The sequence below is a fragment of the Periplaneta americana genome, chromosome 7, assembly GCF_040183065.1.
Source record: "Periplaneta americana isolate PAMFEO1 chromosome 7, P.americana_PAMFEO1_priV1, whole genome shotgun sequence".
NCBI lineage: Eukaryota > Metazoa > Arthropoda > Insecta > Blattodea > Blattidae > Periplaneta > Periplaneta americana.
The window spans coordinates 106,351,864-106,609,820 of record NC_091123.1 but is presented as its reverse complement, the minus strand read 5'-3'; the positions used below and the strand labels follow the sequence as shown (position 1 = coordinate 106,609,820).

Sequence of the window (257,957 nt, the reverse complement as noted above, 5' to 3'; positions counted from 1 at the left end):
GCAGGTAGGTGCTGAAAAACCTGACACCCGAACACAAAATGCAACGTTTAGGAGCAGCACTGACATTTCTGCAACGGTATCACGATGACGGAGACGAGTTCCTCGACAGGATCGTCACGGGTGATGAGACTTGAATTTCGCACTTCACTAAGCAGCAGTCAATGCATTGGCGGCATAGTGGATCTCCGGTCAGGATGAAATTCAAACAGATGCTGTCGGTACGGAAAGTGATGTGCACGGTGTACTGGGACAGGAAGGGCATTCTGCTCATTGACTTCCTTCCAAGAGGTGAAACAGTGAACGCTAACCGTTACTGTGAAACACTGCGAAAATTGCGACGTGCCATTCAAAACAAGAGGCGTGGAATGCTTACTGCAGGTGTTGTGCTCCTCCATGACAATGCTCGTCCACATATGGCTCGGCGCACAGCAGCTGTTTTGAGGGAATTTGGCTGGGAGTTGTTTGATCATCCACCCTACAGTCCTGATCTTGCTCCCAGCGATTTTCAAGTTTTCTTGCACCTCAAGAAATTCCTGTCCTCCGGTGAGCGTTTTGGCAATGACGAAGAGCTGAAGACGTCTGTCACACGCTGGTTCCATTCATAGGCGGCAGAGTTCTACGACAGAGGGATACAAAAGTTGATTCCACGATATGACAAGTGTCTCAATTCTGATGGTGGCTATGTTGAAAAATAGCTGAAACATTGCTGTACCTGTTGCCAATAAATGTTTTCCTGAAAGTGTTTTTTTTAATAGGGAAACTTACTTTCTGGATGCGCCTCGTAGAATGGACTCACACACAGTGCAGTTTACACTTTAGTGCACATTCTGGATGGACTCACACTCACTTTGAGAGCCATCTTCATTGATGTTTTCTCTCAATCCAACTTTGCTCTCTTCAATGATGTTGTCAAGCCAACTGTTTGAAATATTTGATATATGTTTTGTACTTCACATTCAGTTTTTCACCAGTCTTTTCTTTGTAATAATCACAGAATAACCCAAAGAGAATCTTGATATTTAGGTTTGGGTTATTGGACAATAGTAGATCTTGCTATGTGGAATCGATTGTAGATGGACTGCAGTAAATCCCATTATATTGTTGTTCATTTTATATGGTCCATTTTCATGAGAACCCCTTTTTTTCCCCTCAAAATTTTCACCTTTTAGTATTTTCCCTTGTATTACTCTGTCTTTTGGCAGAAATTTTGAAGAGTCCCAAAATCATTTGACGATACACCTCTTGCTGAACACCACTTCGACGCAGAGGATATGTCCATGTATTTTCATGACTTACTTTTGGATTTTAAGTTACATTTACGACTAGGAGATTTTTTTGATAACAAGCCTGCCACTGCAGCATCCTGCAATAACTTTGTTTGACCACTGTAAAATATTTCGAAGAGATCTTCCCATTCATCAGCAGTGAATTTGGAGAAACATTCCTTCTTTCAGCAGAGATAACTGGTGCAAAAACGTACCTTCAACAATAGCACATACGTAATATCATGTTGTTTATTCATTTTTCTGTCTTATCCTTTTAAGTTCATTTTCATGTCCTCTCTCCTCTTTTTTCGTTTATGTTCATTTCTTTCCATTTTGAAACAATTCAGATCGCACACAGATCACAACTGCTACACACAACAAAATTATACTAGCCTACTTGCAGTGCCTGTCTAAAGCTGTGTTGATGTTTGCTGCGTTCCATGTAGGAGTGCATGGGTTCATTAAATTAGCTACCCTGCCCTCAGTTTACAAGATATTGAAACGAAACTAAGTAAGCAAGAAGATTTTAACACTGAGAATCGAATTAAACATTCTCCCGAAAAAGGGCCTATAGACCCATGGGCCCCTTTTCTGGCTACCACCTCAATTGTTATTACATTACAAATAAAAATAAAATACGTAGCTTTTTTTTTAGAAGAATTCGACATGAAATGATAAATCATCTTCACATTTGTCTGGCATAGTTTGTAGGTACATGGAAAACAAACACTCGCTGTTGTACAGTAAACCAAAAAAAAAAATCTATTCCCTGTTTCTGTTTCTAAGGGATATAACTTAGACTCCATTGTTCCTCTGTGCATCCTCAACTCGCACATTTCCAGTTGCAAGTAGGCTGTCCCACTTGTGTCTTGACCAAACCCTCTGCATTAAATAACTACGAAAATAGTCAAAACATGCTTGATTGAAAAGGAAACTGTTAATGAGCTCATGTTAAGACATTCTCTCAAACTGTGTTCATTGTTAAAAAAAAAATAGTTTTCCATATTAACTGTAAAGTTGCGAAATTGCAGTTTGAATAAAATAATTATCGAAAAACTTAATAACTTAAGAGGTGACAGACAGACAGACAGACAGACAGACAGACAGACAGACAGACAGACAGACAGACAGACAAACAAATAAATAAATAAATAAATAAATAAATAAATAAATAAATAAAATTAACTCAAAACTGTTGAAATGCATAACAGAACAACTGAAAAATGGATTCTATACAGAGTGATACAGTAACTATGTTACAAACTTACAATTATGAACAACTTTCTTACAGGAACCTATGTCTGGAAACGTTCTGTTTGGTAGTTACAAGCCTAGATATGTTAGTGTAACCACCTAGAATCGAACTCAACGCCATATTTTTTAAGTTTGCACATTGGTGAGTTATCATAAATATAGTATAAGCCAATTGGCATCATAAATTATATTTTGACTGTTTAAACCTTGCACCTTCCCTTGTAACTTGCTGACATACATGTCATTTATGGAAGAACAAAAGGAAATGGGAGGAAAGTTGCAAGGTTTAATCAGTAGCAGCTCGTGGCTTTTTGTTTTGGGTGTGCAGTTGTAATTTTTATAAAAATTACTAAATATTTAAATAAGCATACCTGAAAATTACTATAATAATGGCTATCAAATATTCCACAAAGCAAAAAATTGATAGTGTAGATGTCTGTACGAAAATTTAATCGTTTCTTCCTTCTTTTCGGCCTTTGTTTAAGTTTAGGTGTCACTCAGGAGCTTCTTTTCAATATACATGGCCAGCACACTAAGTCTAACCTTAAATTTCATACAAAATAATCTATCTGTATTTCATTTGCACAAATTCAAGAGTTTTTCCAATAAACATTCATATTAAATTTTCGATTCACCTCCTTCCCTTTCAAATTACTGTACTACTTTGTACCTACTACATTATTTTGAATAATCAGCTATTTTTCTATAGTTAACCTAGAGAAGTTTGTATTTTTCAGTTTCACAACAGTATTCACTTTAGAAACATAAAACACTTTACCACTATCACACAATAAAATTATTCCTCACTCTTCTGCAGAAAAAAAAGAAGAAAAAAAACTAATTCACACTTTATCTGCACATTTCAGCATGGTGCGAGAATAATAAAATTGGCACCCTTCTCAAGACAGCCAACAAGATTTAGAACATTCATTTTATTTTAAAAATAACATGCAAAGGTTTCATAAATAAAATCACACAATATACTGTATAATATCTCAAATTTAAAATAAATAAATGAACATAATTTGTACAAATGTTTCTGGATTGTGTTCTTACGCGATGGCATGAGTTTTGTTCTGAATTGTTCCTTAGTCAATAGATGGAAGCATCCTGTGTATGTGAGAGTATTGATTAGTGAGCTCGCTGTTTTGACTGCATGTTGACAAGTAATGATGTGTGCATGCAGTACCAGCTTGGAGATGATGCTCCTGGAAGATCATATTTTGTGTACACCCTCCCTTCACACAACCAAATCTTCACTCGCCTACACACATGCAGATGCTCACCATGCAAAGGTGTATAATAGGAATAGAAACGATAAATTAAGCAAAAAGAAACAAAACGAAACGATGATGATAATGATGATAATAATAATAATAATAATAATAATAATAATAATAATAACAATAATAATAATGTGAAGTACTGTTATTGAAACTTATCTAAGTTACCAGTTAATCTGAATACATTGGAAATGTAAAGATAATTGCTTAGTACTATCATTTATGAAGTAAAAATACAATTACTTAGATATTTAAATACGAGTATAATTACTGTTCAACATATGAAAAGGCAATCAATTCATTAAACTAGTCTGAAAAAAACTCAAATTATTTATTATTCCTTACGAGTATTACATTTAAGAGTGAATGTAATTTATTATACCAACTACTTAGTACAGTATGTGTACATGTGCCAGTGCGTATATACAGCCGCCACTAGGTTTAATCAGTCACAATATAATTTATAGTACCGTCTAATTTCCGGCAGCCAATCGCGTTGCAGGTCGGCTATATTTAAACGTGTGCGTCTTGTGAATCGCTTATGAAGATGTTATTCATTTCTTAAGGCTCGATAAATACTTAATATAATCACCCGCCATTTTGGCTCTTTCGTTGGCATTCACAGAAAGTACACGAAGACGTTATTTGCCACTCAATTATTTGCTGAATTACAGTGCATTTGATTTATTATCATAGGAGCTATGACATGATAATGTTTAACGGTGTGGCAAATAGATTCCTCATCTGGCAGCTCGGCAACGAAAGAACAAAAATGGCGAACGATACTACCTACCTAGACTTTATAGAGTCTTCACTTTCTAAGACGCAAGCAAAAAGGAGGAGTCACGCATGGAATAACACTGTCGCGACTATTCAATGCCAACTAGCTTATACCATGTTTATGAGAAATCACCAACGTTTGAAGGAACAGGTTCAAACTTCAAAAGGATGGCTTTGAGTTCGATTCTAGCTGGTTGCACTGATTAATATATCTAGGCTTATATCTAACAAACGAAACGTTTCTGGACATGGGTTCCTATAATATAAAAGTTGTTCATAATTGTCTCCTGTATCATCCCTAAAAGTTTAAAACAAAGTCGTTGAATCACCCTGTATAGGAATTCGTAGTTATAGTCTATTGTCTCAATGAATATCACACATCACATAATAACTTTACTGTTATTAGATTAAAAAAGTATCTAATGTATAAAATAAATTACAATTACTGATATGTTAGTTTTAACATAACTGACATTTACCTTCAAGAGTTTCAACTCAGATTTGTGGTCCATCTTCTCGATTAGGCGTTTCCTTAGAATTCCCCAATGCTGGCATGTATCCAAAATATCCAAATATTTAGGAAGAAATTGTTTACTCAATTCTCGTCCATATGGGAAACAGCTGAGTGTTCGACTACATAGTCCTTCATACTGGAGCACTCCTTTGGTCAATAATTCATATACACCTGTATATGGTGTGAAGTTCATGTCTCCTGTGATTATAACTGGCCAGTATGAAGGTTCACCATGCCTGCACAACATTCAATATGGTTTAGTAATTGTCCTACTTTTATGTGGTCACACACATGGTTATGATTGAATCAAAATTCTATCTGGAAATACTGAATAAAAACAGAACAAACCTAGAAGCAGGTAAGATTAGTGCTGAACACTTTACAAGGTACCCATTATGCCTATCTGTTTATCTGTTAACTAAATTTTGTTCATGTTACTATAACCTTACAGAAGTCTTCTAAACCTTCACAAGATTGCAAAGAACCAATTTTTATAATTTCTTGATTCGAACATGACAGCCCACTGCAAATCTCACAGAACTTGCAAAGACATCTGCCCACAAAGCATGCAACTTGGGAAAGAAAATGGCTTTAATATTGCTTGGGGCCCAGTGCCAGGCCTAGGCAGGCAATTTCTGGGGGGGGGGGGGGGGGGTTTTCTCCCTCTCTTCCTTTTTTTTTTTTTTTTTTTTTAAAGTGAAATTTGTTTTTAAAACACTTGTTGGTAAATCTTTACTGAAGTTTGTTCTTCTTGAACATCTTGTGGAAGTTGGATATTGTTTCATTATCACATTGTCGCAGCGAGAGTAAAAGGAAAGTGTGCAGCTGCATAATTATATTGTAAAACCGGTAAAAGGTAAAGGTATCCCCGTAACATGCCATGAAGGCACTTGGGGGGCATGGAGGTAGAGCCCCATGCTTTCCATGACCTTGGCACTAGAATGAGTTGGTGTGGTCGGCACCACGCTCTGACCGCCTTTTACCCCCGGGAAAGACCCGGTACTCAATTTTATAGGAGGCTGAGTGAACCTCGGGGCCGTTCTGAGAGTTTGGCAACGAGAAAAAATCCTGTCACCACCTGGGATGGAACCCCGGACCTTTCAGTCCGTAGCCAGCTGCTCTACCAACAGAGCTACCCGGCCGCTATCACATTATTATACTACGACATTACTTAAATTTAACTGCTTGTATAAACAAGAATGCATTGTTGAAAATCAAATTGGATGTGTGTTTATTATTTATCGCTATGAATAGTAACCACAGCTCTCAGTTACATTTCCAATACATTATATCGTCAACAATATTATTTAATCACTTTCCAACATGTGCACTATAAAATTGGATATTAAAGGTTTATTCCGCAAAGAGTTAGGGTTTATTTTTCACTTTATTTTATACTTCCTATCGAAGTAAGAAATACTCGTAATAACAAAATTATACCACCAACAAAACCAATGCTTAAAAATAAAACCACAGCCTGCCTTTCACAAATCAATTTTGTTCCAACAATGAATAAGTTTGAATTTATGTTTCTTTGCATCGAGTCTGATGTGCTTCGTCAGATCGACTGAATGCTTTCTCTGTGAAGAAAGTACGAAGAAAATCTTTATAATTCACAAGTAAGAAGAAGATATTTTGATTCCAGTAATTTATTGTTTTCTGAATTCTAACATTTCATTTAAAACTAATTTAAATTAAACATGACCTGTATAATAGATGCTCATAAACTCATAGGCGGAGAGAGAACCGTTTCTTTGGGGGGGGGGGGGACAAAGCAAAACCATGGAATCCCCATATAATGGGGTTATGGGGAACATCAGTTACCTCCTCCCCCCATTATAGCTTGACTGTGGTACAGTACAGTACTTATAACGGAATATGATCATTTAATAAAGGTATTTTGGGGAGGCATGTTTCTTAGTGTTACATCCATATCTGCGATGTTTCAGACCGAATTGTACAGGGCTTGAACTGTAAGTCTACTACAAATTATAATAGGCCATAACTTAAAACAATCTTCCTCTTTTTCTCTCTCGTACATATACATCAATAAAACTACGTAACAGTGCTAACAGAAACTTCTTTTTATATAAAGTTTACCTTCCTGAAGATATTATATGAAATGTAAACTCTATTTTATTTAATCTCGTCTGTAAGTTTATATATTATATCGAGATCACTTTTCTTTTTTCTGCATAGTTGTGCAGTATGTTATTCATATTTCTCCAAGTAGCGTCCTGAACACCTTCAGATTTCTAGCACATGAGTACAGGCTGTTGCAAAAGAAATATTACATTGCTTCGATTCCTCAAATGAGGTACAGAAATTCTTATACATTCAGAAATTTAAAATAAATATTATAATCCAGATACATGATCTGAAGACATTAATTCGTCAATTTAAGCACAGAAACTTAATAATAAACAATAGCAAAAAAAGTTCTTATGAATTCAGTATTTTCTAACGTTAACAAAAAAAAAAATTCTGACAAGTTTGGGGGGAGCAGTGCTCCCCTATGTCCCCCCATAATTCCGCCTATGCATAAACTGTTTGTGGTAGTTGGGGGGGGGGGGCGGCACCATACCTAAATCCGACCCTGTTAACAATGTATTATGCAATTTCAAAGAGATGAGAAATGAAGCTACAGTCTTTCACTGTTAAATGACAGCATTGAGTATAAAACAGAAGATGTCACCAAACTGTGTATTCTCACATATTAAATTTTAGATTCACTGATTGTTTAAATGAAAAATAGATTTGAATATTTTGAAGAAACAAGTTTTGTGGGACTGTTGAATGAAAAAAAAAGTTCAGTGACTATATATTCAGTTTTTCTCGCAGTAAAGTTACAAAATTATTGCCAGTAGCCTATCCATTTTTCGAAGACAAGCAACTGAAAAATTAAATAAGTATTATCTATGTCATGATCATCATCTACATCAAGATAGGCCAAGTTGATCTATTTCGTCTCAGAAGTCACCCTCCCATCATCAGCGGGGTCTTCCTATGTCTCTTGATCCTATGGGTTTATATCGCATTGCCTGTTTTGGCAGTCTATTATTCATCATTCTGAGTATATGGTCATGCCAATTTTGTTTATTATTCATGATTTTGTCGTTTAAATTATATATATTCAGCTGATCTCGTATTTCTTCACTTCTCATATGGTCTGTGAGAGAGTATCCAGCCACATATCTTAGAACCTTCATTTCTGCTGTTTCTGTAATTCTTCTGTCCTTTCTATTCATTGCCCAGTTCTCCGAGCCATAAGTCAAAATTGGTACTGCCATAGTTTTGTAGAATTTTAGTATTGTTTCTTTCTGAGTTTTATTTTTTAAGGTTCTCTTGATAGTTCCACATATATTTTGGAATTTATGAACTTTGTTTTTCAGGTCTTCTTCATAACTGAATGTAACTTCGCAGCCTAAATAATTAAAATGTTGTACCTGTTCTACAATTTTATCATCAATCAATATTTTAGACCTTCTCGGGTATTTTCCCTGTGATGCCAAGATTGTTAGATTATATGTTTTCATTGTTTTTTCCAGCTGAAATGTGGCTAGCTGCAATAACAACCTGATCGTCGGCGAACAGTATTGTATTTAACGTTGTTGCATTGATTTTAAAATTATATCTTAGCTGATTTTGACATTCATCAATCATTGCGTCCATATAGATATTAAGTTATTCAATTCTGGAACTTCGAAGCCTTCGTCATTGAGCTACTTCACTACAATGTGGAGTATAAAACATGATAAAATGATGAACAATATTTTCTAGTGGCAATTCGTATCTTGCTCTGAAGAATGGGAAAGTGCTAATTTAACTGCCCAAAAAGTCTTTCAATTATGACATGCTCTCTGGTTATATTAAATGTGTTATAGAATCTTTGTACTAGAGTTCTTAGATTTCTGTACAATGTCACCAGCAAGGTTGAGATTCCATAGCCTGCATCACCGAGCAGCAATGCATTAGGATGGTATCTTAACATAATTATATAAATGTCTGAATTTCTCCAAATTCAAGAATCATGTAGCTTCAGAGGCTTTTCCCTGTGCACGTTTATGCTAGGGACTCATTTTCTGTAGATACATGGATCATATGTGGATACTAAGAGGAAGGCAGAAAATAGAACTGGAGAATGTTGGGTTTGCAGTGAAAGACCTGTCCTTGGACAGAACACAATGAATGAATGAATGAAGTTGTGATTTTTTTTATTTTCACGTGAGTGCAGTTCACTACTCCTATAGGGTGAGAGAAAGTTTACACAAAGCAAGGTAAGCAAGAAACTGGATCTACTGGTCCTTTCTAATTATATTTTTGTTAGAGCACGTGATAATGTTTTGATATAGTACTGCAATGAACACCGATGTCTTCACCTACTACACACTGAAAATCTGAGTCACCAACATTGTGTAGAAAGATGCTCTTTTATATATATATATATATATATATATATATATATATATATATATATATATATATATATATATATATATATATATAAGAGCACCACCACTTTCTTCTTCTACATGACCAAAAAAATGCTCGGCCAACCACTGCACAGTTTCTTTCGAAAATCGATATAAAGTTTCGTACAGTTCTTTTATTTTATCTCTGCCGATGAGTGACTGGTAATTTCAAATGATTTATCTTACTCGTGGGCGTCAGAGCATTGTGAACTCATCTCTTTCTCTCTTTCTCCCTTCCGCAAACGTGATGTTGCACTGAGGCAGAGAGATAATACAAGATCTGTAGTCTACAGTTGAGTCTCTACGCTCTTTCTGTTCTCTTCTTGGACGAACTATCATCATGTACTGTGCCATTTCACTTTCAAAAGCAAACAGAGTCACCCATAGAGCTAACTCAGGAAAAGATGAGATATCTCTGAGAGAAAAGTGACTGCTTATATTTTACCACATCAAATTACAGCGGGTAAGCATTCTCTCACCAATACTCAAGGGGCAGAGGTCAACCCAGAGTAGACTCTCTACCCAGGAATGTTTTTCTAGAAGGCTTATATTTTATCACACCAAATTACAGTGGATAAGCATTCTCTCACCAGTACTCAAGGGGCAAAGGTCAACCTGGAGTAGACTCTCTTCCCAGGACTGTTTATCTCTAGAAGGCTTATATTTTATCATACCAAATTACAGCGGATAAGCATTCTCTTGCCAGCATTGAAGGAGCAGAGGTCAACCCAGAGTAGACTCTCTCTCCAGGAATTTTTATCACTCGAAGGCAAGAGATCTCTCGCAATTCGCGAGTGAAGAGAGGATGCTCAACTTTTATCACATCACCCAATGTATCCTATGTTTCCTCTATTAATCGGGTCCATACAGTCAGCACACTCAGGAGTGTGGCCCAGTCTACTGGCCACATGGGAGCTGCTAACTATGGGACATGAAGGAAATAATCTAGTATATTAAGCATAACAAAATCTGACCGAAGTAGGGGCTGTTTAATAATATAAAGAAAGAAAATGAAGTAAGAGACAGATTAAATATTCATGGATTACTACATTAAATAAAGACATTTTTGTTAGTTATCAGAGTCTTTTGAAAGAGAATGTGAAGTGCTTAATGTCAGGAAGTACTTTTCAATATCTGTCATAGTTTCAGTATTATAATGAAATACAACTATCCTACTCTGCCCAAATATCATACTAGCTCTAATTAAGAATGTATAAAATGGTATTAATGGTTTAAATTTTGCATAATATAATAAGGTAGCATTTTAAAAGTCTTACATCCATTACACTCGTTAGAAATTTAATATGAAAGCCTGCAGAGTGTTACTGAAGTATATATGAAACACTGAAGTTTTTATGTGAATCAGTTGGGATCACATCACAATATGTTTGCTAGAATATAAGGAACAGCCAGTAACACAAGAATATTTGGTGTACATTTAAGATGTTGGCTTGGCTTACAGAGACTGACAACTTTCTGTAAGGAACTTTGGGACAAGAAACAGCTATTTAGTCATTTTATATTGGTTAGGGTTCTTTCATTTGTTGTAAATTTCTAGCAATAGATCTTCAGTTTTGTTTTATGATAGGCTTATAATTTTTACCCCTTTAAACTCCATCAACGTCAGCTCAAACTTTGAATCAAATGACAAGCATAGTAACTACCATAGTAACAACTTCAATGGACTACTTTATATATAGTGCTCGAATATCTATGTTAGGTAAGACACATTCTGAGACAATAATAATAAGAATCTGGAGGACAATGTGGGAAGATATGAAGTGAACTGGCATGATTATGCGTTAGGAAAGTTTTATGAATGAAGAAAGATGGCCAGAAGGCATACATGAACAGAAGACAGCAAAATGTTGTAAGAAAGGTACACCACAGAAATTACGGTATCAGGGTACAATCAAAGTGATGCAGAACGCACAACTCAACTTGGAAGATGCTCAAAATGGCTAATCAGAAGATTATGAGCAATGAAATGATGATCAGCTATATAAAATCAATATGGCTGGTTGATTTGTTTTCAATGCTGATCAGTTAACAAATAAGACATCAGCTCTTTTCAACTGATTTTGATTTATTTTATACTCGTTTTAAAGTTTTATACAAATACTACTAGTATATAAGTGGATATCATTATACATAGAAGGCTATAGTTATTGCAATTTTGGTTCAATATGTTCCTACTCTTTTCTCAACATGCCTCAACTTATCATTTCGATCAGAGTTCTTCACAATAATGTCCATGACTAGGATCTATGGCCCTAATGGCTGGAAAAAGTTTGGGGTGGAAACAACTTGTACTTGAAGTGTGATATTTCAGGGTCAAAGTCAGTAGCTCAGTAAATCTTCATTAATTTATATTTAGTAGTATCACTGGCTAATGGAAAGTTTTCATTACTAGTAGTAGAGTAACAGAAACTTGCTTTTATTCATAACAGTGGAGTGGGAGAGAACAACAGTGCCACTAATTTAAGCTCTTTTCAGAGCGTCAAACAGTGGCGACATCTGTTACCAGAAAATGAAAACAGAATAACAGCAAGCCTGGACATAGAATTTAGCCTCTAACCACAAGCCCATCCAATGGAAAACGAACTTAAGACTTGAATAATATCGAGGGAAAAATTGTTCCAAGGCTGGGTATCGAAGCCAGGACCTTTGGTTAAATGTACCAACGCTCTACCAACTAAGCTAACCGGGACCTTTGGTCAAACGTACCAACACTCTACCAACTGATCTACTCGGGAACTCTACCAGACACTGATCCAATTTTTCCCTCTATATCCACAGACCTGAAAGTGGAATGACAACCGTCAAGCAACCAACATTGAGTGAACTTAAGACTTTCTTCCCTACAAGTCCATCATCTTCAGCTGGGATTGAACTTGCCTACTTCAGATCTAGGGAAAAATATGGTAATAACTAGACCACTAAATCTGATGAATACAACGAAAATAGAGATAAATATAGTAATGACTATAGAAAAAAAAATATATATATATAAAGTGATTCTGTGACCTTGTTTCAGACTTTTAGGGATAATAGAGGAGATCATTATGCACAACTTTCTTATAGAAACATTTGTTTGGGAATGTTTCGTTTGGTAATTATAAATGTGACATGTGTGCTAACCAGTTTAAATACCAGTATTCATTACTGAAATTGTTCAAGCTGTCTTCCACCAGCCTCAATATAGAAGCATTACATCATGCCATCAACTGTCAAAACCGTTAAAAAAATTCCTGGTATGTTCCTGATGGTGACACAAGACAATTATGATCCTTGCTACTAGGTTCTCTTCTGATTTGATCGATGTGTCATAAAAAAAGGACTTTGAATAACTGAATTTAAGTCAGTTGAACAGGCATGCCAATTAAGTGTACCTCTTCTTCCAATCACCTCACTGGGAAAGAATATTATTAAGGAGATCTTGGGAGAACTGTCATGTTGTCACCACATGCGCTGCCAAACATCATATATAATAGAATGTCAAGTAGCTCACGAATCACACTTAGACCAACAAAATTGTAATAAATAAACGATTTGACAGTAGATATGGCCCTATTAATTGACCATGCACTGCACCACTACACACATTCACTAGAAATCACTGTTAATGGTTACTAATTATATGAAAATATGGATTTACATCAGATATTACTATTTCTGCTGTTAAATACTCTGTACTTCAAAATGGGGCTCCTGAATACACTTCTGCAAAAACCACATACAGAAGTCCAATCTTCTTCTTCTCTTCTTTCACTACCTCCTTATTGCTGCCTAAGCAGCGTGGAGGGGTTGCCTCTGATCCATTTCTTATATTGTTCCCGGTCAGCTGCAAGAAGTTTTATTTGTGCAATCGACTTTCCCCTTATTTCGACTATCTCCTTGATAACTTCTTCCCACATTAATCTTGGCCTCCCTTTCAAGCTACTTCCCTGCGGTTTAGCTTCTGCAAACTGCCTTGTCTTTCTTCCTCCTTCCATTCTTTGGATGTGTCCATACCACCTCAACTGTTATTGTTCTATTCTTGTTGCAATTCCTCTTTAATGCGTTCATTTCATATCCGGTCTCTGCTAGTTTTACCTGCTATTCTCCTTAGTACCTTCATCTGTACAGCATTCACCCTACCTAAGTCATTTTTTGTTAGACCCAGCTCTCGCATCCATATATTAGTATTGGTTCTATAATTGCTTTCTGAATCCTAGTCTTTGTATTCTTTTCCAACTCTAACTTTCCAAATATAATGTTATTAATTGCGAAGTATGCCAAGGTTGCCTTTTGGACCCTGTTATGGACCTCTACTTAGAGTTTTCCTGTTCGGTATATTCGGGTTCTAAGGTAGTTGCAGGACTCAACTTGTTCTAATTTTTGTCCTGAGCACATGATCTCTATATGTTCCACCTGTTCCTCCGTCCTTGTAACCATCATAACTTGACTTTTCTTCATATTAACTCTCATACCCCTTTCTGGCAATGTTTCCGTCCATTCTGCCACTGCCTTTTGTAGTTTGCTCTCTGTATCTGTTATGAGCACTAAAGCCTGTACATATACTGGTCTCATTTTCCACATCCCAACTACAGATTTATCTGTTTTGGCTTTACATGTCTTCATTATTTCATCCATAAAGATGATAAATAGCAGTGGGCTTAAACTGTCCCCTTACTTAATACCTCTCTTCATATCAAATGTACCTGACATTTTCCCATCCAAATGTACTACTCCTTCTACCTTTTGAAATACCGACTGTATAGCTCTCATCAGCTTCTTAGGGATTTCTTTCTTCCTCAAAGCTTTCCACGTCTCTTCTCTAGGAGCTTCATCAAAAGCTGAATGTAAATCCGGGAATCCTAGATATGCTGCTTTTCCTCTGTTTAACCATTTATCTATTATAGTTCTAACGGAGTGGATGTGGTCTTGTGTTTGTCTTTCTTGTCTAAAACCTGTTTGTTCTTCTTCCATGTCTGGTTCGACATGCACTCTTAATCTTCTTTCTAACACTCTAGGGTATAGTTTCGCAATCACATTGATTAAGCATATTGCTCTATAATTTTCACACTTTGATGAATCACCTTTTTTGTAGAGTGGAATGATGATATTTCTCTGCCAATCCTCAGGAATCCTTCCTTCGTGCCACACAGCCTGGAAGAGCTCAGTAATCTTCTGCCACCAGCCTTAATCATCTCTGGAGTCACCATGTCCTCCCCAGCTGCCTTCTCGATTTTCATCCTATCTATGGTTTCCTCTACTTCCCATTCATCTGTTTCTTCTTCTTCCTCTTCTTGTTCACTCAATTCATTCCTATTTATTTCCTTATTTTCTTCTGCATGTGGTTGTTGTATATCATTAAACTTTTCTTTGAAGTACTTTCTCCAAACTTTTAGTATCTCTTCTGTCTCTACTTTCTAATTATTTTCCTTATCTTTAATACTTCTTACCCTTCTTCCAAATTTTCCTCTAGTGTGTCTCAGTATTTTCCAGAAATCCTTATTATCCTTATTGTATTTTTCTTCCAGACTTTCTCCAAACTCTCATCATGATTTCTTTTTTGCCTCTTTCACCATATTTTTACAGCTATTTCTCTTCTTTATATAATCTTCCTGGTCATTTAAATGTTTAGTACTTTTATACTTTATCCAGGCTTTTTTCGTCTCCTTTATTGCATTTCCCCGCAGACTTCTTTGCATGCCTGAAGAATGGATCTTTTCATAATTTGCCATTTTTCTTCTACTGCGTCCTGCACTACTCTTGTTGTTATCTCTCTAAGCTTCTCTTCTAGCTTTCCTTTATATTCCTCCTCCTTCTGCTCATTCTTAAATTCTTCCCATTTGATCTTCTTGTAACCTCTCCTCTTCTTGCACCTGCCATGCACAAAAAGGGTATCGGCTACTAGTAAGTAGTGATCTGTCGACAGTTCAGCTCCTCTCACGACCTTCACATCTCGACAGAATCTTCTAAGTTGTTTTTGCAGTAAGAAGTAGTGTATGATGCTCTGTTGTTGTTGTTGTTGTTGTTGTGATGATGATGATTCGAAAGTAATTTGATTTATTCTTTTGTGCTTAAATATCGAATTAGCAATCCGTAGTTCATTCTCAATGCAGAAATCTATAGTTCTCTGGCCATTTCCATTCAAGGTTGCTTCACCTGCGAATCTCCCCATAGTGCTCATGGCCGCTTGATAATTATTTCCCACTCTTCCATTAAGATCTCCCACTATAACTTTTCTCCTTCTATCCTCTGCACTATCCATTTGTTTCTGCAATTCCTCATAAAAATAATCTTTTTCTGCGGCTCCCGAGTCTTCCATTGGTGCAGATACCTGTATCAGAGTAATCAGTATTTCCACTTCTAAATCCAGGTACATTATTCTTGAATTAATAGCTTCCCATGAAGTAACTTTCCTATCCATTTCCTTCATTACAATAATTCCTACTCCTTCATTTGCTCTAGAATTCCATGATACTCCTGAGTATCTCAAAACATGTCCTTTGTCCAAGGTCTTTACCCCATTTCCTTTCTTTCTTACTTCGCTAATACCCAGCAGATCAATCTTATATATCTCCATTTCTTGAATTACCTCTACTTCTTTTCCATTTAACATTTTAATATTCCACGTTCCAAATCTCAGTCCATGTTCCTGCCTTAGTCTTCTTCTGTTTTTCCGATCTGTTCTGAGGCTTCCAGTATTTCTATGAATCATTAAATCTACCTTGTGCAAGTGACTAGCCTAGCGACAAGGTGGCGATCGGTGACTTCTTTACAGTGTTAGTTCCCGCACTGGAGCACTTCTGTCGGGGGCTCTCCCCTAGCCTTTGGGTCAATATCCTTACCGCAAGGCAGCAGTGACTCCGATCTTCCACCTTCTTTGACACTGGACTTCCTATCTCTTCTGCCGTTGTCCTCGTCTTGAGAAGTCCAATCAAGAACCATAATAATCTGCTCTCAGTGCATGCACCCTTTAGCCATGAAATGATGTTTGCTTAAAACGCTCAGAACTGCAGATTGCGAAGAACCCATCCTGTATACAATACTTCGTGTACTCACATGCATGCTTGCTTACACAAACCACCACTTCTTTCTTCAAGGTCAGGAGTTCTACAAGTTCTTGCACTATTTTCATTGAAGTTTACTTGCAGACGTTGGTAAAGTCTAATAAACATGGTATGAACTGGTTAATGTCTTAAAGGAAATTCTAAATGATAAAGCCTTAGAGCTTGTCTTCCACTTTCATTTGCTTTTCCATATATAAAATGCATATAAGCAAGTTATCTCAATGTAAAACTTTCAATGATAAACTAGAAACAGTAGTAATTAATGAGCTTCTACTGTAAACCTAATGTCATTCACCAAAGGAAGATGCGTTCAAGCTGAGATTGCAGTGACAATGGCCCTGAGTTCGTCTGCTGCCTATCATAATGTGCATTGTAAAACACAGTTCTGTATTCAAATAAGCTTTGCACTGTTTACAAACATCAGCATGGCAATATCAAGCCTACATTAAAGCCTAAACAATGATTTACCATGACTCCTTACACTACAAAATTGTGGTTAAAGTGAGTATTCTGAGAACAAACATCACATTACCAAACAAAATGTTTCCGAGCATGGGTTCCTATATGGAAGTTCTTCACAATGATCTCCTCTGTCATTCCTATAAGTCTGCAACAAAGTTACAGAATTACCAGGTATGTTTTCCAACCTTTTACCCAATGCAGGTCTGTGTAATTTTAACCTCCTGATATAGGAACAAGACAAACTGAAGATCAACTTATTTCTTAAACCTTAATTTTGTACGTACATACCTGAAACTTTCAAAGGCAAACCTTTCCACCTCAGCAAGAAGAATTTGCATCTGAGCCAGTTTGACATCGTGACGTTTTTGGTTAAACAACAAATGCGTTGTTGCTACTACCAAGTGCTTATTAGGCTTTCTTTTAGGAGATAACTTAACTATCAAACCAACATTGTGACGGTTGAGAACATCAATGCCAGGTTGATAGTATTCAACAGATGTGTGATCTACCTGTTGAAACACGTCTGTCTTGTAGTAGATAGCAACACCATCTACATTGCCTCCAGTTCGTTGTTTATAAACGCCTTCATAACCTGCAAATAAAAGATCTCTAGTTTGAATATGTATGCAACTTCACTGAATATTTATTTTGATGTACCGAAGTACATGTGATATTTCCATGCAGATATTCTGCTTTCTCAGATGATGAGAGAGAGATGGAACGGAGAAAAATTCTCTCCGGCGCCGGGATTTGAACCCGGGTTTTCAGCTCTCCGTGCTGATGCTTTAACCACTAAGCCACGCCGGATACAATCCCGACACCGTTGAGAATCGTCTCAGATTAAGCTCCATCTCTTGGGTTCCCTCTAGTGGCCGCCCTCTGCACTACGTCATAGATGTCTATGCACGCAGGACCGAAGTCCATACATGTGTAGAGGTGCACTCAGATGAGTGACTGGTTGGCCGGGGTCCGACGGTATGGGCGCCGTCTTTAAATCACCAAGTGATTTATTACGCATATCATATTTATTTTGATGTACCGAAGTACATGTGATATTTCCATGCAGATATTCTGCTTTCTCAGATGATGAGAGAGAGATGGAACGGAGAAAAATTCTCTCCGGCGCCGGGATTTGAACCCGGGTTTTCAGCTCTCCGTGCTGATGCTTTAACCACTAAGCCACGCCTCTCATCATCTGAGAAAGCAGAATATCTGCATGGAAATATCACATGTACTTCGGTACATCAAAATAAATATGATATGCGTAATAAATCACTTGGTGATTTAAAGACGGCGCCCATACCGTCGGACCCCGGCCAACCAGTCACTCATCTGAGTGCACCTCTACACATGTATGGACTTCGGTCCTGCGTGCATAGACATCTATGACGTAGTGCAGAGGGCGGCCACTAGAGGGAACCCAAGAGATGGAGCTTAATCTGAGACGATTCTCAACGGTGTCGGGATTGTATCCGGCGTGGCTTAGTGGTTAAAGCATCAGCACGGAGAGCTGAAAACCCGGGTTCAAATCCCGGCGCCGGAGAGAATTTTTCTCCGTTCCATCTCTCTCTCATCATCTGAGAAAGCAGAATATCTGCATGGAAATATCACATGTACTTCGGTACATCAAAATAAATATGATATGCGTAATAAATCACTTGGTGATTTAAAGACGGCGCCCATACCGTCGGACCCCGGCCAACCAGTCACTCATCTGAGTGCACCTCTACACATGTATGGACTTCGGTCCTGCGTGCATAGACATCTATGACGTAGTGCAGAGGGCGGCCACTAGAGGGAACCCAAGAGATGGAGCTTAATCTGAGACGATTCTCAACGGTGTCGGGATTGTATCCGGCGTGGCTTAGTGGTTAAAGCATCAGCACGGAGAGCTGAAAACCCGGGTTCAAATCCCGGCGCCGGAGAGAATTTTTCTCCGTTCCATCTCTCTCTCATCAACTTCACTGAAGTTTTTGAAATAAAATAACGCATTTTAAAGCCTGATAGAACTGATATTTAAACCTTGCAGTGAATTTTGGTGAAGTCCGGAGGGCCTAATTAGTCAAATACACTCTCCTCACCTCCATGCTGGCCACCCCCCCCCCCCCCCCGGAATCTTTTAAGATGCAAAAGAGAGACTGATGTGCAGAAACCAACAGAAGCTACCACATTTATCTTTCCCAAGAAAAACAGCAACTATGGAAGAGACTAGTGAAGTGCTTAATGTGGAATCTGGAATTGAATGGGGCAGAAACATGGACATTACGACGAAGTGAAAAAAAGCGAACAGAAGCATTTGAAATGTGGATATGCAGAAGAGTGGAAAGTATGAAATGGATAGACAGAATAAAAAATGAAGCTATGTTGGAAAGAGTGGGTGAAGAAAGAATTATGCTCAAACTGATTAGGAAGAGAAAAAGGAATTAGTTGAGACACTGGCTGAGAAGAAACTGTCTACTGAAGAATGCATTGGAAGGAATGGTGAACAGGAGAAGAGTCCGAGGCAGAAGAAGATATCAGATGATAGACGACATTAAGATACATGGATCATATGCAGAGACTATGAAGGCAGAAAATATGAAAGATTGGAGAATGCTGAGTTTGCAGTGAAAGAGCTGCCCCTGGGCAGAAAACTATGAATGAATGAATGAATGCAGTATTAATAAATTGCAATGATTTTGTTTGCATCTGCATATCCATTTATGCTTAATTCCATGTAATTAATGGCAGGAAATAAAAAAAATTATTTTTTTTTTTTACAAATGAAAATACAGACACTTTAGTGTCAATGGAATTGGTGATAACGAGATGATGAGGCCGAGGATCTGCCATGTGGTTACCTGACATTCACCTTACAGTTGGGGAAGATCTCAGGGTGGGGAAGGGGGCCCAACAAGATAATCAGTTCAAGTAGGAATCGAACCCTTGTCCAGCAAACTCCAGATTAACAGCAAAAACGCTATACTGGTGGTCCAATATCCCAATATCACTGTAACATATATCTGAATTCCCTTCCAAATCGACAAGAATAATTGTGTATTAAATATCCTTTACAAAGAAATTTTTTTTCTCCAATGCCACCAGGTTGTCATTTTTGACATTTCTGGTCTCTCCTGGCAATGGCTTATTTGTAGCCCACTTCTGAGGTTGGGGCGTCTGGAAGGCAGCGTTATGTTACCCCGAAAATATTATGACAGAATTTATTTTATTTTATTGGGTTATTTTATGATGCTGTATCAACATCTCAGGTTATTTAGCGTCTGAATGAAATGAAGGTGATAATGCCGGTGAAATGAGTCCGGGGTCCAGCACCAAAAGTTACCCAGCATTTGCTCGTATTGGGTTGAGGGAAAACCCCGGAAGAAACCTCAACCTGGTAACTTGTCCCCACCGGGATTCGAACCCAGGCCACCTGGTTTCGCGGCCAGACGCGCTGACCGTTACTCCACAGGTGTGGACATTTTGATAGAATGATTATGAAATGCCAGAAGAGGTCTTAAACCTAAGCCTAACCTAATTTCCAGACCACAGACGAACACAGGAACATTCAAGGAAAAATAACCGTGTTGTAACCAGAAATCGAACCTGGGACCTCATGAACTGTAGTTATAAGTTCTGACCACTAGCCCATGAGGCTGGTCTACAAAGAAAAATTCAATGTTCTTAAGTCATCTGCTTATGGTTTTCGAAAGCAAACCAATGTTAACTGTAAGGGCTCATTCACAATGAAAATGTTAACATTAATGCGAGGAATAAACATATGACATGAACGTAAGATTTGCCTTACTATTCACAGTGCCAACAGAAAGCTAATGTTAAAACAAATGAGTGTGCTTCGATAATGAATGATGATGTTGCAGTATAATTTATGTTAATACAAGCTGTTAGCTTCTGTACGTGGTGATATTAATTAAAATAAAAATTTATTTACTATAGTAAGTGTGAACCCACACTTTTTTATAAATTGTGATAGAAAATCTGAAAAAGTACAAGTTTCCAGGTATCGATCAAATTCCAGCAGAATTAATACAAGAGCATGGAAGTGCATTATCTAGTGAAATTTATAAGCTTGTACTTGCTACTTGGGAAAAGGAAATTGTACCTGAATAATGGAAGGAGTCCATAATCGTACCTATCATTAAGAAGGGGGGAAAAGACTAACTGTAATAACTTTCTAGAAATATCACTTTTATTGATGTCATAAAAAATGTTGTCCATTATTTTTTTGAGAAGATTATCCCTGTCTTTGCAAAAATGTGAAAGATCAATATTTTTTTAATTAAGGTCAGATCTGAGAAATACACTCACGCCTCCATCCTCAAGAGTTTGTCTGCCGTAACTGACACATAATGTAGATCCTTCCAGTTAAGAGAGACAATATTTCCTGTTGTTTCATATGGTGTTCAGTAATACATAGCACATTCGGATTTAAATGTTCAGAATCTAAGGATGCAAGGAGTTCATCAGTCTTGTTTCTCATACTTCTTATATTCTGATGGAATACACTGAATGTTGTTTGTGTTACAATTTGTTGATTCTGTTTATTGCTATTATTGTTGTCATTACTGTTATTATTTTGACTTTTTTATTTACCCAAAAAAGGACACGTCCTATGACGGATTACAACTGGAATTTTATTGTCATGCTTGCCATGGTCACACTGAAGAATGTCAGCAATGAGATGCGTTAGCAAGTCCTTGCCTCGAGAATCCAAATGCAGTCCATGATTAGTGTATTCCTCTCTGTGTCTATAATATTAATGTGGGCCATGTCCCTCCCCAACTGAGCCAAGTCAATCCGCAAATTTACACTCTTAGCCCTCCTAATCATCCACAGCTTGTGATGCTTCTGGAAAAGCTTCACAAAACCCACATTGGTATGGCCAATCCTCTGTGCAATGTTGTGTATATTTCCATCAATTGAATAATTGAGGTTCCTGTCTAGACTGTTTCCTACACCCCCCCCACTATAATTACATTATGTTCTTTCTCAAGATCTTTAGCAAGTACAGATAGATAGCCTACGACAATGAACAAAGAAGCGTTGGGTTTGAAAAAGCTGGTAACAGGATATTTCTCACCCAATGAAGCCTGAAGCCATTGACTTATTCCTCTGCCATGGTTGCTACCTATCAAAAGTATCTTCCTCCTATGCTTGGGCTCTGATATTTGATATTGAGTTGGAAGGAGCATCAGATTCAGGTTCTAGAGAATCCAGAACAGAGAATCTGTTGCTCAGTTCCACTTCGGTATTAGAAGTAGCAGAGGCAGTACTAGGGACACTGGAACTCTTCCCTTTATGCTTCAGATTAGAGACCACCTTAAACTCTGGTGATTTACTTCTAACTTTAGGATCGTAGATTTCAAGGCGGCAATTTCCTCATTAGAAATAAGTAAATCAGACACACCAAAAGAAATACAAAAACTTCTAGCACTGGAAACGATCAATACTAGATACCCTACAGAAGAATGGCTACACATATATACTGATGGATCAACCACAGAAAACCTTACTGGAGCTGGAGTTACATGTACACATTTTTCCTTTTATCATTCTGTTGGCAGAGGCACAACAAATTATGATGGTGAAACAGAGGCTATACACATTGCTCTCTGACAATTATTAAATCTTCCCTTAAATAAATATAACAAGACAGTAATTCTTTCAGATTCTAAAGCTGCAATTCAGGGAATATGTTCAAATGCTACAAAGAAGTCAACAAAAATAAGAGAATGCTACAAAATGTTAACACAACTCCAAAAAGTTAATAAGATTGTCCATCTCCAATGGATTCCAGCACACTGCGGAGTCATGGGGAATGAAACCGCAGACACACTTGCCAAGAAAGGCACAACAATAAAACAAAAGTCTAAATTTAATTTCTCATATTCCTCAATAAAACGCTTGATCACTACAAAATTTTCTCATTCATACCTACAAGAAATAGAATCAAATGCTAAAGACAAAAAATGGATTACACTACTTTCCAACCCAGATATATTATTATTGTATCTCCAATGGGGGGTAGCCCTATTTTACATATGTATGCTAGGGCTATAGTTTTACACAAAAAATAGGCCTAAGCAAAAAACAAATTGAAAAGAAAAATAAATTAGCTTACACAATGGAAATAAAACCTAAACAATCCGTAATTTAAACATTGCGATTGCAAATCAAACATCAGTCATCAATTGAGACATACAGAAAACAGTTACAACACATAAACAAAACATTTCTTATAGCGGTACTCTATAACACAATTAAGCAACTTTCCCTAACATACATCATAAAATACACAATAGTTACACAAACACAATCAAGCATCCCATAACTATGACTCACATACACAACAAATCAAGCATCCTCTACAACACATACACTTCAACATAATAACCATACTTTTAAAAGTTACAAATTTGGCTGCAAAATAATAAATAGGACACTGTTACTAAATACTGTTATTTCTACAAGGTCTTAAATACACCTGTAACAAATATGTGAAATTCCTTTATGCAACATTGCTTCAGAAGAACTTTTGTAATTGGTGGTGAGAAAGTTGTATCGCACATGCTAAGGTGGGTTTCTAGCTGGTATCTCTTGCGTTCTTGTAGTGGGCACTGAAATAACAGGTGGTCGACTGTTTGTGTGGGGTGTTCACAGGGACATGAAGAGCCATTTGGGTTGTCAATTTTGAAACGTTCAAAATATGAATTAAATTTTCCGTGTCCAGTCATAAATTGCGTGGATATGTAAGATGGTTCATAATTCTTTACGGTTAGTCTATCTTTAACTGTGGGAAAATATAGTGATTTTGTGATTTGACCATTTGTACTATTTAACCACATTGCATTCCAGTCATTTAAGATGTCCACCTTCATTTGCATTTTTACATAAGAGAGGGGTTGTTTAGAGTATGTGTTTTCTGTTTCCGAAATTGTGGCCATCTTGGCTAGATGATCTGCTCTTTCGTTTCCTGTGTTCCCTACATGACCACGTACCCAATCGAAACATACATGTTGCTTACATAGTAACAAAGTTTCCCTAATACCAACCGCAATTGGATTGAGGTTATATTTATTGTCAATTGCTGCGAGTGCTGCTTGAGAATCACATAAAATTCGTACATTACACGGTCTATTTACACTCCATTCTGTTGCTTTCTACAGTGCTAGGAGTTCCGCCTGGAATATTGTGCACGCTGGTGAGAGACCATACTGTTTGTAGGATATTTCAGAGTCTCTATCGTAAACAACGAAAGCGCAACCAACAAGTGTACATTACTCTTCATTTCTGACGAAAAGTGATCCATCGGTATAAATGTGGAGGTCGTGTTGACGTGGGCAGTCAGGTTGAACCGAGCGGGCGTATAGTGCAGGGTGTCCACAAGCCAGGAAATGAGCTGGGAGTTCAACTTCTTCTGTGGTGTCGGAATTGAAGTGTAAACGTCCTTTTTTGATGTTAGTTAATTTTCCTCGAAATATTCCTATCAAATGTAGGGGTTCTATGCCAGCCAGAATTAACGCAGCGTCCGTGGAAACGGTGCGGTATGCTCTTGAGATTTTTAATGCAAATCCACGTTGAATTTGTGCAAATTTCTTCTGAGCCCATTTCTTGGTAAGTACATCGTGAAAAGTAGAAGCACAATATAAAATCATTGGTTCAGCTGCACTCCGATATATAGTTTTAAGAATTGCTGAGTTGAGACCCCAGGAGGGTCTTGCTGCAATAGAAAGCCCTGTAAGTAGCTTGTTGGCTTTGATTAGAAGGGAGTCAAAATGCACTCGAAACATAATTTTTTTGTCTAAGACAATGCCAAGATAAGGTAACTTATCGGTCATTTGAATCTGTTCCCCATTCATTCACACAATCGGTTCCTCGACATTACATTTTCTAGAGACCAGCAATGCCACCGTTTTTGAGGGGTTAAAACTGAGCTTGTTCTCACAGCCCCAGTTATAGAGTAAGTTCAGAGCTGATTCTGCATTACGGGCTACATTAAGCGAAGTTTTTCCCCTTACCAGCAGCATAACATCATCTGCGTATGCAACAAGGGTACAACTGTCTGGTAGACGTTGTCTCAGAATGTCGTCATACAAAATTACCCAGAACCCAGGGCTACAGCACGATCCTTGTGGGCAACCTCGTGTAACATCTCGAGTTGTTTTGGAACCGCATAATGTAAGCTGCGCTTGTCTGTTGGTGAAATAGCTTTTGATTACTTTGAAGATATTTCTGTGACAATTCATGGACTGCAACTGTACCAGAATTTTGGGCCACCACGCATTGTTGAACGCTCCAGATATGTCAAGAGAGATTAGTAAGCCTGTCGATCTCTGGCTGAATGTTTCTTTTATCCAGCTGACAACTGTAAATATAGCATCTTCTGTCGACCGCCTTGGTGTGAAACCAAACTGATTATCATGTAGAAGATTGTTACTGTACAACTGAAACATAACTCTATCTATTATTAGCTTCTCTAAAATCTTTCCCATTACTGGTATCAGACTTATAGGTCGCAATGTACTTGCTGTGTGTTTGCTCTTCGATATATTGGGTTTTGGTATTACAGAGACCAAGGAAAACAGCAGTTGCAGCCTTCAGACTATTGACAAATCATGACTGTCTAGCAAGTCATCTCTACAGAATAGGTATCTCAGCTTCATCCATATGTGTCCTGTGTAACGATCCAGCAGAAATGAATGAAGACCACTTGAAGACCTGTGAAGCATTAAGATCAGAAGAAACTACAGTTCAAAAGTATTGGAAAGCACGACTGCTAATGGCTTCAATGCCAAATGCAAGGCACTAGACAACAACAACAACAATTTCCTCATTAGCAAGTTCTAATTGTCTGCGTAAATAGGTGATGGTTTCCGCTTGTTCCTTTACAATATCTAATTGTTTACAATATTACCAGTTCTACTGACTATTTACATTTTCAGCATTTGTATTTGCACAGTTCCAACGAAACATATTTTACACTGCTTATAATTACCATCTTGACACACTTTTCTTCGACATGCACCACACTTATCTGACAAAATGCACATTTTCACTTCACTTCACTTCACTTATCTTCTATTATTCACACGTCACTAGTACATACACTTCTAGACTTTACTATATTAAACTAAATTAGGCGTAAACTATAACAAGACACGAAATTGTATTATTCTTATATTTAACTTCACCTCTTAATATATCACTTCACTTCACTTCACTTCACTTCACTTCACTTCTATTATACACATGTCACTAGTACATACACTTCTAGGTTTTACTATACTAAACTAAATTAGGCCTAAACTATAACAAGACACGAAATTGTATTATCCTTATATTTAACCTCACCTCTTACTTAATATATTTAGCTCTTTACAAGTAGTTACACAACAGTTCAAGATTATAAAATATAAATATGTAAATATGCAAAAATCACTACAATACAATTTATTAATTAATATTGTGACAATGTGTCGGAGTGGATTTTGCACTGATCATGTACTCAATATGGTGGCCGGATCAGCTGACTGAGAGCGTAGAAACTAATATTCAATTTTAACCAGTTTTGGGGTATTTATAAAATTTATATATGTAACCGTAGGAAAAAATTAAATATTTAACTTATCTAACAATACAATAACGTCAGACTGAAACGTCCATAGTCCCTTGAAGAGTGTATTAACGGTGTACCGGTAATATTGTAAATATATATTTGAACCAAATTTGAATACCCCCTGGAATAAAAGTATACATGAATAGGGAAACAATGTAATTTATACCCTTATTATGGGGAGGGGGGGCTATTAATTTGTTTTGTATTATTAATCTTTCATCAAATTACTATTTAACACCTTAACATTTTTTAGCACTCTAAAACATTCACACAGGACTGTACTTTTTCAATTGTAATGTTATTAATACTATATTCATTTATTGCACACATGAAAGAAAAAAAAAATATTGTATACAAATAATATATAATCTATAAAGTTAACATTTCTCATAACATGGAAAGATACTATATTAATAACATTATAAATTAAAACCTACTTTCAAATTTCATTTTGTTGTTGTTTTCTAATGCCAGGCATTTGACAATAAAGTCATTTGACCTCTTGCACTCCAATATTTTTCAAAGATATTATCATGACTAGCCACTGAAGCACAGATTTTGAGGTGTTCCGAATCCATTTCTTGGTTTGAGTTGCACAATGGGCAGTTAGGGGACTGATATATTCCAATTCTATGCAGGTGTTTGGCCAAACAATCATGGCCTGTTGCCAATCTAAATGCAGCTACAGACGATTTTCGTTAAATGGCAAGTTGTAGCCGATTTAAGTGAACACCATATTTTAACGTTTTGGTGGCTACTTCATTCACACACAACCCCCAGAATGTCTGGAGGACCACACCTGCTGTTGGTCGATGGGTCCATTGGACTTAGCTGGGAGATCTTGTTGATCACCAGCTTTCCCTCCTTAAGCCACTGGAGGAAGATTTTAGTGCCATAGCAGGTCAGCACTAGGAACAGAAAAGTAGAAAGGGGAGGAAGGAAAGGGAAATGAACCCCTAGGCCTTGAATGCTCTAATGCCGTTGGGGTCGAAGAAAGTAAGAGTTCAGTCAGAGGACTGGATAGGAAAGGGTAAAGAGGGAATTAGGTATTGGATAGAGGAAAATTATACCAAATTCAGTCATTAACTCATCAAGCTGACCAGTGCTAATGGATGAGTAGCCCCACCCTTTAGTTCAGCTCGTAAAATTATGCTTACTAACAGCTGCACCACGGGAAGGTAGGGATGGGACACTGGGTATTTGTCCAGGTTGGTTCCTTAAAGCCTTCAATGGGAAGGATTAATGGCTCTCCCCCCTGTATCCGACAAATTTTATCATTTTGTAAATTATTTCTTTCTATATATTTTCTTTTAACAAATTACCTTTATATGATTTCTGTTTTTATTATAAAGACAATGATGACTTTGAAACAAAATGATCAATTCCTCATCAAATGAATCCATTTAGCACATCTTCTTTTGTTCCTGTGCAGTACAACACTGTTTTTTCCTTGAACATTAAAGTTTGGAGTTAGCAAACTTGCGCGCTAGCATCTACTATTACTGTTAATGCCTATGTAAATCAATGTGAATGGATTCAGTAAATAACCAGATCACAAGCTTATATATTCATTGTGAACGGGCCTTGAGATACATAGCCACATCTGTGGCTCAAGCGCTAGCGTGCTGGTATTTCATTCAGGCAGCTCAGGTTCGATCTCCAGCCAGATCATGATGCAATTTGTGACATCTGGACAAAGCAGACATTACAGAGGATTTTTCATTCATTGTCAGATGACGATAACGGGAAGGGCTTGGAGATCCGAACCCCTACAGCTTATCTGCTTACTTGTCCGTGAAGCAGGACTTGTTTCTATCAGGAGCTGAGTCAGGATTGCCCATCTGTCAGCATCGCATTCACGAATGCCACCCAGACCAGCTGTTGGACTTGGACATTCATTGCATATATAATGCACAAAATGGGCCAAAGCATGCCTAAGTGTACGGACCAAGGCTTCAGCCCTTGTAAAGCCTAAGATATAGAACAGAATGCAGATAAACATATCCAACACAGAGCAGAATGCAGATAAAGGCAGATGTAAACAGGCAAACACAAATATGATAACTTTCTTTTGCAAGAATACCACCTTTTCTCGTAATAAGTGCCCATGCAGCTGTCATGTGCCAAATGAATACATCATGACCAATAAATTAAACAAAACATGCGAACGATTAAAATGAAGCTCTATACAAATTTTACTATGTATTTGATAAAAAGTATATTTGTAAAATTGTTAGTTCAATGGCTGAGATTAGCTTGTCACGAAAGTCTAAGTGGTATTTGTGGTTGACAAATAAAGGTTCATAACATGTATTAAGTCCTTTGATATACGAGTGCATTTTTTTAACGAAGGTGCCACAGTGTTTTTCTATGGCAACCAATTGTCATCATGCAGAGCAGTGCGTTAGTTCCAAAAATGTCCATCAGCACAGCTGTATCAAATGAGTATCTCGTTTTCCACTGTCATCTTTTCACAGCTTCCCCAATAACTATGTCATCATTGTCATTCTTGTCATCATCTTTGTTTTCATCATCATCATCATCATCATCATAATAATAATAATCACATTTTCAACATTAATCCTGCTGCTACTGCCACCACTATTGCGAGGGTTATTCCAAAAGAAATCCACAATTTTTTTAATTCAATTTTTATTTTACACCTTTGTAATTTACGGAATTCATAAAAGCATCTTTCCCGCTTGTATTCAAATTTAATTTAATCTGTTCCCATGAGTGGCGCCATCATACCTTTCCTTCAAGCTGGCTGCTTGCTGCACTTGACGTTTGTCAAAAGCAACGTGTTGTTATAAAGTTCCTATGTTATGAGAATGACAGTGGGGAAACATTCACATGAGACTGAAAAAGGTGTATAGATGCCACAGTCCATCACAGTACAGTTATTGTACGGGCAAGAGGATTATCTATCAGACTGAACAATGAACAAATTCCTGACAATGTGCAGCATGTTAACAGCATGGTTTTGGCTAACAAGTGAAAGTGCTAACAGTGAAAGAATTGTCACTCCAAGTTGGAATAGGAGAAGTATATGCAGAATATTGCAATAGTTAAGGTTGAATAACCATGTATTGTGGGTCCCTATCACCACGGCATGGTGTGTCCTCAGGTTGCGGATAGAGGAGACGGCCTCCAGATATGGAGGGTAGCTGCTAATATATTGAATAAGCAGTTGTTGACAGCCGACAGGGGTGGTCTTCCAGCTTAGGCGAAGGGCTAACAACCCAACACCGTAAAAAACAGCTTGTTACGAATAAAAAAAAAAAAAAGAAAAAAAAAGTTTGATGAAGATTGTTACATGGTAGTAGAAAGAAGGAAACAGGCAAAACTGAAATTCTTACAGGATCCAGTTGAGGAGAATAGAGATAATTATTTCAATGAAAGACGAGAAGCAAGTCGTACTCTTAGGAATAAAAAGAGAAGTTACTTGACGGTAAAACTGAATGAGGTAGAAACAAATAGTAAGAATAAAAACATTCGAGATTTATATTAGGAAAGGAATTTAAGAATGGATATAGGCAAGGATGAGAATGGTGACTTGCAGACTCTCATTCAATCCTGAACAGATGGAAAAACTATTTTGGGCAACTATTAAATGTATGTAGGCCAAACAGAAATGGTTGGGACGAATTTGAAATACAAACTGCTGAGCCATTTATACCTGAATCCACACTTTCTGAAGTCGAAATTGCGATAGAAAATCTGAAAAAGTACAAGTCTCCAGGTATCGATCAAATTCCAGCAGAATTAATACAAGAGGGTGGAAGAGCATTATCTACCGAAATTTATAAACTTGTACTTGCTATTTGGGAAAAGCAAATTGTACCAGAACAATGGAAGGAGTCCATAATTGTACCTATTTTTAAGAAGGTCTTAAGACTAACTGTGGTAACTTTCGAGGAATATCACTTTTGTTAACATCATACAAAATGTTGTCCAATATTCTTTTGAGAAGATTAAATCCGTACATAGATGAAATTATTGGGGATCACAAGTGCGGTTTTAGGCGTAATAGATCGACCATTGATCAGATTTTTTGTATTCGACAGATACTGGAGAAAAAATGGGAGTATAAGGGTACAGTACATCAGTTATTCATAGATTTCAAAAAGACATATGACTTGGTTGAGAGAGAAGTTTTATATAATATTCTTATTGAATTTGGTATTCCCAAGAAACTAGTTCGATTAAATAAAGTGTGTCTCAGTGAAACTTACAGCAGAGTCCGTATAGGTCAGTTTCTATCTGATGCTTTTCCAATTCACTGTGGGCTAAAGCAAGGAGATGGATTATCACCTTTACTTTTTAACTTCGCTCTAGAATATGCCATTAGGAAAGTTCAGGATAACAGACAGGGTTTGGAATTGAACAGGTTACATCAGCTTCTTGTCTAAGCTGATGACGTGAATATGTTAGAAGAAAATCCACAAGTGATTAGGGAAAACACGGAAATTTTACTTGAAGCAAGTAAAGTGATAGGTTTGGAAGTAAATCCTGAAAAGACAAAGTATATGATTATGTTCGTGATCAGAATATTGTATGAAATGGAAACATAAAAATTGGAGATTTATCTTTTGAAGAAGTAGAAAAATTAAAATATCTTCCAGCAACAATAACAAATATAAATGACACTCGGGAACAAAATTAAATGCAGAATAAATATGGGAAATGACTGTTATTCGGTTGAGAAACTTTTGTCATCTAGTCTGCTGTCAAAAAATCTGAAAGTTAGAATTTATAAAACAGTTATATTACTGGTTGTTCTGTATGGTTGTGAAACTTGGACTCTCACTTTGAAAAAGGAACAGAGATTAAGGGTGTTTGAGCATAAGGTAATTAGGAAAATATTTGGGGCTAAGAGGGATGAAGTTACAGAAGAACGGAGAAAGTTACACAACACAGAACTGAATGCATTATATTCTTCACCTGACATAATTAGGAACATTAAATCCAGACGTTTGAGATGGGCAGGGCATGTAGCACATATGGGCAAACCCAGAAATTCATATAGAGTGTTAGGTGGGAGACCGGATGGAAAAAAGACATTTGCGAAGGCTGAGACATAAATGGGAGAATGATATTAAAATGGATTTGAGGGAGGTGGGATACAATGATAGAGACTAGATTAATCTTGCACAGAATAGGGACCGATGACAGGCTTGTGTGAGGACGGCAATGAACCTGCGGATTCCTTAAAAGCCATTTGTAAGTGTTATAAGGTTGAATAAGGTTTTTGTTAGGTAGGTTCCGAGAATGTTCACTAAGCCCACAAAAGAAAAAAAAAACCTGAAAAACAGTTTGCAGTGAACTTTTAGAACAGTATGAGAATGGTGGAGGTGACTTTCTTGCAAGAATTGTGACAGGAGATGAAACATGGCTGGACCATTGTGAACCAGTGACGAAGAGGCAAACAATGGAGTGGCATCATGCGAATTCACCCAAGAAGAAGAAATTCAAAAGTGTATCTTCAACAGGAAAAGTTATGGCTACTGTGTTTTTCTATTCAGGACTCTTGCTTGTGAACATCATGATACACGGAACCACTATGAATTCTTATGAGTGTGAGACACAACTCTGAAGAAACTTCAAGCTTGACTGTATTGTGTTCGATCACATTGCCAGAAGCAGGATGTTTTGTTGTTACACAACAATGCCTAGCTACATGTCAGTCACAAAACCATGGACGAGATTAGAAAACTTGGATGGACAACATTGAAACATCCACCTTACAGCCCTGATCTGGAACTGTGCAATTACCCTCTCTTTGGTAAACTGAAGGAATCGCTTCATGGAACGAGATTTGAAGATGACTTCCTCGTGAATGCTGCTAAACAATGGCTCAAAAGTGCTGGTTCAGATTTTTACCATGCAGACATACAGACCCTAGTTCCAAGGCAACGTAAGACAATAGAAAGGGACAGAGATTATGTGGAAAAGAAGCATTTTGTTTCTAAAGGATGTGTCTACTGTCTGTAAAATTGCAGAGCTGTAGGATAAAAATTGAATTTAAAAAAATGTTGTGGATTTCTTTTGGAGTGACTCTCTTACCACTGCAATCATTGCAATAATAATGATAGTAACAATCACCACTACTATCATCATCAACTAGCTATACAAAAAAATAAATGCATAAAATCATACTGGCATTTTGGTATGTTCACAGACTGATCAAGTCAATGGATGACGCAAAGGAGGAAAACAAAACTGACAATTCAAATTCAAGAGGTCATAACGTATAATACAAACTATTAATTGTAAAAATTACCAATAACATTGGCAGACCACAAGGATCCTGAATTCTAGAAAACATAAATTTCTGAATGTTTGAAAAACAGTAAGTGGTATATAAATTTTGGAAAAAAGTGATAAACTTTTAATTAAAACTGAACATTTTGAATCATGCCCATAAAACAAATTAATCAGATATACTACATATTATTATAACAATGAGACAAATATAAATAACAATTAAAATGTCTATCAAATTAAAGTATTAGGATATAAAATAAAGGTGAGGAAGAAGAGGACTTCATTTGATGTGTCACTATTGCTTCACTTTATTTCCTTTCTGAAGATATGCTAAGGATTTTTATTTTTCAGTGGCCTTTGACAGGACGAAAATGTGAACCTTTGATCTAATACTACACATAAAAAAGAGTTATAAAGAATAACGTCCACTGTTAACTGACAGTATCATTGCTATCATTTATTTTATAAGTTGAATCGTCATATTCAAACAGACTCTTACCTAAATCACGAAGCTGACTGTAAAACGTATTTAAATGGCTTGCTTGTACTTCTTGGAGGCACAGTATCTGTAACAAGTATGTTGAACGAAAATATTATAAAAATGTATCAGAACAGATATTCTTCATTCTATGATACTTAATAAAACCTTCACTTATATAGGGTGCGGCAGTGAGATATGACGGTTTTTATAGCCCAGTTTTGTGAACACTCATGGCAAATTAAAAGAAAACACATATACTGGAAATAATCTAGTACAATGCAATTTATTAATGTCTGATTATTTTTTAAAAACTACATTTCGTAAGTAGTCTCCATGGCAACGAATACATTCCTGCAATCTGCTATGAAAGTTCTGCATAACTTGCCCCAACAAAACAGGTTTGATGGCACTAATTTCGTTCCTTATGTTTTGTTTCAGTTGGATGATGGTGCGAGGCATGTTGCGATACACCCTACTTTTGAGATAACCCCATAGGAAGTAATCAGCTCACACTGCTCATGGTTCAATGAACTGTCTGCAAAACATGTTTCCAGGACGAATAATTTCACGATTTGGAGACATGCCTGGCTGCCAGGATCTCCTGACCTGACTGCAGTGACTAAGTGGCCGGGATCTGACAGAATGAATGCTGCCTTGAATCACTAAGTGATTACTTACATGTATCATATTACTATGATGTACCGAAGTATATATCGTCACCTGAATACAAGACCTAGGTAACTTGATTTTTCCTATTTTGAGATATTGCCTATTTACTTATTATTACACTAAGGAATATGTCTCATTTTCTTTTACCTATTTGTTACATTGGAAAATAGATGTCACTGATATCGTTCGATCAGATACCAAGTTCTTGGATTACATTCTGTGCGATTTTTGCTATGCTGTAACAGAGATAGCTAAAAAACGCAAATTTTGAGTTACCTACTTCTTGCATTCAGGTGACGATATGATATTTCTGTGCAGGAATTCTGCGTTACCATATGATGAAGGATGGGTAGAAAAGAGAAAAATTCTCTCCAGTACCAGGACCCGAACCCCGGTTTTCAGCTCTATGTGAAGATGCTTTATCCACTAAGTCAAACCAGCACGTAGAGCTGAAAACTCGGGTTCCAGTACCAGAGAGAATTTTTCTCTGTTCTACCTATCCTTCATCATACAGTTCCATAGAATTTCTGCACAGAAATATATGTATTTCGGTACATCATAGTAATATTAAATAAAGTGAATATAAATGACAAGAACATAATAAAGGCCGATCTGCATAGAACATTCCTGAAGGGACACTCAACTGTGCAAAACATAATACAAAATCTTACTATCGGCTTGCAATCAAGAAAGATATAATCCTGTACAATATTACAATAATCTTGATGTTGGATTGGTAAACGAGAGGAGGAGTCTTTCTACTAAGTTATAGTACTATAATCTATACATTGCCACTGGACGAATCCCAAGCTAAAATACCCCATACTTATGTTCCAACTCCGAAACACTCAAACTGACCAGCTCCCTTCAGATTACTACCTCCCTTCCAAGTGACTGTCTCTCTTGTTGTCCCCCTTCCGAGTTACTGTGGCTTAGAATTTAGCTATCCAAGAAGACTAGGTTTTTCCTTCTTCTCGCTTACCTATGTACTCGTGCTGCTGTGACATAACAGATATGAAAGGAAATGCCCGTAAATATGCTGATTAAAAAGGTGGTATTGATGGATATGAGCCAACCTCGCTGACTGAGCCAGCATACATAGGTCAAAATAGTGAAAGAACACCTTAAAACATTGAACAGGTACGAAATATTATGCAGTGAAGCCCAAGGCATTCAGCAGTGCACCATTTCCATACACTGCAAATCTCATGAAGAAGCCTGGTTAAACTCTAGCACACAGATCTACACTATCATTTTTATAAGATTTAATTTGTTCAAACAGTTGAACCAGAGTGACAAGTATGTTTACAGCATTGCCAAATTCTACTGTATAAGACAGAGGAAAATCCCAATTTCATCACACACTTTTGCTAACAGATGAGGCATCTTTCATTGTGGACATTTTTGTGCGTAAGCAAAATTTTAGGTGTTGATGAGACATTTTGCGAGTAACATATAAAAGATCCTGTCCAGTCAAAAGTTGTGGTGTGGGAGGAAGGGGAATTATCAGACTATGCAGACCAGAGTGCTGCATTGGAGTTAAATCGCTCGCTTGAACTCGGTCGAATGTCATACCCTCGAGTGAGATAAGATCGGTCGTGATATACTTGTAATAAATAGAAGCACAGTACAAGGTTATCTCATCGACATGTCTTATCTTGTATGGAAGGTGACAGATAAGATACACATACGTTTTGCTCACACGGTAAAAATAAGACTTTATTTTCAGAGTTTATGACAAACGTTTAGTGGAACAGTCTAATGGAACGTATCAAAACAGAAGCATGAAGTTATAAATAAAATAGTATCAAAAACTTCGATAAACAGTTATTATTGCTAATTAAAAATTATTCAGTATTTGATTTACCACATATATAATATGATAGGTCCATACATAGTGTTCCGCCTATATACTGCGACAATGTAGAAACGCTTTACAAAATATTATTGATATAGCAGTAGATTAATAACAATATTAGTACAGAGATAACGTCACAGAAAATATAATAAAATGAATAACCATGCTGCACAACTGTTACAAACGCAAAGATTGGTACACTAATTATTAGAGATTATTATTATTACTAGAAAACTTGATACGGTTTTTGCATTATCGTGATTGTGTTCTCCGTTTCTAATAATTACATTTACATCCAATAACGTCTATCAGATGTGGCAAAAACAAAATCACTCCTGTGTGGAAAAAAAAAAAAAAATTACCTACAACAATTATATTACATTTTAAAGCAAGTTTTGTAGTTGTACTATGGAGAGGTTAGTTAAACACTGCGAAGTTTTGCAATGATAAACATCTATGATGTTACTTCACTGTAACAAGAACGAATGTCTAACGCTCGGCTTATACCGTTCGAGGATTTATCGCTCCCGACAATTTTACCCATCATGCATGTGCGCTACCTATCGGATTATGCTATGAACTACTTTGTGCTCGAGCGAAAACGTCCGATGCAGACACAGAAACAAAATTTGGGCCACCAAGCACTGAGCATGTGCAGTATGTTTTAACTGGAACTTGGAAAATTCAGGTGGCCCAAATTTTGTTTCTGGGCCTATACTTTTATGAAACCAATGATGGCCAACAACTACCATGACTGAAGAACATTACATAGGCTAGGTCAAAATGAAACTGAGGGACCAAGTTCGAATTGGGTATTTCCATGATCGCTCGGGACAGCTACGTTTTTTTCAAAAGATTGCGTACATTCTTGTAATAGTTATAATGGGGAACAAACTATAATCACTGAAATCTTCCGAGAAAATAATTCATGTAAGAGATTTAAAACAGCCAGATCGTTCAATGTGTTTAAACAGTGAATACTGTAACACAAACACTATATATAACAGGTGCTCAAGTGGAGTATGACTATTGGTCGTTACAATGCCGTTCTTACTGCAGTAGTACTCTTAATGTAGTGGTAGAGCATTCTAAATGTTTGTGAGCTACTTAACTTCTTTTTGTCTTTTAAATGCATCAGTGAAAATATAATATTTTTTATCCTTAGAATACTTTTTGCTTTATTATTTTGGCTTCCATCTTTGGCCAACAGGAAACTTGAAAGAGTACACATAATTTGTTACAAATATATAGGATATCTGTGGCAAAAAATAAAAGACTGAACTTCTTAAATAGAAAATGAAATCGCGAATTCTAGTACCTATAACAAAAGAAGAAATACAAAATAAAAGGAAACAAAAACGCCACATTCTCAATATCCACTCCAGTAGCCTTCTGCATTTATAATCTTCCTGAGTCTGTTTCCCATAGAATTCACTATTCGTGGGAAATAGTTTCTTTTTCTAGTTACTGCTCCCACGAAGTCTGGACAAGGTCCCACAAATCATCTTCATTCCTCGGAGGTGGGTTGGGAAAGTTCTTTCGTTAATGAGTTTTTATTCTAGATCAAACTTTTCTATGGGATTCAGGTCTGGCAATTTCAGAGGCCAACATATCGCATCGATATCTTGTCTCTCTGAAAACCACTCCTGAATCGTTCACACCTGTGGAGTAATGGTTAGTGCATCTGGCCGTGAAACCAGGTGGCCTGGCTTCGAATCCCAATCAGGACAAGTTATCTGGTTGAGGTTTTTTCCGAGGTTTTCCCTCAACCCAATACAAGCAAATGCTGGGTAACTTTCGGTGCTGGACTCTGGACTCATTTCACCGGCATTATCATCTTCATTTCATTCACACGCTAAATAACCTAAGATGTTGATACAGCATTGTAAAATAACCTACTAAAAAAAACTCCTGAATCACACCTTAAACATATGGGCTGGGTGGTTGTCAAGAATTCCATCAGGAAAATGTTCCCTGGCATAAAAAAAGCATTTCACGTTTGTTTGTATTTAGGCCTGTTTAATTTTTCTTCGATACGGTGAATTGTTCCAGCTCCCTCTTGAGAAATCCATCCCCAACACAAGACATCTATCCTGCCACTTCTGGCATTGGAAGCATTGTATTTTTCCTCGTGTCGGGTACCAGATGAATGATAAACAAGAACAGGGCCATCATTAGCAGTGGAAAATCGAACCTCGTCTGAAAGATAACTCTACTCCAGTTGCGGTCAAGATTTTCCTCTGCAAATGCCAGTTGATCTATCTTATATCCATCTATAAGGATATCTTTACAAGCAGCCCTTCGCAATCTTATTCCAGCATTCTTTAAATGGTTTCTAACCTTCTGGATGTGGCCAAGAAAATTAACATCAGTTCTCAAGGTTGTGGCAGAATGAAAGGGGTTCTTTTCAACCTCCTCGACCAACCTAGCATCTTGCTGTGGCGTGGAAATACGTCTTTTACCACTACCAGGTTTGCGGTGGAAAGTACCAGATGCCAAATAATTTGTAACCCACCTCCGAGCAGTCCAATCTGGGACATTAAGCTGTTGTCCAGCTTGAGCAGCTGAAAATCCACACTCAGTAACTAGGTGGACTAATGCTTCCCTCGTTATTTCACTTCTGTGTACCATGGTGGGTGGTAGTCAAATGAACTTGCGTCTAGTCCTGACTGATCAAAGGCTTCCACTTGAGTAAATAGTGAAAATTTTGCTTTCCAAGTGGCAGTGGTATTACAGTATTTCGTGTTAATAGAAACTTTTGACGCTAGATGGAAGTAACACTAAAGATGACAACTAGAGGCTTTCATATTAAAATGGTGTGTTAATTATTTTATTAATCCCTGCTGCTTTACATTCTATTGCCTAAGGAACATTCAGTAAATATGCTGACAGTTAAATAATTGGCAATAATTAATTTGCAAGTTGTGCTACAGGAAATATGATATTATACTAACTTAAATCCGTGATCATGGGCCTAAATGTAATAATTGTAAACAAGAAAAAAAAAAAACAATTCTGATGACAAAATATATCCTTATTTCCTGGAATTATTACCACACATTTTCACAGATTTTGTAATTATCTGTGAGTAACACAAAGTAACATAAGCAAAATTATTTGACTATATTACACTAAAACAAGTTGTAACAAATAAAAGGACAAAACAAAAAATTCACTACGGAGATTCGAACTCGAGCTGCCTGCATAGAAGTTAAGTAGCTTAACCAATGCTCCAGGCCAAGCATGCTGTGGAAGAATTTAAATCATGGTTTACTTAACAACGCTCGCAACTGCAGAGGTTATATCAGTGTTGCTGGCGTGCCGGAATTTTGTCCTGCATCAGTTCTTTTACATGCCAGTAAATTTACTGGCATGAGTCTGTCGCATTTAAGCACACTTAAATGCCATCGAACCCGCAACCTTGAGCACAGAAGGCCAGTGCTATACTGACTATGCTACTGAGGCTGACATGCTGTGGAGGTAGCCCAAATCAGCGCCTTGTATTATGGAGTTACGAAAGCGGCACACCAAGGTTTACGGTTGTGAACTGCACGCTCACCCAAAGGAACTTCGAAAATTTGAATTGGTCAAGAGGCCGGCCAGTTTCATTTTGACTAAGTGTACAATTGGGTTCAAAAAGAACGGGGCGACACTTGAGTAGTTTAAATGTAAAGTTTTTAAGTCAGGTTCACATGAGTAAACTCATTGCGTTCAAAGGCAGTGCTGTAATGTTTGTTCTGGTTGATTCTATGACAGTGATCCGTCTACAATGCAGTAAATGCTACGAGGTGTTGTAGTGTAGACGTAAGGTTTCTAATTTCGAAACCAGAGGTTGTAAGTTTGCTTCCTGGCATGGCTGATTTTTTAATTGTATTATTTTATATTTTTAATGACAAGTGTTAGTAGAATTTGTTAATAAACTTGGTTATGCAAGTCTTGCAAACATATTATAGTCCATCATTCGTGGGCTATTATTAGGCACAACCTGGCTTGTATACAAAATTAATAGTTTGCTTCTTAAAAAATCAGAAGCACATCAAATATAAATAAACAAAAATTATGCAAAAATATATATAAACAAAAAAAAAAAAAAAAAAAGGCCTGTGGTAGGGAAAAGTATTTCGTCCACAACCACCTGGTCGGCCGAACATCTCTACAAGGGAAGAGGACTCCTTCTTAATTAGAGAAACTGAAAACCACCCTTTTCGAAGTGCCTCTGAGAAGACATTTTAGACAACGTAGCATAACATCTCGTCAAACTGTGACAAAAGAACATTTGAAAATGGATCATGTCGTGGACAGTCTAGCTTATGCTACTTTCTGGCAGGGCTTTGGCTGGAGAAATGTTAATTGCTACCTGTGAAGAATATAGGTAAACAAAAAATACAGAAAGCTAAACTCCAATATGAACTGAAGAATGGTAAACAGTATCACTTCAGTATTGCTATTATTAAAACAAATAGAACTAAATTCTATATTTACAATGGTAACATATTTTAACGTTGTAGTTAAACATATTTTTAAAAGCTATAAATCACTTATAAATGCAGACAGTTTTATTAACAGACAGAAGTGTTGTCCGGGAAGGGACTGTGTTATTAGCTAAACATTCAATCGACTTCCAGGCGATGTCACCACTTGGTACTTGTGTAAATGGTATTTATAAAAACTCATTAGGGTAAATTTGTAGTGTAAAAAATTAAAACTAACGGAGATTCGAACCTACAACAACCAATGCTATCTGGTTCAGACCCATGTTTAAGCCACCTACACTACAAAGGCTCATACTTTAATCCAGCGTATTATGTAGCTTGCTCGTTCATCTTTGTTTCAATAAATTTTGTACCTATTTCGATAGATTTAGTATTTATCAATTTTATTGCTATTTCACTCTTCAGAGACCCTAATGCAGCTAAAGTCTATCTCGGGTAACTTGACAGCGAAACAAAACAACTTCCACCCCCTCCTTGTAGCCTCTTCATGTCTCCAGCATGAGCATTGCTGTTCCCCTTCCCGCATTCTACTCCCTTGCTTTGCCATAATTCACTTACTTTTAAAAAGTACAGATTTTAAACTGCAATCATCATAATATGAATACAGATAATATAGACAAAAGTGTTTAAATGTCCTTTTCCCAATCACATATGTGAAATAAATACATAATAGTCTTAATTTTAATTAACGACGTTTTATTTAAACTTTGGGGGGTTGTGAGAAAACTTAGAAATGCGGTAGCTCCCCTAGAGTTGTGGTAACTATCCTTGAAGAAAACATTGTTTCTGCAATTGAACGTGTTCGCAAAGTAATTTTTCTGAACTGTTTGCGTAAGATATATAATAATAAATTGAGGAGTCTAGTGAGAGAGGAAGCTATGCCACAAACCATGAAAAATTGAGTTTTGGCCACTTCCAGTATTCTCTTGCCATCTTGCATCTATCATATGAACTAGAACCACGTGACACAGCTCCCGTTCTTTCTGCAGCAGTTGTTCTAAGTTCTTGAATGCATCCTCATCAGCATTTTGAGTGAGAGAAGGAGCAATGCCACTTACTGATGTTGTCTGCTATGTGAGTTACAGACGTACCAACATAGAAATGTTACAGAATGAATTATCAATTATAAAAGAACATATTGTTCCAAAATATAACTGTTGCTCTTATATCTCTCTTCTTTTATGTGTATTAAATCTAAATTTGCATTTTGTCCCCACATTGTAATAAACATGTTGTGTTCATTATGAGAGAGTTGATTTTTTTTCTCAGACTCTTGCACTGGACAAAACAAAAACAATACAGTGTTTAATGGTTTAATGTGTATTATTCCCTCATTGTCAAAGGACTCTATGACTCCATTTAATATTATTTTCTTGTTCCTGGACATATCTATCTACCCAGTGACCGAGATTTTGGCACAACAGAAAAGAAAATCCGAAAAACAGATCATATTTACACACTTGACCAGCAGTGGTATGAAGTAGTGAAAAATGCCAGAGTCAAAACCCCGTTTAAAGTCATTTCAATGACGACAGAAGATTTCAGGAATTTTCAGTAGCTGAACAGTAAAATAGTAAAAAGTGGTGTTGCAATAACTAGTGTTAGCTTTAATATTAGGAAAATAAATGCTGTGCAATTTGATAAATAACCAGACATACTCTTCTTCAAACACATCTATTTTCACATGGAAGAATGGCACGGATTGGAACTCTTCAAGAAGAGGCCAGATCGTCACTCCAAAACCAGGAGAGACCCTGTGGCTGATCATAAAGCCCGGATTTCTAAGCAAAATGCATACTTTTAAAGGTAAGCAGAAAGGTTATACTTCGTAAGACACACGTAGATAAGCAGTTTTAACTAGGTTTGTTAATGCTTATAAAGCTTATTTCGCAGAAAAACTTTTTTGCTTACTTATTTTACGATTTTTAATTGAAACAGCATATTTTATCAAAAAGTGCATATTTCACTCCTAGTCGCCATTTATCACTAATTCCCTTTTTTTTTTTTAATTGACTAATAAAAAATTAACTTCAGCCCAATGCATAAGAAAGCAATGCTAGAGTATGACCCAGGACGTTGCGTAGTTCTAATTAGGAGAGAACCTTGGGATTCTCTGCCAAGCTTCTGCGACTAGGAGGTCAATCGGTTATAGCACTTATCGCATTATTGGAATAATGTCATGTGCATGGATGGTGAATCCCTGAGTTCCAAGCTGCCATGTGCAAGTTGTGCAATACACGTTGGTTCAATAATGTGTGTGTGATTGCTTGCTGTTGTAGTTAAGGAATGTCACCCACAAAAACTTCTCAATCAGCATTCTTACACAAATGTGTAAATGGGTTTGGAAGTAATATTTTCAGTGTCTTATATTGTTTGGTGTGTGAGAAGAGTGTTTCTGCGAAGAAAAAATATGACATTGTGCAGCATATTAATACAACATGGCATAAGGAGAGGTTTAAAAATAAATCTAAGTTAAACCAGGAACTGATTAAAATCAATGTGGGTGAACGATCGAGTTCTAGTGATACATTTTCAAAGGCTTGTGTTTAGCATTAGTGGGTTCCGACATTCTGTTATGGAAATTTAATAAGGTGCAGCTTCGGGTATTTTTAGAAAAAATACACAAACAAAAGGGTGCTGAACGAATCTACATTGCGCACAGCATTTTCAAGGAGTAATTTGTAATATTAGGGATAAACTGAAGCACAAAAACATGGATTTCTATTGGTGAAACCACAGATGCATCAGGACAGTGCGTATGTAGTGCTGTTGTTGGTGCTATGAAAGCAGGCAGCAGATCATTTCTTCTTAATATACAAATACTTGACCAAGTAAACCATTCCACTGTTGCAAAATTTTTCAATGACTCATTATTTTTCTCGTGACCAGAAGCGGTTCGGTATGAAAATGTATTGTTATTACTCAGTAATGCTGCTCCATATAGTGTTAAAGCTGAAGCTGAATTAAAAGATCTTTGCCCTAAATTAGTTCACTTGACGTGTCTTGCTCATGGTTTACATTGGGTCACTGAAATTGTTGGAAGCTAGTATAAAGACGTGGATCTTCTTGTTTCAAGCATGAAGAAAGTGTTTATAAAGTCACCAACTGGAATTTAAAAATTTCGTGAACTCCTTCCAAATTTGTCTGTCATACTACACAGAACATTTCAGTGAAGTGAAAAATGTTTTAGATTTCCTAAATGCAGAAGATGTAGTCAGCATTGCCACAGCCCACAAATGTTTTGCTAAAAACGGCATGGAAGAAAAGATACAGTACATCCATAACCGTTTCTCCAAAATACCCGAAATTTTAAAGCAGTTGGAAGCTCGAAATAATTCCTTGAAACATTCACTTTCTCTGATAGACGAAATTTCGGTAACATTGCCTTCAGAAACATGGGTTTGCAAAAATTGCGTTCGACAAACTCAGTCAGGTATTACAGAAAAATTCCGGTTACAAAACATTGTGTCAAATTTCTAAAAAACTTCTGGTGAAGAAACAGATATTGAAGAGGAATTCAATGAAGAAAAACTATGGTGCTTTTCACATGCACCTGTGATGTCATCATACAGTATTTCAGAGTATTCGTTTTTGTTTATTTTCACCATTATTCGTGCTTATTTTACAGTTTTCATGTATTCGTTTTTGTTTATTTTGGTGCTTATTTTCACCATTTTTCGTGCTTATTTGCTTGCTTATTTTACTCATTGATTTTTCTTAGAAATTCGAGCTTTACGATCATCCTTACATGACTAAACTTCTTGAAGAAATACCATTACTCTATCCACACAGAAGACCCACATTAGCCCTGAAGTTAAAAGATCTCATGGCAAAAATGCCATATATTCCTCCAATTTTTCATAGTGTTTACCAAAAACTAGAATACACAGAAATATTGGACAGTGAAGATACTCCAAAGAGATATGAAGTTGTTTGTCTGTAGTGGATATGTAAGCCTGTTAGCATGATTTACACTAAGGCAACAGTATTTAAACCAGGGTGAAACTATTTGATGTGTGAGTATAAAATTTGTGTTTTCCTTAATTTTTGTATTAATTATACCTACAAGGTCATAATCGATGTTATTCACATTGATATTTTTACTTTTGCATAATTTACCTAACAATAAGTTAAGAAGAAAAAAAAAAGTTACCCCTATATTATACAAATAATGACTCAATACAATGCTCTAGAACAGTGTTTCCCCTAGTAGTTGATACAGCGTCGTTAAATAACCAACTAAAAAAAATAAAAAAAGAACAGTGTTTCACAACCAGTGTGCCAATTCTTAGGTCCACGTGTGCTGCGAAATAATATGAAACTTAAAAAATATATATTAAAATATTTTTCGAAATCATGAGCGTTGCACATTTCGTCCCCATATTTCATTTTGGTGGAATGTTAAGAGTTAAGTTACTACAGTTCAGGACAAAAGTAACGTTCTTAGTTTCAGGAAGTAACAGAGGCACTCACCCCATACCGCCCACTGTAAATATGAGTGAACAAAAGGCAACCCTTCTCATACAAAGAAAGTTGAGTTGTCTTCATGCGGTGGTGTAGTACAAGCTACAATAGTCGCTATTTATTGCGGCAATAAATGGTAATGGTACTGTGAAATTCAGCTTTAGGAAAACCAGAGAACAAATACGTTTTTCAGTCCTTTCTCTTGCTTCTTGCAAGTGTGTTGTGCAGAGTTTGAAGTGAATCAGTATAATACAACAAAGCGACCCAAAGAACATGAAAGTGAAGGAAATGTTAGTGAAATTACGAAAAAATTTAAAATAGTATGCAATTGCGTTACAGATACATACATTCGGGAAAATAATTTAATGTGGGAAGATTATGTTAGTATCTGCACGGATGGAGCTGAGGCGATGACCGGAAAAGTGAAAGGTTTCAAAGCTAAAGTCCGCGAGATTAATCTTAAAATAAGATTCGATCATTGTTTTCTACATCGAGAATCGATTGTTGCTAAAACATTGTCGGTTCCTCTTAAGACAATCCTAGAAGATGTTATCAAAATTGTTAATTTTGTAAAGTCATGTCCCCTGAATTCGCGCCTGTTTTCAGCCCTTTGTCAAGAAATGGGTTCTGGTCACATGTCTCTTCTGTTTCACACTGAAGTTAAATGGTAATCACGTGGCAAAGTACTCTCGAGAGTTTTTGAATTTCATGAAGAGCTGAAAACATTTTTAATCTCGCATAATCATAAATTTGCTGCATTATTTTCTAATGAAAACTGGGTATCTAAATTAGCCTACTTGTCAGATATCTTCTCTCAGTTAAATGAACTGAACAGAAAAATGCAAGGTAAAGAGGAGAATATCTTTAGCACTACAGATAAAATTGAAGGTTTCAGAGGAAAATTAAAGCTGTGGTTGGAATATCTTTAAAGTGGTTCATGTGAAATGTTTGAAAATTTGTTATCTTTAGAAGTTGATGTCACGATCATTCCGTTAATTGTAGAGCACATAAAAGTTCTTCACGACAAGTTCGGAGAATATTTTCCTACTTATGGTCATGAATGGGACTGGATTTGCGATTCCTTCAATACAAGTGTCACTGAAATGTCTCTATCTTTACATGCCCAGAAAGAGTTTATTGCCTTGAGAGCAGACAAAACCCTTAAAATTAAATTCTCTGTGGTTCCGCTGGATACTTTCTGGCTCTCGTTAAAGACTAAATATCCTGTACTATCAGCTATGTCCATGAAAATGCTTCTGCCATTTTCAACCACACGAACTTGGTTTCTCAGCATTAAATGATATCAAAACTGAAAAACGCGAGAGACTGCGGCAGTAGATGAAGAAATGAAAGTTGCCTTGTCATCAGTTGCTCCAAAGATTGGTTTGATATGTGCAACCAAACAGGCTCAATTATCTCACTAACAGGTATGCATTTTAATTTTTTTTTATTTTAATAATGTTTTGAGTTCTTTGACTGAAGCTTACATCCGTTAATTGAATGCAACCACATTTGGAGTTAAAATAAATGAGAATGTTATTGGATTTATTTATATAATTGTGTATGATAAGAATATATAGTAGCAAAGTAATGTACGCATTTTTTTTTTTTTTCGTTGTTGGTAACTCTATAGCATCTACTAGATGCTTTATGGTTGTGCTAACAGATGGAGTTACTTGTCAACAATGTGACGCTGAAACGTGTGTTCAGGTTACTGCCCAGCGACAGTCCTGATGTATTTTTTTTATATTTGTGATGATTGGTTAATTAATATTAACCCGGCAAACTCACAATCACATTCACATTCATACAAATTTCCAGACTCTAGACACCCAGGGAATTCTTCTTCTTCAAGAAAAATTCACCGAGCGCCGAGCCTGGGAATCGAACCCGGGACCTCCTGATCTGGAAGCCAGCATGCTGACCAACAGACCACGGAGGCAGTCGCGCATATTTAAAGGTTATATTTGTGTCCTGTTTAAAAGCAAGATTTATAGTTACGCCAAATATTACTAATTTCCCTGTTTCTGTACAAATTCTATGTTTGAAAATGTAGGTGTGCCAGTATGAATTAGGACTTAACTTCGGTGTGCCGAAGATTAAAAAAGATTGCGGAACACTGCTCTAGAAAACCCAATTTATTTCCATTTCTTGTCAAAGTGGCATAGCTCCCTCTCTCACTAGACCCCTCAATTTGTGTGTGTGTGTGTGTGTGTGTGTGTGCGTGCGTGCAGGGTGCGAATTAAAGGGGGGAATGGGGAAATTTCCCTCCTGTTGGAAAGTTATCCTCCTCTCATAAATTCATATTAACATCCCTGCCAGGAATAACTTCTATCCCATCCCCTCACAAAATCTAATTGTTTTAATACGAGTATACTTCATAATATTTATGTATTATCACCAGCAAGCTGACAACAATCAGTAACTTAGGAATTACACATCTCATCTTAAACATGCTTATGGATATTATTATTATTATTATTATTATTATTATTATTATTATTATTATCATCATCAAGATGCAAGACAAGAAATTCTGTGCAACCAAGTGTTGAGCCGTAACAAATGAGGATAATAATTTTATGTGTGATATTTTCTATCTAGGATTCTATCCCCACCTCATCAGAAATCTTAATTCGCATCCTGTGTGTGTGTGTGTGTGTGTGTGTGTGTGTGTGTGTGTGTGTACCGTATACAGTGTATATAGATCTACGAGTAATATAAATATATTATCGAATTGTAGTGTTAACAGTGCAGTTTAAACAGTACAGTAGGCTTATATAGGCCTAGTGAGTGAGATTTGTAATGGCAGAAAACTCGATCGTAAAACATAAGCCCGGTACAGCATTAAGAAGTGGGGACAAGAGATGCATTTTTAATGTGTTTAATTCATTGAAGGAACAATATCCTACCATGACTCTTGAAGAACTGACTGAAATGACGGGAAAACAGACTCTATTGATATTAGTGACTGAAAAGATATGTAGGCCTAGTTATTAAATATAAATATCCCTTGTGTATTATTTTCTGACGTAATTTTTTTAAATGCTGACTTTTCATCTGTAGGCTATATTTTTATTTTTGGTTAGATTAATTCAACTTTCGTACATGGAACATATGACGTACTTCTCACAGCCTTATTTTTATATTTTAGTAAGATTGTTATTATAGTATAAGATACACACTACAGAGTAATGAATTCATATGGGCAATGTTTTTGAAATAGACCGTAGTGTTCTCCCCTCTGCCAGTAGCAAAGGGGATGAGTCCCTATCAGGTTATCTTGGATAGACTTTAGAATTAACCCTTCGTTTTATTTTATAACATGTTTTACAATAAAATACAGCACATTTACAGGGTTTAATTGTGTCATCTTGTGAACTGGAGCTTCAAGGAGACGGCATGAGCGCTGTTCTGTTTCTGGGAACTTACACATTTGTCGCCGGCCCATTCTTTTTGAACTTTAATGTACATATGGTAATAATTAACTGTCTCATTTCTGAACTACAGTAACATCAGTATCAGCTGGAGAACCAGTGCACAGTGGGCCAGACTGAGTAAAAAATGGGACAAAATTGAAAAAATGAACTTTTTTTACAATACTTTTGACAGTGTATACTCATAGTAGAGGTCCTGGAGAGTAGTAAACTCATGATGCATCATCGATAACATGTTTTAACAACTGTGGCTACAGCCTTGAAAGAGAGCTATTGTAACCAGGCGATAGTGCACCAGTAAGTCCTAGGCCGTGCGCTTGAGACAGTGGTGTGTGTTACGTGGTCACATTTGTGAATAAAGAAATAACAATGGCTAAGAATGTTAGAACAAAGAGTAGGTTTTATTAGGAATACACGTAATTTTGAATTGGTTTATATAGAGTGTAAATATTTGTGATAACTTGGAGGAATGCAATTTAAGCTAATATATTTTAGTTTTCAATATTTAAAGAGGGTTATAAAGTGAGTGTCACTCGATGTTACGAAAACTTTTGTGTTGATGGTTTAAACAGACCCTATAGATTGCAGAAAAGTCGTATTCAGCTGCAGCTACTTGCACTTTTCTGATTAATGTGCGAAAATTCAGATACCTACGTACAGTATTATTCATTACTAGACTTCGTTGAATTGCCACACGCAGCATGCAATCAGGTTGCCGATGTACGGTAGTATAGAGGAGGTAAGCGACCTCCCGGTCTCATAGTATAAGCAGTTCATGTTAAGAGATGTGACCGGTCCAAATAGATAAAGCACCTACAGTTAATGCATATCTATATAAGCACTTGTTTTTGCATTACTGTGGTTGGAATAGTCAAAGCTTAACATTTGTTCAGTGCAGACAAGAATTCAATCAAACATACTACAATGAGAGTGTTGCTGTTCCAAACAATTGCCCCTGGAATACCCTTACCCCCGCAGCCAGTCTTGACCCGTTGGAAAACGTGGTTGGATGCTGTTAATTATTATGCAGAATATTATGGCAAAATAATGGTAACTGATGCATTGGATAGCACAGGCAGTTCCGCTGTTGCAGCTGTAAAATCACTGCCTTCTGAACAGCTATTGGAAGATATTCTGTTCATTGATTCTAATTTTAAAATCGTGTCCAAAAGCATCACCCTGTTAGAATCGTCTAAACTAAAACTCTCAGACGTCCTTAATATAGTGGATAAAGTATCACAAACCGTTATCCAAAATAACAATTCACTAATTTCAGAAAAAGTGAAATGTAAGTTGAGAAATATTATTGCTAAAAATCCTGCCTATTCACAGCTTCGTATTATAAATGATGTACTATCAGATCAAGACAAGATGTCTAAAGTTGATGTACTAAAAAGTAGTGACTTCCCGTTCTTCAAATATGCACCTATTACACTTTACCAATATAAAAACTGTTTGAGTGACCATCGGAGGAGGTTCATTTTGCAGTCGCTCAAAATGTACGTAACTCTTCACTGCAATGCATATATTCAAGGATGATGTATCTTACATTAAATTTTAAGAATATATATATATATATATATATATATATATATATATATATATATATATATATATATATATATATCTCACTACAAAATAATTGCGTATTTACATGTTTAGACATTTGCTACTTCAATGATCATTCATTATATTTCTTGAATGCAGGATACAGGTTGTATTGTAACCGCAGTATACTGCTCATTGTTTACATTAGAGGTATACTCCATGCGTTGCACGCCCCCTTCTCATACAGTCTATACCGCGTGCGTAGTAAACCTTACGATTCTCGTGGTAATTCCACGAAGTCTATTCATTACTATTCCAGATGACCGCTGTTTTTTACACTGTGAAATCATGGAAGCCTTGCTACAAAATAATAATGATAAGACAGCTGTTCATGAGTTTGTTATTTCATAATTAGGATTACGTGAAAATTGTCAACAAGATTTTCTTCAGAATTAAAGAACAAAAAATAGTTCATTCTGCAGTAATTTGAATAAAAGATAGCAGAATTGCTACAGAATGAAAAATAAATAGGAAGAAAAATATGGCAGTTCACTGGATCAAGAATTTAAACTGCCCCATGTAATAAATTTCATGTTCAACATGTGGCTGGATGTTCATAGTCGTATAGTCATTCTGGTCATCCAAGAAAAATGTTCTCTGAATCATCTAAGAAGACCAAGAGGAGAAAAACTGAACATCTCAGAGAAGCTGCTGATCCTGTTGCGCTTGTTCTTGCTACTCGGATAAGTATGAAGGCTTCTGGTAAAGAGAAGCAGCTAAACTAATGGAAAATGCTGCAAGAACACCAACCCATGCGGCAAAAATTCCAACTGCATATAACGAGCATAGTGGTTCCTGCAAAAAATGTTGCAAAATATAATGGTGATGACGTTTTAGCCCTGATAATGGATACGAAATTATCTAAGTACCAGTACACTTTATTGAGACTACAAGAAAAATGTAGAAATGTAGATTTATATCCAGCGTACAATGAAGTTCGAGAAGCAAAGCTGCATTGCTATCTATGTGATATTACTCTGACAGAAATAAGTGCAGAAGTGAAGTTACAGAGTCTGTTAGATCATACAGCCAGACGAATTTATGAAAAGGAGAAAGGAAGAAATTCATAGTTGGTTTCCAAATGAGATGGGACTTCTTGTGGACAAACCTAAACCAGGAGAGAGTGGAACCTCAAGCAACGGGAATACTCCTAGAAGATTCTTCTCAAATCCTGAATTAACATATCCATCACCGGGATAGATAAAGACTTAATTATACGTTTTGCAGTTGTTCTTCGAGTAATTTCTAACGGAAGAGACATTAAAATTGATTCTTTGTATCAATATACGCTAGAAAATCCAAAATTGTTCGTTCAGAAGTATCCCTAGTTTAACTTCCCAGCTAGCGTACACAAAATTCTCATCCATGGGTCCCAGATTATTAACTCAGCTCTGCTTCCAATTGCAGTTATCTGAGGAGGTTCAGGAGGCTCATAATAAAGATATTAAAATAATATATCGAGAGCCCCACACAAGGAATAGTTCTCGTAAAAATACAATGACAGATTTAGTCAACAACCTTCTCATATCTTCGGATCCTTTCATTTCAAATATCAAGAAAGTCACATGAAAACACAAAACTCCCTTGTGGAAGGAAGGATTACAGCTATTGAAAGACTCTAGTGAGGAAGAAGAAGAAAGTGCCATTCATGAAGAAAATGTCAGTAATGAAAATGTAATGATGAGGAATCAGATATTGAATAAAAAACTATTATGTTGTGAAAGTGCTTTTAACTTAAAGAAAAAGTGAAAACTATTGAATAACTATTGATTTTATGCATCCAAGGAAACAATAGAAACATAAAATAATTTTGTCCCATTTTGAGTCGATTCTGGCCCACTGTGCAGTGGTTTGAACAGGATGGGGTCATGGTCCATACATGTCTTCTCACAACACCGACAGGAAAAATGTTTTACATTTGGAGACACTGCATGACCTCCTACAATACTGAATACAATAGCCTCTGATCTTTCTGTGCGCTGTTTGTAACATGAGCGAGCTTTGGCAAATATTGGTCAAAGTATGTAGATTTGTATAGAGAACATTCATACCCACATTCACTTTTATATATTAGATATTGGATTAATATGCACTGAGTGTACTATGTTAGATTCCATGTTTAAAGCAACGAAACAGGAAGTAATTCTGTAGGCGAGGAGTGATTGTGGGCTAGGGAGGTAGCTTGTACAGCACTGACTCATTCACTGAGAACATAAATTTTCAATAGAATTTATAATGCGAAAATTCATCTGCTAGAAACAAACTGGAAATACAATCAGTGTATTCCAAATCTCACTGGCCCTATGGACATCAATGACGTCACACTGCAGTGAAATAGGAACAAAACTGCTGGAGGGTTCAATGGCTATCATGGTGGCTGTGCAAGTTGTTGTATGTGCTATGCTAGCAAGATTTTGCGAAATTTTCATACTGTCATCTCACTCAAAGAAAAGAGAGCAAAAACAATTTATTTCTTGAACCAGTAGTAATAACTGATCCATTGACATATTCGTTCATTAGCCATTAACATATTTTTTTACATTGTGTTCATTACAAACAACACAGGAGAACATACCACCATGACACAACATGTCATTCGTCTGTTAATTCCCACCCCATACAAGAACCAATCAGATACACTGATGGTGGCTGATGGATACTGCCACCACCTCTGCCAGCAGATGGAACTGGTATGACAGCACTAGAGCATCAGTAACGTCTTCGCTGAAATTCGGAACACCATGATGCCATCAAATTGCTCAGTGCTGAGATTTGAAACACGCTCAAAACCAACCAAACGCAGTGCAATGTTGTCTTGTTCGGGAGGACAATGTTGCCAAACTTACAATGCCAGACCACATGCATTGTATGTACTGGTACCTAGTTGCTTTTGTGTCCTGTGTTATTGTCGCTATTATTGCCAGTGTAAGAGCATTTCAAATACTCCATCATACACGTATTATAAATATTCTGGTGAAAACTGCAAAGTGTTTGACTTAATCTGAACTCGCTCCACAACTATGTGGCAACTGAGGTTGTACTGACAGTAACAGGATGTCACTTCCACTTCATAAAGTGGAAACTGATATGGAGCAGTTGTGGTGTCCAGTCGGAGAGCTTTAGGCTAGTTTTACAAGACTTTGAAATGCAACAATAGAGAACTGGTTCACATACACTGGAGAAAGTAAACCACGCAGGGATGTGAAAGTTGTTGTTAAGATGATTCCTAACAGTATCAAAACAATATGACAATATACTGTTAATGACCACCACTTAGATGTCAGCATGTGTTTACTCAATGCATTCTCCAGTCCATGTGACTCAGCTTCCTATTCCTAGATTTTGGAGTTTTGTTCAGGCCTAAAACTTCCCAAAAGACATCACATCCACACTAGTGCATAGGGTACCATTATTAACTTTTAGTGCATATAAATCCGGTATGTAATTATAATAATGCTAAAAGGATGTATGTTCATGTCTGTGAATTGTGCCAGCTGAACAACACATTAGCTCAACACGAAGCAGTTCAAGAAGCTGTTAAGAATGTCTTGTTTCATGTTGATTTCATCAATAAAACTGCTCTCATAACACAGGGACTAACAAAATAATTATAACAATAAAATTGTTACCATAATAACCATAACCATAGTGCTTCTGTACAAAACATGTGAAATATTACATAAAAAGCATGCTCTTTCAGATGATATTAAAAAAAAAAAAGGTGTCATTTAAAAGTGTTCTCTATGACGTCATAATTCGCGTAACAATAGTGTCACAAATATTATGTTTGCATAAAAATATTCCTTTCTAAATATAAGACTTGATGTGTCTGAGCTTTATGTCCAAAATCTTCTTATTCAATTTTAATTATTGCAATAATGCAATACTTTTGAAAAACCCTCCAACCCCACATGCTCTTATTTTTACTGCTATCTCATTTAAAGCTTCTAATTCACTTTTTTGATCTCCCAAGTCATGATGCATTGTTTTCTTTCAGAACTTCTTTAAAATATATTTCCCATTTGTCAATAAGTATGGAATTTAACTATTATCTTCTTTTATAACTTTTTCTTAGATTATTTAACATTGTGGTACCTGTCTGGAGCGTTTTGGTCGTGTCTGGTTGCCTTGGGTGTGTGAGTGCGCATCCAGCAGAAAGGAAGGCGCAGGGAAACAAAACTCGAGCTTCGGTAGGCGCTGAAGCGCGGTATGGAGTGAGGGGAAGGAAAACTACGAGACGACGAGGAGCGGAGAGAGCAGGGGAAAACATCTGGAAGCAGTTCTCTCCCGAAGATTCTGTAAGCCACGCGGATAGAAGTTTCGAGATGTTATGATTTAATAATAAAAGCGCGAGCAGTCTTCAGAGGAGTTAGTTAGTCTTCAGTCAGCCTTCAAGTCTTGTCTTGGACAAGGGAGACGTATCCAGAGGATCTGAGTTCAAGGTGCACTGAACTTGAGTAGGTCCATAACTGTGGCAGCGTCCAGGCAAGTGCGGCATATCCGGAAGTCTTGGGTTCGCAGTGCAGTGAACTGTATCTGGAAGGCTTGGATTCGACGTACAGTGAACTTGAGTGAGTGAGCTAGAAGAACTAGCCAGAGCGAACGAACTGTGAACTGAGAAATGACAGTTTTGTTCTGCACATAGTGCTTGTGAACATTAGTCGAAATTAGGAGTGCACTGTTCTTCTTCTCAATAATACCCATGTATTGTCATTGTCGTTCTGTGGAGTGCAATAACGACTACTGTGTTGCTGTGTTGAGTGGAATACACATTGTTGACAGGTGTGTGGTTAAAGGTAGAAATAAAAGTCACATTGTTTTATAAAAGTTACAATATCTTACATGCTTCTGTGGTTTGTTTATCACCCAAGTAGCTTTTCACAGTGGAACACGTCTTTTCCAAACTTTAGATTTTTCTCTTCTGTTATCATTTTCCTAATTTTCCCTTTTATTCTTTTAAAATCTTGAAAGCATACTTAAATCCACTGTCAGCTTCCTGGACCTGTCACAGCTTCACTGGAGCCCCTTTCCCTTTACCTATTCTTTCAGGATTCTTATTAGACCTTAACCACTACTTTGGAGGTACCAGAGACTAAGTCCCCGAAGTACATCACCCTGACAAGCAATCCCCTAATTCAGCATTGCCCACCTCTAGATTAGAAGGGATAGAATTAGTAATAGAGAGATTAGAGATCAAGTTGGTATTAAACCATTGCAAGAGTACATTGAGGAAAAGAGTTTACAATCGTTTGAACATGTAAAAAGGATGGTACCGGAGAGGTTACCAAGAGGAACGAACATTGGAGATGACAATAGAGAATAAGAAGCGCACAATGGGAAGATTAAGAATGATATATAGTAGTTGGACTACATAAGAGAGAACTTAAATCCAAGAGGAATGGAATGGACTATAGTGATGAATGAAAAATCTTGGGAAAACAGAGATTCTGGAGGAGGCTAAGTCTGATGACCCGTATAAATATTGTGACAGCCGGGAGTCTATCATGCAGGGCAGGGCGCGCGAGAGGACAGGCGGCGCGGCGAAAGGGTAAGGAAGCTGCAGCCGCGCAGGTCTGGAGGGGACAGATGTAAGGGGAACGTCTGCATGCCGAGAGGGGAAGAAAAACTGACTGCGATGGATGTAAAGGAAGACTGGCCGGCGCGAAGCAAGAGGGGGAAGCTGGAAGTTTCGAAAAGTTACGCGAGCCGTTGTTGTAACAAAACGTCTAGAAATCGAAAAGACGAGCACGTGTAATTTAGTAATAAATACAGGACGCGAAGAGAAGCCAGTTCAGTTTAGAACAGCGAGTCAGTCTTGTCAAGCAGCAGTGGACGAGCTAGGAAGCCAGCCTTCGAGACCTGGGTTCGACTTGAGGAGGACTGCGAGTGCGGCGTATCCGGAAGTCTTGAGTTCGAGTGCAGTGGACTGTCTCTGGAAGTCTTGGGTTCGAATACTGTGAACTTGAGTGAATGAGCTAGAAGAACTAGCCAAGGCAACGAACTGTGGACTGAGAACTGACAATTTTGTTTCGTAAATAGTGCTCTGTGAACATTAGTTGAGATTAGCAGCACATTGTTGTTCTCAATAATTCAAGTGAATTGTCATCGTCGTCTGTGGAGTGCAATAACGACTACTGTGTTGCTGTGTGGAGTGAAATACCCATTGTTGACGGGAGTATTTAAATTCAGTTATAGAAAGTCATTATTGTTGTGAATAAAAGCAACATTGTTGTGTGAAATAAAAGTCACAATATAAAGAAATGTCCAATAGAGGAAGGAGATTCTTTTGAATTCTGTCCTATCTTGTGGAACTTTTTTATTAATCCATTCAAATACAATATACCTACAACACGATTATTCCCAAACTACTACGAAAAACAAAGATTATATTTAAACATTTCATATGCCAGACTTATTCCAGTATAATTTCAGAAAATATTTTTCTAATGTTTCATAATTTTAAATTTTTTAATAAAATTTCTTAATTACGAATACATACAATTATGTAGAAGTAAATAGAACACACATGTACATACCTCAGCATTTGCTTCTTTAATCTCAGTAAGCAAAAGCTTGCTGCGATGTTCCCATGTGAGGGCTTCAGACTTATGCTCATGATAAAGGTAGGTATGACCCCGCAACAAATCTTGGGCCAGTACATTATACGACATGATTGTGAAAATTAGATGGTAAGTCGTTTCCTTTGGTTTACCTAAAATAAGAACAGCTCTAATAATACAAACACATTTTCTGACATGCAACTCAACTGATACAAAGACGATGAACACTTAAATGCAATAAGCATGGTCGTCAAATAGATCTTACATTTTTAACCTCCTTTCTCTTAAACATCTTTCAGATTAAGTAGAGAAAGATATCACATTTCAGATTTTCGTGCAAGTAGTACTGGGACTAAGTTTTATTAAAATAAAATACATTTTATTACACAATTATTTATTGTGAAATAGGGTAAGAGTGACTTAAAATGTTCCTAATTCACTTTTCAGAGAAAATATTCATGACATCTCACTGCTATTTTGACAGAAGTTTTCATGCAGTTTCTAAGTAAATTGTAACAAAGGATATTAGTATCTCTATTTAAAATTACGCTATAATATCACTACTTTAATATTACAACTATACTATATTTGGCGAGTTTATGGACTCTGCTCACCAAACATCTGAAGGTTTCTTTTGCGAGGGAGAGGGTGGGCAGTGGTTGGTTGCTACCCTTCTATAGGAAAGTCAAAAACCTTTAATTCTTTTAAGTTGCTGTAGTTGGTCAGTGACTTTGCAAGCTCGTATTCTCTCTCATTTGTTACAGTTCTGTGTTCGTGTGCCGAAGTGTGAAGTGTTTAGTTAAGTCGATTTAATATAGTGATTTATTAGCTACAATACCAGTATTTAAAGTGAGGCAGAATGGACCTGCTAATCTAAGTGTTGTTTTTATTTTGTTTAATTTTTATTATATGTTTATTTGGACCAAGGGGTAAGCCATTACATTCGGATATAAAAGAACTCGTGTGCCGTATCCATGCGTATTTCGAGAGTGAATATGAGAACGCTAAATGTGGCAGGTCTTTAATATCCGTTACCAATGTATGGGAAAGAACAACAAAAGCTACTGGATTGTCTAGAAGTGAAATCGGAAAAATTTTAAGTGAGAAACAAACAGGCGGATCCTTGAAAAGTTCTGCTAAGAAGAGATCCCGTGAAAGCAAAAAAACAAATATTAGTAATTTTGATAGTGAAGCATTGTAATGGCTAGTATTAAGTTTGTACAAGGAAGAGTTTATTCCCAGTTTAAATGACATTTTTTCTGCTTATAAGGAGAAGCTTGTTCACCTAAAACTTAGTCGATGGTCTCTTTGGAAAATCATGCATGAAATAGGGTTTCATTACAAAACAAACAATAACAGGAAATTTCACCGACATCATAGCAAAGAGAAATTAATTTTTATATACAAGTAAGATTAAAGATCTGCGGGAAACGGGAAGACCTATAATATTTCTAGATGAAACTTGGGTGAACGTTAATCTTACATGAGATAAAATGTGGGTTACTGAAGATGATAAAGAAGGGTTACAAACACCAATTGGAAAGGAGTCTCGAATTATTGCAGTTCATGCCAATAACGAAGAAGGTTGAAATGAAATCATAAAGTTGTACAAGCAGGGATTCAAAACATGTGAAATAGATAAAATTGCAGAAGAATTTGGACATAGTGTGATTCGTTTACCTCCTTGCCACTGTGAGTTTAGTCCCATCGAACTTATTTGGGCACAGGTAAAGGATTTTGTACGAAAAAGGAACACAAAATTTACAACAGGACATTTGTTAGAAATATTTCAGGACAGTATAGCTACATTCAATTACGACAGAAAGATGGAGAATTTCTACTGAGAATGAGATCAATTAACAGATTGAATCATAGATCAGTTCATCATAAACTTAGGAGCTGATTATGATGAGGACGATTCAGGGGAGGAAGAAGAAGATACAGATGAAGATGAATGTGGAACTCCATTCTTGGACTGCGAATAAGGTAGTGTAGCTATTATATATTATTTAGCTTATTACACATGAAATTATAAATGGATAATGTTTAATTTTAATCTTTCGTAGTTAACCGAGCAAGAATCACAAAATTAGAATTTACAACTTGTAAGTAAGCAGTTAATAGGAAAGTTACAGATTGTTAAAATAACAAACATATATTTCTAGTAACATCATCACTATATACCCCTTTGCAATGATTTCTAATTTGTGTAAAAGAAATCTTATAGCCTAATTCGTATGCAAAGTTCTTTTGGTTGTCATAGTTTTGAAGCATCATGTGGCTCTTCTCCCACCATTAACGAGTCATGTGACTACAGTTTAAAATTTGACGTGGGCAGAATCTATCAATGGCCAAATGGACTATATGTAACTGCAAATTTCATCATTTTACAGGAAACTGATTTTAATGTTTATTTTGAAATTAGAAGTATTTATATAGAATAATAAAATCGATGACTGATTGTTTAGATACCTTTGGGACTTCTTTTTGGAGTGTATATTGTAAAACTGAAGTTTTCAAAAATATAGTCAAAATTAGGACCTAAGTAAGATACCTACTTCTAGCACTGTTATATTTATATAATCTAGTAGATAACTGTAAACATATTAAGGAATTTAAGGGTAGAATGTATGATGGTATTGTGTTACAGTCATAAATAAATCTTTGTTTCTCCTTTAATGAAAGTGTTATGTATCAAATTTTATTGTGAAATGGATTCCATAGATGTCTATCCATTAACAGCAGTTATACTCTGTAGATGATAGTTATGTTACACTGCTCTATTGTTTAATGTAAAGCTAACAGTTTTATCCTTCAGTTACTCAAAACTTACTTTTTGTAGCACGACACCTTTATTCATTCAACCCTTCAATTAATTATGAATTTAAAAACTGAAAATAACAACTGAATGTTATAAGTAACTTTATTAATGAATTTTGCAAACTATGCATATTAACACAAACATCAAAATTTCCGACATAAAAATTTCACTTTACTTCTTAGGCATCCAATTTCTCTTCATGATTAATTAATTATGGTTTACTTAACAATGCTCGCAACTGCCAAGGTTATACCAGCGTCACCGGAATTTTGTCCCGCAGGAGTTCTTTTACATGCCAGTACATATACTGACATGAGCCTGTCGCATTTAAGTACACTTACTTAAATGTCATTGACTTGGGTTGAGATCGAACCCGCAACCTCGAGCATAGAAGGCCAGTGCTATACCAACTAAGCTACCTAGGCTGACTCTCTTCATAATCATCAATCATCATAATCTTCTACTTATTTCGCTTTTCATTATTCTTCTTCAGACAGACAGTCCTATGCCTTACCAATATAACTTTTTTCCAAGAGCAGGAGGATCCATTTTAAAAAGAGATAGCAAGTCGTCGCTTATTTCTTCCGAAGTGTATGGACCGAAATCCTTTATCATAGTTTCCTTGAATCTCAGGTGTGTGGTACTGCTGTATATGTGTGTTTTGCACTATTATAAGTTCTTTAAGCAGAGAGTTTTTGGCACTGTTGATTGAAAAATGTAATGATACACTGATGTCATTGAATTATGTATAATTTACCTCCTATGGTATTGATATCTTGTTACTTTCTCTCTATTAAAATGTCACTTGAGGTAGAATGCAACATTTTGCATGGAAATGACACACACCACTGTTTTGTTTATGATCAAGTGTTATTTTAAGCAGGTTTTCGTGCAGTTTCGATCATTCGAGGTCAAAGGTGTCCCTTGTGAGAAGTATCAAAGTCTGTGTAAAAGGGATAAATTCACGGCTCAAATGAGTCCTAACACAGTGAGTAAAGGAATTTTTTTTTTTTTTTTTTTACTAAAACTAAAGACATCAAAAACTTTGGTCCAACATGGGAAGATCTTCAATCACTGCAGTTTTACAAGGCCATAATCTTATCTAGTGTAAGATCTTCCACTGGTCATGAGAGTTCCAGTACAGTCTCTGATGTTCCTGACGTCTATGTCAGTGGTTCATGTAAATGTCAAATATTGTAATGTAAGTGAGGGCAAGTTAAAAACTTGAAAAAAAAAAATACATTATTTAGTATGCGTAAACAGTGGCTATCATAATACTGCTACTATAACAGACTATAGCCACTAGTGTAGCTCAGTCAGTTAAAGTGCTTGCCTGCCAACCTGGAGTTGCACTTGGGCACAGGTTCTATTTCAACTTGGGCTAATTACTTGATTTTTTCCGAGGTTTTCCCCAACCGTAAGATAAATGTCAGATAATCTATGGCGAATTTTCGGCCTCGTCTCGCTATAACCAATCCCATCACTAAATAACCGTGTAGTAATTTGATCGAAATGTATCTGATGAGATATTTTTCTTTACATTCTCCTTTCGCAAGTCTTGTGGAGTGAAGTTACACTCACCCCCACTAAAGCATTGACCTCTAAGAGCACTGCTATTCTTTGCAAAGTTGCAATGTGTTACATTTCGTGTTCTCAAAACTATTAGACATACCAAAAAATTTGTTCGTATTGAATTGACCTATTACCCCTGTCAATTAATGTAATAGGTTCCCTTCCACCTTGTATATTAGATTAAATAGAGAAGCACTAATTTGAAAACCAGAAGAGAGATAGACCACAACCCATATGGGCAGAGGAAATAAAGAAGATTATGCAGAAAAGAAACCTGAGAGATGAAGACTGGCTAGATCGAGAGAACTGGAGAAAGAAGATATCTTTTGGTTAAGGAAACCTGTGTTATCACATATTACAGAAAATTTTTTTTATAAAAGAATGCAATTGTACAGATCCATTAATGTACATTTGTACCGACTATATTTCTTTTAAGGAAAATTATTTTGGAATGTTTTCTTGGCAATTAATTCCATAAAACTAATTCATCTGTTTGAATTCTTAATATTTGTTGCAATTTAGAGGAAAAGTCTTTAATTATACTACCAAATAGTATTACACTTAATAGTGAACCTTGAAGGGCTCCTGTTTTGGTAATTTATATTTTGAAAAACTAAAGAAAAGGTGATTGGAGGGAAAAAGACCTTTGGGAAGGCCGAGACGTAGATGGGAAGATAATATCAACATGGATTTGAGGGAGATGGGATATGATGGTAGAGATTGGATTAATCTTGCACAGGATAGGAACCGATGGCAGGCTTATGTTAGAACCTGCAGGTTCCTTAAAAGTCATTTGTAAGTAAGTAAAGAAAAGGTGATTACTCTTACTGTCAAATAGTATTGTACTTATTATTGAACCTTGAAGGACTCCTATTTTGATAATTTATATTTTGAAAAACTAGATATGATTTACACATAATATCAAATAGTAATGTACTTAATACTGAATTTCGAAGTACTTCTTTTTTTATAACTTATATTTTGAAAAACTATTCGTAAATTTGGTGGTATAAAATGTTGTTGTTGTTTCAGTGTCTTGCATCTAGCAATGAAGCCATTAGCATTCATGCTCTCCAATAATTCTGGGCTACAGTGTCTTCTGCAGATAGTGCATTGCAAGTCTTCAAGTGGCTCTCAAATGTTTGATTTATAATGTAGTATACCCACTTGAGTATTCTTCCTTTAATGTCTAGATGTGACAATTTTTTAAATACTCGTAGGTTCAATAATATTCTGTGGTGCTACAGCCCGTGAAGGGCCTAGACTGACCAGCTGGCTGCTGGCCTCACACCCACATGCCGAAGCAGAGGACGATCATCCAACCAGAATGGAGGTATCATGTGGTTAGTACGATGATCCTCACAGCTGTTATACCTGGCTTTCGCAACCGGACTTTGCTACCTACCGTAGCTCCCCAAGTGCATCACGATGCTGGGTGGGCACCGGTTCCATACACTTACCGAAATCTAATGAGAAAATTTCTTGCCCCATGAGAGCTAGAAACAGCGTGCATTCCATAACACGAATCCCAGGCAGGATGTCTCAGACCACGACACCACAGCGCGGGACACTCGTAGGTTTAGTCTCCATATTAAATCATAGGAGGTATTTTTTAAATCTACATGCACTGGGTACATGTACGACATGCTTTGGTGGCATCGTTAAAAACTTTAAATTGGGAGATTCATGAGGAAGTACAGTGTGTATCATCAGATGGGTCTTTCAGACGGGCAGACATTATTGTTATTAACGGATGCTTAAAACGGGCTCTTGTTATTGACCCACCATCCGTTTCAAAAGGAACCTAAATCAGGCCACCGAAGTTGATATTGAGAAGAAGTTTATATATGAACCTTGTTTGCCGTATCTTTCTCAAAAGTACAACATCCCTCTTAAACAATGGTCTGTCATTGGTTTGCTGTTTGGCAGTAGAGGTTCTATTACAAAATTTACATGGAATTATCTTCAGGAACTTCACATTCCTTTTGATTATGTAATGTCTCTTCATATAAATATTATCAAGGATTCTCTTCAAATATCACATCATCATCTCTATTTCAATTAATTCACTTATATATTTGGCTTCAACAATTAGCTTTCTTTTTTCTTTAATGTTTCAAATCACATGTTGTACATGTTTATTGTATTCAGGACCTTTGTGGTCATTCAAATTCTTTGAGCGGATGTCTTTAATGCATAAATAAAAAAAAAAAAACAATCCAACAAAAATTTCATTCCGACTATTCTGAGATTTCATATTATTTAGCAAAGTTATTGATAAAGAAAAATTAAAAACGGACAATATTAAATAATAAAAATAATAGAAGTTAGTGGAAATAAATATTGTCCCTAAATTTGAAATAATAAATATTTTATTTTAATTCCCCAAGAACAGCAGCAGTTATCTTCAGATTAGTAACTGGACTTGACTATTGGCAGCGCATCTCTTTAGAATTGGAATTTATACTCTATCATCAAAATGTGTTCTCTGCAGAGAAGATTCAACTATGAATTTACACCACATACTAAACTGCAAATCTAATATTTCACATAAAAATGTTAATAACATCACAGACGTTTACCAGCATATTAGAAAACAAATGAAGAAAACAGGGCTACAAAGTTAAAATGCTGAAATAAGCTGAAAAACTGACAAAAAAAAGCTGACACCACTAATTATTGCTTTCATAAGAACAATTATAAGTAAATACATTACCTTACATACAATAACAAATTATTCAGCTTTGAAAATGTGAAACACACAACATATACAGCCAAATTACTATGAATTACTTTTATTATACTCTTTAGTGACATATCTGATTTCTTCATAGCACTTTCCCTCATAGTTTAATTTGCAACGTACAGTGAAAGAGATGTCCTCTGATTGAGGTTCTGGCTGATATGAACATCTACATCTATTATCAGGCAGTACATCTCACTTCACTATATGTGTTAGAGGAAGAACAACTGTCTGTATGCATTTGAAGTCTGACTAGTGTAATATGTAGCTAGTCAGCAATATAAGCAATGCAGGGGGAAAGGAACTGGTCACCATACCCATTATCTCCTGATCTAGTTGCCTCACAAGTAGTGCCTTCTTGGTATCACTTGTGAGGTTCAGACTTGTTTTCGGACAGTTGACTAAACAAACAAACAATGAAAGAGAGGGTCAGTCTATCTTCATTGAGGAACGAAATTGAGATTTATTTTGTGTACACAAAAAAACTCTATTCTGTTGCATTACTGTGGGGTAATGTCATAACAAATTGTACAACTTTGCATAACTTCTCATACTTTGGACTGCCAGTACATTTCAATTCTTTGCATAGACTGTTCCACATTTCTCAGAATCGGAACATTGGGAATTATTTGTTAGATCCTTCTGTTTACATTTGTAAAGCATAAACTTATCATACAAACAATTCATATCATCTGAGAAGTGACGAGCGCTTTTATATCTATTGCAAAAATAATGAATTTGGTCCAAGTTTTTTAGTGAGTTATTTTACAACCCTGTATCAACATCTCAGGTTATTTAGCATCTGAATGAAATGAAGGGGATAATGCCGGTTAAATGAGTCTGGGGTACAGCACCAATAGTTACCCAGTATTTGCTCATATTGAGTTAAGGAAAATCCCGGAAAAAAACCTCAACCAGGCAACTTGCCCCAACCGGGATTCGAACCCACGCTAACTGTTAATCCACAGATGTGGACTTGGTCAAAGTTACTTCCCACGTTATTTACATTGGCAAATGTGCTATTACAAACATTATCATTGAATGGTAAATTCACTTGAAAATACTTGTTGGAAGTAGAAAAGAAAGACCTCACCCCCTCAAAAAAAGTATTGGCCTGACTTTCTCTAATACTTCCATTATCTATTAGCTTTGTGAGAAGCTGTCTAACCAATAAACAATTATGAATTTTCTAGTTGATTAGCTCTATGCATATAAACAGTTGTAAGATTAGGACCAGACAATACATCCGTTTTTACCAACTGACAGAGTAATTTATGCAGCATCTCAGACATCAAATCTTTCAAAAATTGTATCCATGGTGACTCTTTCTGCAGAGTCAAATTGAAAGAATTAAACATAGGCAATACATCCTGGAAGAAGAGTAAATAAACTTCTATTATGGGGTCATTAAACGAGTTTGGAAGTCTCTATCAAAGTTTTAATAGCATGTGATTAATTAATCCATCTATATGTGAGTAATGTCAAGCTAGTATTAACTTTCCATAGTTATGCATGTATAGTGCACGCAATTGTCATGTCAAAGCACAACTGAATAACATTATTTATGAAAATATATTGCAACCCCATCATGGATTATAATTAACTCTTCCAAGTTGTTATTTAGTCAATTGTCCAAAGACAGGTCTGAACCTCACAAGTGATACCAACAAAGCACGCACCGCTTATAAGGCAACTAGGCCAGGAGATTATGGGCTAGGTTGGCCAGTTCCTTTCTCCCTCCATTGCATACCACGCTGATCAGCTACATGTTACAATAATCAGACTTCAGATGCATACAAACAATATTGTTATTCCTCTGACATATCAAGTGAGATGTACTGCCTGATAATAAATGTGCATACTCGTATTAGCCAGAACCTCGATCAGAGGCACCTCTTCCGATCGGAAGATCGGAAATGATCGGACTCTCCTTGGGTATATGAATGGACTTGTACCCATTGCCATTGTATCAGATATGATGAGCCAAGCACTTCTATGGCAATTGAAGTCGAATTTCAGTTCCACCTTTCATTTTTTTCTATTAGTGTAGGTAGAATACAGATGTTGCCCTTTCATTTTTTCTATTATACAGATAGAATATAGATGTTACATATCAAAACGAAAACTATTTGTTCCAATGTAAAAAAAAAAAAAAAAAAAGAGTTAATAAAGTCTGTGAATTGCCAAAACTACTAAAGTAAATAAAAAATATAAAAAAATTGAAAACAATTAGCCAAAGCAAAATATATCTCCTTTACGTTTAAAACAAAGACTATTTCTAAATTTTATAATGTTTCCTTTTTCATTCATTAATAAATTAAATAATGTCAAATTATTTCTATTTGTATTTAATTTATATACATTTACCTGACACAGTTGATCCAAAACTTGTGAACTGCCACTGCCTCATCATTTTTAACCTCGCTCTCTCAGGATTATCTGACAGGAGGAATACATTTACTTTAGAACATGACAAAATTAAATTAATATCAATTAATTAAATCATACAGAAGAAGAGCGGAGATAAATGTGATGAAAAAGGTATATATATCTTCATTCCAACTCTCAAGGTCATCTGTAGTGGCCCAAGTATCACACTGTCTGTGCCTATTGTACAGAGCATCCCCTTCGGCTCCCAGCAGAGATTGCAACCTAGTTACACCATTATCAATCCATAGCCTCCTGTGTATTTCGGGTCATATAATTTGCATTGCTGGTAATAATAGAACCCACACAATAATTATTTTTAATTTATAATGAGTAGGAACCCATTATAGGGGCAGTTCGAAGAGGTGTCCATCTGCATTCACATATTTTCGACATCTTTTGATAAAATCCTTATTCACATAAATGTACTATGAAAGTTCTCTTTCAGTAGGCTAATTCTTCTAATTTCTGTTCTTACATTGTCTTTAAGTTTGTCTGTATAGGGTGCGAGTTATTCCTGTAGACTGTATATTTTAGAGTTCCCAACAAACATTAAGTCACACATAGTAAGATCTGGGAAATGTGAAGGTCATAAGAATTCCGGGTGTATGTGCTGTGGTACATTATTGTTGAAAACATGCTTTTTGTCTCTCTTATATGACAATAGAAAAACTGGTGCAAGTAATTGTGTGTGGTAACTCTTTGAATTTACTATATCTTAAAAAAATATGGACCCTATTATTCTGCTTGCAGTTATAGCACACCATACACAAATTATTTCATCATGCAATAGAACTTCGTCTAATACATCATACACCAATTTTTTCATCACACAATACAAGTTCGTCTCTTAATCGGGGAATATCTGTACTCCAGTATATATTGTTCTGTGAATTTACATGACAATGTAAATAAAACCCTGCCTCATGAATGTGGATCAACAATATCATTAGCAAGGTCCTGTAAAATCCAGATGATAGTGAATTTTTCATGTGAAGAAAAATGTTATCAAGAATGCACGAATGCAAATGAACACCACTTTGAACAACTCCTGTACCACAGGTGATAGTAGCCTACTTGTGAAATAAAATTACAATCGTGTGGAACTCATTTAAAACTGGTTAGTAGGCCTACTGGTATCATTATGAAATGAAAACATAATTCCATGCATGTTATTAATTAAAGTTATATGACAAGAAATATGCAAGAAGCTACAGATCAATAATGGCACAACCTTGGCCAGCCACACGTGCATGGCCAGGAGCCTAATGGGACACTTGTACATAAGTAGTTTGTCTCGAAATAATTATCCATAAATAGTAAATTAAGTTAAAAATTCAATTGAATCACCCGGTTTGAAAACCGCGTAAGTCCACCAAAAACGAAAAAGCAGTTTTACGCGGCAGAATGTTCTTCTTGGTGATGCACATCGTCATGGGAATGGAAACGTAGTTAGTCCATCTCCAACCCATGTTTGTAAGCAATGACAATGTGATCCCAGGAATGAAAAGCATGGTTGTCCTGGACTTACTGGATTTTCAAACCTGGTTTTAATCAGGAATGAAAAGCGTTTTTGTCCTGGTCGTGCTGGATGTTCAAACCTCGTATTTAATATGAAGAATACTTTAATAAAATTTATAATAATAGTAGGATAGCGCACACTTTAATTTATGAAACAGTGCTGCCACCTACCCATAGCTTGCGGCCTGTGACAGTCAGTTTTTGCATCACAGCTGATTATTTAAAATGGCTGAATCAAGTGATACAAGTAGCAGTGAACAGTGTCTAAAACGACGAAAACTTCGCCCTGAGACATGGAAGAGCGTCGTGAACAAGAAAGCACGAGTGGCAGGAAAAGAATATGAAGACTACAAAGGCCATAAGCATCCGGCCAGATCTACAGGATCGGATTGCAGGTGTGTAACATAGCTACTACATTGTGCAGTGTAGGTTATAGGCTATCGGCAATAAAATAGCACGTACATGCCATGGCGATCATACAATAATACTTATCTATTCTTGTTGTTTATACTAGATGTAAGAGGTCGCGCACTACAAAATTTTCCAATGGTGCGAAGAAACAGATCCTGAAAGAGTTTTACAACATAGGAAGTAAAGATGGTCAGGATGCGTTTCTTGCGGCTTTGATATCCCCAAAGAATGTTCAACGTCGGACACCACGATCAGACGATCCGCGATTCATACGCACTCATAGCTTTACATACAAGGTTAGTCACCACTGCTTATTTTATAATAAGGTTTCCAACTTGAATCTGGAGCCTCAGCCGGACATGATGAACGTTCGCAGATTATTTTTTCATGGGAGAGAGTTTATATTACAATGGCGATGGTGCCTATGCCTGTTGTTGTTATTATTATTATTATTATTATCATCATTATTATTATTATTGTTACATTTATTATAAACTTACATTTCCCTTGAAATTTCTCCTCTTATGTTTATTACATTTTCTTTGTAGATTCAGATTGGAGTCGAATCGCATGTTGTTTGCGCAAAAGCGTTTCGCAGTCTCTTCGGTATTTCAGAGACCAGAGTGCGCCGCATAGCCAACTATGCTGCTCTTGGAAAATCACCGCGAGATCAGCGTGGGAGAAATCCTGCAAGCTCGAGGGCGCTCAAGAACACCCTAGTTGAAACAATAGACGAGCACATTCGCTTGTTCCCCTATAGAACATCGCAATACGGAGCGTCTGGGAAGAAGAAGCGGTATCTGGAAACAGGTTTGAGTGTAATGAAAATGTATGAACTTTTTCTGGAAAAATATTATCCTGAATGTTACTTGAAAGTTAAAGCGGGAGCTGACATCGAGAGAGTAAAGTGCCCAATAAAGTATGATTACTACCGAAAGTATTTTAATGAGAATTTTGGTTACTCTTTTGGACGCCCTAAAGTTGATGCATGTAACACCTGTGAAAAGCTGCAAATGGAAATATCACAAGAAAAAAATGAAATCGTGAAAGTCAATTTGGAGACTGAGTTAACACTTCATAAAAGGAAGGCCAAAAAGTTTTACACCAATTTACGAGCATGCCAGGAAAGGGCACAGGAAGATGACACTGTTGAATGTTTAATTTTCGATTTTCAGCAGAACATGCCAGTGACTCATCTCCCTGTTAATGAGATATTCTATCTCCGACAGATTTGGGTTTATAATTTGTGCATTTTCAGTGGGAAGAATCAAAAAGGGAAAATGTATATGTGGGCCGAATATGACGCTAAACGAGGTGTCAACGAAGTGGTGTCATGCTTGCGGAACTACATAGAGAACTATGTACCTGATACAGTCAAAACTTTGTACTTGTTTAGTGACGCCTGTCCAGGACAAAATTTAAACAATACAATGGTGCAGTTTTGCTACACTTTAATACAGTCTGACAGGTTCAATGATGTACAACATTATTTACCAATACGAGGCCACAGTTACCTTCCATGTGACCGTTGTTTCTCGGTCATTGAAAGAATGAAGAAAAAGGTTGAGAGAATAGAGATGCCACAAGGATGGTATGACATGGTCAGTCGAAAATATGATGTTGTGGTCATGAAGGGAGAAGATTTTAGAGAACATAAAGAGTTCCTAAAGGGTTATTTCAAAAAAAGTGTAACCAAGAGTGGCAGAAAGTTCACGGTATCCAAGTATAAGGTACTGACGTACAGTAGTGCGCACAAGTTTCAGGTCAAAACATCAGAGAACATGAGTGGTGAGCTGTGTGAGTACTTCCGAATTTGTAAACCTAGAACAGGTGTGATCTCGCTACCAAACACTCCATTGTACACAAACAGGCAGCGTGTCAAGTCTTGCAAACTGGATGATATAAAGAAGTTGTGTAAATATTTAAGCAAGGATGCACAGAACTTGTACAACTCTTTACCATCCCAGGAAGATGAGGATGACTACAGCGATGGCAGTAATGCCTAATTTACTGATGTAATGAGCTAATCCGTATTCAATAATTCATTTTGTAACAATAAAATACTTCTTTAGACATCAGGTGTACACATAAACTACCCATGACATCCACACTTCCTGCTAATCATGTCCAAGAATCGAAAGATGCAAGTCCAGGTCATTTAAACCCGCATAAATACATCCTGATTGCACATATATGCAATAATGTTTATGATATATGTGTAGGTATGAAAACTCTATAAAATGAATCCACAGTCATTACTTTTTCACAGAAAGTAATGCAGTTACAACGTTTTTTGTCTCTCCTGTAAAATTTGCTTCTTTGGACTTAATGCATTTCCATTCCTGGTCATTCAATTACAACACTACTAAAAATGCAGACCTTATCTATTTTTAAAAGATAGTATAGACACAGATGATGAAGCTGGTTTGTATTTGCAACTCAGTTTGAACTTCTGGTTTTTCGTTTAATTTTAGGCTACATGTTAAATAATTTTAAAAAGGGAAGGAGGGTGCTGGTGGTGGTGATGGTGGCGGCTGGAATTTTTAGTTTAAATCTAGTGGACAAAAATGGAATTTGGGGCAGCTTATTGCAAGTCTTCTCCAATGTTTCTGCCATTATTCCCCCATATTCCCATCCATCATCATCCTGACCTTGTTCCAATAAACATCTATCTTCACACTGCGCACTGTAGCCAATAAGATGGCAAAGTGAGTAAAAGAATCTACTACTTCAGCATATTGTTTCTAAAGTAGTATATTTGACACACGCACGCACACACACATCGTTAAAAACTTTAAATTAGGAGATTCATGAGGAAGTACATTGTGTATCATCAGATGTTTCTTTTATACGGGCAGACATTATTGTTATTAACGGACACTTAAAACAGGCTCTTGTTCTTGATCTTACTATCTGTTTCGAAAGGAACCTAAATCAGGCCACCGAAGTTGGTATTGAAAAGAAGTCTACATATGAATCTTGTCTGCCTTATCTTTCTCAAAAGTACAACATCCCTCTTAAACAATGGTCTGTAATTGGTTTGCTGTTTGGCAGTAGAGGTTCTATTACAAAATTCACATGGAATTATCTTAAGGAACTTCACATCCCTTTTAATTATGTAATGTCTCTTCTTATAAATATTATCAAGCATTCTCTTCAAATATTACATCATCATCTCTATTTCAATTAATTCACTTATATTTGCCTTCAACAATTAACTTTCTTTTTTCTTTAATTTTTCAAATATCACATTATATTGTACACGTTTATTGTATTCAGGACCCTTGTGGTCACTCAAATTCTTTGAGCTGATGTCTTTAATGAACAAATAAATTATATATATATATATATATATATATATATATATATATATATATGATAATTTACCAGAAAGCATCTCTGATGACACCACCTGCTCAATGTATGAGTAACGTCACACATATGGTTGCTTTGAGATATCGGTGATAGCCTATACAGGGTGTTTCAAAAATATGGGGCATAATTTCAGGTATGTATTTCCCACATGTAGACAATCAAAATAGTTCATTACAACATGTGTCCGGAAATGCTTCATTTCCGAGTTATGGCCTTCACAACATTGAAATTCACCGGAACGTTTTTCTTTCCGCAGGTTGTTGTCACTACAGAAGATGTTCAAAATGTCCACCTCCTGCTTCAATACAGACCTCACATCGATGTCTCATTGACCTGCGAACACGATCCCAAACTCCAGGAGTATTGCGTATGTCCTCAGAACATGCCACAATTCGATTCCGAAGGGATTCCAAATCAGGCACCGGAGATGAATAAACCAATGATTTTAAATGACCCCACAAGTAGAAATCGAGAGGGTTCAGATCAGGTGAGCATGGAGGCCAAGCAATTGGGCCACCTCTACCTATCCATCGATCAGGAAACCTTCGATCCAAGTACCGGCGAGCCATACGACTGAAGTGTGCAGGAGCGCCATCATGCAAGAAGTGAATGTGTTGACGATTGATCAGTGGAGTGTCTTCTAATACACGAGGTATGGTGTTTTCCAGGAAGTTTGTGTACGCCTGCCCCGTAAGTCTGTTTACAAGTACATGGGGTCCAACTAATAGATCACCAATGATACCGGCCCACATGTTGAGGGAGAACCGCACCTGGTGATGAGATGGAACAGTTGCACGTGGGTTTTCATACGCCCATACATGCTGATTGTGGAAATATGTTATGCCATCTCGTGTGAACTGTGCTTCATCTGTAAATAATACTAAGGCAGGAAAGTTCGGATTTACACCACACTGCTGCAAGAACCACTGACAGAACCTAACTCGTGCAGGGTAATCTGCTAGTGACAGGGCCTGTACACGTTGCAAATGATAAGGATACAGTTGATACTCTTTCAACAGTCTCCAGGCAGTCGTATGAGGAACATTGACTTGCAACGCTACCCTTCGTGTGCTGATAGAAGGAGTCATGTTCACAGCCTCCAGAATCTCCTCCTGTACTTCTGAAGTTGTAGATCTTGGTCGTCCCCTTCCCAAACCAGGAGAGTTAAATTTTCCATACTCGCACAGACGGTAATGGAGACGTACAAATGTCTTCAGATCTGGACATTGTCGCTGTGGGTACCTCTCCTGGTACAAACGACGAGCCAGCGCAGCAATGCCGTCCGCCTTACCATACATGAAGTCTATCTCTGCCAGCTCTTGATTTGAATACATGTCGCACAGTCTAACGTCTACACAACACTGAATGTAACCTTCGCCTCGGAATGAACTGTCAGAGTGCCCTCTTAATGTCTCCTTTGACGGCAACAACTTGCGGAAAAGAAAAACGTTCCGGTGAATTTCAATGTTGTGAAGGCCATAACTCGGAAATAAAGCATTTCCGGACACATGTTGTAATGAACTATTTTGATTGTCTATATGTGGGAAATACATACCTGAAATTATGTCCCGTATTTTTTAAACACCCTGTATAGCAGTTATTTACATTATGATGTGAATAGTAAGCATGGTTAATAATTTATCTTATTTCATCATTCATTAGAGTCTACTTTACATCGTCCATGACATAAGAATCTTCCCACCTAAAAATGACGTCACAGACACATTCTACTATATACATACACACATACAGACAATGCTGGGTGCTTTAGATGCTATATATACAGCACCCAGCATTGCCTGGATTTTGCTTCGAATTTTTAAATTAAACTGACTGTTAGACTGAGCAGTACTTTCCACACAGTTTTCTGCAGTGTTCACTATGCAGTTGCAGTTTTGGTCAAAATTGTAGTAATTAGTTCGTGAACATACCTTATACCGAAATCCATAGACTACTAGCCACGGTCGTGATATGTCTGATCTCCAAGTTTACTCCCAACCATTCTCGACTCAGAATGGTGTCTGTTGCAGTGCAGAACGAGTAGTATGTGCGGTATTTTTTAATATACTTTCAATGTCTATGTAATTAAATTATTATTTTTACTGGAACTGTGGAACCCAAATATTATTTACACTGGAACTACTGTGTTCCAGGCCAACTACAGCACATATATGTATATATAATTTAATTTACCTAGAAGGATTTTTCACCCCTTGACCACTATACGCCCGCTTATATCATATCCGGTTTTTTAAATATGATTTGAAAAATGACATCTCACAAATTCAAAATACAATAATAAGCCCTATAATACTTATTTTATGTACAGAATACAGGTACAATATAATCTCGCAAAAAGTCTTTTTTGACCTACAGAATAATATTTTGAGATACATGTATAATGGTGTCACCAGCATCTGATTATTGAGGGGGACATTCATGTTTCTTCCAAACGTTATCTGAAAGACCATACTGTCATCCTCATCAGATCTGCGTTCTTTTTGCTTCTGCTTTACACCTAATTGAAATCGTAAGTATTTTTCGACCCTGACTTATTTTTATTTTGTCACCATTGCAGTATCTCCTTTGGTTCACCTAAACTAGGATTCGGATTTCGAATTAAAATTAAAATTATTCAAAATTACTATTTACTATTTTAATAAATACTATTTAATTGCAATGACTAATACAATAGTAACATTGACCTGTGTAATGGTAAAAGGAAAACACAGTTTTTAGTCTCAAACATTTCCAAAAACATACATTCTTGCATCATTCATGGAAGCAAAAATGTTTGAAACCTTCGTGTTGTCAATCCATGCTTATTGTGGGTGTGACATGCTGCTACATGGTTGAGAATTTTTTGGGTCATAGCTGACCGCAGGTAAGTCTTGAGTCAGTGTAGTGCACTGAAACTTCTTTCTGCCTCACAACTGGATGATGAGCATATCAGTAAAAGCCGGACAAGATTTTTCACATTTCTGAATAGCCACTGACCTCTTTCATTATTGACTTCAAAGTTTCTCTAGAATTATTTAAGCAAGAAATCTTGTTCTTCGGTGTGTTTATTTCAGGATAAGGTACTAACACATTTTCTCTTTTTATCAAGACATTTTCTGGAGAAATCGATTTTGAAGTCCTATCACAGCTGTGTCTATCACTTCAAAGTATTGTTGTTGATAGTATTCTTCATATGATTGATATGCATGTGAGTCAGGCTGATCCATCAAAAATATGTTTGTCGCTTCTTATTCCTTGGAAGTGTTAATGGTTTCAAACCAAGATCCTTAATCTTCTCATTGCAATTTAAAAAAAAAAAAAACAGACAAACTCTACATTGGACCTAAGACTGTTTAAATCATCAACAATGGTTTCAATAGATGCAGTAAGACCTATCACAGTATTTTCTTCCCCTAGAATGACTTGTTGAAGAGTTCAAGAATATCAATTACCTATTTCCCTATTAACAAACCAAGACCACACCATTTTAAAACACAGTGACTAGATCAATGGCTCCTTCATAACCTTCTTTTGACAGTTTGCTCAATGTTTCAAAGACCAAATCATATCATAGAATGTCCTCTAAGTGACATTCCGTAGATACTGGTATATCTTGTGGAACAGAGTGATTTGATCCTGGCAGTATCGTCAACTGGTTCCTGGACTACTTCCTCATGGATGATCGATCGTCTCAATGTATCCAGCTGTTTGCTGACAACATAAAGTCCACTATCATCTACTGTAGACTATTCAGTTGTTGTTTTTCACGAGAAATGAGGGGTATTTTGATCGGTGTTCATTATAGATGCCTGTTGCTAGTAGCCAGAGTTGGAGTGTAGTCAATATATACTGCAGGGCTGTGTCTTCTGCAACCGGTACTGATGATTTTAATTACTTCTTTTGTGGTTTATGGATGGACAGTATAGAAGAATGTGTTCCAGATCTTCATCATGATTATTACACCACAGACAAGTAGGATTATCAGAAATGTGAAATCAGTGTAGGTACAATTGTGTGACAATGTGACCTGTTCTGGCTCTTGTTAAAAATGTATGAACATGTCTGGGCAAGTTTTTGTACATTTCCAGGTCATTTGGTTTCTTTTGTACAGATTGTAAAATTTTTCCTTTGTCAGAAGAGAGCCAATTGTTGATCCATAGGTTTATAAAATGAGACTTTACTGAAACAAAGGCACTGGATAGAGATATCACTTGAAGAGGTCTTGGTGGCAAATACAATATGTTGCTTATTTTGCAATATTATCGACTTTCTCGTTTCCAGGTATACCACAATGACTAGGTATCCATTGAAATGTTATTTCCTTATGGAGTTCTTTTAGTTTACTTAGTTGTTTCTGAATTGGAATAATTCTATGTGCATATAGGTTTGGTACATATTTAATTATATTAAATATAGCCCCTTGGAGTCGATAAGTATGCAAATAGATTTTTCAGAAATTTGAGCAACACACTGAAGAGCAGCATCAATAGCTAGCAATTCAGTGTCAAGACTGGAGGAGGATGAACATGGTATGAAATAACTTTCTTGATATTTTGGAATATAATACCCTGCTCCTGATGTCTCATTATTAGGGTTTAGAGATTCATCTGTATAAATTTTTAGGTGGTCCTTATACATACTGCAGAGTAGTTCCATGGCATCTAACTTAAGAATGTATGGAGGATCATTTTTGGAATGATTTCCTGGAATTTGTGTGCTATGTTCTGGAATCACCCATTTCCATGGAGGAATTTCGTTCATAACTGGAGTTTTAGCAATGAGTGTGTCTGTGATATAGACTGGTATTTCTTCTTATTTTATTTTGTAGAAATTACACAGGATATCATCTGACAGTTTGAAGAACATCTGAGATCTGGATAAGGCTTGCAATTTTAAATGTATTTATGCTCGACCATGCCGGTAGCAGTCCTTTAATGCATGTCATTAAAGTACACCTACTCATTAAAGTACAGGTATTCAGCCAATGACAACTCAGCTTACAGGTGTTCAGCCAATGACAAGTCAGCTTTGCACCGTTATAAAACCGCAAGTATCGATTATTCTCGGATATGCAATCGAAAGAGACTTAGCGAAAAGTCACGGAGGCTGGAAATCCAATACTGTCGCAGAAGGTTATGTTCTGTTACTATAATAATTAGCGTTAATTGTAAATAATATTCAAATAAATTCAATTTGTCATCTCGTTTTTCAATGTCGAATTCAATAATCAAGGTTATATCAAGTTTAACGGGATTACATCAAGGTCAATGACATTATTGTTCCTCGGAAAAAATCAATACTTTCACGTCTGCGCACTTCTCACAATTCACAACCTAGAACAAGGTCACTTCCGATCTTGTCAGATACAAATAAAATGTATACATCTGAATAATTTCAAGTTACAAATATGGTCGAGCATAAAAAGTCGTATGAAACTTGCCTATAATGGTAATTAAGACGCTCATATGAATATTATGAAACTTGCTTGTGCTCGTTTCATAAACATCAATACTTGCGTCTTAATTACTATCATTATAGGCTCGTTGCATAATGTACTATTTTAGATCCTTCTGTAATATATAGTGTCTGATTGGTTATATTACATTCAATTTCTAGGGCAACAGTTGATGTGGTTTTTGGTACTCCTAGACATAATCTTAAGGCTGAGTTTTGAAGAATAGAAATTTTTTGTAGATGAGATGCTGATGCTCCTCCCCATATTTCACATCCATAGGTCAATTTTAATTGTATATAAGATTATAAAACAGAAGCATTGTCGTGATATCTGATCCCCATTTCTTATTAGCTATGATCTTCAAGAGATTTAATTGTGGTAGACACTGCGAAGCAACATTGGTAAAATGTGTTTTCCATAAAAGTTTTTCATCAAAAATTAGGATCTTAGGAGTTGTCCTCATGGATGATGGTGAACATACATTTAACTTTTGTCTTGGAAAATAGGATTCTCAACTGACTGACCCACTGTTCTAGATGAATTACAGCTCTTCATGACGAAGTTACAGCAATGAGCACCACAATGCATGTAACTAACCAAAGGCTATTTGTCAATATTATTATGATAGACTATACACCTTTAATGACCCCACTCATGTTTCCAACTCCATCATAAGCCTGTCCTCCAAGATTTATCAATGGTAGTTGTAGTCTAATAACAGCACCACAAATGAGTGATCCCATGGTTTCATCAGTGGTTAAAGCACATTGGTAAAAAAATTCCACAAAACAAAGTTGGGATGCATTACCCTATTCAAATTACAGTGTCTCCAATTCAAAACGTATTCTTTCATATCTTTACTGAATAAATTAGTTCCCTCAGAACTATTTTTCGGAAAATTATGGGGGGGGGGGGTCCCTTTGATCCTTATGCATGTATTTTATGAATTAAGAGATTGTTCTTTCCAGTAGGCTCAACATACTACATTGGCAACATAATTATACGGATATAATTTCGTAATAACATATTTTCGGACATGAACAACAATATTTTGAGAGACAACACATACTTTAGAATTAACACATTGTTATTTTAAGTGGGCTTACATTCACATATTACATTAGCAACATTGCAAAAGTAGCTTTGAATTGCTTTTTGATATGCGTACAATTCTTTGTTTTCTCCTCTACTGCATAAATATTTATAAATGTTTAGGTGTGTTCACTCAAGAGCAAGCTATATAGTAGACAATGTGAAAAACACAGAGTTTCTAAGTTCATGTGTGCAACTTTGAAAAACTGTCCTTGAGCTTCATTTTAATATGGCCATTACAAATGCCATAGTCACGTCGCTGTTATTTCCAGCATGACTCCTCCTCTTTGCTTACGCCTTAAGAAGTGAAGGCTCTATAAAGTCTAAGTAGATAGTATCGTTCGCCATTTTTGTTCTTTCATTGCTGAGCTACCAGACGAATCTATTTGCCGCACTGTTAAACCTTATCATGTCGTAGCTCCTATGATAATAAATCAAACGCATTGTAATTGAGCAAATAATTGAGCGCCAAATAACGTCCTAGTGTGCTTTCTGCGAACACCAACGAAAGAGAAAAAATGGCGGGCGGATATATTAAATATTTATCGAGCCTTAGGAAGTGAATTACGTGATCAGCAGTGAATCACAAGACGCACACGTTTAAATGTAGCCGACCTACAACGTGATTGACTGCCGGAAATAAGAGTGACGGGACTATAGTTGCATTGAAAATTGCAGTTGCTTAAAATTGAAAGGCACGTTAATGGGAATCATAGAAATACGTGGGATGAAAACATCTTCTTCTTTGATTTTGCCAGTTAATATTGTCGCTTCTATTACATTTCGCATATGCTTTTCCACACCAACTCTTGTTGCATGGTATAATTTTGGTGGATCAATATTTCAAAATAGTATTATCGGTAATTCAATATTAAGGCTGTGTCTCAAAGCTCAAGTCCATACTACACACTACTGACTAGCAACTAGGTGACTTGTAAACTACACACTAGAGAGCTCTGGAAATGTATGCTTGAAACATGATCTCCTTCATAGACTATTTTTATAAAAACCATGACATCACGGTACAGCACTGAATTAAGAAGGCAGTGTCCTAATGCTGTTTCATTGCGAGTTATTTGGAAAAGATAAGGGCTTAATACATTACAATAATGTTTAAACATTGTAAAGAAGGTACTAATAATGTCAATGTTCAAAATTAACCGGTACATCATTTCACTTAAAAAGCATCTTCAGATTTCATAACCTCAATTGCTGATGAGGTATCTATGTTTGTTTAGTGAACAAGTCATCAATCAAGCAAACATTTTCGTTTACTAGCTATATACTACAGATTTGATTGCTATGCACTATGTAGCTTTGGATCATGACTTCTGATGTCACATCTGGATTTTTAGACAACTATCTATTTCACTTGAGCTGAAAATGTAGCTTTGAGACATGGCCTAAGTATCAAATTATGTGGTGGCATTTCTTGTAGTTTCAAAGAATTCAATAATACAGTTAGATAAAACACAGCCTGATCACTATCTACAACGGTATCGAATCAATTCTGAACTGCCTGCTGATGTGCAGTAACTCAATGTGCGTCCCAACAAGACTTGAAATGATTCAGAACCGAATCTGAACTCCCAGTTTCCAGTTCCAACATGCTTTGAAACTCGTTCGGAACAAGTGAAATTGGTTCTCAATTAAGAGCAGGAACTGGGAATTCTATACTGCTCATGTATGTGCAGATGATAATCTCTGGTTAAGGTTAAAACTGCTGTTGAAACACTTCAAAACTGGAGAGGTTAAAATAATAAAAAAATATAGTCAAATAATTCAGTCAATAGTCAAACAATTCAGTATTGAAAAATAATCCAGACCTAAGCAATTTACACATTCTTAAGTTTAAAAATAAAGTGAAAATGTTTGTATGATATTTGATAAATTTTGTTATAATTTTTTCAAGTGTTACTAGCATTATATGGTACTAATTTTTATTGTATTTATCTGATGCATGTACCCTATAAGATAAAACATTGTAATAAATATAAATAGATCATTTTATTAATTAATAACAGTGTATATCTCCAATAAATGATTCCTTAGCATCGCCACAGATACATTTGATTGTACTTGTCACTGTATCTTGTCACTAGAAAGTTATTGAAATTTATATTTTCCCCACCATTCATAAAATATTTTGATATGATACCTCTTGCACAAAAGGAGAGATCTATAACTGAAACTCGATTAATATATTTCAGTATTATTTGTATTTATCCTGGTAATAATGAACAGTTTGACTTGTAGACATTTTGTTTTTTCAGCATTAACTTCCCATGATTTTACGAGAAGATTCGAAGAGAATGGCAGTTACAGAGACTTTCAGCTCCCCACTACTGCCATTAATGCACAACACAATGTCAATAAGGAGGTTGCTGTCGTCTGCGATACATCGAACTTTTCTGTTCATTTTCGAGTTTGGCATTTTTTCCGGTTATTATATGCTTATTTAAGTTGTGTTAACTCTCGCTAGTGGTTCTATTTATTTTATTATTGTAAATATTTTTGTTTTATCACTATTATTATTATTATTATTATTATTATTATTATTGTTGTTGTTGTTATTATTATTAATGAATTATTTTGTATTACAATCTTTGTATCATTTCTGTCAGGATTATTCTATTATTATTATTATTATTATTATTATTATTATTATTATTATTATTTATATCATCAGCATTATTATTTGAACCCTGTAAAATTTATGTAGACTACTGGACTGTACCCGAGCACGAGCATTATGCTCATTTCGGGTATCTATTCACATGTATTCAATTCAAATGTAAATTGTAAATAAATTTGAATTTGAATTTGAAAAACATGAGTGATTTGGAAGTTGATATTGATATTATGACAAATTAAGCTCGGAAGAATATAATTTTAATATAAGAAGTTCAGGTCATGAAAAAATAGTTCAAGAAACATTCCAAGAATCCATGTTGAATCTTTCGTACACTACTTTTAACACTTGAATATAAATAATTGATTAAATGGCGATCTTACTCGTGTTAACTATGTAAGCATGTGTGGCTTACATAATAAACACGAGTAAGATCGCCATTTAATCAATTATTCCAACAATGTAAAATCCTGAATAGTTCTTGAAAACGTACTCAACTGGTGCATATGTCGAAAGATGTTCGGTATTAGTTCATAACACATCCTGAATTGCTTGTTAGAACAAACCTACTGTATCAAGTGTTGTTGTAATTATGCATTATTTTTTTTCCATGCCCCCATGAAAGTGGAGGTTGAATATAACAGAAATAAACAATAATTGACTGTAGAAGAAGCTATTTTATTATACATGGATATTTGATCGCATTTATTTTAATTTTGATATACACTGTGTCCCACTTAGAGGGATCGAGAAATATGTGATAATTTCAAGTGTAAATAATGGTTTTGCAACATAACTTTTTACATAACTTGATGTAAAAACTCTCCGAGTTTCGAGGAATGGTCAATACAACTCTATGTATGCGACTAGAGTTACCCTGCAGACATCTAAATTGTACTCAACCTCCTGGCAAGTATTCTGTAGCATTTGTGGAGTGACTAGCGCAGCTGCATTTGTAATTGCATTGCCTTAATTCTTCCAAGGGTCACATCTATCACGTTGGTTCACAACACCCCTCACAAAGCCCCAGAAAAAAGTCAAAGGGGGGGGGGGGGTCAGGTTGGGTGACCTAAATAGCCACTTAGCCAGGCAAGGGGAACTCATTTTCTAATCACCCTATCGGGAAAGTTTGCATCCAAGAAGTCATGCATTGCTTCAGAGCAATGGGTGGAGCCCCATATTGCTGAAAAACCGATCCTGGGGGAGGTCGGGGAGGGGGAGTTGGTCAACAACAGAAGTTCTGCAACATGTCCAGATACACAGTCCCTGTGACTGTCAGTCACCTTGATGAAGAAGAATGGTCCAGTGACGAAATGGTCTACCTGTCTACTGAATGGTGTCAGGCTTGTTTCCGCATTAAACATTGGTGCACGCGCATGAACGTGTAGCTGTTTTTAAACCATTGTTACATAAACTTGGACAGTTTCTGCATTTTCTCAGATGTAAAGCACAGCAATATCTTTATCTGATTTTAAATGGTGAACATTTATTTCTCGATCCCTCTAAGCGGGACACGGTGTATAATTTAACATCCATTTGTCCAATTTTAATGTAGTCTATGTTTTTCTCCTGGTTGTGAAGGATTAATATGCAAACTTCGTTAATATCAATCAAAGCATATACATTTGTATAGAGAACGAACATACATACATACATACCCACATCCACTTTTATATATTAGATTTATACAAGGCAATACATATATATATATATATATATATATATATATATATAATACTATATATATATATATATGTATAATAAAATATAATGATTCATCATACCTTCATCTTTCGTGAAATCACTTGTTTCTTCTGGTGAACTTCTACCTGATCCGCATTTTGGCAAATGTTTTGACAATTCAGGACACACACCTTGAGCACCTACATGATATTCTTGTGCCCAGTTGCTAGCACTGCAATACCATGCATTTCCAGACCCTACATTACTTCTCCATACATCATCAGATGTCCACACATTCATGCCCTGTGTCTCACTATTGATGTTACCCATTTCGTTCACTTGTAACTTTTCAGACGTTTGACTTTCATCACTGTCAATAGTAATTACTTCAATCTCTTCTGATTTTTCTTTCTTTGTACTTGAATCATAAACAATGGAAATGTCTGAAGCTTTATGTGAAGATGACCCAACTGGTTCTGGAACAGAATCAGCTGCTGAAGATTGAGAGGCCTCATCTTCTACACTTACTACATTGCTTCTTTTCCTGTTGCTTTTCGGACTGCTCTTAAAAATGGAATGTTTGCTATTAACACTCAACTTCTTAGATACTTTCAACCAAGTCAACTTCACTTTTTTTTCTTTTGGCATTGTCGTATCATTTTCAGTATGTCCATTTTTATTAGAAAAATATCTTATGATATAAAGTTTCACTTGTAACTTATTTAATAAACTAATGTTTATTGCAGGTATGATCACTTTTTTCAATTCTGAAACGTTATGAATTGTATATTTCCTTTGATCCAACGTATCAAAAATGCATTTTATAGTTCTATGCAGCCTGAACATACCCCAAATTATGCACTAGAAACATTTAAACACTGTTCCAAAAAGTTTGAAGTAGATTAAATGTAGTACTCTCCTCAGCAACAAAGTTCATCTGAAAGAAAAATACAAATGATTAAGTCACATCATAAATTAAAACTTTATAAGTAATTTTAGCTTATAACTAAAGACTATTTTTTTAGTCCCACAATATTGGAATGAGTATAAGTGTTCATGGAATATATCGTTGGTGTACGTGCAAAACATCATATTTTCTCTAGACATGCATTATTTTGGTGCTCACATGTAATTGCAAAATATCACTAGTTTCTGACCAATAGGAGCCGAGTAATTCAACATTTACAAAATGTCTGTTCAGTAGTTCCTGCAAATTTTCTCATGTTAAACTCATCTCATCATGTGCTAGCAACGATTTCTCGGACATTTTGACGAGTAGAATATATTTTAATTATAACTGACTGGTAATAAATGGTTATGTGTTATTATTATTTTACAATAGGTTGGGTTCATACATATAACTTAGTGTATTCTTTAATTGGGAATGAATTTTTTCCTTAAGTTACGTGCATCTTGCCATTATTTCGTTATCTATTGCAACCATATGTTAAAAAACTGATGATAGTGATGAGCTCTTGTTGGAGGCTGAGGCAGAGGTTAAAAAATCTGGTATAGAAGAAACTCAGTTACAAACAATATCAGGAAAAAATAATCTAAGGGCTTAGTCCCAAAATATATTTTAAGTGATGAAGAGAGGCCAATAATCAAATATTTAGAATCAGTTAATTATGAAATAGAAAACTAACCGCAAAGAATAAAAAACAGAACTGACAAAAAATATCAATATCACGAATGTCTAAGTGATGAGGAGAAAAGTACAGAATTCCAACACTTACTAGAATCTTCAGAAGATTATGAACTGCAAAATGCTCCAGGCGATTCTTCAAGCGATGAATCAATGAATAAAAAACATGGAAAAAACAAGAAGAAAAGAAAACCTAATTGAAGAAAGGAACTGCAAACAGAAGTGCAGGCATCTGAAGTACAAGGAACCATTGGAACTGATACAGAAAAGAACCAACCTGTAGGAATACTGGAAGAAACAGACTAAGAGGAAGAGGAACAGGAAAGAGTTGTCAAATCCAGAGAGCTGAGAAATAAATGTAAACAAAATGAAAAGAACGAGAGGGGGGAAAATACTAAGGTTTAAAGATATATATGGCAAATATACTGTAGATTAGTTGAAGAAATCTACTAACGCCACGTTATTCATGTAAATGGACTGCAGTGCGAACTAATTCATTAGCATGTTCAACAATTACTGAAACAGATCGAACAGCAGCATTTCAAAATTTTTGGATGACTGATGTGCAAGAAAAGCTTACGTCACTACTCTTGTAGACATCAAAGAGAGAGAACATACTTGTACTAAAACACATTCCGGTCTTTAACACTTTGAGGCTGGAAGAACGAAGTGTTAGATTGTGGATGGACAACATATTAGCAGCTTCTAGACTGCTTTCTGGTTCAGATCAACAAACTGATGAGGCTGATGACACCATGAATGATTCTTCAGCATGTTTCACTAGAAAAAGTAGAAAAATGAAAACTTCAGTCGATCCAAAATCAATGTCTGTGAAGGAATTTTTTTTCAGTATTTGCCTACGATGAAATCACATTATTTTAGATCGATATCTTCTAAGCTTCATCTTGAACCTATGTGGGGAAAATAAGGCAAAACTTTTCAATGAATTTCAAAATTTCTGCAATAAGAACAAGTCAGTCAGTGTTTTGTAGATTGATGTACAAGTTGAACATGGTATTTATCAACCTGAAAAGATCAGTGGTCAATTACGCATAAAATACAATCTAGGTACTGTTTCATCTGAGGAGTACTAGCTCACCAGAAGAAAAGGAATCTTCACGGCCTCAGAAACATTTGGAAAAAGAAAAACCTGTGAATAATGACTCATTTTTCCCCTCCTTTTAATCATATTTACCTAATAATTTCATTTTATCATTGATAATAGTTATTATTTCATTTTAGAGATAGGCAGAATGTTCAATACAATAATTTATTACCAACCATTTTCGTTTGCAAAATGCCATAAATGAAAATCAGTGGATAAATGAAACGGAAATTGTCATAAGTTCACAAAAATAGTAATATGAGGCAGTTACCAGTTACAAAATGATAACACCTTTTAAAAGATGTTTTTATGATATATTTTAAGTTTCAAAATAATTTATCTGAAATCAACAAAAATATTCAATTTTTTCCCTTTCCTGAAAAGGTGGTGATTTTGACATAAGACATTTTGCACGAACACCAACAATATACAATATGGCATGTACCGTTCAGTACAGACTCTGCTCACAATCACAACAAGTAATGCTCACTACAGGGTCACTCTATAACAGGTGCCTTACTCCTAAACAAGTACAGTATACTTAAGTGTAGCAATGTTTATGATATTGTGAACTACTAGTTGAAATAAAGGTGTCTAAAACAAGTACGAAAATACAGAAGTGGGTAGAGAAATTCGGAAGGCAGTATTTGTCTAAGTGACGACATAATTAATTGTATGTAATTTATGTGAAACTGACAAACTATTCTAAAAGATGATATTTAACGCAACACTATAATAAAAGAAACATAAAAATCTTTGAAATTGATAGAAAGAAGTCTAACGATCTACCTTCAACTAGTAATTCAGTGCCAGTGGACGAATTCAGCATATACCTGTGTGAAATGATGGTGCATGCCAACATTCCTCTCAACATAGTTGAGGATAAGAACTTCAAAAATTTTGTTGGAAAGTGCACTTGTAAACAAAGGCAGTATCTGTGTTACAGTACTATGAGTATTTTAAGTTAAATTTTACAGCAAAGATTATTGTAACATGGACTCAAACATTTCATTAAGAGTACTTGCCTGTGAAAAAGTAACATTTTAATTTAAAAAGTTCACAGCAAAAACTATGTATATTCTTTTGTAATACACAACACAGCCCTACTCTTGAAATCATTCTTTTATGTGTGTTTTTATTGTCCTTGATGCAGGAATTATCTGTTTTTATCGTACAACACCATGAGCCACTACTACTCTTTGTCAAGTCATTTGGAGTCCATATCTGTGGAGTAATGGTTAGCGTGTCTGGTCGTGAAACCTGGTGGCCCAGGTTCGATTCCCGATCAGGGAAAGTTACCTGGTTGAGATTTTTACCAGGGTTTTTTCTCAACCCAATATGAGCAAATGTTGGGTAACTATTGGTGCTGGACTCCGGACTTATTTCACGGGCATTATCACCTTCATCTCATTCAGATGCTAAATAACCTAAGACGTTGATAAAGCATCGTAAAATAACCTACTAAAAAAAGTTATTTGGCTCACTACACAACCTCCGTACTTGCTTAACTTCAAAGAGTAGGAACTAAGATTCCGGTTTCTACTTATAACAAATAAAAATCTTTATATCGAAATGCAATAGATACCAAATTAATGTAATAAATCTGACAATGAAATTGCACATAGCTACAATAGCCAAAAAAGCTTCAAAATTATGTGCTTGACAGAAATAATATGAAACACTTAGTTCCATCATCAACAAAATAAATCATAAAGTTCTCTAGATGGGAAGACAAATACGAAAAATTCAGCTTTCGAAATAACATTACATAACACCTATAACTAAAGAAGTCAAGAACATAAATTAGAATTTGGAGGAAGACAGGCTACTCTCAAACATGTGCTATTAAAATACTAATATAAATTTCACTCAGAAACAAACTAAATAAATGGATTAACTTCACTGAAAAAAAAATCGGATTCAATCGAATCTGAACAAGAACATCAGAAATATTTATGGACATCATGAAATTGTTTTCATACCTGAAAATGAAAATACATAACAACATAACAAGAAGCTAGTATCTGTAACTCCCACTCAAACTTTTTAGTTTCACTCATCAAAATACACTTTCGTTAGCTAGGCCTAATTCATCCTGCCACAAGAATTATTATGTAGGAGTAACAATTTCTTCTTTTCTTGTCTAGGTGCATAGTAAATTAGGTCTATGTATGAATTTTTTTAATAGCATGCAGTTCAAGAAGTAAACAATAAATAGTAGGTGATGATAGATACCATTCATAACATGGTACAAGAACTGAAGTAGCTAGGCCTACTATGAAATATGTAAAAAAAAAGTAGGAACCAGTGTAGGGCTGGGCAAAATACGGACATCCAAGTATTTCAAATACAAATATAAAATACTTCAAAGAATAGTATTTGAATTATAAATACAAAATACTTTTAAAAATTTAACCAAAATACATTTGTATTTCAAATACTCGATATAATATATAAAGAAGTAAGAATATTACTGAAAATCTAAAATATCATATTAACATTAAAAGTATTTTTATCTCGAAGTTTTATATAAACACTGTAATTGAACATTCTTCCTTTTCCCAGTCAGCAATGAAATTATGTTACATCTGAATAATTATTGTTACCTTTCAGAAAAACAGTTTCTCAAAAAGTTCATCAGATAAGAATCTCCTTGCTGATGAATGAATAAATCCTGCAAAATTGAACAGTCTTTCTACAGGCGCAGAGGAACACAAACTTGTATTATATTTATAATAATAATAGTTTGGGATTGTGCACATTGTGCATAGATTGTATTATATTTATAAAAGCTTGTTTCACTGTTGGGTAATTCTCTAGAGTGCACAGGGTTGTCCCTTTGTCATTGAAGAATTGTATGAGCTCATACTCCACAGTAGACAAGCTCTTTTCTTTTTGCTTTTCAAAGTCTGTTGTACTTGAATTGAAAACATAAAAATTGTTTTCATTGTCTTCATCGTCTGAACTGACCAAAGGTGTAACAGAGAACTGCTCAGCTGATTTCACACACATATTCTGTGTCCTCGTCTTATGATTTAGTGAGTCAGTGTCAGGTAGCCATCTCATCTTAAATGACGGATGGAAGCAAGCTGCCAAAATAGCTCAATTTCTGGGATCAGATCAAACATCGCTTTAAATCTTGAACTTATTAGGACTGGAGTTACTTGGAATAAATTGCGTAGATTACTAGATAACAGAATTTTATGTAATCTGTTTTTGAGGGAAATTAATGTGGACAAAAGTTGGCCGTAATAGCACATCTTCTCATTTTGCATTAAATCAAGGGCTACGGCAATGGGTTTCAGAACTGCACAATATTCTTCAAGGTACTAAAACTCAACATCTTTGAAGGTTGACAATCCCAGTTTTTCACATATACTGTTTATATCATGTTTGAATTGCAGTATTTGAGAGATTGAGTCATAAAGAGAATTCCACCGAGTTGGACAAGGAAACTTTAATGAATATTTCAAGATGTCTGATATAATTTCTGAGGATTTGAGTCTCTTAGACCCAGTCCATAATGCTGAACATTTACCAAGTGTTGAGTAATGGATCCTTGATGCTATTGGAGACTTCTTTATGGCATTAAGGAAATCAGTTGTGGCAAGAAAACTAAGAGTATGGATAGCACATCTGAAATGTGTAGGCAAATAAGACAAAAGTTCATTCTTCAAATACAAAACTTGAAGGGCAAGAAGAAAAAGAAGAAGTATTTCGAGTATTTGAAATACAAAATACATCAATTTTATGTATTTAAATACAAAATACTTTCGAAAATCCTTACAAATTACAAAATACAAATGTATTTCAAATACATGTATTTCAAATACTGCCCAGCCCTCCGGTATGTCATTTTCGTTATAATTGGTAGCCAGTGGCATAGCTCTGGCAGTAGTACATCTACCTGCTGATCTGGACTTGTGCTCGGGCATGGGTTCGATTTCCGCTTGGGCTGATTACATGGTTGGGTTTTTCCGAGGTTTTCCACAAATGTAATGCAAATATCAGGTAAACTATAACAAATCCTTGCCTCATCTCGCCAAATACCATCTTGCTATCACCAATTCCATCGATGCTAACTCAGTAGTTAATACAGTATCGTTAAATAACCAAGTAAAAAAGAAAGTTATAACTGGTATAAGAGACTAAGTAACTAAAGCATTTACTGTCTTCACCTAAGTTTTGAGTTCAAAATTCAAGTCAAATTTCTCACAGATAATGCGTTGGAAAAGGCTTTTACAAAGCTCTAATAACCTATTTCATTACTTTATGTACTTTATGCCCTTATATTATTCAGTGATTATTGTTATTTATTATGGTTATTCTCCAAATTAACTATACCACTGCTGCAAGAGGTCCAGGAGGAATTACTACAGGACAACAGACCATTTACTTAATTGTTATTGTACATAAGATAATAATGAGAACATAATACTAGAAATTCGTCCTGGATCTCTTGACAAAGTGGAAGCCCATGAAAGAGAAGCAAAAAAAAAAAAAAACAAAAAAAAAAAAATTTAAATTAAAGTTGTGTCCCCTGTGGTACAGTTAAGTTAATCTGAAAAATTAGGTACCTATCAAAGATTGTTGTTAGACTTACCCTACATGTATTATCACACAATGCTGAAAAATAAATGCCAAGATTGATTGTGTGCTCATTTTTTAATTCTGTCTTCAAATGGTAGAAACTGTCTGGTTCAACAGATTTACCAATCAATGACCTTCAATAACATACTTTTAGCAGAAATGGAACAAATTTTATACTGTAATCACAAGTACAAAACTAATTAAGGTAGGTTATTACATAATTCTGCTAAGTATAGCCTACATAATATATTAACTCTGTCACTTCATTGATTGTTTAAAGGAATAAACCAACGAGAATTTTGTGGTAACCAGTATTGGGTGTTCTAACGGTTGACTTCCCCGGAAACATAAAAGTTTGCTTCATCAGAGAACAGAATGTGTGATGGAAACACCTGATTATTTTTGCACTGTCCTGCGAATCTATGAAGTACCGGTGATATCATTAATACAGAAATGCTAAAAATATTATTAGGCTAAATCACATGTACAGTCACTCCAAAAAAGATTAAGTACATAATATTTTCAAAGTATCTCTTGGTCACATCCGTGCATGCGGTATATCATCTTGATCAGTTCACACCATACAGAAAGTAATGTGTTATTTAAAGCCTTTTCCTTGATCCATAACTTTATTACATTATTCTGGAGAACGAAATGGTTGAATTTAATTGATTGACCTTTAAATTAGCTCATTTTAATTATTTATATTAAGAAATACACATTGCTTTTAATTGAGTATATCCATCAACGTTTAGTGGTAATGAAACACAGCAGCTCTGCTCTTACATGTGAAAGTTTAGCATAGATGATTAAGGCATAGAGAAACAAATCTGAAGATTGCGAGTTCGATTTCAGGCTATTACTTTTTTTTCCTATGTTCAAGATAAATTTTCCACTTCATCTCATAGATGATGTTTTTGGTTAATGTGTTGAATAATAAGATTTTGTGAAAAGTTAATTAATTTTAACGTTTAATTCTTTAGTGTTTATTATGAAAAATGAGCAATTTCTTTTGTGTGTTCTAATTGAATATTTGAGTAACATTTAATAACAGTGAACCTATAATCTTATGTTGTTATATTTCTCACTAGATGGCAGCAGAACTTTGTGATCATTCATGAAATGGCAGAACTCAGAGAAAGGTCAGCAGTTTTAGCTCTTGAGGGCAGGGTTTTCAGCAACTGAGGCTGGTCGGTGACATGGCGTTCCTGCTTCTACAGCTAGGTGGTGGCCAAGCTTTATTGGGATAGTGCTCAGATAGCAAAGTGGCATTCTAGAGGCCGCCCACGCATCTCTAATACGTAGCAAGATGAGGTCCTCTTGGCAGCAGTTGAGGTGAATCCCTTCAATGTGCTGTCAGACTGAGAACTTAGTCTTCATTCCTGGTTTGGTGCAGACTGTTCACAACCGACTTAGGGATCCGGGACTTAAAAACCATGTTTCCACTAAAAAGTTTTATTTGACAGATGCTAAAATATTTGATCTCCTCGCATATGCCACGGAAATGAACTTCGCGTGGGAGGATGTAGTCTTCTCCGATGAGATCACATTTTCGGATTGAGATGTGGGGCAGCTCCGTGTACACCGTGAATCCAACACCAGGGATCATCCTAAATATGTTGCCACTACTCACAGAAGTAACCGCTTTAGTATTATATTCATTGCTGAGGTTGAATGACATCTCATGGTGCCGGGATGCTACTGAGACTTCCAGGAACTCTCAATGCCACAATATATCAAGACCTTCTGAGTCTTTGGTTGATTCCAGCTCTTGACCTAAATTATTCCAAAGGAAAGTTAATTCACTTCCAGCAGGATAATCATCCAGTTCATACATCAATGATGGTTCAACAGTGATTTGATCAGCAGCAAAGGATCAAAGCAATACCTTGGTCTCCGAATTCTCCTGACCTGAATGCCACTAAGAATGTCTGGGTCTAATGAAGAAGACTCTTCGAAAACACTGTTGCTGAATGAGCTCTGGTCGATGGTACTAAAGTTTTGGAAAATACTCCCTCTCTAAGAGAATTGTCTCGAAGACTTCGCTGTTTCTATGCCCAATCGAATTTGAGACGTCATACAGTAGCAAGGTCGACAGAAATCTTATTAATTTTTGTTTGTTTCGGGTAGAGACGGAAATCACGTCTTAGGGCTGGCATTTATTTTTTCCCCATGTTTTCTTTCTTTCCGTTTCTTTCTTGTATAGTTCTAGATTTATTTTATTTTTCATTTTATTGGGTTATTTTACGACGCTGTATCAACATCTAGGTTATTTAGCGTCTGAATGAAATGGTGATAATGCCTGTGAAATGAGTCCAGGGTCCAGCACCGAAAGTTATTGCTCGTATTGGGTTGAGGAAAAACCCCGGAAAAAACCTCAACCAGGTAACTTGCCCCGACCGGGATTCGAACCCGGGCCACCTGGTTTCGCAGCCAGACGCGCTGACCGTTACTCCACATGTGTGGACTATATAGTTCTAGAATCCACAACAAAAAATTAAACTTTAACCTATTTATTATACTTTCTTTGTATGATATCGTCCACATCTCTCGTAACAAAGTAGATGTTCAATTAAAAAAAAAAGGTTATTAGGAGAATTTGAACCTACACCAGTCTCCAAATGTCACCGGTCGATTCCAACCAGTACTGTATGACCACATAGCTATCACGCAGCTCTCCGATTTGTTCTTTTTCTCTCCATATTCGCATTAGGATCCGGTTAACATGTAAACTTACCTGAAATGGAGAAAACGTGCTCGTATGAACGCAGCGTCGGGACTGCGTCATATAGGTACGCTATCAAGAGTGCGCTCAATCTTTTTTGGAGCGATTGTACATTGAAGTAGTTACAAAAGAACTGTTCCACTATAAATGACAGAAATTCTGCAAACACACTAAACTCGTTCATGGGTTCGGGATGGAGATGAAATAATGCAAGATGGAACATCATCATCGAAGAGATTGAGGTTAGGGACCATGATAAGTATCAAACCAACACGTATTTTCATGGCAAGATTCTAAAATAGGAGTTTGTTGATTTCGTACTCGGGCACAAACATAGTTCTTAAAACAGTTATAGGTGCGGAGGCAAGACCTGGCACGTGTAGGGAATGTATCTTTCGACTATCATGTGGATCTGGAAGTCCGAAAAATACATTCACACTACATACGCTTTACATTAACGCATACTGCAACAAAAGATACGAATTAAATAAATCCCAAAATTAAATAGCAACATAAATATTCAACACTACTAAGTACAATGCGATAGCAACAGCTTACAAACTATAAAGTCACCTTTCAGCCCATCAAAGTTCTACACCACTTGTCCACACATTGTTTTGGTAGCAATGTTGCCAACTCTGTCATGCTAAAAGTATCTAAATGCTACGCAGAAAGTCTCTATTTTCAAGTAAAGTACCCCAAAATAAAAAAAAAATAAGAAGTAATTATCAAAGACGTTATAATAGTATACTAGACTCACACAGAGCGCTGGTGTGCTGTCCAAAATTGAAACCAGTCTGCGCATGTTTACGCCGCCATGCTGCTGGTAGAAATAGAGCGGTAAACACGATTGTCATACTTGTCCTTTGTTTTGTCTCGGGTGTTTTTAGTGAATAGTGTGAAAGTAATGGCAATATAATTTTGAAAGATGATATATTATCGCCGCGGACACATGCTTAACATGTCGGCATCATACAATAACGTGCGGTGTGGTTTAAAAAAATAATTTTGCCGACCGATTGTTGCTCTGTAGGTTTCACCCTAAGCGTCACGTTGTCACGTCTACTTTCTCGATAGTTTGTTATATTGTTAAATGGCTATTATTATTATTATTATTATTATTATTATTATTATTATTATTATTATTATTTCATATACGAGTACGTTGGCTTTCTTAACTCTTAATAATAACTCTTTAATAATAATTTTTAATCACATACCTTAATGTTCGTCCTCAGCACAAGACATTGCAACCTCGGGTTAAGTCTACGTGGATTAGACAAGTAAGTGTCATTTAATAATAATTAAAGCAGCTTATTGGTTGCATTATTGAAATTGAGGGGAGTGATTGGAGCGGCGACACAAGAAATTGAAAACAATAATACAATTAAATTTCAAAGACCTGCCGAACGCATGAGGCCGCTCAAAGACCTGCCGAATGTTAACCATGAGAGCGCGGCGATAATACCATCCCTGTTTAATTTTCCAAGCTATTTGCAAAAGGTGCGATATAATATTATCTCTGTTGTTACAATATCAATATCATTAAAAATCAATCAGTAGTTTACGACAATAAAGAATACTTAATTGTTAGTACAGGTATATCAGATTGTAGAGAAATCCCACTGAGTGAATTATTTAGACTTACACATCAGATGTTAAAACATTAGTGGAACGATAACTTTTTGTTTTTATTATGTAAATGAATTTATCTGCAAGATGATAAACTTTCATTCAAGATCCATATATGGATAAATAAATATACAGATAATAAATAAATAAATAGCTATAATAGTTAAGCCTCCTTTGTGAATTTATGATTCAGAGTTCACCTATAAATAACTCTTTTACATTTTGCCGGATATATTTTATTAACAAAAGCAAGGAATGACATCTTATTGATATTGTATATGTGCATAAAAATTATGTACCATCACTCCACAAGCAATGATATTATATCTATTTTATTTATTTAAAATAAAAATACAATATGTAAAAAATCCACACATAAAAAGTATGTGGTTTTTTTATCTTGCATAAAGTGATTGTTTAGTTTTTAGGTCTTCACGTTACCTATTGTTTGCAATGTATTAGGTACCGATACTTTTTATAATTGATAGCATTCCCTTTATTAATTGAAGAATGAATTCAATGTAATTTGGCTACCTTCGCACATTATATTTTGCGTGGTTACTTACGTCCTGTGGTCTAAAAGTACCGGCAATATAATTTATTTTTGATTCTCTAAAACTTAACAACAAGTCTATACTGATTATCGCATATTTATTTCACTTAGGAATTTGATTATAACAAGAACTTGTGTAATCAAGGTGCATATATTTATGTCTTGTGATCTAAGAGTTAATATGTTAATATAATTTTAGATTCTCTGAAACCTAACAATTTGCTTATTATCGTAAAATTATACAATCTATAATGTGTATTGTGTAGGCCTATTTATGGATGTATCAGTATGTTTTCTATAAATTGCTGCATAGGTATTTTCTTTTCTTTAATGTTCTAACACATATCAATGAAACTTTGAATATGTTTATTTCGTCCTAATTTTACGTTAAACGTCGAAAATGGCCATAATATGTCAATTTTAGATCATCACAGCGTTAAATTGCGTGACTTACGCACTGCTATTATTTGCCTGCTCTCCAACAATATGGCGGCAAGCGCAGCGTTCAATTTGCCCCGGTTTCCTCGTTTCGCGCAGCCGAGACTGTAGGGGCTTGGTAATTATATATTTTGTGTAAAATATCCTATTACAATCAGTTAGGGGGCAGAGGCATACTCAAGGAGGGAGGAGGTTACCGGGTTTGAACATCCCCTTGGACTTAAAAAAAGACATAGGCATATGTTTAGATTTGAGTATTATTTTTTATCCATAATCGTTTTCCCTTCTCTATTTTTTCACTCTCAGAGTAATAAAACATACATCGGTAATTTCCTAGTACCCGGTACTCGTTACATAGGCCAGTTTTACACTAATCCTAAACATATTTAGTATAAATTGTTGCTTGTGGGCCATTCCAAACCCCGACCTCCACCCCTCGAAAAATCGAAAGAGAATTGGGAGGACAAATTTAAAAGGTACGCAAAACGCGTCCTTGCAAGGGGTTGGGGGCTGTACAAAACTAAGTATGTGAGCTCCAAGCCTGTTGGCCACTAGTCTCACTCCGGGTTACGCTGCTCCACTGAAGCAGCTCTAGAAAATTTTGAAGGGGATGCCGAAATTGGACGTAACCTCTTAGTTACCACATACGCGAGGGGGACTGAGATTTGATCAAGTGATCACGGGACGGGGCGAGGAGGAGTTGGCTGTTGTTTGCCATTAGGATGGCAAGACGCTGTCATCTGTTGTTCGATGACAAGGCATGTGAAGGCCGTTGGAAGAGGCGCCGTGAATTCTAAATCTGCAATTTGAGAGGTCCCTGTCCTTTCAAATTGCGACTAATTGAGTGACCTCGTACATTTCATAGACAATTTAGAGGTTCTGAACTAGGCCATACGTCGTTTACAAGAAAAGTGGAATATATATGGGGAAGGGCATATAGGTCCGTGGCCCATTTCTTATAGGGCTCATCCCGACATTTGTCTTACGCCTTAGGAAAACCACGGAATACCTTAGGCAGGATGAGTTGTCTCATATAAGAGACTAGCCAATTTGGCTATTATGTAGGAGGTGATTGTTGTCATGAGCCTTGTTGAATCGTCTCAATTTAGAGACCAGCCATTTGGCTTTATGGTGACTTAATTACGAAGAGAGGGGAGAGATGTAATTATTAATTAATTTAGAGTAATTAGGGAGATTCATGGGGAGATGAGTGCAGGTCCGTGGCCCATTTCTTTTAGGGCTCATCCCGAAATTTGTCTTAGTGCCTTAGGAAAACCACGGAAAAACCTTAAGCAGGATGAGTTGTCTCAATTTCAGAGACTAGCCAGTTGGCTCTTAGGTAGGATGACTCTATGAATCGATGGATATATACTAGCCCATTGGCTCTATGATAGTTCCATCGATCAACAAATGTAGATATTGTTAGGGAGGGAATTTGCTTAGCCCAGTTAAGACAAGGTCATTTTAAAGCGGTTGCACTATCCAAGGAGTCTCATGGAGTTGAGTCGTGGCTACCAAAACCTGGGAGTAACGCCAGCCTCCCTGTCCTCCTGTCACAATAGTATAGCTAATGGACCTGTCTGGTGTCTATGCCGTAACCTAGGATCATACTGGCCGAGGCCAGATATGAGCGGGTTGGGGTTAGCCAGAGCCTTCTTTAGTTACAAGCCGGGGCATGGTTAGGTTTGGCAACGCAGAGTGGAGGCGGGAGATTTTAGAGTGATCTTGTGTTTGCTCATTGCTTTCGTTATACGTAACGCGTATTTTTTCAATATTACTTCATGCACAAAGGTAAGATCAAGATTCAGAGTAGTGATGTAAATTATTACGGGTTCGAAAATAGTGTTTTATTGCAATCAATTAGCTATACTTCAGAATACGGCGTAAGTAGGCTACTTACATACAAAGGCTACCACTTAAAATAATTACAAAAAAAAAAAATGTTTTTATTGACAGTACGAAGGTAAATAAATAAATAAAAAAGATATTCCTTGCACCGAAAATAATAAAATCAATAATGCAATAAAGACGTAAGCTCCTACGCAGTATTCTTAAGTTCCACTCAGTTAACAAATTTGCGGCTAGCAAATTGACAATGTTTTGCGACTTAATGGTGTTTCATCTGTGAAAGGTTTAGGATATATTTTAATATTATCTTATGCGATTATCTATCGTGTTTTTCTAGAAATATTTCAGATGCCTAGAAAGTGCTGTGTGCCTATGTGTCGTAGCAACTACAATACCAAAACAGATGGTTATGTCACTACATTTAGATTTCCTGTTGATCCTGAACAAAGGCAGAAGTGTGTGAGAAATATAAAAAGAGGCAATTGGGAACCCCAGAAAGATTCTGTAGTATGCATAAAACATTTTTCAAATGACAGTTTTTCTAAAGGTGATAGATACATTGTGTGATTCCAAAGGAAATGTTCTTTTTGTACCTCCTAAGCTCAGTGAGCTTCTTTCGGATAAATAAAATAATGACGTACTTTCGCAATACCCTATTCCAATCAATTAACCATTATGTGGCTAGTAAATTGACAATGTTTTGCCGCTTAATGTTGTTTCACCTCTGACATGAAAGGTGTAGGATATCGTATGCATTTTAATTTCACGTGATTATGTCGTGCTTTTCTAAAATAAATTTCTAAATTATAGACATCAGCTCAAAGAATTTTGAGTGACCACAAGGGTCCTGAATACAATAAACATGTATAAGAATGTGATGTGATACATTAAAGAAAAAAGAAAGTTAATTGTTGAAGGCAAATATAAGTTGATTAATTGAAATAGAGATGATGATGTAATATTTGAAGAGAATCCTTGATAATATTTATAAGAATAGACATTACAGAATCAAAAGGAATGTGAAGTTCCTTAAGATAATTCCACGTGAATTTTGTGATTGAACCTCTACTGCCAAACAGCAAACCAATGACGGACCATTGTTTAAGAGGGACGTTGTACTTTTGAGAAAGATACGGCAGACAAGGTTCATATATGGACTTCTTCTCAATATCAACCTCGGTGGCCTGATTTAGGTTTCTTTCGAAACGGATAGTAGGGTCAAGAACAAGAGCCCGTTTTAAGCGTCCGTTGATAGCAATAATGTCTGCCAGTCTAAAAGAACCATCTGATGATACAAAATGTACTTCCTCATGAATTTCCCAATTTAAAGTTTTTAACGATATCGCCAAAGCATGTCGTACACGATGATGTCTAGCATTGATCAGCAGCTCGCCTTTGGGGCATTGTCCAAGCACGTGTCCAAGTGTTTCAAGCTCGCTACAGTCTGGATGACGGCAGCGGGTTGTGCTTAGAGTTCTGCCCGGTATTGCGCGAACTGCCAAAATATTGCTTGACATTTTTAAAGCATTGGTCCATTCTGAGGAAGATAGGCAGATATTTCAGATGTCCAGGAAGCCAGTTTTAGTTTGAACCTGGCCAGTCACCATAACAATACTGTTATCCTAAATTATTTGTTATAAACTTTTTAAAATATAATTTTAAATAAATATAACTACAGAAAACAAGCTAAGAATGTGAATTATGCATATAGGCCTAAATAAAATGTAAACAGAAGAAACTATTGACATTCCTATTATAATAAAAGTATGAGGATGTAAATACAGTTAAGCCAAGTAAAACAATCTATGAAAAAATGAAAACACATCCCTTCAACATAATACGTAACAAAACGCAACGTTATCTATTAAGTACATGTATGTATCAATTAGCGTAAACTCAGTGGACTTTAAATCCTGTAAATACGAAACCAACAATGATTATATGCATCTACAAATTATAGATAGTTCTGACGTATAGCAGGCATTCCGAATCTACAACAAAACTGCAACATTTATGGGATCACAAAACAGCTGTTTACAATGACTTTGAAAACGAACGGCGTAACTTTATTGATATAGCAGGTGAGACCCAACAATTTGACTAGAATTCTGATACACACAAACCACAAATAAGAATATAAAAATGTGGTTATACAATATTTAATATTTAATAGAATAGTCAATTACTTTGTCATCCATAACCGTAAAAGTTCCCAAAGACTGCAACCATTTTATTTTCATTTATTGTCTTGTTTTTTTTTTATCCCCAACACGCATTTAGTTTATAATACATCAACAATTAACGTTTGGTACGACAGTAAACATAATTCCATCGACACACACTTATATTGTAACATTAATTTACATTGAAAATCGGCACTTGCACAAACACGTGTACTGTACGGTGACAGTTAATTACAGTGTTGCCGACGTATGGCCCCGGCTTGTACTAACTAAAGAAGGCTCTGGATTAGCACGAGCTTCCGCATACAGGTTCCTAGCCAGTCGAGCAATGAACTAGTCTATGGTTGGCAACTCTAGTTCATCATGGAACTTTCTTCTCGAGGCGACTCGGGGGAGATGGGTAATGAGTCGAATCACCTGGTTTTGGATAACTTGGAGTTTACGGAGATGGGACACTGCCGCAAACCCCCATGGGGGTGCGGCATAGGTAATGACAGAGCGAATGAGGGCCTTATACATGGTTAAGTCTTACCCTCAGGTTGTCAGGAGTTAAGGCCGCCAGAATGGGATAGTGTCTATCAGCCTGTTGGCCTTACGAAGAAGGGATTGGATGTGATCTCGGAAGGTGAGATGAGAGTCCATAATGATCCCTAAATATTTAATTTGGTTCATCCACGGCATTTCTCGTCCGAAAAGTGTGGGTGGTGGTGGTGGTATGTCTTCGAGCCTCGCTCTTAGTAAAAAGAGTATGGCCTGACATTTCTCTACATTGACCTTGATTCTCCAGTCGTGGAACCACGACTGGAGGTGATCTAAGATCGACTGCAAGCTACGGGACGCTAATCTATAGGTTTTGCCCATCGCCAAGAGGGCAGTGTCGTCTGCATAGATATACAGATTACTACTTCTGCCGTGGATATAGCGAAACGGGAGGTCATTAATGAATATATTGAAAAGTATGGGCCCAATATTGGAACCCTGTGGGACTCCTGCGTGAATTTCACGGGGGGTGGAGAAACTAGTGCCTACACGGGTTTTGAATGTACGGCCTAGGAGGTAGTTAGAAATGAGGCGTATCATTCCATCTGGGACTCCCATGCCCAGTAACTTAACGAGGAGTCCCTCATGCCAAACCTTGTCGAATGCTCGCTCGATGTCCAGGTAAGCTGCAGCTACTATACGCTTCGTGCTCATAGCCCAGGTAATGTCCTCCGTCATGCGGAGTGCCTGGAGTGTAGTGGAACGTCCAGAGTGGAAACCGAACTGCTCGTTCCTAATTTGGGGCAACACTACTTCAGTGAGGCGTCTATGTATGACCCGCTCCGCCAGTTTGCTGAGACAACTGAGGAAACTAATAGGCCTATAGTTGCTTGGATTCGTCTTATCCTTTCCGGGCTTTGGAAAGAGAACTACGTGAGCCTCTTTCCAGGGAATGGGATAGTGACCGGAAGCCAAGATGTTATTAATTATCTCTGCTATGCGCTTCATAGCTGACCTTGGGAGATGCTGCAATATAATTCCTTGGATACCGTCGGCTCCTGCGGCCTTATGAGGGCCGAGGCGACGAATGAAATGGGCGACCTCGTGGGTGTTCGTAGGTCGTATCCCATTTTCCGGCTCCCTGCTAAGGAGGTCTCGAACCGATTCCTCAACAGCTCTGATATGGGGCAAGTTTAAATTTTGTTCCACGGGTTGAAAAGTGGTCTCTAGAACGTCTGCCAGTGCGGTAGCCTTCCCCTCAGGAGTAAAGGCCGTGACATCTGGACCGACTACTAATGGGTGTATAGATTGAGACGGATTGGACAGACTTCGAGATACACGCCAGACATCTGACATGTTTCTGCTGTCCATCGTCTCAACCTTGGATTTCCAAGCATCCACGACCGTTTCGTGGACCGCCTCACTGATCCGCCTGCGCAAGCGGTTCATTTCTATTCTATGTTCATCTAACCTAGTACGCTTCCACAATGTTCTTGCTCTATTGCGGGCGATCTTTAGGTCTCTAATATAGGCTGGGAGCTGCATCCGTCCCGGTTATGAAGACCGTTTCGGTATTGCAGCAACCATTGCCTTCTTTATGCACTCCGTCAGGTCGCTATCTATCCCTGCCGGAGTGACTTCAGGGGGGAGTGGTGGAAGCGTAGCGGCTACCTGGTCTTGGAAGAACACCCAGTCTGCCGCCTTGTAGTTGAATTTCTCAGCGGTTGGGGAGAGTTCGACTGGGTGCATGATCTCCATATCACCGGTAGGTGGTCGGACGGAAGATCATCCAGGGTTGTTAATCTCGCTCTAGTTGTGAGACCTTTCACCAGAGCGATGTCCAATATGTCAGGGAGTTGATTTGCAGCATCCGGTACGTGTGTGGGTTCCCTAGGGGCCATCACGACGTATCCGTTTCCTGTAGAATTTAGAAAAAGCCTATCGCCCTGCCGATTGGGGCGTTGACAGTTCCAGCTAGCGTGCTTCGCGTTGAGGTCGCCGGCGACTACGAATCTATCTACACCTCCGCCTCTTCTACCCGCTCTATCTTGTCTATAGACTTTAAACCCCGCGCATCTTAAATTTACTTGGGGTGTCAGGAACGTTTCTGTTATAATTGCTACGTCTATATTATTAGCGTCTAGGAAAGCCCTGAACTCATGTCTATCATGTCTAAGGCCCCTGGCGTTCCATATACACATCCTAGCAACTCCGTCACTTCATCTGGCCATTGAGAGAAACGAGGGAGGTTAGGAGCTTAAATATCTCCGGGAGGGTAGACATAGGATTCTCCATAAGGAGAACTATCACTCTGGTTAATCCTTCTAGGATTGGGGCGAACGGGAGGTTGGGGTTTGCTAATTGCAACGCCTCGGCAAAATGCTGGACTTGGTCCAAGGTAGCGCCTTGACCGGTCGGGCCTTTCGAGGTGCTTGCAATAGCTTCCTGCTGGGCCGGTGGGACAGGGGCGGAGATGGACTCTACCGTGGTAGCCTTGGTGGCTTTTCTGCTGCCCCTGTTGCGCTCAGGGCGCTGGGAAAGGGGTCCTACATTATTGGCAGCAGTTTGGGGGGCTGTCGCTGCCACGGTGGACCACAGAGGCGCGGCAACGGGCACATCCAAAAGCGAAGGGATGTCCGCCTGCTGCTGCTGTGTTTGCTGCTGCTGTTGGCGGACCGGCCCGAGTTCCGTGCGTCGCTCCGCACGAGGCCCCTGCACAGGGGCGCGAGCCTGAGGCTGCGGCTGCTGTTCTCGGAACAGCTGCTGCTGCCTCGCAGCTCGCTCCACCCGCTGCTGCCGGAGCCACTCGTATTGGAGCGTCCGCTGTTCCTCGAGCTCTGCCCTCCTCCGTCGGGCAGCCCTGCTCGTTCCTTCCGTGGCATCTCTAACCTGTAGTGCTACAGGACACCCTCCGTAATTGGCGGTGTGAGCGCCACCACAGAGTGCGCATGTAGCGGGGACATCGTGCGGCTTGCGACAATCTTTAGTCCTATGGGGGCGTGCGCAAGCTCGACACATAGGCTGCGCTTTGCAGCTAGCCTGCGTGTGGTAGTACCACTGGCAGTTGCTGCACTGAGGCGGGCGCTTGCTGGGGACGTAGTCCTCAACTGTTACCCTCATCAGGCAGCACTGCCGCAAGGCTCTCATTCTATCCCGGGTTTCGGGGGAATTCTCCACATCGACAATGACCATTGGGAGTTTGGCCTTTGTCCTTGATCAGTGCATCCTCGTCACTCGCCGGACGATTATGCTTTGGAATTCCAGGTCGCCCTGGATGTCCTCCTCATCAGTGTGAATACCTATTCCTCTCAAAACGAATCGCAGAGGCTTGTCGTTCTTGGGGCGCAGCAAGTTGTACGCTACTCCCCGTTCGGTCAGGAACTTGCAAAGATTTGCGTAGTCCCTTTCGCAAACAGTTTTCACGGCCGTCCCGCCGCGCGCCCTGTACGAGCATAAGCCCAACGGTTCGTATTCGGCCTTGAACTCTAAGTTCAGTAGGCCCAGCGAGCCAGTGAAGGCTGGCATAATAATAACGGGTGGGATATCACCACGTCGCCTAGTGAGGGCCGTCTCAACATCATCTTCCTCGTCCTCACTCTCCGACACGTGAGTACGAGCTGGGGAAGGGGGGCGGGAAACTGCCTGATCTACCTCAGGGGCAGCAGCCGTCTCCTGTGGGGCCTCAGGTTCGACCTCCTCGGTCACGACTTGAAGAGTCGCCGCCTCTAATTGCTCCAAGGTAGAGAGAGCAGATCTCTCTTCCTTGGTGAGCTCACTAGCGGTACAAATGCCGCCTTGTTCAGTCTTAGCTGAGCCCTTCTTCTTCTTCTTCTTCTTTTTGGCCTTAATGACCTGAAGTGCGCCGGACCCAGATGGAATCGGCGGCACTTCATCAGCTAAAACTGTAACATCTTGCTTATTCAGTCCGCTAGGACCGGGCAAGTCAATACATGTCACCTCAGTGACCTTGGGAGCTACCTTGGGAGGGGTGGGCTTACGCGGAAGTCCAGAAGGGACTGGGATGGTGGTAGGGGGACGAAGCTCAAGGATCTCCGCAATGGGGACCGGGACAGGCGGCGTCCATATAGGGCCAGCCGATTGCAGGTACCTCCACCCCTCAGAGCGCCAGTCCTTATATACCCGTCAGTCAAGGCCGTCTGACAAATAAAAGCAATTGACAATAGATATCTCAGTCGTGACAACCTCATAAAATATCCTATCAATTGAATAATCGATCTTGCTACGTACAACATAATTATATTATTACCCATTTCAGCGAGTACTGACGACCACTGCAAAATACGACAATTTGGTCCAGGAGCATTCTCTTTGGGCACACACATACATCGACATATAATACTGGTGACAGACTACAGTACTATACTAAAAGACTGTTATTTGTCTATGGTTAAACGTGAAGAATGTTGCAATAGGTGTGTAGTACGTTAGGTTAGGTTCGGTTAGATTAGGTGTGTAAGATTGTATGAATGGTTACCACAGTTGGCGATACTGCAATCATTCTCTCACACCATCTCAAATTACGTCACAACGACGAAATATGGTCGCCTTCTCTATTCAAGCAGGACGGTTTTCCTATATAAGTACTGTAAGGGAATAAGTAGCAATATAGCGAACGCCAGTGCCGGTAGGGGAAGTTATCCCCATCCACATGAAATGTGCATTCGACACAACACTCGCCTATCACGTAGAGTGTCTGTTGAGCTAGTAGGGGAAAAGTGGAAGGGGTCGTGGGCGGAGCTTCTACGTTCGCTATATTGCGATTTGCCCAAGTAAGGAACCTATTTAGAGCTGGTTGGGTGGGACCACAGCTCTCCGAGTGATCACATCGAGTTTCTACTACTTCACACTACAAAACTAAGGTATTTTCAGTGTTTGTTTTTAATTCCCTATACTGGCAATACCAAAATAAAGCTTCACCCACAATAATTAATACAACTTAGACATATACTGACAAGCCTGGATATCTATATTCCAACATGATAATTTGTAACCACTTTTACATGAAGAATTATTACACTATTGTACAATGTATTTAACTGCCGTTTGAATGGTCAAAGCAAAGAGCTCCAGTCAATAAAATCTTCCATATTTACCATTGGACTCTTATTTGATATTTATAATATTATTACTAAGTGAGAACCTACTAATTATTCAAATGAAAATCAGCCGTAACAAGTTATACGGTATGTCATTATTGTGATAATGAGAATACGAATTTTGTGCATAAACATTTTTAGTGTCCATTTGGCATTTGATATGGAAAACTCAGGCCAACTACTGAAGGCAGTCAACCAGTGAAATCTAGTTCTAATTTTGTCTTGTGCCAGGATATTGTAGGAGCTAGTGCTGCCTCATTGTTACAACTAAATGTTGTATAAATGTGGATTAAGTTTGTGTGATATATCATAGTACTTGGGTTTCCTGGAAGGTAAGTTTTGTACAATAATGATTAATGCAAATATAATGTGAAACAAGCGTCTGCTTTTGTTATCTTATCATGTTGTTGGTTTGAATGTTAAAAAAGAGAAAAACACGCCAAAAATTATATTCCACATGTTCATCATCATGTAAAAATGATGTTATTTAATTTGTCTATTTCTTCTTGTATATGACAGGATAATAAATTCTGTTCAGAAAAACTTTATGTTTTCATTCCATTAATTTCCATATGAATGACCAAGTGGTATGTTTCGCCAACTGTATCACCATGGAAACTCTTCAGTGAGAAATGAGAAATTTAATTTTGGAAATACAAGCATTCTTCAATTTATGTTATTTTAACTTTGTCATTGTTAACATACAAGAGTAAATCTTCATCTCTCCTCAGTTACCAGTAAACCTGTTCAATATAGCTTTGTTTTGAATTGACTGTATCATTTGTGAATGTCAGATGTATATTTTGCTTTCTTGTTTAGTGTACAGTATTATTAAACCTTGTAGTTTTGAAAGTTCTCTTGTAGGCATATGAAACCATTCCACATGAATATTTTCGATGTTTTGATGTTGGTATTACATGAAATTAATGCTAGAAGACCTTTAAGAACCGGATTTTCTTTTGCATTAGAATCATTTGAGATCAGTGGCGTATGCTGAACCTGGAGTTTGGGTGTTCTGTTAAAAATATATAGTTGGTCTATCTCTCACAATTATTATAGGCCTAAGTGAAATATCGGGTCAACATTAACTGCCATTTTTATATATAATTTAGTATTGTTTATATTTAATAACTAGGGGGCAGATATTCATGACCTAAAAATCTACTTAAAATGATCATTAAAATGCCCTTAAACTAATGGAAAAATGACATAAAATTAAAAGAAATGACATTTAAATATTATTCAAAGTACTCGCACCACAACTTCTTAAAAACTAATCACCTTGTTTCAATGACTGCCCTGCAAATGCCAGAGAGAGGAGACAACTTTCTGGAATTTGGCTAAGATAAAGGAAAAGGCCATCCAAAAAAAATGAAGGCTTTAAGGGAAAACTATAGATTTTAATGAGGGTTTACAGTGTGTTTCAATCAATGGTGATTCATGTCATGCCTTCATTCTCCGTCCCCTCCTACTTCTGTTCTTCACTTTTGTTACCAGATCTTCCAGATGGGGGAGTGTGAATGACAAAACAAATTGTGGGCGCAGCGTGCATTCTTGCAATCCTTGTGTTAAAAATACTGTCCCTTTCCTTCCATGGGGACACAACGTCCTGTCTACGACACTGTGAAAATTTCTTCCCTTCCAAACAAACAAATTCTAAAGACACCCTCGTACCAACAAAAGAACAGTAGCGGTCAAAGCCCTCACTTAAACTTTACTGTTGTCAAGCATTTTATATTACTTCCATCGTGTAAAGTGAAGCCTTCAAGTGTAATGAGGGATGGTCTTCACAGTTTGTCTCAAACTATAAAACTCAAACGTCACTGTTATTCACTTATTCAGTACCGGTAGGTAATTACTACTGACCTAATTGCTTAGAAAAAGATTTAACAGACCTATCACTAAAGAAGAAAGTAAAATGCATTCCAAATGATCTAGAAGTTCTTCAGAGTATTAAAAATGACCAAAAATGCCGAAAAAAATATAAAAATTACCTATTAGTTCAAAAACGCCGAAAAATGCAATATAAGGAATTATTTTTTTCCATTGATATTAACATAGAAAGGATTTATATATTAATAGGCATCGTCCTAATGTGAATAATAATAAGATGACTTTTCATCAACATCCACCCCCTATTAATAACACTTCCATGGATTTAGTAATTCAAATACGTACCTCTTTCATTTAAACATTAGATGTATTCTTCTTTCTTGTGATGTGAACTTCTCAATCACAGCATTATAAAATGAGTCTTTGTTCTTCATTTTGTGCACTAACTCCTTTTCGATTGACAACAAACTTAAGTTACAGAGTCTTTGATTTGTCTTAATGCAGAAAACGAACGTTCCACAGAGCTTGTAGTACAAGGAATGGTCAGTATTAACCTAGCAAGTTTATACACTTCACTAAACCCGGAAGAGAGGAAATTTTCATGCATAAAGCTAACAAGTTCGTGAACATCCTTTCCATGAAATTCAGGTGAAGTGTAGAGAACAATTAATTCATTCTTCAGTCCAACGCGATCAAATAAATTTCTGTACTGAGCCAAAAGTTTCTGTAGGAATGGTTCGGGAAATGTTTTTCTATATTCATAGTACTTCTGACATTGTAACAAATGAAAATATTCTAATTTATCAAGTTGAGGAAATCTACAATCAATTTAATGAATTAGGCAATCAATAATTTCCAAGTATAGCCGGCGATAATTATTTTCTTGTTCCACTTTATCTGGACAGTGCCGCTTCGTTTTCACCTGATAGGTTTCGTTCTTATTTGAAATTGTATTGTTCCAAACTGATGAATAAGAATGTTCTCTATCATATTGAAGTTTATCTTTGATATCAACTACTTTCCTGCTACAGTAAAGAATATCAAAATGTTTTGTTTGTAAAAGATTGTATAATATATCTGTATAAGTAAGCAACATCGAAAATACTTCCAATAGAAATATAGTTTCAAACTCTTGAAGGAAAGATAAAAAACCACGTGATTTTATGACTGTCTCACTATCCCATTTACCAGAATTTTTAATAATATTTTCGAAGAACTCACAAAGTTCAGATCTGTATTCTTTTACAGTATGGCAAAGCCTTGATGTAAAATTCCATCTGGTTGGTGCTACAGTGGGTAATTTCTTTTGCACAAATTCATGCAATACATATGTCCTTTTAGAGGATTTAGAAAAGAAAGCAGAGAGTCCACTCAATGTTTGGAAAAATATTTTACATTCTTTAATAACTGATACACTCTGATGGAGAACAAGACTTAGAACATGGGCATAACAGTGGGTGAAGATTGCATTTGGATAGGCTGATAAGACTTTAGATTGTAAGCCATTCACATGACCACTCATTACAGAACTCCATCGTATGTCTGACCCACGAGTTTATTAGAAATTTCAAATTCATTAACTACTCGTTCTACGTGAGTAAATAAACCATATGCTGTTCTATCAGCACTAACATCTATAAAGCCAAAGTATCTTTCATAGACAGAATCGCCCTTTACATAGCGGAGAACAGTAGATAGTTGAGATTTGTTCTCAATATCAGAAGTTTCATCAAGCATTATAGCTACAAATGAAACCGAGTTAATTTCATTTTTTATTTTTTATTTTACTACATCAGTAATAGCTTTTATGATATCATTTTGAATCAATGGAGAAGTTCCTCGAAACACTGTGGACGAATTTAGATAGTTTTCTAAAAGTAAATCATATTTTTTTAACACATTCAAAAATTCTAAAAAATTTCCTTTGTTCAAAGAACTATCTGATTCGTCATGTCCCTGTAGAGGGAGCTCCTGGTTAGCTAGAAGACAAATAGCGTCAATGATTCGTATCAATACGGCCCTGTTTTTCTTAACCTCTTCATTGTGTTTACTGGTATCAGTTCTTCGTTGATCATCAAGTAAAGTATCAATTCGCTGTTTGCCGAAAAGTTTTGATTTCAGGAAACATTGTACATGAGTTTGAGATTTTGAATGTTTTTACTGTGCACTAGACAAGTGATTTAAGTCAGCAAAGCCATGCTTGCTCCAAACCTCATTTTTGTTAGAAAACAATATACATGACCAGCAAAATAACCTGTATGAAGTTTCACAACCCGCTAACCATTCTACATTTTCATATTGTGAAATAGAAAAATATCTAGTGTATTGTTCACTTTTTGTTTTATATTGTTGCACTAAATTCGGAAGTGGCCGGTTAGGTCTACCCTTATTCACTATATGTAATTTCTCTTCTAGTGAGCGAGAAGAGAATGGCTTTTGCAAAAGATCTTTTACAGTGTACATTTCCAAGTGCTATTATCATTAAATAAGTAATTTAAATTGTTCACCTGCGCTGGCACACAACTATGAACTCTAGTAAAACCCACAGTAAATTCACTCACACAAACAGTAAACACACACGTCAAACACAATATTTTGTAATGTTCCATTGACAAGTTGACCTGCCTGTATACAGGACGACCTGCGAGCTTGAGAGAAGCGAGTATCCCCACCATGCCACTTTGCCCGCGCAGACAATTATAGCAGTAACTCTCAGCAGGGGATGTTCTTTTGTATGGACAGGACAACCAGACCAGACCTCATCCCACTTCGTCAGGCAGAATGTACATTACAAAATGAAAGCTGTTCTGGGGATGATGTGCACATTCAATCAGCAGACATTTAAAATATTTAAATGGTAATAAATTAAAATTAATCTTGAACTATATACGTAAACTTCCATTGAGATTACCACGCATTTAAATTGTGATAAATTAAAATTATTGTTCCATTATATAAAACAACTTAAAAAATGAGATTACCGAATTTATAGGGTGTCCAGTGCACACCTTGAACACCTGCAATATATGCCCCTGTTTGAGATGTTTGAGAGTTTGACATAAGAGTAAGTATTTGCTGTCTAATATAAATTACAGGGTGTATATGATGTTTAGAGAAAAAATTGTGACAGTGGAAGGAAGAACAAGAATGGTTCTTGAAAAGTGCACATACTGATTTTTACCTGTGTTCATTGAGCAGTGTTACTGAGGTGTACAATATATATAATTGTTACTGTGGAGTAATTTAGACCATTTGCTTTGTACTAAACAAATGGTAACCCTATTACAGTAGTCTCTTCATACTACATTCCAATTTTTCTGGCCTAATATATTGAAAATGAAAAACTGTAATATATGAAATCAGAGAAAAAAGTTGACTAATGCAATTGACATCAGTGATTGAGTGGTTATTATGCTGGTAATTTGACTACTATTCGCATGTTAAAATCAAATTGAGAGCACATAAATTATAAGGAAGTTGGAATATTAAAGGGTGGTTTTTTCTGGAAATAAAATAAAATAAAATTGGGGTTCATTATCATACACTTATGTCGTGTGAAAGAGCTCTGTTTCTGAATAAGAAGGCTGCAAGCATATTTTATTGGCTGTGTTATTGACCATTCTGCTAGTTATTTTATCTGAGATGAATATTGCCTGACAAGTACTCACAAGGGATGAAATTCAAGTTTGCCAGGCTGTTAGAATTACAGAGAGCCATAGTTGATCATATCTGAAGGCACCTGAAAACTAATTAGTGAAATATAAGTAATAAGGTTCGCAATTAGGTAGTGGAAATCAAAATGATGTGGTTCTTCCAAAATTATTAGATAAATGAGCAGCCAACTACAGTGTATGGAAATATACGCTTAAGTGTGGCTACACCAGCTGCTGGCATTAATAGAATTAAGATAAAAACTGAAAATTCACACTTTAAGTTGGGCATTAGTACTGATGAAATACGAAAAATTCGTATATTGTCTCCATTCTGATAAGTATATTTCTTTAATATACTCTGTTAGAAAAGTCGCAGTGCACTGCCCAGCCAAGTCATTCACATCCCCTAAGAATGTTAGTACTGTTAGTCTTCACATGATCATGGATAGAGGATTAGGAAGGAAGGGGGTGGAGGCAAGTCAGAAGCAAGGTTATTACTAAATCCCAATGTTTGGTCGGCATGTAACTTAGTGGAAATATGTTATCTGTGTACAGAGTTTAGTGCAACAGCACACGACAGGGTTAGTACATTCACTTTCTGATTAATATAGTGAAGTATGAAAGTATCATTTGTAGCCTAGTAAACATATAATTTAATTTGTCATCTGATTTAAGCAAATATGTATGTATGTATCTATCCAATGTCTACCCACTTCACTTTACATGATTCAGGTTCCGCATATTGCGAATAGATGACAGGACTGTGACCCATTTTCTAGTTGCACACCACTTTGGTGGGCCATGCTGTGTATCTGTGGAGAGTTATGTCCTGTACAGTACTAAGGTGAGTGCATGTGTAAGTGTAGTGTATGGAATGAGTGGTGATGATGAAGATGAGGAAGGAAGAAGGGGAACCCAATGCCGGCATGTACCTACTCCTGTCGAATAGGACCAAGGGGGTCACCAGGCATAACCGTCCAATGGACAAATCACTATGAACAGTGACTTAAGTTCGGTATTCTTCTGGCTTATACATATTTTCATACTTCAATTTTATATTAGCTATATAATTTTCTTTTGTGTTTTTCTTCTTGTTTCCTGTTACTCCCCAGTAGAGTATAGGGCAGCAACGAATAATTCTTTTGTGTTAACATTATATTATTATATATTTCTTTTTCATCCTCTGGTTGAGTGGAAGAGAAGGTCTTACGACCTTAACTCTGCTAGAATAAATAAAGCTTTATTATTATGATCATTATTATAATAATTATAATCACTATTAAACTTCTCGAATCATCAACGAGAACACTAATAAACACTCTCCAATTAGTGGAACACTTTCAGCAAATAATAAATGAAGCGGATGCATTTTTTCCTACTGAAAATGTTATGATCAAGTTATTCATTCTAAAGAAAAATCATGAATATTCTGTGATTTGTGGCATAAGGAATATTTTGATGGACTATGACAGACTGAAGCGAGTCCTCAGGTTGCGGATAGAGGAGAGGCCTCCAGATAAGGAAAATTAAATTATGTTTTATTTAATGACGCTCGCAACTGCAGAGGTTATATCAGAGTCGCCGGATGTGCCAGAATTTTGTCCTGCAGGAGTTCTTTTACATGCCAGTAAATCTACTGACATGAGCCTGTCGCATTTAAGCACACTTAAATGCCATCGACCTGGCACGGGATCGAACCCGCAACCTTGGGCATAGAAGGCCAGAGCTATACCAACTCGCCAACCAGGTCGACTACCAGATATGGAGGGTAGCTGCGAATATATTGAATAAGCAGTCGCGGACAGCCGATGAGGGGTGGTCCTCCAGCTTGGGGGTTAGGGGAATGGCTAACAACCCATTACCGTAAAAAATAGCTTGTTACGAAACCACAAAATAAGCCTTGGAATGGAATTGATTCTCTGGCACGACCACAGCAAAGGAATAAGGTTATGAGATTTGGTACTTGGAATGTTACAAGCCTATATAGAACAGGAGGGGTGACATTAGTAGCAAAAGAACTAGCTAGATATAGAATAGACTTTGTGGGAGTACAGGAAGTTAGGTTAGATGGGAACGCCATATCACAAATAGGAGATTACTTGTTGTATTATGGGGAAGGAAACAATAATTACTAATTAGGAACAGGATTCTTTATCCATAAAAGAATAAAATCAGCAGTAAAAAAGGTCGAATTTATCAGTGACAGGTTATTGTATTTATTACTTAAGGGTAGATGGTGCGATACCATAATTATAAATGCTCACATCCCTACAGAAGAGAAAGACGACCATATAAAGGACAGCTTCTATGAGGAATTTGAACATACTTTTGATCAGTTATCTAGATAAAATATGAAAATTTGATTGGGTGATTTCAATGCTAAAGTAGGACGTGAAGATATTTTTAAGCCAACTATTGGAAAAGAGAGTCTACATATAACTAGCAATGATAATGCAGTTAGGTTAATCAACTTTGCCACATCAAAAGATTTAATTGTCAAAAGTACAACTTTTCCCGATAAGGATATACATAAATATATTTGGACTTCTCCAGATGGATTGGCACACAACCAGATAGATCACATCTTAATAGATAAACGAAGACATACTAGTATAGTAGACATTCGAACCTTCAGGGGGGGGGGGGCAGACTGTAATTCTGACCATTATTTGGTAATTGGAGAACTAAGAGAAAGACTATCAGTAGCTAAGCGAGTAGAGCAACAAGTTAATATTAGAAGATTCAATATTCCGAAATTAAAAGATGAGGAAACTAAGCAAAATTATCAGGTCGAAATTTCAAATAGGTTTGCTGCTTTAGCAAGTTCCGACGAAGTTGAGGAAGAGTTAAATGTTAATAGCATGTGGGAAAATATCCGAGATAATATAAAAATTTCAGCAGAGCAGAGCATAGGTTATTAAGAAACTAAGAAAAAAGAAACCGCGGTTTGATGAAGATTGTTCCATGGCAGTAGAAAGAAGGAAACAGGCAAAATTGAAATTCTTACCGGATTCAGTTGAGACGAACAGAGATAATTATTCAATGAAAGACGGGAAGCAAGTCATACACTTAGGAATAAAAGAGAGATTACTTGAAGGAAAAACTGAATGGGGTGGAAACAAATAGTAAGAATAAAAACATTCGAGATTTATATAAGGACATAATGGAATTTAAGAATGGATAAGCAAGGGTAAATGCAATCAAGGATGAGAATGGTGACTTGCTTGCAGACTCTCATTCAATCCTGAAGATGGAAAGACTATTTTGGGCAACTACTAAATGTACATAGGACAAATAGAAATGATCAAAACGAAATTCAAATACAAACCCGGACCCATGCTTTTCTAAGTCGAAATTGCGATAGAAAATTTGAAAAAGTACAGTCTCCACGTATCGGTCAAATTCCAGCAGAATTAATACAAGAAGGTGGAAGTGTATTATCTAGCGAAATTTATAAGCTTGTACTTGCTATTTGGGAAAAGGAAATTATACCAGAACCTGGAAGGAGTCCATAACTGTACCTGTCTTTAAGAAGGGGCACAAGACTAACTAGTAACTTTCGAGGAATATCACTTTTGTTGACGTCGGACAAAATTTTGTCCAATATTCTTTTGAGAGGATTAACTCCATATGTTGAAATTATTGGGGATCATCAGTGTAGTTTTAGGTGTAATAGATAGACTATTGATCAGATTTTTTTTTTTATTTGACAGATATTGGAGAACAAATGGGAGTATAAGGGTACAATATATCAGTTATTCATAGATTTCAGAAAGGCATATGACTCAGTTAAGAGAGAAGTTTTATATGATATTCTTATTGAATTTGTTATTCCCAAGAAACTAGTTCGATTAATTAAAATATGTCTCAGTGGAACATACAGCAGAGTCCATATAGGTCAGTTTCTGTCAGATGCTTTTCCAATTCACTGCGGTCTAAAGCAAGGAGATGCACTATCACCTTTACTTTTTAACTTTGCTCTAGAGTATGCTATTAGGAAAGTCCAGGATAACAGAAAGGGCGTCGACTTGGTTGGCTCAGTTAGTATTGCACTGGCCTTCTGTACCCGAGATTGTGGGTTCGATCCTGCGCCAGGTCGATGGCATTTAAGTGTGCTTAAATGTGACAGGCTCATGTCAGTAGATTTACTGGCATGTAAAAGAACTCTTGCGGGACAAAATTTCGGCACACTGGCGACGCTGATATAACCTTGGCTAAATAAAACATTTTAACAGAAAGGATTGGAATTGAATGGATTACATCAGCTGCTTGTCTATGCAGATGATGTAAATATGTTCGGAGAAAAATCCACAGACTATAGGGAAAACATGGGAATTTTACTTGAAGCACGTAAAGAAATAGGTTTGGAAGTAAATCTCGAAAAGACAGAGTATATGATTATGTCTTGAGGCCAAAATATTTTACGAAATGGAAATATAAAAGTTGGAAATTTATTTTTTGATGAAGTGGAAAAATGCAAATATCTTGGAGCAACAGTATCAAATATAAATGACATTCAGGAGAAAATTAAATGCATACTAAATACATTAAATTCAGAAGTTTGAGATGGGCAGGGCATGTAACACATATGGGCGAATTCAGAAATGTATATAGAGTGTTAGCTGGGAGACCGGAGGGAAAAAGACTCTTGGGGAGGCCGAGATATAGATGGGAGGATAACATTATAATGGATTTGAGGAAGTTGGGATATGATTGTAGAGACTGGATTAATCTTGCTCAGGATAGGGACTGATGGAGGGCTTATGTGAGGGTGGTTCCTTAAAAGCCATAAGTAAGTAAGTAAGTATGACAGACTGAAGCGTTATGATAATGTAAATAGCTCTGATATTCCAAATCTTCATTTTCTGTTACTGCTATGCTTGCATGACGGACACCATTGATCTTATTGCTGCCCTGAGTTTTTATATGCCTAACACCTTTGCTACGAGAGTAAAATGTCCTGATCAGTGACAGGCAGTCAGAGCGTGGTGCCGACCACACCACCTCATTCTAGTGCCAAGGTCATGGAAAGCATGATGCTCTACCTCCATGCCCCCCAAGTGCCTTCATGGCATGTTACAGGGATATCTTTACCTTTTACAATAAAATTATTAGCAATATGATGTGAGCCTCGCTGTTTCACATACCTTGTTACTGTTGCTTTTTCAACTTCTTCTTTCCATTGCATGAAGTGCTGTACTGAGGAGAACTCCCTGTTTTCGCTCATGACTGGAACATCGTATACAAATTCGAAGTGTTCATACAAACTCTTCTTAACAGCTGTTATGAATTCACAAAGTCCGCATTTCAATTTGCTTTCCGTAACATTTACCAGTACCATGAACTTCTCTTTCGTGGAATTTCAAATTTTTATTGTGATTAAATTTTCTTTGGCGTGCAGAACACTCATAAGCATACGACTTGGGTGAAAGTAGGAAAATACTCAGTTTAAAATGCATAATCATTTGTCGAATGTGCTGTAACTTCTTCCATCAAGGTAATTTTGATAACAGACGAAACAGTGAAACTTCATGAGGATATGTTGAACGCATGTTGGAACAACACAGTGACCCTTCCAGAGACACAAAAATATGCATTCCATTTGCAGTATCTCCATACAAAATTAAATGGAAATATTACTCTTGCAGCTCTGATGACCATGAATTTACATTCAAAAAAACCAAATCTTCAAGTAAAAGACAAAAATACACCTATTAAATGCATTTATGGTATCTTCAATCTGCTTTTTTTTTACTCTTTCTTTTATTTGTACTTGCATCAATCAACAGTTTTGGTATTACAATATTAAATGATTTCGTTGTACAATATAAGACATTATAGACGTACGCAATTTTATTTTGTTGTTATAACAGATATGCTAAAGTAATATGTGCAGATATAATGTCTGTTAATTGTTTAAAACGTTTTTATAATAGTTCACTGTTTTATTCAGTTGTTCTTTCCATTCATAACAAGACACATTCAGAAAATGTCTCGTCTGTTACCCATCCTTAGACAGCTTCTCTCAATGCACAATTCATATTGCACAAAGTTTGAATGCATCCATGAATAGCTCTATACACTCGCAATGTTTGGTAATATTGTGGTATTTTTGTATTTCATAGCAGGACAGAGATTGTATGGAGTTTGTGTTCATTGTATATACTGTGTCATTTTTATGTCCCATCTGTTACCTTTCTTTAAACAGTTCTAACTATTGTAAAATGCTTTATAATTTGATTTTTCACTGAAATAATATCAGCTTATAACCTGATGCAGGCATTCTGACATTTATTTTGTATATTAAATAATTTCCGTACGAAATAAATAAATATATATATATATATATATATATATATATATATATATATATATATATATATATATATATATTTTTTACTGAACAACTTGTATGATTGTCCCGTTCATTACCGTGGATTTACCCTTATACATTATTTTCTATTAATGTATTGTGCTCTATTCTTTGCCCTGTAAATATCTTACATTTGCAACATTGCATCTTATAGTCATTATTTATTGTCCTTATATTTTGCCATAGCCTAGATCAGTGGTTTCCAAATATGGAGTGTGATGAACCTTTTGAAGCTTACATTTCATTTTGGCGGACCCCCAGTGTTTTCTGTAATAAATCTGGTAATCATATTGTACGGTACTCGTTAAACATTTGCATAATGTAGTGAATTAACTACCCTTAATAAGTTGGTAGCTACATTAAATATCAGTTTTAGCTTTTGAATATAATCCGAAAATATACAAATACAAGGTTATTTTACGTTTTATCATATCTTTACTGTAAAAAATGAAACCAGATTTTTAGTTTTACCATAAGGGTTTCAGTGGAATGTTTCTTTTGCTGTTAAAATTAACACTACAAAGACTGGGACTTTCAAACTACCTAGTACGACCAGCACCGGTCATTTTGAAATGCACGTTTTATCGTCAATTTCTGTCTCATTAGCAGCTTTCATTTTGAAATATCATCTTACTACAGACTTAGTGGCTATAATAAAGAGTTGAGAGTTAATAATTTCAGAACAAAATTTGAGACCACAATACACTCTTCTTTTAAGAAAAAATGGTTATGTTTAGATGAAAAAATTTGTTTTATTAACTATGTATAAGTACTAGCATATTAATTCTGCCATTTCTCAGATGCAATTCTGTTCTTAATATCATGTTCACTCAATTTTACATTAAATAATTTTGAAATATATATTTTGTGTTTTCTGAATGTATCTATCATATATTGATTATTATAATCATATCTTGCACACACATACATGATTCTTTCAGAACATTGGCCACAAAAATTTGTTACACTTTGTGCAGACATGTGATGTCTTATTTCTGCTATGACACCCTCCAATCTGACAGGTCTTCCTCCTTGGTTTCCTAGACACTGCTGGGATATATAATCTTGCAAGATTTTTTTTTTTTTTTTTAATCCAATGCCACCAGGTTGTCTTTTCGACATTTCTGGTCTTCTCTCCTGGCCGTGGCTTAGTTGTAACTCACTTCTGAGGTTGGGGCGCCTGGAAGGCGGAGTTACATTACCCTGATGATGTGATAGGATGATTATGATAATGTGATGCCAGGAGAGGTCTTAAATCTAAACTTAACCTAAATTCCAGACCATGGACGAACACAGGAATAATCCCCTTTAAGGAAACATTCCTGTGCTATAACCGGGAATCGAACCCGGGACCTCATGAACTATAGCCAGCTCTGACCACTAGACCATGAGGCTGGTCATCTTGCAAGATATAATTAAGATCACCAGTCTCATTTTCATCTTCGTCACAAACACTAACTGGGTATTCTCTTTCCGAATCTATTTCTGACAATGTTTCTAAATAATGCGGAATTCTCATCACTCATAATCTTTCATACTAGAAGTTCATTGCTCAAACCCTTTCGTGCCATGTTTGCAAAATAACTACAGTAAATGGGCAATGGCGAATAGGAATCTTGAGATAGACTAATGAAATACTTCACACAGTTGTCAAAAGAATTGCCACTGCCATCCAAAATATATTGACTGTATTGTAATGTCACAGGAAAGAGGTTATAAACTCCCTATTATCGTTCGTATGTTTTGAGTATCAACCAGTCTACGTAAAGGGAATATTTTCGGTAATATGAAAACTTGCCACATACATTCAGCAAACTTGTCACATGAGGACAATGTATTGAGTTCTTTGTTAGATGGCATAAGACGATCATAAAACAGCAATATTTGTAGTTTGCTGCTGCATGGAAAGAAGACAGTGCAGACCAGTAAAAATGACCTGTGTTGGTCCTTCTAGTAACTACGTATACTTTTACGCCCATAAATAATGATAGGGACTTGAAATTTTCAAAGGATCTAAAGAGAGTAAATTCACTAGAAGTCCTGAAGAACTAACTTGATGAGCTAATACACAGAGGAGGTACAGATAAATTAAATATCGAAATGAGTCAAATGATCAGTTGGTTCTTCTAGTGTTAAACAAGTTTTTTATACTTATTATAGAATTATCAGTGGAATGGTTGAAGTCGCTTTGCGAAGTCTGGCTCAATTGTAGGTACTCTAAAGCTGAGGTTTGTTTACGGTGATTGTCGCCTGGAGTTGCTAGCAGTTAAAATGAATGCACACGTTTCTTTACAGTGATGATCGCCAACATAGATCATTAGACGCAACGCAGATCATAAAAGGATATTACTTCTGAGGCAAATTCAGGACGCACATTGCCGCATACATGTTCAATAATCAATATTTAGAGAAGGCCATGTAGAAATATTGAATCGAGTTATGGTAGCAAAACAAATGAGAATTGTCAGCGATGTACACTGATAAAGAAACCACTTCTTGATGATCATCGCCGGCTTTGAGTCCTATCAGGCATCTGTTTGTCTAACTGGAAAGAAGGGTTCACCAGCATTATCCACAAACTATTAGGGAAAACCCGGGAATTTTACTTGAAGCAAGTAAAGAGATAGGTTTGGAAGTAAATCCCGAAAAGACAAAGTATATGATTATGTCTCGTGACCAGAACATTGTACAAAATGGAAATGTAAAAATTGGAAATTTATCCTTTGAAAAGATGGAAAAGTTCAAATATCTTCGAGCAACAGTAACAAATGAGTTGGCGGGAAAAACGTTGAATGTCACATTTCCATTAAGGATTAGATAATGATCTAATTGAGTCTATAACTGCAAGATGTAGTGCTGTTTCTATAGAAAATAAAGAAAAGGATTACTGTATTCGTGGTGATAATTCTCCTTTTTACCATTTTTCATAAGAACAACATTAAATTTCGCAGTGATCCATTGAATTAGATAATGACATTAACCTTAACAAAACTGTGACATTCATCGTTTTTCCCGCGAACTCTTCAAATGTAAATGACACTCATGAGGAAATTAAACACAGAATAAATATGGGAAATGCCTGTTATTATTTGGTTGAGAAGCTTTTGTCATCCAGTTTGCTCTCAAAAAATCTGAAAGTTAGAATTTATAAAAAAAGTTATAATACCAATAAAATTGTTCTATATGGTTGTGAAACTTGACTTTCACTTTGAGAGAGGAATAGAGGTTAAGGTGTTCGAGAATAAAGTGCTTAGGAAAATATTTGGGGCTAGGAGGGATGAAGCTACAGGAGAATGGAGAACTGCACGCATTGTATTCCTCACCTGAATAATTAGGAACATTAAATCTAGACGTTTGATATGGGCATTGTGATTTTATCTGCTTTGGCGATATCTGATAACAGCAACACTGAAAAGACGACCATATTAGCTTCAGCAACATTGAAAAGACAACCATATTAGCTTTTTAAGAACTAATCTTATGTGAATCCCACTATAATAATTTTGACATGATTACTTCTTACATCCTCCATTGGTACCAGTACTGGGAGTGATGCACTTACTGTGCTTGCACTAGCCTCAGCACACCACCCGGCCTCTTCTTTCTTTCGTTCTCTGTACCTTCTGCATCATTCAGCATTGGTGGGGTTTGGACTTGTTGGATTCGTCTCGACAAGATCTATCACTTGAGACACGATTTCTAAAATTCTGAACATATTTGCAATTAGTGATCACTAAGTCAATGGTACTTGTACATCCTTTACGAACGATTTGACACCAGAAACAGCCTAGCTCAACACTATTATGAGTTATACTGGCTTGAATACTGCGCTACTCCTCAATTAGTGTCCTTACTCCCCCTCTTCCTGTGCCTCAACCCAGCGTTTCACTCAAGATCAACTAATAAGCACTGGTCCTTTCTTGCTACTAGTTACTTTTTTCTAGCTGCTGTAGTCTTTGAATCTATGTATTATAGCTGCCACAAATGTTACACGATGGAATGTGGCCTATTAGTTCAATTGTAGTTAGTAAATAAAGAGTGCAATATGCTAATCATTATGATATACTCTGTGTAATGTAATTATTAATGTATCAGCATTCAAACAATAAAAACTGAACTTATCATAACAAAGCTACAGGCACCAGGGGCAATGCTATTCCTCTTCCTCAGAATTGAAAAATTATCACACCTCACCTGAAAAGAATTTTACTTAAGTTTCGCTTCTTGCTCAGAGAACTAAGGAATATGGACTGAAAGCTTTCTCAAAATTTTATTTCAACCTTCGCACCTCCGCTGCACATAATTTATCAGTATTGTAATTCTTTCCATTGTCTAACCACAAATTGCTACCATGCTTAAGGCTTCTCCTGCAACTGTTGGCTGCATTGCAACATTTTACTTGTACCACCACGTGCCAAAAACAATGCTAATCCTGAGGACAAAAAATTGTTCTGCAAAAATTGTTTACACTACTGATAGTGAAAATTGGCTTATTTTAATCTCATTATGAATCTATACTTTTGCAGCCGCCAGGGCAATGAAAATCAGCTGTGAAAATTTGTTGTTAATCCTTTTCACATCGAATGGCATGCCAGTTGAAAATCCTCCCAACACAACAATCTATCCATTGCAGTGGTCAGGGGTAGCAGCTGGTATAGAAACAGACCCCCAACTGAAGTAGTTGTCAGTTACAATGGATGAAATGCTACCAGCTCGACAGCTACCCTACAAATGATGCCTTGAGGGAAAATGAAGTAAAAGAGGGTGTTTTTGACAACTTTTCCAGGCTTATTTAGCAATATTTTATTTGTTATTCTTTAGCATTTCCCCAACTAGATTCTAGAATTATTATGAATATTGAATATTGTGCGACTCTGTTGAATACTTCTTCAAGGCAGATAGTCTGAGAATGGAGAAATATCAGTGAGACAATCAGGGAGGGGAATGACTATAGGTAGCTTGAGTCATAGCAATATGAGACTTTGATATCCATAACCTTCTTACTGATGATGCAATACAGAATCGTTTATCAGAATTTTCATTGGTCCTTTATCCTTACACTGGGATAGGGATTATTGAACTCACAATTATAGAACGTTACATCATTTTTTCACATTGCGGTTGTATGGCCCAGTTATTGGAAACAGGCATCCAGTGACATTCATTTTATCTAATAGTAATCAAATTAAGTAAAGTTGTAAATAACATCGCAATTATGTCCAACAGTGAAAAGGTAGGTAGGAGAAGTAGAGGGAAATTTTACTCGTAAAAAATAAATTTCTACCCACAACGAAGAAGATTACTGAAACACCATCTCACAACATTGCGATACCCATTGTCATTTTGTCGCAATCCCATATTCCACGAAAATCTTAACCTATTTATTTGGACACAACGACAGTTAAAGAGCTTACACTACAGTAAAGTGAACTACAGAATTATTCTTCACAGAAGCATCAATCTATCCCACCATAGGGACACATGACAAGGGAACAAAACCAAACCTAGAAAAGCAGCGATTGTAAACTTCCAATTGAACACCAGGCATTATGTCTTGCAGCACACATTCCTCACTTCAAAATTATAAATTCTGAACATTGTGCCATCTGCAAAGGCCAGAATACCAAAATGAACAAAGGACATCTGCTTCATTGCCAAAAACTGAACTTCCGGAAATTGAAGAACCTTCCGAAACTAAACTGAGATACCAGAAGGCTAATTGAACTGATCTCAAACCTTATAATTAGAAAGCAACATATTTCAATGCTTTACACATAATAAGACACTGAAATGAATAAATGAGTTTATTGTCCCCATTATTTGCGGAGAAGTTTACATTTTTTCCTGTTTTGTAGGTATACTGTAGATTGAATATCATGGTTACAGACGATACAAAGAAAGTCATATATGAAGAGTGAATCAATGGTGAACAATAAATACGGATTCTAATGTGAACATGAGTGCTAATAATCAATATTGTTATCTCATCTATAGACTCAAATTCTACTACTTAATTAAATTTGGTTGAATTTAAGTGAATTAAATTTATTAATATCACAAGACTTTAGGTAATGTATCTTGTTCACTCGAAAAAAAATCACATTCCAAATAAATTCTAATATAATGAAAGACAAATCTAAATAATATAGACTTACAAATATATCCAGAAATAACACTATACATTTCGTATCCTCGATAAATGTCATATAAAAACAAAGTTAATATAAATTAAGGTAGAATTTATGAGCCTTTATATGGACTTACTTACACAATGGAAGGCTTTTTCTGACCAAAACGGTTCAGATCAACAACTGTATGTTTTTAATAAACATATAGAGAATATTCTCTTAAAAAAATGACCTTTTACTTCTTTGTAACAGATGCTAAACTAATAGATAGTAGCTTCCTCATTCGATGGTCTAGTACTTCTAATCATACACATCTGCTCTTACATCATGTAAATATTAAATATTGCTCTGGAGTGCAAGGCTTTTCGTCTGTTACTTCAATGTATAAATATGACTTATAGAGTGACCAGTCATCCCTGAATTTTAAAATTAAATACCTACAAAGAAAATCACACTTCGTACCTCAAGTATTTGACCACACAGCATAATTTTATATGTGTATTTCAAGACTATGACATTAAGCATGTAATATTCTGCTTTCAAGTTTGGAAATTACAATCATCCTTGTATTCAGAGTGTACTGTATCAGCTGATGTAACATGAAAAGAGCGAAAGTCACGAAGGTGTTGAAAAATTACATATCTTCTTTAAATTTATTATTATTAATAATTTTTCTTTTCAGAACTTTTAAGTATGTCTGGGAGATTGATTATGGAAAGTTACATAATCCAGATACAAGCCTATTGTCATAGTCGAAATCTGCCCTCTGAATTAATGATTCGATGTTTGGTGGAATGTTTTGGCAGCAAAGGATGAGAGATTTTCCAAGATCCAGAAGACCATGTTCTGCTCAAAATGACACAAATGTTCAATGTGTTCTGATGAGTTGAAAATCTTTCAGTGGTCACTGCAAAGAATCTTACAAATGATTTACACCTACTACTAGTAATTCAATTTTCTTTAACCCATACTTAAAACAAATTTTCTTATAAATTGAAAAACTGAAGATACATTCTGTAACACAATACTATGATGTTAAAATGACAACTGACAAATTCCAAACAAATTTCTTACAACGGGAAATAAAAACACTACAAGCTTATGCATCAACAACCTGTTAGAAGAAAAGAAAGAACAAAATGAAATTTCTATAGTGTATAAACTTATCAACATAATTAGTATAAAAGGGAACAAGATTACTGCTCACTCATAAAAAATTTAGAGAAAATTAGAGAGGCCACAAAGAAAAAAATTAGAAACTAGGACACTACATTGCTTATGGGAATACAAAGTCAATGACAAGCAAAGTGTTAGATATCCAAGGACGAAACTGAAAGAACAGTGGGTTTAAGTACCACTTAGAAACAGAACAGGTCTGAAGGTTCATCCTTAAAGTTTCTGATGCTGATAATGTAGAAGAACTGATGATGCAGACGTAAGATGACAATGAATGCACAAAGCTGGCCACAATAAATATATAAAATTATATCAGAGAGGGGGAAAAGAAAGAGGACAACTAAAAAAATTCTGAAAAGCCTCAATTCTGGAAGAAAGGTGTATTAATCAGATATTTCAGCCGTGGCGAAAATGTGATCGTGCACCAAGCCACTGTGTAACCTGCAACGTGCATAGCACCTATGGAAGGAGGCGGACACCCGAAGGGGAAGTGAAGCAACTGTCTGACTTATTAAGGGATTTCCATTTTCCTTATGTCAAGCATTCAAATATAATTTTATACAGTATAAGGTTACAAACTAATGTTTAATATGTGTAACGAAGAAAGAAATGCATAAGAAAACATAGGACACATTATCACAACCTAAAATTAACTATCTTCAGAATGTCTCTGCAACAGAGTTTCAAAATCAGGAATTATGTCACTTACTGCCAGTCGTTCATCACGAAGGTATTTGTCTGTCAATTGTGATCTAAATTTGGTTCTTAATATTTTCATTGTTGAAAATAATTTTTCACAAATGTAAGTTGTAGCGAACATGGCTTCAACAGAGCAAGCGAAAAAACGAAACTTCGAATATTTATTTTTCGGCAAAGATTTGATAGTTCAACATTTGTCAAGTCCATACATCTAGCTTTCATTTAACATCACATTGTAAATCTGTGAGAATAAATTGAAGATCTAACCGCATTATTCATACATCTGCTGAAAAAGGATCAACGTACAGAGATAATAATAATAATAATAATAAATAATAATAATAATAATAATAATAATGTAAAAAGGTATCCCTGTAACATGCCATGAAGGCACTTGGAAGGCATGGAGGTAGAGCCCCATGCTTTCCATGACCTTGGCACTAGAATGAGGTGGTGTGGTCGGCACCACACTCTGACCGCCTTTTACCCCCAGGAAAGACCCGGTACTCAATTTTATAGGAGACCGAGTGAACCTCGGGGCCATTCTGAAAATTTGGCAACGAGAAAAAATCCTGTCACCACCTGGGATCGAACCCCGGACCTTCCAGTCCGTAGCCAGCTGCTCTACCAACTGAGCTACCCGGCCGCCCAATAATAATAATAATAATAATAATAATAATAATAATAATAATAATAATAATAATAATAATAACAACAACAACAACAACACTTACTTAACCTTTTAATGTTTCATGAGTGACATGTAGTATAATGCCGTTTTATGTTAGACACCGTTTCCTCATAATACTTGTGAACAAATCATACATTTAATATTCTCACCATATTGGCAGCAAAAAAATGCGTCCTCCCATCCTACTTGAAACTTTCGTTTTTGTAGAGGTGCATGGTTTCGAGAGAGACATTACGACGATACGCCACTCGCAGGCATAGACAAATACATACAAATGGAACGGAGTTTGACTCTAGTGAGTGAGAGGGTGAGGGTTGGGAGAGGTAGGAAGCAAGAGAAAAGCACAGTTATCACTGCAAGCCACAATGTGCTCGCAAGTCACATTTTCGCCACAGCTGAGATATTTAAACAGAGGCTTTAAGCATGACAGAAACCATCTTGTTTATCAGAAAGCAGCACTGTAATGTATAAATCAAAGGACAGACAAATCTGTGCTACATGCAAAATGAACTTGCTTGTTTAGTAAAATGTATACTAAGCATTGTTTGAAAATATTACGGAAATTGTGTTTAAAAATGGTTTTGATTACGTTCTTATTCTCTACAATTTTTAAATATCAACAACTTTCAGTCCCTTTCTGTTTCAGATAGGTAGCAGGAAAAGCTTGCAGTCTTACTTGTATAGAGTGCGGAAAAAAAAGACTTGACTAGCTTGCTCACTCATTGCCAGGAATTGATAAGCAAGGAGGCAGAGTGATGCCAGTCTGCAGATATACACAACTGGATTTAGATTACCAAACAATTGTCAGTTTCGTTGGTGTTCTTACAAGAGGCTGTAGTCGTAAAAATAACTATGGTTAGTTACACTACTGAGCAACGAATATCCATCCTGGAGATCTCTTAGTGAAAAAGCCATACTAGTATGTGAAATCTTTGACAAAAATTGGACTATGTTTTCCGGATGCTATTTAAGCAATATGTCATTGAATTGTTTAAGGAGTGGCGTGAAATGGGCTCTGTTTTAAACAATAAAAAAGGCAATATGCAAAGAGAACCCTCACAGAAAATCTCCATGATATGCAAATAAGAGTGATGCGAAATTGGACGTCAAATCTTCAAGACAGTTAGCGCAGAAATTATGTAGTAACAATCTGTCTTACAAGGACTCAAAATACTTAAGTTTTAGCTGTATAAAGAATGAATATGCCATCCACCAGAGAACAGAGTGACTAGCAAGGGAAGACATTACCACTGTCATGCTCTGTGGTTCTTTGTATAATTGCAATGCTCTAAGATGACGGCAAAGTTTGCAGATATTGTAACAATTTGAAATTTGAATTTGAAAGAAAATCAACATGAAGTTTTAGTAAATATAGAAATATCGAATATACTTTTGATACTATGAATGATACACACTACTATTGTCCTTAGTATTTGATATGAAGATAATTACCATCCTATCTCTAACTTGCAATTATATATGTGTGACTTGCTTTGCAAGTAGCTTTACATTTCTGAGAAATAAATATCAATAAAATATTAAAAAAAGAAATTTCATTTGCTGGCTTACACACAATATAAGCACATACAAAAACAATAATTTATACTGCTCCACACAGAGAAATTTCATTGCTATATGAATGTACTGCCTGTTATGTAAAATTATAATACAGTAAAACTTGTATCCAAAAATAACCCTGAACGGATTATGCTACCTTCAATCTGCCTTCTGTCACTTTAAAAACTAGCTACATATAATAGGTATATAAGGAAGCCCAACAAACTGAAATCAGTAACAAGAATAATACGTCTCAAAACACCCAAAGCATTTTTCTTTTAATTTTTTAAAATATTTAAGTTAAATATCTTATAACTCAGCTAATGCATTATAAATAACAATTTCATTTATGTAGAGATTAATTTTTTAGTACTACAGAATTATCTGTGATGGTTACCATTTGTTATTAATGGAGAAAAATTTTCTCTGGCACTGAGGATCGAACCCAGGTCTCCCAGTTCCATGCACTGGGTGCTCTAACAACTGAGCTACTCCAAAGTTCAACCCACTGCCTTCTCCTTTGGTTCTTTTCCCTTAGTGTCCTTACTCTGTGTTCGACTTATATATGTTGACATTTTTTTAAGTCAACAGCCATCACACAAGGAGCGCACTCACTTGAGTGACTTGGTGGCTGTGACTCCCTCCGTTAATAACAAATAGTAACCATAACAAATAATTTTGTAGGATCCAAAAAATTAATATCTACATAGACCATTTGCCTAATAGTGCATATACTATAGGAGTCCCGGCCACCAAGTCACTCAATTGAGTGTGCTCCTTGTGTGATGACTGTTGACTTAAAACAAATATGTCAACATATATAAGTCGAACACGGAGTAAGGCCACTAAGGGAAAAGAACCAAAGGAGAAGGGTTCAATTCAGTGCGGTGTAGCTCAGTGGTTAGAGCGCTGGGAGACCTGGGTTCGATTCTCGGTGCCTGAGCGAATTTTTCTCCTTTAATAACAAAAAAAAATTATAAACAATTTTATTGTTTACACAAGCTACAGAAATTAATTGAGAAGCTTGGAGGACTTATTGTATTTCATTATAAAAATGAATATTAACAAAGTTGAGATACGTAAAAATAGATGTTCTATAGACAAGAATATGTTAATACAACAAAGCATGCATGTGCAGCCGCATCCTTCATACAGAGCGTTTCAAGAGTTAACATACCACAGTAAAGAAGAATCTTTAAAAGGTATAAAATAATACGACAAGAACGAGGTTTTCTGGATTAGTATTTACTACATTCATACACTCCTGCTGGGTACTTATATGCACATGTGTCATCATTACTTACATGGTCCGCAACATACAGTCAACTTACTGCCTTAAGTATGTAGTCTTCTGTTGTCCCTATAGGTACTTTTTACATGGTGTAAGTTTATTTGCGACTAACATGCAAGCTTAGAAAGAAATAGAACTAAATTCTGGTGTGGTTAGTCCTGAGCATTTAGCTACAGAACTATTGTGTATATATTTTTAAATAAACAAGTTTAACAGATGCTGTTCCACACTGCATGTGCCACAAGAGCTGCATTAATCGCATTTTCATATTCTTTGCATTATTTTAAATAGGCATTCATTCACTGATCTGCACTGCAAGAATTCTCTCTTGGAAAATGGGAACGGATTCCTCAACAGAGCAACTCTTTCAGCATGCACAGATTATTGTTGTCAGCAATTAAAATTGTCGACAATAATTTGTGAAAATAATTAAGATTATAATAATTAAATAAATTTAAACGTGTCTTGTAGGGATAGTTATTATCAGTTCTGTATGTAACCAACAATGTACGTCCTCTCCTAGGAGCCTCGACTTTGTGAGGTCTAGAAATGAAACATTTTTAAAACTTATGTGATGGCTCCAATCTCTTCCCATATACTGTGCCTACATCGATGATTGCTGTAATCTGGCTGTTTTAGATTAAATCATTCTTCATAATTCTGAACAATTTTGATAAGTGTGCCATCATCCACTGCACACTTAAAAAGAAAATTCAGTGCTCGCATGTGATGCGGATGCTACTGATGCTGGTAAGTGAATGCACCCCACATAAATATTGTGATTCATGAGGTGCTGATCAGTGAATGCTTATCTTCTCTCCAATTAGTGTACTATTAAAAATTCTGGACCAACTTCACTTTGATACTCAGTGGGAATTTCACTGGTAACTAATTTAACATAGTTTCAGATTTCAATTCTTCGGTAAACTTCGTACCAGTACAATAATTTGACATTCATTTATTTTTGGCTTCTATAATAGTGGTTACTGTTGCTGTCTTTCCAAAAACTTAACAATAGTGTTCATACTAAAAATAACGATTATAACAATGGTTCTTCCAAAAACGTAATTGATAACGAAATAGCCACTTTTTTTGCTACATGTAAGTAGCTTACTCTTTTAACTGGCTCCTAACTTAGTCGATTTTATTTCAACTTTAGCTACATCTCTAATGAATTATTGATGTTAAAATGGAAGATATATTTTTTACACAATTTACCACACACGAAGGTAAATAAATATGAAATTACACAACCTTCTCTTATATAAAAATAAAAATACAAAAACCTATTAATCTATGACTCTACAATTTTTTAATTTCGGGAGCAATGTGAACCTTGAAATATACTTATTTTCTGAAACGCTCTGTATTTAAACCTTATCTTTTTCTCAGTTCCTATGATCACAACTAGAACATTCTCCCTTTCTGAGCTACAGATATTTTTGTATATTTAACTTTTTTGCTTTGGTTTATCTTACTGGACTGAAATATTGTTACATTATAATGTAAACTATTAGACAAAGTCAGTGGTTTCCAAAGTGTTTACATAAGGAATTTCTCTTTATTTTTATGGACATTACTTTCGTTCAAAAAACTAAACAAATATCTTTGTTGTTATATAAGCAAATTTTCTTTACTGTAAAAATAACTTTATGCATAATCAACTGACAACATAAAATGGAACATACCAAACAACAAAGGAACGAACAATTAGTTGAAATATGATTGTGTCAACACTCAGATAAAATGGACACTTTTAAGGAAACCACCACTGAGTCAGTTTGGTGTTCAACACAAGTGTACGAAGTGAAATGGGACACATGGTCACCCTTTGTTTATTATAGATCAACATACACCTTACAGACTTCCATACACACACATTCATTCGAGAACGACCACACAAATAAATACATGGCTTGAGAAACTTAACAAGCTGCACCATCTCTGTGACAAAGGAACAACTGGAATGATCCTGACAAAAGAATTCATTCAATAAGAACATTCAGATTCCAGTATTCTTCCTTCAGAACATACTCAATACTGGATTAACTATACCAGACAGCATGTTTCCAATGTACATAAACCTAGACATGCCAATCACTTGGAGTTAAACAGTAATGCAATATTATCTACAATTCTAGTAATGAAATCCAATAACTATAAAAAATATCCTTGTATATTTAAATAATGAAGTAAAAAGAGACAGGAACACAAGTTATGCTGATAAAACTCATTCAATTTTCCTGTCTCTTTTTCTCATCCTCTGTGTTTCTCAAGTACAAAACCAGCTCTGATAGAATGTGAACCTTCAAGGTAACTGTCATGGTGGTAATGTTAACATCACATACTTCACAGTTCTCACAGTTGACAGGTTCTCATTTAAAGCCTAACAAAGTTTCCCTTAAAATTATTATTATTTTTTTAATCCAATGCCACTAGGTTATCTTTTCGACATTTCTGGTTTTCTTTCCTGGGAGTGGCATAATTGTAACCCACTTCTGAGGCTGGGGCACCTGGAAGGCGGAGTTACATTATCCTGATGATATGATAGGATGATTATGATTATGAAATTTGTGGTGCCAGGAGAGGTCTTAGGATACGGCCACACACAATTATTGTAATGCATATGAGAAGAAAATTTATAGCAGTGCCATGACGTTAACTTTTATTCCTGTGTCGATTTTACAACAGGCAATATTGTTCGTCAGTAACAATCGAAAGTACGGTGTGGGTGAAGGGTTTGCTGTATGAAGACCTAATTTCTCGTGGTTTTGTAGAAAGGTCATGGAGTTTACAACAGATTAGACAAGCTCTTCCCTAGTCAATACATGAATTTCTAAAACATCTAAGGAGTTTTAAACATGATCCATATTCCCTAAAACACAACTCAAAAAGGAAATCTTGTAAAAGATTTTTTTAAACCAAATGAAGTCGCTGTGAAGGGTTTACTGGAACGCTATTGTATAGATTTTATTACTGAAGGATACCTTTGGCCGAAAATGAAAGATAAAAAATGTATACTCTCGAACAACGATATTTTGAAAAGAGTACAAGTAAACACATCTATTATAAAAGTTATCTTTTTTTGGGGGGGGTTCTTCAAATGCTTATTGGACGTTGCGACAAATTAAACTTGACCCTTGTATCCCAAAATAGAACTCAAAGTGGAAATGTATTTATAACACAATAATATTTATAAACAAAACTGATTTGTGAGGTCTGTCCTGCAAAAGAATTGTACGTTTTTTTACCAAACAAAATCGCTGTAAAGGGTTTGCTAGAACGCTTTTGTATACATTTTATTATTGAAGAATTCTTTAGGTCGAAATTGAAAGAAGAAAAATGTATGTACTTTTAAACAAAGATATTTTGAAGAGAGTTAAAACATGGGGCAACTTAGCCCGGACTATACAAAAGCCAAGCAATATTTATTGGCACCGTATTGTTAGTAACAAATAACTTATGTCATATTTATTTGCACCATATTGTTATAAATCTGTCATGATAATAATAATTTCCCATCTAAAAGTCAATCTCTCTCTCTCTCTACTTCACTCCTTCATAAACACAAGCAGATTCTGTTATTATGACTACATATACATACTGAGAATTCCAACCATTGGAAAAATGGGTTTTCTTTCAAATTTGAGAATGCCTTTCTCCCATTGTACATTTTATGCAATAGAAAACAGAGTTTACATTCTCTTAAACATGATAGATCACGTTTCTCAGAAACTGACAGGTGAATCTTAGGGTATGTTATAGTTTCAGTGTCTCATAAAGTTTTTGACACACAAAAGATATTCTAACGCTATAAGATAAGCGGGGTGCTATAAATTGTGATATCTTATAGCTAATTCGAGAGATAAATTTCACTCCACTCATCAATGTCATTTGTTTTATTTTTGAATACATTAGGCCTAAATAAAATGCCAAGGTGTTGTATACCTGACTGTAAATTCAATTACCAGAAGGGAACTTATTGGCGATATTTACTTTCCCTTCTGGTAAAGTAACAAAAAACAGGAATAAGGTTAAGAAAATAGTATTTAAAATTAGCTTACGCATGTACCCATACGCATTTGTAAATTGACATTACACTAAATTATTTTAATTCTCTACTGTAAAATGAATAACTTTGATTTGTTATTTCACTGTTTTTAAAGTCTTCATCTGTGTGTCCTTTACATGACATTTGATTTTCGTTTTCTATCTCATTGCTAAAAAATTAAAGCATGGCCATTCATTTTACATGGTTGTTTGTAGGCTACTTTTATTACAATTTTTGTTTTTTGCATGATATGTATTCTTTAGTTATTGTCAGTTAGGAGATAAAAGTCTTTTGACTTGTATATTCTTTGACTCTCTGAGTCTCCTTTGGGATCTACTAAAGCGGAAATAAATATATTAATATAAATTTAAAGTTTAAAAATATGGATTTCATAATAAGGAATTCCCAGGAACTAACAATAATGTTAATTCGTTTAAGGAGGAAAATTAATTGGTCACGAATAGGCCTAACATGTCAAATGCTTGCCCCTAAGTTTTATTTTATTATTATTATTATTATTATTATTATTATTATTCGTTGTTTCTAAAATAATTCATGTTCCCTAATAAAGAATTATTATTATGTGAAGGTAGTCTACTAAGAGCGAATTTTTATAGAATAAATTTACAGGATATTTAAATGACTTGAAAGTTTTTTGTTGAATAAAGAGACACACGAATATCACTTTATTAATGACTTTATCGCTGATCATTGCTTGCTATTATTATTATTATTATTATTATTATTATTATTATTATTATTATTATTATTGTAAAATTAAGAAATGTATATAAGAAAGTTTATACAGGTTTTTCTACATGTGATTTAAAAACTATAAAATGCCAGATTGTGCTGTGTTTGGATGCAACAATTATGCGAAGAAAACCAAAGGTAGAGAAGTCAAATACTTCCAGTTTACAAGAAATGATGACCTGGCTACAATATGTAAACGAAATGACAAACATACTGGCACACTGCACATCGCAGTCACATTTGTAGCTGCACGTGTTGCCACCCAGTGTCGCTACATCTGGCCACCCAGCAGCAGTATATGTCACAGAAGAAATGGACGTGGACCCATTCGAGTCGCGACATGACCTTGGAATGTGCCTAACTAGCGACATTTACTGCTCCGTGTGGCCGCTTGCATTTAACTCAACAGTCTATAATTCCAGCTACATTTGTTGCAGAAAACCTGCGACAAATGTGGCTCGTGTGGCTGTATCCTTAAATCCAAACTTAACCTAAATTCCAGACCAAGGACGAACACAGGAATAATCCCCTTTAAGAAAAAATTCCTGTGTTCTAACTGGGAACTGAACGTGGGACCTCATGAACTATAGCCAGAAGCTCTGACCACTAGACAATGAGGCTGGTCAACCATTGAAATTAAACGAATTTCCTCTTTTATTACAGTAATGATCGATCTCGTATCCTATAATACTACAATATTTTTAAATCTTCTATACACTCTATTAATATCATTGACAAATGATGTATATATTAAAAAACAACTTAAGTCCATATTAATATAGTCATTTGCATGAATGATAAACAGACAAATTCTATTGATTATGATACATTCACAAAAGACACTTCATTTTAAACATGTTAACAAGAAGCATTTCTGAATTGTGTGTAAGAAGTGGCAGAGCATGACATATTCAGGCTGCACTTTGATGCAAACAATTTATTGAATTGTATTGTATTAGTTACCTTATGTAGTACTGGTTATATGTTATTGAAACTGTACAAAAACAACACGAGAGAGAAAAAAAAAAGGCTACACACCAATATGCACAGCATTCAAAAAAAAAAAGACAAAATGAGAGTACAATGGGAAATATTTTATGAAGCACTCACCTATAAATATAATTACCTACTTCAGTTTGATTTGAATTATTCTTACACTTCAATCAATACAAAGATTCATATAATTTATAATGACGAGGTATATAAAACAACCTAAAGATCTTGAAAAGTTAACATCTCATCTAGATTTCATATTATGTGAAGGTCACATCATCATTAATTTTCTCAATAGACGTCAATCCCTGTTGTATAATAGGTGTGGTCAAATCTAGTGATATTATTTTAATAAATAACTTCCTCCATTACCGACACTTATTTTAAAAAAACCCACTCATTTTAAGGAGTCCTGTTCGACCAGTTCTGTACACGACTAACTATGGGCTCAATTCAATTTCTGACAAGAAAATGAATTGATCTCTTCACTACCATTATGTTTATAACTTTATATCTAATAAAAATTATCTTAAATTTTCATTAAGGTTTCATTGTTAAGGAGTTCTGAATATCAGGATGAGCACAAGAAAAATTCAACGTCTATTGGTGTACTGTGTACTAGGGGATATAAAAAATAACAGACTTATTTTATTGTACTAGCCGTACCCGTGCGCTCCGCTGCACCCGTTAAAAATAAATATAAAGTAATTACATAATTAAAATAGGACATTTGATCCAGGGAACATTCGTGTTTGATAGAAGGATAAATCGTTTAATATGTTACTTAATTTAAATTGTATTTAAATAATTAAAATGCGATCATTTTGGTCCATAGATCACTCATTTGGTGCAATGACAATTCCTTTAACATGTTTCTTAATTGTTATTACATGCAACCATAGTTTAATGAAGATTAACATCATTTAGATTTATTGTCTATACTTTATATTACTTGCTATATGTTTCCATTGAATTATGGTAATAACTTAATTTTAACCCTTGTTTTCTACGTCTTCAGTAAATGTCACTTGGCCCACTATGGTTCTGAACCCTTCAAATAACTTAAATACTGATACAGCATATATAGTGATATGTAATTATATTTCTTTCGAAAATGTAAGAATTCACGATCTCCTATGTACTATTGTCTTGGAATGAATAAATGTGTTTTTTCTTCCTACTCAAAAATTTTATATTTTGCACATAGGAGTTATTCAGGAACAACGCTATAATCTGAGGCGGTGGTGGAAATGTATTATATTGTTATTATAAAAGTCTTGTATATCCTTAAATATCAGTCCTATCAAACTTTTGCATAGAATAAAACTTATCGGAAATCATTTTTAAAGAAACTTTTGTCATGTAACATTTTTCACAAAAAGCAATAATAAGCAAGGTATTTCGATTTATTTAATTCAGGCCCCTTTAAATAAAGTATTTTGAATGCCACACAGCCTAAAATCTAAGTTATACTTCAATTTTCATCGGAATCCGTTCAGCCATTATTGTGTGAAAAGGTAACAAACATCCAGACAGGCAGACAGACATACAAACAAAAATGTCAAAAAAGCGATTTTCGGTCTCATGATGAATAATTATACATGTTAACACCAATTATAGACGAAGTCATTTGTTTTTATTTCATTACAGCCCCTTAAGATGGCGTTGTTATTGTAATTTTAAAACTCATTTATCTCATTAAATATCAGTCCTATCAAAATTTTGCATTGAATAAAACTTATCGGAAATTATTTTTAAAGAAACTTTTGTTATATAAAATTTTTCATGAAAATTAATAATAAGGGAGATATTGCGATTTATTTAATTCAAGCCCCCTTATAACCTCCCTTTTAAATAAAATATTTTGAATGCCATATAGCCTAAATTATAAGTTACAATGAACTTAATTTATATTCCAATTTTCATATAAATCGGTTCAGCCATTATTGCGTGAAAAGGTAACAAACATCCAGACAGACATACATACAAACAAACAAAAATTAAAAAAAAGCGATTTGCGGTTTCAGGGTGGTTAATTATATATGTTAGGACCAATTATTTTTGGAAAAATTACCAGAAAAATTTCGACTACAGATTTATTATTAGTATAGATTTAAATATGACACAAATCAATTTGCTATTAATCTATTAATTATTCTGTTTAAAAGACCACCGAGAGGGAAAATTATTAAGAGGAGACTAGACCTTTTCCGAAAGTATGGTTTCTGCAACAGAATAATACTCTGCCTATCAGGAAAAACATAATTTAGGAGCCAATGAGGCACTGAGGTCATAAATATATACACCCTATTTAACAAATCTAAGTGTAACTTTAATTTTTTCCCTCACATGAAAGATGTCTTTATGTTCAATATTTCCAAAATGGAAAATACACGGATTGTTTCGGAAACACTTATAAAGATGAATAATTTTTTTGGGTATTAAAAAATTAATTGATCAGTTCTATAGCATTGTCATGATATAAAGAGGATGTCTTGAAAGTCTCAATAAATACAGTCAATATTTCATTAAAACTGAACTCAGTCCTGTTATATTTTGACGTCTCTTTCTATGTAGATCAAAATTGAATAAGAAAACATGTACATGTGAACACTAGAGCAGCAATGGATTCTTAATTGTTCACAATATCACAGAAATACGAGATCAATTACAGTGAATGATGTAATATATTTATAAATGAATGGTTTTGGAGATATATTTAAAAATATATTGCATCCTAACATAATTAAACTTTCACAGTAATGTTTCAAACTATAAGCTTATGCCACATATATTTCGTTATTTTAATATAAGTCGCATAAGTTTTTAGAATATCTAGACGAAAATATAACAATTTCAACATATCAATGTCATTATCTTAGGAATATTCTTCCAATATTTATATGAACATTATTAATAAACAAATTATACGACAATAAAGAAAGGAGCAGATTCTTTAAGTAAGATATTCTGAAGCTTTTACCAACAATAGTTCATCTAATTAGAATAGAATGTCTATATCTAATATATGATACAAGAGAATCGAGACATAATATGTATATAACACTTTAATTACAGCTGGACTGACATTAGACTTTCTTGATATTTGATTCTTTTGTCCAAATATATTAGGGTTTAAGGAAATTGGTCTTTACATGGATATATATTAGGTTCTCATTTCTGTAGACATGTCTTCCAAAAAGGGGGTGCCTGTATTTTTATCAGAGAGGATCTATTATTTAGTAAAATTGATATATCTGATTTTTGCCTTGAACAAGATATTAAAATCTGTGGAATACAAATTGGTTATGAGATATCAAATTTAATTATCTTATGTGTTTATAGGGCGCCAATGGGAGATTATAAGAAATTTACAACTAACTTAGATTCATTATTGAAAAGACTTTATAAACCACATACCGAACTTGTAATCTGTGGTGACATAAACATAGATTATCTATCAGAAAGCTCACGTAAAAGAAAATTAAACTCACTTCTTGAAACTTATAATCTTAGTCACACAGTAAGTTTTCCAACCAGAACACAAGCTGGAAGTAGTACTGCCATTGATAATATATTTATAGATAAAAGTAGATTGAATTCCTATTCAACAGTACCATTAGTCAATGGCCTGTCTGATCACGATGCACAAATTCTAAGCGTTTTCAATATGAGTGAAAAATTCCAAAGTGTTAATCTAAAAATAAAAAAAAGGATTATAAATGCTGAATCTCTTCATCATTTAAATACATGTCTACAAAATGAATCTTGGGAAAATGTATATAGTACCGATACCATTGATATTAATACTAAATTTAATGCATTTTTCACTACATTTACGAATTATTTCAATGAATGTTTTCCAGTCAAGGTGGTGAAAAAATGTAAAAGTAAAAACATGTGGATAACTCAGGGAATTAAAATATCATGTGCTAGAAAAAGGAATCTATATTTAATGAGTAGGAATAGTGATGATCCTCATGTTCTTAATTACTACATTACTGTAAAACTTTGACAAAAGTTATAAAAGATGCAAAGAAAATGTATCTGAATGAAAAAATACAAAATTCAGATAATAAGATTAAAACTATTTGGGATATTATTAAAAATGAAACTAATCGATATTCAAAGAGTGAAAATACTACTTGCATTAAAATCAATGATAGTAAAATAGATAACCCAAAATCAATTGCAAATCATTTTAACGACTTCTATATAAATATTATTCAGAACTTAAACATTCAAGATTGTGCAGAAGATGCTGCACTTGGTTACCTAACTGATGCATTTAACACTGAGTTTTTAGGTCTCAAATTTATTCCCACTACCGCAGCAGAAATCATGCATGTGATAAAACAACTAAAAACAAAATATTCCTCTGGATATGATGAAATTCCAAGTAAAGTTCTGAAAGCTTGTTCTGAAATATTATCCCCTCCGTTAAGCTATCTATGCAATTTGTCAATGCAATGTGGTATTTTTCCAGAAAGACTCAAATATTCAATAGTAAAACCAATATACAAAAAGGGAGATAAATGTACTATTGCTAATTACAGACCCATATCATTATTAACAACATTTTCAAAAGTGTTTGAGAAAGTTATGTATAATAGATTATATCATTACCTGGAGTCCAACAATATATTAGTTTTAGAACAGTTTGGATTTAGAAAACAAAAATCGACAGAGAATGCTGCTTTTAGTTTGGTGGATGAAATACTAAATTCATTAAATTCGAAACTACATGTAGGTGGGATTTTTTGTGACTTGGCTAAAGCATTTGATTGTGTAGACCATAGTATATTAGTAAAAAAATTGAAGTTTTATGGTATTAAAGATGAGATGTTGGGTTGGTTTACATCGTACTTATCAAATATAAAACAAAAAGTAGAAATAAATGTACCAAATAGTCATAAAGTTACTTATTCAGAATTTAAAAATATTAAACATGGTGTTCCGCAGGGGTCAATTTTAGGTCCATTGTTGTTTCTAGTTTATATTAATGATTTAGCCTTGACCATAAACAATTCATCCCATGTAATTTTATTTGCAGATGATACAAGTGTAATTATTTCAAGCAAACAATACGATCATTTTATAAACACTTCTAATACAGTGCTGAATCTAATGAATGAATGGTTCCATGCAAATAAACTAGCACTTAATGTTGATAAAACCAGTGCAGTCAAATTTAGTACACACAATAGTGCTCAGGTTTCCTACAGTATTCGATTAAATGGAACTCATCTCAAAGAATCTATTTAGAATTGCATAATCACTTGAACTGGAAAACGCATATAGAATGTATTACTCGTAAATTGAGCTCTGCCTGTTATGCATTAAGATCCTTATCTACTATTGGTGATATAAACTTACTTAAAATGTCATACTTTGCATATTTTCACTCTGTAATGAAATATGGATTAATATTCTGGGGTAACTCGTCTGAAGCTAAACACGTTTTTGTTTTACAAAAGAAAGCTATAAGAATAATGGCCGGTGTGCATAAAAGGACCTCATGTAAAAATATTTTCCGAAACTTAGAAATCTTGACTTTACCTTGTGAATACATTCTTTCCCTAATGATGCTGTATATTAAGAACCAAGATAAATTCAGTACTAACCTAGATCATATATACTAACAGATAGCTCTTTTATATAGGCTTTAGGGTTTGCAGTCGAGGCCGGCTTGATGTAGTTCAATAATCGTCAACAGATGGCACAATGACCAACACCACCACGAGACACGAACTCTGAACCGGTCTGGTCGGTCTAAATCGATTATTTCATGCTTACGAGATATTCTACTGTCGACAATTGATGACCTTGGATAAATATTATTGGCCTATATGACCTAGGCAAGTTCGGAACGAGGGAGTTCTAATTATAGTTGTCACGTGGGCGAAGCGGAGAGATAAGATAAAGTACGCCTTTGTATTGAATAGAATACAATGCAGAGTCTCGCGCAAAGCCAATCTACCTAGAATTTTTAGACCATGTTATAAAGTTATCGGTGGGCTAAATTATGATTCGTTATCTCTCCTGTTTTTATATATTTGTCGTGAATATTATTTATATTATCAACTGAGTGTATAACATAATTTATCCGTTAATTGATATTTCACTAATGATAAATCCAAAGAACAATGGGAAATAAGGGACTAACACTGAAAAATAAATAAAATAAGAGAATTTGACGTTCATAATTATAATGTTGTCGGAGTTTTGTTATACTTTACTTTGAATTATTTTAATTTGCACCACAAAAACTTATGGAAATTAATGTTAACATTACCTATTTAGTTATGATAGTAGTATATTGGAAAATTTGTGCATATAGCCTGATTACAATATATAAGTAATCCTATCCTAACCTAACCAATGGTAGTCTTGTTTATTTCAGACATGTTCGTATAATTATACAAAAACAAGAATAATCTAGTTTGCAGCCTGTGATATTGTCTCGTTTACAGTATTATATAATATACATATTACGATATTTACTAGGTACTTTAACAATATATAGTTAATAATATTATAAAATATACGGGCCTAATCCATTACCAAGAAATAGCCCTTCCCTCACATGTTCAATACTGTTTACGTCAAAAGGCCTTCAAACCTTAAAAACTATTAGAAACTGGATTAAAATAGTCATGTTGATGTAGGCCTACAACATTACATTTTTTGTCACTACTCCTGATCCCATTCTAACAGTTTCAGGTTTTGTAATTTGTAACAATACTAACAATACTGATGGGTCATTCCATAGTCACACACGTAACATTTTCGAAGTAACTATAATCTTCACAGGATACTTAATCAAATACTTAGGAGTTCATGAAAGACACATCACTGTTTTTTAACGTAAGCATTCCAAAATATAAACAGAAAATCATAATGAAAAGGAATAATTAATAATGTAAAAAATATTAAATATTATATGGTGTGACACATGAACATTTTCTTGCCACTTAATTTATTACCAAAATGGAAAATGTTCATATTATTGTGCCAAATGTCATAAATGCATTTAGTTGTTTTTGAAACAATTAAGACATTTGTGAAGTACATGTAACTGCTAAATCGCATACTTTAATAAAAATAACAGTGCCATTAACAAATAAAATATTACAAATTATATTGTGACACACGAACATTTCTGTCAAGTTGATTACTAATCTTTTCAAATGCATATAGAGATTTACCGTATACACTGTGCCTACAGTTCTTATTATACAAAGCAACACTTGATTACACTAAAGTGTCCACACCTGTGGAGTAACGGTCAGCACGTCTGACTGCGAAACCAGGTGGCCCGGGTTCGAATCCCGGTCGGGGCAAGTTACCTGGTTGAGGTTTTTTCCGGGGTTTTCCCTCAACCCAATACGAGCAAATGCTGGATAACTTTCGGTGCTGGACCCCGGACTCATTTCACCGGCATTATCACCTTCATATCATTCAGACGCTAAATAATTTAGATGTTGATACAGCGTCATAAAATAACCCAATAAAAAAAAATTACACTAAAGTACACTTTCAGATTTAAAATATCCACGGTTGTTTACAACTATATGTGGTGATATCTCCTGTGTAATGTCACGTAACAAATACATCAATATAGGCTATCCACTTTTTCTGCCATTTGTAGTACTTCCCTTTTTTTAACAACACAGACGCTTTAAATTCTTCGCCACTACAAGCTTTTGTAACTTCCTCTGCTTATCTGACGTCTTTTTTTAAATTGATTATTTAACGATGTTGTATCAACTACTAGGTTATTTAGCCTCGATGGAATTGATGACAGTGAAATGATATTTGGCGAGATGAGGTTGAGGATTCGCCATAGATTACATGACATTCGCCTTACAATTGGGGAAAACCTCGGAAAAAACCTCAACCAGGTAACTTGCCCCAATCAGGATTTGAACCCGGGCCCACTCATTTCACGGTCAGATGTGCCTACCATTACTCCACAGCAGTGGACCGAACATGGGTTATGTACATTAATTCTTTTGACTTTCGGTTAGCTTTCTTAAGAATACGCATAAAGAAATGTAGTGTTTTCCAGGCTATCCTTGTAATATTAGTGACTTATTTCAACCAGTTTGTTACTAAAATATATACAGTACCTAAGTGTTTACTTGTGACACTGGTGATCCATTTAATTGGTATATGAGACGAATTTAATTTTGTGTTTTACAGAAGGATACATATTGATTTACATTTGCTCACATTGATTTTAATTTTATTTGTTGTAGTCCAGTTTTCAATAACGTCAAGCTAGTTTTGCAAGGCGGTGATATAAGATTTATCACTAATTTTTTCTGTATATTATACAGTCATCCACGAATAACCTTGCCTGAGAAGTGACATTTCTATTCAAATCCTACAATAATTTTCAGTAAATATTTTGCACCGAGAAGCTATTATACATTTAATTTTACTTCTGAGACCAGTGAAATATATGCCAATTTTATTAGAAAGGCGCATGTATAATTATCCAATAGCATGATATTATCTGCAACAAAAACCAAAGGGCATGAAAGAAAAGAAGAAAACATTAATGCTGTGGTTCTTAGAGTTCCATTAGAGTTACACGTTCATTGTCCACTGAAAGTTGTATTTCTCTATTGAAGTGTAAAAGAGAAACTCTCATAAATTATGTCAGAAACAAAGAAAGGCACCACCCAAATATGTGGGATAATTAATTTAATAATGTTATTACCGGGACTTGAAAAAAGCAATCATATGTAATGGGTGGGGAAAAAAATACTTTTTAATCGCGCTTCTATAGTTCGACAATGCTGACTATTCAGAGTTTTGCCTGACAGGGTGAGCTACCATAAATTCCTTGAAGTCCTAGTTATTACTGAAGCCAAATGTGTGTCTCTTGTCAAGAGTCCATTTTATTTATACTTGTTAAGACATCATTCATAGACTAGTTACTGCTTTCAGTTTTGATACTACATACACTGAAATTAATTTATTATTATTCGTCCTATTTATACATTTATATTGAATGATTCGGTCTACCTTCATAACACATCTCATCAACAATACTCGATAAGAGTTGAATTAGCTTCCATGCTGCGTTGTATTTATTTTGTCATGTTCCTATAGCAGGAATATTAAATAGGAATTCCTTAAAACAGATTTATATTCACTCCTATGCCTTTATATAGAATACCAGTACATATACTGTATTTCTTAAGATTTGGTTACTTTATAAACAGTATGTTAGTGCAAGAACTCTTTTTTTCATATTTAATAATTCTGGCATGTGTCAATAAATATGCTTGAGACCTCTGTCTCTCTGAATTACTCTTTACTAACTGGAAACATATTCCAAATTTATACTTTAAAAAAGTATTAAAATATCCTCACAATTTAGAGCATAACAATTCCCGAAATAATCATCCTACATTAAATTATTAAGATAAAAATGATTCAATCTATCGCTTGTAACAATACCTTTATGGTCCTAATAAATTAAGAAATAATTTACATCCAACAGATTTATTTTAAAATGGCCTGCAGTTATTATTTTGAATTTTATTTTACCTTAATAAATTGAGTTAAGGTACAATAAAATTTCATCAAGTTTCAAACAAAGTAATTCCATCTTTCCAACAGGGGGACAATAAATACTTAAAGTAATGCTAAACTCGAAAAACTTATTGATGCAACTTAATTTCATATTCTATACCACTAACACCAAAAAAAAGTGTCCTATTATTCATACTGATACAAGATGAATAGTTTCTTAGTGTTTGTCCATTCCACTTTTTTTATTGCCCTTCCCATTTCTATTTCTCTCATATTTAGTAGGTACTTCACATGTAGTATATGTTTTATTTTAATACATATAATAACCATGAAGATATTTGGATATGTCTTACAAAATTCTTGCTGAAGACCATTGTGGTAATATTCTGCCGCATCTGTAGTTTGTACATTTCGAAATTTTCGTGCTTCAGCCCAGAATTCAGGCGGGGGGAGGGGAGGTTGATGTGCCAATGTAGTTTTCCAGAATATAATTATATTCAAAACATTCTCTAATAGGAGGGGCCTCTGATATTAGCTCTGCAAAAAATCTGATACCGGTACTTCTGTTGCTGGTAAATAAGAAAGAACGAAATATAAACATTTTTAACCACTTTCGAATTTCAGGTGCTTTGTGTCTCAGCTGCTGGTTTGATATACTGTTTGTTTCCTTTAATTTTCCAGAGAAAAAACTGTCCTAAGCGAAATTTACACTCTGTAATTTTAACACTGGGAACATTTATTTTGGGAGCATTGTGTGATGCTATTTCATAATATAACAAGAGCTTTGAAATGATTAACTGCTAACTACTTACCTGGGTGAAGCGGTTCCTGTGATTTCTGAAGTGAAAACCGTTCAATTTATAAGGAATTTTTTTGTGGAGATGCATTTGATTGTATATGCAAGGTGTAAAAGTGCCTAAACTAACTGACCCCAGTGCTGTCATGGAGGCCACACCAGGCCATATATCGTATGGAACCTACAATTTTTTTTAATTAATCGTATGGGGAAATTAAAATTTTGTCTGTAAGGAGCCATACGGCATATGGGTGCCTAAGTTTTGTACGTGGAGATCTATACAGATCTTAGATGATCTCTTCCTGTTCCTACTGTACCTACCGCCTATTTTGTTTGATGTTCATAAACAAAAATTATCCACCTCTTCAGCACTGGAATCCAGAATTATATAAAATAATGGTTGAAAAACAAGAAGTGCTGCAAATATACACTCCAAGATTCATCGAGACAAGTGTGCATCTATGGTGGTGCTACATGGTGTATTCTTTAAATCAAACTTGTACAATTAAATTGTAAAGCAAAACAATTTCTTTACTTCTTCTTTAATATTAAAAAAAATAATTAAATGACAATTGGAGAAATAGAGAGGAGAGTAAAATATATTTCAAGGGAGAAAACAAGGGGTGGAGTGTATCACCAAGAAAAAAATTACCATGACAGCACTGACCAAACCTAACCTGTTACAGACTCATGTATGTAAGGTGAATAAGCTGAGTATGAAGGAAACTACCTCAGCGCTAATTTAACTCTTATAGATGAACTATATAAAGAACTTCAAGTGTCAATATTGTCTCAAAGGTTTCTGTGTAACAAACTTCATTTAGAAATGCCCATCTGCGATTATGTTAACTGTAGAAGAAGGAAGAAATATTGTCGTCATATGAAGTTACTCAAATTTCCAATTAAGGACAAGGAAAGGCTACAAAAGTTATTTTTGATTTCACCCTTATAAATTGAACGATTTTCACTTCAGAAATCACCGTAACTACCTCAGCACTAGTTTCAGTAATTTAAGGACCAGTATAAAGTAAATTTGATTAAAGTGAGAAAGAAATTCGTAAGGGAGGCGGTCAGGAGGGATTGAGGTTGTCTACTAATTCGTTGCAAACAACTATTATAGGCTATTTCATTTGACTAACGATGATTTGTAGAGAGCAAAATACCTACAGTAGGGTAAAGAATCTAAATCAGTACGTTTGAGAACGGATATAAAAGTGTCAGGAAAATAACAGAATTACCGTATATTGCAATTAACTCTGCATTGGCAGAGAAACTGCACAGGGTATCGTAAATCTGCTGAAAATTGTGTAAAAAAAAATGCATTCAGAGCGAATTTTCCAGCCTGACAATATCTCGCCCACGTTATGGACATAATTCAATACCGTAAGACTGATATAAAACGAATACTAGAACAATTTGTTAACCAAAGACGATGTTCAGTAGTTATTTAACAACATACAGGGCAAATAAAAACACAAATGCATATTCTAGCAATAGTTCAGATGAAAAGAAAATGATTAGTACGACCGCTTATTCGTAAAAAGAACACTGCCGGCTGTGTAGCCTACATGAAGCAATATATCAGGTCTACGTTATGAACACGTTGAATTTAATGTGGACGAGAAACGTACAGTTATTATTTATCTGCTTCCATATCGCATCATATAATACACCTGTAAAATGAAAACATATAGGCCTAGAAAAGAGGAAACATGTTTGGGGATAGGGAGTTGTAATTCTTCCCCTTTCGGATAAATTTCAGAAGAGGGATACCTGCTTTTCCTTCATATTCAAAAATTGTAATCTTGTTCACACAAAATAAATTAGTGCCTTTTCGTGAGCATCATGATGTGCATTCAACAAACGCAGACAAATCTGCTCTTTTTAGTATTTCGTGATAATTGTTGCTAGGGAGGTATTGTATACTGAAAATTAAAAACAATTAGATTTCGTACATCAAATGATGACAGATTATATATTGAACGCAAACAACATTATATCAGCCATATACCAAAATGTCATCTATGTGTGTTGATGAATTTGGGTAAAGCAAACTTCTGTATACTACAATTTAGCGACACATCAAAGTCTTATTGTAACATAACCTCACATTACAATGAGAAAGAAATTTGGAGGTGGCATGACGTAAAAAAGTCATCCCACAGTCGTATTACTCTATGTACTGTTCAGGTACTCTGCCATCTAGTGTTTGTTATTGCAAGCTCATTTCTCGACACTAGCGACGCATAGCGTCCGTTATTTTCCAGTTGCGTCTAAATTTAATATAAGCTTGAGCAATCTGTTTTATATATGATCTAGGGTACTAATCAAGACATTCATCATTTTAATACAAGACATAAATCAGATCTTCATCTACCCTCTGTTAGTCTAAGCTGTTTTAAAAAAGGAGTTCGCTATTCATGTATAACAGTCTTCAATGCACTGCCTAATTATCTTAAAGATTTGAAGAACAACGAGAAAAGGTTCAGAAAAGAATTAACCAAATTTCTACATACTCATACCTTCTACACAATTGATGAATTGTTTATGCTTGTGAATTGAATTATTCTACTTAAATGACAGGTACAATTTTATATAGCTCAACTAAAATATGTTTTTATATTGACTTAATCTGTTTACTATGTATTGTATTTTTTGTTTAGCATAACTGATGAATTGTATGTACTGTAAATTGAATAGTATACTGTATAGGTCAACTGATGAATTGTTTAAGCTTATAAATTGAATTAATCTACTTCATATGAATCGTATAGCTTAACGAAAATAAGTTTGTAAATTGAACTAATTTGATTGTATATGTTTGTATAGTTTGGCTGATGAATTGTATATGTTCTTAAAATGATTACTAGTCTGTGTAGCTCTACTGATGAATTGTATATAGACCTACTGTAAATTGAATGGTAATATGTATAGCTCAACTGATGAATTGTTTATGATTATAAATTGAATTAATCTACTTGATATTAATTGCACAAATTTGTATAGCTTAATGAAAGTATGCTACTTTGTATTGTATATATTTGTATAGTTTTGGCCGATGAATTGTATATGCTTTAAATTGAATAGTAATCTATATAGCTCTACTGATATTGTTTGTGTTTGTAATTTGAAGTAGTTTGCATGATATGTATTATCAATTTCTGTATATCATAACTGGTTGAATTGTTTATGCCTTAAATTTAATTAAATTGTTTTGTATTATAATATAGCTCAACTTATGAATGATCGTTTGCGTTTGTAAATTTAATAATCTGATTGGCTATGTATTGTATACTTTTAGTAGAGCCATCGATGTAGCTCAGTCGGCAGACTCGCCGGGCCGCTGATCCGGAGCTGCGTTCGGGCTTGGGTTGGATCCCCCTTTGGACTTTGGTTTCTTCGGAGGTTTTCCCCAGCCGTGGGACTGAAGCCGGATGGTCTATGGCGAGTCCTTGGCATCAACCCCTTTGATTTGATTACCCCCTTTGATTTGATTACCTGGTTGGGTTTTTCCGAGGTTTCCCCCACCGAAAAGGCAAATGCCGGGTAATATTTTGGCGAATCCTCGGACCTCATCTCATCTCACTACATCTCGCCAAAATGTAAAAAAATTGTACAAAATTGTAAAAATTGTAGAAAATTACTAAATTGTAAAACTATAAAAATTTGTAAAAATTGTAATTGTAATATTGTAAAATGTTGACATGTTCCACATCTTAAAGCTTCATTGCTCATGTAAGATCTATGGAATAAAATAAATGAATGAATGAATAAAAAAAAAAACCACAAAATTAAAATTAAATGAAACTGTATGAGAATGTGTTAATTTAGTAGAAAAAGATATAAAGGTCTGCACCTTTAAACCATAAGTACAAATTATTGCACTTATAAAACAGTTACTTATTCAGTACAATCAATACTAATAATACATAGCTATCTGAAAATATTATTAGATTACTTCTAAAATATTTTCTACAGTTTCTGATCAAGAAAATTTTGTTTTGTTATTATTTCTGTGACATTCTTAATTTCAGTGATAAAATCCATGAGTGAATCTCATGGATGACTTGTGCCTGCTGTTGTTCATCGAGATTGATAGGTTCATCACAGTGATAGTGTAACTTTACTCATAATGTATTTCGATGAAAGAAAGTAACTGAGGAATGGTAGAATAGCATGTGAAATAGGAACATTAAAAACAAAAATGTCCCAAAACAGTCTTGTCCATCGCACATTCTACCTCATTTCATATTGAGACTTAAACCAGAGCCTCTAGCATGGAAAATCAATATATTACTCTAACATGGAAAATCAATATATTAGTCATTCAGCTAACAACGTATTATAAACAGAAATTCCATCTTCCCATTATTCATTCGTCTATCACATGTGAGACCTAAAAGTGTAAAGCACATTAGCTAACAATGCAATATTGTTGGGAAGAGAGGTAAGATTGTATAAAATCAATGTCTGATTCGAAAAAAAAAAGTGAGGATAACTAACAACAAAGTACTGAAAATGTACAAAGTAATGTTATTGTGAATGCTAGTATTCAATACCGGTAGTTAGTACAAATTCTACTAACAATGCTGCTATTTGAGGGTTTCAACTGCTTAAATTTATTCAATGAATATATTTCAGTTTGCACTTTGACTGGAAATTCTGCAACATTCAATGTTACATCACATACATTTAACTGACTGAACTCTACCCAAGGACAACAAAGGAATGCCAGCATAAAATAAATATATGTGTACTTAATTGGACTGTAACGTCAGTCATTCATAACAAAACTATCAGAGCTGGGATATGTGACACACCACACTGGCGGCACCATATTCTTTTCTGGCAGGCAAGATTAAGGTGACAGTGTACTGAACAACCACAGAGGTTATATTCACACTTGTGCAATTAAATTATTTGGTGTTAGAATATAATTTTACATTTTGATAATACAATCTGTTCAGTTTCATCCGAGAAAAAAAAAATGTGGAAAGTGAATATTTAACTTTAATATTAGTGTAAACCTACTTTGAGGGACACTTTCTGTAGAATTGTCAACTAGAAGAAGCTTTTCAATAGGTCAGAAGTTCCAGAAATGCCTTTGGTACTTTTCCTTTTTGGTTGCCACGCTCACCAAGCAGGTAGTCCTCTGCTCCTTCTGAGTCTGTTATTTCATGTACTATGATCACCTGAAATCAAACAGGTGACAAGATTCACATCAACCATCAAATCTGAGCTTAATATTCTCAATAGAAAGCCTATTCAATAACATAATTTTTCTAATGGCACATTAAAGAATTTTACTTGAAAACTGGCACTAACTTCAAATGCCACACTTAACCTGTAATTATAAGTACTACAAGCCCTATTGTTACAAGGTTATTAACTCCAAAATGATTCATTTAAAGGACAATCTTAAGCAAGTTGCAGAGGAAGTCAGTTCTCTTTGTGCAAGTCAGGGGATAGTAACGTGTAGCACAGGCGTTGATCTGTGTTAAACCGGTGAATAAGTGTGCGTAATAGTGAAATGGAGGACAATGTAGTGAAACAAGACCTAATGGAAATGAAGGAGAGCATGACAGAGCTAAGAAAGAAGATGGAAGAAATTCAATTGGAAAACGAAATTCTGAAAAGCAAATGGGATCACTTTGAGGAGGAAAAACTTGTTATTTTTCGGGATAGAAGAAAAGATAGAGAACAGAGTATCAATACATATGAGAAGATATTAGGAGTGTTGTTGGGAATGTTTTGGTATGGACGTGAGTGATGGACAAGTACAGGAAGCATTTAAAGTAAGAAAGAAGAAAATACAAAATTCAGAACAAGTTAGGCCAATGTTAGTAAAATTTAAGAGTTTGGTTACGAAGGAGAGGATTATGAAGAATAGAAGGATGTTAGGGAATCAATCTTTTTAATGTATCCAGCTGTTTGCTGACAACATAAAGTCCATATAGTCCACTGTAGTCTATTCAGTTGTTGTTTTTCACGAGAAATGAGGGGTATTTTGATCGGTGTTCATTATAGATGCCTGTTGCTAGTAGCCAGAGTATATACTGCAGGGCTGTGTCTTCTGCAACTGGTACTGATAATTTTAATTGACTTCTTTTGTGCTTTATGGATGGACAGTATAGAAGAATGTGTTCCAGATCTTCATCATGATTATTACACCACAGACAAGTAGGATTATTTGCAACCAAGACCTCTTCAAGTGATATCTCTTTCCAGTGCTTTTGCTTCAGTAAAGTCTCATTTTATAAACCTATGGATCAACAATTGGCTCTCTTCTGACAAAGGAAAAATTTTAGTCTACAAAAGAAACCAAATGATCTCATGTCACATTGTCTGATGTTAGGGAACACAATGATCAGAATAGATAACGACTGGAGCTACGAAGTGAGAAGTAGGAGAGTTTTAATCCCTTTTCTTAAAGCAGCACAAAGAAATGGACAATTCGCGAAACTTATCAAGGACAAAATTAAGATAAACAATTTGGTTTTTAGTGTAGAGGAGGTCTAGTAACGTTAAAGGAACCGATTGTAGGCTCAGAAGAAAAGGAAAAGAACAGAAAAATTATGAAAGAAAAAATCAAGAATATCGTATCTAAAGGCGAGGTTAGTGACATGTGTATGGTGAGTGTATGCGAGACCAGGGAGACGAATGCAAACGTGTTAAGCTCGGAAAAAATTTCTGGAAAGCAGGGAGTGAAGAAGAAACGGAAGTGACGTGAACTGGTATTTAGCAAGCACAGAAGAACATGACCTTAATGCAAGCGAATGGAAATAGTGGACATCAGATGGGAGCAATTCCGAAGCGGGTGAAGGAACCAAGATCTAAACTGAAGTTGACGAGAAGTAGAGTAATGCAAGTAGGTGGTAGTTCAGGGAGCAGTGATGAAGAGGAAAAAACAAGATGAAAAAGCAGTTTGACTTAAAGAAATGGTGTGGAGGGGAAATAAATCGTGAGAAAAGAAAACTAAGACCTAAAATAAAGTAGGAATGTGGAAAAGTTAGCAGTGAAAAGTGCAAATAGTTAGAGATGTGAAGTGAGAGAAAATGTGTCATACAAGAGGGGGTCAAGAATTAGAAGTATAGTATTTTTGGTATAATAATGGGTAAAGAGTAAAGTCGTGGAGAATTGATGACAGACAAGAAAAGACTAGTGGAAGAACTGCAATAATAAATTAAAAAATAAGTAATGATCTAAATGACTTGTACTAGAGGCATGTAAAACATTTTTTTTTATTTTATTGGGTTATTTTACGACGCTGTATCAACATCTAGGTTATTTAGCGTCTGAATGCTATGAAGGTGATAATGCCGGTAAAATGAGTCCGGGGTCCAGCACCGAAAGTTACCCAGCATTTGCTCGTATTGGGTTGAGGGAAAACCCCAGAAAAAACCTCAACCAGGTAACTTGCCCCGACCGGGATTCGAACCCAGGCCACCTGGTTTCGCGGCCAGACGCGCTGACCGTTACTCCACAGGTGTGGACGCGTGTAAAACAGGGAGATGGCAATGTATACTAATACTGTGAACTGCTGCCTCACCAAAAGATATATTGCTTAAAGACAAATATATACATTCATTCATTCTGATTCATTGAAAGAGTAATATCACTGTCTTATTAAAAAAATAAATAAATAAATAAATAAATAAATAAATAAAAAACTTCTAAAAGCCTCGTATTCAACACTCCAACTGGGAAATATAAAGCTAGTACACAGTGCAGTGATATAAAGACCTTGTTCCAATGTCAAGCAGAAAAAATCAGAAAATAGAGATGTCCAAGAATACCATCTGTACAGCAGTTTTTTCTACAAGAATTGATTTATACATGCTTTAAGATCTGTGGTCATATTGTGTACTGAGGATCTTTGGGTTAATGGCGGGGTGTGATTTGCAGACCTGTGATTTTGTCACTGGTTCAGATGGTGACTATAGTTCCAAAATCACAGCGCTGAGAAACCGTCATCTCTCCCAATATGTGCTTTACAGCAAAGGTGACTGTTGTATATGTGCCAGGTCTGGAGTCCAGACAACAGCAAGTCAGAAAACTTGAAGGACAACATAACTGGGATCTAATTAATTTACCTCCAACTCAAAAGGTTAACGCCAGCAACTCTGATTCTGAAGCTATGCACTCACTATATTCTTCCACAAATGATTCACTCAATCATTCTTAAACATTCTTGGGCGAATAAACGCACCCACACATAGTAATAATACAGCTCAGAGTTCAGAGTGTGTTTTGTTTTTAGTATACTCTCCATGCTAATCACTACTGTTGATGTAAGACATGGCATCGGTATATCAACTCAATTTGCAGAAGAGTGATAAACATAAACATCTGCTGGCTCATGATTCCTCGTGTTTGTTCAGACAGGGAGAGATATGGAAGTGAAATTGAGTTCTAGACGGCTTGGAAATCTACAGACAGGAAACAGAACCGCACAATCACCAAGCATCATCCAAACACAAAAATCACACTTTGACAAAATCACTAATATCTATCACAATGATTTTTCTGGAGCTGTCACAGTTGGGAGCTGTGATGGCAAAACAGTGTCACACCCCACCTCTACTTTGGATACTGTATATTAAGTAAGTCATTAACTAATGTTGAGATTCTGTTTCTATTGTCATGTGTTACTGAAATTCATAAACTGTTGTTCTCGAAGTGTTCTGCGCATACACAGCAACTTGCACTCAAATATATTGTATCTTGTTCTTAGTGGGTTCTCTCACAGAGTACTTATAACTCATTTTTTTACATCTGAAATCATTACAACAAAACTTAACATAAAAATTAAACGAAATGAAAAGACACAAACCCAAAACATAACCACGTTAAGGACACATGCTAAGCATAAGCCAGTAGGTTTACACTATATGTATCAATTTTTTGAGGGGAAGGTGTAAAAATGCAATTCTGAGTTTCGTCCTTTATTGTTAATGCAGTTTACAGTTGAACAATAAGGTTCGTTCGAAACACGCATTCTTCTAATAAATCTTTCACTTCTATATCATCACCATAACATAATAAAATTATAAACAGCCAACTTTTCCATAGTGTTACTTACCTGCTGCTTGGTTCGCTAGCTGTATATGTTGTTGTTTTCTAATGCCAGGCGTTTGACAATAAAGTCATTTGACCTCTTGCACTCCAACATTTTTCAAAGATATTATCATGGCCAGCCACTGAAGCACAGATTTACTAGCTGTATATGTATATGTACATCTGGCAGGAAATATGGCCAAGTTTCCATACTCTATTAATACCTCTACTGTGGTTATATTCTTAAGACACAAATGTAAAATTTAGATATTCCACATGAATACCCGAATGTAGGAAATTTCGTGATTGATATCAGCTTTAGTTTGGGGATCTACTGTTCGTATTTCAGGATAAGATCCGAGCAAGGAATGCGAGTTTTTCCCCCACTCTTATAATCAACCCCCAATATGGAACCGGTCAGCCAATGACTGAGCCTTGTTTGTACCAGTCAGCCAGCGACATCACCCCCAGCCACCTGCTCCTTCAAAGACAATGAGTTACTAGCTTACCCTTTCCTCTTACTCTGCAAGGATCATACTCCCCTCGCAGAATCCTCTCATGAAATTTGAACAGTATACAAGTTAATTTCTCTACCTATAATTTGAAAACACACAGCCTTACATTTGAGATGGGCAGGGCATGTAGCACGTATGAGTGAATCCAGAAAAGCATATAGAGTGTTTAGTTGGGAGTCTGGAGGAAAAAAGGCCTTTGAAGAGGCCGAGACATAGATGAAAGGATAATATTAAAATGGATTCGAGGGAGGTGGGAAATGATGGTAGAGACTGGATTAATCTTGCTCAGGATAGGGATCAATGGCAGGCTTATGTGAGGGCGGCAATGAACCTCCGGGTTCCTTAAAAGCCATAAGTAAGTAACTATAATTGCAATAGTTTTTATAGCATTAAAACAAAACTGTTTCCTTAATTTTTTTTTAGGATGAACTTTGTGTTGTTAGGTTTATCCCCACATTCCTCACTTAAAGGAATAATCACACCACAGTATTACTTCTCAGTTGTCTCTAATAGGTAAGTGGTTATAGTGCTTGCAATCTAGATGTGAGATTCAGATTTAAACTCAGCCAAAAGTAATGATTAGAGCCCGGATGTTAGGCAAAATGGCTGTTTTATCTGTGTAGATGTACAAAAGAGTTTAATAGAGAAGAACAAGTTTCCACACATTTCAGGACAGTAGAACCAGTTTTTATTTTGCATTTTTTGCCTATTTTATCTTCCATTGCCTATTTCAAGGTTTAATGCCTTATTTTGTATTTTTTGCTTTTCATGGAGATTTTCTGCTATTATGTGTACCTAGATATATTAAATAAAACAGTGCGATGAAATATTGTACGAATTTTGAATATACTGTATTAAAAAAATATTTTTTATTTCAGAAATGAAACACCTATTACAAAAATTAAACGATATTTCTACATAATGGGAATCTCTATTGAGAATCTCATCCCACATAAATACATTTACATTATTTGTGGCGGCATACTTAAAAAGCAGCCCTAAGCTGATAGGTTGGCAGAAAGGGTTGGTGGGACCAGTTACTACTATTGCATCTTACAGCTTACAGCCCTAGGCAGTTGGTTTCTCTTGTCTGAGAGGTTCAGTTTCTACTGATTCAAAGAAAACATTGCAGAGAGAGAAAAAAGGTATTCTCTGATAGGTCGAATTGTATTGAAAGCAAATAGCAGGAATGGTGCATTAGTTTGCACTATTATTACTGATATGAGTCCATCCACACAATACTAAGCTCAAATCACTTTGGTGGAAGTAGAACGATCTTATTCAGTGATGAAAAACATTCTCTCTGACAGGCGGCTGACTATATCAGTTGAGAACTTGAAGAATTATGTTCTTGTGGCATGTAACCAAGAAAAACAAGAGTAAGTACTGAAATGTGGTACAAAGGGTAATTAAATAACATAATAGACTATATTAAATTACTATTTTGGTGATTTTACTGTCTATTTTCGTAATTTTTAAACGCCTATTTTTATTATTTTACTGCCCTTTTCCTAAGTGCTTTTTTGCCTGCCTATTTTAGCCAAAATAAATCCCTGCACTTCCGGGCTCTAGTAATGATCTTTGAATAAAAATTATTAGTATGGCTTCCTTCAGAAGGAAAGTAAAACTAAGATGGCCATTTATTGATGTACAGTACATAAAAAATTATATCTGAAAGAACTTCAGACAAAATTGCCTTCCATTTCCTTACGTGACTTTGCAGACAAATATTCTGCAGTAGCCTCTATGCTCAAATCATGAAGACTGAAAACCTGATATTTAGGATAGTTGCAAAGGTTCTGAATAATTACATGAAGTCGTTAAAACTTACAAAAAGGAAGAGAATTGAATTAACAGTATTAGGTGTTCGATAAGAGGTACATACCAAAGGGCCATTGTGGCTGAAATGCTTAGGATTAATCTGAAGGACCTCCAGATCCATTCAATCATTATGCTATATGTTAATATCACTTAGGTTTAAATCCTTTGTGACAGAAAGAAACAAGACTTACCTCATCAGCCATAAGACTGAGTTCTGTGGCATCCTTAGCATCATAATCATAGAGCACTCGAGCTCTCTGATGCCCATTTTTCGTGACATCAGCAGAGTCAGGAGACTGGAGTGATAATGTTTGGTACGGTGCTGCACCAGGTGTGATTAATGAGAGGCTGTTGACAAATACGATAATCTTTAATATAATCATGAAGTTAGAGCTAATAAAACATTTTCTGTTGCAATTTTACTTTCTCATTATACAAAGTATATACTCAGGATGAACCATATATCATGTCATTAATTTGAGGGGTTATTCTTTCAGCTATATCGAACAAAAAAGTTTAATACAATTTTACTCGTTTTTGCTTCCTTTCCGAGGAAAAATTATTTTATGTGAAACATTTCATAGCATGTTTCTGGAAAGCCATTGATTGAATTCCCAATTTGCTTAGTTAATTTAAGAGGGCAGTGTATTATGAATTATGATTTATTTATGATCGAAAGAATTTTAGTTTTGTCCTTTTAATGTGCAGAAATTTGATGCGAACAAATGTAACACTTAAAAATTCCTTTACAGAACGAAAAGTTGCATTTGTTCGGATCAAATTTCTGCACATTTAAAGGACAAAACTAACATTTTTTCAATGCTTTATTATCATAATACACTGCCCTCTTAAGTTGACTGAGCACATTGAGAATTAAATAACTACTTTCCCAAAACTGGCAATGAAATGTTTCATAAAACAATTTTTATCTCGAAAAGGAAGCAAAAACAAGCAAAATTGTATTAAACTTTTGTTAGAAGTATCTCTGAAATTAATGACATTACTTACGGTTCACCCTGTATATGTAAATTCCTTTATCAGGATGTTTTACTGCCTTTGTAGTTCACCACAGAGATCTGGAATAAAATATAACAATGATTTTACAATCATCAGATCAGAGAGAAATAACAAAACCATAACGTATATTAACAATGAAATTTAGACATTCAAACATTAGATATTATATAAGTGGTTATGCAACATTCCTATTGAGTCTTTTATAATATGTGAGCATACTTTTTTTTTAATATCTTTACAAGTAACTGCATGTCTTTGTAAGAAATTCCTAGTGAATTTATAGGAAGATCATCTTGCACCAAAAAACAAACCTCACATCACCATGTAAAATTATTAATGTTATTACTCTTACTTAAGTAAGCAATACATGGAAGATTAGCGAGTGCTCTTCTTCATCTACAACCTGTGCTGAGAGTCATTCTCAAATCGGACTGTTGGGTCGAAAATTATAGCTTTCTTTGTAGACCCATTAATGGTCACGATATCAACTCTCCAATTACTGCCATCCTAACAAATGTAATGTATCTCTTCATATACATCTAATTCGGCTCTTCTAAGGGAAGATGCAGTAGTGGGTGGCGTGAGCTTCTTAACAGATCCCCCTTTAAACAATAACCCAAGACATGTCCTCCAAGTGTTTCAATTTCTTCACAACCTGGGATGCAACAACATTTAGTGTTTGTAGTTCTTCCTGGTACAGAACTGACTGCAGCAGTATTACAGAAGAATTTACAGTGGAATCTCGTTAGCACGTTCATTACCACATTTTCCTGTTTAGTACGTCTATTTTGGAAGTCCCAGCCCAGCTCCATTGAACATACTGTAACTTTTATTCCAAACAAGAATGTAACTTTTATTCCACAATAACAATAATCACTTTCTGTAACTGAATGTAAACACTCCCGTCAACAATGGAATTTCCACTCCACACAGCAACACAGTATTCGCTATTGCACCCCACAGACGACAATGACAATTCACTTGGATTATTGCGAACAACAATGTACTCTTAATATCAACTAATGTTCACAAAGCACTATTTACAACACAAAACTGTCAGTTCTCAGTTCACAGTTCGTTTGCCTTGGCTAGTTCTTCTAGCTCAGTCACTCAAGTTCACAGTATCTAGAACCCAAGACCTTCAGAGACAGTCCCCTGAACTTCGAACTCGGGTCCCTCAATTGCGGTCCACTGCACTCGAACTCAGGGCTTCGGCGACAGTCCACTGGATGCTCACACAGCTGCAGACACACTCAAGTCGAACTCCGGTCTCGAAGCTGGCTTCACTGCTACACACTGCTTGCTGTCCAAAAACTAGCAATAACTGCAACTGCAACTGCAATTAACTAACTCAGCTCACTTGCGTCTCATATTTATAACTAAACCATAGTTTCCGGAAAGTACGATGCTGGAAATTTCTACAGATACTGAGAAGATGGTGCCTCTCGAGACTTCTGGATTTCTCCCCTCAGTCACCGCTGCTTTACTTCCCCCTCTCCCTTCGTCACGTCCGCGCCGCCACCTCGCACCCATCTCTCCTGCCGGACGCGCACAAAGTTCCCCGAGTGCCGAGAATATTTGGCCTGCCGTCACAATACATTAAAATTACCAGTTTATATATTTGACATCTTCCGATTACTGTATTCAAACTTGGCAGTCGGTGGCCATATTGATGAACAATTGCACATCGCATGCGCTCAGACATGCATGCATTCTCTCTCCCACTCTCACTCCCCTCACCTTCACTGCCAACGCCAATGCAGACACACAGCACGCTGCTACTTCGTTTCCGTTAGAAGACGACAAAGGAAGACGAAGTCTGATAGTATCGTCAGTAACTTGTTTCACTGTTGGTGGAAGTTTGTACATAAGCCACGAGTTTGTATGCCATGGATAATAAAAAAATAAGGCAGATTAAGAATGAAGAAAAATGGAACATAATTCAAGAAATGGACTGCAATGCACACATGAAACGGGTTGATATTGGGCGAAAACTCAACATTCCTCCGTCAACACTGAATACAATAGTCAGCAAAAGAAAAATAATCAAAGCAGCGTATTTAGAAGGAAAAAGCGAGCAAACGAAAATATGTACAATAGTGGCAAAAAAACAGGACCGACCCTTGACAACAATTTCAATTGATGAAGATCAGTTTCTAGAGTTAGAAAACGTGTTACTAAAATGGTTCAAACAAGCACGCATGTTACTAAAATGGTTCAAACAAGCCTGTGCTTTGAATACAACAATTGATGGCACCGTGGTTCATGCTAAAGCAGCACATTTGGCATTATAGATGGAACTTTCGGACTTCAAAGCTTCAAACGGATTGAAAGATTCAAGAATCGTCACGGTCTAACATTCAGAAGTGTCCGAGGCGAAGCTGCAAGTGTGAATAGTGACACTGTCGAAATGTGGAAAAATACGACACTTCCATGCATTATAAATAAGTACAGTCCCAATGATGTTTTTAACGCAGATGAAACAGACCTATTTTTCCACCTTCTTCCTAATAAAATAATGGAGTTTAAAGACGAGAAGTGTCATGGTAAAAAATTAAGTAAGGAAAGACTGATTATGCTATTATGCTGCAATGAAAGTGAAACAGAGAAATTAATGCCACAGGTAATTGGAAAGGTGAAGAATCCACGATGTTTTAAAAATGTGCGGACCTTCCCTTGCAAATACACGTCCAATGCGAAAACCTGGATGTCATCTACATTTGAATAGTTTCTGCGGGCATGGGATGCAAAATTGGGTGTTAGGAACAGAAAAATTATTTCGTTTATTGATCAATGTGCTGCACATCTCCAAGACACAACATACCTAGGTAGTGTTCTTCCCAGCTAACTGCACAAGACACCTTCCACCCCTCGACCCAGGCATTATAAAATGCATGAAACAAAAATACAGGAGAAAGTTTGTTCTGAAGAGGTTGGCCTCCCTTGAATCCACCATGAAGAAGATTACGATTCTAGATGCCATGCATTTCTTGAAAAGTGCCTGGAACTCCGTGCAACAAAGCACTATCTCAAACTGCTTCAATGAGTCCAGCTTTCTTCAGGTGGTTATGGATGACGTCACACCAGCAAACGAAGACATCACAGCATTGGAATGGCGGCAAATAATTGGAGAAGAAAAGAACCCCAATAACTTAGACTTCGACATATATATGTTGTTGTTTTCTAATGCCAGGCGTTTGACAATAAAGTCATTTGACCTCTTCCACTCCAAAATTTTTCAAAGATATTATCATGGTCAGCCACTGAAGCACAGATTTTGTGGTGTTCCGAATCCATTTCTTGGTTTGAGTTGCACAGTGGGCAGTTAGGGGACTGATATATTCCAATTCTATGCAGGTATTTGGCCAAACAATCATGGCCTGTTGCCAATCTAAATGCAGCTACAGATGATTTTCGTGGTAAATCGGGAATTAACTGTGGATTATGATGCAGAGAGTTCCATTTTTTCCCTTGAGATTGTGCTATCAAATTTTGTTTGTTGAAGTCTAAGTATGTAGATTTAATAAATCTTTTCACAGAGTAATATGTAGATTTAGTAACAGGTCTGTAAGTAGCAGTGCTGCCCTTCTTTGCTAGTGCATCCGCATTCTTGTTTCCCAGGATTCCACAATGGGATGGTATCCATTGGAATACAATTCTTTTATTGAGTGATATTAATTGAGATCGACATATATATTGAATGTGACGAAGATGTTGGTGTTTGTCAGTCCATGACAACTGATAAAATCTTGCAGGTAGAGGCAGCCGAGAAACAAGAAGACAGAGATGACGAAGACGAAGAACCAGAGCCGTTACCAGTTCCTACATTGTTTAAAGTCATTGAGACAATGGATACAATGAAGCGTTTATTGTCTAGTTTTGAAGTAGACGAAGTGATGAACATTCTAAGATGGACAGTGCAATATTGAAACTAAGACAGAAAAAACAGTCGAATATTGATTAGTAACATTTATGTTAGTGTAGTATACAATACAATATATAGAGAAAACAAATGATTTTCAATAGCACGTTTTCCCGTATATGACATTCAACTTTTTTTGTCCCTAGAAAATCATACTAATTAGATTATACTGTAATAATTATTCGTCCTTCCCTATTAAGCATCCATGAAGTCATTTCAGAATCATCCTGATATACCAATATCCCTTTCCTCTTATGTGGAAGTGTACTCCAAGCATTAAATGCTTTTGCCGTAAATATTTTAAAATTTGGCGTCCAAAAAGTGGAATGGAATCTATGCAATATGGGATTCGCAAGTTCGATAGAGAATTCCGAATTTCGCTACCGAAGTCTCGATAATTGTGAAAGATTTAATCATCTACACCTTGTAACTTCTTGGCAATGTTCATAGTTTTCTGCCTAAGGAAAGATCTTTCATTACAAACCCAGCATTCTCCAATCTTTTATATTTTCTGCCTTCCTCTTAGTCTCCGCATATGATCCACAAATCTTAATATCGTCTATCATCTGATATCTTCTTCTACCACGAACTTTTCTCTCGTTTCACCATTCCTTCCAGTGCATCCTTCAGTAGGCAGTTTCTTCCCAGCCAATACTTTTTTCTCTTCCTGATCAGTTTCAGCATTATTCTTTCTTCACCCATTCTTTTCGGCACAGCTTCATTTCTTAATCTGTCTGTCCACTTCACATGCTTCTTTCTTCTCCATATCCACATTTCAAATGCTGTTGTTGTTTTCTAATGCCAGACATTTGACAATAAAGTCATTTGACCTCTTGCACTCAAATATTTTTCAAAGATAATGTCATTGTCAGCCACTGAAGACACATTTCAAATGTTTCTAGTCAAATCTGTTCACTTCGTCATTTAAAATGTTGGATATTAGTCTCTAAAAATTAATTAATATCTACAAAATTATGCTACACTTGGAATTAAATATTTTCTCAGATAAAAATGTCGAAGATGCAGACATTTTTGCTACATTCAGCACAGTGAGAGAAGTGAGCTTGTGACAGAAAAAACCTTATTCATGTCTGTAGATACAGAAGTAAAAGCAGACGAAGAAAGAAAAAAAGAGAGGCAAATAATACATTCCAAAATGCATGAATTAAGGTAACATATTACTGCATTTTTTTTTAAATTTTGTATTTATCTATATTTTGTATATCTTTTCAAATAAAATAAATACTGGTAATGAAATTAAAGTAACATACTTTACGTTGTGACTAAAAATTGTTGAATTATTCAAACTAAATTCAATCCTATATTCAAGTGTCAATCATGCTTTTGACACCATTCGCTTGCATAAAAAGCGTTTAAACATTACTATGTGGATGGTACTTTTTTATAATTATTATTTTGTGAAATTTTTACTAGTGTGGTTTTTATGAAAGAATTCAACAGAAAATTTAATAATGCTGCCATCAATGTCTGAAGCTTGGGACAAAATGTTCTGTTCTGGGACAATCTGTGTCAGTAAGGGATGGGTTGCAGCCCTATACGATATCCCATGTATTCGAATTTATTTATTAACTCTAAGTCAGCATGTCTCAGTAGGTTAGAAATGCTCTAACGAAAAACTGACTTCTCTGTCTCTGTCTCCAGGAGCCTATTCCACAAAGGTATGGTGTTCTATCTTTCTGTTCCATGAAAGAATTAAAGTGTACATTACCAATGAATTGCTACTAGTGATATCATATCAATAAACATACTACATCGTAACATGAATCAGCTGGTTATCTTCGTATTTCAGTCATCATATTAGGTTATGTTTGTCTCTTTAATCGTAATGTATTTTTAAGTAGGTTATACAGCAAAGATTCGTAGATTCTACGAATTTCGTAACCCTGCAATGTTATTTATTTTAGTTTACTTCCTTAATAATGAAAAATTACTTTGTTATTATTATCATGTTCTTCCGTGATCCCCACATAATGCTCCTTGATAGTTTCCCATATTAGCCAACAGTTGTCACTAATAACGATTTTCACCCTCAAACTTAATTGTTACGAAATTAAAAACCCTGCAAAATTATTGAAATGGTGTCAAAGAAGATGAAATTGTTTCTTTTGAAAGAAATAGAAGCAAGAAAAGATATTCTATAGCACATATAAATCAAAATATATGTTAATATTATGAAATAAATAAATTTAAATCGTATTAGTACATATAGAGAATATTAATTGACAATTCACTAGTAAGTTACAAATACTAGTATCTTTGTGGAACACAATCATGAAATTTCATTGGTAATTTGTAAGTATGGGGTGATAAAGTATTACTGTTGAAAAGTCTTTCGTGAAACAGAAGCTCTAGTATTTTTACTACTTACTAGAGAATTTACTTGTAATGCACAACACCATACCTTTGTGGAATAGGCCCCAGTAGAAGACATATGGCTATGTCGCAGTGTTTCACTATTAGTTCTCGCCATAAAGGAGATTTGAAGCAGAGAAAGAGGAAATTAACAAACATTACACTTCAGTTTTGCTACCTGTATCGAGACTGTGCCGAGTGCATTAAGTGCCCACAGAGTCGACTCCAGGCTGGCTGAAGAATGCATAACTACCTTGGAAACTCTATCCAGAAGAAATAAAGTACAACTCATCTGGGTCGTTGGTCACAGTGGAGTGTATAGTAATGAACAAGCCGACTACTGCCCAAGCATGGAGCTTCAATCCAATGCAATGGACCAGAACCTTGTGTTGACATCTTTAAGTGTACAATCAAATAGCCTCTATAAGGACTCTAGGAGCCTGGACATCTGCAACAGCTATGAGACAGGCTAAACTTCTTATAATCTTGACTACACAACTTTTAACACTATATCGCTTCGGAATATAAAGCATACATATGTTTTCACATGTTAATTAACTAGGTTACCTTGACTAGTTTCAGCCAGTGGGCTATCATCATAACTGGGTGGTCTTCGCACTTTCTGAATGCGTTCCTGTGGGAGTGTGTTTGTGTAGTGTAATGTGGAGTCAAAAAGTGTGTATGTTCTGAAATTGAGTTGTGTGTTGAGGATTTGATGCAAGTGTGTTTTTGTGTGCCTGTATATTTCGTATTATTCTAGTGTGTTTAGTTTTTGGTGTTTCGATTGAAGATGTAGAATTTCCATGTCTGTGTTTATGTTGCTGTAGGTGTGGTTGGCATTTGTGATGTGTTCTGCGTATGTGGAAGTATTTTGTGATTTGGTTATGGCTGTGATGTGTTCTTTGTAACGTGTTTGAAATGATTTGCCAGTCTATCCTATGCAGAAGTTGTTGCAGGTATTGCATGAGTTTGTATACTCTCAAAGCTACACTGAACATAAGAAATTGAAAGCAACAAATCCATAAATTTCCTAGGCATCACAATAAAAAAAGTTGACAACAAACACAAATTCAAAATCTATAGAAAACCCACAACAACACACATACACAACACATCCAATCACCCAAAACAACATAAACAAGCTGCATTCCCCGTCCAATGATATACAGACTACTCAACATACCAATGAGCCAACAAGACTACAAAGAAGAATTAAACACAATCAAATACATAGCACAAGAAAACAGATACAACCCTAACATAATAGACAACATAATAAGAAAGACAAAACAGAATTACAAAAAACATAGGAATACAACACAAACACAAGAACACAAGAAATATATCACACTAACATACGAAAACAAAAAACACAAGACTGCAACCTCATTCAAGAAATTAAATTACAACATCGCATACAGAACACAAAACACTCTACAAAAGCATCTCAACACACAAACAAACAAACAAATACAACCACACAGGTGCATACAAACTCAAATACAATACCTGCAACAACATCTACATAAGACAGACAAGCAGGAAGGCAGACCATTTAAAACACGTTACAAAAGAACACATCACAGCTATAACCAAATCACAAAATAATTTCACATACGCAGAACACATCACAAATGCCAACCACACCTACAGCAACATAAACACAGGAATGGAAATTCTACATCTCCAACTGAAGAACCAGACACTAAACACATCAAATATTCAACACTACCTCAATTTCAGAACACACACACACATTTTGACTCCACATTATACTACACAAACACACTCCCACAGGAAACACAATCAGAAGGCACGAAGACCACCCAATTTTGATAATAGCCCACTGGCTGAAACTAGTCAACAAGGTAACCTAGTTAATTAACACGTGAAAGCATATATATGCTTTATATTCTGAACTAAATGTCTATTGGAGCACCAAAACCTGTCTCGACTAAACAACTTCTGGCCTTAGAAAGGAGAATTCTAAGATGGATTACTGGGCTTTTGACTGGACATTCCCATCTAAATAAGCACCTTCACATTTTGAGTCTTAGTGATGACCAGGCAGCGCATTTTCGTTCCCAAAGTAGTTAGGAAAGTTATCGGTTAGGATATCCTGGAATTTCAGAGTTCAAACTCTAACCTCAAATGCTTATGTCAGGACGATACGAAAGGTAAAACCTAGTTCAGTACATACTAATAGTAATATTGTATTTATTTATCTAAGCAATAACAGCTCCCTGTATTAACAGGCTGCCACAAAGACAGAGCATATTGTGCAATAGGCAGTTGAAAGTATAAATAACATACATATGTTTAAGTTTAATGGAGTCACACAACAATGACTTTTTTTTTAAATCATATGTTGCGCGAGGCGATTGCGTTAGCGGAACTTCCCGAGTGCTCTTAGTAGCTTCATTGCACTGATTGAAGATGGACACTCCTATTCCAGCTCCCGCCACGTGTGAAGTGCGATCAGTGATAAAGTTTTTGAATGCACAGGGAATAGTGCCGATTGAAATTTATTGTTAGCTGTGCCAGGTCTATGGGCCTAACATCATGAACAAGCAGATGGTGCGTTGCTCCACAAGGTCGTCTGTGATGATGGTTGGCCTCCCACTGCACTTCTCGTCATGCACATTTTGGCGTCCTGGTGAAAATTGTCTACAGCAGCAATGCTGATGTTAGACCCATAGACCTGGTATACCTGACGATAAATTTCAATCGGCACTATGACCTGTGCATTCAAAAACTTTATCGGCGTGTCCATCTTCAATCAATGCAACAAAGCTACTGAGAGCACTTGGGAAGTTCTGCTAGCGCATGTGCCATGCCAGGACATTACTCTATCACGTACATGCAGTCGCTTCGCATAACATATGGTTTGCTAGCTGTGGGACAAGTGGGAAAGTTACTTTATGGACGCGCCTCGTACAACATTGACGATGGGGTGCCTGTATTGTACTATGATTCATAGTCAATGCGTACCTGCTTACAATACTACCCTGTTTATGCATCCATGGCTAACGAGCCACTTTATCCATCGACATGACGTAATGTACCATAAGAAACTACTCGATCCACTGTACGTTTGGGAACAAAAATGTGCTGTCTGGTAATGACCCAACTTGTAGAAAATGTGGGATGGAGGTTGAATCATCACCTCACATTTTGCTGGATTGCCCAGGTTTAAGCCAAAATAGGCATTTTTACCTCGGGAAACATATATTGTCTCCTGAGGAATTTCAGGAAATTAAACTCAGGCTTGTGTCACATTGTGGTCTTCTGAGTAGATTTTCAGTTTATGGGGGTGCACAATGGGCCTTTTGTGCCGAAATGTTATAGTTGAATACCCTCAAATCAGAAGAAAATGAAGAAGAACCTGTATCAAGTTCTGAAAATAAAATACTTCATTGTCTCATCTCTACAAAATATAATGAAGCCATGACATGTTAAGTTTCACTTCATCTGCACTCACCTGGCCATGTCACGTTGCAGATCCTGCATAATATTATGACACTGTGCATAGAATCGCACTTGCGTTTCTACAAATTCGTGCAAGCTGCGCAGATGGCTGGCATGTGAACTACTGACGCCTTCTAATAGCAACTTTGTGATTTCTGCCTGGCGGTCAAATTCTGATTGTGCCACTCGTAACTCCTTCTCTGCCTGGTACAGAATGAATACAAAAAACAGTCATTAGGTACTGAAATTGATATAACTTGTACACTTTCACATAATAGGTTTCTTTAAGATTACATAAATGCAGTACCTTTCTTATTAAATAACACTGCTATGTACTTTAAGTGCACAATATGTATTAATAACGCTGGACAACAGTGAAAATCTTTCTGACTTGAAAATAGTTATTTGTTATTCATTTCATAATGGAAAAGCGAAAATGGTATTTAAAACTTTGAGTTAGCTCTTGGTTCTCAGATATAGCCCATTTAAGTTCTAGTGAATATGGAAATGATGAGTCATTGTTGCTAATGTTTTATAAAATCGTCTCTGTATAGACTGAGAGACATTTAAAGATGATGAGCATGGATTCCTGGGAATTGAAGAGTTGACAACTACGTTGAGATTGTGAATACTCTTCTAAGAAAAGTACCATTGATTAGGCAGCAACATGTCACTCAAAATCCATTTCCTACATTCTCACTTGGAGTTCTTCCCTGACAACTGTGGCACAGTGAATGATTCCATTAGGATATTTCGAAAATGGAACTAAGATATCAGGGAAAATAGAATGCTTCTATGCCTGCAGATTACTGTTGCACAATTACAAGAGATGTTCCAGAACAGGAGTACAAGTGACTAGCAAAGAGAAGCCATTCACGTGATTAAGCCCTTTTATTTGAGATTAGAGTATCTAAAAAACCAGAGTTATGTCTACTAAACAAAATCTAATGTCACATTCATTTTTCTCAGCCCAAAATTAAGTTCATTTAACAATTTTGAGAAAGCAAAGAATTTCTAAGTGTATTTTTAGTATTTCTATTTGAGGTTAGTATATCTAAAAAAACTAGAGCTGATAAACAAAATCTAATGTCATATTCGTTTTTCTCGTCCAAAATTAGGGTAGTTTAGCTATTTTGAGAAAGGAAAGAATTTCATAGCATATTATTGTTGATCAGTGCAATCACACATTAAATGTAACTTTTTGTAAACACACATTTCACTTAATTATTAAACTTAACGTAATTTGCATTTACTTTTTCTAAATTATTTTTCATACTTGTTATGTTTCTCTTGATTTGAATTATAATAACACCTCATTATAAATGAAGTCCTTAAAAATTATTTTTCTTTCTGATTTCTGCAAATGAGATTAGTCTCTGCTTTAAGAAGTGGTTACTGAATGTTTAGACTTTTTTTTGTGCTTTATTAAATAGCACACACTACAATGTGACTCAACATTCAAATAGGAACACTTTTCTTGGTTTACTGTTCTGTCCACCTGTTCTGAGCATGTGACATTCACAGCACCATAGATCTCTGTGGATACTACGTAATTGTTCAATAACAACCAAACATACGTACTACGAAATAAGTAACTAATTTAGTTATGGAGTAACATAATTCTTCACAGATTAAAAAAGTTCTTGAAGAAACTAGACTAAAATTTTTTGAACAAATTGCCAATCATTACCTACTGAATAACATTAATACATTTTTCTTGCATCTAACATGCCTTATGAAAATATTCTCTGGAACTAAGAGACATAAAGAATGAATAAAATTCAATTTTATACAAAAATATAATACAGAGCCAGCAAAGTATAGAATTTTGTGCAGTCTTGAATGCAAGAGAGAACATTACATGTATTATAACAGGCCACTTGTCATTCTCATTATAGATGAAAATTCTAACTTCTCCAATTTAGTACAGATAAGACATATCATGCCTACTCAGAAGTTTGTTAGGGATACAATTTTATTAATTCTGCTGCTAAAAATGTCATGTTTATGGGAGTAGAAATAACAAGTGGCCGTAATAAAATCACATTGTTCTTCTTATATCTTCAAAAACTGTATGTAGTCTATAACTTGTAACATGCTCACTAATCTCTGATATGAAGTTTGGACATTAATATTCCATCCATAGCATGAATTAACAGCCTTATTTTCCTTACAAACGGAGCCATGCTAAGGACTTGAACTTTAACATCCTTCAAAATCTATTGCTCTTGGTTGGTTTAAACCTCAGATCCAATGGCTAGCATGACAACCACTAGACCACCGAGGGCAGAAAAATTAAAAATATGCGAGCACGTGTGAGTTTATCTCTAAGACAGTTTCAGTTATACCATACAAAGTTAAAGATTAAAATCATATTGCACTAAAATAAACATAGCATTACGCAGAATTAGGAAGTCATACAAAAACACAATGATTACCTGTTCCAGTAGAACTTCAGGGCTCACACCATCCTTCTGGTAATGGAGCAATGAGGGAATAACAACATTTATGAGTTTTATGCTTGTTCTCGAAAAGTTTAGGACAGATCCAGCAACTGATTCAATTTAACAGACACAATACATAAGATCTCCAAAATCAAGAATAGACGATAACATACATTATTTAATTGATGAACTAGTGGACTTACTCGTGTTAAATATGTAATATTTGTCCGGCTTACAGCTGTTTCAGTGCTTCACGCACCATCATCAGAGCCTACTAGATCGCGGCGTCATCTCGAACTTCTCTGCCTGTTAGAAGGGTGTGTTTTATTGTTGGAAGGTGTTGAAGTGTGGAGTTGAATAGTGTGTGTGTACTGAAATTGATCTGTGTGTTGAGGATTTGATCGGGGTGTGTTTTAGTGTGTTTGTATATTTTGTATTCGACTCCACACTTCAACACCTTCCAACAATAAAACACACCCTCCTAACAGGCAGAGAAGTTCAAGACGACGCCGCGATCTAGTAGACTCTGATGATGGTGTGTGAAGCACTGAAACAGCTGTAAGCCAGACAAATATTACATATTTAACACGAGTAAGTCCACTAGTTCATCAATTAATCATATTCAAGTGTTAAAAGTGGTGTACGCAAGATTCAAAATGGATACATTATTTATACTTAAAGATTCCCACATATGACTTCACTTCAAATTATTTACAGTTATTTTACTTATTATACAGTAAAAATAAGACATAAAGGGCCTGTTTCATAAAAGTAAATTAAAAAATTCTAGTAACTTACTTTAGTAAATTTAGACTTCTACTCAAGTTCATTTTCATAAAATTTTAATTTATTCTATTAGACCATAACCTACAGATGTCTCAAACTAGGAAGCTGCCTGGAGAGGGGAAGTAGTACAGGTAACAGAGGGGGCTCACCTATGCTCCGATACCCATGTATAGTCACATTATCTGAAAAGTTGACCTCTTGACAATGTATTCAAGATGCACCCTCCCTATAATATATTGATCAGTATTTTACTACATAATAATTCGTTTAATGTTATTGGTGTTTATGATTTATTTTCTAATTGCAAAGATATATTCATTAGTATAATACAGTATATGACTGACTTAAATGTTTCATCATTCTTTTAGTTATATGTACCCAAATTGTAGATTATAGTGTTGTCATTAAACTTCAACTTTTCACTTTAAATCAAGAAAAACAGATCACTTATCTGCACAATATGAACAAATCAATAAAAGGAAGACACAATTGAGTTTCTATTTAGCCATTTCAGAGGGATCTTCTTTACTCCCGATAAATCTCCATCTGAATCGCTGCTCACTTCTTTTATTTATTTATTTTATTTATTTATATATTTATTTATTTATTGCTAGTAAGTTTCAAATGAATACAAGTTAATACAATGCAAGATAAACTAGCCCACTCCTGAATGAATAAGACTCGTGCTCAGGAGGGGATTGCAATACAAAGAAAAATAAAATTGAGAGTGAATAAATTCGATTGAAAAGTGTTAAATATCTAAACCCAACTATAAATCCAATACAAATTTGTTTAATTTCTTCTTCTTCTTCTTCTTCTTCTTCTTCTTCTTCTTCTTCTTCTTCTTCTCCTTCTCCTTCTCCTCTAGACTCCCCACAAAAATAATTAATGCAACTGTCCATGGCTTGTTCTATTAAAGAAATCTGCTTCACATATTCCTCTCCATATTTCATGGATTTTTGACATTTCTTCTTCAGAGACTCTTCCATGATTTCATTATTTTTTTCCTTGTCAGTACTATGACGTCATCCATTTTGAATGTAGTGTTGTTTACAACAATCCTAGTTAACGTCATCTTAGAAATTCCTATTGCTACTGCCACTCTTTCCCGCATCTTCTTAACATCCATGAGAAATATCCCGGCTTCACTTTCTTTTTTCTTGAATTCCGTCACATTATAAATCATCTCGCAAGTTGGACTATGTAGAACTTTGCCCGATAATGTACTACTCATCATAATAGAAGAAAAACGTTATCACAAACAACAGTCACACATAGCCGCGTTCTTATACACTGTACAGAATACAGCCTTCTCAACTGTTATTAGAACTGAACTGTACCGTTCTAGTCCACAGTGCACAGCAGTAGGCGGACAGTGGTAGGGGAGAAGTGCTCTATGCGCCTGCGCGAACGAGACAGCTTGCTAGTTTGATGCATCTTTACTTGATAATACTTATGAATAAACCATCTAGTAGGATAACATGTAAATCACTGTCTGCTCATCCCTCTTTCTTAGCATTGAGTTTCGTGTGGAGCACTGTTGTCCAGTTTCGACACTAGAGAGCAGCAAGTAACTGCTGTTGGTTTGACTGTGCTAAGTGTGTAGACTGAATTATAATTTTTAATTACAGTGTATGAATGTATGTAAGTAATTGTTTATTAATTATATGGTTTTTTCTTTAAAATATATTGGAATGAGAAATATTCGAGTTAAATTAGTGATGGGTGAAGTTGTTTTTTTCCCAGAACAGTTCTGACTGTTCCGGTTCCGGAAAAATACAGTTCCGAAATAACAGTTACAAATAGAGATGAGTCGGAATCGTTCATTGATACGAGCTACCTCTTAGACTCTCGTTCCTTTTGAGGAGTCGTTCAAAAGAACGGTAAAGTACTCTTCCTCTTTCCCAAGCAGCTGAAACATAGCGTTGGAGCACTCATCGCTCAGACTCCTCTTGAAATACGTTATCGGCATGACATAACACACATGCTTCTCAATAGATGACATTCCAATGCACATTCGAATCAGTTTTGGAAACTTGCTGTGTATATGGACAGAAGCTTCACGTTTAGTAGAAAAAAAATGTTATGTTTTATTTAACGACGCTCGCAACTGCAGAGGTTATATCAGCGTCGCTGGATGTGCCGGAATTTTGTCCCGCAGGAGTTCTTTTATATCCCAGTAAATCTACTGACATGAGCCTGTCACATTTAAGCACACTTAAATGCCATCGACCTGGCCCGGGGTCGAACCCGCAACCTTGGGCATAGAAGGCCAGCGCTATACCAACTTGCCAACCAGGTCGACTGTTTAGTAGATAAACAGCTGTTGAATACAAGGTCAGAATGCAACACTTAGTTTTCGTACATAAAGTCAAAGACACGGTAACCAACTAAAAGATTTAACATGGTATGTATTTTTTGTTCTCCGTGTTATGTAGTACAAAAGCTAAAATTATTAATTTTTATTTTTCTTAATGCTTAGTTATAATAATAATTACATTATAATTTCATAAATAATAAACAAATATATAACTGTATATTTACTGTATATATTAGCAGTAGTGGAAACTGAAATCCCCCACACTGGGTTAGTAAAATGCTAGAAACGCATTTGTACCAAAGTGTAATAATTTAAACTTCACATCGCACCTCGCTCTGTCATTCATTACTGTCATTGCTCATAACCATACTGGAAGGATTTCAATTTCCATGCTTCCTCATCCATCCACGTGAGAGTTCCAAGTTCCAACGAAGTTCCTAGTACAACAAAAGGAACAACGTGAACAATGTAGCCAGAGCTGTCATTGTTCAACGGAACAAGTTCCGACTGTTCTCTGTTGTCTCAGAGTCAAAACATGCCTTGCGCAATGCTGTACTGCGGGCCTGCAACAGCTGGTCAAGTGAGCAGCTCAGAGTCGGAACAGTGTTATTTTGGAACAGTATGTTCCGACCTACTGTTCATTTTTGCAACAGTTCCAAAATAACTGTTGTGTTATTTTTTACCCATCTCTAGTTAAAATATGTTTAATTTAATGTTGTTTTCTAAGTATTGAATCCCAAAATCTTTTATCACCAAGACAAGCCAGCTTTCGACAACTACACTCTACTAATGAACAAGACATATGCCTCGGCCAAGAAATAAAAGACAGTTTTAACAAGAAAGAAGATACCTTGGCAATATTTGACTTTCAATTAGCATATGACTCTGTTTGCAGGAATAAATTATTACCTGAAATGTTCATTGAATTCATAAGTATTTTAAAATACACTACTGTTTGCGAAAAGTGCAACACTCAGAAAGAATGGCCCGAACGACTCCAAACTTGGGAGATGTGTAGAACAGTGTACCACCAATAAGTGATTACGTTCCCAGAGAGATGGCTTACACATAGGCCCAACAGTGACTTCTCTTGTGTCACCAGCAAGGTCAGTGTTATGCCTTGCTCAGTCAGTGCAGAGCTTCCAAATGAAGTAGAAACGTGAAAGGTAGTGCAGGTATACCTTGTCGACGTGAAAGGGCGCAATATCAGTATGTGAGTTCGAACGGGGTAGAACGGTTGGTCTCCGGGAAGCAGGTTTGTCATATCGTGACATTTCGGCTCATACAGGGCATGCAGATATGACAGTGATGCGTGTGTAGAACCAGTGGATAGAAGAGGGTCGTACGCAGAGACGAGTGGGTACTGGACCACATAATGTGACCACAGCACAGGATGACCGACATCTTGTCCGCATGGCGTGACGGACCGTGTATCTTCATCCACAGTGTTGAGTCGACATTGGAGTACTGCAATGGGTGTGGACTTGTCTGCGTCAACGGTTCATCGCAGTCTTTTGAGGGCTGGACTAGTGGCTCACATGCCGTTGCGTCGGCTTCCATTATCCAGAAACCACCAACGCCTCAGACTGCAATGGGCACGTGAATGCTGTCACTGACGTGCTGAGTGGCAAAATGTAGTGTTTTCGGACGAGTTACGCTTCAACTTGTCCTAGAATGATGGCCGCATACTGTTAGATGTTACCATGATGAACGCAATCTGAGAGCCTGCATTGTTGAGCAGCATAGCAGACGAAAGCCTAGTATGGTGGCTTGGGGCACTATTGGATACAATATGCGATCTCACCTCCTACGTATGCAGGGCAATTTGAACAGCAACTGCTACATTAGGGCAGTTTTAGAGCCAGAGGTACTGCCCCTCCTTCAGGCAACTCCACATGCCATATTTCAGCAGAACAATGCCTGGCCACATGTGGCGAGGATTGTGCAAGCCTTCTTCGCCCATTGAACATGTCTGGAATATGGTTGGTCGGCAACTTGTTCGTCATGGTCCTCCAGCACCCACTCTTGACACTCTTGACACTTCGTGGACTCACATATAAACTGCGTGGAGGGAGATTCCCCAGGGACATATCCAGGCCCTCTTTGATTCCATGCCACGACACTTAGAGGCTCTGATTGCAGCGTATGGAGGCTTCACACCATACTGAAATCTCACGGTCACAGATCAGGTACAGTTCTGTAATTCTAATCATATGTGTATTGTCATGTACCTAATCTGTGGTATAAATTTCATTTCAGTCACATGTATCCTTCTTGGTGCTGCAAACATTAGTGTATATCAAACTCTGTCCTAGGTCTAAATCTTCTTTGTCTTCTATATTTCACGATAACTTCATCATTGTCACGTGGTTCTGAAGACTTTTTTGATAATTCTGTTCCTTTTACTTAAATATTGTGCACTAGAAATTAATTTTATCTGCTATGGAGTGGAGTAAAAAAAATTTAGCATTTAACTAAAGTAAAATTACCACAGTAAATATATGAAACATTCTTGTTTACCTTAGGAAAAAATAAAGTAAATGAGAGTTTCTCTTAGTAGTTACTATAGTAATTATTTTTACCCTGGTAGTTACATGAAACACAGTTTAGTAAATACAATTCATTCATTTATTCATAGTGTTCTGCCCAAGTGCAGGTTTTTCACTGCAAACCCAGCATTCTCCAGTCTTTCCTATTTTCTTCCTTCCTCTTAGTCTCCGCATATGATTCATATATCTTAATGTTGTCTATTATTTGCTATCTTGTTCTGGCCCGAACTCTTCTTCGTTCAAATACCATAGTAGGATGAAAATTACTGTAGTAATTATTTATTTAACTCTAGTAGTTATATGAAACACAATCCAGAAAACTAGTCTAGCAATAACCAAGATTTACTAGTATATACCATAGTAAACTTTTATGAAACAGGCCTCAGGTATCACCAACTGTTAGGCATTGTGAATAAAGAAGACAAAGAGCAGCAAACAATCTCTTTCTCCACATTTTTCCTTTATATAAATCCTTTACACATGCTGCTAATTTATGAAGAGCGAAAAATGGCCTACAAATAGAACAGGGCCAATTCATTAGGCCTGTATAAGGCTGTGTCAACTATTTTTTTATTCAATGGATATATTTTTCTCATAAACTCCCATCTAATCTCCAAAGTCCTCATAAGAGATTTTAATAAAAGCAGGTCAAGTGACTTGTTAAAATTAAGCAAGAAACAGCTCTGTTGGACAGTTGGATTCCTTATGGGACACTGTGCCCTCAAGAAGAACCTGCACAGTATGGGACATATCAACCCAGCCCATGCTCATCGTTCACAGGGAGATGAGTCTGTAGCTCATCTGTTGTGCGACTGCAATGTACTCGCCCATCAAAGAGCTCTCATCTTTGGAAAACACTTTCTAAAGCTTGATGAGCTACCAACTGTCCCAGTCCATAGTTTCAGTTCATCAGGAACATGAAACAATTGGACTGACAGGATATTATGATGGGGAAGCATAATAGATCTTTCAGGTTGCAGTGCTAGGGCTGTCATAGACCTCCCCATTTAAATTCACTTCAATTCAATTCAAATCACATCTAATGATTTAAATGTAATACTGATTAAAAAATAAAAGTATCTGCGTACATATTTTTACATTTAATGTAATACTGTAATCTGTTTTAGAAACTGGAAACTCTTATGTCAAGAATACCTCTACTTCCCTACTGGGTTGTAAAACATATTTATAGAAAGTGGACATGTGGATATAGGATGAATTTACTGATTACATGTTCTATAATTGTAAGAAGTAAGTGTTAACGAGGATCGTCATTAATTCTTTCCAAATGTATCAACATATCAACATGATTTTTAATATGTAATTTCCCATTTTTGATTTCCAACTAGGAAAAAAAAAAAAAGATACAAGTTACTGTTTTGCTAATACCATTTTCTATTACAGCTTAGCCCTCAAATTCTTTATAGTAATGAAGTCTTTGCCACGTTATAATGTTCAACTTTTAACACTTCTTATCGCATCTGGTCACCTGCAACTTCCCACAAAGGATTTGTAAATATGTCTGCATTCTGCGTATAATTAGCTCCAGTGATTAGTGATTGGACTCCTATAGTGAGTAATTTAAAACTATGTCAAATTTATTCCGACCATGATAAATGCTGTACCAAACAAAGAAGATGATGAATAACTTGGTCCTTCTTCCAAGAGAATTCTGGTCAAGTAATCGGCTACTTTTATAATAGGTATGTTGGAAAAACATTACTTAAATATTGCACAGATATCGAGCTACTATAGCTAAATTCAGGATGCGAATTAATGGGGAGAGAGGATGGGAGGATTTCTCCCCTGTTGAAAAGTTATCTCCCTCTCATAAATTCATATTAATATCCCTGCCAGGGATAACTTCTAGCCCCCTCACAAAATATAATTGTTTTAATACGAGTATATGTACTTTATAAAGTACAAAGTAAGCAAAGAAAATAATATTTCTGTATTATCATCACCAGCAAGCTGACAACAATGAATAACTTAGGAATTACACATCTTATCTTTAAGCCTGTTCACGGATATAATTATTATTATTATGATCAAGATGCGAGACAAGCAACTCAGTGCAACCAAGCATTGAGCTGTATCAATTTTATGTATGTATTCTCTATCTAGGATTTTATCCCCCCCTCATCAGAAATCTTAATTTGCACCCTGGCTAAATTTATCAAGCTATAATAGGAACATGGCAAAACTGATGTTTAAATCACAACAAACGATAATGTGGGAGGGAGTCGTGGACATAATAACATGGCAAAGATTTTACATACTGAGACCATGACCAAATACTCCAAATAAAAATGGCCAGTGAAATCCATTAATAATTATAATTTCACAATAATAATAATAATAATAATAATAATAATAATAATAATAATAATAATAATAATAATAATATAAACAGTTTTCATCATCATCCTAACAAGTATTGGGCCTAATGGCCCGTTACGGTGATCTTCATGAATGAGCAAATTATCTAATCTGTTCCTTATATTTAGAAAATCAAGTCAGAGTGTTATATAATGAGTTATGAGATATCAGGTCCTGGTTTAAAGAATTGTAAATTCATAAATAAAAATTTGTATTCTTAATAATGCAGCAAATAAATTAAAGCTATTATCATTATCCTGTCAGGTTGCGCAACTTCGGTTTAACCCATGATATATTGTAAATATATTGTAACTATGCTGTTGTAAAATTGATAATTAATATGTAATGTATTTATTATTATTATTATTATTATTATTATTATTATTATTATTATCATCAGTTATCACTATCATCATTGCTATCTCTGTTTTTCTTTCTTTTTTTTCTTCTATTAGCTCGATGACCCTGTTGACCCTCTATAGGGCTTTAATTTAATTTGTATTATTTTCATCAGCGTCTGTATTTCTTTTTTTGTATTTATATGTGCTATCTGGTAGGATGGAAGAGAAGGCCCTATGGCCTTAATCCTGTCAGATTAAATAAATAAATTATTAGTATTAGTATTATTATTATTATTATTATTTACTATTATTGAGGGACAATGAGGTAAAGCAGATCTGAGGAAGTACATGGCATGGCAGAGTTATGAAGATAATAAAGCTGTAAACACAATAAAAGCCTAGTAATTTCCCAGTTATTCATGTTTCAACTTTCGATATTTTGACAACTGTATACGTATACTTTTCTGCGGATATAGAGGAAACAATAACTTACTGGTACTTACAAGAATGATGATCAGATGCTACAGAAGTTACTTTACTTTATAACAATGAAAACAACCTATTAGAAAATAAGATCTGTTATATAAGTTATATTTCAGATGTAATTTTACCCCTATCTCTCAAAGTTTTCAATACTGAAACTGTAAATAAGGTAGGGAAATTGTATAAGCAAATTCAGTGCTTTTTACATCACAAGCTGAAGCAAAATGCAATATCCGTTGTTATGACATTAATTGACAAATTAAAAATATATACCAGTACAGTGAAGACTGTAATAGTAATATAAATATATTACAACAGAAATTAATACAAAATTTTCTCTGCGAAACAATCAATATCAGAAGAAACATCTTAAAACTAATATTATGACAACTTGAGCAAGCTTAATTGATTCTAACTAGCATCAACGTACTTACACTCTGCTGACCTTGCATACTTCGTGCTTTACGCAGTCTATTTTTGCACGCATCCAGATCCAATCTGAAATCATAAAAAAATTGTTAAAAAAATTAATTTCACAGAAATGAAAAAGCCTACCATATATCAATTTAAAAACACAAGCAAGTTCTGTATGAATGTACAGTATTAACTGTCAGTCGAATATAAACTGTTGACTTTCCACACTAGAACCTTTGCTCAAGTCCTGTGAGTCAAAGAGAATTGATGGTGAATAAAGACAGTGTTGGGACAGGATTTCTTGGAATATTTTAGATTTCTATATCATGTTTCCAGCTTTGTTTTCTGACTCTCAATCATCCATATGATAGGTATAGTTCTATTTTGTGTCAATCCCTAGGAAAGCAACTCTGTGACATTCCTGCACAGAATGTTCTACAGAGCCAACAACCATGGCAAATCCTGAAGATTGAGCTCATCCAGTTCAATAGATTGTCAAGGCATTACACGTTTTCGTTATTCGTGATTCCGAAAAAATGGTTTTGGGCACACTATGTGTCTGTGTACAGCATTTCTCCTAAACTATGGACAGATTTTATTCATATTCAGTATCTACAAAACAATTTATTCAGAAATGATTCACACAAACATAACAATTCTCAGTAAAAATACCAACAGCATTTATTTGAAAATTAAAAATACACAATCGCGATTTAATGCAAATTCAGACTATTTCTTTTTTGTACTAAATGTACTGTGAAGTAAAATGTTTGAACTTCACAAATAAGAATAGGAAATTCATGTGGCTGACAGAAGACGAAATCGGCAATGGAATAACAAATAAGAATACTGAACGAATGGACGAAATATGTCGAAGAACTGTATGAGACAGGGAATCATTCAGATAACTTAGCTATAGAAGATGATGCAGTCACATCAGAAGACGAAAAAGGATTTTCTATTTTAAGGGAAGAAGCTGAGCTAGCACTTAGGGAAATGAAGAATGGAAAAAGTAACAGGAGCTGATAGAATCCTCATTGAATTAGTGAAATGCTTGGGTGACGACAACAAGGATATTCTATTATTATGCAACGAAATATATGAGAAAGGCAAATGGTATGAAGATTTCACGGAGATAGTGTTGCTGCCAATACCGAAGAAAAATAATGCAAAGAAATGTAATGAGTTCAGGACTGTTAGCCTGATATCACACTTGGCAAAGATTCTCCTGCAAATACTGAACCAACTTTTATATTCTAAGATGGAAGGAGAATTGGAAGAAGAGCAATTTGGCTTCAGAACTGCTGTGAACAATTGGCAAAGATGCCTAGAGAAAAATAAAGAAGTTGTATGTAATATTTGTGGACCTAGAAAAGGCTTTTGACAGAGTGGATTGGAAAAAATTTATGGGGATCCTGAAGAAAATTGGTGTGGGTTGCCAAAAAAAAAAAAAAAAAAAAGGACTGTTCACTAATCTTTATATAAAACAACAAGTCAAAGTTAGGATAGGAGAAGAAATGTCAGAGGGAAATCCAATATGGAGAGGAGTACAACAAAGATACCCTTTATCACCTACCCTGTTCAACATCTATTTGAAGGATTTAGTGAAGAACTGTTTCCAGAACATGGGAGGAGTGACAGTAGGATGAAGAAGAATAAAGTGCATAAGATTTGCTGATCATATGGCGTTGTTAGCAGAAGAAGAGATGATGCTACAAGATATGCTACTGAAGCTAAATGACAGCTGTGAGCAGTATGGAATGAAGATAAATGTCAACAAGAGGAAGACCATGATCATATGAACAAAAGTAAAGAAGGTAAACTTGCGAATTCTAAATGAGGCAGTAGAGCAAGTGGACAGCTTCAAATACTTGGGGAGTACTATCAGAAGTAACATGAGCTGCTGCCAAGAAGTCAAAAGGAAATTAGCAATGGCAAAGGAAGCTCTTAATGGAAAAAGGAGCATCTTCTGCGGACCTCTGGAGAAAGAACTAAGGAAGAGATTAGTGAAGTGCTTTATTTTTTTATTTTTATTTTAGTAGGTTATTTTACGACACTTTATCAACAGCTTAGGTTATTTAGCGTCTGAATGAGATGAAGGTGATAATGCCAGTGAAATGAGTCCGGGGTCCAACACCGAAAGTTACCCAGCATTTGCTCATATTGGGTTGAGGGAAAACCCCGGAAAAAACCTCAACCAGGTAACTTGTCCCGACCGGGAATCGAACCCGGGGCACCTGGTTTCGCGGCTAGACGTGCTAACCGTTACTCCACAGGCGTGGACTGAAGTGCTTTATGTGGAGTGTGGTATTATATGGAACAAAAATATGGACATTACGACGAAGTGAAGAGAAATGATTAGAGGCATTGGAAATATGGATATGGAGAAGAATGGAGCATGTGAAATGGACAGACAGAATAAGAAATGAAGCTGTGCTTGAAAGAATAATGCTGAAACTGATCAGAAAGAGAAAAAGGAATTAGCTGGGTCACTGATTGAGAAGAGACTGCCTACTGAAGGACGCATTGGAAGAAATGGTAAACTGGAAAAAAGTTCAGGGCAGAAAAAGATCAGATGATAGACAAAATTAAGATATATGACTTGTATGCAGAGATAAAGAGGAAGGCGTAAAATAGGAAGATTGAAGAATGCTGAGTTTGCAGTGAAAGACCTGCCCTTGGGCAGAAAACTATGAATGAACGAATAGTATAACCTAACAAATGAATCCTTACACTTAGTATCAAATGAAGAATTTTCTGCTATGAGAAATTAATTACTTAATACAGAATTTATTTCTACTTTTCATTGCAAATTTTATAATACATTTTAAATCCCTTGAGCCAGTGACTACATACGCAAGGAAGGGTCTTCTTTTTGGTTACAGGATTAACAGATTAGTTGTAAAACTTTCCTGTTATGTGTAGATGTTCCACAGAAGCAATTACTTTTTAAATGATCTGAATGATGGTACTGCTGAGTTTGAAGAAGCATGAACATTGTAAATCACTAATACATTAAATTTTAACATGTACATTATCACTTTTATACACTGATTTTCGTAAATATAAAAATAATATTAAAATTACAATATATGAATACCATAGCTATTTTATTTAAATTTATGAAAAGTAATGAAAATCTACTTATAAACTCTGTTCAATTTAAAAATGGGGTCAAATGTCTTAACTTTTGGGATAAAGAATGCCTTTTGTGTTAGCCAGAGAACAAAAGTTTATCTCTTATTTGTAAGCTTAGTAATTGATTTATTTAACTTGTTTGAATAATAGTTAAAAAATCATCATCTACCTGTCAAGTCATAGGTCTAGTGGTCTGTTATGGTCTCCTGCTATCTTCGGAATGGTTGACTGACAGATCATCTTCCTCTGGGGGTGTACTGAAGCTTCTGTTTTGGTATCCGGGAACGTTGCATTTTATTGACGTGTTGCAACCAATTTTGTCTATAGTCATGGATATATTCAGCTTTGGGGGTTATTTTGAGTTCATTAACTACTGCTTCATTTTGTTTATAATTTAAAAGGCTGTATCCAGCAGTTCTTCTCAAAAATCTCATTTCAGCAGATCTTGGATTCTTATAGTCCATGCTTTACTACCATAACAGAGGGTGGGTCTTGCAAAACTTTTGTTTCTGAATCTTCGTTGATCTGAAAACTTTGTTGTTAATTCTAATTTTGAGTATTAAATCACATTCTTCAAGATTTGTTAAGTTATAACCTAAATATTTAAATGAGTTAACCTATTCCAATACTGAATTGTTAATACAAATTTTGCTTCGGATGGATAATTTTCCTTGCTTTTGTTTTTGAAATTTCCATGTTGAAATTTTCTGCAATAATATTAAGATGGTGATTAGAGTGCTGTAATTCATCTTCTGTGTTAGCAAGAAGAACTTGGTCATCTGCATACAAGAGGATATCTATGGTATTATTACTATGGAGATTAATGTTTCCAGGAATTGTTAATCTCCAGTGTCTAATGATAGCATTAATATAAATGTTAAACAAGAGAAGTGATAAATGGTAGCCCTGTGGCACTCCACAATTTATTAGTTTCCAATTAGAAAATTCTGTTTCTATTTTTACTGTTATTACATTGCTTCATTGCCAAATGCAAGGCACTAGACAACAACATTAGATTTGTATAATTGGAAAACTACGTATTATTTGATTTGGAGTTTCATCATTGGCTAAAATTTATAGTAACTTCTTCCTATCAACACAATCAAATGATTTCTTATAATTAACAAATCCATATAGATTTCTTTAATAAATTCTTAATGTTTTTCAATTAAAAGCTTTAAGGTGAAACAGCCATCAGCACTAGGTTACCAGATGTAAAGAGTGAAAAGCAGGACTTTTTCCTGAAAAAGCAGGATTTCCCACAAAAAAGCACGACATAAAAATGTGACACTAATTTTGAATAATTTTGACAAGAATATAAATTGTTGAACTTGGTGTACCATACATTAGAACTTAGTTCTCCAATTTTCAGAAAATTGCACAATATTACAGATACAGTAACTCAGTGGTGCCAACTTTTGGAAAATATTGGGTGGGCTCAAACACTTGAATTATAAGTTAGCCTAAATAAATCTCATAAATAATAATGATAATAATAACACGAATTATTGGTTGGGCTCGGGCCCCACGGACCCATATAAGTTGGCACCATTGCGGTAACTTAAACACATACACTACAGAGATTCGTCACATGAATTGAAATTCACATGCTCAGAGGATGCAAAAGTTCCGGAAGTACACTAATCGATGATTGAAAGCTGCTTCTGCATTCTGACCCAATATTTTTCCATGATCGAAGCACCACCACCTGCTAGGTCATGGTTGTCATTCGATGTTCTTTGGACATACTGTAAATTCGACTGCGATCTGTGATACAGTGTATCACGTTATAACATACAGTATATCACGCGAAAATTTGTATTTTTATGTCCAGTAGCATTAAAAAGCAGGACAATGTACGATTTTTCTTATTCTTATCAGTTTCATTATTAACTCGTTCCTTCTTATTTTCTCCTCTTCTTCCATCATTCTATTCTTACCTATTCTACAGTACACTTTTCACACTCGTATCATATTGACTTTAGTTTTTCAAGTTTTGACTCTTTGATTGGTTCATTGCCTGAATGATCGTCGTATGCCACTGTCTGCATTTATTTATTTCACTCAACTTGTTTTTCCTACTTTTCTACTCTCAACCCTTTACACTGTTTCACTTTCATCATCAGATTTACATTATCTCCACTATTATTCCTGACCTTTTAGAGTACTTCATTGTCCAATTGTTTGTAATATTTCACTACTTGCACTTATTTATCACTTCTTTCTCTGTGTTTATTACACTACTTATGGCTTCCCTAACCTGCTTGTGTTCACTTTTCTTTTTCCAATACTCACTTCACATATTCCCATTCTCTCTCATTGCCACTTCCCAAACACTTAACATTCTGTCCTCAAAATTACTAAGATTTACTGTAATTAATCCTGGTTTATCTTCTTCCTCTGCCCCTTTTACTTACTTACTTCCCTTTTACCTCACTTATCTCCTCCTCAACTTCAGTCATAGAGTTTTCCCTTTCATTTTCACTCGTATATTTTTCTGTCCTTGTATCACTTATGTCACTCTTCTTTCCCAGATTCTTTCTTGTTTATGTCGATCTCGTCCCATTCCATACGTTTCTACGAGTCTTTCCTACTTCTTGCTTTTGTCCGTCTCTTCTCGGTTCGATATTTTCTTTCAGCATCCTCGGTCTGCTCGCTGTGACTTCTGTTTTATCACTTTCATTTTCACTCCTTTCATTCCATTCTGATTCTAACAGCTGTCTTGTTCCCTTACTTGATCTTAGTGTCCATTTTTATTTCTCCTTCTCTTTACTTTTCGCACTGTGCTTTAAATCTGTCAGATTTCCTTTTATTTTATCTGTCCATTGCTCTTCATTTTCTTCATTTCTCCCAATGTTGTATTTTGGAGTTGATAATGTGAAAGTATGTTTCATCTTTGTGTCAATGAGCCAGCCTTATCAATGGTTGATTAGTTTGACTGATACTCTAGTGCCTACTTTGGCCAAGACATCTGCATCTTGGTTACCATTTAGTCTTAATGTGCAGGAATCTACTACAGAAAGATCTGTTCGTTAGGTTCACTGCTCTGGAGTAGTGGTTAGCATGTCTGACTGGTAAACTAATAGGCCCAGGATCGAATGATGGTTGGGAAAAGTTGCTTGGTTCAGGTTTTTTCTGGGGTTGTTCCTCAACCCTTTAAAAATAAATGCTAGGTAACATTCAGTGCCAGATCCTGGGCTCATTTCACCATTATTATCACTTCATCTTCACCTCTTCACCAATTCTGCCTACTTTCATACTCGTATCATCCTATCATACAGAGTGAATAGAATCCAACTTAATACGGGGGTGATTCGAAAAATTAGTTCCGGTCTCGTCTGTCACGTGCAGGAGTGGCAGTAACAGCATCATCTTTGTTCTGCTATGTAGCTTGGTTCAGTACGCTCCCAGCAGTCATTGTGTGATTGCATTCGATGGTTTCTCTCACTAAGACAAGCATTTAAAATGTGTGCAGCAATTGAAGGTCCCAGCAATTGTGAGGTACATGCAGTAATATGGTTTCTGTGGGAAAAACAATTACTGGCAGCTATAATTCATTCTGAACAGCAGCTGCAATTCATCCTCAGATTACTGCATGTACAGGAACATAATGAATGACAGTATTGTTCGACAATGGTGTCGTGAATTCTGAGATGGTCGCACTAACATTCATGATGAAGAATGAAGTAGCTGACCGTCTGTTGTAAATGATGAACTTGTTGCAAAAGTGGATGATGTGGTCAAACAAACTCCCTGTTTCACAATTTTATAACTCTGAGCATTTTCTGCAAATCAATAGAACTGTTCTTATGAAGTGGTGACATAAGTTATCGCATGTTTTGTGCTCGGTGGGTACCAAAAGTTGTCTGCAGCCCAAAAAACCACGAGGATAGGAGTGGCACTGACATTCTTTCAGCGCTACAAGAGTGAAGGTGACGGGTTTGTCGACCAGATTTTGTCGACCAGATTGTCACGGGCAATGAGATGTGGGTTTGATACGTGAACGTCGAAACAAAATGACAGTCAATGGCATGGGGTCACATCAACTCCCCTAAGAAACCACAAAAACGTCTCCAAACATTTTCAACCAAGAAGCTCATGACAACTGTCTTCTGGAACAAGAAAGGTGTACTGTTGGTGGATTTCATGAAACGAGGCACAATAATAAACTCTGGCGTGTATTGTCAGACACTAACCAAACTGAGGAGAGCAACTCAGAACAAACGACATGGTATGTTGAGGTCTGGGTTTGTTTTGTTCCACAACAATGCTCGGCTGCATATTGCCGCACACACTCAAACTCTCCAGTGACAATTCCAATGGAAGTTGTTTCATCATTCACCATATAGTTCTAACTTGCCTCCAAGCAACTATCACCTGTTTCCAAACATTAAGAAATGGTTTGGATCCCAGCAGTTTCAAGTGGATGAGGAGCTCAAGGAGTGCGTCAATAGGTGGTTACAATCATAGGCTGCTGATTTTTACGCAAAAGAAATTTTGAAGGTTGTGAAGCGGTACGACAAATGTCTGAATGTAAATGGAAATTATGTTGAAAAGTAAATGAAAGCTGCACTTTCACTTGCATGTTATACAAGTTCTCTCAATAAAGTGCTTTCTGGGGGGGAAAAAAAATACCGGAACTAACTTTCTACCATAGGTGCCCCAATCTCAGAACAGGATTCTTCATCATAATCGCTAAAAATGTGTAGGCAGAGGCACAAAAGGTTACATGTCAGTATACATGGCATTAGCATTACTATTATATTATAATATTAGGAGTATTATTATTTCATGGATTAATTTGTTTTGTTTCTTGTTTTCATTTCACCTTCATTAATTTCAACTTTATCTATCAACTTCAATAGCTTCGTTCGACCAGAAGATCAGGCAGATGTGGTACTCCTGTAGGTGTTATAGCTGGCTTCTGAAACTGAATTTTGCTACTAACTGTAGCTTCCTAAATTCATCATGATGCTGGATGAGCACCAGTCCCATACACTGGTTAATATTTCATGAAAAAATTTCTTCCTCCATGAGGACTCAAATCAATGCTCATTCCATCACTAGTTCAAGGCAAGACACTTAGGCAGCTAGAGCACATGTCGATTATCAATACAATATAAAATATTTTCCTATTTTTTCAAATACTGATGACAAACTATCATTCTTATACCACTTTTTCTTCAATCTACTAAATGACTAAGCTTATCTTAATTGTTGCAAATAATTCATAGACATCATTTTTAGTTACAAAATTTGTCAAAGGAAGTTCTCAACTTAAGTCAATTCTATACATAATAATTATTACTTTGGACAGAATATTTTTGAGGATATAAAAGTCCATACTGTTTGAACTGGCACAATTTCTTATGTAAGGAGAAAAACACTCTGTAATTTTGGCACAAATACTTGCAATATTAACATTGGGGGGGGGGGGGGGAAACAGTAGTTATGAAAATACCAAGAACTGAAGAGTGAAGACTGGAATATTAAGTTACCAGGCACAAATTTGAAAATGTGGAGAAGTTTAACTATTTGGGAACAAAAATTACTTCAAACAGAAAAATACAGCATGAAATTAGCAAAAGAATACAGAAAAGTTCAAATGTATACAATTTAATAAAACATCTAATTTAAAGATGTACCCTTAAAGAGCAAAATGGGAGGAAAATGGCAATGTATAAAACATAAAAAAAAATGTTATGTTTTATTTAACGATGTTCGCAACTGCAGAGGTTATATCAGCGTCGCCGGATGTGCCGGAATTTTGTCCCTCAGGAGTTCTTTTACATGCCAGTAAATCTACTGACATGAGCCTGTCGCATTTAAGCACACTTAAATGCCATCGACCTGGCCCGGGATCGAACCCGCAACCTTGGGCATAGAAGGCCAGCGCTATACCACTCACCAACCAGGTCGACTATAAAACATATTTCAAGCCAGTTTCCACATATGCTTCAGAAACCTGGGCATACACCAAAAAAGATCTGAGCAGAATTCAAGCCTCAGAGATGAAAACCCTGTGAGGTATTGTACAGAAGACATGAAGGGACAGGATACGAAATGATATAATCAGGGAAACTCTAAGGGTTGAAAAATTAACAACACAATTAGAAAATAAGAGATTACAATGATTTGGGCACCTTAACAGAATGAAAAGGGAAAGGCTGCCAAAGAGAATATTAACCGCCGCCCCCCCCGCCGCCGCCGCCGCCGCCGCCGCCACCACCACCACCACCACCACCACCACCACCACCACCACCACCACCACCACCACCACCACCACCACCACCACCACCACCACCACCACCACCACCACCACCACCACCACCACCCACTGTGAGTGTAATGTGGACCCAACACTTGTGGTGTACTCTGGATATGTACATAGTCCCTGACAAACTAAGAGGTCTACGCTTCTTGGCACTAGCAACATCTATGACCACACTTATGGGGTTGAGGCAAATAGTGAAAAGTTGAGGGCCCTGTCATTGGAGTAAAAAAAATCTCTGTATTTGTAAAGAAGAACGGGGAAGCAAATCGTACGCTTAGGAATAAAAAGAGAGATTACTTGAAGGAAAAACTGAATGAGGTAGAAACAAATCTTATATATAAAAGTCAATGTGGCTATGTATGTATGTATGTATGTATGTATGTATGTATGTACTCGATACAAATCTACACACTTTGACCGATATTTGTCAAAGTTTGCACATTTAACTTTCATAACCCAGAGAAGAACATAGGTTACATTAAAATTGGACAGATGGATGTTAAATTAATTAAAATATAAAAAATAAAAGTAAATAGATCAAATATTCATGTATAATATTAAAATGCACAAGTTTCTACAGTCACTTGTTCTTTATTATTGTCTGTTGCATTCAACATCGACTTTCACGAGGCCATGGAAATTATAACACGAAATTAAATTGCATTGTTGATACATCATGAAGGCTAAAATCTAGAAGACAATACAATAAGTATATTTACGTAGTCCAGGATCGTATTATGAATTTCTCGATGCAGTTGTGCATAGTGAGCAGGCTGTGTTTATCCAACTGAATTCTTTGAAACCACAAGGATTGCTATCACATAATTGAATACTCAATATTGAATCACCAATATTACTATTACGAAATATTGACCCACCAAAATTATGCAATGGAACGAGAATTGATGAGGAAAAAACTAATGAAAAACGTAATAGAAGTGACAATATTAACTGTCAAAACAAAAAGAGAAGATGTTTTCATCCCATGTATTTCTATGATATCCACTAACATGCCTTTCGATTTTAAGCAACTGCAATTTCAATGCGACCAGCATTTGTAATGGCCATTTATTAAAATGAAGCTCAAGGACAGTCGCTCAAAGTTGCAGACATTAACTTAAAAACTGAGTGTTTTTCACATTCTCAACTATATTTCATACAAAGGAGTGGAAAAAAAAATATATATATTTTACACATATCAAAAAGCACTTCAATGATAATTCTGTCATGTTGCTAATGTAGTATGTGAATGTACGTAAGCCCACTGAAAATAACACTGTATTAATTCTAAAATATACGTACTGTTATTCATGTCCGAAAATTTATTACTGCGAAATTCTATCAGTATAATCACGTTACCAATGTAGTACGTTATGCATTGTGGAAAAAGCAATCTCTTAATTTCCAAAATTTATGTTTTTATGTTAAAAAATAACTTCTTGCGAGTTTATATTGTATCTGTATTCTGTATATAAAAAATAATAGAATTAATATGTTCTGAATTTGGGAGATACAATTTCCCAAGTCATGATTAAAAAAAAAAAAAACTGGGTATTATATTATAAGCAGGCGTACAGCGATCAAGCGGTAAAAAAATCTTCCAATGTAGGCTAAATTAAAATATACGTAGCTTATAGGCTATATTGATTCTTTGGTACGACCGATACAGAGATAAATTTGGCTCACAATGACATCACAACGGGTTCAGATTGGGAACAAGAGAATTCCCTTTCATCGTCAGCTGTCTCTGAAATTTAAGCGAAAGCATACATAAACATGAAGTTACGTGAAATGTATGTCAGCACAGCATAGATCAATGTACAGCTGTCAAAAGAAAAAGTGGCCGCTCTCCTGAAACAAAGTTCCCTTCGGGTATCTTTGCTACAATTCGGAGATAGGCGATGTTACATGTTGTTGGACCACGTTGCCTGATATCTACAGTTATAATTGAAGTATTCAATGTGTTATTCGATAGCGTAATGGTAGTGTTCAGGCCTCTTATTCATGAGGTCCTGCGTTCGACTACAACCTCGTGCTTTTTATGTTTCTTTTTTGTTCTATTTTTGAGAGAGACAAACTATACATAATGGCTCCATTCTCTTTTACGATTATTTTAGTAATTAACATCAGGTTCATTAATATATTATGCCATGACTTTATCATTATGATATTGTGGCTGCAAATGGAAAGAAAAAAGATTTTATTCTCAATAAAAATATCTTTTGTGGCATAAACAAAACCAATTTACTGGCGTCGGCCTTAAAACATTCAAACAATTAAGCGTTCAAAAAACAAAACAAAAAGCCACAATTCAATATTTAGTCTATCTTCCTCTTATCTCGATCATCTTGCAGTTGAGTGGGCATGGAATTGACTAGTCTTTGCAAATAGCGACTGTTCTTAGACACGATATTCCAGGCATTCTGAACATACATACATAAGTGTTCTGTCCATGGGCAGGTCTTTCATTGCAAACCCAGCAATCTCCAATATTTCCTATTTTCTGCCATCCTCTTAGTCTCCGCATATGATCCACATATCCTAATGTAGTCTATTATTCTTTTCAACCAGAGACCAAACCAATTCCTTTTTCTCTTTCTAATCAGTTTCAGCATCATTCTTTCTTCACTCACTTTTTCAAACACAATTTTATTTCTTATTCTGTCTGTCCACTTCACACGCACCATTCATCTCCACATCCACATTTCAAATGCTTCAATTCGTTTCTCTTCATTTCGTCGTAATGTCCATGTTCCTTCCCCATACAATGCCACACTCCACACAAAGCACTTCACTAGTCTCTTCCTTAGTTCTTTTTCCAGAGGTCCGCAGAAGATCCTTTTTCTTCTATTAAAAGCTTCCTTTGTTCATGTTTGCAGTTTTTCTTCGGAAGGATAGGTCTAAATGCGGTAACATCTGGTTGCTTTCCGCACACCACTATCTCTTTCGCATCTTATTAAATTCCAGGGGGCCCAAGCATGGAGATGAGGAGAGTGTATTTGACTAATTGGGCCCTCCGAACTTCACCGAAAATCACGGCACGGGTTAAATATTAATTCTATCAGGATGTTTGACCCGATCAGAGACCGGGAAATCTCAATTAGCCTTTGCCCCCCGCATCCTGGACTAGCTTCTACGAATCATCAGAAAATCTTAGAGTGTGATTGGACCAATTTTTCCGAAAATGTTTCCACACTTTTGCCCTCGTAGCTCAGCGGACGAACGTCGGAATTTAGATGTCAACGTCTCAGGTTCAATTCCTCGTTACTACTTTTCATTTTATTGTGGTTCAAGATAGTATAATGTAATAATACAAAAAGAAAAACTAATACCAGTATTATGCAACTGGATTTTTCCAAACCTAATATTAAATTTGTTATTTATATCGCTAAAGAACGATTACAATATAAATAACTTGGATATTATTTATACAGTATCACTAAAGAACGATAACAGAATATAAATGATAAATATCGGTTTGTTTAATTAATATAAGTTATTATATAATACGTATTTAATTATCTAAATAAAATAACCTATTTTACAAAGAAAGATGGTTATTTGTGTTATAATAATTACTTACATAAAATACAGATTATTTATATTGCGAAAGAACAATAACAATATAAATAACTTGAATATTATTTTATAATGCTAATGAAAGAAAACAATATAAATGATAACTTGAATATTATTTATATCGCTAAAGAATGATAACAATATAAAAAACGTGAATATTATTCATATCGGAATTTCACAGATTTATTACAGATGTATTTAAGAAATTGTAGAAGAATAGTAATTAGTAACAGTGTCTATTTATTCTTCTTGGAGCCAAATTTGTAACTTTTAAAAGTGTGGTTACTATGTTAAAGTGTATGTGTTGCAACGGATGCTTGATTTGTTATGTATGTGAGTCAGTTATGGGATGCTTGATGTCGTCACAATGTCGTAATTATAGTTTGATTGTGTTTGTGTGACTATTGTGTATTAATTTATGATGTATGGTACGGAAAGCTGCATATTTGTGTTATAGAAGTGTTACGTATGTGTGCTGTTAATGTTTTTATATGTTTCAAATTGATAACTGATATTTGTTTTGCAATTGCAATGCCTAACTTACGGATTGTTTATGTTTTGTTTACATCGCATAAGCTAATTTAATTTTCTTTTCCATTTCTCTTTATGCCTATGTTTTTTGTGTATAAAACTATAGCCCTAACATACATATGTAAAATAGGGCTAACCCCCATTGGAGATACAATAATAATAATTATTATTCATATCATTATAAAACGATAACAGAATACAAATGATGACTTGAATTTTATTCATATCTCTAAAGAACGATAAAATATAAATAACGTGACATCCATAAAGAACGATAACTGGATATAAATGATAATTTGAATATCATTTACATCGCTAAAGAACGATTAAAAAATAAAATTAAAACTTGAAGAAGGCCCGAACCCACAACCTTTGAATCATTAAACAAAAACTCTACCGCTGGTCTACGAGGTGCAGATATGGAAAACTTTCATAGTTCCGGAACTGTTTGTATAAGCACATGCATCATGTAACATCGCCGCGACCCAAAGTGGACTTTGAAAATATTCGCTGTTCACGAGTGCGGCCACTTTTTTTTTTTTTTTTTGACAACTGTACAGATCTTATAATTTAGTATATCTCTGCTTCTGTTCAACATCACATTTGCGGTAGGGAGGAAGGGAGACGGCAGAAAGGTTGTAATGATTTTTAACACACTGACTCACGACTAAGATAAGCCATTTGGAATTTAACAGTCACTGACAGGCAGAAATAAAATATAAGATCTGTAGAACATTGAGTTAACGTTAAGTGGGCCGAGGGGTGCGTTTTTGTTTTGCTGAACTTCAAGGCAATGCTGGAGGTGTGCTGCAGACAAGAAAGATTGGACAAGAGCTGTAGGAGAAGCCAGGGTCCTTCATGGACTGTAGTGCCAGGAGAATTGAGAATGAAAATCAAAGCAATGCTAACTCATTTAAAGTTTGTGTGGCTGTAGCGTGTATATATTTTCGTTTAGTTTTATTTTATTTATAGTTTAATTTTTCTATTATTTTATTTGTATTTCTGGTGATGTGGAAGAGAAGGTCTGACGGCATTAACTACGTTAAAATAAATAAATTAACACACACACACACACACACACACACACACACACACACACACACACATATATATATATATATATATATATATATATATATATATACATACATACAAACTGAAAAACATTTGAACGTATGGCATGTGATGAAATGTTTTCTTTCGCTGTCTGACCTACAGTTGTTTCAAATTGAGTTAATCCTTTTCAGGCATTTGGATAAGAAGTTCATTTATTCAAGTAAATGACGCTATGTAAAGATTTCATCTTTATGGACGAGGAAATCTCAGTAAAGACAATTCGTTTTGGTTGTCTATAGTTGAATTTCTGAGATTTCCTAAGTTTAACAACCAGTGTAATTTAAAAAATAAAAAGAAGCAAAAAGGATAACCCGGGCAACGCCGGTGCTTTCAGCTAGTAGTAAGAATAAAAACATTAGAGATTTATATAAGGGCATAAAGAAATTCAAGAATGGATATTAGGCAAGGGTAAACGTGATCAAGGATGAGAATGGCGACTTGCTTGCAGATGCTCATTCAATCCTGAACAGATGGAAAAACTATTTTGGACAACTACTAAATATACATACGCCAAATAGAAATGACTGGGATGAAATTGAAATACAAAATGCTGACCCATTTATACCCGAACCCACATTTTCTGAAGTCGAAATTGCGATAGAAAATCTAAAAAATTATAAGTCTCCAGGTATCGATCAAATTCCAGCAGAATTAATATAAGAGAGTGGAAGCGCATTATCTAACGAAATTTATAAGCTTGTACTTGCTATTTGGGAAAAGGAAATTGTACCAGAACAATGGAAGGAGTCCATAGTCGTACCTATCTTTAAGAAGGGGGACAAGACTAACTGTAATAACTTTATAGGAATATCACTTTTGTTGACGTCCTACAAAATTTTGTCCAATATTCTTTTGAGAAGATTAACTCCATATGTAGATGAAATTATTGGGGATCATCAGTGTGGTTTTAGGCGTAATAGATCAACTATTGACCAGATATTTTGTATTCAACAGATAATGGAGAAAAAATGGGAGTATAAGGGTACAGTGCATCAGTTATTCGTAGATTTCAAAAAGACATATGATTCGGTTAAGAGAGAAGTTTTATATGATATTCTTAATGAATTTGGTATTCCCAAGAAACTAGTTCGATTAATTAAAATGTGTCTCAGTGAAACATACAGCAGAGTTCGTATAGGTCAGTTTCTATCAGATGCGTTTCCAATTCACTGTGGGCTGAAGCAAGGAGATGCACTATCACCTTTACTTTTTAACTTTGCTCTAGAGTATGCCATTAGGAAAGTCCAAGATAACAGAGAGGGTTTGGAATTGAACGGGTTACATCAGCTGCTTGTCTATGTGGATGACGTGAATATGTTAGGAGGAAATCCACAAACGATTAGAGAAAACACGGGAATTTTACTGGAAGCAAGTAAAGAGACAGGTTTGGAAGTAAATCCCGAAAAGACAAAGTAGGCCTATATGATTATGTCTCGTGACCAGAATATTGTACGAAATGGAAATATAAAAATTGGAAATTTATCTTTTGAAGAGGTGGAGAAGTTCAAATACAGTGAAACCTGTTCAAATCGGAACCTGAATAATCCGGAATCCTGTCTATTTCGGAACAATTTATTGGTCCCGGCGAAATTTGTATGCATTATGTGTAATTTTTCCTGAATAAAACGGAAACTGTCCAACGCGGAAACGGAAACTGTCTGCTACTGTTCAAAATGGAAACAATATTTTGGACACACCATATTTTGAAACAGCATGTAATTTCAAGGAATATACGAAATATGTGGGGTCACTAAGATAAAAACAAGTTTTCTTTGCAAAATTTTAGAGGGTACGAGGGTGTGCTGGCCTGTCGGTCATAAATTTTATTACCCTGTTGACTAGGCAGACGAGTCTTTTCAAAGATTTTCAATGCTTGACACACGTATACTGTCGTAGCTAAATAGAGCGCAAGTGTAGTGATTTCCAGGTAAAAAAAAAAGTTGCATAAAATGTGGCATTAACATTAAGTGATGAAGTAAAAGTTATCGAGATAAAGGAAAATTAGAAACAAAGTCTATGTGAATTAATTTGAAGTTAAGTTGTGGAAAACTCAGGTGTGACACTTTAAAAATTAAAGATCATAATGAGTGAGTGGCTTGCGGCTGATATTGGTGACACAAAAGGAACCAGAAAGCAACTGTTTATGTGAAAATAAATGAACTGTTGTGAGCGTGAGTTCTTCATGACCTTTCAAAGAACAAGCCAATTTCTGGATCTATTCTGCAAAGCAAGCTATTGAACTGGGAAAGAAATTAAATAAACCAGTATTCAAGGCTTCCAATAGATGGCTCTTAGTCCAATTAATTAATAATGTGTAGCGATATGCAGTACAGTATTAGAGTATAGCGTTAGATATTAAATAGAATGAGATTAGTAAACTTTAGTAATGTTTAATGACTAATGAGTGAGTTACGATAATATTTATACAGAAAATGAGATTTTAATCAAGATGATTCACCAACGTAATGAGCGACAGAAAGCTGATTTAATGTGATTAGTGTTAAATGGAATATTTTGAACTTCTTGCAATTTGCGGCATGCCATTTTGTTTTTCATGTACATGAATGACAAAATATTCCATTTTAATGTCACACCTGAATAATACAGAAACCTGTTCACAACGGAAAAAAAACTAGGACCATGTCACTTCCGTCTTGAACAGGTTTCACTGTATCTTGGAGCAACAGTCACAGATATAAATGATACTCAGGAGGAAATTAAACACAGAATAAATATGGGAAATGCCTGTTATTATTTGGTTGAGAAGCTTTTATCATCCAGTCTGCTGTCAAAAAATCTGAAAGTTAGAATTTATAAAACAGTTATATTACCGGTTATTCTTTATGGTTGTGAAACTTGGACTCTCACTTTGAGAGAGGAACATAGGTTAAGGGTGTTTGAGAAAAAGTACTTAGGAAAATATTTGGGGCTAAGAGGGATGAAGTTACAGGAGAATGGAGAAAGTTACACAACACAGAACTGCACGCATTGTATTCTTCACCTGACATAATTAGGAACATTAAATCCAGACGTTTAAGATGGGCAGGGCATGTAGTACGTATGGGCGAATCCAGAAATGCATATAGAGTGTTAGTTGGGTGGCCAGAAGGAAAAAGACCTTTAGGGAGGCCGAGACGTAGATGGGAATATAATATTAAAATGGATTTGAGGGAGGTGGGATATGGTGATAGAGAATGGATTAATCTTGCTCAGGAAAAGGACCAATGGCGGGCTTATGTGAGGGCGGCAATGAACCTCCGGGTTCCTTAAAAGCCAGTAAGTAAGTATTTGTAAAGAGTATGTCTTTAAGTGATGGTACAGTAGTTATACAAAATTAAACTGTTAGTGGGTATATTACAATTCAAGCTAAATTAAAAGAATGCAATAATCGAATTACCGTTTACTTTCCAGCAGGCTTCTTTCCTTCAAGATTGTTTTCATCTCTCCCTCCAGAAACTTTCTCAATGGTTGAACGTAGCAATGTCCAGCTGATCCAATGAAGTCTCGTTCTGTCTGACCTAGTCTTTGTTCACACTGTCCCACTTTAATCAACGAACTACCTATAAACACAGATATATTAATGAACATTTATTTTATTAAGCACAAATATTCACGGTGTCAGGTTTCACATACTCTAATAAAATTTATTTATTTAATATTATTTTAAAATACACAGACATTTTGTCCATAAAAGCATCTTCTTCACACAACTTCATTACAAAAAGAAATAATAATATATAAACAAAACGCATTGCTTACAGCAGAATTTATAATATGTACAATGAGAAATCAAAATGTAATGCCAGAGAAGAGTAGCTCCTTATTTAATCATGTATGAGTAAATTTGATGCATCGTCTGTTCCTGAAAAGAAATCAATATTATTCAAATAATTTACTGTGTTAAAAAGAGACAGCATTCTAATTAAAGGTGAACCAACCTACCCACCCACCTACCCATAAAAAATTTGGGCATCTAACTGCAAAAATCATTATTCTTTTTCGAAATTTTGTAAGTAATTGATTTGAATGCTGCAATTGATTCACAGCAAAGTGCCTTAGTATCATTCAATAAATATTAAATGATTTGTATAAATGTTTTCATAAAATAGATGTGTTTTCAGGCTGTGTAAAAACTGTCATTTGGGCCTAAAACACACTTCAAAACTACCAAATTTTAGTTTCTTGCCGAAAATTAAAAAAAAAAGTTGTCAATATTATCTTTTGAAACAGATGTGCGGTTAGTGATGTAAGGCTTGATATAACTGTGTTGGGTGGGCTTTCTTCCTATTCTTGTGAATTGTAAAATGAAAAAAAATTCAGCTTTTTTTTAATCATGTGAAATAAGAAAAAACATTGAATTTTTAAAATATAATATCACACATGCAATTTCTCACTACTGCTAGCACTACTACTTGAAAATAACAAAAGGAAATTCATATTCCATACCATATGCTGTACCAGGTCCAAATTCATTGCCAGCTTCAATCATATCCAGGCCAAGATACTCAAGGTTACTAAGTCGATTTGGACGCTTCTTTTCAATCTTCTCAAAAAGAAAGTCTTCTACTCTATTACCTATAAGTATGAAATTAAAAAGAATAATTCTGTATATAAAATACATTAAAATTATAACTATTACACACATAGAAAGAAACACCAAATCATCGCGGTCAGCATATTGGAGAAAATTTAAAGGGAAGAAAAATTATTACTGATGAACTATTAAGTTATTTAAATTACATGAATACCAAATTCACTGTGTTAATATTTAAATTATGGTGTTACTTTATCTGATTAACTAGTTTCGATGTTATATTAATCATCCTCTGAATTCTAGGATGATGGATATAACATTGAAACTAGCCAATCAGGTAAAATAATACCATAATTTAAATATTAACACACTGAAGTTAGTATTCATTTAATTTAAATACTGTAACTTAATAGTTCATCAGCGATTGTATATGTTAAAAGAGTATAATCAAGAATGAAGAAAAATTATTGTTAAGTTTGGACTTTTTCCATTGTCGAAAAATATATCAGCAATGCATAATGTTTTGATCTATTTTCATCAATGATGAGGAAAACGGAGAATATTTTACTAGTTACAGCTCAACTAATTCGAACTTTAGACTTCGATCTGGCCATCAAATCTGAGATTATATCCAATTTTTCCAAGCAAATACCAGGACAACACATTACAAAAGAGCAACTAAATGTCTATGTTGTTTTATAACTGATAAACTATTATAATCACCTCATCATAACATAAACACTGAATGACTTATGAGTGTCACTATATTTCCCTAGTCAATAAATGAAAATAATTTTAAGATGTTATTTAATGATACTGCACAGTCATCTATCATTGGTAGAATTGGTGATAGAGATTGTGTCTGGCAAGATGAGTCCAAGAGTTCTTGTGGAATTGCCTCACATTTGCTTAACTGAAAGTGAAAATATCCAAGGAAAAAAAAAACACACAACTAAGCACCCAAGCAGGATTCGAAAATACAGCTGTTCACAATCTCTAAGTACGAGTTCAGCTCATTACCTCCTGAGCTATACGGTACTAATGAAGAAAAAAAAGTAAGTTAATTCAATATGTAACAGCAATAGAATAATAAATGAAAATATTTGTTCACTAACGTGGAATAATTGAGGTATTCTCTGGAATAACAATGTAACGTACATTACATCGTTTTTCGATTTCCAGCATATTCCTTAATAATACAAAGAGCCCATTTCTAGCAAGATTTATATTAATGAAAGTATTTTGGAAAGAGTGGCGGCCGGGTAGCTCAGTTGGTAGAGCAGCTGGCTACGGACTGGAAGGTCCGGGGTTCGATCCCAGTTGGTGACAGGATTTTTTCTCGTTGCCAAACTTTCAGAACGGCCCCAAGGTTCACTCAGCCTTCTATAAAATTGAGTACCGGGTCTTTCCCGGGGGTAAAAAGGCGGTCAGAGCGTGGTGCCGACCACACCACCTCATTCTAGTGCCGAGGTCACGGAAAGCATGGGGCTCTACCTCCATGCCCCCCAAGTGCCTTCATGGCATGTTACGGGGATACCTTTACCTTTACCTTTTTACCTTTTTGGAAAGAGTTGAAGAATTTAAATATCTTGCCTACAAATTATCTTTCTTAGCAGATTGACATTCATGACAAAATTTTACAGTATAATAAATCAATGGGGATCATAAATAGAATCATGAAACCATCTCTAGTTCAGCAACATACCCACACTCGTCTGTATAAAACTTTAGCACGACCAGTCCTGCGCTATGGAAGTGAAGCATGGGCTCTAAGGAAATGTGACGCAAGTACAATTACTATTAGTGACATGAGATTCATGTGCTGAACAGCTGGCTACACTAAGTGGGACCATAAAAGAAATGAAGACATCTTAAAGGAACTTGAACTCTATACTAGCAGACATATCCCACTATCAAGATAACTGGCGTCAGCATGTGAGGCATATGTCTAGGACTAGAATCCCTCGTGCAATCCTGAAATACCAACCTAGAGGCAGGAGATCAACTGGACGTTCAATGAAGAGATAGGCTGAAAACTTTTGTGGACCGTAACAGTCCTTCTGGGACTATAACCTGTATCGGTATCTCAGAGAATGCCTCAATTACAATGTAAACATAATGGGGGAATCAGCTTTCTATGCGAGAGAACTGAATTACGATTTGAGCAAGTCTAAGTAAAACTTGTGAACAAAGTGATTGGAACTGTCTTATTTTCCTGCCATCATGCGACCATCTCTCCATACATTCCTATCACTGCTGCAGTAGTAGTGAAAACTACTGCTAGTACAATCTTCCCCAAGAGACCAATTCTATGTAATCCATAAGTTAAATGTAGCATGGAACAAGTCACCATGGTAAAATCCCTCAAGATGATGGCAATCTCGGAGTACTCCGAAATGAGATCATACAAACAAGCAATCAACAAGATAGTTATCACATATTATATTTGATGAGATGGCAGATAGAGAGCTCACAACAATTTAATCTATTCCATCAAGTCAAGGACGTTTATGTTGACAGATTTTAATCAAAGTGTTGGTGACAATAATAAAATTACCATACATTAAATCATTTGCCAGAATAGTTACTGAAAAAAAAAATTGACATGAACATGATACATACTTTCTGATTACAGAATAGTTACTGAAAAAAAAAATGACACGAACATGATACATACTTTCTGATTACAGAACAGTTACTGAAAAAAAAATTGACATGAACATGATTTATTTATTTTAGTTGGTTATTTAACGACGCTGTATCAACTACTAGGTTATTTAGCGTCGATGAGATTGGTGATAGCGAGATGATATTTGGCGAGATGAGGCCGAGGATTCGCCATAGATTACCTTGTATTCACATTACGGCTGGGGAAAACCTTGGAAAAAACCCAACCAGGTAATCAGCCCGAGCGGGAATCGAACCCGCGCCCGAACGCAACTTCAGACCGGCAGGCAAGCGCCTTAACCGACTGAGCCACGCCGGTGGCTATGAACATGATACATACTTTCTGATTACAGAATAGTTACCGAAGAAAAAAAAAAAAAAATTGACATGAACATGATACATACTTTCTGATTACAAATTTTAAACGTTTTACAACAATTAAGTTCCTGTATCATGTCGCAAATTATACAAAATTTGTAGTTAGTTTCTCTTTATAATCATTTAAAATACATTAATGGAGTTATTTACTATCTAACCGCTTCCATATTATATTTGTTATTACTTTAGCAGGGTGTTGCCAAAGTTCTTCTCTTGTGGAGTTGATACAGTTCAATATGTGTTGAGGAGAAACTTATTTCATTTAGCACTTTGGGCATATGGCAAATTTCTTAATTTTTTCCACGCACAGTTCCAGAAAAAAAAAAAATGGCCTGCCTAAGTTCAAATTCTATGCATTGCGCATGCTCAGTACTCCAAAGCAGTGGTCCACATGAGATCGCTTTGGAAATTATTGAAATTCATTTTACGTCAATTGTTGTCATAACCCAAAAGGCATTTGAAAAGATGCGATGAAAATTGATTTATTCTTAAAGTAGATGAATATTTATAAATTGTGCAGTAATATAGAATGATGGTAAACGAAATTAACCTACATAATTAATTTAAAAAATATCTTTTGTCAACAGTATCCTCTGAACTCTGAACTTTGTTGTCTGCAAGCAAGCACATTAACACAGAACTATCGGAATGTTTGCGATGAATTGTCACAATCAGGGTTGTCATATGTATGGTGTTTGTTTAATAATGACTCTTTGGCATTAATTTCATCTTATTTTCAGATTAATTTCGTGCTTTCTGCATTAGTTGTGAAGTATCTTCCTGCAGTACTACTGTATTAAAATAATAATGGCTTGAAAACCATTGTTGTTTGAATCGTGCTCTGTAAGAAGTTTCAAGAGTCGGGCCATTTTTTTCTGAGACTGTACGTATTGGTTTTAAGATAACCTGAGTTCAGTCTAGAGATATCAGATATCAGTTTGTTCTTTATGGTCCAATGACATTATTATTACATCTCTGGGGCACTTTCCTTGATACAAGTCATGACAGTGCAGAGGATTCGACTCTAATGAATTATTTATTTGGACATAACAGTCTATTTGTGATTTTTTATGTGGTCATCTGACAGTTTACTTTAGCAAGGGGGGTGGGAGGAGGAAATCGTCTGATTTCATTTAAAAGTTTCTTACACTTATTAGTTTTTTTTTTCTGAAGTCCCGGCAAAATTTCTATACTTTCCATGTTATTTTATTTTGGTTATACGTTTCTGGTTTATGCGTTTTTTTTTACACTTATACGACTACATTTTAAATCTCATGAGATACAAAACGTCATTTACAGATTCTAAATCAATTTTGCTCGAAATTAGGTTTGCCATGAAAATGCAAGAACGCGAAAATATAGTACCTATATGTTAATTGTTAAGATGCGACCCACTATGAAATTCGTGGAAATTGGAAGCTGCTTATGCTTGCCTCCAATAATCTTGTGTCCTTTAATGACGTTGTTATTGCTTTACAAACAGTGAAACATTTCGTAATACACCATGTTGAAGTTTGGAATGTAATATATCAGCCAATTTTGGATCTAATCATTTAAGATTTCCTATAAGTAATCTTACATTCTTAAAAAAGACGTGTTATATGTAAATTTGAGTAATATATTATAGACTCAAAGATGCCTTAATTGTGAAGGTCTAAATTTTTCATGTATATTTTATAGAATTGACGCAATTCATTCTTCCATATTTAGGTTTCATATGCTATTTCAGATGTTATTAAATTTAATGTCAATTCAATTTTACGTTTTTCTAACTTTTTTTTTTTTTTTTTTTTTTTTGTTCAGACCCCATAAAAGTATAAATAAAGTTTACTGTATCATGCATAATGAGAAAGTGAAATCTGTTGATAACTATGATTAAGCAGCGAGGCTGGCGGTGATGACAATTATTTATGGTAATTATGATGATTGTAGTGATGGTGGCGATGACGGTGATGATGATGATGGTGGTGGTGCTGATAATGATGGTGATGAACAATGACAAAGTGAAAAAAAAATCTGTAACTGATATGATGTGAGTTAAATGATAAAGTTACCTAAGAATTTAAAAACTATAGAAATGCGACAGAATTGTTCACAATAAATGGCAGGAAGTACGGGCCTCTGTAATAATGAGGAAGCAAGGCAGGAAGACCAGACATTTCCTGTGAGCTCTATGATACAAGGGTTTGTCAACCATTCCCATTAAGAGATAAGGGCATAAAAAATGTGATCAGGAATACAGTGGTCTGCATATTTTCGTAAGAATGTAGCTTAACTACGCCTCTGACATTAGTAATCAGTATTATATTCAGATATATCAAAAGAGGAGCACTTCGACCAATTTTCATTTTTAAGGCGACAGATTCAGGAAAACTTGCACGAACATCAATAATGTTCCACTGAAAATTTTGATTTCAATATTTCCTACAAACAAAATGAGAGCTGTCCGGAATATTTTGGTTTTCAATTTAATATTTGCAGAACACGACCTTACAGTAATATTAAAGACTGAGAAACAACTCAATATTGCAAGCTAAGCACACACAGTGAGGTTATTTGCAGTGCTAGCAAAGTATCTACATTTGTCTAACCCAAACTTTCTAGTCAGGCATCAGTTTCATCAATTTTGTCCCTGGTGAGCACATGTCCTTCCTTGTTTGGTTTATTGTCCAATATAAATACTGGTTTTGATGAAGAATTAGTAGAATAGAGAAAAATTCTCTCCGGCACTGGGACTCGAACCTGGGTTTTCAGCTTTATCCACAAAGCCACACTGGATTCTAATCCCGATGCCAGACTGAATCTTCCTCAGTTTAAGTTCAACCTCTCTGTTCCCTCTTTGATGGCCCACCCTCATGTACTGTGCCACAGAATATGTGACAGTGGCACAATGTTCAACACTATGTACAGAAGTACAGTCATTACGAGTGACTAAGTGGCTGGGATCTGACAGAACAAGGTGCCGTCTTGAATCACGAAGTGATTACTTACGCATATCATATCACTATGATGTACTGAAGTACATATGATATTTCCGTGCAGGGATTCTGCATTACCATATGGTGATTACCCATTCTTCAACATATGGCAATGCACAATTCCTGCACGGAAATATCATATTGTACTTCAGTATATCATAGCAATACTGGTTTCATTTTAACATTTTTAGTCATCTCTTTATAACACGGTATCTCTAGACAAAATATTAAGAACTGAATAGCTGGATACTTCTTAGAAAGCAATCTTATCTCTCTCATAGACCATTAAAAAAACACACACCCAGACACAAACATGCATGCCAGTCATACACATACACACACAGATACCTACATAAAATAAATTTCTTGTTCAATAGTGCATTTCTGACTTGCCATCACTAACCAACATTATCATTCAATTTCGTTACAATAGATTTTCTGTCATATGGTCGTTAGTTCTAAGCACAACGCTCCAACCCAGAGGATCAGGATATTTTGTGTTGGGGTTATCATCCCTCAGAATGGAATTGAAATTCTAAAAAGAAAACCACGATTGGGCCGACCAAGACAATTGTTTTTAACAGCTTAGAATTGCTTTATGCCCCTTCATGCCAAATGTACAGAGTTGAAAGAGTGACTGTGTTGAACAAAGAAAAATGTGCCATACTGCCACATACAACATATAAGTTTGACAAAAACATCAAGTTTGTTTGGTGGAAGTTAACATGGTGAAATATGCTGGTGTGCCTGGGTAGATTAGGGCATCTCAATGGGTGAAATATGGTAACAAAGAGATGAGGTTATGTTCTGTGCACCACACAGCTTGGCAGCATTGTTTGCATTGCCATTGTCATTCAGAGTATAAAACATAGTTGGCATACTATTTCTCATCTATTTCATTTTCCGATTTAAATATCATAAACATCGGTCCAATGCCAAAACCACGAATGTGCAAAATTTCGCATTTTCACCTAAGTGCACTTTCTGAGTCTGTTTGGTGTGTAGATTCTTATGCCAAAGTCACATAAGTGTATGGTCATTCAGTTCCGAGTTATTTGCAATTCTTAAAGCACGTATGTACTTCCAGATTAAAATGTACAATGCCAAATCAGCGAATGTGGCACATTCGTGATTTTGGCACTGGGCACCATAACAAACTAATAAGACAGTATTAACGAATGTGCTACATTCGTGATTTTGGCATTGAACTTGTAACAATGGAGCACATTCATTCATTTATTTATTTTTACATTTTATTAATATCAGAAACGATGTGTGTGGTGCTATGTTGATTCCGTAATTATGTCATTAACTTTGTTCCACGTATTTCCAACAAATATACCATTATTTTTTTACATTTTAGTACAAGTCGTTTGGCTAGTAAGGCTCAAATTGGAGTTAAGGAGAGATGCAAAATGTGTGATTTAGACCTTCGTTGCTATTAAGAAATACAGGCAGGTTATCAATGATTACAATGTTACTCTATCTTTTTAAAAAAAATACATGTATGAATGTCGATTATAAGCTTCACATGGAAAAAGGAACTCTGCATGAGAGGCTAGGGATGAATACAAGACATTATCTTGTCAAGATTGGAAATACTGTTCTTCAATTTTGAACTACAGTCTTAAATACACCAAAGGGACAGGCAGATCCAATATTTTACCTCCATAAATTGGCTGTTTATAATCTGGGGATAAACAATTTGGAAATCACGGTACAAAGTGTTACATCTAGGATAAGACTCAACGTAAAAGTGGGACAGTAGAAATTTCTCCCTGTGTTTATAACTATGTGATGTCTCACCCAGTAATCATGATGTCAGACAGTCATAGGAAACAACAAAATAATTCTATCTTCATTGGTATGTGCATTCTTTTCCTGAACTAGCACTCTCCTTTACAAACCAAAGATCACAGATTTTTTCAGATGGATATATCGAAATTGAATGTGATTCTATACATTCCAAGATAGATAAGAAATCAAACAATTTCCAGTTTAGTCCTAAAGGATGGGCAAGACTGATTTGTATTATCCAAAAAAAACTTTCACCGTTTCTTCTCCTTCTTCTTCTTCCTCTTTATGATGACTTTGATAGCTTAAAGTCATTTTCGTAAGAAAGACTTTAAAACAACATTCCATGAAGAAGTGTTCGTTGGTTGCAGTATCTAAGAACGGAACCAAGACAAATATTTTTTAAAGATAAATCCAGATCTGATTTCCATCAAGTCAATCTGAAGAGACCAAGAGGCAGGCCAAGTGAGGGTCCACTCCCAAAAAGTCTACAGTGCAGATCTGTCCATTGCTGAAGCCAAATTCCAGGATCTCAAAATAATGTGTGAGGATCTTGCCTATACCGAGGGAGTACCATGGATCTTGCAACTCATTGAAATACAACAGAAACATTCGTGAAGACTTACCTGAACTTTATGCAGATGAGGACTCTAAGTATGAATAGTGATCGTGTTCTTTCATATTTCTCAGTATTTTCAATGCTATGAGTTTGTCTCTTTACAAGAAGAATATTATCGTATTTAATAATGATTTATATTTTCTTGAACAAAAGAGTATTTTTCCGGTATATGTACCAATAATAGAATTTTTTAGAAAGTAAGACTGAAGAGAAAAAATTCTATAAAATTAATTTCGTAATAATAAATAAGTCCTCCCATTATCCTTGAAAATACTTGAAAACCATTAATTTCACAATTAGTTTAATAAGTCTGCAAACAGCACTTTAAACATTCTGCAATTCTGCCATGCCAAGAAGAACTAATACGAACAATTATTTAAGGGGTTAAGTACAGCTTACGGCAGTAAAATTTTTGGAAATATTCAACATTTTTTCCTCCATTACTGTATCTTGTACAATAATGAATATTGGTATGTGTAAAACACTGTCCTTCTGCTGTATGAAAAAAATATTTTACGATTTAAAAAAATTATATATATATATATATATATTTTTTTTTTTTTAATTCAAAATGCCGACAGTTTACTGTGCAGTGATGAAGAGTTTCCCTTATAACTCATAAGTTTGTTAACTTTTTCATATTCTCTCTCTTTTATTTTATTACTGAAGCTCATGTTTACAATATCATGCTACATTCCTTAATAAATAATATAATTTTTTTTGTTTTGTACTGATATTTGACCATTTTTTAAAATGAATTTATTTTTTTTTATCAGACACTCTATCAAAGGTAGAGAAGTGATCTTGCATCATATTTTAGATATGACATGCATAAATACACACAAAAAATTTCATCACAGAATGTTGGATAGTTTATTAGTTATGTGGGAAATGCTTCATCACTGCACAGTGAACTGAATTTTGAAAAAAGAATGTAAATAATTTTTTTAAATCGTAAAAATATTTTTTTCATATAGCAGAAGGACAGTGTTTTACACATACTAGTTTTCAGTATTTTACAAAATACAGTAATGGAGGGAAAAAAATGTTGAATATTTCCAAAATTTTACTGCTGCAAGCTGACCTAACCCCTTAAAATGTCCTTAACATATGAAACAAATGAGGTAATTTGTATGTCCTAAGAAATAGCATAACTAGTTAAACATTTTGGCAGTGAAAACATAAATGTAACTATAAAACCTGATTTTTTCCAAGCACTTTGAATATTAAAATGCGTTTATCTCAAAAGTAAGATTTTGCACATTCGTGGTTTTGGCATTGGACCGACGAATATGCTGATCTTGTCGTGATGGATATTTCTCAATGAAGCTACTAATAGAAAAACATAGAGAATTTAGTATAGAAACTCAGCTTGCTTCCATTGATTTTAAGAAAGCTTTCCACATGGTAAATACTAGAAATAAATTGTTAGAAATCCTAGCACACAATAACCTGCCATAACAGTTTATAAATAATATATACAATATTAAAACAAATTTAATTGCAGTTAAAATTAATAATAGGTAGGGGTCTCATTTTATGGTGATTATTTTACCCTGATTTCGATGAATATTTCGTAAAAAACAAGCAATTTCGTGCATATTTCGCACCCTAGAGAAACTTAAAAAATAATTTTAAAGTATCATTGTTTTATTATTATTAAAACAATCCCTTTGAAACTAACAGTAAATTGTTTGCATCATTAATTGCATCAATCATAATTCAATTTCATTCGACTGTGAGGGACTGATGGAACTGCCTTCTTGATCACTCGAAGGTAGTTGTTGCAGGAAAGAGAAATGATCACTGTTTGGTTGCACTGCTTCCTGGAAGTAGTCTCTTAAACTTTGCATACATCGTTACCAATTACCAAATATATGTAATGCTGAATAATCAAATATGTAGGAAATAAGTTCATGTATATTTTATAACAAAGAAAATTTTAACTTTTTATTTGGAAGACAGAGTCATTTTTCATGCGAATTCTCCATGAAACCTGTTTTTTGTTGAAAATATCGTGATTATAAAATAATTTCTTCAATTCATATCAATTTCGCAAAATTCGCGGATATATTTCACTTAATTTTGAACTTTCATTAAGGGATTTACATTTTCTATGCATAAAATTAAGTTTTTAACACATTTTCCATATAGCATTAACACCAAAAAATCACACCCCTAATAATAGAACATCAGAATGGTTCGAAATTAACATAGGAGTAAAACAGAGTTGCAACCTCTTCCCCCTTCTGTTTGTAATGTACACTTAACGGCAAAAGAATAGGCCGACTCTTGGTCGATAGAAATGCTAAGTTCTATTGTGCAATTCACTTGTGTAAATGCACTGCACTTCAAGGCATTGTTGTGGTGTCCCTTGATTGAAAGTCGTCCGTCTACGAGCTATTTGTGGCCCAGTAGTAAGATGTCTGACATCTGTGCCAGAGGTTGAGAGTTTCGCCTCCTGGTACGGTAAAATTATTTTTTTTTTTTATTTTAATTAATTTATTAGTTTAAATGTGAAATGACATTTGTTCATAAACTTCGTTATGTCTGCATTGTAAAAATATTATTGCCCATCACCTGCGAGCTATTAATAGGCAAAACCTGGCCTGTATAAACAAAAATACTTGTTTCACATCATAAAAAATCGGACGCATATATCAAACATAAATAACTAATTAAATAAACAAAAAACAAACAATTTGTTAATATATTAACAAAAAAGGCCTGTGGTGGAGACTAGTATCTCGTCCACAAACCACCTGCATTAACAACTGCTCTCATTCTGTGCGGCATGGAGTGCACAAGATTATGGAACAGGTCTAAATTCATGGCCACCTCCTTCCATGCATCTAGAACTCTGTCCCACAATTCGTCAGCTATCCGAACGGATGGTTGTTCTGCCCAATTAGAGCATAGAATCTGTTTGATTGTAGCCCAAATATTTTCAATCGGATTCATATCTGACGATTTTGGAGGCCAACCGACAAGGTCGACATCAGGCCTTCTCGTAAACCACCTCTGAATCCAGTTGGCAACATGTATCAGGTGATAATCCTGCTGGAAAAAAAGTATTCCTTCTGGATATCATTCTCAGACGGAAGGGATCATTAGATTTGCCAAAATGTGTTCGTAGACTTCTGCCATAAACTGACCGTGGATGCATTCCAGAAGTCCTGTCCCATCATATGACATCCATCCCCAACACATGACGCTCACGCGACCTGATCTGTTAAGTCATCTCATGAAGCGTTCATCGTATTGGTGGCAATCCATACGATAAACTAGGGCAGAGCCATCGTTGCTACTGGAGACAATTACCCTGTCGGAGAAAATGATATTTCTTCAATCAAAGTCCTGTCAGAGAGTAGCATATGCTAGACGGTCCGTGGCATGTTCCATCGTCAAATGTTCTCTCCTCAAAGCTCAATGACACTGTATGCCACGCTCTCTAAAATGTCTCCTTACAGTGTGTGGGGAACCTGGAAAGTTGGACGCCATCTTGAGTTGAGAGGCAGTTCTAAAGGGTGGTTCTCAACTTCTCTCAATAACATGGCTTCTTCTTCCCTTGTAGAGATGCACGGCCAACCAGGAATGGTATGATTCACATCACCATTCTAGATAAAAAATTTAGCCCACTGCTTAGCAGTTGAAAATGGGACTCCAATCTCTCTGGCCGCCATCGACACAGGATAACCTATACGAATCAGGGCAATGACTTGTTGACAGAGTTGTTGTCTCTCTGTCATTTTCAAGCATAATGATGAGACAGAACATTTTATTAACAGACAAGTATTGCTTGGAAGAGAGAGGGAGATTTATTATTTATTAGAGTTTGGGCATATTCTAAGCGATGTTGCCACATAAATATAGCTTTGTGAGACATATATGATGGCAAATTTGTAATTAAAAAAAGAAGATTGTGGGAGATTCGAACCTTGAGCTACTACTATTAACTCATTCAATAGACCAATGCTGTAATGACGTACGCTACTGAGACTGTTAATATCGTTTCGCCATAATATGTGGTTTTCCTGTTCATATTCACTTCGGTTGATTTTGTATTTATCAATTTTATTATTATTTCACTCTTCAGAGGCCCTGACATATCTAGAATCAACCTTCTATTCGATTTTATAACATATTTTAGACTCTTAAACAAAATATAGCAAATTTAAATGGTTTAATTATGTATTACCTGGTGAACTACAGCTTTGATGAAATGAGCATGTGCAATGTTATGTCTCTGGAACTTAGAAATTGTCGGCAGCCCATTCTTTTTGCTGTTAAGTGGAAATGAATAAAATTATCCAGGAATGGAGACAAATGCAACATGGTGAAGTCAAGATAAACAGAAATTTAAAAATAGATTGAATGATACTTGAAGAGTACCTAGTTTTAATAGCATCTACAGAAAACATATATAATACTCAGTATATAATTTAAATATTATTGCAAAAATATAACATGGAAATAAATACAGAGAAAACAAAAGCAACAAAGAAGTAATGGAAGAACTTAGTCTGGAATCAATATTGTACTTCATTTCATACAGAAATATCAGAACTGGATGAGCCATTTGCGACGTATGAGATCCCATAGAATTCCAAAAGCTATGCTTACTATCAACCCCATGGGAAGAGATCTCTGGGAGTCCCAAAAAGCAGTGGAGAGAAAATTCCTCTTCATTATGAGATGTAACAGGCGACATGGCCTAAAACTTGTACGATGTTAAAACATCACATATGAACAAAATTTAACAAAATTGCGTTGTAAGAGAATAGACTATCATTTCTATTTATAAAGAATTAACCAATGAACTCCACACTCACTGTCACACTATTAGGATTTTGTTTTGTAGAACTCAATCTTTATAAACCAAAGCAAGCAATTTTAGGGTAGTTTGGAATTAAATTGTCTATTATCAATGTATTTTATCATTTAAGGATCTAAATTAAGAAATTACAAACCAGGATTTGGTGTTAAAACTGCTTCTGTGTCTCTTAAAATTTTCTCTGTCCATAATTTGGTTGTATCTGAGCGCTCTGCAAGATTCTCAAAGTGAGCATCAAGTTCTGTCTTCTCAGACGTTCCCAGTTTTTCTTCTGTCAACTGAAATGCAAAAATTCTACTCAATTATTTTTGCACACTGAGCAATAACCCAATTACACCTTTCAAACAAAGAATGTACATAACCACCTTATTAACACAACAAAATTACACACAAAGAATATAATAATATACCCATTAAAGTACACTCTAACATATTATATTTCATAACATACACAGAAACAAAATATTTTACGATCAAATTGGATCTCAACAATACAGTATTTGAATAAAACTTCATTCACTATACAAATAACAAGTTACAAACATTCTAGCATTCCAGTGATAATAACACACACAAAATAAGAAAAGAGAGAGAGAAAAGACACAAGGTATTTCTGTGCTTCCAACACACATACATGAAATATTTAAACTTACAATAATGAAAGTAATATATATATATATATATATATATATATATATATATTGTCCACACCTGTGGAGTAACGGTCAGCGCATCTGGCTGCGAAACCAGGTGGCCCGGGTTCGAATCCCGGTCGGGGCAAGTTACCTGGTTGAGGTTTTTTCCGGGGTTTTCCCTCAACCCAATACGAGCAAATGCTGGGTAACTTTCGGTGCTGGACCCCGGACTCATTTCACCGGCATTATCACCTTCATCTCATTCAGACGCTAAATAACCTAGATGTTGATACAGCGTCGTAAAATAACCCAATAAAATGAAAAAAAAATATATATATATATACACTATCCATTCGGATGTCTGGGAGGGGGATGCTGGGGAAGAACACATTATGAAGCAACCCAACAGAGAGAAGAAAGAAGATTGAGGATTGGAACATAGAATGTAAGGATTCTTCTGCAAGCAGGTATGTTGGAAAACTTGAAGGAAGAAATAAGAAGAACCAGAGTGGATGTGATGGGAATATCAGAAGAGACGTGGGAAATAGTGGTAAGTTGGTGAGTGATGAATTTAGGTTGTTTTATTCAAATGGTGAGTACAAAGGAAGTCATGGTGTTGGTGTATTACTGGGACTACGTGTGAAAGATAAGGTGATATCAGTGCATTATGGAGATGACCGAGTGATAATGGTGATTCTACAAGGGAAGAAAATGGATTTAGTGCAGTGCAAGTTTATATGCCACATAGTGGATTAGCAGACGAGGATGTGAAAGAAAGTTATGACAAGATAGAAGAAAAGTCGACAAGGAGAAGAAAGGAGCATGTATAATCATAATGGGTGACTGGAACACAGTTGTAAGAGAAGGTCAAGAGGGAAGAACAGTTGGAAAATATGGATTGGGAAGAAGAAATGACAGAGGAGAATCTTTGGTAAATTTCTGTAAAAGAAATCAATGATTGTTTGAAATACATTATTCCAACAACATAAACGAAGAAGATACACATGGACATGTCCAAGGGACGAAAGCAGATACCAGACAGATTATATACTGGTACAGGAAAGGTTCCGAAATTGCTTAAAAAAATGCGAAGACTTTACCAGGAGCAGATATTAACTCAGATCATGTCCTGCTGATGGGCGAAGTAGATATTCGTCTGAAGAAGATAAAAGGAAGACAAGTGATAAAGAAATTGAACATGAAGAATGAAGAAGAAAGAAGGAGCAAATTTTCGAGAGAAAATCGCTACATTAGAATCCACACCTGAGAATAATAATGAGTACTTGACTCGTCTAAAAATCTGCACACAGACAACAGCAGAAGAAACAATAGAATACACAGAAGGTGGGAGAATTAAGAAACCTTGGGTCACAGGGAAAATGTTGGAGAAGATGGAGGAAAGGAGAAAATGGAAAAACATCAATACAGAAGAAGGTAGAAAAAACTACAGGAAACTTAACGAACTAAAAATAGAAACTGATAAGGTGAAGGAAGACTGGATGAAAGAGAAATGTAAAGAAATAGATGATCTAGAGAGAAAAGGAACATATGATTTAATGTACCATGAAGTAAAATGTTTGGACTCACAAATAATAAAAGCAAATCCATGTGGTTGATAGAGGACTAAATCAGAAATGAAATAACAGACAGACCAGGAATACTGAACGGACGGACGAAATATGTAGAAGAGTTATATGAGACAAGGAATCGTCCAAATGACTTAGCTATAGAAGATGAAGCAGCCATATCAGAAGATGAGAAAGGATTTTCTATTTAAAAAGAAGAAGCTGAACTAGCGCTTAAAGAAATGAAGAATGGGAAAGCAACAGGAGTTTATGGAATCCACACTAAATTAGTGAAATTCTTGGATGTAGACAAGAAGAAAATTCTATCATTATGCAACGAAATATATGAGCAAGGCGTCTGGTCTGAAGATTTCACCGGAGACAGTGTTGCATCCAATACTGAAGAAAAATAATGCAAAGAAATGAAGCGAGTTCAGGACTCTCAGCCTGATATCACTCTCGGTGAAGATTCTTCTGCGAATACTGAATCGACGTTTATGTTCTAAGATGGAAGAACAGTTGGAAGAAGAGCAATTTGGCTTCAGGAAAGGAAAGGTACGAGAGATGCAACTGGACTGCTACGAACAATCGGCAAAAAATACCTAGAGAAGAATAAAGAAGTGTATATAGTATTTGTGGACTTAGAAAAGGCGTTTGACAGAGTGGATTGGAATAAACTGATGGGGATCCTAAAGAAAATTGGCATAAGTTGGAAAGAGATGAGGCTGTTCAGTAACCTTTATATGAAACGAGTCAAAGTCAGAATAGAAGAAGAAATGTCAGAAGAAAGTAAAATAGGGAGAGGAGTACGACAAGGACGCCCTTCATCACCTTCCCTCTTCAACATCTACTTGAGGATTTAGTGAAGAACTGTTTTCAGAACATGGGAAGAGTGATAGTACGAGGAAGAATAAAGTATGTAAGATTTGCTGATGATGTGGTGTTGTTAGCAGAAGAGGAGTTGATACTAAGGGATATACTACTGGACCTAAATGACAGCTGTGAGCAGTATGGAATGAAGATAAATGCCAACAAGACGAAGACCATGGTCATAGGAACAAAAGTAAGAAGGTAAACTTGCAAATTCTAAATGAGGCAGTAGAGCAAGTGGATAGCTTCAAATACTTGGGGTGTACTATAAGCAGTAACATGAGCTACTGCCAAGAAGTCAAAACGAGAATAGCAATGGCAAAGGAAGCTTTTAATAGAAAAAAAAAAGCATCTTCTGCGGACCTCTGGAGAAAGAAATAAGAAAGACTCTAGTGAAGTGTTTTGTGTGAAGTGTAGTATTGTATGGGGCAGAAACATGGACATTACAACGAAGTGAAGAGAAGCATCTGAAATGTGGATATGGAGAAGGAGGGAGTGTGTGAAATGAACATACGGAGTAAGAAACGAAGCTGTGTTGGAAAGAGTGGATGAAGAAGAATGATGCTGAAACTGATCAGAAAGAGAAAAAAGAATTGGCTGAGTCACTGGTTGAGAAGAAACTGCCTATTGAAGAATGCACTGGAAGGAATGGTGGATGGGAGAAGAGTTCGTGGCAGAAGAAGATAACAGATGATAGACGACAGTAAGATATATGGACCATATGCGGAGACAAAAAAGAAGGCAGAAAATAGGAAAGACTGGAGAATGCTGGGTTTGCAGTGAAAGACCTGCCCTTAGCCAGAACACTATGAATGAATGAATATATTTATAAACGTAGTGACAGAACACTACTGAGAAATCTCATGATACTAGGATTCAAACTGTCAAAATAATTAAAGTCTGTACATTATGATAAATTACAATTAGTTGAATAGATATTCAAATAAGTACAAATGGTTTAATAGATTTCGATGGCTATTGAATGTCTACAAGAGAACTTCAAGACAGGATACTTAGTGCAATATTAAAAGTTCCTACTTCGCACAATTTCATAATTTATACTAGATTATATCTGGTGATTTACTATATCACAACAGCATAATAGAAGTAAAGTAAACCTGATCACAGGATTGTCTACAGACGTACAGCAAAGTTACAATAATTCGATGGTGTTTGGATAAAGGGAAAAGTCACAAAAATGAGTTTTGAGACATATGAAAATTAAACATCGGACCCTTATTACAAATAATTTTCTACAGAAATAAAAGACATCAAATGTTAGTATTCTTTTGTTTTTTGCACATTCACTTTGTAGAATTTAAATTGTGTATTCCCCTGGGGAACAAGACTCCATTTGCACAAACAAATGATTTAACTTCCTTTCCTCAAACACCATCGAATTTATGTGATTCAAAATTTGTTTCAACTGTTTCTTAGTGGTGGGGTGTGATTTGAAGACCTGTGATTTTGTTACTGTGGCAGCTTCATCGCTGGTTCCAACTATGTCTTACTTACTTACAAATGGCTTTTAAGGAACCCGAAGGTTCATTGCCGCCCTCACATAAGCCCGCCATCAGTCCCCATCCTGTGCAAGATTAATCCAGTCTCTATCATCATATCCCACCTCCCTCAAATCCATTTTAATATTATCCTCCCATTTACGTCTCGGCCTCCCCGAAGGTCTTTTTCCCTCCGGTCTCCCAACTAACACTCTATATGCATTTCTGGATTTGCCCATACGTGCTACATGCCCTGCCCATCTCAAACGTCTGGATTTAATGTTCCTAATTATGTCAGGTGAAGAATACAATGCGTGCAGTTATGCGTTGTGTAACTTTCTCCATTCTCCTGTAACTTCATCCCGCTTAGCCCCAAATATTTTCCTAGGCACCTTATTCTCAAACACCCTTAACCTATGTTCCTCTCTCAGAGTGAGAGTCCAAGTTTCACAACCATACAGAACAACTGGTAATATAACTGTTTTATAAATACTAACTTTCAGATTTTTCGACAGCAGACTAGATGATAAAAGCTTCTCAACCGAATAATAACACGCATTTCCCATATTTATTCTGCATTTAATTTCCTCCCGAGTGTCATTTATATTTGTTACTGTTGCTCCAAGATATTTGAATTTTTCCACCCCTTCAAAGGATAAATCTCCAATTTTTATATTTCCATTTCGTACAATATTCTGGTCACGAGACATAATCATATACTTTGTCTTTTCGGGATTTACTTCCAAACCGATCGCTTTACTTGCTTCCAGTAAAATTCCCGTGTTTTCCCTAATCGTTTGTGGATTTTCTCCTAACATATTCACGTCTTCCGCATAGACAAGAAGCTGATGTAACCCGTTCAATTCCAAACCCTGCCTGTTATCCTGAACTTTCCTAATGGCATATTCTAAAGCGAAGTTAAAAAGTAAAGGTGATAGTGCATCTCCCTGCTTTAGCCCGCAGTGAATTGGAAAAGCATCAGATAGAAACTGACCTATACGGACTCTGCTGTATGTTTCACTGAGACACATTTTAATTAATCAAACTAGTTTCTTGGGAATACCAAATTCAATCAGAATATCATATAATACTTCCCTCTTAACCGAGTCATATGCCTTTTTGAAATCTATGAATAACTGATGTACTGTACCCTTATACTCCCATTTTTTCTCCATTATCTGTCGAATACAAAAAATCTGATCAATAGTTGATCTATTACGCCTAAAACCGCACTGATGATCCCCAATAATTTCATCTACGTACGGTGCTAATCTTCTCAAAAGAAAATTCAAACTATGACTATATTTTCAAAATCACAGCTTCGAGAAATAGATATTTCCGACCAATATGTGGCTCCTAGTAATGGTGACTCATGTTGATAGCTCCTGAGTCCCGATAACTGCAAGTCAGAAGATTAACTTGAAGGACAACATAACTGGAATCTAATTTTCGTCCCACTTAAAAGGTTAATGCCAGCACCTCTTCGATAGGCCTACTCATGCTACAATGCAATCACTATATTCTTCCATGAATGATTCACCTGTAATGCAGCTGTAATGCAACAAAGGTCGAACAGAATTCGCTCGTTTGTACGTGATTTCAAGCACACAGTGCAGCAAGAACACGCACACCTCAAATGCCGCATAGCGATCTGTCCCCTGTCGGTTTTTCTCGAGAACACAAAGGGATTCATTGCTGCAGTGTGGACAAGTTCGTTGCCGTTTGTCTCGTGAAGCACGCACACCTCAAGCATGGAGTGATCTGAAGTAGATTGGACCTCATAAATTATGACCGATCTTGCGGAATCCTGGTGATATTGACTATTATAATAAAAACAACGGAACGTGCCAGTGAACACGCAAGATGAGACAGAGCTCCAAAACGAGCGAAAAAGCAGAATGACAGAACAGAATTACTGGTAACCGCCATTGGAATATGCAAGCTGCTGCTTGGGCGTTAATTTTTTCTAATTAGTTATTTTTACGACGCTCTATCAACTATGCGTTATTTAGTGTCGATGGAATTTGAGATAGCGATTTGGCAATTGAGGCCGAGGATTCGCAATAGATTACCTGACATTCGTCTTATGTTTGAGGAAAACCTCGGAAAAACACAATCAGGTAATCAGCCCAAGCAGGAATCGAACCCATACTTGCAGGCAACCACACTGGTGGCTTCTGAGAGGTTAAAGATCACTGTTGAATAATGTGAAGTCAAATCATTTTGTGTGTTCATTTCATCGAAAATGATAGCATATCGTGCGACTGCTAGGAAAGGGATTTAGCAAGCTATTTATGACATTCAGGTGAAAGCAACACAAAACTTCTTTAAAATGCCAATTTACTATGTACAAAAACGTTTTCATTCATTTGTACCTTCATTTGATGTCTACTTCCCAAATGGATTATCCTAGACAATCTACTCAACCAATTACTCCCTCAACTTCCTATGCTTCGGTTCCTGAACCACCACAACATCCTCCGACTCAAGAGTCTTCTCAAGCAGACCTTTCAAAAACAAAATCTCCAATTCCATTCTTACTACACTACACCCTGTCACTTTTGGATTTAAATCAAACTCTCTTGGCTCTCTTCAACATCATCCAGTCAAAACTCCGACCCCAGAATGTTCATCACATAGACTACTCCTATAGTCAAAACCAGCACGTTTAATATCTTCTGTTTTTTCTTAATATTATTTTTAATGAATTGAATAACAATTTTTGTAGTATTTGTTGTATATATTTTGCATTCCTATGTTTTATTTTAAAATAATTTTCTCTGGTTGGTTTAAAATGCTCGTTTTCATTGTACACTTAAATTAAAAACATCATTTGGCAATCAAATTCTGATTACTCGAAAAAGAAAATGTTTGTAGTTTATTGTATATGTTTATTTATTACAATGTCACTTCGAAATATTATTGATTTTTCTTGGTGTGACATTTCAAATTTTTTAACTGTAATTCTCTCAATGTTTCATTATTTGTATTGCAATTAAAATATCCCCATTAAAGAAGCACATTATGTTGGTACTAAGATTTAACTCATCTTGATATTTTCCTTTAATGTGCTGTTCTGGGATTATTTGTCCGATTGACTGTTTTGAAATTCGCAAAAGGTATTGAAGGCTTGTAAGTGAATCCCCTGTCACCAAGAATCGTAAAGTCAGTGTGAATATTGACATATAAGACAGTCAACCAAAAATAGTGTTTTACACACTTTGTTAATTACACAATAACATTCTTCAAAGAATGAATTGAGTTTAGTACAATAAATACTGTTCTATCTTGACTTGAGATTGGTTCTCGCATGTTGGTGGTTGATTTTTTTAAAGTTTGGCCCAATTTTCATCAACAATTCTCCAGAATTGGTCGAAATCATCCAAGTAGTCCTAAGATTTTTATACTGGCCACTGATTTCTTGAAAGTTTATAGCACTTAACAAATTACTCCCTAGCCGCTTCTTGTACAGCTCCATAGGTCTACGTTTCTTTCTGTTGAAAATGTATGCTATTACTACCAAAGCGCAAAAAGCAGTTAGCAAAGCTTCCTTGTTTTCCATGGTCGTGCATCGTGCGAGGCAGAATGGAACTAGAAAGGTGTTTGAGGCTTGCGTACTACTCAGATGGTTTGTATTGTGTGCACCGCTTGTTCAGAGTGCACAATTTACTCCACTCATTAAATGTAATGCCGCATTATTGCACCGGCACGTCAGTGTATTCCCGGTCTTAGATGTATTTTTGCACACTGATAAAAATTATAAAAAAAATTACAGGTCCACATGTGATTCAACCTCATTTAATTATTGTTCAGAGGCGCCATTAATAATTAAATATTTTTTCATATTTTCTGCAGTCATTGATTGTCTTGACAACGGCAACCCATACATAGGAATCACCAAGTTAAGGGAAGAGGATGGTATTTTTTGGTGAAAAATGAGTAAATTTTCAAAAAACAATTTTTTCCCTTAAAATACTCTGTGATATGTGTAGAATACATTGTATAATATTTTGTGGGTATTTGTGCCCTTATCAGTTGTTGAGACGCCATTTTTAAACTTCCTGCGCTCTGGATTTTTAAATCACACCGCCCTTTTGTTTGTTGTTTCCGGAACTTCATTTTTTTTTCAAAACCAAATTTTTCTTTAAAATACTCTGTGATGTGTGTGGAATACATTGTATAACATTGTGTGGGTATCTGTGCCCTTATTGGATGTTGAGACGCCATTTTTCAAGTTCCTGCGCTCTGGATTATTAAATCACACCCCCTTTTGATTGCTGTTTCTGGAACTTTACTTTTTTCGCTACATAGCCAGACAAAAATCGATATAATTTTTTAACTATTAAAGATATATGAATGAAATTTAGAATACACATTCTCTAGACTACTAGGAAACTTTTCTCTGTAACGGAATTTCCCTAATTGATTTCATTTTAAAAATAAGTCTCTCTGTTTGCAAGAAAGAAAATAAAAAAAATGTTATTAAGTTTTAATTGTTTATTTTACAAATGTAGGAACTAATATCAAATTTCTGTTACAGACAGTTTGTAAAGCGTGCTTTTACAAATAAATTGTAACATAGTGTTTGAATTTATCTTAAAAAATGGCTTAGATATATCGAGTTTAGTAAAATCCTGCATTGGGTACATTTTTTTTTTTCAAATCTGCCTCCCAAGTAATTTATTCAAAATATTTATATTTTGTTGAGTTGCTATAGCCATGAGCTCTCTACATACAAAAAATTAATATTTTACACCAAATAAGAAAAAAGTTTTAAAAATTACTATCCTCTCCCCTTAAGCTCTAATCGTTTCCCTTGTGTCAGTGTAGCAGGAGTTCAAATAATTTTTCTGGAGTGTTGATTCGTCTGGAATATTTGAAGTTGCAGTATTTGCTTAGGAATGTTTTAAACTTTGGTACCCAAGTTTATACCACGGTATGTTTGCAGTAACCATTGGCATGCACAATTCTTTACTAAATTCATTGGTAGAAGATGAAGAAGGTTTCAGCACCACTTGTGTAAGAAGAACTTGTTCTTTTGGCAGAGCAAGTTTTTTATTTGTGATATGAAGTTCAGTTTTTAAATGCATTTGTCACACACTTTGCACAGCATGATTTTTCCATCACTAGTAAAGGCATCGTTAATTGAAATCCAATCTTTTAACTTGTATGCTAACTTGGATGTGACTGGTGTCATAGCAGTAGACTAGCTATCTGTATTACCTGATGTCAGAATAAGGTTTTCAAGAAAACTGAAAGAACTACTGTTTTCTTTCAGAGCAACTGATTATGGGTCTTTGTGCCAAACGGTCATACCCATAGGATAATTTTCACTCTGTCCTTCACTGGGGTAGGAGTACAATGATCCAACCTTCGCATTGGTATTTGTTTCTACTATACTGTTACTTCTTAAGGGATACACAAAATGTTAGCATGGCAAAGGAATGTTAATTTTTTCTTGACAGAATACGTTATTATTTTCAATTATTGAATTATTTTTATGCATTAGAGATGAAGGGACAAGCTTTATAAAATTTTAAAATGTGTAACTTATGAGTCAAGTCGAGGAAAAATTGGTGAAAAAAAATTTGTATTCTTTCAAAATATGTAATATTCTTCAAAATATATAATATATGCCAAATATTAATTATACACAAAAATATGTACTTAAAACTTCTGAATAATGATCCTTTTGGTGTGATTCGCGGACATTTCAGCTTTTCTTATAGCTACAAACATAGGAAGAGAATATGTACCTAATTACATAAAATCCAGACTCTAGTGATAACACAGCACAGAGCGTGTTTCTTTTACACTTGCCGCACTAATTAGTATTATTGGTATAAGCTCTAGTATATTGGTATATCCAGGGATTGACAAAGTGGGGTTAGTGTAAAGAGCTGAGAGGGTTACAAGATTATTTACAAAATAAAACCGAAAACACTTTATTTTAAGCGCGCACGCACGCACACACACACGCACGCCCGCCTGCCCGCCCGCACGCGCGCGCACACACACACACACACACACAAATATATAGTCATTTTGTTTTTACGAAAAACACCATAAAATAAAAATAAAATGTTTGCGCTTTTATAAAGTAAAAAATAATTGATAAGGATCTAGGAAAACATTGTACCATATATCCTTATTCCGGGGTAGTATTCAATTAATGCGAAAAGTGTACTTGTTCCCCCCCTCCCAGAAAGTAGCTCTTCAAGTGTGGACTCTGTATTCAATAAACACAGAGTGATATCATTTTGAAGTTCAAAGGGATTTCTCACTTTCGATTTCACAGCAAACATAGACAAACTTATTTTGCATAAATACGAGATTGCAAATACTATTACAAATTTAAGAGCTTCTTTTGCAAACTAGAGATATTCTTGCATTCTTTTGATCCAAATCTGGTCTACACTCTGCAAAGAGAGACTAGTTTCAACTGTTTATCAGTAGATACATGATTTAATAAGTTTCTCTTATTTTTTTAAATTTCAGTCAATTGAATATACACATTCAAAAACAGATTCCATATCCAACTGTGACTGTCGTAATCGAGGCGTTCACTGGAACAAGAACTTAACTACAAAATCTTGAATTTGAGATGCAGAGCATCAAACATTTTAGATATTGTATTTAACAGCGCTGCGCAGAATGACATACAAACGTTTCCAGAGGATGCTATGTTTGTTGGAGGTAAATAATATTTTGTCACGAGAGAGATGTGTTAAGGATTTAATACACCTATATGCTGGAAATGGAAAAACAACATGAAGTACGTTAAGTTGTTATTCCAGGGAATACCTCAATTGTTTTAAGTTTCTTCTTAAAAATACTGAAAAAGCTTTTTTCTTTTAATCGTGCATACTTAATTGCGTGTCCGCAAAAACAAACTCAGTATTTGTGATATTATACATAGATGAATTTTCCGTAAGTTCTTTTTGTCAAGTGATGTCGACCAAAAACCAAGTTTCTTTATAATCTGTTGGGTAACAGAAGGCTCACACACTGTGACAAAATTGCTATTATCTACCACAGCGATTTTCCAGAGCTGTCACAATTCGGAGCTGTGATTCCAAATGCTGTCACACTCCACCTTTAGTGCTTCTTCGTAAGACATACATGAAAACAACTTGGTGAAAGTAAAGTAAACCTAATCAGATGACAAGATAAAGGTGCAGCAGTTTACAATACTCTACTAGATTCCAAACAATAACTGCTTCTTACAACGGAGTAGTATAGAGGAGTGATCAGAGGAAATACCTGGTTCAATTAGAAAGACTTGGATACGGAGCAGTGCATGACAGGGAGGAGGGGAGGGAAGAGGAGCCAATAAGGATGCCCAAAAGTCCAAAATAACTGCATTTTCAGCATAATGAAAATACTAAGTGACATCACATGCTCCTCAAAACAAGGCAAAAACTTGAATATTGATTGGATGTTCTATGCATTACTTAGAATGTCACATTGAGAGGGCTCATACAGTAGTGGTGATGCAGATTGTAAACCTTTCACAAAATTTTAAACATTGTAGAGATAATTTAGTGAATATTTCTCATTTTTTTGTATACAAATAAGTGGTATTTGGGCCTCTTATTTGGCATCAACAAATTTATAATTATCAAATTAATGTATTATTTTATTTACTTATTGTGTATTGTAGACAGATTGTAAATGTGGCATAAGTGTAAAATAAAAAAATATATATATTATTTTTATTTACACAATTTACAGGAAATAATTTTCTGCTACATAAGGGGAAAAACATAGTATTTCCTCAACAATCACTTGTCAGATTCTAAGTTTCTTTTTTATTTTTGACTCCAGAAATGCAGTGTTAGAGGATGGACCATAGTGAATTTCCTACATTACAAAGCTTTTGAACTACATTTTTTTTTATTTTGTCATAAGCAAAAAAATTGTTTTTATTTTACATTACTTACTTAAAATTTATTAAATTATGCTTATATCTGTATGAAAGTAGTTCATCCTCTACAGTTTGAATGGCTACAGATAATCTGAAAATTGAAACAATTTGGGAAATTAGTTCAAAAGATATCCTTTTTATAGCGGTTTCAGAATAAGAAGGCATTTGGCCTAAGCCAATTGAGTGCTAGCATTGTCACACATTGCACGTGCACAGTGCATGAGATGTGGAAGACAGAGACAACAGATAAGGACAGAAAATATCAGCTGCAGCTTGGTGCAGCAAGCGAGCGAGTCAAGATCTGTTCCTTCATTGTGTGGAATGTTATATGTAGAAATTTACTTTGCTAATGTCTGAAAAAGAATGTCTTAATTCTGTCTAAGACTTACTTGTACAGCAAAGCTAAATTTATTATTGTTTATTTCTCCAGAGGAAAGATGAGATACAGTTTGTTTGTAGGGGCAGTCTACGAATCTAGCGAGAATAAAATGTAAAACATATCTGTAGATACATAATTTAGTATTGATATTGAAGTTGTGTGCTGTCAAAAAATCTGAAAGTTGGAATTTATAAAACAGTTATATTGCCGGTTGTTCTTATGGTTGTGAAACTTAGACTCTCACTTTGAGAGAGGAACATAGGTAAGGGTGTTTGAGAATAAGGTGTTTAGGAAAATATTTGGGGCTAAGAGGAATGAAGTTACAGGAGAATGGAGAAGGTTACACATCACAGAACTGCACGCATTGTATTCTTCACCTGACATAATTAGGAACATTAAATCCAGACGTTTGAGATGGGCAGGGCATGTAGCACGTATGGGCAAATCCAGAAATGCGTATAGAGTGTTAGTTGGGAGGCCGGAGGGAAAAAGACCTTTGGGGAGGCCGAGACATAGATGAGAAGATAGTATTAAAATGGATTTGAGGGAGGTGGGATATGATGATAGAGATTGGATTAATCTTGCTCAGGATAGGGACCAATGGCGGGCTTATGTGAGGGCGGCAATGAACCTCCGGGTTCTTTAAAGCCAGTAAATAAGTAAGTAAGTAATTGGAGTTGAAAATTATTTTGTTTTTCCTCTGTTAAATGAAGCCTATATAATTTAATTTGTAGCTTATATATACCTAAGGGTCCAGGTTTCTGTATTCTTGTTATGAATCTGGCTATAATGCAACGTAATCATAATGTGTGTTCATATATAATTCAGTAAAAGGTAAAGGTATCCCCGTAACATGCCATGAAGGCACTTGGGGGGCATGGAGGTAGAGCCCCATGCTTTCCATGACCTCGGCACTAGAATGAGGTGGTGTGGTCGGCACCATGCTCTGACCGCCTTTTACCCCCGGGAAGGACCAGGTACTCAATTTTATAGGAGGCTGAGTGAACCTCGGGGCCGTTCTGAAAGTTTGGCAACAAGAAAAAATCCTGTCACCACCTGGGATCGAACCCCGGACCTTCCAGTCCGTAGCCAGCTGCTCTACCAACTGAGCTACCCGGCCGCCATATAATTCAGTACTCATACTAAAACTGTAGGTCATTTTATTTTTCTCTATTAAACTAAGTCTATCTCATTTTATTTTATTATCTAATTTTTACATAGCTAGAGGTCCAGAGTTCCATATTCTGGTTAAGAATCCGACTATAAGAATATAAGCATATAGTCCTAATTAGTACTCATATTGAAATTGAAGATTACTTTCTTTTACATTGTTAAATTGTTAAATCAAGCCTATCTAATTTAATTTAATCCTCAAGCTTATACCTACCTAGAGGTCCAGGATTCTATGTTCTATCACTCTGGCCTGTGGCAATATAAAGAAGTTATACAGAAGTGAATATGAAAACCGTAACCCAATAATATCGTTAATATATTGAAGGTAAAATTGTATATTATAAAAAAACGTATAAAGTGTAATATATATAAAGAAAGGTTTTTAAAATAGAAATTGATTTTTGGAATGATAAAATCTCCTCATTCCTAGCATGCCTGTATTTATTTTAAACGTGAAATGTAATTTGCTTCCTTCATCTTATGAAGTTTTCTAATGCTCTTAAGGAAGAATGATGTTAATACTCTTCGTATTATTCATGGAAAAAGAGGCAGGAGTGTTTATGTTTACAATATAATCCAAGTATCTCATATGTTTATGCAATATTTCGTTTTATACCATGTATAATATTCCAATGAAAAGTGAAAATCGTACCTATGGTTATTCTCAGCTTTCTTCTTTCAACGTTCTATTATAATGGCACTGCTAACACATACTACTAATATATTTCAAATATCGTACAATGAAGAAATACATGGAAATTGTACAAATAATTAGCAGGTTTGTTTTGCGTTATTTTCCAGGAGAGGTAAATTCAAGTATACCACCATTTTAATTGTCTCTTTGTCCTGTCCGAGAATATGAGCTATGGTATGCACTTCTAAACCACACGCACTGCATCATAAGCCAGTCCTTTAGAAAAATTATATACAGAAAATACCATACTCCTTGCTTGCAAGTGTAGGACTATCCTTTTGCGTATAACAGATGAAACACCAGAGCCAATTGCAATCCCTTCAAGAGACATTGTTATGAAGTTACACATCACACAAGAGAAAACAGTCCACATCTGAATTTGAAAATAACAGAATCTATCTTCGTTTACAGAGAGGGAGTTCAGAGCAAAATATGATCTATGCTGTAGGTTGGATATTTCTGTTTAGTCTTAAAGCGATAACACACGAACCAGTTGCCATACAATTGCCATTCTTGTACAGTTGATTTCAGTATGTGTAGCTGTATCGAGTGGCACAGCTTAAAATTCATTCCTAGCCATAAGTATTGTGCACGCAAGAAAGAAACTAATACGCAACGCTTCAGCGAGACTTCGCGATGATTTAACTATGCAACACCGCTTCACTGTCACTGGCTAGTCGACATAGACCAGCCTGAACTAGCTCCGCCTTATATGCCTTCTTATTCTGAAAGCGCTCTAGTTTGAAAAATAGCAGCAAATTATTTCCTTTAGCTTTTATAAATAAAATAATTAATTATTATGATAATTATAAATATTTTGTTATCAAATGAGAGGCTCAAATACCACTTATTTGTGTACAAAAAATGAGAAAGATACACTGAATTATCTATGAGATATTTAACATTTTGTGAAAGGTTTACAATCTGCAGCACCACTACTGTATGAGCTCCCTTGAATGGCACTAAAGTAAGCTTTTATTTCAGTAGGTTATTTTACGACGCTTTATCAACATCTCAGATTATGTAGTGTCTGAATGAGATGAAGGTGATAATACTGGTGAAATGAGACCGGAGTCCAGCACCAATAGTCACCTAGCATAAAGTAAGCTGAAAGAGTTCCTAAACTCACGTAATTCTACAACCTATATACGAATTCTATGAATGCAATTCCCTCAATTACAAGAAGCAATAAAGGAGAAATTTCTTGTAGTATATGATATTTTAGCTTCATAATTTCAATTAAGCATTGCATTGTTCTCAAAAGCTCTAGAAATTTGTGGAATTCCCAGCATATGTGACATATGGCACCAGCATGAGGGATCATACAATCACAATTCTTATCAAAAACAGTAAAAGAACATCTGAATTTATCAACCTGATAAGTGTGCTATGGTAGTTTCATTTCAATTATGTAAATACTATGGTTCTTATGAACCTTCAGATAAAGGAATCGTACATTAAAACAGATTATTTAAAGTTAGAATGACACTGTTTAAGTAGAAAGAAAAGAGATTTGTTGCGTCAATAATGGAGATATATATTCATATTAAAATCGACTAACATACTGTAGCTACATCATAATTTTGAAAGTTATGGAAATCTAAAAAAAAAAATTCTACCTCAACTCCTACATATGTCTCTTTATTCTGCATCCATAGCTTACTTTCATTTTTTGAAATAATAAATCAGAACCATTTTACAACAGTATTACTGTATAGAGAAAGTAAAATAAAAATTGTTACCACTACAGATCACTACGTTATCATCTTTCAAATACTGAGCACTTGAACTGATTCATTCTACAATATGTCCAGGAAATCCCACCAATTGTGATTGTGTAGGTTCACAATCCTCACTACAGTCGGAATGGACTTTTGATTGATCTCTGTGGAAATCATGCAGCAAGCAGTAGCAGTAGTAGCAGCACAGTAAAAACCTAAGTTCCACCAAAATGTGTTCAATTTACAAAGGTGTCCAAAATATCCTGGGTGTAGTAATGAGCAAGGAAACTACAAAAGTTATTTTACTATTATAAATATAATTCCCTATTGCAGTTAAGTTATCTGAATTTAAATTCTGTAAGTTTTTGTTCAATGGCACATACTGTAGTTTATTATTATTATTATTATTATTATTATTATTATTATTATTACAGAAATTATTTAAATTAATTCGACAAATACAGTTATTCACTCATAAATCTAGTTATAGTAACACTTTTATCTATATTTAAACAATAACATACTTTAAAATTTTCCAACAATTTTTCCTTCATTTAGATTTAAATTGTTCAGATCTGGACACACACACATTTTCGCATATTTTTACTCACCAATTCTATCATAAAACATTTCATCTTTGTTTTCATCTGGAAATTTGTAAATTCCTTCTCATATTTTCGTTGTAGTTCAAATAATGCTACAGTAAGTTCTGATTCATTACAAATGAAGGCATAATGCTCTGTTTCTTGTACATAATCCTTCAGCTCTCAGTACATATACCAGTACAAGCTACTGCTCCAGATAGAACCTATTCATAGATTCTTTACAAAAGAACTAAGGAAATTTTGAAAATTTTTTCTCATATAGAAGTGTCCAATTTAAGCGGTTTTATTGTAGCAGCATCAGCAATCTAATGAACTTATGCACTCACCCTCTCGCCCCTCCCTCACTTCTCCTTCAGCATAAGCATACACACACATTTTTTAATTGGTTTATTTTACGATGCTTTATCAACTGCGACGGTTATCTGTCATCTGAGTGGAATTAAGGTCATAATGCTACCAAAATGAGTCGAGGGACTAATGTCGAAAGTTATCTAGCATTTGTTCTTAATGGGTTGAGAGAAAATCCCAGGAAAAACACAACCAAGTAACTTGTCCCAGCCAGGATCTGAACCCTGACCATCTCATTGCAGTCAGACATGCTAATCATTACTCTACAATGGTCCACACAAAGAAATCATTCGAGAAATATTCATAATGTGTCTCATGAAGTAAAAAAATCTGAAAATTAACTTTCATAATAATCAATACACGCTCTCAATGCAACAGTACAGAAAAAGTAAAAATGAATACTATGTGACTTGGTTGTGTAATTCATTTTGGTACTATCTGATAAGTGTAAGTTGCATGCACTTGCTGCCTCACACAACATGCAACACCTGGCTATTGTTCCATATGAAGCACTATCATTATTATGCTACACGTTCTATATTATTTACAGTGCTTTCAGCTAGTTTGACTGTTGTATCATTACACACACTGATAACACAATACCAAGTGATTCTTAACTATGGTCTTTACAATACATAGGTCTGTCTCTTTTCCATTACAGTAAACTTTAAACATAATTACGAATGTTATACAGGCATATAGGAGTGCTTTCACAAACACCTTTTATGTAATATAATGAAAGTCGTTACTCCTATTCATTGTTTCATTAAATTGAGATGGTTTATCACGATGATACTTCCTCAACATATGTTTACGCCTTAGCCAACAATTTGGTTCCTTTAAAACGTTGCAAATAATATTACCGTTTACACTTATTTTCTAATTATGATCTGTCCAACTTGTTTCTTGATGATTATCACATTATCAGTAGTAACACAGACTCCTGGCCACATTACGGACACTGTGCAAGACAAAGTTGTCCCATGTCTCCTCTATTAAAAACTAGGCAAGAACAATTAGGCTATTTTAAAAATTAACTTCAAAATTAATGAGAAGAACCTCAACATCATTTGTTTGTAGATGTCAAAGTAATATGCAGTGATTGTATTTCAAGCTGGTGAGTTCTGGTGGCGCAAAGGCACTATTTTTTTGGCTGGGCAGCACCAGGACTCTTAATTATGATTTTCATATTATCATCAAATTTTTTTTGTTAAGTTTATTTAAACATGCTTTAACATCTATGGTCATATTGCGTGTAAAGAATCTGTGGGTATATCAGTAAAATAAAACTGACCTTGTTTCACTCGTTTCCCCACAAGTAATACACTTGTTTATGACTAAGGGTGCCAATCATACAACAATGAGGCAATCTTCACTAAGGGTAGTGACTGTAGCTGGTTCAGTCTGGAGGCTACTGGGACTAGAATATATGCAACGAAAAGCAGAAGTAACTGTACACATAATAAGTATATGAGGACATATTTGGCAGCTCGTTTAATTTACAAGTATTCCTTGTTCCACGCAGCTTCACTTTATGCGTTTTTGGTATAACATGATTTGCCAGTTGAAATTTTGCTGTCACCCTGTGTGGTGGTGGTGTGCTTAATCAATCTAAAAGCCCACGAACACTCAAGGATTACTCTAAGGAGAAATTACCTGTTGTATGGCAGTCAAAAAAATACTGTGTTCGAATCCTACTTTTGCAATGAACTCCGTTCTAAATTGAGAACTTGTTACGAAAAAATAAATGTGACGTTTAAAATTCTTCTGCTTCTGGACAATGCACCATGACATCAGCATGATATCAATGAGAACATGTGTTCCGACGATGTCAACAAGAACATCAGTGTTCTGGCAATATCAATGAGAACATCAGTGTTCTGTTCTACCATCAAACAAAACATCCCTGATTCAATCCATGAAATTGGATGTTATTGCAACCTGCAGAACATTCATGCAGCTAGTTAAAGATATCAATGTAAAAGATCAAAATATGTTTGTGAAAAAATTTTGGAAAAACTTCAACATAAAAAAAAAAAGAAGCAATTGACAGCATTAGAAATGCATGGGCAGAAGTTAAATAGTACTATATCTAGGACGTTTGGCTAATTTTCATTATTTTGATGCTGAACGCAGCTTTTCAATTCACGACAGGACATTGTTGACATGAAAAGATATGTTGGATTAGAGGACGTAGACCAGGGAAATGTGGGTGAAATGCTCCAATCCCACTCAAAAGAACTCAATGAAGAGATTCTAGAAATGGAGAACGACAAAATTGATGAAGGAGATAAGTCTGATGTTGTGCTCATCAAGTATCTTTCAACGAAACGTAAGCTGTTTTTTTACACACTGACAGCAAGTGCAATTAGAATCATGGAACAGAATGGCCCTAATATGGATAGACAAGCCAAAGTTGCCAGAGGGATTCAGAGTTCCTTGGCTTGCTGCAAGGAATTCTACAGAGAGAGGAAGAATGCTGTCCATCAGATAAGTCTCAACCAGTTCATCAAAAAAGTTTAAAATTGTCAGTCTATCATCCCAGGACCTTCAAGAAAGCAACAGCATGATGATTCAGACTCACAAAATTACAAAAATTATAAATTATGTTTTATTTAACGATGCTTGCAACTGCTGAAGTTACATCAGTGTCACCGGTATGCCAGAATTTTGTCTTGCAGGAGTTCTTTTACATGCCAGTAAATCTATTGACATGAACTTGTCGTATTTAAGCACACTTAAATGCCATCGACCTGGACCGGGATCGAACCCAAATCTCGGGCATAGAAGGCCAGCACTATACCGACTGTGTCACCCAGGGAGACTATGATTCAGATTCACCAGAGCCAGTTCATTCATCATGCAATACGAGACTGACAAGAGAGCAAGAGTGTGATGAACCAGATAATTACACTAGATCTGAACCTCATTCAATACAAGATGACTTCATATATTAACAAACATAACGCAACATCCTTCTGCACTCCAACTCCTGAATGGTCCTATGTTCACAACAGAAAATGAGGCATGCATTGACAAGTGTGGAGCAATGACAGTAAGCATCAAATATATGCAGAATTTTTACAAGAATGTAAGTACGTACTTACATTATGAAGTTGTCATGTCAAGTAACAGACTGTTAAATGTTATGATATTTGAGCCCTGAATTACAGACAACTGGCTCAACCATTATTGTCTGCACTATCACATATGTCGCAGGACAACAAACAATTTCAAAACAGCACAGCACTGATAATGTATTCTGCAGAGTAAAAGGAGGGAACAGAAACTGACTGATCGACCAATATTCCCATCGTCATGTTTGGGTTATGTTGTGATGCCACCATATATGAACTACACAACCTGCCTGTCATCTTATGATGCCACATTGCCAATGGTCAGTGCTCGTCCCCCCTACAAATCACATTACTTTTCCAACGGCTTTTCTTTTCTCATATCGTATCTCATTTTCGTGTTTAGAAAAACAGTATCATTTTCTATCAAGTCTTCCAAATATACAACAGGTTATGTTTCCAGACTGGGAACTAATTAACATCGCACTCTCGATGACATAAACAGGTTCTTTGTCCTGAAACCAATAGGACGGGGCTTCTGACAGAAGCATTTGTTTACCTGTGGAGTCTTCTTTTATGGAATGAAGATTGTTTGTTTTATTATTGTAGCACTGTAAGTTAATATACTAATTAAGTAAACTAATAAATAATATTGTAGCCCATCTCTTTACAAATTTAGGGGTTTCTTTATATTTTCCCTTGAAGTAGGCCCTAATTCCTATCTTATTCATGTTAAAATTAATTCACTTTACACCTTTTCGTTTAGCGTGATTATTTCTCAAGACAAATCAATTGTGCAATTCGAGGAACACCTTTATTTCTTCATCTTATACAAGGAAGAAAATGAAACAACATTCGAATTCATGTCAAGTTATATTTCTGATTGCAAATGAAGATCTATTATAAATGTTTATTAAAATTATTACATTTCTTTATATTTTCCATTGGATCATTTCAGAATAAACTGACTCATAGGTAATGAATATAAACAACATCTGTCCAACAGTTCAGGAGCAACTGCTTACACAGACAGCATGCCAAAGACTACGTCTTATTCCACGAAAATCTTGAAATTAATCTTTTCTGCAGTATCACAGTACCTTCTCCAATGAGAAAGTACAAAAAAAATTCAAGAGATCAATTGCGAGAACAGGATGACAGCAACACAATTAGGTCGAATGCAAAATAATCAGAATTATTAATTCATGGTCCCTCACCAAGATGAGATGATAATTATATCATCATTTCAATCTAGACACTGTTACAACGGAAGATTAATTTCAGACCAGTGGTTCCCGATCTTTTTGACTGTGTGTCCCACTTCTGAGCGAGACATTTGTTTGCAACCCCCTCCCCCAAATATCATACTAGTACTTAACTCTATTAAAAAAATTCAAAATGCTGTAAAATCGAAAACAACGATAATTTTACTCAAAACTAGTGGATACCACGCAAATTCTAACATACCAGTAACAGCAAGATGAGAAATCTGAATATGCAAATCTATGTTCCAATTCTCTTTGGCCTGCCATGCTGATATATTTTTCCTAACACTTAAACACTTCGAATAGTAGCTTGCAAGGCCAAGATGTTAACATAACAGCCAGAAATAAAATTGACGGATTTATTAGGGAACTTGATTTCTGGTCAACATCTCTTGACAAAAATAAATCTGATTCTTTCCAGTGCGCTGACCTTCTATGCTCGAGGTTGTGGGTTCGATCCCGGCCCAGGTCGATGCATTTAAGTGTGTTTAATTGCGACAGGCTCATGTCAGTAGATTTACTGGCACGTAAAAAAACTCCTGCAGGACAAAATTCTGGCACACAGGTGATGATGATATAACCTCTGCAGTTGCAAACGTCGTCAAATAAACCATAATTTAATTTCTTTCCAATGTATTAAAAACATGAAAAATTTAGCTATGTACCATGTGATATGAGAAGTACTGAGTTTGTTTGTGTGGACTTATTCAGTTTTTACAATTTTAAATAACAGCTTTTTGAGTATTGTGTGAAATAGGGTTCCCAGACATCCCATAAAATACGGGATCATTCCGTTTTTCGCTAATGCATCCAGTTCTCCCGAGAAAAGTCTTCAGGACAGCTTTCCGTCCCGTACTTTTACAGTTCTAAACTGAGAAAAAACGGAAAAGTTGCAATGTCTATTCTATAATACAAATTACAAACATCGCACATCATCATTGCAGGTGACTATAGATGGACTATTGTGAAACAATATTATTGTGAATTATTAATTTCTCAAGGCGAATGATGGCAACACTGAATGTTTAGATGAAGTCTGGATGGATCTTTTTAAAACTATTGAAGGAGAACTCTCAAATTTGAAGAGGGGAGTGGAATTCATTCTGTGTATCCCTGGAACAAATGCATGTGTCGAAAGATTATTTTCTCACATGAATGCTCTATGGACTGATGAGAAAAATAAATTATCTGTAAGAACAGCAAAATTAATGCTTATTGTAAAATCATTCTTCAGTGAGGATGTATTACTTTCCATGACATGATTCTTCAAAATAAACAATTGTTAAATGAAATTCATTCTTCAGAGAAATATTGCAAGACCAAGGCGGATTGATTTATAAGAATATTGTCACGTGAGTTGAGTATTTTGTAGCTATTTCTGTAATAACTTAGTAAAAGCAATTTGAAGGCAACTGAGGATACGTACGAGATGGAGTCTAGTTGGTTACCAAGTTCGTCGCTCATAAACTATTTGGTCGCTGGGCAGAAAGTCAGGGTGTACAAGACGGAGCCTGGCTGGTTACCGTGTTGGCTGCTCGTAAGCTAGTTGGTGGCTGGGCAGAAAGTCGGGGTGATCAGAACGAAGCTTGTTTTCGCCTGCCAGTTAATGTAGCTGAACTTACTCTGCTTTTTCAAAATTGTCTTTAAAAACAATTACAATTTGTAAAAGTGCCAAGATGGATTGTATTGGTCTTCAGTTTTCCTAAACGTATCTTAGATATTTGGGCATTTTCAGTAAGGAAATAACCACGTAAATAATTCCACTTTTCTGGAAAGCATCACAATAAAACCCTTACATTAAATCCCATATAGTTCATTGATACACATAAAGCACTGATAAAATAATAGGTATTAATTGCCACAAGGTCAGTACCAGTAATTATATTGTTTCTAAAATCATCACTTTCTGTAAAATATCAACTATTCATTTACAAAGTTACTTATTATTGTTATCCATTTCTCATCACCTCATTCTAGTGCCAAGATCAAGAAAGCATGGGGCTCTATCTGCATGACCTCCCCCCCCCCCAAGAGCCCTTATGGCATGTCAAGGAGCTACCTTTACCTTTATTAGTACCCATTTCAACTCCTACTACATCTCACAATTTCACAATAAGATATGGGCTTTGGCGGTCGGATTGAGCCTGATTCCAAAATTTGCAAATATTGATTATCCTACCGAAAAATTGTTTTTAGAATTTAAAGTCTTGAAAATACATCAGATTTATATCTATGCATTATTAAATTTTATATATAAAAATCACACATAGGCTATTTCAGATTAATACTCACAAACAAAACCAAAAGCATGGATACCATACATTTGTTGGAACCCAAGTGTTTAACAAGCACTGCTTTCAATCATAGTAGCCTACTAATATCATGCCTAGAATTTATAACAAATTAATAACAGTTTGAAATGTAAAAATGTATACAAGCAATATGTTATGAGTAATGATTAATTTTTAGATGTTATTATATTGTAATTTATGCGTCTACATTTATTATGTATCGAATCCTCCCGAGCACGAGAACTCTCTTTTTAGGGGAGTGCTAGAATGTTGTAAATTTATAATTTCTTTGTATTGTATTTTTCTGGCAATAAACATTATTGTTGTTGTTGTTGTTATTATTATTATTATTATTATTATTATTATTTGAAATTAATCTTTCCCAAGCCATTATATGCGTCAAAAAGAATAGCAGTAGGCATTTAGCACATGGGGAAGTTCTACGGACTCGCAGGACGCATACACAGTAAAGACATTTAGGTCGCTGGTAGCTGGAAAAATGAAGGGATCCATTCTACCAGCTACCAGCAGGCTAACAGACTAGGTAGCATTCGACTGAACAGTCCCCGTCTTGCACACTTCCACTGCATAACGTTCAGGCAGTCCTTCTGACTAGGTAACCAGTCAGATAACCTGCTATCAACCAGGCTCCGTCTTGCATGTACCCCTTCATAAAGAAGCTTAAACTTAACAACAATTTTGTTTAATATTTGCTTACTTACTCTTATTTAGTAAAGTGTTTGTGTAGTAAACTTTATTACACACACACTTTGAAAGATTGGCATATTTTATGGGTGCGCATACTAAACTTACTCAGTGATAATTAATAAGTGTCCCGTATTTTTTTCCAATATGTCTGGAAACCCTAGCCTAGAAGAAACTTCAAACAATTAACTTACGACAGTCATATAGGGATGCTGAATCCAAAATTGCTAACATTCTAAAAAATATTATGGTAAGACACTCTGAAACAGGCCCATGTACCTTCCTAAAATGACAGAATGCTGAAACTAAACTTTTTTCACAGAGCATAGACCAGTTTTGGATAAAAAAAAAAAAAAAAAAAGGGAAGAATACATCGAGCTTATAAAAAAAAACCTCTTACATTTTTTATAGTATTTGCAAACTCATATTTATGCAAAATAAGTTTTTTTTATGATCATCATCAAAACAAACGCGAGAAACCTCCTTGAAATTGCAAATGATATCAATGTAAATGTATCGAATATAGAGTTCAGAACTGAGAAGCTACTTTCTCAAAAATAGGCCTAGGTACATTTATTATATTGATTACACTGACTATTACACTCTTACTACGTCATACTACTTTTGACCAATAAAATGGTACGAAAGGACGTATTTCAACCAATCATGGATGCTTATCGCACAATTTTATCGCGTCCGTAGCATTTGTTTAATTTTATCGCATCCCTAGCATTTGTTTCTTTGTTTGCCAACATTTGAAACTGCGCTGGTCTGGACGTCAAAAAAAAATATATATATTGTCCACACCTGTGGAGTAACGGTCAGCACGTCTGGCTGTGAAACCAGGTGGCCCGGGTTCGAATCCCAGTCGGGGCAAGTTACCTGGTTGAGGTTTTTTCCGGGGTTTTCCCTCAACCCTATATGAGCAAATGCTGGGTAACTTTCGGTGCTGGACCCCGGACTCATTTCACCGGCATTATCACCTTCATTTCATTCAGACGCTAAATAACCTTAGATGTTGATACAGCGTCGTAAAATAACCCAATTAAAAAAATATATATATATATATATATATATATATATATATTAAAATTACAAACCACTCCAGTCGATGCACAGCAGTTTCAAATATGACTTGCATTGGCATTCAAGAACAAGAATTAATAAAAATCACTTATCATACCTATGCATCTTCTGAAATCCGATTTACAAATAAATGAAGAGCACCATTCGGAAATCCTGAATAAGTTGAATACACCATGTAGGCCTAAATCAACGAGTTCCACTTCTATTACGCACACGTCCAATATAACATCAATTGAACTACCAACCACATTCAAATTTGAAAATTGTACATTCAATAATTATTCCTTTTAAAATTATTCATGTTTATTTTTTATGTCATCGTCGTTAATTAAAACTTTTCTAACACTTGTGTATATTAGTTAGGTTATGTTATAGGTTCTGCTATATGATATTATGGAATCAGAGATTGTTTAATAATAAGATTTATTGAAAATCATCTGTCAAGTGACGTTGATTACTGGGATTCGGATAATTGAAGTGGAATGTTGCATTTTAATAAAAATGAAACAATCAACAAAGCCTTCTTGACTAGTAACATTGCCATCGTGTATAATAGATCGAGAACTTCTCGACGAGAAGGCATTGCTCACTACACAAGAGTCTAGGGAGCGTAAGCAATTCTGCTCCTCGCAATGCCGAATGAGGGCGGAAAGACACGAATGTTATACCTGCTATGCTGAATGACAGCGACAGCCGTAAGAGAGGAAGCAGGCAATACTGCTTCTCGGAATGCCGTGCGGTCACGTGCTCACTGATGTAATAATATAGTTTTTATGTTAAAATATATCTTGAGGTAGGCCTAACTGAATTTTCGGTCATTGTCTGTATTACAGTATAATTAAATATAAAGAAATCTAATTTACAATTAAAATGCCAATATTAAAAGAGCTCTGCTCTCTATACGTATATAGAGAAAAAATAAAAATATCTATGGACCACAGAAAATCGCCCCCGCTTACCCCCCAGCGCCCGCGTAATACCGAATGACCAAGGAAAGGGACAACTGCTCTTCGCTATGCTGGACAGTGGACATAGTCCTTTGAGTTTGGCAGGCCATGTTTCGCGTCATGTGTTATTCTTATTGTCGTGTTTTCGAGCCTGTTGTAATTCTGTGGTGTTCAGACTGAGCATCATTGTTCATCAAATTCGCGCCTGTTAATTCTGTGATGTTCAGACTGAATATCATTGTTCATCAAATTCGCGCCTGTTAATTCTGTGGTGTTCAGACTGAGTATCATTGCTCATAAAAATAACATTCGTGTGATAGATGTGAATGCAGACTACAAGTTTGTGTATTATAATGTTATGAAATGTTACGTAACTTCATGTTTCGTGCTTATGTTGTTTAGACTGAGTTCTTCTTGCATATAGTAGGATAAGTGTCTTTTAGGGAATAATAGTGCTGGTTTTAATTAATTTTGGAATGGTCATGAATGATAAAGGGTTAGCGGTTTCGTATTATCGTGTGTTTTGATGTATTAATAATAGAATAAACATGCCTAAACAGTTCAATTGTTCGGAGTGTAATAAAGACTTTGACTATAATAGAAATCTTAGAAGACATGTATCAAAAGCACATCCTCATGTTTTAAAGATAAACCAGAAGTCGTATGCTTATGAGTGTTCTGCATGTCAAAGAAAATTTAACCACAATAAAAATTTGAAATTCGAAAGAGTAGTTCATGGTATCGGCACACCTGAAAATATTAAGGAAAGCAAATTGAAATGTGGACTTTGTGAATTCACAACAGCTGTTAAGAAGAGTTTTTATGAACATTTCGAATTAGTACACGATGTTCCAGTCAAGAGCGAAAACAGGGAGTTCTCCTCAGTACAGCACTTCATGCAATGGAAAGAAGAAGTTGAGAAAGCAACAGTAACAAAGTATGTGAAACAGCAAGGCTCACGTCGTGTTGCTAATAATTGTACTAAACATTATTATGTCTGTCACCGGTCGGGACATTTTAACTCTCGTAGCAAAGATGTTAGACATATAAAAACTCAGGGCAGCAATAAGATCAATGGTGTCTGTCCTGCAAGCATAGCAGTAACAGAAAATGAAGATGGAAGCTGTAAAATTAATTACATTTCCACTCATGTAGGTCATCAAAACGATATAGCTCACCTATCATTAACAGAATCAGAGAGACAAGCATTGACAACAGATATTGCTAATAAAATTTCCTTTCAATCGATACTGGACAAAGTTCGCGATTCAGTGTCACAACCAAAATTGGATCGTATTCACCTTGTCACTAAAAAGGACCTCTATAATATAGAACATTCTTATAATATATGTTCTTCTTCAGTACGACATGGGGATGATGGTACAAGTGTGGAGGCATGGGTTAATGAAATAAATGCCAGTGACAACCCTTGCGTGCTATTTTACAAGCCACAGGGAACAATAAACGAAAAACATCCTGGTCTGAAGAGCGACGATTTCATATTAAATGTTATGAACAGTGCTCAGCGGGAAATTCTGAAGAAATATGGCAATGATGTAATATGCATAGATGGGACACATGGCGTGAATAGTTATGGATTCGAGTTAATTACTCTTCTTATACTCGATGATATGAGGCAGGGGTTCCCTTGTTCTTTTCTTATATCAAATCGGAGTGATCAGTATGTCCTATCTGTATTCTTTGACTGCATTAGACAAGAGGTGGGGAAAATATGCCCCAAAGTTTTCATGTCTGACATGGCCAAGTCTTTTTTCAATGCATGGAATATAATTATGGATCCACCAACTATGAGGCTGTATTGTTCATGGCATGTAGACAGGGCCTGGCGGAAAAACATTTCTAAAATTTCAGGAAAAGAAAAACAGGTAGATGTGTACAAAATTATAAGAACGTTAATGCAAGAATGTGATGTCACTACTTTTGACATGATGGTACCAAGTGTACTAAAAAAACTACTTGAAGATCCTGATACAACTCAATTTGGTACATACTTTCGAGAAAATTACCTGAAGAACGTAAAAAGCTGGGCATATTGCTATAGACTTCATAGCGGAATCAATACTAATATGCATATAGAGAGGATGCACAGGACGCTAAAATATGTTTATTTACATGGGAAAAATGTAAAACGATTAGATAAGGCAATTTATGCTCTGATGACTTTTGTAAGAGACAAACTTTTCGATAGACTAGTTATTCTCACAAAAGGTAAAATCACGAGCAAGCTGAAAGACCTAAGAAACAGACACAAATCGGGAACTGAGCTTGACAAAGACCTGATTATTAGAGAAGAAAACGGATGGACGATACCTTCATCTTCCGATGTGAAGGATGTATATTTTGTACAAGAATCAGCCCTTAGCTGCAACTGCAAGTTGTTGTGTATTGAATGTAACACCTGCATTCACCAGTACACATGCACCTGCATGGATTCATCCATTAAATGGAACATGTGTAAGCACATCCACAGTGTTTGTTTACTGAGAGCCAGCCAAAGTGCTGAAGAAAGTAGGCCTAATACTGTTCACTGCAATGAAGAATATGATGATTTATTTATTAATTTGGATGCTGAAAATGATATTGAGAAAGAAGAAATTGTATCTGAAATTATGAAGAAAGGAGATTCCCATTCTTCCTTGCCATTCACAAATCAGAAAGCGAAAGTGAAAGCTGAATTAATTAACCTTATTGATTCAGTAATGACAGAAAGTGAACTTGAAGTTTTGAAACAACACAAAGCATCCTTGCAGACAACACTTGCTGCGGTACGTTCCAAAAGTGAATGTGAATCTATGGGAATCTGCAATCCCAGTATAAACCATGCAAAAAAAAAGAAATATAGTTCCTCAGAGAAGATTTTCTGTAAAAAAACAAAAAGAAAGAAAAATTAATGCTATGGCCAAACCCGACCCTGTAGAAGCTCAGAATATTAGCTTAACTTTATTGCAAGAAAAGTGATAGGCCTACTATAGATAAGCGAAATTTCTTTTTCATTTATTGTTGTTGGTTTGTGTAAATAATAACTGTGCTGTGATAAAAACAATGTAAGGAGTGTCGTGTTAATATTATATTTCTATTCTTAAACAGTGCGATACAGTGACTCACATTTAGTGAAATTTAATTTAGGTGTACACATTTTATACTCAGTGAACTTTACAAACAGTGATTCATGAAGCGCAGGAAGTTGAAATCATCAGTCATAGCATAGAAATCAGGTATGTTACTCTATAAACTAAGTCCAGGAATTTAATTAAGTCGATGATGACAGGGAAGATTTTCCGTGGTCCACAGATATGTTTATGTTTTCTCTACATACGTATAGGGAACAGAGGTCTTTTAACATTGCCATTTTAATTGTAATTAGATTTCTTTATATTTAATTATAATACAGATAATGACCGCAAATTCAGTTAGGCCTACCTCGAGATATATTTTAACATAAAAACTATATTATTACATCAGTGAGCACTTGCAGAATTTCCCTTCTCATCTTCGGACAAACACAATAATGGTGAATCATGTCATATGTACGCAGATGCTGAAATACAGATCTTTAAAGATAAGTTTAATTTAATTTAAAATACAAAATCTCCACACCGCACGGCATTCCAAGGAGCACTATTGCCTGCTTCCTCTCCTACAGCTGTCGCTGTCATTCAGCACAGTATGTATAGCATTCACCTCTTTCTGCCCTCATTCGGCATTGCGAGGAGCAGAATTGCTTACGCTCCCTAGACTCTTGTGCTCACTACTGCCATCTAGCATGCATCTAGCGTAATATTTGTAATGTTGAGATGGTACAATAATACATTTGAAGACAGTTGTATTTTCGTAAGTCAATATTTTATTGTATTGGAGTACTTCGTTACTTCTAATCTTTATATACTTTCTTCTAATCGTGTAATAGTCAATTAAATCCCACTCGAGTTTTGATTTTCTCTAGATAAATCAAAACATCTAGTGAGATTACTGTTGATAAACAAGTAGTAGATATCTGATGTGATGTTTGCTATTTCTAATATAGTTTTTCATGCTGATTTCAAATCTGAAAACCGTTTTGCTCTATCACGTCAGGTTTTGAAAAAATCGACGAAATTTTATTTTTACATGAAACACCGTCGATTTTTTTGTCGTTTTTCGTTATTTTTAATGCAATAATGTAAATTTTCGTCGTTTGTGTTGTGTTACATGTGTTGTTTTGCTACTTGTGCGACTATGCAATAGACAAATCCCATCGAAAAACTTTTATGCTGTTTCTGAAGAAAGCATATGAACTATACTTTAATTCGAAGGAGGATAGTGGTAAGTCGTGGGCACCACAATTCATCTGTTCGACCTGTGCATGCAACTTGTGCGTTGGTTAAAGAAGGTGAAGAACAACCATTTGGCATTTGGAGTTCCTGTGATATGGCGTGAGTCAAGCAACCACACCACAGACTCTTATTTCTCTTTGGCAACGCCACCAGATTCTTCTTGAAAACTCATGCACATGTGAAGTATCCAGACATTCTTCAGTTTCTAAACCAATTCTACATGATCCCGTCATTTATCCAATAAAACAGCACCTGCAGAATACACAATTAATGAAGAAACGCAAGAAGGAAGTCTTCTTTCATCTCCTACAACGACTCAGACTCTGACTGCTACCAACCTGGAGAAGATATTCATTTGATGAATAATGCTGAACTTTGCGATCTTGTACGGGACCTGACACTAACAAAAGGCCAAGCTGAACTGCTGGTTCACGTCTTAAAGAATTTAAAAGTTACCACTATTCTCATGGAAATGCAGGCAGGGTACACCAAGTACTGCTGCTTCATCTGCGAGTAGGACAGCAGAGATAGAAATACTACACAAAGAAGATTTGGCCGATCAGAGATAGAATGCAGCCAGGAAGTAAAAACGTTTTTCGTGTGCCATTGGTTGAGCATGACAAAGTTATCATATAAAGCTGGGGCTCATAAAGTATTTCGTGAAGGTACTAGACAATGACTCAGATGTTTTTCGGCACCTGTGTAACAAGTTTCCGGAGTTGAGTTACACAAAATCGAAAAAAAAGTGTGTTCGTAGGTTCACAAATAAGGAAGATCATTGCTGACAGCCACTTCCAAGACTTACTGGGTGATACTGAAAGAGATGCATGTGTGGCATTCAAGTCAGTCGTAGCCAATTTCCTTGGAAATAACAAGCATCGTTAAATAAAACATAACATTTTTCATTTGCTACTACACAAAGAAGATTTGGCCGATCAGAGATAGAATGCAGCCAGGAAGTAAAAACGTTTTTCGTGTGCCATTGGTTGAGCATGACAAAGTTATCATATAAAGCTGGGGCTCATAAAGTATTTCGTGAAGGTACTAGACAATGACTCAGATGTTTTTCGGCACCTGTGTAACAAGTTTCCGGAGTTGAGTTACACAAAATCGAAAAAAAAGTGTGTTCGTAGGTTCACAAATAAGGAAGATCATTGCTGACAGCCACTTCCAAGACTTACTGGGTGATACTGAAAGAGATGCATGTGTGGCATTCAAGTCAGTCGTAGCCAATTTCCTTGGAAATAACAAGCATCGTTAAATAAAACATAACATTTTTCATTTGCTTCAGTGTTGCATACAAGTAAAATTAATTGCTCCTCCTTTTGTGAACAATTAGTTGAGCTTCTGCCACTCTCTTAGTAGTTTCATTAAGAGTGAAGCTCCTCGCATTCACAGTATGTATCTATCTGCGCTCTACAAAACCTGTAGTCAAAATGCTCTTTAAAAATGTTATAGTAAAAAACTATATTTTACAGAACAATCAGAATATTTCTCCTTAAAAAGAGTTTACATTTTTAATGTCGAACTTTCCATCAAGGTAGTGTACTTCCTTGGATGAATAATGACTTGTTTTCAAGGGAAAACTTTCAATGTGATCTTTTACTTGCATCACTGTAGTAATTGGAATAGTCTTCTGGTTCTGTTGTTTGCCTCTTTTGTCCTTTTGGGGATTTATCCAATAAAAAGAGTTTTTGTAACCTTCTCATCAATAGCTAACAGATTCATGAATGCGTTTTTACATACTTCCAATTTCCGTTCACCAGCTATTACAACCCAAGTTTATTTATGAAAGGTCTTTACTCCAAGACATAGGGCCATTCGTAAATAAACAGTTATTACGAAACCCCATATTACACACACAATGAGTTGGACATGCGGCCTTTCTTGCCTATATGAAGCGCCTTGGTATAAAGATTTCATCCATACAATAAAATGAAAATGCCTATTTTGTGGACAAAGGGCCTTTCTTAAATAAGCGATTCAATTATGTGCCATGTGACGCAATTGCACCATTTGCTTAGCTAAAGCCATGTTCATTTGTACTCCATGTAGCAATAAATGCTCTACTGAAACTCCTATCTGTGAGTTGTTATACATAATGGTTGATTTCGTATATCTCAAGAATATGGGTTAATTTTTTTTCATTGTTGGTAACTCTATAGCATCTATTAGATGCTTTATGGTTGTGCTAACAGATGGAGTTATTTGTCAACAATGTGACGCTGAAACGTGTCTTCAGGTTACTGCCCAGCGACAGTCTTGATGTATTTTTATATTTGTGATGATTGGTTAATTAATATTAACCCGGCACACTCACATTCATGCAAATTTCCAGACTCTGGACACCCAGGGAATTCTTCTTCTTCAAGAAAAATTCACTGAGAGCCCAGCCCGGGAATCGAACCCGAGACCTCCCGATCTGGAAGCCAGCATGCTGACCAGAGTGCTGCATTGGAGTTAAATCGCTCGCTTGGACTCGGTCGAATGTCGCACCCTCGAGTGAGATATGATTGGTCGTGATACGCTCGTAATAAATAGATGCACAGTACAAGGTCATCTCACCGACATGTCTTATCTTGTATGGAAGGCGATAGATAAGATACACATATGTTTTGCTCACACGGTAATAATAAGGCTTTCTGAGTTTATGACAAACATTTAATGGAACAGTCAATGGAACGTACCAAAACAGGAACATGAAGTTATAAATAAAATAATATGAAAAACTTCGATATACAGTTATTATTGCTAATTAATAATTATTCAATATTTGATTTATCACATATATAATATGATAGGTCCATACATAGTGTTCCGCCTATATACTGCGACAATGTAGAAACGTTTTACAAAATATTATTGATATATTAGTACAGAGATAATGTCACAGAAAATATAATAAAACGAACAATCATGCTGCACAACTGTTACAGACGCAAAGATTGATACACTAATTATTAGAGATTATTATTATTATTATTATTATTATTATTACTACTAGAAAACTTGATACAGTTCTTGCATTATCGTGATTGTGTTCTCCGTTTATAATAATTACATTTACATCCAATAATATCTATCAGACGTGGCAAAAACAAAATCACTCCTGTGTGGGGAAAAAAACATTTACCTACAACATTTATATTACATTTTAAAGGAAGTTTTGTAGTTGTACTATGGAGAGGTTAGTTAAACACTGCAAAGCTTTGAAATGATAAACATCTATGATGTTATTACACAGTTCATCACTGTAACAAGAACGAATGTTTAACACTCGGCTTATACCGTTCGAGGATTTATCACTCATGACAATTTTACCCATCATGCATGTGCGCTACCTATTGGATTATGCTATGAACTACTTGGCAGTCGAGCGAAAATGTCCGATGCAGACCTCTGATGCTGACCAACAGACTATGGAGGCAGTCAAGAATAGTGGGTAATAGAGACAAATGGTTTGCATATTTGGAATCGGCATGTTTCAATTGTCTTAGAACGCATGTTGGATACCAAGATATCCACCGAAAATGATTTTTTGTTATTCAGTGTTATTTTTTACTTCTTAATTACTGAAACATTTCTTACTTTTATGTCCAATATTATGTTTTTAAATACAACACATATATGTTAATAGGACTTTTTTAATTTATTTTGTAGCCTAAATCATTTTGCGACTCCCATCAGCTCTTTACACAACCCCTCAGGAGGTTGCATCCCAAGGCTTTTTAACTCTCTACAGGTTGCCTCAAAATGGAGCTTGGTGACGAGGGTTATTGAGGGGAGCGGGGATCGTCAATGACGTCACACGTTTCCCGCGTATAGCGGCATTTAAATGTGTTCTAAGTGATCTTTAGGAATTGCTTAATAGCATAAATGTTTTCACCTTATAAATATTGAATAATTGCTTAAAGTCCTGCGTTATAAATGACTTAAACTAATGTTAAATGAATTACGGCTCGTTTGGAAACATTAAACTTACGTTCCTGCGCGATTTTAATTTATAGTATTTCAATCTAATACCATTATTATTTTATCGCTGTTATGTTATGGAAAAATTAGTAAATTAATTATTTTTAAATTTCAATAATTTTGTACACCATGTATTTAATAAAATAATATGTATAACAATAATACCGATAATGATATATATATTGCTCCCTCCTAATGTCCTAGTCCATTTTCAGCCATGCCAGGCCAAAGATGTGCTGTTGCTATCTGCAAAAGCTTTTACCACAAAAGAAAAAGGTGAAAATGTTTCTTTTTTTTTTTTTTTGTATACCTAAAAAAAAAATATATCAAGTATTATGTCTGTTGTGAAGAAAGTTATCATCTATAACTTGTGTTCTCCCTTTACTACTTATGAATTTTAAATATTCCTGTTTATTATAAAGTCCCGTTTGTCAAGCTCTGCCTATAAATTATCACATGACTGATTTTTTATACTCTTATTATGATAGGCATTATTATTATTAATTATAATTATTAATTCTGTGTTACTTTCAGCTGTTCCAACATTAAATTTAACACCAGAACAGTCTCAGAAGACAGTATCACCTCGAAATATAAGAATGGAGAAGAGAAATCTAAAAACTATTGTTCACAATATGTTAGAAGAGGATGCTGAAATTAATGAAGTGGGTGAGTCAGTTCCAGAACCTGAGCCACAGAATGAAGAAGCGAGGTATGAAATTCTACTTAAAAATTATAACACAGTTCTAGAGGAAAATAAGAAACTCAAAGAGCAATGTTTACAAAGTAGATATGAAGTTGAAGGATATAAAAAACAGATTAGCCAATTGGAAAAAAAAATTAAAAAAATATCTGATGAAATGGATGAGAAGAAAGTTCTTGCATTAAATCACAAAATTCAGGAAGTACTTTCAGGGGGTTTTAGTAAAAATCAAATAGACATAATCATGAACAAAAAAAAAAAAAAAAAACATGTGAAATGGTCACCTGATGACATTTCTAATGCTTTCACTATTAGATACCTTAGTAAAAGGTGTTACATATACCTTAGAGAAAAAATGAATATTCCCTTACCTGGAATTTCATCGCTTCAAAGGTGGGCTTCAAATCTGTCACTGCGACAAGGTGTTTTGCCTGATGTCATACAAATAATGGATGTTGCAGGACAGAATATGAATAATTTTGAAAAAAACAACAGTTCTATCCTATGACGAAATGAAAATAGCCAGTACTCTCGAATATGACCAGAAAGAGGATGAAGTTGTGGGACCTCATTCTTATCTCCAGATTGTAATGGCTAGAGGACTTTTTGCGAAATGGAAGTAGGCAATATATATTGGCTTTGATTGCAAAATCACTCAGGTCATACTGGATGATATTATCATTAAATTAAATAATATTGGCTATAAAGTAGTTGCCTGTGTTAGTGACTGTGGTGGAGGGAATATGGGTCTCTGGAGGGAGCTGTCAACATCAATTCAGAATACAATCTACAAACATCCCGTCTCACAGGAACCCATCTACTTTTTTGCTGATGCTCCCCATCTTTTAAAGTTGATTCGTAACTGGTTCCTAGACAACGGATTTACTTTGGAAAATGGAGAACAAATCAGTAGTGTTCCTGTGGAAGAATTGATCAAAAGTACTGCCACAGAAATAACTTCATGCCACAAATTAAGTGCCAGCCATGTGAAATGTGAAAAAACTAAAGGGCAAAATGTTCTGTTAGCTGCATAGTTACTCTCTCACACTACAGCCACTGCTTTGAAACATTACAAACCTGGACCTGACAAAAAGTTAGCTGAAGTAACAGGAGCCTTCATAGAACTGGTAAATGAATGGTATGACATATTCAATTCTTATACCCCTAACCATTCAGTTCCAACTAAAATGCCCTATGGAACATATCTAGAGCAGCAAAATATAATTTTAAATAAAATGGAAACAGTTATGACCACCTCACTCTGCACTGGAAAAAATAGTTTACAGACCTTTCAGAAAGCTGTAATTGTTTCCATTAAATCCCTTTGCCTCTTGTTTCAAGATATGGTTGAAAAGCACAACATCAAATACATTTTAACACACAGACTAAATCAAGATCTGGTAGAAAATTTCTTTTCTCAAATCCGGACACGAGGTGGACTACATGATCATCCTTCTCCATTGGACTGTATATACAGAATAAGAATGATTATCTTAGTTAAGAACCCTGGAGTTATTCAGAGGCAAACAAATACAACTGATGCTGACCAGGATGAATTTATAGTAGCGAAAGCTCTAAACAAAGCTCAAATAACCATACCTGAATCAAGCTGTCTGCCTGATGAACTACACATTAAAGATCTTGCAAATGAACAAATTTCCCATGCTGAAATTGTACAACAAAGTGAAGAGGATGGTTTGGAATATATTGCAGGTTACATGGCCAAGAAGCTTAAAGATAAATATCCGTATCTGGGAAACTTCACGCACAAAATTCACACAGAACATAACTACACAGTTCCATCCTGGGTTAGACATCTTTCATACGGAGGCCTTACTTTACCTTTACCTGGCTACAAGAATTAAAAAATATTGTGTCCTCATTCACATTATTCCATAAAGACAATGTTCAACGAGGGAAAAATGTTTTAAAAAGGACCACAGACTTCGTAGCTTCAAGTGTAGGCCTACAACATATTCCTTCAGAGGTACTTGAAGCAGCTGTGAAAACTATATTTTTCGTGAGGATAAAGTATCTAAATTCCAAAACTGAAGCACACAAGAGGAAGAGGTTAGGAGTGCAGGATAATGCAGAAGCGAGACAGATGAATAAAAAGTACAAGAAAATAATTAATTAACAAGTAAGTAATTCACTTGTATGCCATTTTAATGTATTATTATTTTTAAGTACTATGGTAGTTAAACAAGCATTTTTGTACGACAGAGTAGAAGAAAACCGTTTGAAAAATTAATGTTCATATTATATTACAACATTATAAATTGAAGATCACTTTCTTGAATTTCATGATATCACTGAATTTCAAATTGGCAAAAATATACTAAAAAGGACAGCTGAATATATTCCTATAGGCCTGCATCAAAGATATTCCTACGGATATTTTCGAAGCCATAGTGAAAACTAGACAGAGCAAACATACGTATGCACGCGTAAGTATTTTATAACTACGTATAAATATCACACGTTATAATTTGCACTACTTTAAATTTAATTTCAGGGTTTCCTGAACTATCACACGAGCTGATCACTACATACATTGTATTTGTGTTATGCCTATAGGTTATGTTGTCTTTAAACTAAAAAATAAATTTCCGCAGCTTCATAATAAAACTGCACACGCTCACACGCAATATAGGCAGAACATGGTTATGCCATTCCATCATGGTGAAACCACCGTAAAACCCTGACTCGTGAATTAAATGAGGTATAACAAGAATAAAATTGGGAAAACACGAAAACATCCTGCAGATACAGATGTTGGCCATTACCACTATCAATTCAAAAATAAACAGTGAACAACACAAATTCATAATATGTAAGTATTTTCTATATATTATATATGTATTTTAACGTTTCACGGGTGATATTTTGCATTATTTTCAATTTATTTCAACATTTCTCGGCACAACATAATATTATCAAATGATAGTCGCCATGTGCCAGGAATCGTCATACATCACACAGGATTGCGTTCTGATTGGTCAATACATACTGATGCAACCTGGGTAAAGTTAAAAAGCCTTGGTTGCATCCCACATTTTGGGTACACATATCCTCAGGGGTACGAGGGGTTGTCTAAAGAGGTATGCATCCCACTGACTAGGTATATAAAAATGCTGACACATTAATTTTATTACACTTTTTGATAATTATTGCAACTTTCTTTTTCTCTCTTTTATGGAGGACAGACCCAAAGGCTTACACTGCAGCCTGAGGCTTATTGTGCTTACCACTCCTCAAAAGGAGATATTCGTAAATACAAAGTTACAGCATTTCTTAAAAAAAACTGCATTAAGTAAAATATGCATTGATACCTTAATTGTTATAAAAGTTAATTCTTTTAATTATTTTGACTGTAAAATGTCACACACTGACAAGACATGTAAAAAATTAAACGAGAAAACCACAGTTTGTAACGATTATTTATTAGAGTCATAAACTCTGTATTTCAAACTTCTTAATACATAAACATTAGCAATGTAAGTGAGATATGTCTGTTACGATCTCTCATTCTCGAGTTTTCAACCCAATGTTTCACTGGATGACCCAGAGACCCTTCCCCTTAGGACAATAACGAAATGCATGTGATGTAGATGATTTATTCAGTTGTTCTGTTATGTGGTACCTATTTGCTTTCATTTTTCATCCTTAATTTGCATGCTTCACTGTCATAACAAAGCATAAGTCTTGAAACGCTTGCCATTTTATGTCCTTCAGGAAATGAGATATGTAGTAGTTAAATATAGGCTGGGGTGAGGAACTTGGAGCAGTATAGGTTTCCAATGCTGATAATAGGAAGGGTTTGAGATCTTATCAGGTACTTGTCTGGGAATGGGACCTGCTCTGTCAGGGCTGAGGCAAAATGGTTCATCTGTCAGTATTGGATTCACGAATGCTGTCAGGATTGGACATTCACCATATACATAGGGCGTACAATGGGTCATTGTAAGCTTAAGTTCATGAATTCATTCCAGGCCCAGCCCTCGAAAAACCAATCTGAGCCTAGCCAAGAGATATGGAAATTAGAAAATGTGAACAACAATGAATTAGACTACACTGGCAGAGATCAGTTACAAAAAAAGAACTGCCAGACTTCAGGTGCTCAAGACAAATTTAGAATTCAATCAATTTTAGAAATTATTCAAAATTACAGACTGAAATGGAATTTTTTTTACCCCAAGGCAAGTACAGTTCGCATTTCAGGAGAAGATCTCGGCAAGGAATGCGAGTTCCCCCCCCCCCCACTCTTGGAATCAACCCCAGACACGGAAATGGCTGGCCAATGACTGAGCCTTGTTTGTCCCAGACAGCCAATGCCACCACCCCCATCCACCTCCTCCTTCAGAGATGCTGAGTTACTGACTTACTCTTTCCTCTTACCCCACAAGGATCATACTCTCCTTGCAGGGATCCTCTCGTGAAATTTGCACAGTAGGCTAAATTGTCTTTGGATCATTCATCAAATGTGCCCTTCTAGAGTGGGGAACATTGAAGTGTATGAAAATAATCTGCATACCACAGAAGAACTAAAAGACAATATTCACGCTACCTGTACTATAGCTAGGATTACACTGGCTGAACTTCCAACAGTGTCCCAGAACCTACTTCAGAGATGTCAATTGTGTCTGGACTGTTATGGAGGGTATTTCTAGACTCCAATATAGGCTAAAGACAGTGAGGGAACTTCTGAATTAATTTTCTGTTGTTCAGACCATCATCCAATGATTTCTGCTGGTAGAACTTGCTTGCTGGCATTCTGCCAAGTGTTCCATGTAGCGCACATTAGCATATTAGAACAGATTTTCTGGCCTACTAAGAAAGTTTATGACATTTTAATCAATTATTTTATGATGGTCCCACACTGTAGCATTGAAGTATAAGGCATCATGCTTAAGACTCACATTACAGAATGCAGTGGTTCAAGTCCTCATGGGGAAGTAATATTCTCATGAAATTTCTGCCAGTGTATGGGACTGACGCCCATCCAGCGTCGTGATGAATTGTTACCAATCATGACCACGCCAAAAAATATAAAAATCACATTTTCGAAGTTAATGTCGGTTTAAGAGCATTTATTTATTGTTAAGAAGTGGCGGACAAGCAATAAAAAGTCTTTTTTTGTGTTTGTTTGATTTTTGTGATCTTACCTATTTTGTGGCAAAATACACGGACTGTATAAGACGGTTGTCAATGGTTGGTTCTACTTCTTCTGATTCTATTTTTCGATGCCGAATTGGTCAATGGGCATCAATTTTAACATCAGGTTTGTGAATATTTAATTAATTAAAAGTGGAAGGTTTTGGGATTTTCAAAGGGGCCACTGTTGAATACTGAAGAACTGCAATATTTTTCTGTTAAGACATGACATATTGCCAGATAAAGATGTGTGAGCAAATTGTGGAACTACATCATAAGCGAATGTTCATAAGGTTAAGGATCAGTGACAGATTAGGTTTGGTTTGTTCAGTCTTTTGGTATGCCTTGCATGTAGGCCTACATTTTTTGGTAGGTAAGGAGGAACAGTAGGTAGTGAGTTTGTGTAAGCTTGAGGATCAGTGACAGGTTAGGTTTGGTTTGGTTTGTTCGGGCTTTTAGTCTGCCTAGCATATATGCTCATTGCTAGACAGGTATAAGACGTATCGCAGATCTTTTTGAATTCTGAAATTTTAAATGTTAAGCAAAGAAGTGAGTCACTATCGAACTAGTATGTTGTCTCCCAACCAGCTACAACCCCCAACTGATACCCGCATGCCGATCGCTGTGACAGTAAAGTACACTCAGAACTCGTGAAAATATACCTATAATGTCAATAAGTCACGAACACCGAATCTAATAAAACATTAGAGACTGTATGTTTATTGTTATTGTTAGAAATTTTTTCTACTACACTATCACTGCTGCTTTCATTGTAATTTGTTATTATTATGATCTTCATCCAATCCTTTTATCATTGTGACTTCTATGTAGGGCTACATAGTTATCTTCCCTGTAGATGATGGATTGACCTTTCTCTCTACACTTTATGACTGATAGAAATGATATTCTTTGCCTCTCGATCAGTGCACTTCAATTTTTCCCCGTCTTCGTACACTTGAACTCTAACTCTCTTAAAATATTCTTTAAACTAGTGCCCCCCAATCAATGATGGGTGATTTCAGATAGAATGGATAATAACTTCAAAATTGTAAGAGAAATTTTATGCAAAAATTGTAGGAGAAATTTTGTGCAAAAAATAGAATTCGTGAATCATTCATCATATCACGCGTTTCTCAAAGTCATCAATGTTAGTAGTGGTCTTTTGCCATCGACCGTTTTTTTACAGATGCACTCACTGATGTTCCTTCAGCTCCATATTATTATTTTTGTTCAGGCAAAGTTTTCTTCCCCCTTGTTAGAACACGTTTGCCTCTGCTACTCTCTGTATCTTATTTTTGACTACTCTGCTTATTTCCTCATAAAATTGTATACATTGAGAATGATATCTCTTGTTCATCCCCTTTTAGTAATTTGGCTTACTATATTTTAGTTCAAAAAGTATCAGCGGCATCTCGCCTACAGGTCGATTACTTCTAAGCAACTGAGCATACTTTTCTTTAATGTCATTGCTCCTCCCTTGTCTACCTCAGTCCCTTTCCTTGACCCATCACTGCACAGGACCATCATAAAGGCTCACTTGCTAACTTTCTCTTTCCTCACAAGTGCCAAAAAGATCTGCGACATTTATACAAGACATGAATACAGGTAAAATTATGATACGTATGGTTGTGAAACTTGGACTCTCACTTTGAGAGAGGAACAGAGAGAGGTTAAGGGTGATTGAGAATAAGCTGCTTAGGAAACTATTTGGGGCTAAGACGGGTGAAGTAATAGGAGAATGGAGAAAGTTACAAAATGCGAAATTGTACTCATTGTATTCTTCACCTGACATAATTAGGAACATTAAATCCAGACATCTGAGATGGGCAGGGCATGTAGCACATATAGGTGAATCCAGAAATGCATATAGTGTGTTGTTGGGAGGTCGGAGGGAAGAAGACCTTTGGGGAGGCCGAGACATAGATGAGAGAATAATATTAAAATGGATTTGAGGATAGTGGGATATGATTGTAGAGACTAGATTAATCTTGTTAGGATAGGGACCGATGGCGGACTTATATGAGGGCGACAATAAACCTCCGGGTTCCTTAAAAGCCATAAGTAAGTAAGTTGTGAGAAATAAGTTATTTGATATATTTTCCTTAGAAATTATCCTTTTAGTCATATATTTTTTAATGTAAACTGTTTTTCTGCCATTTTTCAGTAATTTTCGTTTCTGAAAACCCATAAAATATGACCACTTTTTAAAGAAAGCTATACCGGTACTTAAGAGGCCGTCATGATGGGCTACAGATACACAAAAATGATATATCGTAGGCCTATTATAAATATCAAGTTCTTTTAAAACTACAGCAGAAATTGATTATACTCTCGTGTAAACATGTTTAAGGAAAACTAGCCTAGGCTATCTAGCGCTAGTGAGCAAAAAGCAAATGGAGCATCCCTGTACTGCAGCAATTAAAATGTTTCTCAATATGCTACCCTCGCTACTAATTGTTTAATTATTCTATCTATTCTACTAGATATATAATTTAATAACATTATGTACCACAAGTGAACAGTTTGAAAAACCTAAAATGTTTAAGAGAAATAAGGCGTCAAAAATGAAATCTTTTATTCAGATGATTCACACAATTATTGGTCATTAAATAAACCTGTTCAACATCTACTGGGAGGATTTAGTAAAGAAATGTTTTCACAACATGGGAAGAGTGATGGTAGGAGGAATAACAATAAGGTGCATAAGATTTGCTGATGATATGGTGTTGTTAGCAGAAGAGAGATGATACTGACAGCTGTGAGCAGTATGGAACGAAGATAAATGCCAATAAGACGAAGACCATGGTCATAGAAAGAAAAGTAACGAAGGTAAACTTGCAAAGTCTAAATGAGGAAGTAGAACAAGTGGACAGCTTCAAATACCTACTTGGGGTGTACTACAAGCAGTAAGACTTAACATGAACTGCTGCCAAGAAGTCAAAAGGAGAACAGCAATGACAAACAGAGCTTTTAATAGAAAAGAAGCATCTTCTACGGACTTGTAGGGAAAGAACTAAGGAAGAGACTAGTGAAGTGCTTTGTGTGGAGTGTAGCATTATGTGGGGCAGAAACTTGGACATTACAACGAAGTGAAAAGAAACGACTAGAAGCATTTGAAATGTAGATATGGAGAAGGTTGAATCATATGAAATGGATAGACAGAATAAGAAACGACGAAGCTGTGTTGGAAAGAGTGGGTGAAGAAAGAATGATGCTGAAACTGATCAGGAAGAGGAAAAGGAATTGACTGGGTCACTGGTTGAGACGAAACTCCCTTCTGAAAGATGAACTAGAAGGAATGGTGAACGGGAGAAGAGTTCAGTGAAGAAGAAGATATCAGATGATAGACGGCAATAAGATGTTTAGCATTAGTGTAAAACTGGCCCAGGCCTTTGTCTCCTATAGTAGCCGAGACATAAGTAACCTTTACCATAATAATTGCCAGGATCAGTCTTGTCTTTGTATCCCGGAACTACTAACATTATCGTACTGAATTCATTGGATTCCTAATTCATTTTTTATGTTTTGTTTCTAGTGGGCAAGATTTTGACATTGGGACTGAAACACACATCACAAAGAATAATCACTACCTTATCAAAGCACTGAACTTCGGAAAACCAAACAATACTTTTAATTTGTCAGGCTTACACAAATTTCATTTGTTAAATAAACATGTTTACAGAACCCTATCTTTAACAATATCAATTATTGCATTTTAGGCTACATAACACTGGACACTGTTATTAGACTCGTAACTATTCAATAAAAATAGCCCCTAATAACCCTTCACCGCTACTCACACAAAATAAATGTCAGTGAACCAAAAGCCATAACATACAATTTTTAATAGAAATATTAAAAGGTCAATGAAACTTTTTCTCACACAATAAATCTGTATTGTAAGATGCAACATAGCATCCTTATTTTATTACCTGTACAACACGACTCAGCGCCGTTCCCGCATCTCGGACAAGCTTTTTTACATTGAAATCCATTTCTGCTTTAGGGAAATACATTTAACAATCGCTTTCGCAAGTTAAAATGACACCTTACACTCCCGTTTGTTAGGTTAACGCCAATCCTGATGAACTGTGATTAGATTTTCTACGAATAAAATATTTGTCATGATGTTGACGCGAAAAGCCAAGAGATGACGCTGCAGTTGTGATTAGTTGAAGCAAATGCACTGTAGATGGCAAATAATGTAAAATACTCATCATCACAAGGACAAAAAAAAAAAAAAAAAAAAAACTGATTGGGAGTCATAGCTACGCATGATTCACACAATTGGAGTGTACGAAAACGAGGGGTGGGTGGATTTTCAAACCGCAGTTTTGTACCAGTTTTCTTTTTAAGATGAATGAAAAAACCGCTGAATGGAAAATGAACAGATATCCAAACCAACTTCATACCAAAGACGTTATAGTATACATTATACAAGGAGCGCACTCAATTAAGTGACTTGGTGGCCGGGATTCCACAGTAATATGCACTGTTGAGCGAAGAATCTACGTAAAGATAATTTTTGGTCCTACAGAATATATCTGTTTTGGTAACAATGATTATTATGGCAATGGTATAATGGTAGTTGACTTAATATATGTCCACACTTACATATCGATGGCTGAGAACCAGACTAAGCCCAACTTTTTATAAGAAAGAAATCTGTGTTTCATTGTATTCCAGTTCTTCTCTGCATATATGAATCGAACAAAATTATAAATATTTCTCTCCATAAGATTGTTATGAACCTATTCCAAATTGTTTCATGAAGTTTTGAATGTCAGGAGCTTAAAATAGCTCTTCTGGGAGAAAAAAAAAAGTAAAATGGACTTGGAACAGTCTAGTTCTTGGCCATCGATATGTCGAACTTGGAGTCAGGCCACAAAGGGAAAACACTAGAGGATAGGAATTCGATCGGGTGCTGTGAATTGAACTTCGGCGTAGCTCAGTGGTTAGAGCACTTGGTATGTAGAACCAAGGACCTGGGTTCGACCTCCGGCGTAGGAGCGAATTTTTCTCCTCTAACAATCATTGTTACCATAACAGATATATTCTGTAGGATCAAAAATTAAACTTTACGTAAACTAGTTAGGGTTTATACCCATTTCATAATCAAAGTTATTTATCTATGATTCAAAGTGTCCAGACTCTACAACCAAATGATTATATCGCACGTGAAAACTTCTGCACTTGGCTACTTCGAAACCGTGAATTGTGCTCCAAGATTTTATTCACAGATGAAGCAACTTTCAACAGAGATTTCACAAACACAAGAAACGCTTATGTATGGACTGACCACATGAGAATCCACATGCATCCGAGGAAACACATTTCCAAACTCGGTTTTCGGTAAACATTTGGTGTGATATGATTGAGAATCAATTTGTCGGACCTGTTGAGTTTCCAAACACCTTAACAGCTCATCATTATCTGCATTTCCTGCAGGCAGAGTTACCAGAGTTACGTTGGAGAACGTTCCTCTCTTATTAGATAAGGCATGTGGCTGCATCAAGATGGTGCACCTCCACACTTTGACAGGTGTGTGACTACATTTTTAAATCAACAGTTTCTACATAATTGAATTGGCCGAGGAGGTCCAGTGACTTGGCCACCAAGATCACCAGATCTGTCTCCATTAGATTACTTCCTTTGGGGGCACATGAAATCAGTTGTGTATGCTGCTCGGTCGAACACAAGGGTCGAACTTCTCGGGAAAATAGTGGAGTGCGGTGAAGATTTGAGAAATGATGGCGGTGTTGTAATGAGAGCGATAAACTCTCTTCAGACAGAGCTCAAATATGCCTCGACAACCATGGTGGTCATTTCGAACCTCAAATGTGATAATTTAGAATGTTTATTACTCAAAATAAAATTGTAAGTCAATCACAAGTAATAAAATTATTAATTTAGAATTGTGTTTTCTGTAGATACCGTTGCAATTCGGACCCATGTTGATTAGAACTTTTTCACTCAAAATAATCCCAGGAACACGAAGGTAAGCTATGGACTTCCTGCTGCGAGACACTCTGTATAAAATGAACAACAAACTCATCCATACAAATTATCAAAAGTAAATATCGATGTCTAAGAAGTGATACCGGTACTCATATATGTAAATTTGCAAGTGAATAAAAAAATGTTTTAGAAGTGATTTCTCTCAAAATAGACAAACTTTGTCCATAATTTGCTGCTTTACAAGTTTTTCTGCTCGAGGACAAAATATTAGTGTCAGTATGATTGTCTCATAACCAGAACATAGTACGAAATGGAAATATAAAAATGGGAAATTTATCCTTCAAAGAGGTAGAAAAATGCAAATATCTTGGAGCAACAGTAACAAATATAAATGACACTCGAGAAGAAATTAAACGCATAATAAAATATATTGGAAATGCTTGTTATTCGGTTGAGAAGCTTTTGTCATTTACTCTGGTTTCTAAAAAAAACTGAAATAATTTTATAAAGCAATTATATTACCGGTTGTTCTGTATGGTTATGAAACTTGGACTCTCACGTTGAGAGAGGAACAGAGGTTAAAGGT

At 35.7% G+C, this 257,957-nt stretch overlaps 2 protein-coding genes and 3 non-coding genes across 7 annotated transcripts in view; 2 read left to right on the top strand and 3 right to left on the bottom strand.

The window, feature by feature from the left end:
* The window catches only part of angel (protein), a 144,319-nt gene extending 51,261 nt beyond the window's left edge, over positions 1 to 93,058 (bottom strand). The window contains exons 1-7 of one of the 2 annotated variants that reach the window (XM_069831142.1): positions 92,915 to 93,058; positions 82,378 to 83,213; positions 66,048 to 66,119; positions 56,521 to 56,696; positions 33,474 to 33,540; positions 17,380 to 17,683; positions 5,062 to 5,332 (exon numbers count right to left, since the gene is read on the bottom strand). In XM_069831142.1, coding sequence (XP_069687243.1) covers positions 5,062 to 5,332; positions 17,380 to 17,683; positions 33,474 to 33,540; positions 56,521 to 56,696; positions 66,048 to 66,119; positions 82,378 to 83,122 — 1,635 coding nt within the window. In that variant the 5' untranslated portion in view covers positions 83,123 to 83,213; positions 92,915 to 93,058. Of the gene's footprint in view, positions 1 to 5,061; positions 5,333 to 17,379; positions 17,684 to 33,473; positions 33,541 to 56,520; positions 56,697 to 66,047; positions 66,120 to 82,377; positions 83,214 to 92,899 lie in introns of both variants that reach the window. The other variant, XM_069831143.1, reaches the window with a different exon arrangement.
* Positions 17,827 to 17,898, bottom strand: TRNAS-GGA (transfer RNA serine (anticodon GGA)). Its single transcript has one exon. It is a non-coding gene; the product is annotated as a tRNA-Ser (tRNA).
* TRNAS-GGA (transfer RNA serine (anticodon GGA)) lies at positions 18,563 to 18,634 on the top strand. Its single transcript has one exon. It is a non-coding gene; the product is annotated as a tRNA-Ser (tRNA).
* On the top strand, positions 18,945 to 19,016 carry TRNAS-GGA (transfer RNA serine (anticodon GGA)). The gene has a single exon. It is a non-coding gene; the product is annotated as a tRNA-Ser (tRNA).
* Positions 93,059 to 122,242: 29,184 nt separating the features above from the next.
* Positions 122,243 to 255,560, bottom strand: EndoB (SH3 domain containing GRB2 like, endophilin-B). Of its 2 annotated transcripts, XM_069831140.1 has the most exons (9): positions 255,346 to 255,560; positions 210,603 to 210,744; positions 197,109 to 197,237; positions 196,060 to 196,222; positions 178,045 to 178,108; positions 168,747 to 168,782; positions 166,322 to 166,512; positions 155,720 to 155,876; positions 122,243 to 149,327 (listed from the first exon to the last, which is right to left on the bottom strand). In XM_069831140.1, the coding sequence occupies exons 1-9, from the start codon at positions 255,427 to 255,429 to the stop codon at positions 149,211 to 149,213; spliced, it is 1,083 nt and encodes a 360-aa protein (XP_069687241.1). In that variant the 5' UTR covers positions 255,430 to 255,560; the 3' UTR covers positions 122,243 to 149,210. The 2 variants fall into 2 exon arrangements, with proteins under 2 accessions (XP_069687241.1, XP_069687242.1); XM_069831141.1 differs by lacking the exon at positions 168,747 to 168,782.
* Between the last annotated feature and the right edge of the window lie 2,397 nt (positions 255,561 to 257,957).

Bases quoted from the DNA above. Each gene is read 5' to 3' on its own strand.
- EndoB (XM_069831140.1), bottom strand. From the start codon at position 255,429: ATGTATTTCCCTAAAGCAGAAATGGATTTCAATGTAAAAAAGCTTGTC. The intron at 210,745-255,345 runs GTAATAAAATAA...TTTGCATTTCAG, and splicing joins CGCTGAGTCGTGTTGTACAG to TTGACAGAAGAAAAACTGGG. The intron at 196,223-197,108 runs GTATGGAATATG...CTGTGTTTATAG, and splicing joins TGGACCTGGTACAGCATATG to GTAGTTCGTTGATTAAAGTG.